Source organism: Heloderma suspectum, chromosome 3 (assembly GCF_057233095.1).
Source record: "Heloderma suspectum isolate Gila_16-S chromosome 3, 16-S_ref, whole genome shotgun sequence".
In the NCBI taxonomy this organism is placed as follows: domain Eukaryota; kingdom Metazoa; phylum Chordata; class Lepidosauria; order Squamata; family Helodermatidae; genus Heloderma; species Heloderma suspectum.
The window spans coordinates 314,600,137-314,888,494 of NC_139460.1; the positions used below are offsets into that span (position 1 = coordinate 314,600,137).

Below are 288,358 nucleotides of genomic sequence, written 5' to 3' on the forward strand. Positions count from 1 at the left end.
CAGGTAAAGACCTTTTTATTCTCTCAGACATTTGGGCATTTTAGCTTCCTAGTCTTTTAACTTTGGTGTTATAAATCTGTATTTTAAATCTCTGCATTGCTGCTAGGTTTTATTCTGGTTGTATTGTTACATTGTGGTTTTCATGCTTTTATATTTGATATTGTTTTATCCTGCACTTTTTGGTTTTAATTTTTGTGAACTACCCAGAGAGCTTCGGCTATTGGGCGGTATAGAAATGAAATAAATACATAAATACATAAATAGTACATGGAAAGAGAATACCAAGCTAAAAGCCCTTCCTCCTAGGCAAGCTTATTGTTCACAGGGCACACATGGAAATCACACATGTGCCCTCTCCCATGTGAAGTGGTACAGCCTAGGAAGGAGTAGTTGGACTAGAGCTGGTCTCAGCATCCAAGTTCATTAAGATTTGTAGGATTTAAAAAATCCAAAATAAAATCCAAATATAAATGACCATAAGGAGAGTTCATTCTTATAGATCTTCCCCTAACATGATCCAATGGATGATAAATCAAAGAAAAGTACAAGGGAAGCACCCAAGATTTTCCTAAAATGGCAAATGTGGTTCAACAGTTCGAAAGCAGTTGTGATTCAGGCCAGGGCAGTGGGCTTCAAGTCTCAGTGTGGCCCATGGGTTCCTTGAATGAAACTTATTCAAAACCAGTTTCTTATCCTCAGTTCCCAACTCTGTAAAATGCAAGGAATGCAACATGGTGAATGCCCAAGATTGTAAATCACTTTGCCCTCTAAAATACCGTGTGCTTCTATTGTTAATGCATAGCCTTCGTGCCACCTTAAGGACTGGACAGATTTATGAAGGCGAAAACTTGGTCTGTCAATGACTAGGGCAGCTAAAAAGGGGGCGTAGGCCTTCAGAGGCAGCACATGCTTCTGATTACCCTGCCCTGATGCTGCGCTCCTTCCCTCTCCATCCTGCATCTGGCTGTTGAAGAAAGATTGCTGGACTAGATAGACCCTTTACCCGATCCAGCTAGGAAATCTATACTCTTACACGCAATACCATATAGCAACCTTCCCTCAACCTGGCGCCCTCAGGACGTGTCGGACTACAACTCCCATCACCCACCTACCGGGCTCCAGGTTGAGGGAAGGCTGCCGTATAAGCACGCAATGCAAATGCACTGCGAGGAAAACAAATCTCTTCTCAAAATTAAGCTGTCCCTCCCCCAGCCCCTCCGCAGAGTTTACAGGGAGGGCACCTTTAGAGGAGAAATGTGCAGCGCGATCCTACGCTCCTACTCGCAAGTAAGCCCCGCTATGCCCAAAGACGCTTCCCCGCCTGCAAGCATGCCCAAGATCGCAGCTTTGTTTTTGCTTCGTTTTTTCCCCTTCGGATGCCGGTGCCGGGGTCTTCCCGTTCTAAGCCTCTAGAGGCGAGGACATCACGGACCTACCGGCTTCCCAAAAAGCTGGCGGCGAGGACGGTTCACGGGAGGCTTCCACAAGGACCACCCTGGAGACGGGGAGCCGCGCGCCACATCCCCAAGCTCGACCCCTTCAGCTCTCTCTCCCCATCTCTCGCTCCAGCTTCCGACCGGCTTGCATCCAGCCCACTTACATCTCGGGGGCCGCAGAGGAGATGCTTTGGGGGCGGCGGGGGGAGGGCGCGGATCGGCACAACCGGACACAGATGGGAACAGCTGCAGGAAGTGACTGCAGAGCAAAGGAGGCAGGGGAGGAGACTTGGGGAAAGTGCCCTGTCACGTCTTTCCCAGGGCGCATGAGTCTTCCCTGCGCGGGAGAGCCGAGTCCCCATCCTGGCGAGCTTGGGGTGGCAGCCGAGGTCGGTCCTACGTAGAGCCGACCCACTGAAATGAATGGGGCGGAAGGGAGTCATGACCAACTGAAGCCTCATGCGTTTCACTGGGTTTCTTCTACATAGGACTAACGTTGGCTACGACACCTGCCTTTGAACGGATGCCCCTGTTACACTTACAACCGGGTCGCAGAGCAAAGCGTTGGACATAGGAACATAAGAAGAGTTGGACACAGGAACATAAGAAGCGTTGGACATAGGAACATAACAGTGCTGGATCCGACCAAGGGGCCATCTAGTCCAGCATTCTGTTCACACAGTGGCCAACCAGCTGTCGACTGGGAACCCACAGGCAGGGCACGAGCGCAACAGCACCCTCCCACCCATGTTCCCCAGCAACTGGTGTACGTAGGCTCGTTGCCTCTGGTAGTGGAGGTAGCACATAGCCATCAGGACTAGTAGCCACTGATAGGCCTTTCCTTTGTCCAACCCCCTTTTAAAGCCATCCAAATTGGTGACCATCATTACACCCTGTGGTAGCAAGTTCCATAGTTTATGCGCTGTGTGAAGAAATACGTCCCTTCATCTGTCCCGAATCTCCCACCAATCCGCTTCATAAGCTGACCCCGGGTTCTAGTATTGTGAGAGCGGGAGAAAAATGTCTCATCCACATTTTCCACACCGTGCATAATTTTGTACACCTCTGTCATGTCTCCCCCTACTCGCCTTTCTCCAAGCTAAACAATCCCAGCTGTTGTAACCTTCAGTGGAGGCTGGTGGATCTGATTTCAGTGGGGTGGGCGGATTCACCGCCCACTGACATAGGGGCCCACAGCCTCCACTGGTAACCTTCCCTCATAGGAGAGTTGTTCCAGCCCCTTGATCATTTTAGTTGCCCTTTTCTGCACTTTTCCAACTCTATAATGCTTTTTTTTTGTGTGTGTGTGGTGTGGTGTGGTAACCAGAACTGTACACAGACACAGCAATCTGGGAGTCCCTTTCCATGGACTGCAATCCTATATCCACTTACCCCCGGGCTAACCCCCACCGCTGAACTCAATGGGACTTACTTCTGAGTAGACACGTGTGAGATCGCACTGTTCTTTAGTGACAAATTCTGAAAGGATAGTTGTGTGGCAGCGCCATCATAGGCATACCTACCCAGAAGGAAGTCCCACTTAATTCAACAGCACTTACTCCCCTAGCAAACGTACCTGTAGGATCACAGTTTTACAACGTAATCCTAGGCATATGATCCCACTGAGCTTAATGGTACTTACTCCTGATGTGATCCTTAAATATGCACAAAGGTGGCAGACGTATGGCCCAACCCTGTACATGTTTTACTTGGGAGTAAGACCCCTCCACATTTAAGGGAATGTACAGTGCAAGTGCCATTGAGTTCAATGGGGCTTACTCCCAAGCAAATGTGTACAGGATTGCAGCCCTCCTCCGAAGTACATTTGCACACAGGACTTGAGCTGTGCTTACTCTGACGTCTTCAGTTCAGTGGGACTTATTCCCATGTAAGAGAGCTTGGATAGCATACTGTAGAGACTAAAGGTGCAATGCTCTGCATGTTTAGAAAAAAAGTCCTACAGCTCCCAGCATTCCACAGCCAGCCATTCTGGTTAGGGAATGCTGGGAGTTGTAGGACCTTTTTCTGTCTAAGCATGTATAGGATTGCGCCCTTGGTCTGTTAACAGCAAACACATACAAACTAGTTTTGTAGCACATTAAAGGCTGAATGAATTGACTGTGACTTCACCTTACCTCACGTACATCTGAGATTTGCACAGAAATGTCACAGGTTAGATCGTGGGCATTCCATAGCCTTTGGCCCCACATGCATATATGTACATATATCCCACTGAGGATAAGACTTGCTGCATCTGATGAAATTAACTCGAATCCACAAAAGCTTGCACCACAATAAATGCTAGTCTTTAAGGTGCAACAAAAGTATTTGTGTGTGTGTGTTCTCTTGTTTAATTCTATCTAGGGCTGACTTCAAGCTATCTTGCTATCCTAAGGACACAATCCTATGCATGTTTAGCTGGCTGGGGAATGCTGGGAGTTGCAAAACTTTTTTCCATCTAAACAGGCATAGAATTGCACCTTAAACCTTTGTTATCCCCTCTGCAGTACTTTTTTTTTCTTTATTTTTATTTATTTATTTCCCCCACCCCCTTACATGTGCTAGTCCAGGCATATCAAAAATTATAACAGGTTAAGGCAGAAAAATATAGAATACATTGTTCACATAAACCAGAGAAGCTGATATGCTACAGGCAGATTATTATGAAGTTGAGTATTGCCAACATGCATAATAAATTGATACCAACCCATAGTAAATATATCTTGTTTCCTACTTCCTTCACCATTCGTAACTTACTTGTTAGCTTTTCTGTTAAGGTGATTTTCCAAACTCGGGCCCACCAAGTGTCCAATTAAACTCCTCTTAAGTCCTTCCAGAACTGAGCAATAACCAGTCTAGCTGCTGCCAACAAAAATCCAGCCAATGGCTTAAAGGAACAATTTCTATTATTTCCCAAAAACACTCCTAAGAGTGTCAACCCCGGTGTTCTCTCCAATTGCTGTCCAAGTATCTTATCAATTTCACCAAAGACTGCAGTCCAAAACTTTGCCACTTTTACAGAGGACCACCACATATGCTGGGCTGATCCTGGTTCCTTGCATCCCCTCCAGCACAATCTTGACAGTTCCTGATGAATATGAGCTAAATGAAATGGAGTCATATACCATTTTTGAAGAACCTTCAAAGCTTGTTCTTTCATACTGATAGATACTGATTTAAATGGGAATTTTTCCAACACTGTATTCCATATATCATTCTCTATTTCTATTTCCCAATCCTGTTCCCACATTTGTTTTAAACTGTTAGTTGAACCCATATCTAAATCAATTAGCACTCTGTAAATAAGTGACACCAGGCCTTTCTCCCCCTTGCCTAGGAGTTTGAGTATAGATTCAAATGGTGTTAAATTTCTTAGGGCCTGTTGTTTGATATCCTGTCTTCCGATGAACATATCTGCTTGATACCATGCTAACCAACTTATTCCAACCTCCTTCAAATGAGTCCTCCAGAACTCTCTGAGGAGGGGCAGGGCATTTAAATAAAATTATTTCAGCCTAAAAAGCCCCTTCCGTTTGAAGGCTAGTATATCCACAGGTTGGTCCTCAGAGCGGAAGGCCGGATGACAATGTAAGGGAGTCATAGGAGATTTCCCTAACTGTAATTTTTCTTTCCTCCCTTTCCATACCTGTGAAATTGCTCTCAGTGTAGAGGTTTCACTCACACATATTCTCTTAAGTTCATTTTTAATATATAAAAATGAATCCACTATCTGTGATGGTAACATCATTCTCTCCACCTGTACCCAATGATAATATCTGTTGATAACCAAGACAGGAGGTGATGTAACTGAATTGATTCATAATATAACATTAGATTAGGGATACCCCATCCTCCTGCTGTATGTTGCCTATATCTAAGAACTTTGGCTGTACATGGTTTCCGACTTTTAAATATAAGTTGCTCTAATCTACTCTGCCAAATTCGTCGTCTTATATTGAAGTTCTAGGGGTAATACATAAAACAAATATGTTAATTTAGGAAGGACCATTACCTTAATAGTCTAAACATGCATAGGATTGTGCCCTTAATTATTCTTCACTTTTAACACACAATGGTGGGAGTTGTAGGGCTTCTTCCTGTCTCAGCAGGCATAGGATTACACTTTAAACCTTTGTTATCCCCTCTGCAGTACTAAAACGATTGGGGGAGGCATCCCGGCCCTTTTATGATGCCCACATAAGGCAACAGGAAGGGCAATGATTTGACTTTAAAAAGGGGCGGAGCTTGTGGATTTCATCCAGGGCCCACTATCTTTCCCACCATAATTAGAGCAAGTGCCCCTCTCCCAGCTCTTGTTCCATGCAAGATCGGGCAACTGTGTTTCCTTCTCCAGGGTTCTGCTAGTTACAGCCTGTCAGGGTGGAAACTGAGCCCATAGAGCCCCAGAGCAGTTCTGATTCTGAGGAAGAACAGCAATCCGTGGGAGAGGAGCTCGCTCATCTCTCACAAGCACAGCAGCTGGCAGAGATTCCTCCTGCCAGCGTTCCTGGGATAGTGACCCTGGCATTGAGATAGCGCTGGAGGGGGGCTTGCTGGACGCTCGGTGCAGACACAGGGAGCGACGACAGATGGAGGGCGCCGAAAGGAGGCGCTCCGCTCGTTTGGTTCTCCTTCAAATGGGGACCTACAGCCTTACCTGGAGCTTAGGCTACTCTGCTATCTGCGCCAGTGCTGTTCCTTGCTTAGTCGCTAGTGATTAGTATCTGAAAGAGTAATAAAGGAATAAAGCCTTGGAAAGAATCCTTGTTGTCTGTGTCCTGAGTTGGCTATTGGAAGGGACTGCAAGAGGCAGCTAGGGCACTCCTAACACAACCCCTCTTTTTCCCCTTGGAACACACAAGTGAATGAAGAGAAGTGTGTAAAAATTGGGGAACTGGGGTGGGGAAGACACAAACAGACCATAAGAGAGGGCGACTGTCCTGCAGAAGACTGTCAAGGCCTAGGCCTCCTTCACATGGAGCTTTTATCCTGCGATTGAGATTGCGCCTTCACAGAAGTTTGCAGGCTCCTTACATGATGCCGTGCCCCTCCAGGGCATCTTCTGCACTAAATGCCCTGTGTTCCATTTTTAAATAGATGGCAGATAATGAGCTATCAAATTACACCCCCACCCCATTGTGTTCCGCTTCAGTTCCCTCCGTCAAAAGAGTTAAAGCGCCAAGAAGAGGAGCGAGATCAATGAAAGATAATGGAAGACTCAGCTACAGGGGAGAAGGAGGGGGGAGGGGGGAAGGGGTGGGGGGGAAGGAAGCACGTGAAAAAGGGGGTCATTGTGATCCTGCATTTAAAACAGAAGCAGAAAGCCCCATTTTAAATGCAGGACTTTAAGCTGGTGTAGAGAAGCCCTAGCCATCTCAGGTGTAAGTAGTTTTGAAGTTTCCCTTGATTTTGTGGATCCTTCTTGCCCCTTTCCCATTGCCTCACTTCTTCCCTCACTGTGTGGGCTATGCAAATGAGTGATACTGTCACAGATAGGTAGAGAATCTTTAATTTGGTGCGCAAATATGCAGGCAGATAAACTGGTATGTTGGCAGGTGGGGGTGGAATCCGAATAAGCATAGTATTGTAATACCTTTATTAGGTCCAACTACAAGTCACAAAGCAACAAGATAGCTTTTGAGTGTCACAGAACTTTTCATCAGGTATGATGTTAAAGGGGGGGGGGGAGTTGCTTGCTTACATACAGAGGACATGACAGAAACAGAATGAGCATCTACCATGCCTGCTTACCAATAAGATTTTTTTTTTTTCCCAGTATCAAGTCTGCAGAAAAGTTCCGTGAGCCTCAAAAGCAAACTTGTGATTTGTATTTGTTCTTAATAATATATTATTCCTGCTTGGATCTAATTTGGTTGCAATATATTGGTGCTTTGCCACCAAGAATGTGGTTCAAATGGCATGCCAGATAGTTCCTACAAATAACAGATCAGAAGAAGCTAAAACACTGTAGCAAATCTTTCTGCAAAGATCTCTGCCTAGCTTTTGAGCAGGAGACCATTGTAAAGTGAAGATGGCAAAATTGTTCCATGTTCTCAGGATTTGTACAAATGCCCATGAACAAAATTTCCTTGGGGACTACAATGCAAAGCAAAAGATCACATACTGCTTATGCTTGCTTTAAAGGACTTTGCAAGTTCACTGCAGATTGATAGTATTTAAATGAAACTATGGCATTTTGTGCTCAATATAGCCATTAATTTAAAACCTAGAGTTCCTTGCAGTAATTATTATTGAGATATATTTATTTTATAAATTTATATAGCACTTAACAAAAGAATTTACCAAAGTGGTATACAATACAAAGGCGTAGGGCTTCTCCACATTAGCAAAACTCCCACAGCATTACCGGGGCTTTGTCTTCCGGAGTCTTCGCAGGTTTAACAGTCGGCACAATACACGTGCTCCCCACACCCCCTGTTTCTGCCAGATTCCTTCCTAGATGATTCATTTATACTGCCAGTAGATGGCGCTGTTTTATTGCATAATTTCAATTTATTACAGCATTTTCAGGGTTTTATACAATGGCAGTTTCCCACTTCAAAATGGCAGGAGAGGCGTCGGAAATTGATGATGTCATGAAAAGGACCTGTAAACCTCTGTGGGTGAACAATCACAAGTGCACAATAAGTGCTGTATGTAGAGACACTCATAATCACAAACACAATACAATATTAAAACGGTAAAATATCCACTTCAACAAATATATATCTAAAAGAGTAACAGCGGCATACTCAATCAACAAAAATTAATCTGGGAAAGCTTGAGTGAAAATAAACATTTTTAACATGCACCTAAAGCTTACAGTCATTGGTGCAAGCCTTAATTCAAAAGGCAGAGTATTCCAGAGGGCAGGGGCAACTACGCAGAAAAAGCAATCCTATGGTCCCTGGGTGAATGTCCCAGAGACCATAGGATGGCTCAGAAAACTCCTTCCAAGGTCAGAGACAGCACTCCAACCTCGGAGGGGGAGTCAGAGATCCCCCAACCCCATCCCTTTGCAGCCAGCATGGAGAGAATCGCACCAGCTGCCTCTCTGAGGTTGGAAACTTGACCTCAGAGAGGGGGAAAAGTGGGTGGGGAGAGGAGAAGACCAGCGAGGCCAAGATATGATTTATCTTGAGCCTCCTCCATCATCCTTCCCTCCTCTTTGCTAGATGGGCTGAAAAGCTTGTCTAGCTAAAATACAGGAGATTGGAGGACAGGGAGGCAAAGATTGCCTCTGCCACTCCTCCTGCCCTGCCAGCTTCAGTTGGAAGGGCATAGGACCCCCGGAAGACTCCACATTGTTCTTTTCTGAGTGGCTGCCAGATGAATCCAGGGAGCATGAAGAACCACCAGAAGGGCCTCCCCTAACAACCGAACAGAGAGCCGGTGTGTAACGAACAATGTCGTCTGTTAAATACCTTGGTCTTAAGTCCTTTGATGCCTTCCACTTGTACTTACACCTTAAACTTGGCCAGGCACCATATAGGTATCCGATTTATTATATATTATTACAATGACAGCAGATGTGGCATCGACGTAGTTAAGACTGTGAGCACATATATTTAAGAGTGAGCTGTGAGCTGAAAGGTCTCCACTTCAAATATCAATATAGCCACAAGACACACATGGCCTTAAGCAAGCCACCATTCTGTGAGCATCCCATTCACTATATACATGGTGAGCATCCCACCTACACACTGGCTCCAATATAGCAGTAATATTGGCCTCCTTTACAGGGCTTTCCAAAGATTACTGAGAAAAAACACATAAGTGTTTCAGGCACTTGAAATGTGCTATCTAAATGCTAAGTATATTTATATAGCCATTATCACTCCTTCTGATATCCTTGCTCTGCAATTCAACAACTTCACATTACTCTGAAAGTACAATCATCATAACAAAAATTATGATGTCCTAGAGTACATCACTAGATGGCAGCAATCAATCAGAACCAGAAAGGCAAAGAGTCTTCCAGGACAGAAGAGACATCTCGCAACATTTATTTCCAGAGGAAGACAAATCCATGCAGTGATAAAAATGTGCTCTTGAGGAGTCACAAGGAGACTGAAGAATTTGTTAATGTTCTCTTTCTAGACAGAGTTTGTAGAGGAAGTGATTGATTTCTGATTTCCTTGTTGTTGTTGTTCAGTCGTTCAGTCGTGTCCGACTCTTCGTGACCCCATGGACCATAGCACGCCAGGCCTTCCTGTCCTGCGCTCTCTCCCGGAGTGTGCTCAAGTTCATATTCATTGCATCGGTGATGCTATCTAGCCATCTCATCCTCTGCCGTCCCCTTCTCCTTTTGCCTTCAGTCTTTCCCAGCATCAGGGTCTTTTCCAGAAAGTTTTCTCTTCGCATTAGGTGGCCAAAATATTTGAGCTTCAGCTTCAGTATCTGTCCTTCCAGTGAGCACTCAGGGTTGATTTCCTTTAGGATGGACTGATTTGACCTCCTTGCAGTCCAGGGGACTTGTAAGAGTCTTCTCCAGCACCACAGTTCGAAAGCATCAATTCTTCGGCGCTCAGCCTTCCTTATAGTCCAGCTCTCACAGCCATACATTACTACTAGGAAAACCATAGCTTTGATTCTGATTTCCTACAAGTATACTATTGAAGTCAAGGCGCACAGTAAATCAAACGTCACACACTAAGGAGATGAACCCAGAAGTAATGTCATCTTCAAAAGTCATATAACAATCAGTTTATAATAATTTTCTGTTAGTAATATTATTCCAGAAAATTACTCAGTAAGGTACTCATGTATGGTGATAACATTATGTTGTGCCTGGAAATAACAGGCCTTTAAAAGCCTGCCTGCAGATAAATATGTTTGATCAACAGCATAAGACAGGGGTGCCCCGACCTTTCTGAGCCATTGGGCACATTTGGAATTTTGAGGGAGTGTCATGGGGATTCTCACAAAATGGCTGCCGGGGATGGGTGGGCTTCCTCATTCATAAAATGACTGCCATCGTGCATATGACTGGTCACAAAACACTAAGGCAACTAAGGCAACTGGTCACAAAATACTATCAGAAGGCAAACTGGTGAGACTAAAAGAAAAGTCACTTGCCCAAGAATCTCAGTAAAAGGCACAGATGGGGGCTGAGCTCCAAAACACCAACCACTTATATGAATCCAAATAAAGATGGCACTGGAGGACAGACTTCACTTTGAACATAAGAACACAAGAAGAGCCGTGCTGGATCAGACTAAGGGTCCATCAAGTCCAGCATTCTGTTCACACAGTGGCCAACCAGCTGTCGACTCGGGTCTCGAACTGCTGCTGACCTTCTAGTCTGCAGTTCAGCGTCTTAACCACTAAGCCACCGCGGCCCCACTATATATATACATATATATATATATATATGTATGTATGTATGTATATACATACATGGGGCCACGGTGGCTTAGTGGTTAAGACGCTGAACTGCGGACCGGAAGGTCGGACAGCAGTTCGAGACCCGAGTGCCGTGTGACCGAGTGAGCTCCCGTCTTCAGTCCCAGCTCCTGCCAACCTAGCAGTTCGGAAGCAAGAAATTGCAAGTAGATAAATAGGTACCGCTTTGGCGGGAAAGGTAACAGCGTTCCATGCACCTCGGTGTTCAGTCACGCCGGCCACATGGCCACGGAAGCGTCTTCGGACAGCGCTGGCTCTTCGGCTTAGAAACGGGGATGAGCACCGCACCCTAGAGTCGGACACGACTGGTTGGGGACACCTTTACCTTTATATATATATATATATGTATATATATATATAGTGGCTATTGTACAAGAACCACTTTCTCCCTATGTGGTGGTGCAGTTGCTGTCATCTGCGGGCAAGGGAATGTGGGGAAAGCACCTTCATCACATCACTCCCCATTCTCAACTCGTTTTGTTGTTGTTCAGTCGTTCAGTCGTGTCCGACTCTTCGTGACCCCATGGACCATAGCACGCCAGGCCTTCCTGTCCTGCGCTCTCTCCCGGAGCGTGCTCAAGTTCATATTCATTGCATCCGTGATGCTATCTAGCCATCTCATCCTCTGCCGTCCCCTTCTCCTTTTGCCTTCAGTCTTTCCCAGCATCAGGGTCTTTTCCAGGGAGTTTTCTCTTCGCATTCGGTGGCCAAAATATTGGAGCTTCAGCTTCATTATCTGTCCTTCCAATGAGCACTCAGGGTTGATTTCCTTTAGGATGGACTGATTTGACCTCCTTGCAGTCCAGGGCACTCGTAAGAGTCTTCTCCAGCACCACAGTTCAAAAGCATCAATTCTTCGGCGCTCAGCCTTCCTTATAGTCCAGCTCTCACAGCCATACATTACTACTGGGAAAACCATAGCTTTGATTAGACGGACCTTTGTCGGCAAGGTGATGTCTCTGCTTCTTACTATGCTGTCTAGGTTGGCCATAGCTTTCCTCCCAAGGAGCAAGCGTCTTTTAATTTCATGGCTACAGTCACCGTCTGCGGTGATCTTGGAGCCCAAGAAAGTAAAATCTGTCACTGCTTCCATTTCTTCCCCTTCTATATGCCAGGAAGTGATGGGGCCAGATGCCATGATCTTCGTTTTTTTAATGTTGAGTTTCAAACCAGCTTCTGCACTCTCCTCTTTCACCCTCAACAAGAGGCTCTTGAGATCCTCTTCGCTTTCTGCCATTAGGGTGGTATCGTCTGCATATCGGAGGTTGTTGATAATTCTCCCAGCAATCTTAATTCCGACCTCTGATTCATCCAACCCGGCATTTCTCATGATGTACTCTGCATATAAGTTAAATAAGCAGGGTGACAATATGCAGCCTTGTCGTACTCCTTTCCCAATTTTGAACCAATCGGTTGTTCCATGTCTGGTTCTTACTGTTGCTTCTTGACCCTCGTACAGGTTTCTCAGGAGACAGGTAAGGTGGTCTGGTACTCCCATCACTTTAAGAATTTGCCACAGTTTGTTGTGATCCACACAATCAAAGGCTTTAGCGTAGTCAATGAAGCAGGAATAGATGTTTTTCTGGAATTCTCTTGCTTTCTCCATGATGCAGCGAATGTCGGCGATTTGATCTCTAGTTCCTCTGCCTCTTCTAAACCCAGCTTGTACTTCCGGTAGTTCTCGGTTCGCATACTGCCGAAGCCTAGCTTGTAGGATTTTGAGCATCACCTTGCTGGCATGTGAAATGAGCGCAATTGTGCGGTAGTTTGAACACTCTTTGGCGTTGCCCTTCTTTGGAATTGGAATGTAAACTGACCTTTTCCAGTCTTGTGGCCACTGTTGAGTGTTCCAGATTTGTTGGCATATTGAATGCAGCACTTTAACAGCATCATCTTTTAGGATTTTAAATAACTCGGCTGGAATACTGTCATCTCCGCTAGCTTTGTTGTTACTAATGCTTCCTAAGGCCCACTTGACTTCACTCTCAAGGATGTCCGGCTCAAGTTCAGTGACCGCACTATCATGGCTATCAGGGACATTCAGATCTTTCCTGTATAGTTCTTCTGTGTATTCTTTCCACCTCTTCTTAATCTCATCTGCTTCTATTAGGTCCCTGCCTTCTTTGTCCTTTATCATGCCCGTCTTTGCACAAAACGTTCCCTTGAGATCTCCAATTTTCTTGAAGAGATCTCTAGTCTTTCCCATTCTGTTGTTTTCCTCGATTTCTTTGCATTGTTCATTTAAGAAGGCCTTCTTGTCTCTCCTTGCTATTCTCTGGAACTCTGCATTCAGTTGGGTATATCTTCCCCTTTCTCCCTTGCTTTTCGCTTCCCTTCTTTCCTCAGCTACTTGTAAAGCCTCATCAGACAGCCACTTGGCTTTCTTGCATTTCTTTTTCTTTGGGATGGATTTCGTTGCTGCCTCCTGAACAGTGTTACGGACCTCCGTCCATAGTTCCTCAGGCACTCTGTCTATCAGGTCTAATCCCTGAAATCTATTCCTCACCTCCACTGTATATTCATCAGGGATATGATTTAGGTTATACCTGAACGGTTTAGTGGTTTTCCCTACGTTCTTCAATTTAAGCCGAAATTTTGCAAGAAGCAGCTCATGATCTGAGCCACAGTCAGCTCCAGGTCTTGTTTTGACTGACTGTATGGAGCTTCTCCATCTTTGGCTGCAAAGGACATAATCAATCTGATTTCGATATTGACCATCTGGTGACGTCCATGTGTAGAGTCGCCTCTTGTGCTGTTGGAAATGAGTGTTTGCTATGATCAGCATGTTCTCTTGACAAAACTCTATTAGCTTTTGTCCTGCTTCATTTTGTATACCTCGTACCATAGGGTTATATCCGCTGTTAGCTGGTCCTCCTTAGAACAGACCCACTGAAATGAATGGGACTTGAGTATGACGGACTTACGGTCCCAGTCATTTCAACGGGTCTACTCCAAAGAGGACCAGCAGCGGACACAACCCAGGGCTAACTCGCACTCAGCGCGCCTGCGTCACAGTAAATCCCGCCCAAGTCCGGCCTGCGGCGGCGCACGCGCATTGGAGGCCCGGTCTTGTTTACCTACTAGTGTGTGTGTGTGTGTTTCCCGTCTTCCCCCGTCTCTTTTTTTCCGTCAGACGTGCCCGTTTACATCCGGGGTCACGCCTCTTTTGCTTCCTGTTTTGGGTGTGTGTGGGGTGGGTTGTTTGTTTGTTTGTTTATCTGTAGGGTGGAGGGAAGACAGAGGGAAGGGAAGCGGTCAGAGCGAGCGCGTGAGAGGGCGGGGGGGGGGTGACCCGAATGGGAGACCCAACCGTCTCTGCGCGCGCCCTCGCGCCCGCCCGCCAACGGACTCCGCGGGGCTCCGTCAGCTGAAGGAGAGCGAGCGGGAGCGCGCGCGCCCGCGCCCCCTTTTCTGTCAAACGCTGAGGGGCGAGGAGCGAGCGGGCGGGCGCCGCTGGAACCTTCGAGGGGCGGCCCAAGGCGCCCGCGGCCGGACAGGGACTCGCGGGCGGCGCGAAGAGGAGGCACTCCGCTCGCCTCCCTCCTCCGGGCTCGGCTGCCTCCGGCTCCGGCCCACACGGGGCAGGCAGAGGTGAGTGCCCCGGAGAAACGAGGGCGGCCGGGCGGGGGGCGTCCTGTGGAGGGGCGAGCCAAGGGGCTTCTCTGGGAGTAGGACGGAGCAGGAAAGCGCCTCTCGGGGAACCCGCTTGCGGAGTCGCTTCCTCGAAAGGCTCCCGGTTCTGCTCACGTTGGGCGTGGAAGTCAACTCCGCGTGGGGGCTTACTCGCGAGTAAAAGGAGGACCGCCAGAGATCGCCGCTTCGGGTTACGGCGCGCAGGCAAGCCCGCGCTTCCCCACCCCCGCGCGAGTTCGGCGGGATTTATTCCTTCGGTAACGTGTTGGTTGAGGTGGTGCCGCCGTCGGCTGCAGTGTACATGTAAGAGGCATGCATATGCTTGCGCTGTGGAGCACTTTTTTTGTGCCCCGTCACCTCTGCTCATGCGACCTGAAGTACACACACGCACCAACAACACACACCTCTTCGTCCATAAAGTGGGCCCTTTAGGCTTTGCCTACCCATTTCCCCTTTCCTTGCTTCAGGCTATTGTGCTCTCTCAGCACACCCCATAAGAGGGATCCTGTTTCACTCCCTCCTCCCCCGCTCTATTGGATTTCCATGCCCTAAAAGATTGCCCGCTCTCTGCATAGGGTTGGCATCCCCCAGTAACGCCTGCCACTAGCCATAGCTCGGTTATTTATTATAGTTTTATCCTGCCCTTTCACTCCCAAGATGCTTAAAGATGCATAAATGGCCCCCTCTCCTTTTGCATTACGACAATCCTGTGAGGTAGGGGGTTCCTTTGCTTTCTAGTCTCTTATGTGGATATTTTAACTCTGCCTCTCTCACACACACAAAAACACACACACGCTCATCATTCTCTCAGGAAATTCCCACTCCCTCTAACTATCATTTTCCTTGCACAATATTCCAGAAGACTTATGTTGTTGGCGGTGGCGGGAGCAGCAGCAGTCTTGTGGCACCTTTAAAGGCCTACACATTTATTGTGGCATGAGCCTACTTGCCTCACAAGATACCTACCAAAGGTCATGCCCCAGTAAATGTGTTGCAGCCAAATCCAAGGTATGTTGACTTGGAAGTAAACCCTACAGTGTTCTACGGGATTATTGGTCTTACACATTAGAGCAGCAGTGGGCAACATGCGGGCTGCTTGCAGCTTCCCATGGCTCTTTTTGTGGCCTCCATTGTGTTCTGCTGCTGCCACTGGGAAAAACGGCTGCGATTTTGCAGGGAAATGAGACATCTGGGGAGTGCATGCATTGTTTACAAACAGAATCATGCTCCTGGAAGCTTTCGGGAAACAAGGCACATGCTCCCCATGTGCCTTATTTCCTTGTGAAATCGCCACAATTTTGGCTGCTGCCACAGCAAATTAAGTTGCAGCAGAGGTGGGTTACGGCCCCTGTGGGTTTCAGGGGGGCAGTGTGGCCCCTTGCCCCCAGAGGTTTCTCACCCCTGCACTATGGACATCAAACTCACCCCCTTTCCCCACCTATTTTTCTCCTATTTCGTTTCCTACTTCTTTTTGACTCACCCATGCCCTCTCATCCAGCTTTCTAACATTCTGTGTAAATAATCTTTTTTCTTCTCTCTAAACACACTGGGATTTGTCCTGTGTTGCTACTCCTTTTCTCTACCCTGTAAGGGCCTCCTTGTTTTCCTGTTTCCTCGATCCTCTCTACCTGTGGACTCTCTCTTTCCCTCTCCCACCATCCTGTTTTTGTGCCTCCTCCCTTTTTCTCTGGACTCTTATGCTTCAGCCCCTTCTGCATTCCCACCCAGTGCCTCCTTTTTGCAAGAGCTGCTTGGGATGAATGAAAGAGATGATGGGCCCCGCCACTTCCTCCATTCCCTTGGTAAAATAGAACGTTTACCTGAACCGTCTGTGCAATGGGGTTTGAAGAAACATTAGACATTGGGAGTTTCAGTGGTTTACAAACAATGCTGGCCACCATCCTTTCCTTTCCTTTCCTTTTAGAGTTTGTGTCTACACAAGCAACCTGAGAGGTTTCGATCACACTAGCAGAGCAAAGTGTAATCGATGACACCTTACTACATTTATTGTTGTAGTAGTCTGGCACTCACTGTTGAGATTAACATAAGATGAGAGTGAAGCTGTTGTCGTAAATGTCTTTACAGTCAGGATGCTGTCTCTTGAATAAATGTTGGAGTGAACTAATGCATTGTAGGCCAGTTCATTGAGCGTTAGGAATGGGACATCATCATGATAGACTTATCACAGTCAGATCTCATCAGTGAATGTATTTGTGCATAGCTCCAAGCCACACAGCTTCCTAGTTTTAAATATCTCTTGAGTATCCATAAGACCTGAAAAACAAATTGCATAATTTCAGTGAAATTATTTGTGGACATGGTTGCAAAGCTCAAAAACCAGTAGCATGGATATTAAAAGGAGGGGGGAAATCCCTTTAGTACTGTTTCATAAGCATATTTTATGTTTTACAAAGCATGCTTTGTAAGCATATTTCCTTGAAACAAACCGATTATACCTCTTAAGTAGAATAGTTGCATCCAAAATCTGACTAGTTAATGCTGCTGCTTTTGTGGAAGGCAGAGGGGGGACTAATAATGTGTAGACTGGCATAGTTTAACTTGCTATCTTTCTTGGTGCTTTAATGCATATTGATTTGTAGCTGATGGAAATACCATTCTTTTAAACTAACAAAGACCATGAACACTGACTTAATAATTATAGTGTACACATGTAAATACTTGAGTTACTGTGGTAATAGTATTGTAGTATCTGATGTAAGAACAATTCCTGTGTGATGAATAATCCAAGGTGAGGAAAACTAGTGTCTTAAAGGGTGCTGATTAGTTTGGTAAACTTCAGTGGCGAACCTTTTAAAAATGTCTGGATAAGTATATGTTTTCACAGTGAAAAATACAGTTTTGTGTGTTTATGTGTAGTGTATTCCTTTTCTTTTGTATCCAAGCAATTGTGCCACATGGACAACTGAGTTGCCCATGTCTACCTGTCCTTGTATGGCTGACTCATATGTACCTTTTTAAGTTAGGGGAGGATCTAGTCCATTTTCTGTACAGAAATGTAAGTACATAATTCTACATGTGCAGGAGGAAGGTCAGCGGGGAAGAATGCAGCAAGAGACTGGATCATCCATATGCAGCACAAGCCTATGTATATTTAGTTGGGAGTAAGTCCCACTATGTTCGATAGCATTTACTCCAATGTAAGTAAGTAAAGTGAAATTGTAGAAGTAGCTCATCATGCTGATCTTTCACTGTATGCATGTTCAGATACAAGGTATGTAGTGCAAGTGACTTTGTTTTGCAGATAAATCTTATGCACACCGAACAAATTCTGTTGAACACAGTTGGCCTTAAACATGCACAGTAAGCAAGTATAGAATGGTGCTACATGGTTGCAATCCTGCAATCCCTCACATAACATCAGTTTCTCTTTGGGTATGGCCTCCTGTTTTAGAAAAAGTTGTGTAGCATTTCTGGGCGGAACTTGTTGTTATATCGGTAAATGTGTGGTATGCTAAGATAATGAATTTGCAGGGATATGGGGCTTTTGTAGATGAGGATCAGGAGATGGAGGGGTGCTTAATCTCTCCAGCTTCTACTGATTCCTCAAATGCTCCCGCAAAACTGTTTTCTGTCCAACTTACTTCTAGTTCTGGCGCCTAACTAGGGGCAAGGTACTGCCAGGCATGGGGGATTTAAAGAGAAGAATCAATGAACAGGGGAAGGGTTAAGTGCCCCCCACTTTAACTTTACAAGGGAAACATGAGATTGGGACCATTTTGTTTCTCTCATAATGTCTAGTTCTGCTATCAAAAAATTTCTAGTATAGATTAACTATTGTAAATTTATTTGCAAGTGAATGTACGAAGCTGATTTATATTGGGTCAGAACACTGGTCCATCCGACCCATTTTTATCTTTTCTGACAGGCAGCAGATCTCCAAGAACTTAGGCAGAGGTCATTCCTAACCCTGCTATTTGGAATCCTTTTAACTGAGGATGCCAGGGATTGAACCTGAGACCTTCTGCTTGCAAAGCATATGCTCCCTCTCTGGGATGTTTCACAAAAAAATTCTTAAGTTAAAGAAAAGTGCTGAATTTGGGAAATATTTTTCATAAGAACATAAGAAGAGCCATGCTGAATCAGACCAAAGGCCTATCTAGCCAGGCATTCTGTTCACATCATGGCCAGCCAGATTCTCTGAGAAGCTCACAAGCAATTGATATACAGGAGTATACTGTCTCTGATACTGGAGGTAATATATAAGGTACATTCACTCAATCATGGGGGGGGGAGGTGGGGAGGGGAACCATGCTGCAGGGAAGGGAAAGGGAGCCATGACACGCATGCCCCACACATGACCATGGAACCGTGCAGGCCAGCATGGTTCCCTGTCCCATTCCCGCTCTGTGGTTCCCTCGTCATCGTCTCACTGCTGCAACAGCTTACCCCAGCAGCCACTGTGGCGGGAATGCTCCTGCCATTGCTATGCGACCATGACCACAGAGTTTGACCATGTGGGCTAGAGCATCACTGGAAGTTCTGGATGTTCTAGGCAGCCATCTCTGTGGTCGCCCAGATTTATCCATGGAGTGGCCAGATTTATCTACAGAACACCCAAGAGATGACACAACAAGCCACCCAGAGGCCCTGTACCCACTCTGCAGAGGGTGGGTAACTTACCAATCATAGTCGGGCAAAACACCCCCCACACAACACACTAACCCACCATGGTTCACTCCCAAACACGACCCACAACTGGTTAGCATGTCATCTGAACCCAGCCGGAGTCTTTATGACTAGTAGCTGTTGACAGCCTTATCCTTCATGAGTTTATCTAATCCCCTTTTAAAGTCTTCCAAGTTGGTGGCCATTGGTACATTTTGCGGTAACAAATTCCATAGGTTAACTGTGCACTATGTGAAGAAGTACTTCCTTTTATTTGTCCTGAATCTCCCACCATTCAGCTTCATTGAATGACTCTGAGTTCTAGTATTATGAGAGGAGAAAAGGTCCCCCAGTGCACTTTCTCTGCACCATGCATAATTTATACACTTCTGTTATGTTTAGCCTCTTCTTACCATTTTTCTAAGCTAAAAATCCCAAATGTTGTAACTTTTCCTCAGAGTAGCAGTAGACTACTGATTAGAATTTGCCACAAGCCGCTGCAGTATAATGTAAGTTTCTGCCTCTCAAGGCAAAAAATACCTTGTAAGCATAGATTTTTATGTATCTCAAAACAGATATTAAGCCAGAGCATTTTCAGCTACTACCTCCAGGTTCAGAGGCAGCATACCTTTGAATACCATTTGCCGAGGACTAACAGCAGATGGCCATTACCCTCATGTACTGCTTATGGGTTTTCCATAGGAATCTGGTTGGTTGCTGTGGGAAATAGGATGCTGGACAAGATAGGCCTTTGGTCTGACTCAGAAGGGCTGCTCTTATGTCTGCTTGCTTATTTTCATCCCTCTGAAAAGTAGCTTCAGATTGAACTCTGTTTACTAGATGGGGGGGGGATGTCTCAGTACATATTTAGATTGGACAGTGAGATTTTTAAAAGGGTATTAGGAGTTTGAGATGTCATACCACATTCCTCAGGGGTGATTCATGTGTTATGATTCAATAGATCCTGGAATAATGTATAAATGTATATGAATTAGTAACATACAAATTTAGCTTGCCAAGAGGCCTATGAAATACAGCAATCCAAAATGGGCTCAGAATTACAGGGGTGTGTTGACAACTCAGACGTATTCATGTAATACCTTTTAACTATGGATATAATTGAATAGACGTATCAGAAGCAGGATGTTAGACTAGAATAGATGCTTAGCCTGATCCAGCTGTATTCTTCAGGTGTTATCAAAACTATTCTCATCTGTAAAAGTGTAGTTTGAGTCAGTCCTTAGAAATAAGACATTCTTCCTGCATATTTGTTTTGTCTAGGAATACTAATAGCAATGACTCTTCCACAGTTATTTTACATAGTTACCAGTAGTTGAGTGACTGCACTGTAGAAGACTCACAGTTGGGGAACAATCTATATTTATATATATCTATAAAACACCTAAACTTTGTGGGCACTGTACAAAGATTAAAAAACAGCATAGTCCCTACCTGCAGTCTTAGTGTATTAGACAAAAGGGAAAGGAATGGGGTGGGAAGAGAACAGGAAAGCAACAAGATCCAGGCACTAATTTTTCACAAAATAAGAGAAACGAGGTATATGCTGGACCATCTTCTCTGTAGTAATCCACCTGTGAAATGACATCGCTAGGGATGCTTGCCTGGAGCCACTTTAGGAGCGAGGTGAAGAACCTGTTATTTTCACAGGCTTATTAACAATGCTAACTTTTAATGTTTGTAATTCTTTTAATATGCAATGAGTTTTAATTGTTCGGCGTTTGTAAGCTGTGCTGTGCTATTACTATTTTTGAACTTCTGCAAAAAAAATTTTTTTTTTTTACTTTTTTGTAAGCCACCCTGGGAATGCCAATTGTCCCATAAACAGCAGGGTATATGTTTCAGAAATAAATAATATTTTTTCTAGCTAGTTTTCACTAGTAACACCAACAGAGTTGCAGCTCAACATTTTATGTAGCACAGACAGAAGTGCAGAAGTGACTCTCAGCAGAAGCATTACAGTCTAAGAAATACATTCAGGATCCAGATAGAGGAACAGGTCTTGCTAAATAAGACTGGAGAGTGCACATTGGTAGTAAAAGATATGGCTAAAACAGTCACAGTGTAAATGTTGAAGCTGAATAAAGGAAGTCTGGAGGTGTCTACAAATACATTGCGGTATTGGGCCAAAATAGGAGATAAATGTTTTTAGTGGGGATTCTTGAAGGATGAGGTATTCACACACTTTCAGTCTTAGGTAATAATTGGCCAATACTCACTTGCTAATTTGTGTAAGGCAGGGGTGGGCAGACTTCAGGCTTGTGGGTTCTACTTTGTTTTTCACTAGAACCCTGCGGTCTTCCAGCTGGAGCCAGGTGCAAAATAGCAGCTCTGGTGTGCAGACATATGCAAAGAATTAAGGCACAGGGTGCCTCTGGGATGTGCTCAGCCCAGGAATTTGTGATTAGTATCAGAACTAAGGTCTCAAGTTCTTTCACATACAAAAAGCCACCCCTGGTTCCCCCACAAGCATTTTCCAGCATTTTATTTTAGAAGAAAAAGGCTTTTTAGTTGCTGCTATTGTTAGACAATTGAAAGTCAGAACCTTTGCTGATCTACCAGAGTTCTAATCCTTGTTAAATCACCCAGAGATATACCAGTAGATCCCTGATCTAAGGGGTTATCTTTCATAATGGAAACACATAAGTGTTGTAGAATTGAGAAGAAGAATACAAGGAAGCTAAAACAGAAGTTAACATTTGGTTTAAAACAACATTTTGGTCATAGCGGTGTTCAAATGTTAAAAGCTGCAGGCCACTGCACAATGAAATTGTTATTCATATTGATCTCTGGATTTGAGTTCCCTAAAAAGACTTATAAACCAATTATAAAGTAAGAATTCAGGCTACCTTATTAACTGTTCTTCTGTGAAGGTGCATGTGGAAACAAAATCTGCAGAGAACCCATCCTAGGGCTTTTTGCTGTAACTTTTTAAAGTGTTTGGCTTATGATAGCATTTCCTGCAATCCTCCTTTTTGGGTCTGGATGTCTTCTAATAATCCCTGGAACTTGATATAAAAAGAGACAACAAATCTGATGAATCCTTGCATCTGCTCTGTAATGTGTGTAGGGTATGGAGGCTACCTATCTCTGTCCCATTTGACTTCAAAAGAGGAAACTTATCTAAAATGAGAGAACTTGTAAAAAGGAAGTTGAAAGGGGAAGTCAAATCTCTCCAGAATGCTTGGTGGTTACTCAAAACCACAATAGAAGCTGAGCTAGAATGTATACTGCAGGTCAGGAAAGGCGGCACAAAATCCAAGAAGTCACCAGCATGGTTAACAAAAGCAGTGTCACGAAGGTACTGGACTCTTATAATGAAAGGAAAAAAGGCTTCCTTGAGATAATGGAAATCTTGCCCAAACTTGGAGAACAAAAAGGAACACAAGCTTTCCCATCTGGCGTCTTCCTCAATCAGAGAAAGTGCAAGGCAGACAAAGCCACCCTGACTGAGTGCTCTTCCACCCAGCACCTTGGTTTGGGGTGACTTCACTGTGTGCAGGCCAGCTGCGTGCAAGCATTTCCCAATCAGGAGCTCCAGCTGGCACTTCAGCCAGGGACCAGATAAATTCAGAAATGTGGCCTAGTATGCCGGGTTGGATGAATCAGAGGTCGGAATTAAGATTGCTGGGAGAATTATCAACAACCTCCGATATGCAGACGATACCACCCTAATGGCAGAAAGCGAAGAGGATCTAAAGAGCCTCTTGTTGAGGGTGAAAGAGGAGAGTGCAAAAGCTGGTTTGAAACTCAACATTAAAAAAACGAAGATCATGGCATCTGGCCCCATCACTTCCTGGCATATAGAAGGGGAAGAAATGGAAGCAGTGACAGATTTTACTTTCTTGGGCTCCAAGATCACCGCAGACGGTGACTGTAGCCATGAAATTAAAAGACGCTTGCTCCTTGGGAGGAAAGCTATGGCAAACCTAGACAGCATAGTCAGAAGCAGAGACATCACTTTGCCGACAAAGGTCCGTCTAATCAAAGCTATGGTTTTCCCAGTAGTAATGTATGGCTGTGAGAGCTGGACTATAAGGAAGGCTGAGCGCCGAAGAATTGATGCTTTCGAACTGTGGTGCTGGAGAAGACTCCTACGAGTCCCCTGGACTGCAAGGAGGTCAAATCAGTCCATCCTAAAGGAAATCAACCCTGAGTGCTCATTGGAAGGACAGATAATGAAGGTGAAGCTCCAATATTTTGGCCACCTAATGCGAAGAGAAAACTCCCTGGAAAAGACCCTGATGCTGGGAAAGACTGAAGGCAAAAGGAGAAGGGGACGGCAGAGGATGAGATGGCTAGATAGCCTCACCGATGCAATGAATATGAACTTGAGCACGCTCCGGGAGAGAACGCAGGACAGGAAGGCCTGGCGTGCTATGGTCCATGGGGTCACGAAGAGTCGGACACGACTGAACGACTGAACAACAACAACAACATGATGTCAGATGGCCTGTGGATGTGTTGATGGGTGGGTCATCCGGATGTTTGACAGTTGTAGCCTGGTTCATGTGTCATAACAAATCATGGTTAACAAACCATGGGTTGTTGAGAAGGTGAGTGGGAATGAGTGTGCATGCTGGTTCCTGCGCACACTGTGATAAAAAATCCAGGGACGCTTCATCCCTGGGTTGTTTATCATGATGTCCAAGCTATAGGCTCAAACTCAGTTGTTTGTCCCCCAGAGTTCCGGGTTTGGATGTCACAATAAACAACCCAGGGCTGAAGCATCCCTGAATTGTTTTTTGGAGCATGCGGGCCAGAAGCAGCATGCCAGCTTGCTACTGTTTGTTTTCTCAACCACCCACAGTTTATTAAACATATTTGTTACGACATGCAAACCAGACCCAAATTATCACACACCGAAGGAATAGTCTCCTGAAAAAGAATCAACATGGCTTTTGTAAAGCTAAGTCCTGTCTCACAGAGTTCTTTGAGAGTGTCAATAAACATCTGGTATAAACATCTGGTAGACTTCGTTTACTTGGAATTCAGAAGGCTTTTGACTCGGTCTCTAACCAAAGACCCCTGAGTGAACGTAGTCATGGAATAAGAGGAGAGGTCCTCTTAACTGACAAAAGAACATAAAGGAGAGAGTAGGAAAAAATGGTCAGTTCTTACAATGGAGGGATTTAAACAGTGGGGTCCCCCAAGGGTCTGTATTAGGACCAGTGCTTTTTAACTTGTTCATAAATGATCTGGAATTAGAGGTGAGCAGTGAGGTGGCCAAGTTTGCTGATGACACCAAATTATTTAGGGTGGTTAAAACAAAAAGGGATTGTGAGGAGCTCCAGAAGGATCTCTCCAAACTGGGAGAATCTGCATCAAATGGCAAATGCATTTCAAAGTAAGCAAGTGTAAAGTGATGCACATTGGGGCAAAAAATCCCAACTTCAAGTATAAGCTGACGGGATCTGAGCGGTGACTGACCAAGAAAGAGATCTTGGGGTTGTGGTGGACAGCTTGATGGAAATGTCAGCCCAATGTGCCACTGCTGTGAAAAAAGACAAATTCCATGTTAGGCATAATTAGGAAAGGAATTGAGAATAAAACTGCCAATATCATACAGCCGTTATACAAATCTATGGTGCGACCACATTTGGACTACTGTGTACAGTTCTGGTCACCACACCTAAAAAAAGAGTTGGAAAATGTGCAGAAAGGGGCAACTGAAATGATCAAGGAGCTGGAGCAACTCCCCTATGAGGGAATGTTGCAACAGCTGGGATTGTTTAGCTTGGAGAAAAGGCGACTAACGGAAGACATCATAGAGGTGTAGAAAATTATGCATGGTACAGAGAAAATGGATAGGGAGACATTTTCTCCCTCTCTCATACTAGAACATAGGGTTATCCCATGAAGCTGATTGGTGGGAGATTCAGGACAGATGAAAGGAAGTACTTCTTCATAGAGCACATAGTTAAACTATGGAATTCGCTACCACAAGATGTAGTGATGGCCACCAATTTGGATGGCGTTTAAAGGGGGTTAGACAAATTCATGGAGGAGAAGGCTATCATTGGCTACTGGTCTTGATGGGTATATGCTATCTCGAGTATCAGAGGCAGTATGCCTATATACACCAGTTGTTGGGGAACATGGGCAGGTGGATGCTTGCACTCATGTCCTGCTTGTGGGTTTCCCGTGGGCAACTGGTTGGCCACTGTGTGAGTAGAATGCTAGACTAGATGAACCCTTGGTCTTACCCACCAAATTATTTAGGGTAGTTAAACAAAAAGGGATTGCGAAGAGTTCCAAAAGGATCTATCCAAACTATGAGAAGGGGCAATAAAACAGCAAATGCAGTTCAGCATGAGCAAGTGAAAAGTGATAAATGTTGGCAAAAAAAATCCCAACTTCACATATATGCCGATGGGCTATAAACTTGCAATGACAGACCAACAAAGGGATCTTGGGATTGTGGTAGGTAGCTTGATGAAACTGTCAACTCAGTGTGCACCTGTGTAAAAGGCAAATTCCATGTTTGGGATCATTAAGAAAGAAATCACAAATAAGACTGTCAGCATCATAATGCTCTTACACAAATCTGTAGTGTGGACCATACTTGGAATAATGTGTACAGTTCTAGTCGCTGCACCTCAAAAGATTTTGTAGAGCTAGAAAAGGTACAGAAAAGGGCAACCAAAATGATCAAGGGACTGGAGCAAGAACTCAGTGAGGAAATGGTACAATGTTTAGGGCTTTTTAGCTTTAAAAAAGGGTGAGTAAGGGGTGGGACATGACAGAGGTGTATAAAATTATGCATGGTGTGGTTAGCGAAAATATGTTCTTCCTCTCTCATAATAGTAGAACCCAGGACAGATATATTCTGAGTTCTTAATTCTTGCCGTTCTGTACTAGTAAGAGCTAGCCCACCTGGGTGCAGGGGAGATATGGCTGGGCAAGTCTGCAAAGGGATGGTTCCTGCTGCCCTTAAAGAGCCAATAGTGCAGCCACTCCTGAAGAAACCCACTCTGGTACCAGTGGTACTTGACAACTTCCACCCAGTTGCAAATACCCCTTTCTTGGAGAAGGTACTTGAGAGGGTCCTGGTAGGGCAACTGCAGGCATTCTTGGAAGATACTGTTTATCTACACCCATTTCAGTCTGGGTTTTGGCCAGGTTACGTGACCAAATCAGCTTTGGTCACCCTGATGGATGACCTTTATTGAGAGAGTGACAGGGGGAGTGCAACCCTGTTAATTATGCTCGATATCTCATTGACTTTTGATACTATGGTATCAACTATGGTATCCTCCTGGGCTGGCTCCAAGGGTTGGGCATTGGAGGCACTGTGTTACAGTGGGTACTGATCTTACCTGTAGGGTTGATTTCAGAGAATAACACTGGATGATTATTCCTCAGCTCCTTGACAATTGAGCTATGGGGTTCTGGGTCAGATGTAAGTTTTTGTTATTGGTGTATAAAGCCCTCTCTACGGAATTCCCTGCCTGTTGAAGTCAGGCAGACATCAGTGTTTTGTTTTTGATGCTTGCTGAAGACATTTTTATGAGTGACCACCTACAGTTTTATTGGCATAATTTGATTTTAAATATTTTAATTCTGTATTTTGGTTCTTCTCTTTTTTATTGTTCACCACTTGGGAAACTTATTAGATATAAAGCAGTATATACATCTTGTAAATAAATAAAACTTTTTAAGAGAAAATGTGAGAGTCTTTTTCCTTAAATACAGTCAGCTCTTTAGAAACAGTTTTGTAATTGCATTGTAATGTTGTCATTGTTTTAAGGTTCTGCCAGTTTCACATTCTGAAAGAGGAGAATAGCATTGCACACAAGCATTAAGATTGCAAGCAGTATCATTGTCACTATACAACAGATTTGCAGAGCCACAAAAGCAAGCTAGCTAGTAACCCTGCCAGCTCTTGTGCTGAATTCTGGAGTGACTGACAGCCTAAGGAGGGAATGAAAACATTTTGTTCTTTTGTCTTTACGGTTTGGGATTTCTAGGCCAAAATTTTGGCCTCCAAATCACATAGGCAAGTATTTTGCCCCTGGGAAAATGTCTCATGTTCTTCCCAGGACTGGCTTTTGGGGAAATGTTCTTGAATCTACTAACCACAAGCCGAAGTTGAAAATACACTGATGGCAAATGAGGAGGAAGAGGGAAGCAAATACATGGGGATCTACTCCTCAGCATGACAAAAGTTTCATTGTTGTATGTTACATGTGGGGAATGGTCATTTTCTGAATGAGTTTCAGGGAGTAATTTCAGTTATGGGATATCTTCGTTTTGCTGCTGCTGTTGAAAAGTTGGTTCTTTTATGTTAGCTGTTGTACGGAATATAAAGTGGCAATTCGCTTGCCCCTGGTTCGCTCTACATTAGAAAAGAGTAGTGTGGGAAGTAGCCAGAGACAGAAGTGGTGTAGAGAGTCCTGTAGTACAAAGGGGCAGATAAAGCATGTCATCTGTTTAAGAAGCAGTTCTGCTGAAGAAGTGGTTTCGAAGATGAGCTTAAAGGATAGGGGAAGTGACATGAAGGATAGAAAAGGTTATTCCAGGGAGAGGGAATAGCATGGCAGTTTTGAAAAAGGGGAAGAATCTGCATATATGGTGAAATGAGATACTTGTAACAGGAAGTTGCTTTGGCACAAGAGTCAAGAATGAAGCAAAGCTTAGAAATAGAAAGCAAACAGAATTTTCTGTTTGGAATTATAGTGGCTTGGATCTAAGATGAGTTAATTTAAGGAAGTTCACGGAAGGAAAATTTCCCATCCTTTCCCCTCTGTCCTTAGAAAAGCCTCTCTGGAGGGTTGGAAGCCCTCCTGAAAAATGTGGGATGGAGCACGGGGGGGGGGGGGGGGGCTGCTGGAAAGGGGAGAATTTCCCAAATCAAGTGGTCCTCCAAAATTTTGGTGATTCTTCCCCTCTATAGAGATGCAAAGGCCTGAAAGAAAAAATGAGGGGGGTTCCCCCCTTTTTTCTGAGGACTGTTTTCACATTTTCTCATCAAGAAAATGGAAATTTAGGAAACACTGGGGGGGGGAACCCTCCTGTAAAATATGTTCTCTTTTCGAATAAGTGAGATTTTATTAAAGACAAGGTTTTAGTCACTCAAAATATGTAATACAACTATTTTTGCATATGACAAAACATTGAAAATGATAGTGTTGCATGATCATTCCTGTGTATACTGTGGACGTATACAGCACTCAAATCCAGAATGCATTTCTGCACCCAGAAGATGCTGCCATTTTCATCAGAGGACTATGACTGTGTGAAACTGTTCTTGTCCCAATAATAATTTTTTTAATTACAAGATTTGTGGTTTCTGTCATCAACTTTTATTTTTTCCTACATTTCAGATGGCAGAAACTAAGATACGTGTGCTGTATGTATAGGATACAGCAGTTTGCCGAGCTCTCTCTGGTGTTGGGTGTATTCACAAATTTGCTTGTACAAAATGAAGGTGTTTATACTTTTGAGGCTGCAACCTGCGAATAAGCTCCACTAAACAGTGTGGGGCCTACTTCTGAGCAAACATGCATAGGATTGCTCTGTAAATTTCATAAATATGTCAAATAATAAAACTGTATGCTAACTGGTATAAATGTTAAAAATGTTATGATGTTAAAGCAGGAAAATAAGTTTAGGCTTGATAAGAAAGTATTGCATATTTCTCCAAAATTTGTTCCTCTCTCTGAAAGTCCCCCTCCCACCATGGTTTCAAAATTTCTTACATCTCTACGCCTACAGACCATCCCACATTGTTCAAGAGGGCTCTCGTGCCCTTAGAAAAGCCTCTTCTATTGGTCAAAGTGGCTACATGGGAGCAAGGAGGGAATAGAAAACTTTCTGAAGTTAAGTGAACTTCGGTAAGTTAACTTTCTTAAACCCTGGGCTGTTGCGAACGCAGCCGCATGATCGTGCATGTTACCTGAATGCTCCTTCTGCAACTAGGTTTGTAGGGGGAGAGACAAGCCAGAGTTGGAAGCCTGGGTTGTTGTGATATGTGAACCAAGCCACTGTGTTTACTCAGTTGATCAATCAATCCAAGTATAGGTTGATGTTAAGTAAATGCATTTGTTCACAGCTTTGATTTGCACAGATAGCACTGCAACTTGATTGTTTTTATTGCTTGTTTCAAGTTCAGCATTCCATTTTAGTGTGTCAGATATTTTTGGAGTTTGTATATACAATAGCATAGCATTTCAAAAGATGAAGGGAAAGCTTAGTTACTGTTTGCTTGGCTTGGTTAACACTAAAAGAAGGATGTTGATTTAACCTTTCTTTTTGTAAATCAACATATGCTAGACTGTGGATAGTTAGGGATTTGTGACTTCATGTGGCAAAGCCTGCCAGATCATTGTAAAGTAGGCAGCACCAAGTTAGAACAATGCATTCCTATATTTTTAAGAGTTCTGAGACAGAAGTTTGTGAGGTGCACCTTCTGTTTTGGTGGTGCACCTATCCAGTTACTTTACCTTCCCCTCTACTGCAGCATTGCCACTGCACGGAATAAAGAGAAACTACATCTGTTGAATACCTCCCTACTCTAGATCTCTTAATTACAATAGCTTCTCAGGGCTCTTCTTCGGTTACACTGATGCCATAGCCAAGCGCCTTCCCTTGCTACTTGGGTAATGCAAGAAGTCTCTGGTTCCATTATTGCCCCGTTTGAGGAGGTGGGATGGTGGCATAGAGGGGACTGTTGGGTGGCGTGCCTCCCATATGACTCAGGTCTTCTCATGTTGGCATGGCAACGCAGGAGGGATCGGCATTCCCTTGCTACCAACAGCCTAACATGGAAAGGGCCTTAGAAGGTGGCAATTTTTGCTCATTGTAGTAATAATTGAGGGCCTATTTGTGAACAAAGGCTGGCCTGATAGACAAATTTGTTTAAATCTTAAATTTAACAGTATGTATGTATTCTCAAACTTCGTATTTTAATTATGTACGTGTTTAATTTGATGGTGTGCTATAACTGAATTCCATGAAAAAAGTAGTAGCGCATCACGTTTTTAGAACTTGGTCAGGTAAAAGAGGTGTGATACAAGGGGTAATGGGAAGGATTTGCAAACTTTGGGGAGAAAAAAAAAGGCGGACAGAAGTCAACTGAGGGAGCAATCCTATGGCCACTAGACACTCTCTAGAGGGCCATAGGATATGCTCTTTTCCGGGAAGCGACCTTGGAGCCCGTGCTCCTGGTTGGTTCCCGGAAAACCAATCTCCCCCCATGTCCACGCTGCCTCAGAGGCAGCATGGGAAGCCCTGTCCTCCGCACTCGGAAGAGGAGCACGGAGCGACTGAAAAGGGGTGGGGCTGGGGGCATTCCGGGGCGGGGAGAGCAGAGCTGCATGTATGACACATCCTATGTGTTGTACACACAGCCTCCTCTCCCAGTCAACCCCTGCGGCTAGACAGCTGTTTTCTGTCTAGTGGAAAATAGCAGGGCAGGAGAGGCGCGGAGGGAACAATCCCCCCCCCCCATGCCTCTCCTGCCTTGCTTTGGATAGGCGGCTGCCTCCAAGTTTGGAGACGGCCACCTATCTTGGTAGGATTGCCCCCTTAATTTCTGGGTTCTTATAGGCTTAGTGATTAGAGATAAGCACAGCACTGGAGAGAGAAGGGGTGGGGCCTGCTGAAGAAGCTCATGGGCTGTATCCCCCCACCCCAGGCCAGAGGTTCCCTATCCCTGTTATAGAATGATGGGGAGCTGGGGAGCCACCTTCCTAAATAATATCTTACAGTTCACCTTAGAGTCAGTATTAAGGCTGTAAGCTTTAATTGGTAGCTTAGCCAATTACAGCTTTAATTGACTAATAGAGTGGAGCACATGATCAGTGAGGCTCTGATTCAGGGGTAAACTGTTTTTTAATCAGCTTTTGTATGTTACTGTAATAAGAAATGGCACGGGGGAAAGTTACTGTGGCTTACTCCCAATGAGTGGTAGCCTTTGTTTATTCAGTAGTAAGTTATATGAGAATTACTTCCACCTCCTCAAAAAGGAATTTTTATTGAGATTTTGATAATATGTAAATTTATGTTAAGTTGAATTGGTCGGTCAACTAATCACTTAAAACAGGTGAGTTAATGAACTAAAATCTTTAGGGTTGCCATCTCATTAATATATATGCCTGTTTTGAAGGTTCTCTTACATTTGTAATGTCCTGTTCTAGCACAGCCAAGAAAAGGAACATGGGGCTGGAGCTGGGGATGTTTGGTTCTCAGTTATTCTCACTGAGTGCTTTTGGCTGGCATCTAAAAATTTCCCTTTCTTTGGATTCAGCCCTTTGGGCGCAGTTGGTGAGACAAAGTAAACAGACTGCAATCCACTCCTATGAGGAATATTAATGCACTACATTCCTCTCCCTCGCTACGGTCCCTGTGATATTCAGATCTTCCTGTCATAGTGTAAGTGTATTTTACCCTGGAAACACCTGTTGAGATAATTCTTCCCTTTTTTTTTCTTCTCCAGGTTGATTAGACATTTGACCTTCAGCCACGTCTACTAGTCTTGGAAATATGTGTAATACTGTTATAGGTTTAGCTCTCTGCAGTAAAGATTCAAACAGCATGGCTTCTCAAAGTTGAAAAACACTTCTTGTAAAGACTGTAGCAATGTTTCTGGGTTATATCAAAGACCTGCACATCTTTGTACTGTACAACATGTGGATAACAGAGAACTTTCAATAATGTAACCATCATGTGAAGTAGGAAACGGTGTGGGATCTGCCTGATCCAAAAGGATAAGGGGTTGCAGGTATGTAGAAGTTGTTTTATCTGCAGTTTCTCATTCATGTCCACAGATTGGCAGAGGGCCCAGCAGAAAATTATTTACTTTGGAGATGAAAGGCTGAATCCAAATACTTCATTTGTGTTTCTCCTAGGTGCAAAGTGAAGGGCATTTCATATACTCTTAAGAACATAAGAAGAGCCCTGCTGGATCAGACCAAGGGCCCCTCTAGTCCAGCATTCTGTTCACGCAGTGGCCAACCAGCGGTCAACCAGGAACCCACAAGCAGGGCATGAGCGCAACAGCACCCTCCCACCCATCTTCCCCAGCAACTGGCGTACATAGGTTCACTGCTGTGGTACTGGAGGTAGCACGTAGCCATCAATACTACTAGCCATTGATAGTCTTTTCCCCCAGGAATTTGTCCAACCCCCTTTTAAAGCCAGCCAAATTGGTTGCCTTCCCTACATCCTGTGGTAGTGAATTCCATAGTTTAACTATGCCCTATACTCTTCATATAAATAAAATATAGTGAGTAGGAAATATTTCTAAAGATTCAAAAAGATACTTCATCCTAATTTAAAGCATTGGGGGGAGGGGAAGTGTCACAATTTTAAGAGCTGTTTCCAAAGCTTGATGCCATGACAACTTACATTAGCCATTAACAAAGACTGACAACAAGAGTAAAGTTGGAGTTTGTGCATGGCTCTATGGGAGCAAAGCCCATTGTCTTAGTTGGGATATAGTAATCTAGATACCATCCTGGAATACATTTGATTTTTGATTTTTCTGTTTAGTTAGAAATGTAGAACTACTTTCAATATTTCTAAATAAAACTCACCTGCAGTCTTCATTGATCCTAAATATTTTTATACAGAATAAACTCAGTTGAGTTTAATGGAACATTTTGTGCTTCAGATAAGGCATACATTAGCTAAAATAGTTGCTTCTGCTTTTCTTGATAAGGAAATTGATATTTTGTGATTGGAGGATTCTCTCTTCTGGATGCTGTAGGAGGAAAACATTATTGTTTGAAGGAAACATTCAGTCTAGTTTTGGATAGCGGTAGTAATATACTTGGTATTATTGTAGTGGTCTATCTGTTGCCTTCACTGTAGGACTTCTTACAAAGCCAGTATGTCTCCTTCTGCTGGTTTAAATTGTCTAGAAAAAGCAGAGGCTCTTGTTATGAATAGTGTACTCTTTTCTGATCACTGAAGTTTCAGATTTGTACCTTCAGTAACCTTTGCTTCAAGGAAAAGAGGAGCAGGCTAGACAAAAGTCAGGAGTTTTAAATGCCCCTAATGAATGTTTGATGCAAGATATATTTATGTCAGTGAATTTTAACATACTGTGAAACAGTTTTATGGTGAGCCATTTATTAGCAAGGCAATTCACAGCAAATAAAAGTTATCACAACTTTGAATTTAATGTTAATACCAAAAGGAGTTGTACAGTCCCTAGAGGTATCCATTACTTACGTACAGTTTTCAATATATTTCCTTCCAAGTCTAAATGATGAAATAGTTCCTCAGGTATGAGAGATATTGAGGTTATAGCCAGACACCTAGTATAGCATTAAAGGGCCTCTAACCATTTGGTATCAAAGCATTCATAGAAGTATTTTTATCTTTTCTGCCACTCACTAAAAACGATATTTATAGTGCACCAATTTGAACAATCATTTAAGCCATGGTGGGTTGCGGTGCATGCCAGCAGCCATTTTGCGTATTCGGCCCCAGTGGGGTTTCCATGGTTTGTTGTGTTGTTCAAGCCTAGATGGCAGGGGTCGCTTGAGGGTTAAACAACCCTCAAATAACCTTGCAACAGACCATGGGTTATCTGAGGGTTGTTTAACCCTCAAGTGACCACTGCTGCCCAGGTATGGACAACATGACAAACTATGGCAACCCTTTGCTGGGGACTGAATATTCAAAATGACCACTGGCATGCACCAGAACCCACTGTGACTTAAATAAGCCATAGTGGGCTGCTGTGATCATGCGAACCTGGTCAGTTTCTCTTCAAGCTGTAATCCCTTCTGTTCAACAGCTCTCTGCAAGCCGTATTTTAAAAGAGCTCTGTTTTATAGTCATTCCTTCCAAAATTCCAACTTCTGGAGGCATGCTTCCATGTGTCAGCAAAATAAATGTTTTCACATTCTAAGTACAGGCAATCTCTTGCCATTTCCTGAAGAAGAAAAGCATAAATGCCAGCTGCTATTTTGATCTAACTGCTCTAAAATGGGATACTTGAATTTGCCTCCTTCCTCAAATAAAGGGAAAATGAGCATGCTTTCTAGATTTAATTATGCAATGGTACTTTAAATTGCTAGTCAAAATTTCTTCCTTTGCAGCTGGGTGTTTAGGTTGTTTTGGGAGGGTAGGGGAGGTTAGGACCAAACGCACGCACGCACACACATACATGCACACACACATGCACACACCATACTCAGAGGCTAGCACCACAATAACAAAAAAAAGGTAGAGATCCCTTGACAGAGATTTTTACTGAAACATGTTGAGCAACTTAACATTTCTTCTTGCACCTATTTGAGGATCATCTCCTTCCTTGTCTTTTGTTTGGTTTTCTAATTTATTATATTTCAACCTTCCTTTAAGGAGCTCAAGATGACATACAAAGTGGCATGTCTCCCTCCACCCTCTGTGAGGTGGCTTCAGCTGAGAGATAGTGACTGGCCCAAGGTCACCCAGTGAACTTCAGAACTGAGTGGGGATTTAAATCTGGGTCTCCACATTCCTAGTCCAATATTAACCACTACAACTCACACTTTTTTAAAGGAAAATGCAATCTTGGAAGGCTGCAAATCTGATTGCAAAAATAGACCCATGGGGAAAGGGTTAAACACTCTCTGTTTCAGTGCCAATGCAAAGGTAAAGTCTTCCTCCTTGCCCCCTCTAATTGCTTCCCTGTCCATGGGAGGGAGGGGAAAAATCTAATACCACAATCCAGTTTGCAGGGTGCCCCCTCTGTATTTTCCTTAAAGAAGGGTGAAAAGCAGTTTTGGAACTGCTGGAAGATATAGCATGGATCTCTGGTGTCTCACATAGTTTGCCATGAAGGCTGCCATTTCCTTTTTCTAAAGAAAGTGTACACACTAGATATTTTAATGAAGGGTAGCATCCTAAGGAATATAAGAGCTGTTCAGAAAGTGCATTTCTTGTATAAGATAGGTATTATTTAAGTTCACGTCTTAATAGATGTTGACTGGCAGTTGTTCTAGAGTTCTGAACATGCAGCAGCACAGTGAGGTATTATAGGCTTCCTTCTACACTGAACTTTGATAGCAGAAAATGAAATATGTTAGCAGAAGGAGACACTTTGAGACATGCTCCCAAAAATCCCTTGCAGTGAGCAAGGTTTTTATGTTGACTTAAGAGGATGAGAGGATTAAAGCAAAGAATCCGTGTGAACAAAGTTCAGAGAGCCTTGTCAGTTCTGCATGTGCTATATTACACATACATGCACACATAGCCAGAGGTCTCCTAGGATAGCAGAAAGCAACAAGGTTTTCATGTCACTTTGTTTATAAGTAATTTGGAGGGACTTCTCCCAAGAAGCACATATGCTGCTACACTCTGAATGGTTTTGTACAGAATTTGTTTTGTTCTGATACGAAGGTTCTTACGGTTGGAGCAAAGCCCTTGCAAAGAATATTAGGCAGCAGTTGGGCAGGGGATACACATTTCTGTAGCAAGGTGGCTTTTTCCCCTTTCGACTGGAGAATTGTCTGGGGAGGGGGGAACGATGACTGCTGCAACCAAGGATATATCATGGCAATCTGCCTGTAGCCTGGCCTTTGTTCCAGGATCTGTTTGTGCCATACCACATCATAGCCAGGGCTATGTTACTTCTGGCCTGTGGCAAGAAGCCTGTGTACCTGGCTGCCCTGCCTTTTTGTTCTGGTAACCCCTTTCTGCGGTACCCAGCCAAAGTTGATGGCTCTCTGTTTCTGTCTCCACTCTTCTCCTTTTTGCTTACCATTGCCTCCAGATGTGTGGTAGGTATGGGGCCAATGGATTTTTTTTAGGCCTATATCAGGCAAACCAAGCACACTTAAGGAGTGTATCACTATAATTGTACTTCTGGTGAAAGCTTGCAATATAGCTGCTCACTTTCTGTTGAGTGTGATAACCTGATCATGGGAGATGATGGAGGAAATATGGTTAAATCTTTCTTTCATTTCATGCAAAGGCAGTGAGTCTATGTGCACCAGTTGCTGGGGAACATGGGTGGGAGGGTGCTGTTGCACTTATGTCCTGCTTGTGGGCTCCTGGTCAACAGCTGGTTGGTCACTGTGTGAACAGAATGCTGGACTAGATGGACCCTTGGTCTGATCCAGCAGGGCCCTTACGTTCTTAAAGTGCTGGAAATGTGACATCACCATAAAGAATATGGAAATTAAAAGTGATCGTGAAAGGTGCTTACATGCTGCTTGCTTTATTTTTGTTTAGGTTTTCCTGCAGGAATCTACAAACATAGTCTTTTGATAACATTAAGAGAAGATAACTAAGAAAATGCCTCCACGACCATCATCCGGTGAACTGTGGGGCATCCACTTGATGCCACCAAGAATCCTAGTAGAGTGTCTTCTACCTAATGGTATGATAGTGACTTTAGAATGCCTCCGTGAGGCCACCCTGTTAAATATCAAACATGAACTCTTTAAAGAAGCTAGAAAATACCCTCTCTATCAGCTCCTTCAAGAGGAGTCATCTTACATTTTCGTAAGTGTTACTCAAGAAGCAGAAAGAGAAGAATTCTTTGATGAAACGCGGCGACTATGTGACTTGCGGCTCTTCCAACCTTTTCTTAAAGTCATAGAACCGGTAGGCAACAGAGACGAGAAAATTCTGAATCGAGAAATTGGTGAGGCTTGCTATATTTATTTTACAAATATTGATAAGCCCCTAGTCGATCTGAAGACATTTAGAGTGGTATACACTTTAAAATATATGTAAAGAAAAGGGTTTACAACTTTCCCCCAAAGTTAAGGGCTATTCATGCCATCATAGTCAACTATCATATGATAAAGGCATCATTTGTGTTCGCATATCATGCTAAACAGTGGTTTAGTACGGTGTGCACTACCTGGAACAAGCTGCAGGGAGGAGGAATTTGGAAGTGTGCTTTCTCTTTTGGTTAACCGCGGTTTGTCATGTGGTCTGGAGTGACAAACTGCAGTTAACATTAGCTGTGGTTAGTTTCAAACAAGCCAGCTTCAAACCATGTTGTCTGAACCTGGCTTGTTGAAAGTAACTTACTTTTACCCTCCCACCCTTCACAGCGCCATGAAACTAACATTAGCAACAGCCAGTGCAGCTCTTTTGCTTGAACTGGTGAAGTGCCTGACTTAAACACCATAACATCTTTAATCTTACCTAACTGGCTCAAGCAGAATGGCTGTAGTGCAGGGGTGTTGAATCTCTTTCAGCCTGAGGACTGAATTCCATTTTGGAGATGTTCTTGGGGGCCACATTCCTGTAGCGGGTGGGGCAAAATGGCAGGGCTAAACATACCAGCATATTTTAGCTTAATGCTCTTACTGAAAGAAATTCAGGGCTCCTTCGCACAGAGCTTTTATCCTGCTATTGAGATTGCTCACTCACGGAAGTTTGCAGGTCCTTTTCATGACGTCGTTAACCTCCAGGGCACATCCAGAGGTATTTCCTGGTTATTCCATCTCAAATAGATCCAGAACTAATGAACCATTTTTTAAACTCAGAATGTAACATGATTAAAACAGCCACTAGATGGCGATGTTTCATTGAGTTATATGGAACCTTGAAAATAAAAAGCTTCCCCTCTCAGCAATCATGTGATTGCTGTCTAGGAGCCCACGATAAACACGGAAAGGTTCCAGAATGGGAGGACTGTGGGGGGTGGTTTCTTTAAGTGTAGGCAGCCTAAGCATTAGGAGAGGTATTTCATCCTTTTAGAATGGAAAAAAACTGCACAAAAACCAGGAAACGATGATTTATGGTTGGAAGGAAGGGGATGGGGCCAGGGGGAGGGGTCATGGTCTTCTGGGGTACCCTGGGCTGGCCAGACCTGACTCCTAGGCCTAAGGTTTTGCACCCCTACTGTAGTGGGTGTCCTCAGGGTCACTTAGGCAGAACAAGCTTCTCTGGTACAGCCCCTCAGAGCTTGACCAATTTTAGAGGGCAGGGGGGTGGGGGCAGGGAGGAAACTGCACACTGAGGGCTCTCTCTTTCCAACAATATATCAAAGAGTACTGCTTTCTTTTTTAGGTTTTGCTATTGGCATGCCTGTCTGTGAATTTGACTTGGTTAAGGATCCAGAAGTTCAGGACTTCAGAAGAAACATCCTTAATGTTTGTAAAGAAGCAGTAGAGCTGCGAGATGTTAATGCACCCCATAGTAGAGCATTGTATGTCTGTCCCCCAAACATAGAATCTTCGTCTGAGTTGCCCAAGCATATATACCATAAACTTGATAAAGGTAAAAGAAAGAAGTGCTGTAGCCATTCAGTGCATTTGTTCAGATGAATGGGAACTTGCCTGAACAGTGAAATTAATCCATTTTCAGCAGACTTTGATGTGTATGTTTCCCTTAAGTCAGGATAATCTGTTCATTACAAACAGATTTTTTTAAAGATATGTCATAGCTAGCTCAGTGTACTCATTCCTTTTTTCTGCTTAAACAACATTACAAGATTTTATTCAGGATTTATGTTAAGGATTGCATAAAGCAGTCTTCATTTAGGTATCCTGAAGGAATAGATAACCTGGACCTTTAGCACTGTGTCACTCCATGACTCTGTTCTCTCCTCATCCCTTTTTCCTACCATTTCAGAATCTAGTTTGGTAGAGAGATTAAATGAGTCTGTAGCTTGTTGTTTCAGTCCTAAATATGCATTGCCTGGTTGGAGTATTGAATTGTGTGCGTGTTTGTTCATTTTCATTTATCCCAGGAGATGCTTGGGTGGTGGTCATGGGGTGAGCCAATGGGCACAGGACTTTCTTTTCTACTTTTGCTATGTAGGTATGATCCCTGATGTAATCTGACCTAGTTTTCTTCTGTTACAGGACAAATAATAGTGGTGATATGGGTTATAGTCTCCCCCAACAATGACAAGCAGAAGTACACCTTAAAAATCAATCATGATTATGTGCCAGAGCAAGTAATTGCTGAAGCTATCAGGAAAAAAACACGAAGTATGTTGCTGTCATCAGAACAGCTAAAACTCTGTGTGTTAGAGTATCAGGGGAAGTATATATTAAAAGTATGTGGTTGTGATGAATATTTGCTAGAAAAACACCCCCTGAGTCAGTATAAGGTGAGTAAAATACCTTGTATATTTTGGTATTTAATGCTGCTTATCAGAGTTAGATGTTGTGGACAGTTCAGGGCTTGGAAGAAAGGCATTTGTATTTAAAAATGAAACTGATAAATCAGAGTGCAAAAGATGAAGTACTGAAGCGGGGGGGGGGAGGGATGAGAAAGAGAAATTTGTCAGGTTTAACTGGGGTATATTAAAGTTTTTTGTAGTTTTCTTTTGCTGTGTTCAGGATGCTATGACCTGGCAAAGTGTATGCTTAAATAAATCACTTTCCATTTTAGACAGATGAATCTTCTGTTAACTTTAGAGGCATAATCAAATTGTAAGCAACAGCTTTTGCAGTGCCTTGTGTGAGGCATGCAAGGTAGAGCTAGACAGAACCACCCCACATGACGTAGGGCTTAGTCTGAGTACTGGAGCAAGGGCTGGGGGAAAGAGAACCACTTGTGCCAGTGCTAAGACTGGAGCGCTGGATTCCTGTGCTCTGCTGGCCCTGCAGCACTGCAAAGACCCAGATTTTAGTGTCATGTTTTAGATGTGGTCTGTATTTGCCTGACGGCCTTCAGGAGTAAGAAGGGTAATCCCTGTTTGTCAAAATCGTACGAGCTTAAGGCTGCAATTCTAAGCACAGTTAGTTGGAAATTGACCCCTATGAACTTATAGCCAAATCCAATGTATGTCTCCGTGGAAAAGGGAAAAGCTCTATTTCTTAGAATGAGCCTTACCTGGGAGAAGGAGAGAGGGACTAAAAGGTGTTCTATTCAAGAAGGATATTTAAACTTATAGAGACTGAGAGTCCTGAAGATACTTTAATGGGATGATCCAAATTATGTGGTGGGACTGTGCCTATATGTGTGTGTGTTCATAGTGTTTTCTAAAATGAACTCATTTTGAGGTGATGCATTTATGCTACTAAATAAAATTATAATGCAGAAATTACTGAATAGCTTTCAGTGCCAAAAGTTCTACATTCTCTTCCCTGTCCCCCAGTTTTTATTTAATTTTTCTTTCTCTTTCTATTCAAAGACAAAGAATGTAAATTGTTATTATTAGTAAGGAAACAATCTATGTGAGGATATATTTTCTCTAAGTACCAGTACAATAAGATAGTTTTGGTCCTTTTTTTGGAATTCTTCATGAATATTGGCTACTAGAATGACCTGCTATATTTGCGAATCTCGCATGCTAGCTTCATTAGAAGCTTATACTGTGGTGCCTGCTTGGCTTTGAGTAGCAAAATGTTAACAATGCTGGCATTGTAATCTTTGCAATTAACCAAAGATGCTACAAAGAGCAACATCCAGTATAATTATTGTGCTTTCCCCACCTATTTCAGTACATCCGGAGCTGTATAATGCTTGGTCGAATGCCCAACTTGATGCTGATGGCTAAGGAAAGTCTTTATGCCCAGCTGCCAGTCGATAACTTTACAATGCCATCTTATTCAAGACGTATCTCTACAGCTACACCATACATGAATGGAGAGGCTTCCACCAAATCGCTCTGGGTTATTAATAGTCATCTCAGAATAAAGATTCTCTGTGCTACCTATGTTAATGTAAATATTCGAGACATTGACAAGGTAAAAGCAAACTCTGTATGTCGATATGACTTGAACACACACCACGTTTCTGAAGAGTGGTTGTTAAAAATACTCAGGTTTCTATATTTCTGCATTACCAACCAGAATCCACTAAACCTTGAACTTTGGCTGAGGTCTCTGTATGGGCAGTCTAGTTGAGCAAGAATCCAAACCAAAAACTGAAATAGGCTATTGAGCTTTTCTGATTCGGGTGATAGGCACATCTATCATTAAAGTTTGTGTACTTGTAATAGTTCAGATTTTACAACTTGGGTTGCCTTGCAGTGATTGTTCCTCAGCTACCCAGTTGTCTTCAGATGACTCTCCAAAGTCTGATCCTATTTCAGATGTTCTTTAAAATGTTTGTCTTTGGCTTAGTTTTAAGTGGGTGGGATTCATCTGATAGTGGATGATTTTGACCAGGAATTTAAGAATAGACGTTCTGTATTTTGCACATTTTATTACTTGGTTTGAGCGCTCAAATGGAGTGGGCTGCAAACACAAATGGAATCTATTTTTGCTTTCCATGTGGGTGTATGCAATATTTTTGCTGTGAACCTGGACACTGCTATTGCCAGTTATATTTCATGTGGTGGATTCCCTTTAATCAGCCAAATGAATAATGTTTTTGATTGAGATATTTACATATTTTGTGCAAAAAAAGTACTGAATTACCTTACAGCAGTCTGTGTTGTACATGAAAATAGATTCCACCCTACTCTTTGCAAAATAGATACTTACCTTGTAACTCCTATTTTTAAGTACTAGAATAGTTACATTTGTAAATGTACTATTTTCAGATCTATGTCCGCACTGGTATCAACCATGGAGGAGAGCCGTTATGTGATAATGTGAATACTCAAAGAGTACCTTGCTCCAATCCCAGGTATAGAATAGCACTAAGATAATTAAACCTGGTATTCAGGATTGCTTCTCTCTCTCACCCCCCCCCCTTTCCTTCGGAGACAAACCTAGAATTAGCTTGACTAACTTCAGCAACAAGAAGCATCAGGATTAGTTCTAGATGAGAACATTCTGCTGGTGATAGATTTAAACTGTGGGCCAGTAGAAAATGTCTTTCTATTCAACATATATAATGCCAGTGGGAAAAGATTAAATACTAGCTGTCACTAATAAACCTGTCAAATACTCAGCACCTATAGAAATTTCTTAGTCTGAGGCAATCTTCATTGATGGAGTGTGGGGAAGCAACTGTGTGTGTTGTATGGAGGTAAACAGGGACAGTTTACAGCTTCAGCCAAGGTCACAGCCTTGGCAGCAGCTCTGCTTATGTATGTAAACATAAAAAACAGCCCTGCAGGATCAGACCAAAGCTCCATCTAGTCTAACATTCTATTTCTTATAGTAGCAAACTGAATGTTTTTGCAAAGTTCAGATGCAGGGTAAGAAAGCAATAGCCCTGTGTTGTGATTGCCTCCAAGAAACTGGTATTCAGTGGCAAACTGCCTCTGAACCTGAAGGTTCCATAGCTGTCATGACAAATAGCCATTGATAGACCTGTCCTCTATTAATTTGTCTAATCCCTTTTAAAGTCATCCAAGGTAGTGGCCATAGTCACATCTTGTGGCAGAGAATTCCATAAGTTAATTACACGTTGTCTGAAGAAGTGCTTTGTTTTGTCTGGCCTGAATCTACCACCAGTCAACTTCCTTGAGTGATCCTGAGTTTTGATATTATGAGAGAGAGGAATTCTCTGTCCACGTAATTTTATAAACCTCTACTGTTTCCCATCCCAACACTACCAGTGGTCTCATTTTCAAATGTAGTACATTTTTGCCATGATATATCTCTGGTAATCAAGCTTGATGCCAAAAGGAGGCAGGGCTAAATTGCCATATAAAACGTACTGTGATACAGCCATTGTAGTTGAGTCTAGCATGCAAGCAAGGTCAGATCTAGGCTGTTATCCCCTTGCATATCCACAATTTTCTTAATTTACCCCAAAGGTTAAATGTTCACCAGTGATGTGTCATTAAGCCTTGATGACAACTGCAGTGAGAGTTAATGTAGCTCACAGGTCTGTGGTGATATATTAAGAATGAACAGACTTCTTTAACAGTGTTGGCTTTGAGAATCTCACCAAAAGCCCTAAAAATACACTTGTGCAACAGCATTAGCAGAAATGGCTGTAAATGGGCTCTCAGTCTATATAATCTATTTTTATATAGTCGTTTTCCTTGGCAATGTTTACACATTAGACTGCCCCGTACTGCAACCATAACTTGCCTCAAGCATCACTCCATTGTTTGTAGAGTAGAGCAGATGCAGTACAGTAAAGTACTTATTCTAAATCCTGAAGTCTGGCAGCGTGCTTTGTGTGATACTTTCTCCCGCTAGGCACAGATAGGAGAAAACTACTCCATGCACCCCCAAACTCAATTTTTATGATAGTATAGAAAATTCTGGCCAGCAGAGGCATGGCTGTTTTCATAATGGAAAGATCCTTGGGAGAGCCAGAGCCCTCTCCTGAGCCCACAGGAAATAACTTTAAGCACAGTCTTGCTAGATCAGACCAAGGATTTGGACAGAATAGCTAGTAAATTGAGGTTCAAGAGGTCTTTACAATGATTGCTTTGCAATGTATTTTTGTCATTCCTTCCCCGGTCTGCTTAAAGGGATGGGAGTTGAGCTGGTCTTTGAACTTGAAATGTAGACTTGCATCTTGAGTTTGCATGCCAAATTTCATTCTGATGTCTTGGTGTTCATGAGATATTATATCACCAAATAACAACAAAACCAGAATGCCAAACAGGCAAATTAAACCAGAGATTTGCTTCCCTTACCCAAAATTGCATTAACTTTTTGATTTGCCATATCATTTTAAAGGCATTTTTACATAACAGTTTTGGATAGATTCTTGGGTAAAGCTACTGTTATATCTCTTACAGATGGAATGAATGGCTGCAGTATGAGATGCATGTTCTTGATCTTCCACGTGCTGCTCGGCTTTGCCTTTCTATTTGCTCTGTTAAAGGCAGAAAAGGTGCAAAGGAGGTAAATTTCTTGACTATCAGAAAATCCTGAACAGTAGGGAGAGCAGATGTTTTTAAATTATTTTTCAGTTTTGTACTATATTGATTTCTAAACTAATCATAACATTTACAACTTACTTTATGATTCCATATGTGACTTTTAGGGCACAATCCTATGCATGTTTAGACAGAAGTCCTACAGCTCCCAGCATTCCCCAGCCAACATGGCTGTTGTACGACATTTTTCTGTCTAAACATGCATAGGATTGCTCCTTTAAAGTGTGTTTCCCCTATGTTAATTCCTTTAAAACTGAGCTTGCAATGTGGTACGAATAGATGAGACTAAATGGTGATTATTTGCTCTTTTTAAGGAGCACTGCCCATTGGCGTGGGGGAATATTAATATGTTTGATTACACAGACACTCTTGTTTCTGGCAAAATGGCTCTGAATCTGTGGCCTGTACCTCATGGGTTGGAAGACCTGTTAAATCCCATTGGAGTCACTGGATCAAATCCAAATAAGGTAAATAATAACATGATATTTCGTATCAATTTCTAGCTTATTTACAAACAGGTTACATCAGGGGTTTTCAAAGGTAATCCTAATGGTCCACTATAGATAAGCAAATATTGTCACAGTTCTAAACTTAACTAAAGCCTAGTTCTCACAAACTGCAGATGAGAGGGTAAACCTGTTTCCATTATAATATTTCATGCTGTAGTTTAGGGTTCACATGATTGCATGCTCCTGCATACAACTCTCCCATTCCTCGCACATAGAAAACTAGCATATTGAGGAGAGCGCTGGCATGATATGCTAGAGCCCTTCTACATGGCACTCCAGTTTTCTACATGCTGGAATATTTTGTTTGTATGGAGAAGCATGTAGTTATCTCAGCCACCAGTTGCAGTCTGAAGTGGTGTTGCCGAGAGCAGATGTTTTAATTTAGGTTGTTATAATAGCCATTTTATGTAAGTTGTAGAGCTGCTGCCTACAGATGTTAGAATTGTTCCATATGTAAAAGTCAGGATGAGACTGTAATCTCTTCACCAAATGGCAAGCATAGAAGGACCAGATGGAATTGACTAAGGATGCAGTTTTGAACTGATGGTTCAAAGGTAATATCAGGGCCTTACAATTTTTCAAGTAGCCAGTTATCTTGATCTTCAGAAGACAGCTGGATTTACTCCTGAGAAATGTGACTAATTTGGCAGGTAATTTGGCAAATTGTCACCTGCTGCTTCCCCCTTCCCCGCCAACACACACACACCCTTTTCAATGGACATAACCCTCTTCCCCAACTGCAAGTCATTCCCTCCTGCCATTCCAGAGGACACTGGTTCTGAAGACCTTTCCACTTCCTAGAGGAAGCTCTAGGAGTAGCACTCAGAGGGAAGGAGTGTCTTTTAGAATAAGGGTGGGCCAGAAGGTAGACCTCAACATTGAATGTGGCCCTCTGAGGCTGAAAAGGTTGTGCACCACTGCCCTATACGAAAAGCTTTTAGGAGCCTGTTCTATCTGATGCCTCTTTGACTGGGTGACCCTCTTGAGAGAGAGAAAAATACAGCTATTTGTGGAAACTGTTAACATGATGTGTTTTAGCTTTGGCCAAGCTGAAACAGAACCTTTCTTGATCTAATAAATGTAAGTTGGAAATCCTTTACACATGTGTTAACTCCATCTCCTGACTTCTGTGATATAACTTCTGAAAGTATTACTTTAATCTTAGAACTGCTAATGCAATCTTTTGACTATTGACTTTCTATTTTAATCTTACAGTAGCTTTCTTTTTATGGATTAATTTAAGATTTACATGTGTAAGCTTTATTTGCCATACTAATTTTCAAGCTGGTAGCCATTCTTTATTCATATTTGATATTATAACTTGCATAATTTAAATACTTGGGAAACTTCGTTAATCTTTTTAGATTGGCCTCTGGTTTTATGACAGGTTATGCACGGAGATATTTGGACACTGGAAAGCAGGGACATCCTTAAAATCTAGAGGCAGGCGCCACTGGTGCCTGCGCAACAGTGGTACAGTCCAGAAACAATTTACCGCTTTATCTGCTGTTGCAAGAACTAGGCCTAAGACAGGTTTAGCTGTGATAGAACTACCTTTTGCTCTAAGCCTGGGGCAAGAAGATAAAAGGAAAAATGTAAGTGAGACCATATGAAACTGCAGTATACTCTTAATATCCCAGGAGCAGGAAGCCCCAGGGAAATCCATGAAAAACTGGTTAGTCAAATAGTCTTGTTGATTACTCATATTAGGATGGGATTCAAAGTGGAGAGAGGCACACTGTACACAGTCTTCTAAGGCTTAGGAAGTAGCTGCCAATATTCCTTAGCAACTGTTTGTGCCTATTAAATATGCCTCCCTTATATTCATTCATTCATTTAATTTCTATAGTGCCCAATAGGCAAAGTTCTCTGGGCAGTTCACAAAAATTTCAAAATTTATTTATTTATTTTATTAAATTTCTTAATTGCCCATCTGGCCAGTCATCCGGCTACTCTGGCCGATGTACAGTAATACAACAGCTTAAACAATAAATTCCACATTAAAACATCATATTTCTAAAAATACCCTAACCCAACCCAAATGCCTGCCTGAACAACCACGTTTTTAATGCATGGCAGAAGGTCATTAAAGAGGGGGCATGGTAGAGTTCCCTAGGGAGGGAGTTCCACAGAGAAGGCCCTCTCACTCGTCCTCACCAGCCTAGCTGTCCTGACTGATGGGACAGAGAGAAGGCCATCCGAGGCTGATCTTGTTGAGCAGCCTGTCTGGTGTTGCTGGAGGCGCTCCTTAAGATAGGCTGGGGCAGAACCATATAGGGTTTTAAAGGTCAAACCCAACACCTTGAATTTGACCCAGAAAACAACTGGTTTTTATAAAAATAGAAACATAATATTAAAAGCTTCAACATACAGAATTTTGAAACAATTTAAAACAGCTAAAAAACCGTTACAATAAGATACCGGGACCTGATAAAACAACTAACATTAAAATCCCATCATATGGCATCTGGGAATAGAGGACAGTCTTAACCTCATGCCGAAAAGATGATAATGTTGGCGCCCAGTGAAGCTTAGTGGGGAGATCATTCCACAATAAGAGGGCTACCACCAAGAAGGCCATCTCCCTTGTTGCCATCCTCCAAGCCTCCCTCAGAGGAGGCACTCAGAGGAGGGCCTCAGATGACTATCATAGTGTACAGGTACATTCATACCAGGAGAGGTGTTGTGGTCCTGAGCTGTGTAAGGTTTTATAGGTCAAAACCAGCACCTTGAATTGGGCTTGGAAATGTATAGGCAGCCAGTGCAAGTGGGCCAGAATCGGTGTTAAATTCTCAGACCTCTTTGTCCCTTCTATCAATCTGGCCACTGCATTTTTCACAAGCTGCAGCTTCTGAACCGTCTGCAAAGGCAGTCCCACATAAAGCACATTATGGTAATCTAACTTGGAGGTTACTAGAGTATAGACTACTGAAGTCAGGTTATACCTGTCCAAATAGGGGTGTCACTAGGCCACCAGCCAAAGCTGGAAGAAGGCACCTCATGCCACTGAGGCCACCTGATCCTCATGATGGTTCCAGGAGAACCCCCAAGCTACAAACCTGCTCTTTCAGGGGGAGTGCAACCCCATCCAGAACAAGTTGAATACCCTCCATCTGATCAGAAGAACTACCCACCAACAGCATCTCAGTCTTGTCTGGACTGTGCTTATTAGCCCTCATCCAGTCCATTGTCACAGCAAGGCACTGGTTTAGCACATCCAGAGCCTCACCTGATGAAGATGAAAAGGAGAAATAGAGCTGCGTGTCATCAGCATACTGTCAGCAATGCACTCCAAAAGTCCTGATTATCTCACTCAATGGTTTCATGTAGACTGTAAATAGTATGGGGGACAAAACCGACCCCTGCAGAACCCCATGCTGCAGAATCCATGGGCGGAGCAATATTCCCCAACCACCACCTTCTGGAGCTGACCATCCAAGCAGGAGCAAAACCACTGTAATACAGTACTCTTGGACAATTGCTTCAGAAGTATACCATGGTCTGAGAGATCAAGGAGAATCAATAGGGTCACCTTCCCCCTGTCTCTCTCCAAATGTAGGCCATCATACAGGGCAACCAAGCTTATTCATACCAAAACCTAGCCCTGAACCGCAACTCAGATGGATCCAGATAATCGGTCTCATCCAAGAGTGTCTAGAGCTGGTCGGCAACCACCTGCTCAAGGGCCTTGCCTAGGAAAGGAACATTTGCCACGGACCTAAAGTTAAGGTCTTCTGGGTCCAGGAAGGATTTCTTCAGGAGTGGTCTCACCACTACCTCTTTCAGGTGGCTTGGGACCACTCCTTGCAAGGAGGCATTAATCACCCTCCTGGCCCAGCCAGCTGTTCTGCCCTTCCCAGTTTTTATAAGCCAAGAGGGGCAAGGATCCAGTATGGAAGTGGTTGCTTGAACTTGTCCAAGCACCATGTCAGTGTCTTTGAGCTGTAGCAACCAAAACTCATTCAACAAAACTGGACAAGACTGTGCTCTGAATACCTCACCTAATTCACCTGCTGTAACACTGGAGTCTTAAGTCCTGGCTGAGGCAAGAGATCTTGTGCCGGAAGTACCTTGCAAACATATCACTGTGATGGATCCACCATGTCCTTAGGTCCAGGATGTAATAAGCCCTGGACAAACCTGAAAAACTCAACTGGATGGCACATAGAGGAAACAGAGGCAGAGAGATAGTGTTCCTTTGCCGTCATCACTGCCCCCGAATATACTTAACCATGGCCACATAACAGTGTTTGACTGCATCCCTCAGAAGTTTTGTTCCATCTGCACTCAAGCTGTCTCATATTTTGTTCCATCGCTCTCAGTCCTGGGGTATACTGTGGAATTGTGCAAGCTCTACTGTGGAGAAGGGAGGTAGTGGGCTCTCCCACACTGGAAGCATTCAAGATGAGGCTAGACCGCCACCTGTCAGGGATGCCTTGACTTGGATACCCGCATTGAGCAGGGGGTTGGACTCAGTGGTCTTATAGGCCCCTTCCAACCCTACTATTCTATGATCCTAGTAGCAATCATGTCAACCGCTTGGGTCATTTTTGCATTCCACAGATCGACCAGATTTTTGGCAGGAGAGCCAACCCTATCAGTCAGAAGAGCCAACCATATCAGTAAGAAAAACCCCTCCAGAGCTGTCTGGAAGCCATCTGAATCCATTAGTCTGTAAGGGTAGTCCATCTTAATACTTCCCCAACCCTTACAGAGGGGAAAAGCTGCTAAACCTCAGCAGGAGGTGATCCAACCATGACAAAGGGACCAATTCAAAGTCCCTTACTTTCAGATCACCACCTCCAGGGCCAGCTGAAAAAAACAGGTCTCGAATGTGCCCTACTACATGTGTTGTGCTGATGACATGTTGGGATAATCTCATGGTTGTCATGGAGGCCATGAAATCCTGAGCCACCCTAGAGAAGGTGCCCTCAGGCATTGTCACCCAAACCATCAGTCTGGGAGACCTCAACAGCACACCCAAGACCACATCCATCAGCTCAGGTAGGAAGACTGTTGAGCAGTGGGGTGGGCGGTACACAATGGGTCACGTCTTAAAAGAGAAGCCAAATCCCCAGATGCTCACACAACACACACGTATATAAAAACCACAAGAGCGAGATAACCTGACGTTAGAGGGTGTCCATTGCATCCCATGCCAAAGTGGCTCCTGGCAAAGGAGCAGCCCCCTTTGGTGCTGCCTCTTTAGTGGTGGGACCAACCCCCAAGCAGCTAACCTTTTTATTCACCAGCCCCAAGAGGCTGATGCAAGCTCTGGCCAGGTGGCAGGAAGTCTCCTGGAGAAAGTGCTGAATCAGGGCTCTGATCCTGCGAAGTGATAGTGTTTTCTGGCCCCAGCAGCCTCTCAGTCGCAGCCATAGTTAGCAGGCAGACAGCAGGATGGTAAAGCTCTTGGTCACAGTTTACCTATGTCTCTAGTCCATATCTGTGGTATGATATCTTAAAAAGAATTAATATTTGTAATCATGCAAGCAAAACCTTCTTTCTCCTTAGGAAACTCCATGTTTGGAGCTGGAATTTGATTGGTTTAGCAATCCTGTAAAGTTTCCTGACAAGTCAGTAATTGAAGAGCATGCCACCCGGACTATATCTCGAGAACTAGGGTTTAACTACAGTCATATAGGACTGGTAAGGAGAATTTTTCTTTTCAGGTTATGTTCTGGCAGATCCAGTTCAAATCTCTTCTCAGTCATGAATGTAACAGGTGGCCTTAGTCAAGCCACTGTTCTGTCATAGCCTCTACCTACAATACAGGGATAATTGACCTACTGTACAGGGTTGTTAGGGCTATTGAGAGAAAATATGTGAAGTTCTTTCAGTCTTTTTAAAGTGCTATAGAAATGCTCAGTAGTAATGGTAATGTGAGTTCAATTCTGTGACTTGATGTGCAGCAGTAACAGATCATAGGATTGTTAAAGGGTGTATTAGTGCTGGAAACAATGCCAGGGACTATTCTTGACCCTTGGGGGGTACTGGGGACTGTGGGAGTGACCCTGCCTACCTAATGGCACTCCAAAGTTGTGCCAGAAAGACAAAAATAGAATATTAGACAGGGAAGAGCTTTTAACTAACAACTAATTATAGATTAATTTTGTGTTGTGTAACCCACAATTAAACCATCGTGTCTGGGTTCGTACATCATGGACCAACTTCTGACCTGGTTGATCAGAGGTTGCATGTTCAGAATGCCAGTGGCACACAACCCTGGCAAATTGCGAGTTAATTAACCCACGGTTTGCTGCCGTCATGTGCAAACTGGGTCTCTATTCCACTATTGAATAGCTCATACCATCAGCAAATTCTTCCCGACATTTCATTGAAATACCCTTTCTTGTAATTTCAATTGGTTCAGGTCCTGATTTGGTTCAGCAGCAGAACACAATTTTGCTTCATCTGCATGACAGCCCTTCAAATCTTTGAAGCTGTCTATTAAATCCCTTCTTATTCATCTCTTCTCCAGACTAAACATACCCAGCTCCCTCAATCTGTCCTTGTAGGATTTGTTTGCAGGCCTCTCACTGTTGTCGTCACCCTCTGAACACTTCCCATACTAAAGTAAATCATTTTGGGTTTGGTTTTTAAGAAAACAGATCAATAAATACTTTTTCAGTATGTGGAAATGATTAATTCTTTAAAAATCCTGCCAGGCAGAATGTAGTTCAGAAACTGGTGGTGCAAGAGGAATAACGCTATAGTGATTCTGAATTAACACTTTAGTTTGAAGCTATGAAGCTTTAGTTTGAAGTGCCTCCTCTGAGATGGGAGTTCTCTTAGAGGCCTTGGAGGGGCTAGCAAAACCTTTTTGAAAATCTCCAGAACTGCATGCACATACTTGGCACGATGACATCTTGTGAGCATGTGGCAGGAGTGTTCCCATGCATAAATTGTCCTTTTAGCTGGATCTGGACATAAAGAAAATGTGTGCCAATAGATTTGGTACCATCCAGTGAAGACCTGAACAAAATACCCATTGTGTGAGTGACATGGTCTACTCCCTTGTTTTACAGAGTAATAGACTAGCTAGAGATAACGAATTAAGAGAGAGTGACAGAGAGCAGCTCCGTGCAATCTGCACTCGAGATCCCCTGTCTGAAATAACTGAACAAGAAAAGGACTTCCTTTGGAGCCACAGGTATGACAACTAGAGCTTCTAGCTGTAGCAGCGTCCATTAGATGACATTAGACCAAAGGTGGGTGTGTGAAAAGTAGGGCAGCTAACCATAGGCACAGATGCAGCCTATGTCCCCCAAACTCTCTGGTCTGCATTTTAGGTAGGAATGGAAAAGGTTGCATGGTGGGTGCAGGGTGGGTGCAGGTGGCTTATACCATCTGTCAGTCTGCTTAACCCACAAAACCATTGGCCTATCTGTGAAGTCTCTTAAAGATACCAATTCATTTCTGGGTGCAATTCAAGGTGTTGGTTATTAGCCCTAAATGGTTTGGGACCAAGCTTCTTGATGAACCGTCTTTTCCCATGTGACATTGCCCATCTTCTAAGTCCATCTGATACTGCCCTTTTACACATACCAAGGCCTTTTGCAATATGATTCTGGAAAACTGTGAGAGGGCCTTTTCTGTGGCAGCGCCCCATATGTAGAACTCCTGCCCCCAAGAACTTAAAGTATCTTCTTTCTTGGTGTTCCACTGTCATTTAAAAATATCTCTTTGATCAAGCTTTTAACTCCATTTATGTTATCTGTTAGCTTCCTTTAGCTAAGCATTGTGTTAACTTATTTCATTATTTTAATTATGTGGTTTTATTATTTTTATCTTAGTTGTTAGGATTTTGTCAGCTTCTTTGAGCACCTTTGCTGGAGAGGAAAAGTGGGGTTGGAATGTTAGAATAAATAAATGTAAATAAATATGTTTTTGTTGGGCAACCAACATGCTAAATAGTCTTGTGTAGTCTGAAAATAATACTTCAGATTCTTTGTGCAAAATGCATTTCTTCTTTGCAGGCACTACTGTGTAAATATGCCAGAAATCCTACCTAAGCTGCTCTTATCTGTTAAATGGAACTCTAGGGATGAAGTTGCCCAGGTAATATCTCCATTACTGAACAAATTTTTACACAATCATGTTTTTTAAATTTCTGCAACAGCCTTCATCGTAATAACTTTCATGAATGGTTGACTTAATATGGGATAATATGACTGGAGTTTAGATTCTGTTATTTTTTCTCTTAATAGATTATAATGGTAACTAGTAAGCTCTCTTTAGAATTCCAGAATAAGATTGTAGCATTGATACATTTTCTGCTTGATGTAATTATGGCCCATAATTAACATTTGAAATAGCCACAGTTTAGATGGCTTTAAAAGGGAGGGTGAACAAATTCATGAAAGGTAGGTTTATTATTAGCCATAATAGTTGGGTGACACCTCGATGTTTAGAGGGAATATGCCTCTGGATACCACCTACTTGAGACAAAAAGGGTGAGACCATCATCTTATGCCCTGCTTTGCATTTCTAGAGTTATCTGCTTACTCACTGTTGGGACTAGAATACTGGATTACGGGGAATTTGGTCTTATTCAGCAAAGCCATTCCCCTGTTCTCATGAGTAAAATAGTGATAAGAATCCATTGTTCTGTACTGCATAGATGTACTGCTTGATAAAAGAATGGCCTCACATCAAGCCTGAACAGGCAATGGAGCTTTTGGACTGCAACTACCCTGATCCAGTGGTGCGAGCATTTGCAATTCGGTGTCTGGAAACAGATTTGGCAGATGACAAACTCTCTCAGTATTTGATTCAACTGGTACAGGTACTTCATTCTGTTTTAATCAACTGTGCCTTTTTTGTATGCATTTGTGTTTGAAAACTATATATTTAAACAAAATATTCTAAGGAAGAAAGGAAGGTTATAGCTTTTCTGGATGATGGTGGCCAGAGTATTCCTGAAAGGTAAAACTGATCAGGCTTGCTTCAATGCTCCTACATGTTAAAGGGTATACCTAGAGATTAAGAGCCATTGTGCTGAGCAGTGCTGATATCTGGATGAGATGTCACTGCAGCACAAGACACTTGACAGGCACCTCGCCTCAAGAGTAATATTACGAGCTTGAAATGAGCAAAGGCTAATGCAGCTTGGCCAATAAGTCCACAAAAATTACTAGTCCAGGAAAAAACTGGAAAAAACTTACAGGAAAAAACTTACGAACCAACCTGCCCACTCATACATGGGTTAAAAAAATAATGTTAAATACTTTTAATCACACATCCTTAAAAGTAGCAGTATAAAAACAGTGGTTCTGAGCCCAGAAAATTAAGAAGGGATGAGAGAATCAAAAGGGAGAAAAATATTTTAGTATTCCTACTTTGTGGGAACTTAAAAGAAGACATTCTTCCTTTCCTCCCCTCCCATTAAAAAGGTCAAACAATTCATCAGACTGATGAATCCTATGCATGTTTACTTGGAAATAAGACTATTTTCAGACTTCCAGTGACCTGGGAGCAAGCATAACTAAAAATGGGAGGGGATGTACCTTTCAAATAAACAGGTTGCAGTCCTTTGTATCTTTACTTGGAAATAACCTCATTTAACTCACAATATTCACTATGAAATCTGCATAGGACCTGGAAATAAACCTTATTCCAACATCATTTTTCTGTCTGTTTTTCCTAGGAGATAAATAGCTGCAAATATGAAGAATAGAATACTAACCTTCCTGATTCCAGATAACATAACTTTAGGGCATGTAGTGGAAAATAAACAGAAGAAAACATTAGCCCACAGTACGAGGCTAGCACAGATGATCAAACTAGTGGGGTAGGGGAAATATGCACAAAACATAATGCAAGGGCCCCTATATTGTTTGTGAAACAAAGCAGGAAGCTTCAGGCGCAAAGTATCAGTTCACATACTGAATCAGTACTCGAAGTTCGCTCAGTGTCATGGCTTGGATTTATTTTCTTTCTAAAGAGCTAGACGTTGCTAAAGGTAAATTGTAAAGGGGAGATCCTAGATCCGCCTGGTAACCTGGGGGCAGTGTATAAGTGCTCCAGTGATCAGGTAAGCGGTAATATTCATGCCTGGGGTATTGATATTGTGAAGAGTGGCAAACTCTTGATATGACATTTGTCACAGAAATATAGCTAAATGCCAATTACAGTTCAATGTTGTTGTTGAATTTAGGTTCTGAAATATGAGCAGTACTTGGATAATCAGTTGGTGAGATTTTTACTCAAGAAGGCACTGACCAATCAGAGAATAGGACATTTCTTCTTTTGGCATCTAAAGTAAGTTTGGATTTCCACTTCAAACTGCATGAAATCGTAGCTTAAATAGCTCTGTAAGTGTTACTTACTGTTGTTGTTTTTTAAAATGTTTTCAGTGGTTGAAAATGTGTGGTCCACACACTAGAATTTTTCCATAACGTTAAGAAAGATAGCTTTTTCACTGTGTCTTGGACTTTCAAACATTCTAGTACCTCAGTAACCAAGAGAAGAGTTTTGGTTCAGAATACCAATTTCCATTTACATTATGGTGCCATAGGCTTTGGGATAATTAAAATAAAGTGCAGTTGCTTAGAGGCTTTAGAAATGCATGTATTGATATGATATATTCATGCTGAGATGAAGAATATACTTTTGAGTAGATGAGTTATATTAAGACCAATTTCCCATCTATCCCAAACAAAATTTATTGACTTCCCTGGTTCTCATGTAGAATTCTTTCTCATTCTGCTAGTGGAAATTCTTTTAACGGGCAGTCAGAGTGAGAGAACCAGGATAGCTGAATTTTTCCTGGCAAATGCTTTATTAGCAATTACCTATAAATTATCTTTTCTTTTAGGTCTGAAATGCACAATAAAAACGTTAGCCAGAGATTTGGTCTGCTTTTGGAGGCCTACTGCCGAGCATGTGGCATGTACCTAAAACATCTGAGCAGGCAAGTGGAAGCTATGGAAAAACTGATTAACCTCACAGACATCCTTAAACAGGAGAAGAAAGATGAAACACAAAAGGTAAATTTAATTCCTGAGTAATCCACAGCAGAAATAAGAAAGCAATATTTTTAGAATTTGCTATGTTCTTCAGCACTTTTAGTTAAAATACTCTGTTTAAAAGCTATTTAGAAAAATACGGCTATTCGTGCTAAAAATTGAAGCTAGTCACTAACACTATTGTCTTTGGCACGTGACTGACTGAATGTATAAATACTTTGATGCTGTTATCTATCAGGTACAGATGAAGTTCCTTGTGGAGCAAATGAGGCGGCCAGACTTCATGGATGCATTGCAGGGCTTTATATCTCCTCTCAATCCTGCTCATCAGCTTGGAACCCTTAGGTATCATCATCTTTCTCAGAATTTCTAACATTAAAAACTGAAAAATGATATGAAGACCCTGAACAGTTCTACCCTTGTTCTAAAGTATGTAAGCCAGTGACTTCAGCTCCAGAGCCCCCAAATAAGCTACTAGTCACCATTGTTGGTTAGTGCTGTTCTAAGAATATGTCTTCTGGCCAAAACTAGGTCACAGTGGTGCTTTTTTTATTCTTTGTCGTTGCATCATATTTGGAGAATGCCCTTCGGAAATAAAAAGTGGTGCCATGATGGTCTATCCAAGGCAGCCTTCCCCAACCTGGTGTCCTCCAGATGTGTTGGACTACAACTTCCGGCATCCCCAACCAGCCATGTATTGGGGAAGGCTGATCTAAGGGGTCTACAGAAATATACAACAGTTAACCATGCTTTGGTTACATCACATTTAGACTATTGCAATGCACCCTACATTGAGCTACCTGAAGAGTGTCCAGAAGCTTCAGTTAGTGCAAACTGCAACAGCTAGGCTGCTAACAAGTGCACAGTATTGGAACCATATTACACCTGTCCCGAAAGACCACTGGTTGCCAATTACTTGTTGTTTATTCGGTCAGTCGCTTCCGACTCTTCGTGACTTCATGGACCAGCCCATGCCAGAGCTTCCTGTCAGCCGTTGCCACCCCCAGCTCCCCAAGGTCGAGTCCGTCACCTCCAGAATATCATCCATCCATCTTGCCCTTGGTCGGCCCCTCTCCCTTTTGCCTTCCACTTTCCCTAGCATCAGCATCTTCTCCGGGGTATCCTGTCTTCTCATTATTTGGCCAAAGTACTTCAATTTTGCCTTTAATATTCCCTCAAGTGAGCAGCCTGGCCTTATCTCCTGGAGTATGGACTGGTTTGATCTTCTTGCAGTCCAAGGCACTCTCAGAATTTTCCTCCAGCACCACAGTTCAAAAGCATCTATCTTCCTTCGCTCAGCCTTCCTTGTGGTCCAGCTCTCGCAGCCATAGGTTACTATGGGGAATACCATTGCTTGAACTATGTGGACCTTTGTTGTCAGTGTGATGTCTCTGCTCTTCACTATTTTATCAAGATTTGTCATTGCTCTCCTCCCAAGAAGTAAACGTCTTCTGATTTCCTGGCTGCAGTCAGCGTCTGCAGTAATCTTTGCACCTAGAAAGACAAAGTCTGTCACTGCCTCCATGTTTTCTCCCTCTATTTGCCAGTTATCAATCAAGCTGGTTGCCATAATCTTGGTTTTTTTTTGAGGTTTAACTGCAACCCAGCTTTTGCACTTTCTTCTTTCACCTTCGTCATGAGGTTCCTCAGCTCCTCCTCGCTTTCAGCCATCAAAGTGGTATCTGCCAATTGCTGTCTGGGCTCAGTTCAAGAGTTTGGTCTTAACCTTTAAAGCCCTAAACAGCTTAGGACCTGGCTATCTAAGGAACTACCTGTCTCGCTATGAACCTGCCCAGCTAGTAAGATCTGTAGGAGAGGGCCTTTTGAGGGCACCATTACCCATAGAGGCTTGTCTGTCTGGCACATGTAGAAGGGCTTTCTCCTGTATTGGCCCCAAACTATGGAACAGGCTCCCTCAAAAACTGTTGCCCCCCCCTCTCTTGACCTTTAGAAAGGGTTTTTAAAGATGCATCTTTTCAACTTAGCCTTTTAAAATGTGTAGTTTTTAATGTTTTTATGTGAAACGTTTTTATAGTTTTAAATTGTTGAACACTGCCTTGATAGCTTTTTAGCAGATAAGGCAGTATATGAATGCTAATAATAAATAATAATAATTCGTGTTAGTATAAAGTTGCACTTGTTCAAGCTGCAATCTTATCCTTTCATAGGCTTGAGGAATGCAGGATTATGTCATCGGCTAAAAGGCCATTATGGCTTAATTGGGAAAACCCAGATATTATGTCTGAGCTGCTGTTTCAGAACAATGAGATCATCTTTAAAAATGGGGATGGTAAGGAAGAATATTTTGTTGTATCTTGTGCAGGTTTTTCCATTGTCCTGACTGTCTTAAACACCTTTGTTCAAATTATACCTGACGGTGTAAAGAGCTATTGAACTAATTTGATGTATGTATGTACTTTACAAATAGCTTTCATTATCTGCAACTTGTTTTTAATTGGAATGTGGGTATTTTGTGGCTCTGATGCAGCACAAGAACATGCACAGGAATTTTAAGGCTGAGTAGCTTCTCCCCACTCCCACCACACAGTTCTAACAGAAACATATTTTCAGCAGGCTTCCCTAGATTACAATCCCTGCCTCTCACTTCAGAAGGCATTTAATAGCCTCCTAAGCCCTAAATTGACTCATGTTTGTCAGGCATAAAAGCTTCAGGCAAAGCATAATTGTTTTCCTTCAGTAGAGGAAGATACCCTCATATGGGTTGCTGCTCCCACTCACTCCCCTAGGCAGAGCAATGTAAAACAGTCTTGTGTATTCCATCCTGTGAGGGGGAGAGCCCTTTCTAGTCCTGATCTTGCATAGTTACAAGGAATAGGGCCTTAGCAGAGCTCTGCTGGTTTTCTATGATACAGCGTCGGCATTTTTTATATTTCTTCCATTTTCAGATTGGTTAGTTAAGTCAGGAAGGTTGCTGGCAGAGAGAAATAACGTGTCCCTGTTTCTTGGTGCCTCAGAACCATATCAGACCCTCATGCTATAAGGACAAGAGCTGAGATGTTCTCTGCTCGGGTGGAGGAAATTAGCCCATTCCAGTTGGGCAATTGGTTTGAGGAGGCATCTGAGAGGGGATAAGGTGGATACAAGCAGGGGCATACCTCCCGTTGTTGCAAGCCCAGGGAGCAAAGTCCATCTGTCACAGTTGGACTTTCTAAGCTGCCAAGGATCCAGCCAAGCCCCAGGTGGCACCCGGGTGACACTGATGTGGTTCGCATGACATGACAGCTCATGGGCTGTTGGGGACAAGCAGGAGAGAGCAGCCACACTGTCTCCAGCATGCCCGCCACTTCTGCTTTTACTCAGCAACCTACGAGCAGCTCCTTCCTAGGTTGATTAGTGTGACATGCAAACACGGACTGCTAAACAATCTACTGGTTAACCCATGGTTTGTTGTTGGGTTAACCGCTGGGTTGTTCACCTCCTAGCCCCAGTTTCACATGTCACGCTAAGTAACTTACAAAGGAGCTATTCATGGGTTGCTGAGTAAACTGGTTGTATTTGCTATCGGGCCAGGTTTAAGGTTCTAGTATAAAGCCCTAAACAACTTGGGATCAGGATACCTGAGAGAGTGCCTTCTCCCTTACAACCTGCCTGGTCACTGAGGTCATCAGAGGGCATGCTCCTTGCGTTTCCACAGGGATCTATGGCCAGATTCAAGTCCACCAGGAGAAGAGCCTTCACTATGGTGGCCCCCTCCCCGTGGAATTCCCTGCCTTTGGAGGTCAGGTAGGCCCCAACATTGTGTTGCTTCCAGCACCTCCTGAAAACATGGTTATTTCAGGAAGCCTTCCTTAAGTGACTGGCCACAGTTTTATCAGAACTCTGTTTCTTTTTTAACATAGTATTTTAACAAGTGCTTTTATTCTTTTATCCTATTTGTATTGTTCACTGCTCTGGAATCTGTCTGGATGTGGAGCGGTATACAAATGTTGTAAATAAATAACAGTGGAAGTGGCAGGCGCACTGCAGGCAGTGCATCCGTTCTCTCCCGCTTGTCCCAGGCTGTTGTGACATCTGAACCAGCCCACTGAGTCCCTGCAGAGCCGCGTAGTCATTGTAGGGCAGTGTTACCTGTTCATTTGGGGAGTGCCTGACATGAAGATAGGGTAAATAAGGAGGACTGGGGAGGTAGCATGTCCCAGGAAGACTCACCACCTGTTATTGATTAGAAGTCCTTGCACCTCAAATTTTGCAGGTGTTAATAAAGGATCTGGGGCCTTGCCTTGCTCTTAACAGTGCCTTGGCACAACCTAACAAAGGCCATGAACTCTCCTCCTCTCCCCCTTCTTCCCCTCAGTCTGATTCATCGGCAATCCCAATCCCCAAAAGGGATGTTTTTCCTTTAATGCTTCCTGTGTTCCTAAACTTCTAATTTTAGTGTATCAGCAGCAGAGGCTTATGAATATAAGTAGCATGGCATTGTAGAACAGTAACATTCTGTTCTTAGTGCAGAAGCATTTTAAACAGTTGAACCTTTAAACAGTTGAACGGATACCCTTCAGAACCAGGCATCTGGCCACTTTTCTGTTCACCTGCAGTAAATAGCAGTTGCCCCAGGTGAATGTCCAGTTGATAAGCTCACCTGCCACCACAACTCTCCAGTAACGGCCTACCTATTCTTGCATCTCTCTTGCCTTGTGGTGTTTATCTAGTAGGGGTGCTGTGGCTATAGCAGATGTACAGTGGCTCTGTTATGGCAGAGGAGAGTGCATAACACAGAGATTAGCAGCATCTTTGCTGTATTTGCCTGTCTAGGAAACATCATGGCTGCTGAATGTGCACTCTGTTCTTGCCAAAGAGCTATGGGTGGTGGTGGTGGAGATGGTGGTGGCAGGGGATGGGGTGGGGGAGAATGGGTAAGGTGACCAGAACATTAGGTCACCTCTTCTTCCACCACCACCCCAATGCCTGTTGAAAGGTTGATACATCTCATCCATAAATTTGAAGTAGCTGAATTAGTAACATGCTCTGAAACTTAAGCATCAGTTTGCTTTAACTTTTTTGTCACAGGTGGTGTTTTGATGTTTAAATGCTAAGAGAAAGTTATGGTTAACAATAAACACCAGTAAAACATCATGCAAAACTTTGATTTAACCTATTAAAACCCAAGTTGCTAAAACTTTATTTGGCCTTCCAGAAGTTTGCAACATCTATATTCACTTGCATGTTTTCAGATCTACGTCAGGATATGCTCACACTTCAAATAATTCGAATTATGGAGAACATCTGGCAAAATCAAGGCCTTGATCTTAGGCAAGTACTCATAAATTGTGCTAATGCTCCAGTCTGTCTTTTTCTTTACCACTTCTCTTTCATAAAGAACATATTTGGATCAAGAGTTTGCAGCAAATTTTAAATGGCTTAATAATAGATGACTGTTCTACAAATATTTTAGATTTTCTTCTGTATTTTTTCAATCAGTCGCATTACAAATTAACTTTTCTATCTGTATGAAGTGAAGATGCAAGTGGCTTCAAAACCAAATATCATTACAATGTAATACTCTTGCAGGTGTCCATCATACTCTTGGGCCGGGATCCAAAGTGCTACTGTAGGCATACCCATTGGGATATTTTACATTGAAGAGCAGACTCCATACCTTACCACAAACCATGTTTGGAACTCATTTCTGTCTCAAAAATGGTTTATGTGACTTGGGAAACTGCTCTTCCAGGAACACACGTCCAGTGTTGCCTTGGGCAGCTAGAACTAGTTGAGTAATTGTGCAATTCTTGGAACTAATTCTTTGTGTACTTCTTGTATAGTCCTGAGCTTGGTGACTGTATATCAAAATGACTTGATTTTTCAACAGTTTTCAGTAGGAAAGCAAAACTATTATGCAGACTGAGATTTCTATGCCTGCTATGCCTGTCTATTTCTTTTCAGTAGCCATAGTGATGTCTTAAAGCATACACACTGTATTTAAAAAAAAAACAACCCTCACATTCCTCTTCTAGGATGCTCCCTTATGGCTGTTTATCTATTGGTGACTGTGTGGGGCTCATTGAGGTAGTGAGAAATTCACACACAATCATGCAGATCCAGTGCAAAGGTGGCCTTAAAGGTGCGCTGCAGTTCAACAGTCATACGTTACATCAGTGGCTCAAAGACAAGAACAGAGGGGAAATGTGAGTTAAATTTTCATTCCCCACTTTTTTATTTTAATTTACCAATTTCTCTCCTTAATGAAAGCTATGATCTTATGTTCTTCCTCTGTTAAACTGCAATATCTTTGTAACTGTTTGCACATTATGGCCACAATCCAGAGATCTATTTCAGGCAAGAACTTTTTTATTCCTAGTAGGGCATTTTAACATTTTTCTTGGAGCAGGAGGCCCCTATACTGTATCACGAATGGCTTTTGAAATCTGTCAAGTTTCTGAAGCAATTTGCCGTGCTGTGTGAGATGACGCTAAGTTTCTTGAATGAATTCAGAGCCCCAATGGGGGAATGGATCTAATCACATGGTTTTCTGGGTTGTGGCTGAGGTGTTTAATTAAGATATTTAGGATGATGCAATCTTGTAACTTATGCTAACCCCTCTTGCAAATATTTTGGAAGCTAGGTTCCATTCTGGTGTGCTCCAGTTGTGTGATGTCAAAATCTGGCCAGTATACGTCCCATGTTTTTCCCACTTCCCCAAACAGTTAGAAGGTCCAAGGGCAGCTGCTGCAGTTTCATTGTGAGAAGCAAGCACTGGAGACCAACAACGATGCCTTATTTTTATAGTTGAGCATCTTTAAGGAGCAGACATAAAATGATAATCTTTAAAGTAGCACCAGTTCCTCAAAAACAAACAGGATGCTGTTGAACCCCTTCTTGCCAGCCAGCTACAAAACTCAAGATTTCTGCCAACTGCCATACAAGACGTAGGTGTCCAGTAGCTGGTATCCACCAGACATTTAGGGCATAGATAAAAGACAGAAATGTTACCTAGCGCAAAATGCAATGGCTCAACTGTTGAGCTCTAACTGATTTCTCATATAACACCTATTTTAAAAGAACTGCATTGTGTGCCTACCAGTCTGTTTCTGGGCCCAATGCAAGGTGCTGGTTTTAACATTTAAAGCCCTAAAGAGCCTGGGTCCTGATTATCTCAGAGAACACCTCCTGCTATATGAATCATTTGACAGTTAAGGTCTATCAAAGGTCTTGCTTAAAGTTCCATCAAGTATGGAGGAGGGTAGGTTAGCCACCATAAGAAGGTAGGGCCTTTTCTGTCAGAGCCCCGGATCTGTGGAATGCCATTCCTTGAGAGATTTATATGGCTCCATTTGCATTTTCCTTTCAAAGGTGGTCAACATTTTTCTCTTTTATTCTGCCATTGATAGTTGATTTGTCGAATCCACTGTTTGTATTTGCTGTATATGTGGTTTTGGACTTAGGTGATATATATTGTTTTAATTTGAAAACCACTTTGGTAATTTTAATTGAAAAGTACTCTTAAAATGTTTTAAAGAAAAATAAATAAATATCTTTCTATCCAGAGGATGCTTACAGGATAAATCAGCCATATTGTGGGTCCAACTCCTTTGTCACAGAAGTCCTAAAAAATGAAGCATGCAATATTAAAACATGCCTTCTCTGTTTCTAACAGGTATGATCCAGCTATTGATTTGTTTACACGCTCTTGTGCTGGCTATTGTGTAGCTACTTTCATATTGGGAATTGGAGATCGTCATAATAGCAATATCATGGTAAAAGATGATGGGCAGGTAAAAATGCATAGAATGTTTTCAATTTCTACATACCTATTTGTGCAGTGGAATGATTTTCAAGCTTCCTACCTTCAGGAAACACTTTCCACACATATTTGTCTGCTGAGGAACCACTAAGCATCTCCCCCAGCACCCCTGTGTATATTCACACTGGGCACCAGCCAGGCCTCTTGGGCCTCATTACACGCCCTCACCCCCTATAAATTGAGAATGTTCCTTAGAACACACCATACCTCTCTACAGCTGCATATTTCAGTGGAAAATTGATACTGGTGGGCAAGCTGCATTTTTGAGAAGTTTGTCCCCTTAATTGATCCATTCATTGAGGAACCGCTAATTAGCCACGGAGACACCCTAGGGTTCCCTAGAACAGTTTGAAAGCCGCTGAATGAATAAATAATAGATTGTATGGCATTTAATCATTTGGATTAAAAAATCACAGCAAATGGGTAGATGGCAATTTTCTCTCCTCTTGGCTTTTTCAAGTTAGTAATAACCTAAAAATGTATTTTCCTTAAAGCTGTTTCACATTGACTTTGGACACTTCTTGGATCACAAAAAGAAGAAGTTTGGCTACAAACGAGAGCGTGTGCCATTTGTCTTAACACAAGATTTCTTGATAGTGATTAGTAAAGGAGCCCAAGAATGTACCAAAACAAGGGAATTTGAAAGGTGAGCCATCTTTTAATTGAAATTGTAATTTTTATAAGCAAATCTTCCTACATTAATCCATGGTAGATGTTTAGTTAGATTTTCTTACGCTGAAATATTGGGAATGGGGGGAGGGAAGAAATGTTCCTTATAGGGGAAAATGATATTTGGCTTATACTACGCTTTCTTGAATAAAATCTTCCTGCATATAAACATCAGGAAGTAATGAAAATGTGGTTCATAGTTTTCAATTGTACTTTATTTTGTAGAAACTATAATTTTAATGTTGATAAGGCACTGCTTCTGATATGATTATAGAGAACTCCTGGAAAACATGGTCAGACTCCAAACAGCCACAAACAGCATGCACACATGGGGGGGCTTTTGAAGCCCCCACACACATGCAAGCTGTTCCCTGAATGTTGGAGAGCAATCCAGAGCAAGCATTTCATAAGTCACAACTAGGTGTTTCCAGAAGGGCAGATTGATGCGTTCACCCTGCCCTTTTTGTGTCACACCTCTTTGTATCCTAACCTGTATGTAAAACACATTATACCTTGGAGTTCAAGTAATCTAAGCCCTGACCTATGAAACTTTGAATCGCACTTTGAAAATTTGAGAAGACTCAGCCTTGTCTTATTATTGGAATATAACAAGGTGCATTTTTAACCTTGCCATCACCCCAAATCACAGATGGATCTGGACAACTAATTCTTTGCACCTCAAAGAGGTGAAGCTGGAAGGCAATTTGCTTTGCTTTGCTTTGCTTTGCTTTGCTTTGCTTTGCTTTGCTTTGCTTTGCTTTGCTTTGCCTTGCCTTGCCTTGCCTTGCCTTGCCTTGCCTTGCCTTGCCTTGCCTTGCCTTGCCTTGCCTTGCCTTGCCTTGCTTTGCTTTGCTTTGCTTTGCTTTGCTTTGCTTTGCTTTGCTTTGCTTTGCTGTAAGTCCTTGATATGATAACATATTTAGTAATGCCTGGCTGAAGCTATTGAAGAACAAGGTATAGCTTGGAATGAGGAGCTTGTACCCTGTAATATGTGGAGGAAAGCTGATGAAGGAAATAGTGGTTAGCTTATTGATTACAGGCATGACCAGTTGTGCACAAATGATTAGATTCAGATTTGGTAGTTTAAAAGGCTTTGTGTGTTGTAGCTCCAGAGTCCCTTACTTTTAAATATCTACATTTCCCACATTTCTTTCTTGAGAGAGATTTATACGACTGACAATATGACTTTACAATGGAAAGAGCTGTACAAAACATTTTTTTCCTCTATATGAAAATTGTTTTCCTTAATGCCACATAACAAAGAAATGTTGGTAGCTTCATGGCCTTTTCAAATGAAAAGGTCAGCTGGTATCTATTTTTAGGTACTATTCCTTTTGTTGCATTGATCCTCAAAAACTTTGTTGTAGTTCTAATAGAACTTGGCTTGAAAAAATATATCTTTTCTTTCAAGGTTCCAAGAAATGTGTTACAAGGCTTACCTCGCAATCCGACAGCATGCCAATCTTTTCATAAACCTTTTCTCCATGATGCTTGGTTCGGGGATGCCAGAACTGCAGTCTTTTGATGACATTGCATATATCCGCAAGACTCTTGCACTGGACAAAACTGAGCAGGAAGCACTTGAGTATTTCATGAAACAGATGAATGATGCTCATCATGGTGGCTGGACAACAAAAATGGACTGGATCTTCCACACAATCAAGCAGCATGCCTTGAACTGAGGCAAAAGTAAATATGATGAAAAACTGATGGCCCATTTTGTGGCTGTTCAACTGCACTGTTGACTGTCGGCAGTAAGAAATTTGTTGCATCATAATTGCACAAACCAAAAAACAGCATTTGAACTTGCAGCAAGATTAAAAACTCAAAACTATTTAAATACTTAAAACATGGTTTTGGAACACTACAAACTGCATTTCAAAATATAATTTTCCTATATGTACAGTCATTTTATGCCTTAAGTCCAGAAAGGTAAACTTTGGAGATTTGTTTATCTTGGTTTGTTTAATTAGGAAATCTGTGCCAGCATTAAAACCAATTTTTCACATGTTCCAATTGGCCTGGTGAAAATTGGACTCATGTGGGTTGCAAAAGACTGAAAAAGAAGGAAAGCTTAGCAATATTGTTAATTGTTCCTGAGAGTTTTCCTCTCCCATGAACTCAACTCAGTAGATTATAGGAGATGGTGCCTTTATAATGTCAGATATAATTGATGGATTTAAGAATAGCAATCTTTCTCAGTTTTTGATTGACCACCTAGTTCAAACAAGTCATTAGGAATATATCTTAAGATTCTGCTGGACAGTATTAGTAGGGTAAAAACATACCTCCCCCAACACCTCAAAGGTCTGGCTAATTGAGAGGATTGGGTTTAGTGCAACACTTCGGATTTTGTTTTTTTCTAACTTAAACCTCAAAACAATTTTTCATGCATGCTTTCCAGAGCCTAAAAAGAGGTGAGTTATTAGCATTAAAGATTATTTTTATAAAGGTTATTTATATAACAGAAACTATTAATATATAATATTTCTTTACATTGATTTGTCCAGTTTTCTGTCATTTTAATTCTGCAGACCACTTATCTGTTTAACAGCCTGATTGTACAAGCCACTAGCCTGATGTAGTGACCTATAGGGTCAGGTTTAAAGGTCCCTGTGCTGGTTTAGGGCATGACTTGTCTGTGTGTGCTGAGACCTGAATCTACAGCCAGTTGCAGATGCAGCTGTCCCAAAGGCCCTGCATGGCACACTTCCCCACATCAAAGGGCTTGCTCAGCTCTAGCCAGGATGGATTTAGGGTCTTTCCAATGGCAAGTTGAACAAGCTGCATAGGTGTGCCCCACTTGCATGTTTAGGACGCTGCTTAGATATAGCAGCACAAACTTCTGCTCCTGCAGTGGCCCTCTAGGACCAGGCTACTGCCTGCAATCCTAATTAATTTGCCCAGAAGGGGGTTGTACTGAAGTCCATGAGATGTGCTTCCAAACAAACATGCTTTATGATTAGAGTATTCAACTCCATTGTCTGTAACAAGGGTTCTCAAACTTAGATAGTGAGTTTAACTGAAGGAACAAACACTTGCTGAACTTCAGATTGTAAAACAAAGCAAAGATGGACTTGCCAGGCAGGTCAATGGATATGCAAATAATTTTGACTTGCTTTATGTTTTTCCAGGGAGGAACACCAAGAAGGTATAGCTCTCTTGCAAAACATAGGGAGCTCTTTGATTGGCTTTCAGTACTCTTGATTAACGCAATCAGAATATAAACTTGCATGGACTGGGAAATCAGAGGAAGAGGAGGAGTCTTTTATTTCCCGACCCAGTGGTGGCACACGCAAGCCACAGCAGGTTATTGGAGGAGCTTGTGCTTCCATTAGTAACTGCTTGTACCTCCATAGGAAGATTTACCTATGGAGATATAAGCAGTAAGTTAAATTGTAACTAATACTTCCAGTTCCAATGTCAGCTCTGGTGTGTTAGGATGGAATGAGGCCCTTCAGGTCTTCCTCCAAATAATCTCAGACAATACTCCTTAAATTATACTCTGGATATCTTGTTAATTCTTTACTGCAGTCCACTTCTGTTTTGACCCTCTTTCTTGGACTGTTAGGAAGCGATCGCTTAATAACAGTAACCAATGAACTAGAAGATATATTTTCCGTCTGATCACTAAATAGTCCTTTGTACTGCAAAATACACAATAATCCCTAGCATGCAGAGCTAACCAATCAATATTTTATAGCCGTTTGTGTGTGTGTGCGTGCGTGTGCATGTGTGTGTACATATATATCTGTATATCTGTCTTTATAACAACATGAAACGGATGAAATTGGCACCCAACTAGCAGAACCGCTGGTAGAATGTATTCCCCCAAAGATGTTTCTATTACACCAGATGTTTTGAGCCCAGGATACATGAGGTGCCATTTCTTCCACATTAATGTTGTCTCACTTGACTCATTGGATTTGAAAATGTTCCAGAAATCTGGATAATTGAGTGCACTTGCCTTTTCTTCTGTCCCTCAAATCCTAGGTATTACTCTGAGTGCAATACCAATTTGAATATAATGTGCTGACGTTAGGTATTAGAGTATAACATTATGAATAAATTTGTATAGACTGTAAATGGGTGAGAGGCTATATTTCTTGAGCAAGAGTGGTGAAAATGGGCCATTTTGGAGCAGTCTGTTGGCATTCAGATCCCTTTCTTGAGGTTTAAACATCCTCACTCCTATATGTGGCCAGAACCCAAAGAACAGTGCCCTGGTTCCATGCCTTGGGTTTGTATTTCCCCCCAAAGCATCCTTCTATGCATCGCAGCAAACCAAATTTGAAACTGAGGGGATTTTCAAAAGCAATTTATAATATGGCATGTCAAAGCTGGGATGGAGAGTCCAGTTCCTCATATGAATGCTTACTGTCAGGTTATCGTTAGCAGACTTTTGCAGCCTTTTGGATTCTCTTCACTGCTAAAATAAGATACTTTGGAAAGATCTTACTGTTATTAATATGGTAAACCTAGCCCAACACGTATTTTTATAGGAACCTTTCTTATACCAAGTCAGACCATTGGCCCATCTAGCTCAGTATTGTCTACATTGACTGGAAGCAGCTCTCCGGGGTTTTTCCCAGTCCTCTTTGGAGACCCCAGGGATTGAATCTAGTACCTTCTACATGCAAAGGATGTGCTCTACCACTGACCTACAGCTTTCCTTCTTATAATCCATCCTGAACTAGTCCTACAATTGTAATCTATTTTACTACAGAAATTACCAGCGGCTTCAGTTATGAAGTAATACTTCAACTGTTCTAGTACTCCAGTGCTTAAGGGTCAATGAAAAATCTTGCATGGTCACAGAACTCTGTGATTTCCTTTCTGACAAGCGTGCGTTGTGTTAGGAAGGTTTGAAGAAGAGGAGATCCTTCCTTTCAAGGCTATGGAAATTTAAATTGAAAAAATATGTAATGTCTGCTGAAGACTCAAAACTATTTCAAGGCTTGTCAGAAAACAACAACCACCCAGTTCTTAGATCTGTGATGCCAGCAAAAACAAGTGCTTAGATGGAGTATATAGTGCTGTACAGCTGTTAAAACTTAACATCCCATTGACATTTCTGTGGTGGTTCTCAGGTACTGCAGACAGATATAACAGTACAAATATTCAAGATCAGTGACTGAGTAAGCACTAAGTCAAATATGTTGTACTCTTTAAACCCGTTGTAAGCAACTAGCATTTCTGGAGGGATACTCTGGAAAGTGAGAGTCCTTGCTAACCTAATAATGGTATTTGCCACTCCTCCACTCCCCCAAACTGGTTTTTCTGGAGTTCCCCGTGCCAGAGCCGCAATCCCCACCTATTAAAGTGGCTTGCCAGCAAGTTCTGCTGCCATGGATATCAGTTTTGACACACCTCTTCTCCGTATTGGCAACTGGACAGACAGTTAGTATATAATGCCTGGATACTTTATGGTAATTAGTGAAAATTAGATGCGCATGCATCACTTGGGATAGGATTGTCCTTTTGGTTTTTAGTCTATTTTTTAATGTAAAATTCAGAGTGGTCAGTATGTTTGCTAACATCCTCTTCCTTTCACCTTACAACATGTTAAGTTTTTGAGCTCTGTATTTTTCTCCTGTTTTAATGTCTGTGCAGGCTGCAGACCAGGGCTGGACCCTCTAAGGAAAAAAACAAAGAAAACACCTGTATTTTGATCAAATCTGTTTAAAAAGCTTTAAAGAACATAATCCTTAGAGGGGATAGTGCAGCTTTTAATGATCAAGCTTTCCAATGTTAGATTTAAATTCAAAAGATAAAGAAGCATGCATTAATTTTTTTATATATTTGCTTGCTTTCTGTATCTCAGTGGTCATGTGCTTTTATGTCTGTTTTTATTTAAGCAAAAACAGCAATTGGTTGTTCACTCTTTTTTGGATAAGTATAGAATGGGAGGGCATCCCATTTTAATATGTGGCAGGTCCAAAACAAGTAAAATACTTCTTCAGATTGCCCCTATATAGATCTATACAATCATTTCTGCTTTGCTTATTTTCATTGATAAATAAGTGGATGGAAACTGGGAGTGAATGTTAGAAAATTAGAGTAGTACGTTAAGAGAGCAATCCTATGGCCACTAGTCAGTGGCTAGATTGCCATAGGATATGTGGTTTTCTGGGAACCGACCTTCCTCCCCTTCTGCGCTGCCTCGCAGGCAGCGTGGAACAGCCCCGTGCTCCACACTCACAAGAGAAGTGCAGAGCAGCCAAAATGGGGCATTCCAGGGCGGGGAAGGCAGAAATGCCAGTACGACACATCCTATGTGTCGTCCAGCAGCCTCCTCCCCCACTCTGTCTAGCCACAAATGCAGGGTAGGAGAAGCACGGAGGGAACAATCCCCTCCGTGCTTCTCCTGCCCTGCATTGGATAGGTGGTCGCCTCCGAGTTCGGAGGTGGCCACCTATCCCCATGGGATTGCGCCCTTAGCTTACTAATATATCTGAATCCTGCCATTGTTTGACCATAGACATTTCTTTGGTCATCAGTCTTGGAAAATTATGGGAGTGTATCCATGGAGCATTGTATCATACAACATACTTGTCCACATGGTCCCTTTAGCTGGAGGAGATCAAGAGGTGGTGGATCAAGAGGCATGGTGGCTGCTCACCTGTGTAAATCAACTCTCAGTTAATCTATATGATTCCTCTGCAAATGTATAGACTGCCTCTTAGCAGAGGTTTCTAAGGCAGATAAAGTTAAATGCAGTATAAAAGCACAATTAAGGATGCAATCCTATGCATGTTTATACAGAAAATAAAGTCCTACAATTCCCAGCATTCCCTAGCCAGCATGACTAGCTGGGGAATGCTGGGAGTTGTGGGACTTTTTTCTGTCTAAATATGCATAGGATTGTGCCCTGAACTGTAAAAAAATATCATAAATACAATCTTAACAGGACCAGGATATTTGAAGGGACCACTGTCTCCAACATGAATCTCCCTGTTGATTGCAGTCATCTTCAGAGACCCTGCTCTGCATTCCCCTGCCAGGAGAGGTATGGTTGACAGGGATGTGGAGCAGAGCCTTTTTGCTGGAGGCACCCCAAATGTGGAACTCCCTCCCAAGAGAGATTTATATAATTAGTCCCTTCTCTGATGTCTTTTAGACAGGCAGTCAAAATATTTCATTCTACCAAGCTTTTAATTTATCTTGATCTTGCCTGTTGTGGATTGTTTTATCTATTTTACCGTGGTTTGTTTTAATGCTCTCAGCTTTTTAAAAATTGTAATGATACTTTTATTGTTGTAAATTGCATATAAATTGCTCTTTTTAGGGCCAAAGGGCAGTACATAAATGTTTTTATAAATAGTAAACAATGGCAAGAATTATCTTGCCTGCCTTTTGAAATCTAAAAGCAACAGTTATTCCAAGATGACATATTACCTCTAGAACAGGACTGTTTTTACCAGTCTTCAAGTATAAGAAATATTGATGAGGCAGGCTTCTCTGGGGAAACAATGTCATAACTAGGTTTGAATTCCACAGCCTAAAAAGCCCTCTAGATCTTGTAACCACCTGACATAGCACTCATGGTAGTGACACTCATAGAAGGGTCTTCCTTGAATACTCCAGTGGATGGGGAGACATACAGGCAAATGCATACCTCAGATAACTAGGTAGCAGGTTTCTACAGCTTTAAAAAGATTTAAAGCCAGCACCTTGAATTGTACCTGGAAACCAACTAGTAACCAATGCAGGTCTTCGAGTGTGCTTCCATAATTGAATTAGGGGTTTTGTGGGGAATTTCCATAATTTGTTGACTCACTTTTTAGGGGTCATCCACATAATGCCATCATCCAATCATTGTTATCCTGGATTTTCCCTGTGGTTCTTTCATCTTTTTTTCTCAGAAACTCTGATCCTTGCACAATCTCCATAGGTGTAGATGTCTTTAGCATTACCCAACTGTCTTTTTAAGGTGGTGGAGTATTGATGTGAGCAATGATGTATCAGTGAATGTAGCACAACTCAATGCACATTCATTATAACCTTTGTGGTGGGTGCCATGTTAAACCCCTTTTTCATGTTTTTAATTGATCTTTTAATTATAACTGAAACGTTTTGGGGCTAGATTTGTTTTCAATGAAAGAGCAGTATAGTGCTAATGCTATACCATTTTTATTACGGTTTTATAAGGCTATAAAGCAATACAGGAATACTAATTTTTAAATGATTTTAAAAACTTTCCAGTCTCTGCCATTTTGGCAGCGACCAGAAAAGGGTCTGGGGGTGGGGGCAATGTTAAACATTAACTTTATAGCATTATGGTGTTATAGTAACATTTCATTTTTTTGAAATGCAGCCCAAAACGTGTTTTAACAATAATTAAAAAATCGATCTAAAAAATCCAGGGTCATAACCTTTGCAGTGGGTACCATTTTATAATCAGTGTGTGCCGAGTTTCAAATAGCTCCACCCAAGGCAGCTATGTCACACCTACCAACATGGTCAGAACATAGCTGGATGTACACATAGATAAAGCGCAATACTCCCAATAGTTTGAAAGTCAACAGCAATGAGTGTATAGTTTACAATGGAAGAGTACTGGTTGGTTAGTGCTGAGAGCCAAGCATCTGGAAGCAGCCTTAGAAACGGTGAATTTAGCATACTAGTTTGAAATGACAAGGTATAATCCAGAATCTCATTGTGTTGCAATAACGATTGTTCAGTTGTAGAACCTATCAGTGCAGTTATCCAGGGTTGCTTTGCTGCTGTTTTGAATAAACTTATAATGAACTGGAGTAGTGTAGTCATGAACAGCTTGAGCCATGGGCTAGAAAACTGCAGTTCCAGATGTTCAGTCCTGAACTCATTGGATAGCCTTTGGCTAGCCACTCTCTTTCAACCTCACCTTTTCCATCTGTGATATGGTAATATAGATATTATATTAACCCTCTCATGCAGGACCTATTTAAGTGTTTTAGGCAATAATGTATAAGTGCTATAGGATGACCTAGTTCTAGAAAGAAATCTCAGCAAATCCCAAAATCAGCAAGCCAGCCATTTTCTTCTAGACATTTGCCTAGATTTCCCATTAACATCCCTATTAGTTTATGCATATCTAAAATTAGAATTTCTGTACAAACTATTATCTGTAATTAGAGATGTCAGAGAAATCTGAAATGAATTCATATGACTTTGGATTTCTATGAATTCAGCCCATGGATCCCACAGCAGACTGACATCTTCCGAGTTGCATGGCGCAGACTTGAGGATCAGTTTTGTTTACTTTCTAGAATTGTATGCAAATTTGGTCATACAAAAGTCAGTGGAAAATATGCATATATATTGCCTTCTCCCCCACTCCCCCCATGTTTTATGTGGCGGACATAATTGAGTACTTGGGGGCACTTCCAGACAAAGGGCTCCTCGTGCTACCAATTAGAAGGTGTTCTGCAGTTGTTCCATCTTTTTCTCCTTAAAGATTTTCTGCTCCAAGAAAAAAGACAGAAAAGGCTGTGGGAAAACATGGGAGTATTATGAATGGAAGACTATCTCATCTGGACAACCCCCCCAAAAAAAAATTAAATGAGGCAGGGCAATGGTATGATAAACGCATAGTTTGGAAGCACCCTAATTCCCAAGTTAAACTGACAATCATGAAATGTGGAACTTGAGATACTGGGAGAAGAAATTAGGAAAACGTTTCCATCCCCATTTTAAAAAGACAAAACAAGGGGAGTGTTACGAGCACAAGCTCATATGCAATAGTTGCACAGTGCCTTTTGATTGGTAGCACTAGGAGCTGTCCATCTTGAAGCACCCTTAGGGCCTGTTCAGATGTCATGCTAGGGAATCTGCAGAAACCACGGTAGCTTAGTGTGTCGTGTGGGGGGATAAAACCACTTTCCTCATGGTTAGTAAGCCACCCCAGCTAACCACCCCTCTGCAGCAGGGTTAAGGGGCCCCAGGGTGGCTTACCATGTCATTTGAAGGGCTCCCCTGTGGTTAAAATGGGCTCCAGAGGACTTCCAGGCCGCAACCACAGAGTCCACCAGCTAGAGCTTCTGCCACTGCCAGCAATGCTCTTAACCACCACAGAGTTTCTCTATGGTCGCACAACCATTTCGGACACCAGAGCGGCCATTGGGTGCCCATTCGTGCCACGGAGGATGGAATGCATGCTAACCACTCCAAGAAGATCACCAGGTAACTACGGAGGGGGTGGTTAACAGAACCATGTAGCGCCACATGGTTCTGCAGTCATCTGGATGGCCCGCACATTGTGGTTTCGCTACCCACCCCACCCCCGTAATTACCCTAACCACCCTCTCCCCCTGTGAGTCTGAACAGTCCCTTAGTCAACTTTGGAGGAATGTTCATTTAGAGGACCCATTTTGATCATCTTGAATTCACATTTATGTCTAACCAATGTCCATTTCAGCAAAAGAGTGTTTTCTCCACACATGGAAGATCCCTACAACTAACACTTCCTTTTTCACTCTCTCATTCTTTCAAATGGCTAGCTTAAATGACAATTACCTTAAATTAGTTACCCTATTCAGTGAATGCCCAGTTTCAAATGGATAGATACACAGTGCAAGAAAGCAGCTTTTCACCAGCTTGATAGCACACTCTGTTGTTTCCTGGGTAGTAACTGCGACCTATCCAAAAGTCTGCAATTAGCACTGGAGACTTTGTGTTGCCTAGTCTTCATAGTTGGGTGTTCCATCAGCAGACACAAGAATTCAGCAATCTTATTTTGAAATTGGACTGCAGTCATACGCACCACGTTTCTCTGAGTGTGTCCATTTTGTTCCTTTCTACTGGAAGCTATGTACCTCTATCCCTTTTTCCTTACTGATTGGAAAAAAATGAAATTATTGACCCTTAGCTACAAAAGATTGTCAAAAAGTGTTTTTCATGTTAACTAGGTAATGATAAAAGTTTCTGTTCTGTTCAAAGATATGTATATATCTTTTTATACATAGGAAAGAGTCTGTGTGGAGATAATAGCAGTCTGAAAATATCTGACAAGGCAAGATAACATGTTAGACCTGAAACTATAATCTGTGATACATTTTAATATGAACATTTTTTCACCCCTTTTGCTATGCTATCAAATGCCAGGCAAAGGTTACCCTCTGCACCAATTTTAGTTTGTTAATCAACCTCTGTAAATAGGCTTTTTATTGAACATTGCCATGCTGTATTACATTATATTGCGGTTTGTTTGTTTTTTAAAAGATACAATTTTCTGTCTTGAACACCTTGGGAATATGAATGTATATAGCTAAAAAGTAAACTTTAATATGGTTGGTACAATTTTTGAGGTTCTGGAGTGTATACCCTCTCTTCGCATGCAAAACATGTGCTCTATTCACAGAGCCACACCACCTCCCCATGTATTTCTTTGGATGTGAGGAGAGCTGTGCCATATGCCCAGGGCCAATCACACGTTGAAGTGGCAAAAAGTGGATAAAGCAAAAGAGCGCAGCCAACTTTTATTAGCTTCATTTTACAGAAAATGAAGTTGTCTTGGGGGACCTGTGAGTCAACTTGGGGACCGTATTTGGGCCGAAAGGCAATTCATAAATTTATAAATAAATAAAATATATGCCTATGAAATTGAATGTACAGCTAAAAAACACACACACAAAACAGAGTTCTTAAAAACTGAAGACTGAAAACCTCACAAAATAGCCTCAGAGCTGGGCCTACCATTAGGCAGAGTGAGGCAGCTGCCTCAGGAGGCAGATAATGGGCAGGGGGGCACAGAGCAGTTGCAAGGTGTTGGAGGGGAGATCTCTGTGTGTCTCGCAGGCTGCCCTGCATCCCCTCAGCTAGCCTGCTGCTCCCATGTGCTGAAGCATGGTCCTGTTACCTGTGTTGAAGTACATTTCAACTGCCAGACCCATTGGCTTCTCTATGTGAAATTGGGGGGGGGGGGGGCAGGGAGGTTGCCATCTTGTTCTTTGCCTCAGACAGCAAGTATCTTGGGCTGGCCCTGAAGAGCCTCCTAGTCCTGCCAGTGGCTTTGTGCCCCGCCACCCAGATTTTGCACTGTGGATCCTTCAGTGGGTTAGTGTAGGAATACTGGTGGTGGACTGTTTGACTGTGGATGTTAGTTTTGACCTAATTTGTATATACCCAGTTTCTAAACTTTCAAATGCCATAGGAATCAAAGTGCGTAAGAGCTTGAGGCATGCCGTAGCATAATATCTGCACAGGATTTGGGGGTGGGGGTGCAGCGGACATAGTAGTATATGGCTCTCCAGTTAGACCAACTTTGGTAAGAGAAGAGTGCCTTACCTACTTGAATCCCATGTTCCATGATGCAGGATGCTTGGTTGATCCATTTGAGATCAATATGCAAGGGATGTTTACCGCTCGACTAGATGTACCCCAAAGTTTTCCCTAATGGGGCAAATAGCAGCTTCAGGAGGGAGCCAATTTTCACCAAGAAACTAGAGCAGGAGGGCCTCCCAATCTTAATTGGGGGGGGAGAGGGGGGGACAGCTGCTTTTTACAAAAAAACAAGAGTCCGAAGCTCTGTTCACAGATCTTGATTGCCTTGTCCAATCTGGCCTAAATCTGGCATCTTGATTTGGAGTCACCAGTAATGTTTTTTCAAAACTTTCTTTGTAAATAAGGAAAATGTTTCTTTTTTTCTCTTTTTGTTTTGTGAGTTTAAAATGTGAGTAACTTATCAAATAGTTCTAGTCGCCCAGCTTCAGCTTTTCCATTGACTGGGCTAACCAAATAACTAATTATTTATGTGCTGGATGTTAAATAATTCCAACATTAAAATACAAGCACAGAAAGTGTGGAGGGAATAATCTGAATTTTAAACAATGTTCCAGTGCTGAGAGATCTTGAATGTTACTGGAGAGCTGTAAAGAAAAGCAGCATATATTAATACTTAAAAGCAGGTGACTGCTGATAAATGTTAAAATAACAAGTTTATGGCAGGAAAACTATTTAATATATAACACAGGGTGCTTCCAGACAAGGCTTTTATCATGCTGTCACTCTTCCCTGAATTTGGGGGGGGGGGGGGCAAAGAGGCGCATCCAGCTGACAACGTCCTCCACTTGTAACCCTCCCATGTTTCTCAACTTCTTCCATCTTTTTTTCATACTGCATGAAATCCATTAAGCAAGAAAAAAAAAGGCAGAATAGCTGCACAATGCCTTCTGACCCTTCGCACCAAGACCCCTCTGTCTGGAAGCACCGTTAGTAATGCAAACTGTGGCTGGATTTTGGCTCAAGACTTCCAATTATGTCAGCGCTAATTGACACTTGATGTCTAGAGATTGCTAAATATTTTAGTGTTTGCTGTTAGGTACTGTACAGAACGTGGCTGAATCAAGATTTTGGGCTTGTGGTTTACAATTGGTGAATGAGACAGGGGTGAAAGAGGGCAGCGCCCGACAACAATTAAACTAGAGAGAAGTAGCCCTGGAAATAGAGATCAAGATGGGCCACAGAGGCTCAACAAAGGCTTTGTTAAAGAAGGGACGTTTTGGGATGGGGCTTAAAGGAGGAGAGCAAGGCAGCCAAGGGAAAAGAGGATATGGAGCAGTCTGACAGAACAACTGGCCATGGGAGTAGAACAAATAGTTAAAGAGGAATTACAGTAAATAAATATGGAGTGAAGAAAAAATGAGTATGAATTTAATGTTCGTTATGCTGAGTTTTGGCCCAGGGTCTCCAAAGCAACATCCAAGGAAGCAAAAATACATACTAAAAACAGCATAATAAAAATTACACATCAAAAGGCAGCGATGATTTTTTTTAAAAAATAGTGGTCAACAGAAAGTAGAAAAGGCAAGGAACAGGAAGAACAGAATTCAATTATAAAAAGCCCAGTAGAAAAGAATGGCCTTCACTATACATGGGAAGCAGGAAAAGGAGAGAGACAGATGTGCCTCCCAGAAGTGCAGGGGAAGAATTTCAGAGCCTAGGCACCACCACTGAAAAGACCTCACTGATTTTCATACCCAAAGACAGTAGTGGAACACAGAGCCCCTTCTACAGAACTCAACAGGCCAGACTGTACAGAAATGGCCTTTCAAATGCCCTGGACACAAGGTGTTTAATAATATGTTCTTTAAAAAAACAGCACTTTGGCCCAGTTAATATTGCAGTTTCTGCTGCAGCATCCTAGGTGTTGAAAAACTGCTTCCAATATGTTTCAGCGGTAAAAAAAAAAAAGAAAAAAAAAAGAGGGGGCATATGCCAGTCATGTGGTACATCCAGATATTGAACGGGTAACTCTCTCATCAGTACCTCTCCTCTTGAGCAGCTATTTAGGAATTTCACTATCTTCTTTAATACCCCTTTGGTAGGTGCATTCAAGATGAGCTATAAATCCATCTTAAATTAACACTTTTAGGTCACAATCCTATGCATGTTTACACAGAAAATGTCTACAACTCCCAGCATGCCCCCGCCAGCATTGCTACTAATGCTGGGAGTTGTAGGCCTTTTCTCTGTCTAAACATGCATAGGATTGCACCTTTAGTCATGCTGCTATACTCTTAATCAAGCAGGTTAATAGATGGGATTTTCCAGCCCTATCAGTCCATGTCTACGCATGGTATGGGGATTCCACTCTAATCCCAATTCTCATGCTCATTTTGGAGTACTTTGCCTCATGACATTGAGAATACTTACATATTTCTCACATAGAGACAGCTGGTATTTACCAGGCCAAGTTTTGGCTGTGTTCAGCCAAAATGTAATAGTGTGCAGTTTTATGTATTCCTGCTGCTTGACCATAAGCATACATGTATGTGCTTCCATTAATTTCCTGTGTGCCCTTTTTGATAAAATACTATCGATGGAAGAGCTGCTATTTAATTAAAAAAAAAAAAAGTTGAGCCTGGTGTGTTGTCAAAAATCTTGTATTAGTCATCACTGACTCTCCAAATCTGCATTGCAGCTGTAGGTAGGGTCCAAAGTAAGATATGTACACAAGCCCATAGCTTCCAGGGTGTTAAACGCATGTGCAAAACCGCTATTAACATGCTGCCTCATCTGGCCTACACCTGTTGTAACTTAAAAGGGGAAAGCTATTAAGATAAATTCACTGCATTACACTTTAGAAATAAAATAATCATGCAGTTTATTTACTATGTTAACATGGAAAGTAGGCTCTAAATACACGGATAAACCAAAGTGGTGGCAGTTACTCTGGATTAATTTCACAGTGAGCACAACTGTAAAAAGATAAGTGCTCTGCTGTATCAGACTGAAGATCCATCACCTATTGCCACAGTAGCAGCCAACTTCACTGCTTCCAGGAAGCCTGTAAATGGGTTAAAGGCAAAAAAACCTCTCTGTGGTTTCCCAAGCAGCTAGTATCCAGTGGTATACGATACTGCATCTGAAGATGAAAGTTCCAAATAGCCATCATGACTACTAGCCCTTGATAGTTGTATGGTGTCATCACATGATGCAGAAATCCCATGACTGTACCAGGACTTTCTGCCTCTGTTTCCTTCACAGGATCAGGGTGCCCTCCATTTTCTCCACCACCTCCCTCCCTTTTCTCCCTTTATCCAGGAATTCTTTATGTTTCTAGGTGTTTAATTTGTGCAGCTACAAGATGGCGATGTGGACTAGCTCTTACCACTATTTTTTTCAAGGAAAAATCTGATGTGTTTATTACTAGTTTATTTCCGTTTCAAATTAACCCGCAAAATTGCGTGGAAAGGATGAGAGAGGTGCTGGAGGTTGATGACGTCATGTACAGGACCTGCAAACCTCCGTGAGTGACCAATCTCAGTCACAGGATAAAAGCCCTGTGTAATGACACCTGTTTTCTCCATTAATTTGTACAGTTCCCTTTCCATCTTGTGGTAATGAATTCCACAAATTAATCATTCATCGTCCAAAGAAGTACTTTCTTTTGCCTGGCCTGAATCTGCTGCCAATCTATATAAACACACAAAACAGTGCACATAAGAAGTGTATATGCAATCAGGATTGGCCTTAGCAGTTGTAATCCTATGGCCCCTAGACAGAGTCTGGGGGCCATAGGATAGTTCGGATTCCTGGATCCGTGGTTGAAGACACCACTCAGACCTTGGAGGCAGGAATTCGAGCTCTCCTCCCCCTCCCCCTCACAGCCAGCACAGAGAGGACCATGCCAGCTGCCCCTTCGAGGTCACAAAGGTGACCTCAGAGAGGAGGGGAAGGGGGGGTGTCAGTGGGCAGGGAGGGGACGACTTACATCATATCCCAAGGCCTCCCCAGCCTCCATCCCTCCCACTCCACCGAGCCCCAGCTAGATGGGTGAAAAAACCCATCTAGCCAAAATGCAGAGCAGGAGGAGCATGGAGGTGAAGATTGCTTCCGCCGCTCCTCCAGCCCTGCACTGGACGGTCATATGCCTCTGAGTTTTGAGGCTTATGGCCATCCCCATAGATGGCGCCCTTCATTGCCCAAGGTGGACACCCACCTGGCTGCCTTGGCCCCACTCAACTGACACACCGTTCCTATGTGTCGACTAATTTTCAGGAATGGAAGTACATGATAGTACTCAGACAACAGTCTAATTCCTTTGGGTTGGTTGGTTAACTAATTAATTAAATCCAACATGCTCTGCCACTGTTCGCCTAATTGCTTCCTCTCCTAAGCCTGGGACCATTAAGGGATAATATCACACAGGCAACCCCCAGTCGTTGCCTTAGAAAAGACGGCCTAGTGAAGGTCTTTGCCAGGACACTGGGAAAATGGGAGTCAGGCCTTGTATTCTTGAGCTGTGAAGTGAGGAGGACTGGACAGATTTTCCTAAGTCCTCTTGTGCCTCTTGTCTTTTGCCTTGTAGCTTTATTAACACACTAAGCTGTTGTGTGTTGGAGGTTTGTTCCATTTCTCCTGCTGCATAGAATCTGTTTCCACCATCCCCTCGTAGCTAGGCTCCCACTCATTCTGGTAGTGCAGAAAAGAGCAACTAAAATGATCAAGGGGACTGAGCAACTTCTCTATGAGGAAACATTACAACATCTGGGATTGTTTAGCTTAGAGAAAAGGTGAGTGAGGGCAGACTTGATAGAGGTGTACAAAATTATGAATGATGCGGACAAAGTGGATAGGGAGACATTTTTCTCCTTCTCATAATACCAGAACCCAATAGGGTCATCCCATGAAGCTGGTTGGTGGGAGATTCAGGACAGATAAAAGGAAGTACTTCTTCACACAGCACATAGTTAACTATGGAATTCACTTCCACAAGATGTAGTGATGGTTAAGGGTGTACAGAACTCACCTCCGAGTCTGCTGGGGGGTCCACGGGGGGGGGGAGGCGATCCGTTCCTCCCCCCGGAATCCTCCCCGGCCGCTGCCGCCCTGCCTGTCTTTGGACGCAAATGGCGTCCGGCGTAGCGGACACTATTTGCATCCCTGCTCTTTGCCGTGATAGGCTACATAAAGATTTATGTAGCCTATCACAGCAAACCGCAGGAACGCAAATGGCGTCCGCTCCACCGGATGCCATTTGCATCCGAAGACAAGCAGGAGCAGACGGGACAGATGGCAGCGGACGGACGGCAGCAGGTAGGATCTGGCCCCACGCGGATTTCCCCGGGTGGCAGAGGTGAGTCTTTCATTCCACTGCAGACTCCGGGGGGGGGGGGGGTGGATTCTTAGAATCCAGCCTCGATGGAGTCCATGGCGGAATTCCCTGCCATCCCTAGCAATGGTCACCAATTTGGATGGCTTTACAAGGGGATTGGACAAATTAATGGAGGATAAAGCTATCAATAGCTACTACTCTTGATGGCTCTGTGCTACCTCCATTATCAGATGCAGTATGCCTATGTACACCAGTTGCTGGGGAACATGGGCAGGAGGGTGCTGTTTCACTTATGTCCTGGTTGTGGGTTTCCCATGGGCAGCTGGCTGGCCAGTGTGTGAGCAGAATGCTGGACTAGATGGACCCTTGGTCTGATCCAGCAGGGCACTCCTTATGTTCTTATTAGGATGCAATCCTATGCATGTTTAGACAGAAAAAAGTCCTGCAATTCCCAGTATCCCCCGGCCTACCATGCTGTCTGCAGAATGCTGGAAGTTGTGGGGCTTTTTTCTGTCTAAACATGCATAGGATTGCGTCTGAAGGCAGTGTTGTTCTTCCATGCCCTTAAGCTTACCTGATGTCATGAGCGTTGTCAGCAGTGGTGACCCTTCAGAACTTTAGGGCTGCTCGAATTGCCTGGCATGCTGCCCTCTTGACCTCTAAAGCCCGCTCGGGCTGGCCTGACTGATAGACAGCTACCTGAACTTGAACTTCTGGCTCTGTCCCATCATGGTCTAGCAATAAATCACAGCAGAAGAACCCATCGAGCAAGCACCTCAGCCAGCGCCGGGCCCGGGCCTCCTGTTCTGCATCCAAACCCGGGTCTGGGTCCACCTGCACAATGACCCCGACCAGGGCCACTGGATTATAGTAGATGCAATTCTTCAGCTTGTGCAGCATTTCGGCCAGTCGATCCAGTTGTTCCCAGGACTTTAAGAAAGGGGCTCTGCACAGGAAGAAGATAAGCTGGGAATAGATTCTTTCTTGCTGCCTAGAGCAGCCGTTTTCATTCAGGAGCTGGGGCTTCTCAGGCCTTTGGCTGGCTGCTTGATCACAGCAGATCACTGAGCTTGTCACATGGAAAGCTGGTATAGGGAATTTGGCAAACACTTCCTGGCGGAAGTCCTCCACCACCGCCTGGCTTTGCAACTCCCCAAGCAAGTGTACATTGCCTCCCATCATAAACTGAAGGGTCACAAATTCCAGCTCTAGTTTTTCCTCATGGGGAAGGTCAGATCTGGTGACAACTGCCAACAGGTCCTTAACTAGCTTTAGGCCTGCTTCTTGGCCTTGGCTGTCCTGTTCTGCCACCCTCCCCTGGCCTCTTCCCATTTTCTCTGTGGCCTCTTCCCAGGATCTCCCAGCCTGCCTCAGGATCTTCTTGTGGGTTCCCATCGTCCACCCTCTGAATGCATCTTGGCCCGCTCCACCTTGCTCTATATTTCTTATCAGGGCTTCTGCAGACTGCTCCATAAAATCTTCTTGGCCTCCTTGAACCTGCTCCTTGATCTTTGGCCTGGCTCCCCCAGCTACATCCATGACAAATTCATGATCCATTCCCGTCTCCTCTGGGATTTCCAGCCGAACAGCTCCATCCAGCTCTGTGATCTCTTCCTGTGGTCTTCTGGCCTGCTGTGGAATATTCTCTTGGTCACTTTCCTCTAGCTCTGTGACCTGCTCCTGAAGTGTTCCATTCATCTCCCCAAAGTTCTCCTCAGCATCCATCTCTTGCTGTGTTGCCTCCTCTTGGAATCCTCCCTCCTGCTCCATTCCCTTTAGGCTTCTTCCTCCTCCTGTTCATTTCCCCAGATCCTCCCAACTCTGACTGCCTTCTTGTTGCCTAGATCTGTAGGTTCCCTTGTGTCACAATACACATTGACCTGACTCATTCAACACACATTGACTGAGGTTAACCTTGTGAAACCCACAGTACTATCCCCTTTAAGACAGATGGCTGCTAGGTGTTTTGTTTTTGTTTTTTAAATAATAAAAAGTGGGGGTGGATTGGAGCTTTGAGGAATGATTCAGTCAGGCTCTTCACAAAGTAGGAGGTGATGGAGCATATATTATTTATTCAATTTCTTTGACACCTTTCTCAAAGACTCAAGACTTACAGCAAAATTAAAACATACAAAATTTAAAACAGCTAAAAACGTTTATCCTCTAAAATACTACCACCCTATAAAACAGTTAAAATATCAGTGATAACCATAATCAATTCAACTGATGCATTAAGAGAGCAATCCTATAGCCGCTAGTCAGCAGCTAGACGGCCATAGGATATCTGGTTTTCCGGGAACTGACCTTCCCCCACTTCTGTGCTGCCTCACAGGCAGCATGGAAAAGCCCCGTGCTCCTCGCTCTGGAAAGGAGTGCGGAGCGGCCAAAATGGGGCGGTCCCAGTGGGCGTTCCAGGGCAGGGAGGGCAGAAATGCCTGTACAACACATCCAATGTGTTATACGGCAGCCTCCCCCGCCCCCCAGACCTCCTGCGGCTAGACAGCCGCAATCGGCTGTATAGCCGAAATGCAGGGCAGGAGAAGCACGGAAGGAACGATCCCCTCCGTGCTTCTCCTGCCCTGCATTGGATAGGTGGTCACCTCTGAGTTCGGAGGCAGCTGCCTATCTGCATAGGATTGCGCCCTAAAAAACCCACCAAATGCCTGGGAATAGAGGAAAGTCATCACCTGGCACCAAAAAGATGACAATGTTGGCACCAGGCTCGCCTCACTGGGGAGAGCATTCTACAGTTGGAGCGCCACCAGTGAAAAGGCCCTCACTGCATAAAACGTTTCTCATATTATCAACTATGAAGGGACGACAAGCTATTGAATCCATGACCAGCCAACAGCAAAAGGGAGAACAGAAGGTCTGCTGCAGTCTAGAGAGAGCTAGCTAGATAAAGATAGATATATAGATACACACACCAACTTTAATTTTCAAAGCAGCTTCTAAAGAAAACCATAAAATACAATCACAGGGCTAATTACAAATTCAAATAACTAAAACAATAGAATACAGAAATAAACAATGAAACATCATAGCACAATGGGAGGAAGGAGAGAGAAAATGCTGGCATGATGGAAAAGGCCCCAAGTCTACAGTTTGGTAATAGCAGAGCGCAGACTTAATTAAATTAAGGGCGCGATCTTATGCATGTTTAGACAGAAAAAAAACTCCTACAATTCCCAGCTTGCTGGCTGGGTCGTGCTGGGAGCTGTAGGACTTTTTTTCTGTCTAAACATGCATAGGATTGCACCTTTAGCCTTCCCCAACCTGGTGGCCTGCAGAAGTTTTGGACTACAATTCCCAGCATTCCTGACCATTGGCCATGTTGGCTGGAACTGATGGGAGGTGAAGTCACAAACATCTGGAGGGGAGTAAGTTTGTTGTTGTTGTTCAGTCATTTAGTCGTGTCTGACTCTTCGTGACCCTATGGACCATAGCACGCCAGGCCTTCCTGTCCTGCGCTCTCTCCCGGAGTGTGCTCAAGTCCATATTTATTGCATCAGTGATGCTATCTAGCCATCTCATCCTCTGCCGTCCCCTTCTCCTTTTGCCTTCAGTCTTTCCCAGCATCAGGGTCTTTTCCAGACAGTTTCTCTTCTCATTAGGTGGCCAAAATATTTGAGCTTCAGCTTCAGGATCTGTCCTTCCAATGAGCAGTCAGGGTTGATTTCCTTTAGGATGGACTGATTTGACCTCCTTGCAGTCCAGGGGACTCGTAAGAGTCTTCTCCAGCACCACAGTTCGAAAGCATCCATTCTTCAGCGCTCAGCCTTCCTTATAGTCCAGCTCTCACAGCCATACGTTACTACTGGGAAAACCATAGCTTTGATTAGACGGACCTTTGTGGGCAAGGTGATGTCTCTGCTTCTTACTATGCTGTCTAGGTTTGCCATAGCTTTCCTCCCAAGGAGCAAGCGTCTTTTAATTTCATGGCTACAGTCACCGTCTGGGGTGATCTTGGAGCCCAAGAAAATAAAATCTGTCACTGCTTCCATTTCTTCCCCTTCTATATGCCAGGAAGTGATGGGGCCAGATGCCATGATCTTTGTTTTTTTAATGTTGAGTTTCAAACCAGCTTTTGCACTCTCCTCTTTCACCCTCAACAAGAGGCTCTTTAGATCCTCTTCGCTTTCTGCCATTAGGGTGGTATCATCTGCGTATCTGAGGCTGTTGATAATTCTCCCAGCAATCTTAATTCCGACCTGTGATTCATCCAACCCGGCGTTTCTCATGATGTACTCTGCATATTAGTTAAATAAGCAGGGCGACAATATGCAGCCTTGTCATACTCCTTTCCCAATTTGGAACCAATCGGTTGTTCCATGTCTGGTCCTTACTGTTGCTTCTTGACCCTCGTACAGGTTTCTCAGGAGACAGGTAAGGTGGTCTGGTACTCCCATCACTTTAAGAATTTGCCACAGTTTGTTGTGATCCACACAATCAAAGGCTTTAGTGTAATCAATGAAGCAGAAATAGACGTTTTTCTGGAATTCCCTTTTCCAGTCTTGTGGCCACTGCTGAGTGTTCCAAATTTGTTGGCATATTGACTGCAGCACTTTAACAGCATCATCTTTTAGGATCTTAAATAGCTCAGCTGGAATACTGTCATCTCCGCTAGCTTTATTGTTAGTAATACTTCCTAAGGCCCACTTGACTTCACTCTCGAGGATGTCCGGCTCAAGTTCAGTGACCGCACTGTCCTGGCTATCAGGGACATTAAGATCTTTCCTGTATAGTTCTTCTGTGTATTCTTTCCACCTCTTCTTAATCTCATCTGCTTCTGTTAGGTCCCTGCCTTCTTTGTCCTTTATCATGCCTGTCTTTGCACAAAACGTTCCCTTGAGATCTCCGATTTTCTTGAAGAGATCTCTAGTCTTTCCCATTCTGTTGTTTTCCTCGATTTCTTTGCATTGTTCATTTAAGAAGGCCTTCTTGTCTCTCCTTGCTATTCTCTGGAACTCTGCATTCAGTTGGGTATATCTTCCCTTTCTCCCTTGCTTTTCGCTTCCCTTCTTTCCTCAGCTACTTGTAAAGCCTCATCAGACAGCCACTTGGCTTTCTTGCATTTCTTTTTCTTTGGGATGGATTGAGTTGCTGCCTCCTGAACAATGTTACGGACCTCCGTCCATAGTTCCTCAGGCACTCTGTCTATCAGGTCTAGTCCCTTAAATCTATTCCTCACCTTCACTGTATATTCATAAGGGATATGATTTAGGTCATACCTGGATTAGCCATTAGCCCAGTTGGGGCATTCCCCCTCAGGGCCGCATCTGCCGACTCTGCTCCACTATCCTCATTAAAACTGCCCCATTGGCATCCACACAGTGGCTGGGATGTCTGTATGGGTGAGCCTGATCTATGCCCATAGGCTCCCCTTCCCCACTACCGAAGTGCCCCCACCCACCCCCCGCTGGGTGGATGACAGTGGGTGGGGCTGCTGGACCTCTGAGTGCAGCCACACTAAGGGGGGATACCCAAAAGGGGCCTGTGCTAGGTGCACGCCCAATTTCAGATTGCACCAAGGGCTGCTGGAGAAAGAAACAAAAGCGGTTGTGGTTTTGCTTAACATCCAGCCTTGAAGAGGAGTTCTGGGAGAGCCCATAACCTGGCTCACTACTTTGTGACATTTTCAATGGTCCTAACAGATGTACAGACAAGGCCTTCTTAACAGGTTGACTTCCTTAACAGGTTGGTTTACATATGCAGCAGGGTCAGGTGCTAAACTCCTGAAGTGGTTACTGTACCACTTCAGACTGCAGGAAGTGGGGATCAAATTTCTGAATGAAAAAAAAGAAAATCAGGAAAGCAGAACAGGGAACATAAGCACATAAGAAGAACTATGCTGGATCAGACAAAGGGTTCATCTAGGCCAGGACACAGTGACCAACCAGCTGTCAACTGGGAACCTACTACAAGCAGGGCATGAGCACAACAGCACCCTCCCACCCATGTTCCCCAGCAACCGGTGCTGGACTGGAATCCACACTCCCCCTGATGTGTGTTTGTCTTCTGTTCAGCTTTATACTTATTGATGTATGTATTATTACATTTTATGTATTAATTACACTTTTTATACCGCCCAATAACCAAACCTCTCTGGGTGGCTCGCAACAATTCAAACCAATTTATGATGTTGTAATAGTTGTGTTCTTTGCGGCTGGCCCTTTCTTGGTTTCATTCCGCATTGTTTTAACGTTCGTACTGTATGCGTTTAACGTGCACCACCCAGAGAACTTGGGTGAATGGGCGGTTTAGGCTGCAATCCTATGCGTGCTGAGACTGAAAAAAGAAAAAGAAAAAAAGTCCTACAACTCCCAGCGTTCCCCAGCCAGCATGACTAGCTGGGGAATGCTGGGAGTCGTAGGACTTCTTTTCTTTTCTTCCTGTCTCAACGCGCATAGGATTGCGCACTGCATTAGCAACTTCAAAAAAAAAAACCCACCTACAGTCTGAAATGGTACAATCCTATCTAGCTACCACCTCAGGATTTTTAGACCCTAAAACTGCTACGCGGGTAGGCCAGGCCCACGTTATTAGCCGCCCCGATCGCCATTTTTATGGGTTGAAAGGCGGGATGCAAATCTAAATAAATAAATAATTGGTCGGGGACGGGGCGACGCGCGTGCGCGCGCCGGCTCCGCGACCCCTCCCCGCCCCTCCTCTTTCCCCTCAGCGGCGCCGGGGCGCGGTGCTGCGGCGTTCGCGCCCGCTTCTCCCGCCCTCCGCGCGCGGCTCCTCTGTTCCGGCGGCGTGTGAGGCGCCGCTTGCGGCCTGCTACTCGAGGTGAGGCCTGCGGACGGTCGGGCGCGGGGAGAGAGAAAGGCGTCCGTCGCTGGCCTCCTGCTTCCCGCGCGGGGTGGGGGGATCCCGCTCCGGGGACTCGCGTCTCTGTAGATGTGTTTCCCCCCCGCAAGCTCAGCGGCGACGCGGGCTCGGTATTCTCCAGCCTCTTTCCCCGCAGTGGCTGGGGGGCGCTTTGGATTTTGTTCCCCCCGCTGTTCATGGAGTTGGGATGGGGAATGGGAATGGCAAGAAAGTCGCTCGCTCGGCCTCCGTCTATGAATAGTGATGATAGAAAGCTTTAGTGGAGAAAGGAGATATTATTGTGGTGTTGTTGTTGTTGTTGTTATTATTATTAACAACAATCTTTCTCCACTAAGGCTCCAGCGTGGATAACCATTTATTATTATTATTATTATTAATGCCGTTTGGTTTTAATTTTTGTGAACCGGCCAGAGAGCTTCGGCTATTGGGCGGTGTAGAAATGAAATGAATAAAAAATAAATACATATTTTAATGGTTATCGGCGGTGTAGAAATGAGATGAATAAAAAATAAATACATATTTTAATGGTTATCCACGCTTCAGCCTTCGTGGAGAAAGGACAATCATCATCATCGTCATCTCCTTTCTCCACTAAGGCTCCAGCGTGGATAACCATTTATTATTATTATTATTATTATTAATGCCGTTTGGTTTTAATTTTTGTGAACCGCCCAGAGAGTTTCAGCTATTCGGCGGTGTAGAAATGAAATGAATAAAAAATAAATACATATTTTAATGGTTATCGGCGGTGTAGAAATGAAATGAATAAAAAATAAATACACATTTTAATGGTTATCCACACTGGAGCCTTCGTGGAGAAAGGACAATCTTCATCATCGTCATCTCCTTTCTCCACTAAGGCTCCAGCGTGGATAACCAGTAATAATAAAATAAATTTCTCCTGTTTCCACTAAGGCTCCAAGGTGGATAAGCCTTTTTAAAAAAGCAACACGTACAAGCCGTTTAAAGCCGCAATACAATCTGTTCCGTTATAGGTCCCGTTGAACGCAATGGGACTCCAGCACTGGAGTAACCATGCAGCAGATTGGGTTGTAAGAAACCACTTTGAAACGAGAGCAGAGCAGTCATATGCATGGTTGGTTACTCAGAAATGAGCCCTATTGTGGCCAATGGAGTTTCCTTCCGCATAAGCATGCATAGGATTGCAGTCTTCAGAGGTAATATCATCTGAAAGCAGGGGGGTTGGAATCAGGGGTGGGGATGGGGGTGACAGACGAAGCCACATTTTCATGGAATTCAAGTGGGCGCTTTCAAAAGGTTATGGGGGAGAGAAATGAGTGTTAATCCTGCCCATGATTAAGGATAAGGAAAGAGGCACATAGGGTGATTTGCTTATCTTTTCCAACAGTCTCTTGTAATCTCCCCTCCCTTTTTGGACCTTTTTAAGGCATGGGCATCCTAACTCCCTTTTCTACCATTTTTTTTTTTTTTAGAGGAGACTTCAGCATGCCTGAGTGCTTTCCTTTCTCATACCCTTCCTCAAGAGAACTGCCCCTTGTAGGAAGATCTGTTGATCTGAAGGGGAAAGTATCAGCCAGATTTCTCTGTCTTTAAAGTAGGTCTGTTAAGGTGGGTGCTCCTTCTGCTATCTATTTTTTTCCTTCCCCCTCCCCTCCCCCATTTTACATTTCCAAAATAAGGTCTGTGGTACATATCTCATCAGAACATGAGATGAGACAGTCCTGAGATGGTTGAATGAACGGTACCACTTCAGACTGCCAGCGAGGGATAACATTTTGTCTCCTGCATAAAAATATATATCCCCGCATGTGGGGAAGCATTCAAAAATGTACCTAGTACTTGATGTGGAATACCCCATACGACATCTCAGGATTCTACTGAATGTGTAGACCAGATCTGAGTGTACTGATAGGGAGGGTGATTTGTTCCTCCAGTCTAAAATAGTCCCATCTCCCTCTTCTCCCTTGGGGTTTTTTATAGACAGGACTTTCTGCAAAGGAAAAGAAGAGATTCCATCCAAATCTCCACATTCTATTTGTGTACAGTGTGTGAGAATTTTTATGTCTTAGGGCGCAATCCTATATATGTTTAGACAGGAGAAAGTCCTACAACGCCCAGCATGGCTGGGGCATGCTGGGAGTTGTAGGACTGCTTTCTGCCTAAACATGCATAGGATTGCACCCTTAGGATGTTGTTTTAAGACAGGCAATGCATCTCTACACACCCCTTCATGAATTCCCTTTTAAAGACTGAGTTTGTGTAATTCGCTTCCTGTATCTGCTTGTTTCCTTTATCTGTGTATATATTATTGCAGGAAAACACTTTTAAGTATTATCGATATGTTTTATTCATTGGTGTCAATTTATGTGTTTCCTGTGTATTGAATGGTAGCATAGCTGGAAGCAGCTGAATCTTTTTAAAAACACATAATTGGAAACACGTACGACTGAAAACACATAACGAAATTGCAAACATGGGGCTATACCCTACACTGCCATTGCACCTCCAGTAGTTCGGTAGTGCCAGTAGGATCTGCCACTAGCATAACAGGAGAGCTTCGCCTATTGGGCAGTATAGAAATTAAATAAATAAATAAACAGGAACTAGCGTTTCTTGAAACAACCCTGGAAATGAGTAGAAACACTCATGGATGAAAAACAGAATTTATTTCACATGTCTGGTACTTGCTTTCTCATTTGTGTGTTTCCTCCTTATTAGGATTAAGCACTATGGGAGCATGAGGGCAGACATGGGCTCAGGGGAGTAGGTAACCATGCAGAGTGCAAAGAGTTACCCACTTTCAGATACATAGGTTCAGACTTGTTTGGTGGGGGTTTTAATGAAAAAGAGCTGAATTTTCAGGATTTCAGATTCTATGGCAAATCTTTTATGTGTGAAGGATCTCAAAGGACAAGGGAATTTTGACCTAACTCTGGTGGCAAGCCCTGTTGTCTGAACTAGGTAACCTAGTGTGCTTTGAAGAACACCCTCACTGCAGGAGACAGCATAGTGAGCGCTTTTGCAAGGAGGGGTGCATAGTAACGCTCCACTTGAGTGTGCATCATCTGCTTCCAGGTAAATGACTTTCAGTTGACTCTGGTTGTTTGTGGGTGTGCCAGAGGCAACACTCTCACAACTGTATTGTCTGATGGAAACAACTCCAGCCAGCCAAAGGTCATTCACTTGCACAGGAATAGTGCACAAGTCTGTATGGGTCAGCTAGAACTTGGTGAGGAAGCCTGTGTCTGAAAGCAGCCTAAGGGCATGCTGGAAGCAGCCTGAGAAAGATCTCAGGAACATAATGGGGGTGTTCAGATGATCACAGGGGGGAAAGAAGCCATTGTGGCTTCTTCCCCTGCACGTGCTGCATGTGCACCCATTGTTTACGTAATCACCTGTGCTGCAACGTGGGTTGGTGTGTCATGTGAACGTGGCACAGCAGGGGTGGCTTCATACCCACCCTACAACCCCTACTGCACATCGTGGGTTTTAGGGTGGGTACAAAGCCAGCTCCGCTGGAGTGCAGGTAATTATGTAAACAACAGGGGTGGGGAGAAGCCATGATGGCGACTTTTCCCCTCGTGATTGTCCAAACCTGGACATAGGCTTCTGTTCTCCTGGTGAAGCACCTAGGGAACATGGGAAGCCAGATGTGCAGGCTGCACCCCAGCTTGCTGGTTGAGTACTTACCTGTGTCAGCAATATGGATTTGTGACAAACCAACACAGGCTCAAAGACCCTGCACATCTGGAACTGTGGGCATGTGAGTTCTAGACTTTGTTCCCAAAATTACAACTGTCTGGGCTTGTCCTTATTCCCCTTTTGGATAATGGACTTCTGTTGAGTGCTGTCTAAAGTGAACATGATTATAGCCCAGTTCAAAAGTTCATCCTTCACATGATTTAGAATTGCATTGAGGGCAGCGAGGAGACAAGCCCATTTGCCTGCCCTCTCCATGTCCCATCGGCCCTCCAACCATTGGAGGGGTAACTTCTGCACCAGGCAGCCTTCTCTACTGTTGCAGGCTTTTGTTGTTGTTCAGTCGTTAAGTCGTGTCCGACTCTTTGTGACCCCATGGACCATAGCACGCCAGGCCTTCCTGTGCTCTGCTGCCTCCCGGAGTGTGCTCGAGTTCATATTCATTGCATCGGTGATGCTATCTAGGCATCTCATCCTCTGCTGTCCCCTTCTCCTTTTGCCTTCAATCTTTCCCAGCATCAGGGTCTTTTCCAGTGAGTGTTGCAGGCTTACCATATGATTTAAAACCCTGATTTTCCAAGATTTTAAATTGCATGCAGAGCCTACGCAAGTGGAGACCACTCCCCACTGCAGATGTTCCGCCCCCAACACATGGAGGGCTGCAGGGATGGGCACCAATGCAGGATTCTAATCACTTGGGGGTTAAACTTCCAAATAGTGCATCACTCTTAAGCTTGGGGAACAGCAGTTGGGTAGCAGTGCAGAGATTTCAAAAGCAGTATCTTTTAAAACAGACAGTCTTGGCTTAAGAGTTGTTACAGTTAGATCGGGATTTCTGCTTTCAGTAAAAAAAACAAATGGAACGATCCACACCAGTGTGAAAAATCAGGTTATTTAGGACTTGAGAATGGTGCAGACAAGAGCAAGATTAATGATTTGAAAATCTGACTACTTGTTTTCACTTCCAGAAAATGGGGATTCAGTGACCCAGTTCTCACTTAATGGTGGCAGATCATAGAATAGTAGGGTTGGAAGGGGCCTATAAGACCATCGAGTCTAATCCCCTATTCAATGCAGGAATCCAAGTCTGAGCATCCCTGACAGATGGCTGTCCAGCTTACTTAACCCAAGATTTGCTGCTGCCGCTTTTTATAATGAAGCTCTTATTGGCTTGATCAGATGTTGTTTTGTGACCTACGAAACCAAACTGTATGGGTTATTAGTGGGTAAACAACCCACAGTTAACCTACAATTATATATGTGGCTTGCCTAAGGCTACCTAGTGAGTTCATGGCAGAGGTGAAATTCATACACTAGACTTAGGGCTTTGTGATTTTAGTTCAGTCTCATTGCCACTATGCTACATCAGCTCATGGGTCACATAAGATAACCCTACTACTACCATGCCTCTCTAATTGGACAGAATTCCCTTGCTGAAATACTTCTACTTATGAGAACACATTGACTCTCTTTACCCTTTTTGCAGCCTGTTGTGCTCTGTCATCGTTCAGGTGGTTGTTCAGTGAACTACCCGTTTTCTCAATTCTCTGGCAACACTTCTGATTTCTGAAACAAGATTTGAAACCCTTTCCTACCCGCTGGCTCGTAGAAGAATTCCACTTCAAGGAAGCTTAGTTTCTCAGGAACTGATTTAAAAACAAATGTGTATGTCTATATACAAGGCAGTGCTTGCTCTGTAAATCTGTGCCTGTGGGACACGGCAGAGAATCTGGTAACCAATGACTGACTATCACTAGTGACGTGGGGCAGAAAATTTTCCACTGCTTTGTTTTTCTGTGGAACATTTTCCATTTAGTAAGTTCATTAGTAACAATGAATGGATGCCAATTACAGCTACAATATTAGCCAAATTTAGCCATTTCAAAGTTGTAATTCATGTTTTTCAGGTGATTATCCCTAGCAATTTTCCAATTTAAAATTTTCCAGAAAACCCACATCGCTGCCTCTTATGCTCAGTTTTTATTTCAGAGCTAGCAGATCTTAGTTATTGTAGTTACTGAGTAAGGTATGGACAATGTACATGCAGTTGTCTGCTTAAACCAGACAGAGGTGTGAAGCATATTCGGGTGTCAGGAGATGGAACTTTCGGGGCCTTGACCTTTCCTGGGTCCTCCTCATGGTTACTATTCAGTATACTGTATGTCATCTACTCCTCCAGATCTCTGTATCTGCTGAAATGTTCAAGATTTACAAAGATGGCAAGGTTAACAAAGATAATCTGTGCACGTTTATACTCCTGAGCTGCATAATGTATTCTAATCTGAATTAAACACTTGGGTTTCTTCTGGTTGTTTATTTTTCCCTCTTGTAGATGCTTCCTCTGTTGTCAGAAAGTATGTAGTTGGCAGTTCTTCAACTGTTTATTTTTATTGATTGACTGATTGCATTTATACCCCGCCTTTTTTCCTCTTGCAAGGAACCCAAGGTGGCTTACATTATCCTCCTCCTCTCCATTTTATCCTCACAACAACAACCCTGTGAGGTGGGTTGGGCTGAGTCTGTGGCTGGCCCAAAGTCACCCAGTGAGCTTCCATGGCTGAGTGGGGACTAGAACCCGGATCTCCCAGCTCCTAGTCCAACACTCTTGCCACTACACCACACTGGCTCTCTGGTAATGAAGAGTCAGTCTGTTAAGTTGGAGGACCTGGGTCTTTTCTTCATATTCTCATTATGTAAATAAAGGGAGGAATGTATTACTACCTAATGTCCAATCTGAAAATAACATGAGAATTGGACCTTGGCATAGTAATTCAGCAATCTATTGGAGGGGGAAATGGCCAGATACAATTTTCCTTATTTATTTCTGGTCACATCACTCTTGATTCCAAAGTTACGTTGCTGCACATCCTCATTCACGCAGACATGCAACTGGAGTGTGTACACGTGTAACAAACAATGTGAGTCTAAGGGGAGCTTTAACCTCAGTTGTGCGCTGCGCATGTACGCTGGGTTTATACACGATGTTGTTACTAAATGGGGAATATCTACTATTTAAATGGAGAAATTAGCACAAACACTGAAAGTCCAAAAACATGTACTTTATTTTTACATCTTTTTGTTCTCAAAAACACACAGGCATATTTGTCACAGAAGAGAAAAATGTCTTGATTAGTCTACCTACCCCCTAGCACATGGGTCAGTTACCAGTTCTGATAAGCCTAGCTTGGGGGCAGGGGAGACCACGATCAGGGAAATTAGTTTTGGACATTATATCACAAGCTGTTTAGGGTACAGGGAATCACTTGTGAGTTATGCATTGAAACTGACAAATAAGAATAAACCAAAAGCAAAAGTTGTGGATCGTTTTTGAACACAACTGGAGAACCCAGCTTGCCATTATTGCCACAGTCACAAAGAGTGAAGAGCTTTTTTATTATTGTTATTTTAAGTGACAGCAGAGATTCTGGGGAAACTTTAACTGTTTGAATTCACTAGAAAAATATCTGCCTCCTGGGGCAACCATGTATTGTTGGAAATGTTAAATTTAAACACGTTTGTGGACTTCATTTTTGTTGTTCAGATACTTTCTTTGCATTGCTGAACTAAATTGTACAGGTGCTGAAGGCCTTTGGGTGTGCACATTTAACAAAGACATACAATAATTAACAGACCACAAGATAAAGAAATGAAATTTAAATTTTTTTTAATTGCAACAGCCTAACTCCTACATTTGAACTGTGGTGCTGGAGGAAAATTCCGAGAGTGCCTTGGACTGCAAGAAGATCAAACCAGTCCATACTCCAGGAAATAAAGCCAGACTGCTCACTTGAGGGAAGGATATTAAAGGCAAAACTGAATTACTTTGGCCACATAATGAGAAGACAGGATAACCTGGAGAAGATGCTGATGCTAGGGAAAGTGGAAGGCAAAAGGAAGAGGGGCCGACCAAGGGCAAGGTGGATGGCTGATATTCTGGAGGTGACAGACTCGACCTTGGGGGAGCTGGGGGTGGCGACGGCCGACAGGAAGCTCTGGCGTGGGCTGGTCCATGAAGTCACGAAGAGTCAGAAGCGACTGACCGAATAAACAACAAACAACTCCCACATATCAGCATAAGCCAATTTAAATAGATAGATCTTCCAACTTCTGAAATTATTATATTGACCAGGTTTGCGCGATCACCAGGGAAAAGAAGCCACCGTGGCTTCTTTTCTCCACCACCATTTGCCTAATTACCTGCGATGCAGCACAAGTTATTGTGTTGTCCGAACCTGGAGAGGTACATGACAGGGGTGGCCTCTACATTGTCCACCAACCCCTACAACAACCCACGGGTCGTGGAGTGATTTAGAAGCTACCCTTGCTGTGCACCTCGCCAGGTTCAGACAACACGATAAGCTGCACCGCATTGCCGGTAATTAGGCAAATCACGGGCACATGGGGGTGGGGAAAAGAAGCTACAGTGGCTTCTTTTCCCAGGTGATCATGCTAACCCGGTCATCGTGACTGACAAACCAGGGCCAGACATTTTCCAAAGATACAAGACCTCCCTGCATTTAGAATGATTTGCCACTAGTGTCTTGGCTTAAGATACAGTGCAAAGATCTTGCTGGCAGTCAGGCTGATTCTGCTGATGCATGGTAGGAGGTACGTAAATAGCTGATTTACATTGTTGGGGGAGCCATGTATGCATATCTCTGTCTAACTGCAAATTAGTGGGAAGGGACATTAACAGCTAAACCTGTCTTCGGATTCTTTTAGACTGAAACAAGATGAATGAGCATCCGAAGAAGAGGAAAAGGAAGACTTTACATCCCTCACGTTATTCAGGTAGGTCAGAAACAGATATGTTTACCTAGTTCGGTGACATTCTGAATAGTTAAAAATTTCACAAGCTAGATTTTGAGAGAGAGAGATTAAAGGAGAGTTGACTTTTTAAAATAAACACCATCTAAGACATATATAATTGGACTACGTGACTCAAAAATAGAAACCTGTGCAGGAACTATGTATATGTGCGCAAAGCATGCAGCAGTTCTGTGCGCAAAGCACATGGCTTTGTCTTTCTCTAGGCACCACCATTGTATAAAATGAGCAAGGGGGCAAAAAGATTAATCCAAATAGCAGTAGTACAATTGCTTCTAAGAGAAACACACTAAGCTATCATTTTTTGAGGCTGTTCACATGACATGAGAGCCCAGCATGGGTTATTAATTAAATCCATGGTGAGGCTGCAGCTTGTGTGGCAGCCGTTTTGAATATGCAACTCCCACTTGGGGGTTCTGTCATGTTAACCTATGAGTGTGATGAGGGTCACGTTAAACAACCTATGAGGGTCATTTTAAACAACCCTCGCATAACCCATGGTTTGTTTTATGTTGTTTAACCCTCATAATACACACTTGCTGGGTTCACGCGACACAACAACCCCCAAGTGACACAGCAGTCCGGTGCCTGCGGGTGCCGCAGCTTGTCATGGGTTAAACAATCACAATGAACCACGGCCTGACTGGGTTCACACAACACAACAACCCACACTCAAGGACCAGTATAAGTTGAGTGTGGGTTGTCACTGAACCATGGGTTGCTGTGTTGTGTGAACCCAGCTGCACTAACAAACCATGGTTTGTTAACCATGAACAACCCACAAAGAGAACCCATAGTTTGTTGTTGGGTTGTGAACCAAGGGGTTGTTTGTAGTTTGTCTAGTCTACTCCTTCTAAAAATGCAAGGTGATAGGATTGGAGGAGGAGTTAAAGCCCACCTCCCCCTAAATCTTCAATGTATGCACACATTTTTAGTTTACAATATTTGTGAATTCCTTTCTTACCCTTAACTTTCTTACCCTTGACTCTTCTTAATCCATTGACTTCAGGGATTTCAACATAAGAAAACAATGAATAGCCTTGATGCTTTGGAATGCACATTGCTGTATAATTTCTAAATATTGTTTTAGTATTAATAACCAGTTCAGAGTGAATCAATTGTGGCACCTATACATTACTTCAGAAGACAGCAAAAGTTTTTATGTGCTTCAGTCAGACATGTAAGTTGATTCTTGCCTTTCTGTCTAGATTCTACGGGTGTCCCGAAATACATAGAGAATAGTGGCATATTTTCTGACCATTGTTACAGTGTGTGTTCTATGAAACAGCTAGACTTGAAAGTGTCTGATAATCGAGGTAAGGTTAAGCACCGCATTACTTCACCCACAGATGTGCGGGGGAGCGGGGGGCTGTTCACATGTCCCGAAAATCATACAGTATCTGTCCACAGCTTACATTGATCTTTCCTGTCTTTACAGCAGATAACGGTATATTGTGGACTGTGCATAGATGTTGCCAGTACACCGGAAAAGGAATAATGTTAGAGCGTATACATTCTTGCCATTTCATGCTTACTCTCCTATCGTTCAGTTTTTGCACTAAAGCCGCTTGTGCAGCCATGGTTGTGCAAAGGGAGAGTAGGCAGATAATTCACTGTAGGCGACCCTGCTCTAAAAACAATCACTTTCTGTTGTTGATGTGGATGAGTTCAGAAAGAAATGACATGGCCACAAATGTTGTTGAAATACTTTTTGCATACTTAATCCCTAGTATGTCCCACTGAAGTTAGTGAGTCTTACTTCTGATTACACACGCAAAGAATTGCACTGTTAGATGATCAGTTAGCTCAGTTTGATATCTTAAAACACAAATTGGGAGGACTTTAAAAAAAGATTTAAAGCAAGTGAACCCTTCTGAAAAATCTGTCAGTCAGCTTATAAGTTGTATATGTGACTATATATATATATATATATGGAATTTAGGTATTTTCATGAAGCTCCTGCAGGACTATTTTCCCTTAAGTAGAAGAGATCAATAATGCAAACCTAGTTGACTTTCTCAGCACCACCTCCAACCCCAGGGTCATTCCACATAGCTATGGATATGAATCCAAAATTGTATAAGTTGTTTGTTTTTTATTTTTTTCTCTTTCTGAGTGAAACAAAAGTACTGAAAGCTGCAATTCTGTGCACACTTCCCTGACAGTAAGCCTACATGAACACAGCGATACTTCCTTTTGAAGAAACATCCAGGTGTATGGACGGGATTGCTTAAGTAGATCTATGTTGCAATCCTATGCATGTTTACTCAGAAATAAGTCTCACTGTGTTCAATGAAACTCATTCCCTAGAAAGCGTGTTTGAGTATTGTCTTGAACAGTTTAGAATGTAAACTGTTTAATTACAACTTTAAGGTGAATTACCATAAACTAGGAGTTGGTGGGCAGTACTGTTGAGCCTCGGTTTAATACTGGTTGTTCTTGAATTGAGCAGCAGAATCTGAAACTCATATCATTACTTTTTTTTTTAATTTGGCAGGGAGGGTAATATTGTGTTGTCTTTATTTTGAGGCAGGACAGTTATGTGTAAAACTTCTCTTAAAAAATCTGCTATAGATGTGCTTTGCACATAACATGCCATGGGTAGTTGAATCGTGGGTTGTCATTACATACGAACCTGAAACCATGGATTAATTATGACTTGTTAACCATAAACCACTCATGAAGAGAACCCATTATTTGTTGTTGGGTTGAGAACTCTGGGTTGTTTAAACCATGGGTTGTCATTAGGTGTGAACCCAGATCTGTGGGCTGTTCATGGGTTGTTTCGCTAAGCTATAGAGGTGGCAGGCAAGAGCAGTCAAAAACCCAGCCTCTCTACATTCCGGTACTACAGTGCACAAAGGCATTTGTGATACAGAGAGGGAGTGGGTGAAGGGGACAGGAACCAAACATTGCAGGAATTGACCAAACAACCAGCAGTTTGCTCAATCGTGTGGCAGCCAAATTATGGGTTAACTTTGGCTAAGGCAACAACCCATAGTTTAATTGTTGTTACATGTGAACTGGTCACACTGACCATGTGCAAATATGTACCGAGAAAATGTTTTAGACTTTTAATCTCCTCCACTTGTTACTTATGTGGGGGGTAAAACAAGGTATTGTTTTTTAATACGATACTACCAGCCCTGAGCCTGGAGGATAGGGTGTGAAATAAGCTCCAAAATATACATTATATAGTACAAGGTTACTGAAAATGTATGAATTGAATCAGGACAAGAACACCAAAACGTCCCTTCTCTCAACAGGTAGATTTCATAATGCAGTACACACCACAGATACTGATGAGGATGGCAGCCCAGTATATGCTGGGACATCTCAGTGGAGTGGAACCCAGTCTAATGTCATAGGGTCACACTTCATGGACCCTAAAAAGAAAGGTAAATGCGAGATGGTGCCAGAGTTGCACATTTTTGAACTCTACTTATGTTTACTTTCCCTCTTCTCAATAAAGAATGTTGAATGTGTAAGAAAATCAGTTGCTAGAAATGTCGCTAATAAGGTCCCTTACTGAGAGTTAAAACTCTTGCAGCCTGCAATCCAGTGTGGTATAGGGGTTAGAATGGTGCGGACCCAGGTTCAAATCCTTAGGTGAGGAAGACCCAGGTTCAAATCCCTGCTCAGCTGTGAAGTTCATTGGGTGACCCTTGGCTAGTCTCTCTCAGCCTAACCTACCTAACAGGATTGTTGTCAGAATAAACTAGGATGGGGGTGGGTGGGGGATGGTCATGTACGTTGCCCTGGGTTCCGTAGTGGACGTTTGGGATAAAAATGTAAGTATCTGCCGATGAATTCAGAAGCATGTATTCAGAGAGCTTCAGCTATGGGGCAGTATGGAAATATAATAAAAAATGAATGAATGAAGCAAGTCCCATTGATGTCAATGAGACTTACACTCAATTTAAGTATGCATAGAATTGCAACCTTAGCAATCCAAAGAAAAAATTTGTCTTGGAAAGTAGCTGCTCTCATTTTGCATTATGATGTACAACGTTTACTATGCAGATAGCTTCAGAATTCCTGTTTATCCTCAAATCATGCCTGTGAGTTAGGCTATTCTTTCCCTCTATTCAGATGAGGAGGCTGAGTTGCTCTTGTACACAATTCAGTAGATTTGAACTAAGGTCTTTCTAGTACAAAGCTAATATGTCTGCCTACTGGAATAATGGCAAAAGTGTGTGGGGGGGAACTCTTGCATCTGCGATTCTTTATCATTTTCATTTTGCATATCTTCCATGTCCTTTTTGTAGATAAACCTGCCAATAATGGGATTTTTAAAGACACATGTGAGTCGCCTATCTTCAGTGACAGCTTAACTGAAGAGGAGAAACCTCTGGACATTCAAACTGTAGAAATTTCCACGACCGAAGTCCAGGCCGTGGAAGTTCATGACATAGAAACTCAGACCATTTCCCCAGAGAAGCTTGAAGCAGAGGATGCAGAGGAAATCGCAACTGAAAGCTGCAAGGTGCTTGAGAAAAACTCTCCTTTGAATGTCACCATTCAGCCAAAATGGCCTCTGCTGCGGGCCAACAGCAGCGGTTTGTACAAATGTGAACGATGCACATTTAACAGTAAGTACTTCTCAGATTTAAAGCAGCACATTGTTCTGAAACATAAGACGTGTCCTGAGGGCAACATCTGCCAGGTATGTAAGGAGAACTTCTCCTCCAAAAAAGTGCTTATTGAACACTTAAAAATCCATGAGGAAGATCCCTACATTTGCAAATACTGTGACTACAAAACTGTGATGTTCGAGAACCTGAGCCAGCACATAGCAGACACACACTTCAGCGATCACCTTTACTGGTGTGAGCAATGCGACGTTCAGTTCTCCTCCAGCAGTGAGCTGTACCTCCATTTCCAGGAGCACAGCTGTGACGAGCAGTACCTGTGTCAGTTTTGTGAGCATGAAACCAGTGACCCAGAGGACTTACACAGCCACGTGGTGAACGAACATGCAGGCCGGCTGATAGAGCTGAGCGACAGCCACAACAACAGGCAGCAGCAAGGACAGTACAGCCTGGTCAACAAAATCAGCTTTGATAAGTGCAAGAACTTCTTCGTGTGCCAAGTGTGTGGCTTCCGCAGCAGGCTTCATACCAATGTCAACCGGCATGTGGCAATTGAACACACCAAAATATTCCCCCATGTTTGTGATGACTGTGGGAAGGGCTTTTCAGGCATGCTGGAATACTGTAAGCATTTGAACACTCACATGTCTGAAGGGATTTATTTGTGTCAATATTGTGAATATTCAACAGGGCAGATTGGAGACCTCAAAATTCACTTGGACTTCAGGCATTCAGCTGAGTTGCCTCACAAGTGCACTGATTGCTTGATGAGGTTTGGCAATGAAAAAGACCTTTTAAGTCATCTTCAGATGCATGAAACTGCTTGATCGTTGTTGTGTGCGTGTGTGGGTTTTCCATCTAGCCCAGAATATTAGAATTTAAGACATAATTTCCACATATGCTATCCTAATGTCAAGCTACAAATGAATTTACTTTATGCCACTGGCCACAGCCACACTCTTAATGGAGCCCTAATTAAGTAATAAACTGTTACTGTTAATAAACAGTAATAAACTTCAGTAATAAACCCTGGCAGCGGTGGTACCCAGTGCATTGCACTGATGGCACACTAGTATCATGGAGTAGTATGAGCTGGCTACAGACCTGAAACTCATCTGCTTTTTTGTGTGCACACCCACACTCATAGTCCCTGACTCCTTCAACTCGTTGTGCAGATTGTTCAAATAATGTTTGGTGCATTTATAAGAACTTAAGTACAATAGATTGTTTCATCTCTGTGTTTTTGGATTTGCTGACTTCAGGGTCTCTGCTGTAACGAGATAAGTGCATCAACATAGCATGTACAATTGATGTCTGAAAATGACATAGCACAAAGCCCTTTTGTACCCAAGGATGGAAATAAACATAAATATTCAGATAAACTTGTACATCATTTGTGTTTGTATTATGATTATTAAGTAAACTTGAGTGGGTATATGAGGTCTTTTTTTTCTGACTTTTAAGTCAAAGATTTGTTGTGCCACTCTATTGGAATGAGGTATATACATTTTGAAATAAATTCGAGATTTGCCACTTAAACCTGGGGGTATATTTGAAGAGGTAGAGAGAATTTTTAGATTTTGGTAGAGGGGAATCTGCACATAGCAGCATTCATTGGCAACGCACCTGAATTTCAGCCAGAAAGGGCCCAAGAATTCACATTTCAGAATGGAAGGAAAAGTTCGTAGAACTTCATGTATTGCAGTTTGAGGGCTGGCATGAAAGTGTACTCTCATTATCACCGTGTAAATGTCAGTAAGCTTGAAAAATAGCTTATGTGTAAGGCTTGCCTTTGCAACTTTTCTGTTCTGTCTTCTTCCACTAATGTTATCCCTCCCTTCCAGAGTCATACTTGCATGGTTAAGCCTACCTGAGGCACATTTTTAGCTTCTTCCCAGATGTGAAGTACCTGCTTAACTTTTAGTTACAGAGCTTAGAACTCTTACCTTCCCCTTTCTGTTGTTTGAATTGCCTCCATATGCCAAAGGTCTACTATGTATATTTTCTATCTTTCTTCCATTAATAGGGAATTCCTAAGAACAGAAGAGCCATGCTGGATCAGACCAAGGATCCATCTAGTCCATCATAATGTTCACACAGTGGCCAGTCAGCTGCCCACAGGAAACCCACCAGCAGGACACATGTGCAACAGCACCCTCCCGCCCATGTTCCCCAGCAACTGGTGTACATAAGCTCACTGCCTTTGATACTGGAGGTAGCATATAGTCATCATGATTAGTGGCCACTGATAGCCTTATCCTTCATGAATTTTGCTAATATCCTTTTAAAGCCATCCAAATTGTTCCTCCACGTTGACTTTGTACATGTTCCCTAACATTTTTGCCAGTGCTGTTTTGAGGTTCAGACATCATCCCTGAGAATGTCCATCCCTCTCTTTGGGTGGAATGGCTTTCTACAGCACCAGGCAATCTACCCATTCAAGATGTGCCCAGGTTCCTTCCATCCATCCCCATGTTAGTTCTGTTCCCATCCATATGAGTTTAGTTAGGTTCTCACCCCTCCTGTCCTGCCTCCAAGAGCAGGAGTCCCAGTTCGTGGAATATTACCACATTTAGCTGAGAATTGGCTAAATGAAGCATGTTGTTTCATGTTGGCCTAAGTTAAGCACTTCTAAAGTTCCATCAATTTTTACAACAAAGAGTCACTGAATAAAAAAAATTAAAATCTGGGGAAAAAATCGAAAATTCACAGGCAATACCATTATCGGGACCAACCAAAATACCACAACAAATTATGCAAGTTTTTTTGCTCTCCAGAACTCTTGCCTGCCTCTTACACCACTAAGCCTCATGAAGAGTTCTGGGGAAATTGAAAGCTTACACAATCTTCTCTGGCATTTTGGTTGGTCCTGGGGATATAGTCTAACTGGATTTAGGATTATTTCCTGGATTTGGGATTAATTTTTAAATGCATGCTGAATAAACAGGATTTAGCCTTGCTTAATCTGGGCAGGAAAATGCCCAATGTGTTTACATTAAAGGAACATAGGGATTAGGTTAAATACAATAAATTCTGCCCAATTTTAAGAGTAGTTCACTGGAATAGGCTGTGGCATCTCCTGTAGAGGTTATCAAGAAAAGTTTGGAGAGGGCATGTTTTGATGTTGCTTTAGGTATAAGGACCATTTTACACATTACACACTGGAACCTGAATTTGCAAATGGGTATGTATTCACTTAAAAGGGAATTGCAGCCAAATCCTACCTTTATGAGTGTACCAGTAGGATGCCTGTGTTTACAAACATTTGTCACATTCACATTTTATATTTTAAAAATAGTTATTTAGAGATACACCTAAAAATAGTTCCCTGGAAATGCAGAGCTGAAGGGAAGCACACTGGCCTCTGCAATTGACCAAGGGCCGCTGGGAGATGGCACCCCCTGCCTCCCAAGAAGAACATCTTGGCATGAGGGACACCAACCTGCGTGTATATTATTACGATTTATCCCCCGCTCCCCCGATCATTTGATTGAAAGCTGGGATTTAAATCTAAGCACAAAGTAATGTGTGAAGCGGTCTTAAGGTTCTTCCTTTAGACAAGTGATGGGATGGGGAGGAGCGACAAGATTTATTAGGTCCTTCCAAGTTCATGATTCTGTTGTAGCCATTTAGGCTTACTGGCTGTTTCAATATAATGGTTCGTTATTGTACTTCAGGGACTTTATTCCACTAGAAATTCCAGCTCCTCTTTCTACCGCATAATACATTCTAAAAGCTTTTCCAAAACTTCCTAACAATGTTGGCATCTCTGCCCTGTCTTCTAAGGGGAGTAGTATTTCTGAATCCTCATTCAGAAAACAGTTGCTTCATTGTTGTTACTAGGGGGTCTGAGAAGGGAAAGGGGTTAAGCAAGGACCTGTAGTTTTCCTGCAGTGGAGGATGGTATCCTTATGTGGGTTGCTCCCCCACTTGCTCCGATAGGCAGGAATATGCGAATTGACTGAATTGCCCTCTCACATGGGAGAGCAACCTGCTTCCGGGTTCGCTTCCTGCCTCAGCTCCGAGCAGGTTGCTGGAGTAGCTGCACTAGCGCTCCAGCCCTTTCTAGCTACAGTTTGCCTCACTTTTGTCTTATTTCTTCCTCTCTGTATTTGCTTTTCTTCAACTTCCTCCCAACTTCTCATCTCCTTCCCAAGGTCCAGGAAACTGGAGAAGAAACACAGCAGGCCATATCTCACCTCATTGCAGGCCATATCTCACCTCATTGATGTGGGAGGGATCAAGCCAGTGCCATCATTGGAAAGATTGAAAGGCTGCTACTCAGTATTTTTCATTGTCCCCCGAAAAGAGCAGGGACTGGAGGATAATATTGTGCCTGAAATGGGTGGATTTTAAAAAATCCAGAAAGTTTTTGATGAAGACACTTGTACCATTCTTGAATCTCTCCAGACAGGAGATTTTTCTGGCATCTCTGGATCTCACAGATGTATACTTGCATGTCCTGATTCACCTGGCTCACAGACAATATTATGGTTTACCTATCAGGGAAATATTATCAATGCAGAGCCCTCCCATGCAGTCTCTCCTCTGCCCCCAAGATAGTATTGGTATTACCCCTGAGAAGGCAGCAGATTCACTCCTCACCTCAACAGCATTCTAATCAAGTCTCCCTCACTTCATCAGGAAATTCTGGCTGTCCACAGGATGTTAGCATGCCTTCAGTCAAATGTTTTCCTGGTGAATGTCAGAAAAAGTCAGTTTTGCCCTTCTAGGGAACTGTACCACCTTGAGATGGTACTGAATAGTCAATCCGGTATAGTTCTGCCTTCTGCTGGAGAGATCAGAAAAGTTCCAGGCTATGGTAAGACTGATCCTTCAGAATCCCATCCCAGACCTGACGGCCCTAGCACAATTGCAGGGGGTGTGATCGCTACCATAGATATGTCCCATGTGCCAGAAAATACTCCAGGCCCCCTCAGTGGCTTATCCTGCTTTTTTCCCAGAAGGATATAGCTGTCAGAGACAAAAACCAAGCCAATTATCTCTGGAAGTCCTTGAGTTGGTTGTTCTCCACCTCAATCCTTAGGGGGCAGTCCCTTAGAGAGAGCCCCTCAGTCGAAATTACAACAGATGCCAGCCTTCAGGGTTGGAGGTCCCGCTGCAGATCCACCGTGGCCTAGTGCAGGTGGAGCCCAGAGGAAGCATTGCACAGGATCAACATTCATTCATTCATTCATTCATTCATTTCATTTCTATACCGCCCAATAGCCGAAGCTCTCTGGGCAGTTCACAAAAATTAAAACCAAAGAGCACACAATAAAACAATACAAAATATATAAAACATTAAAACCACAGTAAACAATACAACCAGAATAAAACCAGAATAAAACCTTAGCAGCAGTGCAGGGATTTAATACAGATTTAAAACAGCAAAGCTAAAAGCCTAAAGAGCTAAAATGCTAAAATGCTTGGGAAAATAAAAAGGTCTTCACCTGGCGCCACAAAGAATACAATGTAGGTGCCAGGCGAACCTCACTAGGGAGCTCATTCCACAGCCGGAGTACCACAGCAGAAAAAGCCCTCCTCCTGGTAGTCACCCGCCTCACTTCCTTTGGCAGGGGCTCATGGAGAAGGGCCGCTGAGGATGATCTTAGGGTCCGGGCAGGCACATATGGGAGGAGGCGATCCTTCAGATAATCTGGCCCCAAGCCGTTAAGGGCTTTGAATGTTAATACCAGCACTTTGAATCGGGCCGGGAAATGGACTGGCAGCCAGTGCAGCTGGAAAAGTACTGGCGTAATATGAGCTCACTGGCCAGTCCCTGTTAACAGTCTTGCTGCCCTATTTTGGGCCAGCTGAAGTTTCTGGACCGTTTTCAAAGGCAGCCCCACAGATAACGCACTGCAGTAATCCAGATGTGAAGTCATCAGAGCATGGATAACTGCAGCTAGGCTATCTCTGTCCAGATAAGGGCATAGTTGGTATACCAGCCTAAGTTGATAAAAAGTGCTCCGTGCCACTGAGTTCACCTGTGCCTCAAGTGACAGTTCTGGATCCAAGAGCACCCCCAAACTACGAACCTGATCCTTTAGGGGGAGTGCAACCCCCTCCAGAACAAGTTGAACATCACCTAGCCGGGCAGATGAACCACCCACTATCAGTACCTCCGTCTTGTCTGGATTGAGTTTCAATTTATTAGCCCTCATCCAGTCCATTACCGTGCCCAGGCACTGATTCAGGACAGCCACTGCCTCACCTGGTTTTGATGAGAAAGAGAGGTAGAGCTGGGTGTCATCCGTATATTGATGGCACCTCAGCCCACACCTCCGGATAACTTCCCCCAGTGGTTTCATGTAGCTGTTAAACAGCATGGAGGATAAAATAGAGCCCTGTGGAACCCCATGGCACAATTTCCATGGCACAGAGCAATAATCCCCCAGCACCACCTTCTGGAATCGGCCATCCAAGTAGGAGCGGAACCACTGTAGTGCAGTGCCTCCAGCTCCCAGCCCAGACAACCTATCCAGAAGGATACCGTGGTCGATGATATCGAAAGCTGCTGAGAGGTCCAGGAGAATCAACAGGGTCTCACTCCCCCTGTCCATCTCCCAGCAAAGGTCATCCCACAGGGTGGCCAAGGCAGTTTCCTTCCTCAGTATCAATCCATCTGGCTCTCTTCACCTTCAGCCACCTGATACAGCCCAAGGTGGTGCTTGTATGAACGGACAACATGATGGTCAGGCACATGTGAAGCGCCAGGGAGGGACCAGGTTTCATGTCTCTGACTCTCTGTTCGTTTCATTTCACCCTTCCACCATGGGCAGGAAGGTCTCCAAGTCGGTGCTGGCACGGTGCATTAAGGCCTGCATTTTCCTCTGGTTCTGCTTGGCCTGGGGGGATCTCCGCTTACTTTGTACGGAGTGCAGCCACCTCTACTGCCCTCAGGACCAATGCCTCTCTTGTTGACATTGCAACGTGGGCTTCGTTGTCTTCCTTTGTGAGACATTACAAGTCAAACATCCTCGCTTTGGCCAAGGCATCTTTCGGCCGGAGCATGCTTCAGCAGTTGGTTAGTTTAATTAACAGGGTTAGCAGCAACTTACCTAACCAGTTTGGGGCACTGCTGTTAGACATCTCATATAAGTATCAGTATTAGTATTACTATTATTTATTACATTTCTATACCACCCCATAGCTGAAGCTCTCTGGGCGGTTTACAGAAGTTAAAGCATTAAACATTAAAGCTCATTCTTTGATGAGCTTCTGCCGGGCTTTAAAAACCTGGCTGTTCAGGCGGGCATTTGAGGTGGGTTAGGATTTTTTAGAGCTGTGTTGTTGTGTTTTTGGTTTTTTTGTTCAGTTGATTATGTAAATTTGTTATTAGTATTGTTTGCCGCCTAGAGTGGCCAGGTAGCCGGCCAGATGGGCAGCTAATAAATCAAATCAAATAATAATAATAAATACAATATAAAAAGTGTAAAAGCCATTTACGTAAAAGCACACAGACAATGTACACAAACAACATACAACTAAAAACAACTTTGACCTGCCAGTCATAACTAAAGATACCCACGTCCACTGCAGGAAAAATGAACGTTGGTACTTACCATGATACTTACCATAAACTCCGTGATACTTACTGTTAGTACTTACCAACAGCCAGTGTGGTGTAATGGTGAGAGTGTCAGACTGGGAGCTGGGAGATCCGGGTTCTAGTCCCCGCTCAGCCATGGAAGCTCACTGGGTGACTTTGGGCCAGTCATAGACTCTCAGCCCAACCTACCTCACAGATTGTTGTTGTGAGGATAAAAAATGGAGAGGAGGAGGAGGATAATGTAAGCCGCCTTAGGTTCCTTGCAAGAGGAAAAAAGGCAGGATATACATGCAATAAAATAATACTTTTCTGCAGTGGACGGAGGATATCCTGCCCACCCAGCAGTAATCTGTCACTGCTGGGGGGATTTCCTCAATTAGTTCTTCTTCTGAAGGCAATGTTCAATGTTTTTACTAATAAAGTTACTGGAAATTTGAGGCTGAGACATCTTCCGAACTGGAAATAAGTTGCTCTCCCATGTGAGAGGGCAATTTGGTTAATTTGCCTATTCCTGCCTAACGGAGCAAGTGGGAGGAGTATGATACCCTCCATCCACTGCAGAAAATGAACATATCATGGTAAGTACCAATGTTCCTTTCTCACTTCCTATCTGTACCCATTGTAACTGTATTGTTTTAAAAAAATGATTTAGTGTAAGTATTGGATAAGCAATCCTCATGTAATATTTTTCTGGAGGTCTCAGAATGAAGCCCTTGTTAATAGTTTCCCATTAGGATGTGCATAGTTAGAATGGACTGGCTTGTACATCAGAAAGGAAAAAAATCAGAGTGTACAACTGTATGAATCTCAGTTCTGTTTTAAGCCTTAAATATAGTATAGGAAGATGCAAGAAATATTACTGGTGTGCAGTACAATCCTATGCACATTTCCCGCAGTTTTTAATGAGGCTTATTTCCAGGGACGTGTGCACAGAGTTGCTGCCTTAAATAAAAATAATAACTTATTTGGGTCATAAAAATAAACTGTCTATAAATACAAATTGCATACAAATTGTTTAAACGTGTGTACAGGTGGCAAGTTTGATTGCTAAGCCCAATATAAGTTATGTCTAGTAACGTCAGGCAAGATGAAACACGAGAAAGGAGGAAACAGCTCCCACTAGCTTATAATGGAAACTAAGCATGGAAATGTATCTTTCTATTCATTACATTTTTGATCTGTGATTCAAAATACTTTGTTTTTGTCTTACTAAAATTGTGCCCCATATTCAATCTAAATCAGTGTTGAGAAAATTGGACAAAGCAGCCTAAAATGTTATTTAGCCAACTTTTTAATTTGCAAGTGTCTGCACTACACAGAATTGTTCTGTAGAATGGAAAGCTGGCTAGAGAACAAGGTTACTAATGCTAATAGTTGAGTGAACAATTTCAAGCAAATGGTGCCTATTCATAAAACATTCTAGCATTTCAGCCATCAAATGTAATGGCCCATGTAACAAAGGTTTCCAGGCTCTATTTCAACAGCAAGACTCAAACTTGGAACATGTGAAATAATGGGTGCTTAAAGTAGATGCAGTGCATCAGAGGAGTAGACAAGTTTGTGTGGGTTAGGATATCTTTTTTGTTAAAACTCTCAATATAATAAGAATTGCATTCTGAAGGCAGGGAAACTTTCCTGCTCTTTGAGGGAATGCTTTGGGACCCTTGGCCATTAAAATGCAGTCTGTAAATATAGGAATTCTGGACCGATTGTGATGACTTATGAAAACATCCCGGGAGCGAATGTGAATTTTCTGTCATATTAAATTATTCAGATTAAATACATGACCTATACATAACTTATAGACCTGAACTTTAATATATAAAATTATACCCATTATGCTTTCATTGTCTCAAGAGAGTTGAGGGAGCAGTAAGCTTCTAAGTGGCACAGTTTGCCATAGGGCAAGACAGATGAATTCTGTTCCACTCAACAGCTTGCTGGCCTAGCAGCAAAATCATATTGATGTCTTCTTTTAATTTTATTGCTGTGTGTAGGCAGGATTGTTTTTACTGGATTATATTTATAGCATTGTATCCTGCCCTAGAATCTGCTAAGATGAAGGGCAGGTTAGATGCTTGAAAAATAAAAATTAAATTAAGGATGCAATCCTATGCATGTTTAGACAGAAAAAAGTCCTACAACTCCCAGTATTCCCTAGCCAGCCATAGGACTGTGCCCTGAGGCTCATTAAATGTGTATGAGATTGTAGCCACAGAGATTGAGCTATGAATCAGAAAGTCCACTGTTCAACTCACATCTCTGCCATGGATGCGCTAGGTGGCCTTAAGCCTCAGCTTTCTCCAACTGCAATATGGCGGTCAGGACTGGTGTCAAGGGTGGGCATGATGGGGCACCTACTGAGGACCCAGACCTCAGCAGGGGCCCACTGACACGAGCTCACTGGAGTTGTTCCTCCTCTTCACCATTGCAACCTGCTTGTTCAACTGCCTCTTGCTTTGGACCAGATGATGGTGGAGGTGAGAAGGAGGAACTGTAGATGCCGCTGCCTCCTGGCTTCGTTCCTCTCAAGGAAGCAAATGGTAGCAGTGATGGGAAAGAGGATTAGGAGCCAGAGCAGCTGGTGACCATGGCGTTGAGACAGAAGATACACTGAGGGAGCGGGCCCACTGAAGGTGTCTTGCCCAAGTGCCTTCAAAAACCTGGAGCTGTTACTGATGGAGATCATACTGGCCTACTTTATAGGGATGGTGTTCGGGATTACAATTAGATAATTCGAGTGAAGCAGTTTGAACACTTGAAAGTGCTAAGCAAATGTTATGTATTGTATGCATGTTTTTTCCCCCTATTGCTAGTTCTGATACATGTATATATATGGACTGAAGCAGGCTAGGATTCAGATTCTCTTAGCTGCTGCAGCATAGTGCAATCTTCTACATGTCTACTCAGAAGTAGGCCCCACTGACTTTAATGGGACTTACTCCCAGGTAAGTGAGTATATGATCACAGCCATATTGACTTTCATTAGTAATGGATCACAGACTGCTTTGCGTGCAGAAGGGCCAGGCTTAATCTGCCATTAGCAAAAGGCCTTCTTTCCGTAAGGCCTTGGAAAATAGCAGCCAATTGGAGCACACTGGGTTTTATCCTTGTTCTGCCCTCTAGAATGATGGTGCCAAAGACCCTTTTCTTGTAGCTGTTGCCCTCAAGGAGCCAATAGAAAGAAATTCCAAAATCCACGATCTGGGAATATCTTTCTTCGGATCAACCAAGCAGGCCCAAAATTGTGGGCAAGTTTTTGAGATCTCCAGATCTCTTTATCAGGCAAGATGTTACAAAAAGCACATTGGGGCGGGGGTGGTGGAGAGACAGGGTCTGAAAGGCTGGCTACAAACCTGTACCTATTTACCAGGGAGTAAGCCCCACTCAGTGGGATTTACTTCTGAGTAGACACACATGCATAGGATTGCACCACAGCATACAGAAAACAAAACAAAGGTAGCTGTGTTGACGGTAAGAAAAAGTCCAAAATCCATCCTAGTGTAATGCCTTTATTAGGCCAACTAAAATATCACCAAAACTGTGCAAGCTTTCAGGATCTCCAGAACTCTTCATCAGGCAAGATGTTACAAAAAGCAGGTTTGGGAGGGGAGAAAAAAAACCTGACTTGATGGTGAAGTCACAGTGCTTGCATATTCAAAGTGCCAAGATGAAGTGGAGGAAGACAGTTCTGTAGACATTTAAATTAGGCTCTGCAGGTCATGTGATGGTTACAGCTTGGACCTGCAGTGCAAGATAGGATTGCTGGGAGCCAGAAAAGGAAAAACGTTAGATCCCTCATTTTAGAGGTATAACATCCAGCTAGCATTTAGCTTTATTATCTTGTTTTTACTGCCTTGTTTTTATTGTATTGTGTTATATATATTTTTGTTATAGTACGCTGCCCTAGAATCCACAAGGATGAAAGGCCAGTTAGACCTTTTAAATATCCCATCCTATGCATGTTTAGACAGGAAAAAAGGACTACAGGTCCCAGCATCCCCTGCTAGCATAGCTGGCTGGGGGATGCTGGGAGTTGTAGGATTTTTTTCTGTCTAAACATGCATAGGATTGCACCCTAAGTGTATGAATTGGTGTAGCTCATCAGCTCTGCAGGACGCGCCCGACTTGCATCTCTCTACCAGTGCAGTCCCACATATAAGACTGTCATCGTTTTCAATACAACTTGCTCCCTGGGAATAAGCCCCATTGAAAACAATAGGGCTTACTTCTGCATAGACATGTGTAGTGTTGCTCTGTAAAGAGACATGCAGCCGCGCAATGCTGTGCAGTTATTCAAAATCCTTACAGATTTCAATGGTACTTACTCCCAAGTAAGCTTATTTAGGCTTCAGCCAACCTGAAGCAACTATCCTATGCATACTTAGTTTTGTTGTTCAGTCGTTAAGTCGTGTCCGACTCTTCGTGACCCCATGGACCATAGCACGCCAGGCCTTCCTGTCCTGCGCTGTCTCCCGGAGCGTGCTCAAGTCCATATTCATTGCATCAGTGATGCTATCTAGCCATCTCATCCTCTCCCGTCCCCTTCTCCTTTTGCCTTCAATCTTCCCCAACATCAGGGTCTTTTCCAGGGAGTTTTCTCTTTGCATTAGGTGGCCAAAATATTTGAGCTTCAGCTTCAGGATCTGTCCTTCCAAGGAGCACTCAGGGTTGATTTCCTTTAGGATGGACTGATGGGACCTCCTTGCAGTCCAGGAGACTCATAAGAGTCTTCTCCAGCACCACAGTTCGAAAGCATCAATTCTTCGGCGCTCAGCCTTCCTTATAGTCCAGGTCTCACAGCCATACGTTGCTACTGGGAAAACCATAGCTTTGATTAGATGGACCTTTGTCAGCAAGGTGATGTCTCTGCTTCTGACTATGCTGTCTAGGTTTGCCATCGCTTTCCTCCCAAGGAGCAAGCGTCTTTTAATTTCATGGCTACAGTCACGGTCTGCGGTGATCTTGGAGCCCAAGAAAGTAAAATCTGTCACTGCTTCCATTTCTTCCCCTTCTATATGCCAGGAAGTGATGGGGCCAGATGCCATGATCTTCGTTTTCTTAATGTTGAGTTTCAAACCAGCTTTTGCACTCTCCACTTTCACCCTCAACAAGGGGCTCTTGAGATCCTCTTCGCTCGCCATTTCCTTCTCCAGTGGAGCACGATGCTGCGCAGTTATTCAAAATCATTACAGATTTCAATGGTACTTACTCCCAAGTAAGCTTATTTAGGCTTCAGCCAGCCTGAAGCAACTATCCTATGCATACTTAGTTAGAACTGAGCAAAAATGCATACAGTACTGGATTGCGTGGAGGCTGAAATAGTTTGTGTGTTTTGTTTTTTTTCTATTTCTATACTTTATTATCCCTAACCCTTACCCCGCATATGGCGGAGAGCAGTCAAAGGGCAACCCGAAGTGAAGGGAAATGCAACCAGAAGTATGGTGTATCCCTCCTTCCTTCCCCCCCCCTATCTCTATGCAAGGAGCGAGACAGAACCGAAGGACTTTCCTACGTCTATACCAGCAGCCGCCTGCGGAGAAGAGGCAGCGGTCGCCTTGGCGCACGCGCATAAGGAGAAACTGAGGTCCGGAGGCGTGCCCTGAGTAAAGGTGGCGAGACGCATGGAGGGTGGGAGGAAAATGGTAAAAGGAGGCGGAAGTGAGATCTGCGCTCTCTTGGTTAGGAAGGAGTAAAAGGTGGAGGGTACCACTGAGGCTCAGAGCCGGAGAGGAGGCGTGGTGGGGGGACACGAGCCCCACAAGTACCTCCAGGTAAGGGAGGCGGAGGGCTTGACCCTTTCAGCTCAGCTAGCGCTTGTTTACCTCGGTTAGCCCTTATTTAGCTCTCAGTTGGGGGGGGGGCTTATTTACATGGGAGCAGAATGAGGGGGGGCGTATTTGTGCTCTCCTCAGATCTGAGGGGTCTTTGGGGTGGGTTATATAATGCCAAACTGTATAGTTCAGGGCAGGGGCTGCGTTGTTGCTCTTTCTGTGCAGCACTTGCCATATTATTTGCACTCAGTTCATTTCTGTTTTTAGGGAGGCATTTTGTTTTACTTCATTAAAGTAGTAGCCCTAATGATCTAGTTAACAGAACAAGCTGTGCGTACTGGGTGGCTGCGGGCACCACAGCCCCATCAGCCCTCCAGGGATAACCTCAAAAAGAATGGGTGGAACTGGTGATTCCCAGGAAGGTAATCTTGGCCTTTGTAGGAAGGTGTGTTTTTCTATGTCAGCTAGAAATTTCTTTAATGTGGGCGATTCATAAATATAATTAAATACATTAAATAAACAAATAAAGGGCTATGCAAGAGTCAGCTCAGGTCACTTTTGTTGGCGGAGCAGGTTAGACAAGTTGCCAAAACACTTTCTTTGTTCTTTCTTTTTTAATCTCTCCTTGGGAGTCAGCTTTAGAAAGGCCAGTGCTTTAGAAATTAACAAAGTGAAACTTCTGTGTTGAATTCAACAAAGAGCCTTATGTGAAGCTGCTAAATTGGGATTCATAGGTAGACTGGACATTACTACCAGACTGTGGCAGAGTAGAAAGAAACTGGGTCTGGTGAACTCCTTAATTCTGAGTTTACACCAGCCTTCCCAAATCAGGGGCACTGCAGATATGTTGGACTACAAATCCCATCACCCCCAGCCAGAACAGAGGGCACCCGGTTGGGGAAGGCTGGTGTACACTATTCTTTTTTTGCTAGTTCATTTCCATTTGGGAGTGGCTCACGTTTCCTCCGATTGGATCTCCCTCACTTTCATTTTTATTTGTGAAATAGTAGTGTGATACATTACGCATTGCTGGGGATTCTGGCTTCCCTTTGGACACATGCACGTCTGCCAACTGAGAGTAGTAATTAATGCATCTGAGGAAGTGGCTTTGGCCTATAAAATCGTATGCCCAGTACATGCGGTATTCTTTAAGATGCAACAGAGCCCTCTGATATATGACTTTTGCCCATGATGCAAAATAGAGAGTTTGGTCTAGTTAAATGATGCAGCTTAATAAGTGTATGGACTAGGTTTAAAAGGCAGTACTATAATTGCTGAGCAGCACATGGCAAATATTGTTTCAGCACAATCCATGCTTGGCAAAATGCGGATTCCATATATGGCATAGAAATGACTGTGACCACAGCCAAGAGATACATGCCCAGTGTTTTTCTAGGGCAGTATGGTAGTTCAAGCCTGGGACTATTATTATTGGATGCTGTGTGCTTCTGCTTGTTTGCTGTTGTTTTCTTTCCCACCTGGAGAGGCTATTCACAAGCTAGTCAGTTTCAATCTGCATTTGACACCCATAGTTTAGAACTTGCGTTTCCTGAAGAAAAATGTAAGTCCTTATAACAAAGCAATTCAAGGATACTGCAACAAAGCCACCACCCTCTTCTCTAAATGTCTAAACCAAGAGTATTCCCAGGTTGCTGTAGACCCCAAAATGTACATTTGTATACCCAGGTTGAGTCAGCCTCTTGATAAGTAAGTACTACAGAAATCAGCTGCAGGATGCATGATCAGGTCTTCCCAGGCTATTGATTAGTCATTTTGAATTTCCCTCTCAGAGCTGCCCAGCCCCCACAGAAATCCCTGTGACTGTGAAATCTTTTCTTTGTCTCTGCCTGGCCAGCAAAGAGTGAAGACAAAACCAAGCCAGGCTCAGAGCCCAGGTGGGCCTCCTCCTCCCCACCGTCCCCCGAAGGTTGCTTGGTTAAGTTACTCTTAAGATCCTGATAAATGAGTTTAGTTAGCTAATGTGATGTTTCATTTTATTTTTAAAAAGCAATTGAATATTTCTGCACAAAAATCATTAGTATAATACCTTTATTTCTGAACTTCTAACTGATTATTTCATAAATATATCAAATTGGAAACTGAAGTTGATTTAGTTCTTTGCCTAGTCTGAATGGTGGTTTCACCCATGTGCTGGACTGTCTGGCAAAACACACTGATCTACTTTTAAGAAGGATGGAGCCCATCTTTCTCCATACATAAAAGCCATAAGCCTGGATTCCCATGTGTCCAGGTTATGAGTTATTAAATATTAAATGAGAGTTATTCACAGGTATTGGAGAAGGAAGTTAGACAAAAGGTGTCTTGCAGCTTATCCTACCTTGCAGGGTTGGAGGTACAGACACACTGGATTGTCACGGCTACTGACACTTTATGCAAAACCTTTCAAGAGATCTTGCATAAACAAAGTATTGTTTGAGAATCTACACTGGAGAAAAATGGTACTGCTAATGTGAAGGAATTAGTGTTTTCACTGGGAAATACACAAGAGAAGTGTGGTTAAGACTGGCATGCAGTCTTTTCAAACATCTTTTGATTTAAGGACCAATGGCCCTGTTCAGACATCACGCTAAGCCATGATGGTTAGGAATTTTGAGCTCACCACATTGGCTTAGCGTGATGTCTGAACAGGTGTCTGTCCCAACCATAGTGGTTTATTAACCACAATCTAACCATGTTCACTAGTCACTTGCTGCAAGATGGTAAGTGGGCTCCGCCATGGCATAGCATGATGTCTGAACAGCCGCCAAATTTGCATTGGAAAATATTGCTTACTTCGTAAAATTTTTCTTATTTGATGGATAAATACTAAGATACTTTGCTGTTTTGACTATTTGATTTTATTAAATTTAATGGAACAGTTTAACACACTAGTTATGTGTTTATTGTGACTTATTCCTTGATCTACAATGGTGAACAGTTCTTGAAATAGCCACTGGTGTGCATGCGTTTCAGGATTGTAACAGCTAGCCACAAAAATCACTTTACTCTGTAGTAGTCTTATTGAAACACTGCATGGCAGGATTGAGTCACACTGTACTTTTTGAACACTTTAAAAAAAGATACCCAAGATCAAAATGCTTAAATTTAGGCATGCCACTCCCATTGTGAATGACACATGCGTGTTTCAACATATGGGCTTCCCCACAAATAATAGGAAGGTGTTACTGGAAATGTGCTTTGGTGTTTTCTGTATGGAAACACAACCTTCTGTAAAGGTACATTTCCAGATAACCTGCAGTAAAGGTCTCCCTGTGGCATTTTAAGCTAATATGGGAACTATGCTCAGTAGTTTAACAGTCTTGAAATAATTTTGTACGAGTGTATGTGAATACATTTCCCATCATAAATTCCACTGAGAAAGGCAGCAGTGGGCTATCTGTCTCAACTGTCCTATCCCTTGCTGTCACTGGCTGCTGGAAAAAGGCAACTTGGATACTCCTGTGCGGAGTGGAAAGCATTGTGGGAGCATGTGCAATCCCTTCTCTTTGTGAAGGGGCATCTGTCCAGTCATGCTTCTTCCTATGGTTGGGAGGGATGGCTAAAATTCATATTGCAGGCTACACAATTAATGCATTGCCTTTGTTACCAAACATGTTTTGACTTGCTTAGACTGGGAATTAAATTTCAGTTATTGTTAAGTCCTGTTTACAATTGACTTTTTCAGGTGCATAATGGCAGACATTAATCCCTCCCCACTGAAACACTTCGTGTTGGCTAAGAAGAAGATTACGGCTATTTTTGAAGAGCTACTGGGTTATGTTACTGAAGGAGCAAATTTTGTTGAAGGTTGGTTTTAATCCAAGGGGGGGCTGGGAAAATGTAGTTTTGGAGCAGTAATAAAATGGTGAGAGTCATACCTTCTCTTTCATAGCAGTGATTAGATATTGTCTAAGGATGTTTCACCATAATGTGATGATAGTAGGTTTGGTTAGGTATTGGGCAATCCATAGTCTGATTTTGATTCTGTCTTGGTTGAGTATGACAGGGTTAGTGTTAGCGTGGTTAATTTGGGAAAGAGGAGGTTGACAAAGTTTTTTATTGGGAGTTCATCATACATTCTAAAACTAGAAAATAGCCCATCAATATACTGGGTGTTTATCCTTCCATAATATCTGCTGCTAGACCTCCTGACTTCTCGAACTGCCATTCCTTCCTTGATTCCATTAGCTGAACTGCTCTGATGGATGTGGGCAGGCAGTAGTGTTGCAGCCCCCTGGGGTTGGACTCAGTGGTCTTATAGGCCCCTTCCAACCCTACCATTCTATGACTGCCATTGGTTAGCTGCTGTGATATCACAGGGGCCGGGCAGACTTGAGCTATGAAACTGAGTGCCAAGGAGGACTTTGATGACAAAATCAAACAGTGTTTGATAAATTAAGGGTGCTATCTTTAATTTTGCCATTAATTTTTGCACTGAATTGAGTGCCATTTTTGGCAGAAAGGCTGGGTACAAATCAAATAAATTAAATATGCATGTTTAAGATAGAAAAGAGTCTTACAACTCCCAGCATGCCCCAGTTAGCCATGCTGGCTGGGAAATGCTGGGAGTTGTACGATGTTTTCTGTCTAAACATGCATACGATCGTACCCTAAACTGCCTGTGCTCAAATGTTAGCCCAAACTGCTTAAGCATTTGAAGCCTTTCAGAGGAAGCAAGCAGATGACATCTGCTGATTATCAGATAAACAGGGAATAACATTGTTGATATAACTGTTTTAAAGATAGAAAATTAGAATCAAAATCTTTAAATGTTTCACCACTAGGGGAAGAGATCTAGAACCAAGTTGAGCCTTCCAAAAGGAGCTTCTTGACGTGTTTCAGTTTTTCACAGAACTATATAGAAATGGTTAGGAGAAAGTAAATGCCTTTTTCCATGCACAGATTAAGGAGAATGGTTTCTTTTTCACCCTGGGCATACAAGTACGGGTAGAGTAAAGAGGAGCATTCTTGTGTGGCACTATCACTTGGGATATCTTGCTGGGAAGTGGGGATAAGGAGGAAGGGCAGGTGTTATGGGTGGGAGTTAGCACCTTTTATGGTGGCTGCTTGATTTTAGTAGGGATGCCTTTGTTTAGGTGTTACCGGTGTCAATGGCAGGCCTAGTTACATTGAGAATAATGGGAGTGGTGGTAAGAGCAGGTCCGAAACTAAGGATGAGGTCATCGACCTCATGGGGCTTATAAAAGACCAGGGTTTGATTTGTTTGGGGAGAGATCCTGGGAGAACGGGAAACCCGCCATACGTGCTTAGGTTGGCTTCATCCACCATGCCTTCCATTTGGTAAATATGAAACTTTGATATTGACTGTTAGTTTGAGAGGAACCTAGGTTTTACCATGTTAACAATATGCTTGCTATTATTTTCATTATACTCTTAGTGATCATAATTTGTGTGTATTTATGGATGATTGTAATCTGCGTCATTTTAGCTAAAGCTTGTTATTCCCTTAGGGAGCAATGTGGATAGGCGGCTGACTCCGAACTCAGGGGCAACCGCCTATCCAATGCAGGGCAGGCGGAGCATGGACGGGATCTTCTCCTCCATGCTCCAGCCACCCCGCATTACTGGCTAGATGGCTGATTTTGGCTGTCTAGTCAGAGCTGTTCAGGTCGGGGGCAGGGGGGAGGCCTGAAGGCGCATAGGAAGCCTTGTAAAGAGGCTTCCGCCATCCCCACCCCTCCCTGCCTCTGGGAATGTCCCCTTTTACCCCTCTCTGTCCTGCCTACAGGGGAGGGGGGGCTGTTTTCCGGGAACTGACCAATCCTACGGCCATCTAGCCACGGTCTGGCAGCCATAAGATTGCGCCCTTAGACTGTTTGAGCAATAAATATATATTCCTTAATACCATATTTGTGTTTCCTGACTTGAGAGCAGTTTCAGGGACCACTTCCCATACATACATTAATTCTTGAAGGCCTAAACACTTGGTAGAGGTTTACAGATCTATCACTGAATGGGGTCTGTCCTTAAGGCCGTTTCAGATACACCTGTTCAGTTTTGGGAAACCAGCTAGTCTGATGAAGCAAGAAGGAGTTACTCGTCGCAACAGAACCGGTGAAATTAGTTTTCCAGAAAATTTTGAACTGGAAAATTTTCCTATGCAAATTAGAGTCATTTGCATCAGAAAATGTTCAGGTTGCATCAGAAAATCACTAGAGAGCGATCTAATTTAGCATGTTTTCTAAATACAAGTAAAATAAACAACAAAGCTAAAAATATACCCCATGTTAATTTTTTGTCCCATTACACCACAAGTATTCGACCTGAAATATTTGAGAAAAAATATTAAAGCATACTTAACGTGATTTAAATGTTATGTTATGTAGACTCATAAAAATGTAAAGACAATAGCATGTACTTCCCTTACATTGCTTATGAAAGAAAGAAACAAAGGTACTGAATGTTTTTGACACATTAATTCAGCCTTCCCCAACCTGGTGCCCTCCAGGTATGCTGGACTACATCTCCCAGCATCCTTCAGTTGGCATGACTGGCTGGGGATGCTGGGAATCCAACACTGGTAGTCCAACACATCTGGAGGGTGCCAGGTTGGTGATGCATTAATCATCCCTGATTCTACACTAATTAGTTTTTGCAACCCGAAGAATTTTCTTTAAAAATAATTTTAATGTGGTGTTTTATCCTTTCCATCCTTGTACTATTTTATTTCTTATTGTTCACCACTCTGAATCTGCTTAGAAATGGAGCGGTATATAAATGTTGTAAATAAATAATAAAGAACTGCACATGATACGCTGGTAAGCACTCATCTGTTTCAACAGAGTTCCACTCTCTTCTACTGAGATTGATGGGGCAGCTTCAGTTTTGCTGTCACGGCTTATTTGCTTCATTTCACACTGAGACATATATATATGTATTTCAGTGTGATATATGTATTCTCTCACATACATGTTAGGAATGTACACTTCAAAAACATTAAGTACAACTTTGAAACTGCCAAACGTGTCCAGTTTGCAGTTGGCATCCATTCACTGACTTGGTGTGCGCATCACGCTGCAGTTCCTGAGTTGTTTAGCCCAGGGATGAGTGAAGTGATGATTAACAACCCATTCAATTAACAGTGCAAGAGCTCCCCATTCCTGCGTTGTTTCATGATGTGCAAAATGAGTTAAACAACCCAGAGTTAACTCAGCAATTGCCCATGGTTTGTAGTTGGGTTAACTCTGTGTTGCTTAACCCCTAAAGAACCCAGAGTTTCTAGCTTCACACGTCCTGAAATAACCCAGGAATGTGGCGTTCCTGGGTTGTTAATCAAACATGGAAACAATGAGCATGCAGAGGCAGATAGCTTGTCACTTCACTCATCCCTGGGAATTCCTGGGTTAACCAACCCATGAATTGTAGCATGATGTGCGAACTGGGTCATTGTTACTAATGAACATATGAAACAGAAAATTTTCACAGAAAAATTAATCAGTGGAAGAATTTTCCACCCCACATCATTGAACAGAACCGTAATAGGCTGAACTTGTAACTTCTGCTAATGTTTTTAATAGGTGTGTAGATAGATGTGATCCTATGTTGTATTTGTACATGTGGGTCTGTGATTTAGTGTGTCAAGATCTGTGGAGTACTAGGTCACCGGGTTGCTAGCAATGAGTCTTGGAGACCATGTGGCACAAAAGTCTAGGCACAAGTGGACTTCCTGGGGTGAATCCCTGGGTTCTAAGAACTCCCCAGCGTTGCACTGCCTTGTCCCATTAAATTGGGAAAGCACTGCTATAGGTAGTAATCTTTTGTTATGTCACTCTGTAATTGTCACTTCTGATCACAGAAACGTACAAAAATCCAGAACTTGAACATATAGCCACCGAGGATGAACTGGTAGAAATACAGGCATATAAAAACAAGTTGGCGATCATTGGTGAGGTACTAGCACGACGACACATGAAAGTAGCTTTTTTTGGCAGGTAAGAGATTATATTTCTTTGTAATGAACAACCCATTCACATGATCACGGTGGCTGAAACAAGCCACCATGGCTTGTTGCAGATGCCGCACATGCTGGGTGTGTGCTGGCCAGATTTTCCTAATTACCCACACCAGTGCGGTTTGCCGTGTCATCCAAACCTGGGCAGCATGGCTTGTTTGGGGTGGGCAGCAGCCCTAAATAACCCAACAATGGCCCAGCATGCGCAGTAGCTGCAACAAGCCATGGTGGCTTGTTTCAGCCGACATGGCCATGTGGACCAGGCCAATGTGTAACATTTGGGTACAATCCACCAGGAACCTTTTCCTGACCAAGTCTCTTGAAATGAATGGTACCTCCCAAACCCCCTGCTGTTGATGATACTTAGCATTTGTATAGCCCATTTCAGTTATTCAAAGGACTTTGCGTTATCTCAGCAACCCTGTGAGCTAAGTCAGTATCATTGTCCCCATCTTGCACTTGGGGAGGCCGAGATATATTGGGTTGCCCAAAGCAAGTGGATCAAGATGAGATTCTTGGTGGATTTTGTCTTTTGTGTCTCTCCTTCTTTCCCCCTCCCCACCCCACTGCCTGTCTGTGGAGGGTGGGGATGGGGTAAGGTTGAGTCTCCTGACTAATAGACAGACTGATTGACCCCTTTCCCTAAGAAGGGTTGTAGTGGTGGAGGGAGATGTAGCATCTTGGCGTGAGCCTTGCTGTTGCACTAGTTCAGAACCAGGGATCCATAATGTCTCCTCCCATGCCTGGCTCTAGAAATGGTAACACATCTTGAACAACTGGGGGGAACAAAAACAAATTGAACAGCCTTGGGAATTACCCTGAAGTTGGAGGATGAGGCTGTTTGAGGAAAGCCCAAGAACCAAGGCCACATGTGTGTAATTTCATTTCATTTATTATATGATATTTCTATACCGCCTCATAGCCAAAGCTGTCTAGGCGGTTCACAAAAATTAAACCAGCCACCAGAGTGTGGAAGAAAAGGACAGCATTTGCTATGGAGTGCATAATTCAGCTTCCAGAGAGACTGCTTTCATTTAAAAATAAAAGCAGCTTTCTAGCTCTTAGATTTGTGAAACTGTGCTTGAAATGTGCTATGCAGGCATTTCCCTGCCTGTGTGCAGAGCTAAAGCATGTAGGGGGATGTCCCCCAGCATCCCCTGAAGGTCTGTATAGGGCTTTGTAATCGCATTCAGCTGGACGCAGTTACAGAGTTCCCGGGATCGGAAGCCCTGATAAGGCAGGGTTGGTGATCACAGGAACTCTATAATCATGTTCAGCTGAACATGTTTACAGAGCCCTCTTCAGAAGCCAGGCATGCGGGGATGCTGGGGACAGAGCGTATGTATGTGCAAACATCCATGTACCCACTTTAGCCCTACACGCAAGTAGGTGAACACCTGCATAGGGCTAAAGTGTATGGACGATGCCCGGTGAAATCTCAGAAGACTCTTCCCTTGCATGATTAGCAAAACCACAATAAATGTTGCCAAATAGTAGAAATTGTGGAATAACATAAAATAAGAGAAATCACGCAAATGTATGGTTTCAATTTGCCTTGAAATCTACAGGTCACATAATGTAGCTGTTCTTTGTTGGTTTGGAATTTGGATTTCCCAGGCTTGTGGGGGTTGGGAGGGGCTGTTAGTGCAGGGTGCTCTCATCCTTGCCTAAAATAGCAAGGTATACATGTGTGTGTTAATCCTGTCCTCCCTTCCCCTCTCTAGAACCAGCAGTGGAAAGAGTTCGGTTATCAATGCAATGTTATGGGACAAAGTGCTTCCCAGTGGCATTGGGCACACAACCAACTGTTTCCTCAGTGTGGAAGGGACAGATGGTGATAAGGCCTACCTCATGACTGAAGGCTCTGAAGAAAAGAAGAGCGTCAAGGTATGGAGTTCTTGTGGCTCATAAGCTCGAGTCTGGAAACCTTATTAAATGGGTCACATATAGTATACAACTCACAGATTCCTTAACATGTATTAGCTTCCCCCAGCCACCCACAAGAACTTTCTCTAGGTTTTAAAAAGTCATTGTCAAAGGCTGGTATGCACAGCCCCTGAAGATTATATTCTATGCAGAAAAGAATGATGAGGCTGGGAACAGACTTTTAATCTAAAAGGTGCTAGAATGCAGACATCCAGTAGGGCAGGATTTATGCTTGCTTAGAAAGCACAAATTCTATTACAGAAGAACTATGCAAATATTTATAAAACTTGGTTAATTTAGGTGAATTCTCCCCCCCCCCCCCAATGTGTGTTTCTGGAACTGGGAAAGGGGCCATAGAAGGAAGGTCAGAACATACCGAACAATTGTGGACAATATCTAGATTGCAGAAGTAAGGGAATCAGGATCAGTGGGAGTGGGTTGATGAGGAGCAAAGTACTCCTAATTTTCAGACTTTTTTATGAAAGCTGAGGAGAAGCCATTAGATTCTTTATTATAGGCTAGAATTCCACACTTCAAATATGCATTAAAGCAGGGGTGGGCAGAAGGTAAATTGTGATCTACTGGGGGATCTTTGCATAATTAACAGTAGACTGACAAGTACTTTTGATTCCTAATTGTTTAACAATAGCTGCAATAAAATGACCTCTGACCTGCCCTAAGTTATACTCCTGAAATGAAGGAAGTTTGGGGCAACCAGGAGTGATTTTTTGTGTTTTTAGAAGGACTGTGAGCTCTGTTCAGTTCTGGTACTCAAAACATATTCCTCGCTGAGAATTGTATGTTTTTTATTCCAGGCTATGGGTGATGGATACTGGCTTTCTGTTAAAAAGAAGTAGATCACACAGGCCTAAAGTCTGCACACCCCTGCCCTAAAGGCGTTCTTTTGTTGTTGTTCAGTCGTTACGTCGTGTCCGACGCTTCGTGACCCCATGAACCATAGCATGCCAGGCCTTCCTGTCCTCCGCTCTCTCCCGGAGTGTGCTCAAGTTCATATTCATTGCATCGGTGATGCTATCTAGCCATCTCATCCGCTGCCGTCCCCTTCTCCTTTTGCCTTCAGTCTTTCCCAGCATCAGGGTCTTTTCCAGTGACTTTTCTCTTCTCATTAGGTGGCCAAAATATTTGAGCTTCAGTATCTGTCCTTCCAATGAGCAGTCAGGGTTGATTTCCTTTAGGATGGACTGATTTGACCTCCTTGCAGTCCAGGGGACTCGTAAGACTCTTCTCCAGCACCGCAGTTCGAAAGCATCAGTTCTTCGGCCCTCAGCCTTCCTTATAGTCCAGCTCTCACAGCCATACGTTGCTACTGGGAAAACCATAGCTTTGATTATACGGACCTTTGTCGGCAAGGTGATGTCTCTGCTTCTTACTATGCTGTCTAGGTTTGCCATAGCTTTCCTCCCAAGGAGCAAGCGTCTTTTAATTTCATGGCTACAGTCACGGTCTGCAGTGATCTTGGAGCCCAAGAAAATAAAATCTGTCACTGCCTCCATTTCTTCCCCTCCTATATGCCAGGAAGTGATGGGGCCAGATGCCATGATCTTAGTTTTTTTAATGTTGAGTTTCAAACCAGCTTTTGCACTCCACTTTCACCCTCAACAAGTGGCTGTTTAGATCTTCTTCGCTTTCTGCCATTAGGGTGTTATCGTCCTTGTATCTGAGGTTGTTGATAATTCTCCCGGCAATCTGAATTCCGACCTGTGATTCATCCAACCCAGTGTTTCTCATGATGTACTCTGCATATAAATTAAATAAGCAGGGCAACAATATGCAGCCTTGTCGTACTCCTTTCCCAATTTGGAACCAATTGGTTGTTCCGTGTCTGGTTCTTACTGTTTCTTCTTGACCCTTGTACAGGTTTCTCAGGAGACAGGTAAGGTGGTCTGGTACTCCCATCTCTTTAAGAATTTGCCACAGTTTGTTGTGATCCGCACAATCAAAGGCTTTAGTGTAGTCACTGAAGCAGAAATAGACGTTTTTCTGGAATTTTCTTGCTTTCTCCATGATCCAGTGAATGTTGGCGATTTGATCTCTAGTTCCTCTGCCTCTTCGAAACCCAGCTTGTAGTTCCAGTAGTTCTCGGTTCACATACTGCTGAAGCCTAGCTTGTAGGATTTTGAGCATCACCTTGCTGGCATGTGAAATGAGCGCAATTGTTCGGTAGTTTGAACACTCTTTGGCATTGCCCTTCTTTGGAACTGGAATGTAAACTGACCTTTTCCAGTCTTGTGGCCACTGTTGAGTGTTCCAAAGTTGTTGGCATATTGAGTGCAGCACTTTAACAGCATCATCTTTTAGGATCTTAAATAGCTCAGCTGGAATACTGTCATTTCTGCTACCTTTGTTGTTAGTAATGCTTCCTAAGGCCCACTTGACTTCACTCTCTAGGATGTCCGGCTCAAGTTCAGTGACCACACTATCATGGCTATCGGGGACATTAAGATCTTTCCTGTATAGTTCTTCTGTGTATTCTTTCCACCTCTTCTTAATCTCATCTGCTTCTGTTAGGTCCCTGCCTTCTTTGTCCTTTATCATGCCCGTCTTTGCACAAAACGTTCCCTTGATATCTCCGATTTTCTTGAAGAGATCTGTAGTCTTTCCATTCTGTTGTTTTCCTCGATTTCTTTGCATTGTTTATTTAAGAAGGCCTTCTTGTCTCTCCTTGCTATTCTCTGGAACTCTGCATCCAGCTGGATATATCTTCCCCTTTCTCCCTTGCTTTTCACTCCCCTTCCTTCCTCAGCTATTTGTAAAGCCTCATCAGACAGCCACTTTCCTTTCTTGCATTTCTTTTTGTTTGGGATGGATTGAGTTGCTGCCTCCTGAACAATGTTACGGACCTCTGTCCATAGTTCCTCAAGCACTCTGTCTATCAGGTCTAATCCCTTAAATCTATTCCTCACCTCCACTGTATATTCATAAGGCATATGATTTAGGTCATACCTCAATGGTTTAGTGGTTTTCCCTACGTTCTTCAATTTAAGCTGAAATTTTGCAAGAAGAAGCTCATGATCTGAACCACAGTCAGCTCCAGGTCTTGTTTTGACTGACTGTATAGAGCTTCTCCATCTTTGGCTGCAAAGGACATAATCAATCTGATTTCGATATTGACCATCTGGTGATGTCCATGTGTAGAGTCGCCTCTTGTGCTGTTGGAAAAGAGTGTTTGCTATGATCAGCGTGTTCTCTTGGCAAAACTCTATTAGCTTTTGTCCTGCTTCATTTTATACACCGAGGCCATGCTTGCCTGTTATCCCGGTGATTTCTTGATTTTCTACTTTAGCATTCCAGTCCCCTATGATGAAGAGGACATCTTTTTTTGGTGTTAGTTCTAGAAGGTGGTGTAGGTCTTCATAGAACCGATCAACCTCAGCTTCTTCGGCCTCAGTGGTTGGGGCATAGACTTGAATTACTGTGATGTTGAATGGTTTGCCTTGATTTCGCACTGAGATCATTCTATCGTTTTTGAGATTGTACCCCAGTACTGCTTTTCCCACCCTTTTGTTGACTATGAGTGCTACTCCATTTCTTCTAAGGGATTCTTGCCCACAGTAGTAGATATGGTGGTCACCTGAATTAAATTCGCCCATGCTTGTCCATTTTAGTTGGCTGATTCCCAAGATGTCGATGTTCAATCTTGCCATCTCATGTTTGACCACCTCCAGCTTACCTTGATTCATTGATCTTACATTCCGGATTCCTAAACAATATTGTTCTTTACAGCTTCGGACTTTCTTTTTACCACCAGACACATCCACAGCTGAGTGTCCTTTTGGCTTTGGCCCAGCCGCTTCACTCTTTCTGGCGCTACTTGGACATTCCCTCTGCTCTTCCCCAGTAGTATATTGGACACCTTCCGACCTGAGGGGCTCATCTTCCGGCATCATATCTTTTAGCCTTGTGATACGTTCCATGGGGTTTTCTTGGCAAGAATCCTGGAGTGGGTTGCCATTTCCTTCTCCAGTGGACCACATTTTGTCAGAACTCTCCACCATGACCTGTCCGTCTTGGGTGGCCTTTCACGGCATAGCTTATGGCTTCACTGAGTTACGCAAGTCTCTTCACCACAACAAGGCAGTGATCCATGGAAAGGCGTTCTAGGAACAGCTTAATAAGGAATGAGCATCTTTAAGTTGTCATACCACTTTAGCAGGTATTGACCTTTTTCTAACATGTTAACTTCTTTACAGACGGTTAATCAGCTTGCCCATGCCCTCCATATGGATAAAGACCTGGAGGCCGGCTGTCTGGTGCACGTGTTTTGGCCCAAGGCCAGGTGTGCCCTCCTGAGAGATGACTTGGTGTTAGTGGACAGGTATGGCTATTTAATTTTTTTTGTGTAAAGGCACCATAAGGCAGTGGATCTTACTTTTAAATACAGTTTCTCTCTTGGCAGTGCTTTCCTCTCTAAATGCTAAGCCACTGCACACAGGTTGGCTTGGTTACAGCTGGAAGAAGAGGGAGTCCCATGATCGAGCTTAAAAAGGGAATCTAGAATTTGTCTGAATTTTAAATCTGTGCTTCCTCAACAAAAGCAAGCACAATGCAACAATAGTCCCTGCTGTCACTTTCAGGTTATCAGTGCTTGAGTTTTAAAATGCAGAGGCCCTGCCAGATGGGTTGCAAAAAGGACTTCCTGAGAGAAGCTCAGGAGAAAAATGTTTTGAAAAGGGGCAAATTCCAGAATGTTGTCATTGGCCCAGAGCCTACCTGGCGACAGTTGTTTAATCTTAACTGAGGCTGGTGTATTACATTTTCATTTTAATTATGCATTTGTCACGTACAAAGGGTGATTTGGGGAGATGGTAGGCATGTATACGGGGATAGATTCAGAAAAGAGAAATTTTAATTTTATTTATCTATTTACAATATTTATATACCGCTCTTCATCAGAAGATTTCGGAGCGGTGAACAACATGATAAAGAATAAAACAGTGGTTAAAGGGCAGCCCTACATAGAGTGCATTGCAGTAATCCAGTCTTGAGGTTACTAATGCCTGTACCACCGTGGTCAAGCTATCCCTGTTCAGGAGAGGCCGTAGCTAGCGAACCAGCTGAAGCTGGTAAAAGGCACTCTGAGCCGCCACAACCACTTGGGCCTCCAGCGACAATGATGGATCTAGGAGTAACCCCAGACTACGGACCTGATCTTTCAGAGGGAGTGCAACCCCATCCAGAACAGGCAGTGAGCCTATCTCCCGGACCCGGGAACCACTCACCCACAGGGCTTCCATCTTGCCAGGATTCAGCTTCAGTTTATTGGCCCTCATCCAGCCCATTACTGAGTCTAGGCACCGATTCAGGACTTTCACAGCCTCTCCTGATTCAGATGTCACAGGGAGATACTGCTGTGTGTCATCAGCATACTGATGGCATTTAGCTCCAAATCCCCTAATGACCGCTCCCAGCGGCTTCATATAGATGTTAAACAACACTGGGGACAGGATGGTACCCTGCGGTACCCCATAGCTCAGTTGCCAAGGGGCAGAGGAATAGTCACCCAACGTTACTGTCTGAAATCGGCCCCGTAGGTAGGACCGGAACCACTGTAGCACAGTGCCTCCAATACCCATCCCACGGAGTCGATCCAGGCAGGTACCATGGTCAATGGTATCAAAAGCAGATGAGAGATCGAGCAGAATTAACAGGGTTGCACTCTCCCTGTCCCTCTCTCGATGAAGGTCATCCATCAGGGCGACCAAGGCTGATTCAGTCCTGTAACCAGAAGAAAACCCAAACTGAAATGGGTCTAGATAATCAGTATCCTCCAGGAGTGCCTGCAATTGGTTCGCCACAACCCTCTCAAGTACCTTCCCTAGAAAAGGGGTATTTGCGACTGGGCGGTAGTTATCTAATACCATTGGGTCCAGGGTGGGCTTCTTCAGGAGTGGCTGCACTACTGCCTCCTTAAGGGCAGCAGGGACCACCCCTTCCCGTAGGGAAGCATTTATCACTCCCTGGACCCACCCAGTCATACCCCTTCGGGTAGCTTTTATTAGCCAGGAGGGACACAAAAGGGCCAAATACCTAGGTCAGGGTTGGGCGACTTGTGGCCTTCCAAATGTTTTGGCCTACAAGTCCCATAATCCCTCATCATTGACTATGCTGGCTATGGCTGATGGGAGTTGTAGGCCAAAACATCTGGGGGGCCACAAGTTGCCCACCCCAGCTAAGGCATGGTGACTAACAGGAAGTGTGTCACAAGTCTATGCACAGTGCAGACAAGTTCAAGATCCAGTCAGAACAGGGACACACTTCTTGCATGGGGGGACAGCTGCTCTGACTGGACCTTGACCCATGTTACATTTTTCACAATGCAATGGAATCTGCAGCCAGTTTTTATCACCAGATTTCTAAAGCCAGGGTGTGGGCTTTGCAGGAGGGAAAGTATCTTGCTTGTTGCATACATCTTATAACAAGTGAAAGGGGTTTTGGGGTTCTACTTCAGAGATTCATCTACATCACTGGAGCAATAAATAAGCTAACATGGCTGAGGGCAATGACTGGGTTGTCAACCAGGAAATTCACGGTCAGATCTCCTCTCTGCAATTTACTCTCTAGTTTGTTGTAAACAAACAAACCAGCAAATCCACAGCTGTGTAGAAAAGGGTCGTATTTATGTTCTTGATGTGTCTGAGAACCCTTTCATTGAAGCATCCTTTACAATTAAATAAGGCAATGTGATCTCCTAATCTGGATGGTCAGAAAACATCATGCAGTTTCAATTAACATCTGTAGTTCTTAAATTTTAAATAGCAATTTTAAGAGGGTTAGATCAAGACCCCAGGGTAGGTTGTGTGTGTGTTAAACCTCTGCCTCCAATGGTGCAGTCCCAGTGAAAATCCCCGCCCACCCACCCACCCCCATTAGCTCTGAGTGGCAAGTTTCCATTGGTAATAATGGAAATTTCCATCCCAGGGCTAAGAGCAGCTTGCAGGAGGGAAAATTTTATGAGGATCATGGCATGGGTGGGGAAAGGGTTAAATCCACCTTCTATATGTGCTATGCTCCTGAACCTGATCACCCTTCTCTCACTACCCCCCAACACACAATTGGTATTTAAACTTTAAAAAGTAGACAGATTAATTGCAATTATGGAACTTAATGAAGAGCATATTGCTATCAACATCAAGGCCAACAATAAAGAATTCTTTAAATATATCAGAAGCAGAAAACCAGCTAGGGAGGCAGTTGGACTGTTGGATAACAATGGAGTTAAAGGAGTACTGAAGGAGGACAAGGAGATTGCAGAGAAGCTGAATGAATACTTTTCATCCATCCTCACTGCAGAAGATATAGGACAGATACCTGTGCCTGAACTGATGTTTTCAGGAAGGGAGTCTGAGGAACTGAGGCAAATAGTGGTGACAAAAGATGAAGTTCTTAACCTTACTGATAAATTGAAAGCAAATAAATCACCGGTCCCAGATGGTATCCATCCTAGAGTTCTCAAAGAACTCAAATATGAAATTGCTGATCTTCTAACCAAAACATGCAACATGTCCCTAAGATCAGTCTCTATACCAGATGACTGGAAGATGGCCAGTGTAACACCAATATTCAAAAAGGGATACAGGGGGGATCTGGGAAATTACAGGCCCGTTAGAGTAACATCTGTTCCAGGTAAATTGGTTGAAGGCATTCTTAAAGGTAAAATTAGTAAGCATATAGAAGGACAAGCCCTGCTGAAAAAGGATCAACATGGCTTCTGCAAAGGTAAGTCCTGTCTCACAAACTTTTTAGAGTTCCTTGAGAGTGTCAATAAACATGTAGACAGCGGTGATCTGGTAGACATTGTTTACTTGGACTTCCAACAGGCTTTAGACAAAGTCCCTCATCAAAGACTCCTGAGCAAACTTAGAAGTCATGGAATAAGAGGACAGATCCTCTTACAGCTCAGTAACTGGTTAAAGAGCAGGAAGCAGAGAGTAAGAATAAATGGTAAATTCTTCCAATGGAGGGAAGTAAATAGAGGGGCCCACAGGGATCCGTATTAGGAACAATGCTTTTCAACCTGTTCATAAATGATTTGGAATTAGGAGTGAGCAGTGACGTGGCCAAGTTTACAGATGACACCAGATTAATTAGGGTGGTCAAAGCAAACAAACCATACAGGTATGATCTAAATCATATCCCTTATGAATACACAGTGGAGGTGATGAATAGATTTAAGGGATTAGACCTGATAGACAGAGCGCCTGAGGAACTATAGATGGAGGTCCATAACATTGTTCAGGAGGCAGCAACAAAATCATCCCAAACAAAAAGAAATGCAAGAAAGCGAAGTGGCTGTCTGATGAGGCTTTACAAGTAGCTGAGGAAAGAAGGGAAGTGAAAAGCAAGGGAGAAAGGGGAAGATATATCCAACTGAATGCAGAGTTCCAGAGAATAGCAAGGAGAGACAAGAAGGCCTTCTTAAATAAACAATGCAAAGAAATCGAGGCAAACAACAGAATGGAAAGACTAGAGATCTTTTCAAGAAAATTGGAGGTATCAAGGTAACGTTTTGTGCAAAGACGGGCATGATAAAGGACAAAGAAGGCAGGGACCTAACAGAAGCAGATGAGATTAAGAAGAGGTGGAAAGAATACACAGAAGAACTATACAGGAAAGATCTTAATGTCCCCGATAGCCAGGATAGTATGGTCACTGAACTTGAGCCGGACATCCTAGAGAGTGAAGTCAAGTGGGCCTTAGGAAGCATTACTAACAACAAAGCTAGCGGAGATGACAGTCTTCCAGCTGAGCTGTTTAAAATCCTAAAAGATGATGCTGTTAAAGTGCTGCACTCAATATGCCAACAACTTTGGAACACTCAACAGTGGCCACAAGATTGGAAAAGGTCAGTTTACATTCCAGTTCCAAAGAAGGGCAGTGCCAAAGAGTGTTCAAACTACCGTACAATTGCGCTCATTTCACATGCCAGCAAGGTGATGCTCAAAATCCTACAAGCTAGGCTTCAGCAGTATGTGAACCGAGAACTACCGGAAGTACAAGCTGGGTTTCGAAGAGGCAGAGGAACTAGAGATCAAATCACCTACATTCACTGGATCATGGAGAAAGCAAGAGAATTCCAGAAAAACGTCTATTTCTGCTTCATTGGCTATGCTAAAGCCTTTGATTGTGTGGATCACAACAAACTGTGGCAAATTCTTGAAGAGATGGGAGTACCAGGCCACCTTACCTGTCTCCTGAGAAACCTGTACAAGGGTCAAGAAGAAACAGTAAGAACCAGACATGGAACAACCGATTGGTTCCAAATTGGGAAAGGAGTACGACAAGGCTGCATATTGTCACCCTGCTTATTTAACTTATATGCAGAGTACATCATGAGAAACGCTGGGTTGGATGAATCACAGGTCGGAATTCTGATTGCTGGGAGAATTATCAACAACCTCAGATACGCAGACGATAACACCCTAATGGCAGAAAGCGAAGAGGATCTAAAGAGCCCCTTGTTGAGGATGAAAGTGGAGAGTGCAAAAGCTGGTTTGAAACTCAACATTAAAAAAACTAAGATCATGGCATCTGGCCCCATCACTTCCTGGCATATAGGAGGGGAAGAAATGGAGGCAGTGACAGATTTTATTTTCTTGGGCTCCAAGATCACTGCAGACGGTGACTGTAGACTGTAGGTGAGACATCACCTTGCCAACAAAGGTCCGTATAATCAAAGCTATGGTTTTCCCAGTGGTAATGTATGGCTGTGAGAGCTGGACTATAAGGAAGGCTGAGCGCCGAAGAATGGATGCTTTCGAATTGTGGTGCTGGAGAAGAGTCTTACGAGTCCCCTGGACTGCAAGGAGGTCAAATCAGTCAATCCTAAAGGAAATCAACCCTGACTGCTCATTGGAAGGACAGATACTGAAACTGAAGCTCAGATATTTTGGCCGAAGAGAAAAGTCACTGGAAAAGACCCTGATGCTGGGAAAGACTGAAGGCAAAAGGAGAAGGGGACGGCAGAGGATGAGATGGCTAGATAGCATCACCGATGCAATGAATATGAACTTGAGCACACTCTGGGAGAGAGCAGAGGACAGGAAGGCCTGGCGTGCTATGGTCCATGGGGTCACAAAGAGTCGGACACGACTTAACAACTGAACAACAATTACTTATACAATATTATCACTATACTAGGCACTAAATCCAAGATACATGGCCCCACTTACAACCTTACAACCTAATAAAACATAGGGAAATAGAATTGGGAGGGAAAATGAACAGACCACTTCCCTCAAAATGCATGGCGAATAAAGGACGCTGCCTTTCTACACAGCTGTCAGTTTTTTTCTGCACAAGTCTTTTCTGCAAGACATGCCCATGGAAACTGACTTTATAGCACCTTTTGATGAAACAGAATTGTATTTGGACTCTTTGGGAGTCTCTTTGTCCCTAGGGTCTGAACTGGATTCATGCGGCAAAGGTGAAGGGCTACGAAGGGCCCGTCCCCCCCACCGCCATGCACAAATGCTGAGCGCATTTGTATAGGAACAGGTCTTTTGGCCACGCATGCAGCCACTTTGCTCCTCCATTCGTGTGAGCTGGCAAACAAGAAGGAAGTCTTAACTTTCATCCAAACCAGGAAATTATGGGAAAATGCCAGGATATTAAGCCAGCTTTAAACCATGGTTTAATATCCTAGCTTGTTTCAAAGCTGTTAACCATTGTTTCCCAGTTCAGATGAAATGGGGAAACTGTAGCTAATGGAAGACTGCCTGGTTTGTTTGCCACCTTGCAGGAACCAGGGAGCAAAGGGGCTGTATGCACTGCCAAAACCTTATTAAGCCAAAATACGATTGTCTAAACACCCTATTGTGTGTGTCCATCTTTCTAAATTGGAAGAACTTTGTCATAATGCTGAGTAACTCTCTGACATCATTCCACAGCCCTGGCACTGATGTCACCACAGAGCTAGACAGCTGGATCGACAAATTTTGTCTGGATGCTGATGTCTTTGTTTTAGTTGCTAATTCAGAGTCAACTCTCATGAATACGGTAAGACTTGTTGTATTAAATGGCCTTGTTGCTCAAGCCCTCAAGGATCCTGAAAAGGCTAGCTTAGGATCGGCGAAATCTAATTGGGACAGTGCTGAGCCCCAAAGTTCCGGTGCTTAAGATTGGGAAATTCCGTGTTCACTGATTATGTCAACCCTGGAGGGAAATTACTCTGTCCCCGGGCAGTACTTGCATATCTCCTTCCCTGCTTGTTTTGTCCGATCAAATTAAGGAGCACTCAATCTAAGTGCTGCTTGATTGAGTGGTCTTGCTAAATCTCTGAGTACATAACTTACTGTTGCTGGTGTCATGGCAAGATTGCTTGCTCAGTTGTCCTGCAATGACTTGCTCCGTTCTAGACTTGAGATTCTTAAAGGGAGGGCACCACATTCTGCCAAATACTGAGGGGGCTGTCTGTGCATGCTCTGTGCCGAACAGCTTGCCAACAGTAGGTAAAAATGCTTACTCATGAAAATGAAGCATCATTATCATCACTTTTAATCTGTATGTCGCTTTTCCACACAGTGTGCCGAAAGTAATTCACAACACAAGAACATCAATACAAAAACAAGAATGCATATCAATACATCAGTTGCAATAATACATCGTTACTGTAACATCTCAAACTTTTCATTTCACTAATACAAACATAACATTTTAAATTAATTACAAAATAGGCATATCAACCATTAAGACAAAATATCAATTTATATTAATCTGTAATGCATAAGCAACTTCCCAATAGCTGAATTATTCTACTTGAAGCAGCCTTAAACGTTGTGAAAGGCAGGGCATAAATGCAGAAAGATGGTAATCTCATGTTAAAAGCTGGTGCATTGTAACAGCTGAGTGCAATAGCCTGTAGGGCTCTGGTTCAAATTTCATGCTACCAAGGAACTCATTAGTTGGCTTTAGACAAGCCACTCTCATATATTGGCAGTATGGCGATAATACTGTCCAACATTACAGGAAGGTTGTACGTAATAATGCATTAGTATTTGTACAGCGCTTTCAAGAGTTCAAAGAGCTTCAAGTGCATTATCTTGTTGTAATCCTTATAAAAACCCTTTAAGGCAGAGGTGGACAACTTATGGTTCCCCAGATGTTTTGGCCTACAACTCCCATAATCCCTCCCCGTTGGCTATACTGGCTAGGTCTGAAGGGAATTGTAGGCCAAAACATCTGGAGGGCCACAAGTTGCTAACCCCTGTCTTTAAGGCAAGTAAATATCATCACCCCCATATTGCAGTCCTAGGGCTGAGGCTGGGATGGGGCAGCTTGCCCAAGGCGACTTTGTGGCAGAGGTGAGAATGGAACCTGAGGTTTCCTTGTTTGTAGGTTAGTTGCTTAGCTATTACACTAAACCACCTTTCATTAGTGTGACAGTGTGTCTGAAGTACTTCCATCAGTTGGCATTCACTATATAAATAAATGCTAATGTATTATTATTATTTCATGAAAATATAATCTGGGCCAAAGCCTGGGTTTCAGTTTAGAATCCTCATTTCCAATTTCAGGTTTGTCGCAGGGCTATTTCCATTATCATCCATCTTTGTAAATGAGCTGCTGTATCTGTCAGGGTTCCCTTGGCCCCCTCCTTCCTCAAGCACTCACAAACACACAGAAAAAGAGGCTTCAGTCTTTAATTCATTAGTCACAGGTTCATTAGAGATGCAAATCCTCAAAGACTCTGGCTACAAAGGAACACCTCCAGGGGATTCAAATGGAATGAACAAAACTTGCCTGGGGCGGCTGTCTGACTAGGCTAACTTAGGGAAGGGGGTCTCGCCCCTCGCCTGCTGCTCCCCAGCATAGGCACGCATCGCTAAACGGTTTGAACGTCTGAGCTCCGCCCCTGACGTTTCCCTCTTAGCTCTGTGGCTCCGCCTGGCGTCTCTTAGGTCACAGACCTCAAGCCCCGCCTCCTCCTCCCCTCTGCTTCTCACAGAGGGGGGTAGGGATGAAGGTTCATGCCCGACCATCTGGGAGTTGGTAACCTGAGAAGCACGCCTATCCATAACTGAACTGGCCTGTGAAAAAACCTCCCCCAGTTCTGGCTTGCTCCTCTTCTGAATTTGAGCTGCTAACTATCTCCCTGCCTTCAGAATCAATCCTGACAGTATCCAATGTCAGGCTAGAGGAAAAAGTACAAGAGATGGCATTGTTCCACTCACAAGCGCTAGTGCAAGTACAACTAGCTCAAGCAACACCTAACTTAATGAAGTCATAATGAATTGCTTGTGCAAGCATAATCAAAGCACTACATTCAACCCTTGCATAAGGATGAAAATGATGTCTCGGCAAGGTAGAAGCTTATGCTGGTGGAAGGATATTGTTAGGTACAACCTGTGATTCCCAGGCACGCCCGAGTGCCTGGGAATCACAGGTTGTACCTAAGAGTATCATTCCACCAGCACAAGCTTCTACCACTTGCTGAGACACCATTTTCATCCTTATGGAATAGTTAGGTACAACCTGTGATTCCCAGGCACTCTCCCATCTAGGTACTGACCAGACTCACACCCACAGCTTCAGGAAGGTTATAGCATCATGTGCTTTCAGAACATGCCCTGGGATGATGTCCACACAGTGGGCTGCATGGGAAATGGCACTTAAAATCCCAATCTGAGCTTTAAGTCACTATCTCAGGAGGTATTTTGTTTAAGAGTAACTTAGGGTGCAATCCTATACATGTTTAGACAGAAAAATTCCTACAGTTCCCAGCATGCCCCAACCAGCAACTGATTTTCTTTTCTGTCTAAACATGCATAGGATTGCACTTTTAAACATCAGTTACTGAGCTGTTAAAGAACGAGACCTAGTGCATGCATCACCCTCACGACAGGGATGCTATCAGAAATTTGAGGGTGAGGGGAGTTCACCTTCCTGGTATAATGCTTAATATAGCATGATTAAGCATTGTAATCTTCCCTACTACAATTGGCCTCATTGTGCTCTGAGTGAGACCATTGGGAGGGGTGTTACTACGGGAACATGGAATAGAGGAATGACTATCTGCAATGTAGTGAGGCACCTGCTTAACAAGAGTTTCAGAATTAAAACAGAGATGGAACAATCCTGTGTGGGGATGGTGGTTTTGGCAGTCCTCCCCCCCTCCCCCGCCACTTCTCCAGTGAGAGTGATGAATGCACCAGCTTGAAATCTGTATAGCCATAAAATGTCAGCCACCCTATATAAGATATCAAAGAATCAAACTGACTGCCCATGGATGTACAACTCCTTCATTGTTCCTCTACATTCACTATTTAAGTCATTCAATAATTCATTTCCTGGAATTAACAAGAACACCAAGTCAACTTTGGCCTCTAGTTTGTAACTTCACTTCAAAAACAAAGACGGATGAATTTTTAACTGACACACAGAGCCTCTTTTTTCTTTACAGATATCCAAGCAGTCAGAGATTTTTGGCTAAGACCCAAATGCAGAAAAGAGGCTAACAAGCAGCCTGTCATTTCACTAATTATTTCTGACTTTGCAGCATTGTTAAGCTAAGCAGGCCCTTGAATGAAGAGGTAGCCAGCCTCAACTCCCCATCTTCCTTGAAATACAAATTCTATGGTTTATTTTTGTACATAAAGCTCTTTACAACAGAGCTTTGGAGTATCCATATGTTGCTTTTCCACTAAAAGTCTCCAAAGAAGCTTTCAATTAAAAATAAAAATTACACTACCAAAGCAGAAATTTAAATGTAAAATTTTAATACAACTCACAGATAAAATAGACACAAGCAGCAAACAATAGTAAATGAAGCAGTTGGGTCTATAGTCTGCACAAATGAATTTTGCTCATCAAAATTTCAAAGTGAAGTTCTTTCAGAAAACTGGAGATGCATTTCCAATCAGTTGTGGTGTGAATGGATGAGTGTGTGAAGCCAGCTTTGCAGGCATGCTCTCAGTGTCTCCTTTTGCAATGGATTTTTTATTATTACATGCAAACAGGTGGATTTTGAATGCTCTCAGAACTTTTTGCTGCCCATATTTATTCCTGAGTAATCCATTCCTTCAGAATTGATATGCATAAGCTGGATTCTTGTACAGCGTTTCTGTTACTTCTGAGAAGAAATGCATTATCATAGAATACTAGGGTTGGAAGGGGCCTACAAGGCCATCGAGTCCAACCCCCTGCTCAGTGATATCGTCATCTATCATCACCACCATCATTTTGGTGCTGTTTTGCACTCATGATCTTAAAGTCATGTGATTCTCTGTGCAATGGGTGGTGTTGCTGCAACAGGAGCATGTGCGTCCAAAGGAGTGCTTTTGCGTGGCTGTGAGGATCCCTTCCCCCTGCTTTGCACTCATGATCTTAAAGTTCATGTGCCTCAGTTTCCCCTTTCTGTAGTCAGGGCTGCTGGCTGGTGAGGATTCAAAAGAATGCCCTGCCTATGGTGACCCCTTGGTTTCACCCCACCAGTTTCAGCTGGCAGTGGCTGGTTTTTATCCCACTTTTCAGCCAAAAAGACTCCCAGATCAGCCTACTATCAACGAAAACAAGCCTGCCCCTGCTTACAAGCTTCCATCTAAAAGGCCTGGCACTAAAGGAAAAAGGGATGGGGGGAGAAGAGATGGGGGAAAGCAAACTCAGCCGTAATTCTTAACGTTACGTGGTAGTTCTAATAATGACCAACTGGAAACTGTTCAGGGAGAGGAGGAACTTCATGGATCTGGTCTTTCAGCAGAGATGATGGAATGATCCTGCTTCTAATCACATCTCCGTCTGCTATATGAAGACTTTCCAGCTAATGGGTCTTAATGTTTTACATATTTCAGAGCTGTCTGGTTTTACCTTTGCACCATTACCTTTGTAATGTTTCCTCCATTTTTTTTAAATAGGAAAAACAGTTTTTTCACAAAGTAAATGAAAAACTTTCTAAACCAAATATCTTCATCCTGAATAATCGTTGGGACGCTTCTGCATCGGAGCCTGAATACATGGAGGATGTGAGTTACAGTTTTTGTATTGTTTTGATTGGGGGGGGGGGCGCAGGGAGTGCAGGTGTGTTAGATCAATATTTTAGAAAAAGAAGTTATTTAAGGTATCATTTGAGAGACTGAAGTGAGTTCAGGGATTGTCATCCCAGGATAAGCCATCTGTAGCATGGAGCAGAGAATGGTGAGGTTGTAGATCGCCTTCATGTATTTTTGTCCCACCTGTCCAACAACTGGCATGTGGTTCAGAGTGTCTAACTAAAAAGAGTAGCTGGGACCCACAAAAGGTTGCAAGAGATTTTATTTCCTTCAACGAGAAGTGGTCTTCGACGCGCTTCAAGTAAAAGTGCATTATATTTTGATTCTCACAACATATTGGGGCAATTCAGTGACGTCGTATCTCCCTCCCTGATGGTGAAGAGCAACCACCATACCAAGGACCATGCACACTGCAACTTTGGGACCTAGAACAATGGAACAAAAGCTCTTCTCCCTTTTGTGGATTTTCACTATGTTTTTTTTTTTAGTTCATGTACTGGTGTAGCTGTTTCCCTGATTACCCAAATATTTGTGGATACCATTGTCAGGTTCTGTGTTGGTCTAATGAGAGCCAAATGAATGGATTTGAGGAATGCTTTCTACGGAGTTGCACTTTATGAGAAGCATGGGGCTGTCAAAAATTGCAGCCCTAAGTCAAATTCTCACCCTCCATAATGTGTAGTAAAAGGTGTCCTGATGACATCATACGGTATGTTTCCCCAGTTCCACATCATAAGCTGCCACTGGCAGGGATGGGGCAATGCATAATGTGAGGACATCGGGGACAAAGAGTACGTTCTATTACGTATTACAAAGGAGGAGGACATGCCATTGGGTGTTTCTCGTAACTTGTGGTTCTGCACAGAGTGGCTGTGTCTGTATAGCTCTAAATTTATCATTCCCTTTCTATATATTGATGGAAGACTGATGTTGGCTTGATCTACTGTCTTTTTGCAGGTGCGCAAGCAGCACATGGAACGCTGCCTGAAGTTTTTGGTCGATGAGCTCAAAGTTGTGGATCCTTCTGAAGCCCGGAACCGAATCTTCTTTGTTTCAGCCAAGGAAGTCCTCAGTGCTAGGAAACACAAAGCCCAGGGCATGCCTGAGGGAGGTGTGTATTAGATGTGGGATCCCCTTCCTACAGTGTGCAGTTTCTGGATGGCCTTTTTTAGAAGCCTTAAACTTACAAAAAAAGTATAGCCATTTGCTGTGTGGCTTCAGATAACTTATGTTTAACAATTCTGTTTTGTGCTCCGTAGGTGGAGCGCTTGCTGAAGGATTTCAGATGCGGTTCCAAGAATTTCAGCATTTTGAGAAAATATTTGAGGTAAACTTCCTGAGCATCTAAACCAATTGTGCTTGTTGTTGCTGTTTTTTTTTAAAAAAAGAATTCCCATCAGAACCCAGTCTCCATATGCAGCCAGCCTTAATAAATACTTGCCTGTGTCAGTGTTACTCACACCACATTCAGCATCTCGACAGGTAAGCGCTTCTTGGTGACGTCCGTGTTGAGGCTGTAAGGTTTCAGTTGGTTTTTAAGCACAACATTATGCGTTGATCATCATTTGCATGTAAATTGAGTTGCAAGGTATTTTTGAACTGCCTCTTCATCTGATGGGCCTATTCAGATATTATTATGCACACACACATTCCAGGACTGTCCCCAAGGAGATGGATAGCTGGAGTGAGCTTCGGGTGTCCTTTTGACCCCGAGAGTTTAAACCCAGAGGGGAGAAGGTTCTTCATTCAAAAAATCGCAAGATCTCACATTCAGTCATTCTCACTGAAGCAGTGGGAGCAGAGGGGGATCGCGCTAACCCAAAGCACACTCCTGAGCTCTTCTTGGGGACGGTCTGATGAAGCAGGACATGACATCTACTCAGGCCAATGGAACCAAATATTCTTTCCATCATGAAAAGAGTAGGTGGGGAGTTGAATTGGAGGGATGCTTCCCTGATGCCAGTGTTCATAGGGCAGAGCTGTTAGTGCTCTGTGCTACACAGTGCTAACTCTCTCCTGGTGGAACTCAAATTCCTTTTCCAAATTCTATTATGTAAGTAAATAAGTCATGCCCCTCCTCCTCTTTTTGTATAAATGCATTGATCTGTTTTTCTTGTTCTGAAGAGACATCCAGAATATGAATTTTTGGCAAGAAGTGGGTGTGGTTGCTATATAAGAGTTGCTGCAACCAAGAGTGATTTGATAGTTAAGCACCTCATTGCCTAGGAACATTTGATTGCTGTAATTGTGATATGGAGACTGCCTCTCTTGGAAGGCAACACAGGTTGATGGGACAAGTCAGTAGGCATACAAGAAACTTTTCAGTTGTCACAAAATGGGATGAGTGGGGGGGAAAGCGACACAGTAGAATTGCATTCTCCCGAGTATGATGGTGGACATCACATGTAAAGTTTTGATGATTATGCAATGAACATTTGTTGAACTTAACAAGTTTCCTGAATTCTGGATGATAAAAAATTATTTCTGACAAGAAATTTCGCTTGAAACTGTTATGCTATTCTATAACGCCTTGCCGATGAGCCTACTATTTCTGCCTGAGCTACAACGTAACTGTTTAAAATTGAACGTGGCCTCTTCCCAAAATGCTTTGTGTGCAGGAAGTCCTAGGATTAATGTTTGGCATCTCCATTTAAAAGGATCTTGGATAGCCGAAAAATTGAGAAGGAAAATAAACAAACCCTGTGTGAGGTCATGGAGAGAAGCCACCAGTCAGTGACTGGGTTTGCACTAGACACTAACCCAAACTCGGTGGGTTGTTGTTGAACCTTGGGCTGTTTGTTGAACTGTAGATTAGCGTGTTGTCTGAACCCAGGACATTTTCCGCAGGGTGGCTTGTTAACCATGCAGTGTGGCTTATTTTTCTCAATCAAGGTACCCTAAGAACCCATGGTTTGTTGCTGGGATAACAAGCCACACTGCGTGGTTAACAAGCCACACTCCATGGTTGCCACCCTGCAGAAAATGTCCTGGGACACTAATCCATGGTTTAACAAAAAACCCATAGTTCAACAACAACTCACACTCAACCACTGATGGTGGGTTATTGTGTTGTGTGAACAGCCACAGTGTAGACCAGCCTTCCCCAACCTGGTGCCCTCCAGATGTGCTGAACTACAACTCCCAGCATTCCCCAATTAGCATGGTTGGCTGGGGGATGCTGGGAGTTGTAGTTCAGCACATTTGGAGGGCACCAGGTTGGGAAAAGCTGGGGTTGAAGATACTGTACCAGACAGGCCAATGATCTGACTTGCCATCCATGGTTTCAGGCATGGTTTCTGCAGCCCTGCTGCCCGAGATCCTTTTAACTCAAGATGTCAGCTATGAACTCATGGCCTGCATACAAAGCCATGTGCTCTGCCGTTGAGCTGTTAATTGGGGGGCAGCCATGGTTCAGTACATTCACTCTTATTTCTGATAATGTTGATGAGTGAACTTGCTTGAATCACGTACTTACTCCTTGAACATTTCTCTCTTTTTCCTGAGACGTTACTAACTTTTCTACCTCTTATAGTTTCCTACCACAGATTTTCTGGTTGTGTAGTGTGTGGGGATGAGAACATAACCCCTTTGCCTTCTGCTTATTTGCCTGTCTGGAATATGACTCTTCTACACATCTTGTCTAGCTCTAACAATGTGCTGTTTATATGTGAACCTCTTGCATTTTCATTGCTGATTTCTAGATCTGCTTCATCGAGGATCAAGGAGTTCCTTTTATCTATTGTTTCTCTTTTCTTTTTCCTTTTTTTATTATTTTGCTATCAGTGTTGGTTAAGGTAGAGTGGACCGTGTCCTAAAATCCCAAGTGCAGTAAAGCAAATCAAAATGTTCGTTTCGTCATTGTCAAATGTGGGAGTAATAATACAACTAGGCATCAGCAACTGGTCAAATGTCCTCCTGGATGGTCTTCTTTCAGGGGAACCACTTGGTGAACTGTGCCCTAATCCTTCAGCAGAAACTTTCAACATATCTAGATATATTAGTTTCTTTTCACAATCATCATGACCAGCAACTTGCTTTAGGTGGAAGGTGAGATTTTACAGGAGTTAACCAGGTACTGGGTTAGAGGAAAGCCCTCTGGTTTGCCACACAGTTGCAGCTACACAGATTCTTCAGCCATCTGCTTTACAGGGACGACTTGAGCATCTTCCCTGTCCCAATACAATTTTGTTCATTGGTAATATTTATATGGAACTCAAGGCCGCATACAGGGGCCTTTCCAGGTGACCTTTATCCAGGCACTGACCAGACTCAGATCTGCTTGGCTTCAGCACAGTCCTTCCGCCCATGATATGGGAGATGCACGTATTCCCAATGTGGGTGTAGCAGACATGTACATGCAGAGGCTCTGCTTCTGCATTAACTGATGTACATGAATACATGAACATTTACACTTTCTATATTCATGCATATTTTGGGAGCAACCATAGCTCAGTGGTAGAACAAGTGTCTTGCATGCAGAAGGTTCAGGTTAAATCGCTGGCATCTTCGGTTTAAAAGGATCCCAGGGAGATCCTTCCAAAACTCTGGAGAGCTGCTGCCAGTCAGGCAGAGTAGACAGTTCTGGACTAGATAGACAAATAGTCTGAGCTGGTCTAAGGCAGCTTCATATGTTCCGTAGGAGTTAACCTTCAATGCTACCAGAATCTTGCAGCATCCTCACTTGAAGAACACCAGGGCTGTTTTACCTGCTAGCCAGAGGCAAACCTGGATTTGCCACAGCACGTACATGCAGAAGGGAGCTACAGTCAATCACAGCTCTGTATCCTGTATATTATGTGTGTTCACCACATTTGCCCTTTACAATTTTAGGGATGAGATGGCTAGATAGCATCACCGATGCAATGAATATGAACTTGAGCACACTCCGGGAGAGAGTGGAGGACAGGAAGGCCAGGCCTGCTCTGGTCCATGGGGTCACGAAGAGTCGGACACGACTTATCGACTGAACAACAATAAACGTAAAGCTGTCATGTGTCAAGTGAGAGTTTCTCTTAGTGAGGCTCTTAGTGAGAGATAGTCACAGCAGCCTATTCTGTGAAATTCAGAGGGAATGTTTAATGCCAGCTGGATTTACATTAATCATTACTCCTTGCTTTTGTAACTCTTTATTTTGTCCTTCACACATTACTGTAACTGGACCATAATGGAGAGCACTTATTTACTGGTATAGAGTTGTGATTTTGTTTTCAGTCTGTCTTTGTCCCTTATGCTTTCTGCGTATTTTACTTTAATTTTTTCAAAATTTCTTTAGAATCTATGTTTTAATAAATAGCAGCAAACTGCTTTCTGACCTAGAAATTCCAGAGTGTGTTGGTGATGGAATTGCAGTAATGTGTTGTGGCTTGGGCCCCTCGCAGGAGTGTATCTCGCAGTCAGCTGTGAAAACCAAGTTTGAGCAGCACACTATCAGAGCTAAACAGATCCTAGATACCGTGAAAAACATTATGGACAGCATAAACGTGGCAGCAGCCAACCACAGGTAGGCCTCCCATGTTGTGTTCGCCTTGTTTAGCTAACCCGGGAAGAGCCGTGGGGTGGCACTGACCATTCTTCCCTTTATCAGGAGGTATACTATGCAGTCCTTAGCCCAGTGCTGGCAAGAGGTGAGTGCAGCATTTCTCTGGTTGTCTGTCCCCTCACTTGCAGAAAAGGAGATTTTAGGCCTTCCTCAGTGACACTGGTTTTTCCCCTTGCTGGGTGTCCACAATCCCAGGGAAATGCGAAAAATGTCCACATTGCCTCTAAAGGAGGTTGGGGAATGTTGACCTGGTGTTGAATGGGGTACGGCTACCCTTGAAAGACCAGGTCCGCAGCCTGGGGGTCATTTTGGACTCCCAGCTGTCCATGGAGGCTCAGGTGTCAGCTGTGAGCTGGACAGCGCTGTATCAACTCCATCTGATACGGCGGCTGCGCCCCTTCCTTCCCAACCATCTGCTCCCATCGGTAGTACATGCCCTGGTCTCCTTTTGTTTAGACTACTGTAATACGCTCTACGTGGGGTTACCCTTGAAGACGGTTCGGAAACTGCAGCTGGTACAGAACGCAGCGGCTCGCCTGATTAAAGGCAGCCGCCGGCGAGATCACATCACTCCAGTGCTGAAGGAGTTGCACTGGTTACCAGTTGTTTTCCGGGCCAAATTCAAGGTGTTGGTTTTGACCTTTAAAACCCTATATGTTTCCGGCCCAGCCTATCTTAAGGAGCGCCTCGAGCAGCACCAGACAAGCCGCTTAACAAGATCAGCCTCGGATGGCCTTCTCTCTGTCCCATCAGCCAGGACAGCTAGACTGGTGGGGACGAGGGAGAGGGCCTTTTCTGTGGTGGCCCCCACTCTGTGGAACTCCCTCCCTAGGGAACTCCGTCATGCCCCCTCTTTAATGAGCTTCCGTCGTGCATTAAAAATGTGGTTGTTCAGGCGGGCATTTGGGGTGGGTTAGGGTATTTTAGAAAATGTTTTTATTGTAGAATTTTATTGTTTTAAACTGTTTTATTATATGTTGTACATCGCCCAGAGTGGCTGGGTGACCAGCCAGATGGGCGATTAATAAATTTAATAATAATAATAATAATAATAATAATAATAATAATAAAGAAGGTGTGGTTTGGCCTACACCTCCCATCAGCCCTAGCTAGCATAGCCAATGGTGATGGATGATGGGAGTTGTAGGTCAAAACATTTGGGGGGCCACTAGTTACCTGCCCCTGCTCTAAAACAATGTCTGCCAAAAACATGGCCACCAGCATCTGCAGTACCAGATGGAGATCTGTGTTGGTGCTATATTGAGTTGAAGAGGGGTGTATTTCTCTAGCTTGAGAGCTAGTGTAGTGGTGAAGAGACTGAGCTGTGAGCCAGGAAGTATCTGATTCAAATCTCACCTCTGCCATGAGTTTGTTAGGTGGCCATAGGCAAGCCCCTCTCCCTTTCTCTCTCTGTTCCTCAGTTCCATCCACAATATAGCGTTAATACATTACGGGGTTATTCCGAACATGGGAGGATATTTATTCATAAGATATTTTATCCCTGCCTTTTGCAAACTAGTCCTAACACAGCTTGCAGTCACAGCACAAACATATAAAATATGACAAATTATATAAAAAAGCAAGTGCAAAGCAGCAGATCAAACACTAGACATAAGCCAATAAAGCCAGCAGTTGGGACCAAACTTAAAAATGACAGATAAAAGACAAATAGCCAAGACTCCAATACTGTTAAAAGGTCATGATGTCATATGAAAAACAAGAGGAATTTGTGGTGCCTGGGCTTTTTGGCAAAGGTGCCACAGATCAAGGACAGAATATTTCATACATAATACCACTCTAGCATGAACTATAAGTACGCTGATCTTTCATTGGAGGGTCCAGATCCACATGTAGGCTATGCAGTAATTTACGGTGGGCAGTGCTAATGGCTCTGCCACCATTTTCTCATTCTTTGCATGGGATTTCGTGTGTGATGCAGGTTGTTTTTTTAGAGGAGAAAGAGTTGCAGAGGAGGACAAGGCTCTCAGTAACTTTAAATGTTGTGTAGAAGATGGAATGTTGGTGGTTCAGCTTTGCCTGGCAAGGGGGAGAAAATTCAGACCTACTGAAATCCCCTCTTCTACTTGACTGCCAAAAGTTCAGGAGTCATCCCCACCCCACCCCTTCCGTCTCCCACCTGTCCAGATCAAACACTAGACATAAGCCAATAAAGCCAGCAGTTGAGACCAAAATTCAGGACAGGAGAGGGTCATATATGGTAAAAAATTAAAAGTTGGTCTTCCTGTTGGAGTAAGGTAGGTTTAGGCTTAAGGACTGCTGCTCCAGTTTATGTCCTAGTCTGTAGTTTTGCTTCAAGCCTACGGTATTTTTGCTTCAAGCCTACAGAGCCAGGGATGGCACCAGTATGGTGCTCAGTTTGTCTCTACCACTGTATTTCTGGGGAAACTGGTATATGGAGGCTGATGGCTGCTTTTCCACTACTTTAGAGTCCATTCAATGGAGGAACGAGAGGAACAGAAGGACAGGCTGGAATTTGTTCGAAACCAGCTCAACCTTTTAACAGAGGACATTAAGAAGAAAATCAAGGAAGTTACAGAGGAGGTTGCGAACAAGGTAAATGGTGGGCAGCTCAGGTAAATGTCCTGGAATGTTCAGTGTATGGCTCCCATCTCAATTTACAAGTCACTGCTTTACAAACACTATGCCTGTTGCACCCCTCCAAAAGAACAGACCTTGATGTTGTGAATGCTTAAAGAATGAAATCGTTGATATTAGTGACCTTTTGGGGACTTTAAAGATTTCTGATGCTGGAATCAGTGTCAGTTCTCGTGAAGTCAGTAACTGCTCAACAACTTCAAAGGTATAGAGCAGAGTTGTCTCCCAGTCTGAGCCCCTCCTCCCTTCTGTAATGTTGGAGCTATTACTGGCCTGTCTTCCAGGCTTCTAAGGATGGTGGCAGGCTGCAGCTCTCAGGATATGTGTACTGGATGCTTGAAAGCAATGAAAGCATCATTTTGCAAAGAGTTTTGAATAACCCTCGCGTCTGTTTTCCTCCAAGACCCTTCATGCTGTTCTTCTCATCTGTTATATTTCTAGGTATCTTCTGCCATGACTGATGAAATCTGTCGACTTTCTCTTTTGGTAGATGAGTTTAGCTCTGATTTTCACCCATCCCCACAAGTTCTGAAAATATATAAAAGTGTAAGTTTTGCCATAACTGGAAATCTGTTTTTGTTCCTTAATATTCCTAGTTTTACTTTTTCTGCGGTCTACTTTTGTATTACCTGAGTACCAGTTAAACCCACCTCATCTACATTAATTTCTGTGGTTTTAATATGCGGAGTCCAGATCTGGTCACAATTTACTAGAGTGTGTGTATACTACCCCCATGATCAGAGAGATTGCACACTTCAGCTGCTCATATAGAGCCCGTGCAGACTGTTAGAGAGCAACAGTATTAATGATTAGAGAAGTAGCTCTAAGAATTGAGTCTCTGTGTACTGCAACCAGCCTTAAGATTCTTACAACATAGGGATGGAACTCATTACATCAGGACTGTACGTGTCAAATAGTACTGTCATTGTATTTAATTGTTTGGTTTGTGTTAAGATCAATACGTGGGCAAGTTTAAATAGTTTAATATGTTACTATGAAGTTGCCCACTAACTGGTGAGGATGTTTGAAATCCAAACTGCAACTGGGGTGTGCCACTTAGAGGTGGGATGTTTCAAGTATGCAAATAGGGGAGAGGACAGAGAGAGATGATTGTTTGGCTGCATGCTCTTAATTCTGCACCAGGAGAGCCTTTTTCTTCCTATGGTTCTGAAGGGGAGGGGGATTTGGGAAGCTCTCCCCCAGGAGAAAGCCCCCCCCCCACCTTTGCTGTCCCTCTCCTGCGCATACAAGTGAAGAGGTTCAGGAGGCAAGCAGTTTTGTGCCCTTGCAGGCAATTAGGACACTAAAGATGTACAGTGTGCACAGCTGTTCGTGGCTGAGGGAAGTTGCAAAGAGAGCCCTGCTGGTGGTTTAGAGAGGGCGACAACAGCACTCATGTCCCCAAACCCTGCTGTCGCCTGCACTTGCTATGTCCGCTTGGCTTGACAGAACCTAAGCTGGGGCAGGCAGTCTGCTTACTGTTTGCTTTCCCTGTAAAATGCTAGGAACTCAACAAGCACCTAGAAGAGGGCTTGGGAAGGAACCTGGCTGACCGTTGCTCCAACGAAGTCAACGGCGCTATGCATCAGTCGCAACAGGAAATGATCGGTAATGTTTATGCTGAGGAATGCCTAGAAATGCTGCTCTATCTCCCCTCCCCCCTTGCATACTTGTTTGAATGGCAATGTGTGTGTTTTGTTTTGTTTCCCCCCACTCCTCAACCAAAAAAAGGCTCCCAGAGCAGCTTACAATTGATCACTTATACGGTCATGTGAAAAAGAAAGTACACCCTCTTTGAGTTCTATGGTTTTACGTCTCAGGACACAATAAAAATCATCTGGTCCTTAGCAGGTCTTAAAATTCGGTAAATACAACCTCAGATGAACAACAACATATGACATATTACACCGTGTCATTATTTATTTTACAGAAATAAAGCCAAAATGGAGAAGCCATGTGTGAAAAACTAAGTACACCCTTACTGCTTCCATGGGTATGAAGAGGCTAAGTAGCAGCTAGGTGCTGCTAATCAAATGCCCTTGATTAATTGATCATCAGCAAGCGTGGCCGCCTCTATAAAGCCAAAGTCTCAGGAGTTTGCTGGTCTTGAGCATTCAGGTGTGTGTTAACACAATGCCAAAGAGTAAAGACATCAGCAAGGATCTTAGAGATCAGCAATTGTTGCTGCCCATCAATCTGGGAAGGGTTGTAAGGCCATTTCCAAACAATTTAAAGTCCATCATTCTGCAGTGAGAAAGATTATTCACAAGTGGAAAATTTTCAAGACAGTTGCCAATCTTCCCAGGAGTGGACGTCCCAGCAAATTCACCCCAAGGGCAGACCATGCAATGCTCAGAGAAATTGCAAAACATCCAAGAGTTACATCTCAGACTCTACAGGCCTCAGTTAGCATGTTAAATGTTAAAGTTCATGACAGTACAATTAGAAAAAGACTGAACAAGTATCGTTTGTTTGGAAGGGTTGCCACGAGAAAGCCTCTTCTCTCTAAAAAAAACATGGCAGCATGGCTTAGGTTTGCAAAGTTGCATCTGAACAAATCACAAGACTTCTGGAACAATGTCCTTTGGACGGACGAGACCAAAGTGGAGATGTTTGGCCATAATGCACAGCGCCACGTTTGGCGAAAACCAAACACAGCATATCAGCACAAACATCTCATACCAACTGTCAAGCACGGTGGTGGAGGGGTGATGATTTGGGCTTGTTTTGCAGCCACAAGACCTGGGCACCTTGTAGCCATTGAGTCGACCATGACCTCCTCTGTATACCAAAGTATTCTAGAGTCAGATGTGAAGCCATCTGTCCGACAGCCAAAGCTTGGCCGAAATTGGGTCATGCAACAGGACAATGATCCCAAGCACACCAGCAAATCTACAACAGAATGGTTGAAAAAGAAAAGAATCAAGGTGTTGCAATGGCCCAGTCAAAGTCCAGACCTCAACCCGATTGAAATGGTGTGGCGGGACCTTAAGAGAGCTGTGCATAAACAAATGCCCGCAAACCTCAGTGAACTGAAGCAGTGTTGTAAAGAAGAGTGGACCAAAATTCCTCCACAATGATGTGAGAGGCTGATAAAGTCATACGGAAAACGATTACTTCAAGTTATTGCTGCTAAAGGTGGTTCTACAAGCTATTGAATCATAAGGTGTACTTAGTTTTTCACACATGGCTTCTCCATTTTGGCTTTATTTCTGTAAAATAAATAATGACACAGTGTAATATGTCATGTGTTGTTGTTCATCTGAGGTTGTATTTACTGAATTTGAAGACCTGCTAAGGACCAGATGATTTTTATTATGTCCTGATACGTAAAACCATAGAACTCAAAGAGGGTGTACTTTCTTTTTCACATGACTGTATATATAAAAAAAGCACAACACTCAAGGAAAAGAGGATGGGGAGGGAAGAAGAAAAAATTAAGTAGATTTTCAGTAGGGCTGGTGGAATGGCCATGCTTCACCTCTCATCTCCTGGTCATGGCGGGGCAGGCCCTGATGTTCCTTCTGTCCAGTTCGACCAGGCCCTGATGATGCCCTGGGCCTGCCCCTATTTCCCGTGCTCCCTCTTCCCCACAGGGCAGTTGATGTCAGTTAGGCCTATGGTGGTGGGTAGTCCAAATGGAGCAGGCCCTGATGTTCCTTCCGCCTGCTCCTGTTGGCTACAATCCTACAGATCCGAACTTCAAGAAACAGCAGGGCTATCCCATTGCTGTCCCCTTGGGTGTAGTTTTGGGCCCATGCTTGTGTTAACCAGTCATATGTCTTTGGCACAGAGATGTCCTCGGTTCTCTCGGCCTGGGCTTTTTCAGGGCCACCAGCTTCCCATTGCCTCAGCCTTGCAAGGCTGCTGTCTTTGGTCAGGCTGGGCTAAGGCCTGGTTCATGCAGCACACCAGCCACACACAGTGGCCTCTCAGGCTGTGGGGGGCCATGGCTGGAATCGTGTGGAGGTAGGCCTGATTTCTGTTATCACAATGGCCCTTTTCTTGCTGCTGCTGCTGTACAAATTGAGGCTGGGGTGTATCCACCCGCAAATAATTGGTGCCTCTACATAAGCCTGGGTGGGTTTGCAAGCCTGCAAATAGCTCTGCACACGTGTGGGGGTGCTTCACATGGGCTGCCGGCTGGGTAAGCCAATCTTTCGTTTTCCTCTGCTGTTTTGAAATCTTACTTGAAATCTAAGTTGCTTAATTAAGGCCTGGTCTCTACCCAGCAGAATGAAGTGGATTGAGTGAACTGGACCAGTTCAGGTTGCATGTGTGTGGCTACCATTTTTTGAATGCCCCCCTGCATTTTTTTTAAAAGATGCTTCTCTTCAAGTAGAAATCTAGCACAACAGGTGAGAGGTTCTAGCCCTGCCTTCAACTTCCTGTGCTAGCTTTCTACTTGCAGGTAGATAGAAAAAGGAAGCATTCAAAATTGCAATTTTACCTCGCCTGTAGTTTGAGGTAGTCCAGTCCAGTTATACCACCTCAGAACTTGACCACCTCATTCTGTTTCATGTATAGACCAGACTAGAGATAAATTGAATTCATCATAAGATTCAATTCCTGGCTTAATTTTTTTATAATCTCTATACTGCAAATCCTGTTTACCTGGGTCTTTGGATTTCTCTGTGTGTGTGTGTGTGCGCGCGCGGGGGGGAATCATCTTGGACTTTATCCTGTATATATAGTCCTCCTGCCATGCTTACATACAGCAGTTCAAGATGGCAACACCTATGCCAAGTGTCTTAATGAGGTAATCAAAAATCATCTTCAAGGTAAATTGGGGATTTGGGGCAGTGACCGCTATTTTATCTTGGTTTATCTTAGTTCAATTCTGACCAATTATTCCATGAACAAGTCAGTATGTACTTTTGTGGTCTGCGTTGCTATTTGGGGAGGGGTGGGGATGCATTGTTTTAAACTAAAATGCTTTTCTCTTGTCACTCAGACAGATCTGGTTTGTAATCTTACATTATGATTGATTGATTGATTGATTGCATTTATATCCTGCCTTTTTTTCCTCTTGCAAGGAACCCAAGGCAGCGTACATAATCCTCCTTCTCTCCATTTTATCCTCACAACAACAACCCTGTGAGGTAGGTTGAGCTGAGAGTCTGTGACTGGCCCAAGGCCACCCAGTGAGTTTCTATGGCTGAGTGGGGACTAGAACCCGGATTTCCTGACTCCCAGTCCAACACTCTAGCCACTACACCACACTGGCTTAATCTTATGCCAATTAAAATGCACACATGGAATAAGCATTCATTGAGTACCACAAGCAGCCACAACAAGATGGAGCAGAGTTTGGAAATCAGTTTAATATTGCCTTTAAGCCACTTTTTGTCTTTTTTTTTAAATAGAAAACCTTCAACCCCTGCTGCCTTCAGATGTCCAGAATAAGATCCACTTGCTCATTCCCTGCAGGAAGTTTGACCTCAGCTACGATTTGAACTGCCATAGTCTGTGCTCAGATTTCCAAGAGGATATCACGTTCCGCTTCTCCCTGGGCTGGACTGCCCTCATCAGCCGGTTCTTGAGCCCTAAAACCACTCAGAGGATGCTCCTGGGCATGGCGGAACCAACGTTTGCAGTGAGTGCTTCAAAGGTTTCTCTAGATCAAGGGTGTGCAACTTCTGTGAGTTTGGGGGCCAATTTTGCCTTCCCCCCACCAAACACACTGGGGGCAGGGCCACTGCTGTCCCGGCTCCACGTGCAATGCTGAAATGTGATGGTGCACAGTAGGGGCATATTCCAAATGGACTCCTACCGCCCCCTATATATAGGCCACCATAGGCAAATACAGCAGGGTGCAGGGGGGGTCACATAGAAGGGCAGGGGGGGATGTTGCTTACTCCTGCTCCAGATAATTCAGCTTGTTCTGCCGCTTGTACAGACTGATTGTGATCCGCCACATGCAAATAGCATCACCAGTGTAAATATGGGCATCTTGCATACATGAGGGCTTCTTCCCCCACTCACTTCAGTGGTGGAGCGCTTGCATGACTGATTGCACGTACCTGTGTGTTCGTGTTCAAAGCTGCCACAAACAAGAATGACAGGGAATCTGGTGCACTTAAGTGCCAGTTCACATGCATAAAGCTCTCTTGACCTTAGACTGGGGCCATAGTGTTTTTCAGGTAATTCCAGACAGATTTGGGTCTCCTCCCGTAGCCCAAAGCTGTCTTTGAGTTGTGCCAAATAAGCTTTCATGTGATTGGGGCTTTGGTGGCCTGCAGAGCTCCAGTGACAAGATTAATAAAAATTGCAGAATTGTTAAGGTGTGTAAGTTTAATATTGTTCAGGGTGGAATAATTAGCACATAGGTACTTCTCCTGGGATGTTGGGCTCGGCTATGTACAATAGAGCAAAGATTGCAAAACTTGCATAATGCTGCAGAATTTGGACTGCCTGGGTGCAGGAAATTATTTTACTCTAGTGCAGCCCTCCCCAGATTTCAAAGCCCTTTAAGGTCGACGCACTGTGTGTTTTCAGACCACAGCCCTGCCCTTAAATGGTTTCATCCCCCTAGATTCCTGTTTTGGATCACGAACACACTAAGATGAAATCTTGCTGCTGTGCTCCCCGCCCTCTCACTCCCTGGTTCTCCTGGGCTGGCTGATCTCAGAGTCTGCGTCCTTCTCTCCTAGATCCCCAGGTCTCTCGCCTCCACCCCTTGTGCCCCCAGTGCTCCGGCTCTGGCGCCAGAGAATGCCTCACAGGAGGAGCTCATGGTCTCTTTGGTCACCAGTCTGGCATCCCTGACATCCCGGACCTCCATGACAGTCGTCATTGTTGGAGGACTGGTGAGTATCCTGGGCGACTCTGCCTTCACGAGAAATCTCGGGAAAATAAAACCTAGGGATGGACAGCATGTCCTCATGCAGGGCTGGGCAACTTTTGGTGTTCCAGATGTTCTGGCCTCCAACTCCTAGCAACCCTAGCTTGCATAACCAGTGGTGAAGGGTGATGGGAGTTGTAGGCCAAAACACCTGCAGGGCCACAAGTTGCCCACTCCTTACTAGTGGGTGCTGTTCTGCCTCACACCTGCCCCCCACCCCACCACCTTTGAGAGTTTTCCCCAACCCAGGTCTACATGGCCCCAACTTCCCTCCCAGCCCTGTGCATGCAGCATCTCTTCCAGGACACCATTCTGTTATATATGACAGTTATCAGGGTAGCAGAACCAACTTGCCCAGTTGTTAGTGGCACAAAGTCCTGCGATGTGACATGACACTGATGTGGCAGTCCTTGCACCCCATCCTAAAGGTTAACTTTCCATGGCCACAAACAACCCCTGGGAACAGGGCCACTTGCTTTTAATAATTGAGGCTTCAGTTTGGAAATCCATCTTCCTATATAATGATTTATCACATTTGTTTTGTTTAGGAAAAGGAAGAAGCAGTCGGCCTAAATATAAGCAGATTAGATGAGGGTAGCCTATTAAAAAGAAAAAAGTTGCCTGTTAACGGTCAGCCACTGCAACAAATTGGCACGGGAGGCTGTAGAAATTCTTTTCCTGGCAATTTTTCAAGAAGGCATAGAAGAACATCTGTCCCAAGTTTGTTCAGGAACTCCTGCTATTGCAGGGAGGGGCAGCTATGCTGGAAGACACCCCAAAATCCTCTTCCAGCTTTGCGATCATTTCACTGATATGCAAAGACCTGTTCCTTATGAAGATGTAATGGCTTGCAGCCTTTCTTTATAAACTTAAAACTGTCTTGAATCCCATTGCTTAAGGCAACTTACAAAAATTAAGAGTAAATAGAGCATAATCCTAAAAGTAACAAACAAACCTTAAGAAAGCAGCAAACCTGGCACAAAAAATAACACCAAAAGAAACAGTAAATTAAGGGTGCAATTCTATGCATACAGAAATAAGTCCTACAACTCCCCATGCTGGCTGGCGGATGCTGGGAATTGCACTGTAAAAATAGCAAGTAAAAAGCCAAGAGCTTCTGCCGTTCTATCGAAAGCTTGTGAGAAACAGTTGGCTTTGCATTTTTTTTAAAAAACAAAAAGCCCATGCAGAGGGTCACTGATGAATCTCGTTAGGAAATCATTCTGTAGCCTTGGAGCTATTACAGAAAAGCTTTGGCTCCTTCCAGCCACCGATCTAACCCCCTTGAGGATGGTGGAGTTTTGAACAGGGCCCTCTCTAAAGATCTTAATAGGCTGGGGTGGCTCATTCAAGGAGAGGTAATTGTAAGTTTTCTTCCTCAAACAAATGTTTTCTAGCAAATGTTCACTCTTTTGTCTGATCCATATATCTCTGGGTTCGCCACCATGATGCCAACGGTGCTTCCAGCGCTATCTTTATTTGGGTTCAGAAGAGTGGCTTTGTGTTTTGGAGCTCAGACCCCCACCCTCTGCCTTTGTACTTAGTGTCTTGGACAAGTTACTTTTAGCCTCAGCACTTTCCTTTCTGGGAAATGAGTGTTTTGTGAGTGGCCATGCCCACCATGGCAGCCATTTTATGAATGGGCAAGCACCCTATGGCAACCATTTTGTGAGAGCACCCACAAACACTCTCAAAATTCCAAATGTGTCCACCAACCCAAAAATGTTGGGGAGCCCTGATGTAGCTGATAGATCCTACACAAGTTCTGAGCTAGTGCTTCTCTTCCAGGTTTGGAGAACTGTCGGCTGGAAGGTCATCTCGCTTTCCTTGAGTATGTATGGGCTGTTGTATCTCTACGAGAGGCTCACCTGGACAACCAAAGCCAAAGAGCGAGCCTTCAAGCAGCAGTTTGTGAACTACGCCATGGAAAAACTGCAGTTGATCGTCAACTTTACCAGTGCAAATTGCAGCCACCAGGTGCAACAGTACGTCTCCTCTGTTTAGTAACTTGAGCTTCTGTCCCAAAGGAAAAAGTTTCTTTTGTGCATATTCCTCAGCACTGGTCCTCAAAGGAAACCCATGCAGGCCCACCGAAAGATGTGCCTGGGTATTGGCATGTGTTTCCATTACTGAATGTGACACAATAGATTGAATAGAGAAGTTGTTCTTAGGTCTTTTCAAGGATCTGTGACCTGCTGTACAGCAACTTAATTAATTTCCCCTGCCCTGAAAGTTTCAGGACACTTCTTCTTCCTTCGCTTATTGCACCCCCCTTTTTACACTCCCTACAGTTATCCTTTTTCAGTCTCTTGATGATTAAAAAAAATCAAATCATGTCACATGTTCTACCTGACCCTTTTGTGCCACAAAACTGCAGCTTAACAGTGTTCTTTAGCTTCAGGCACAATGGTTGGATGCCTAGCTGTAGTCTTCCTCCCCCTGATGTCCTCTGTTTCGGTTAGTATCGTACACATCTGTGTACAAGTACTTTATATGCATGTACAATATACAAATATATTTGTATATTTCTTCAGTTAAGATTGAAAACAAGTCACTGCCTAGTTGAAATAGTGGAAGGGAAAAAAAGTTTATTTTTGCTCAACCTTGCTGACAATTACTTGTCACATCAGGATTTAGAGTTCAGTGTAACTCAAAAGTCTTCATCAGGTGTAGTCCAGCTGTTAATTCTGACAGTTTTATAGAAGCCTTTAATGAGGGAACTCTGTTATGGTATAAACCTGCAAGACTCTGAGATTAGAAGAAATTATGGAAAAGATACTCAATTGTGCTATTCATAACTGCTTTGTGTCTTTAGTTCTGTTCCTACGACTGGGCATTTTTTTTTAATAAGACACTCCAGAGAATGAAAAGATCAGGATTTGCTTTTACTGGTAGCTAATTCTTCAATGCTATTACAATAGGCCATTTCTGTTTCATCGAGCATAATGGCAAAAGAGATTGGGCTGAGGCAGCTGTATTCACATGCCACAGAACTTCCTCAGACTGAGTGTTGACTGTACTTAAAATATGTGAAACCTTTTCTTCCCTTTAGAGCAGGGGTGGGCAACTTGTGGCCCTCCAAATGTTTTGACCTACAACTCCCATGATACCTCGACCCTGGCTCTGCTGGTTAGGGCTGATGGGAGTTGTAGGCCAAACAATCTGGAGGGCTGCAAGTTGCCCACCCCTGCTTTAGAAGTAAGGAAAGACTTTGAATTGAGTGCTTGGTCATACATGCATATAGGTTTGTGGTAGGAAGTCAGAGGGGGTTTCATCTTGTTGCCAGTTTTCCATTTGGAGCTTCCAGCATGAAACCAATGACACGATTAAGTAATTTTAGACTCTGGACTTGATGGTCTTATGGCTGGGGGTAGGGGGGCTCTTTAGGTGGTAACAGGTATTACTTCACTTCCTTCAAAATGTGTTCGTAGAGTAGAGTAGAGTAGAGTAGAGTAGAGTAGAGTAGAGTAGAGTAGAGTAGAGTAGAGTAGAGTAGAGTAGAATAGAATAGAATAGAATAGAATAGAATAGAATAGAATAGAATAGAATAGAATAGAATAGAATAGAATAGAATAGAATAGAATAGAATAGAATAGAATAGAATAGAATAGAATAGAAGGGTTGGTAGGGGCCTACAAGGCCATCGAGTCCAACCCCCAACTCGATGTGTTAAGCTAGCCCTGCTGCATTTGGGAGCAATCCTGCCCATCCTGCTGAGTGGGGCCCTGGACTTCTGCCCCAAAGTCTGCCCTGATGGCACCACTCGGTGAAACAAGGTGGTGGACTGGGCTTTATGGCTCTCACTTTCTCTCTGTCCTAGGGAAATGGCCACAACATTTGCTCGTCTGTGCCAGCAAGTTGACATCAAAGAGAGAAACCTGGAAGAAGAGATTGCAAGGTTATCCAAAGGAATTACGCAGCTAGAAAAAATCCAGAAGAACTCAAAGCATCTACGGTAAATAGCTCTGAGGGAGGCTGCTGTTGCAGCGACTGGGGCCAGCTCTCAAAATGCGCTGCCAAGGAGCAGGCAGATCAAAGAGATTTTCCATGTTTGTTCAAAGTGCTTTTGGACATGCCTGTGTGTTGAGCTGGGCAGGAGGGAGGGTGTTTAACTTGATCAGGAGGACCCCTTTTCTATTTTATTTTTAAAATTTATTTCAAACTTTTAGATACCACCTTAATCATACCAGAGTTCAGGCTTGTGTAGAAAGCATACAAGTAAGCAATTTAATTAAATTATACACCAAAGAGAAAAGCAACCGATAAAATCTCAAAAGAGGCTAAAGACACTTAAGTGCCTTGGTAAATAAAAATGAGTTTGCCTGATACTGAAACGGTAATAGTGCGGGTGCTAGGTGAACCTCTCTGGGGATGCCGCTGCTGAGAAAGCCCTTGTAGATGACCTTGATACCTCTGAAGGAAGAATTATGTGGAGGGGCTTCGGCGAGTGATCTTAAACTATGGGCAGGTGCACCTTCAGTTACTTGGGTCCCAAGCCGTTTAGGGCTTTAAAGTACCCAGCACCTTGAATTTGGGCTCAGAAATGAACAAGTAACCAGTGGAGCTCTTTTAGCATAAAGTGAGCAAGATGAGACATGCCAGTCAGAATTCTGGCTGCCATATTCTGCACCGTTTGGAGCTTCTGAACCATCTTCAAAGGGAGCCCTGCATATAACTTGCAAAATGTGTTTCACCCCGTCTGTTTGCATGCGGGGAGCTGTGTCGGCCTTGGCGTCTGTACCTGTGTGATGCATGTGTAAGCAAAAGCACGTTTCGGTGAGTGCATGCATCACACACATGGACATTGTTTTAATTTAACCCTCCCTTCCCCTCTTTTACCTTTCCACTACTGAAGCGTAGGTTTTAAGCTTCTTGGAGCGTAGATTACTCTAGATAGCACCTTGTGCGCTGATGGCTCCAAAGTAGTAGTAGTAGTTACTTAAGTGACAGGTAAATAGAGCCTTGAAGCTCTCTTAAATCGGAGGGGACCCATGAGGGCTTGTAAGCATAAGCATATAGGAAATTCCATTTCACGTTAGGACTGTCGGCCCTGGCTACCGTTGTGAATGGCCGAGATCGCTAAAGGGCTTCTTGTGATGTGGCCCTTCCTTCCTCTTGAGAACAAGCAAAGGCCTTTGTGTGGGTGCTTTGGCCTTTCCTTATTGTCCTCTGGCCCTTCTCCTTGTCTTCCCGAAATGGGATTGGGGAATCCATAAACTTGGAATGCAGCGGGTAAACAGGTTCTGCCCCTCTCTGCCTCCTATGAGTTCATCCCAGTGTCATAAGAGTGCAGCCCAAGCATAATGGCTTCCATGTAGCAAGAGCACCTCACAGCATCCCTGACATTGACCCTATGGACCAGCTCCCTTGCATGACAGGCTTCCACATCTGTACTGCACATTTCTGGCTGCACCTGAAGCAGATTCTCTGGGCCAATCCACATGTTGAAGCTCCTTTTACAGAAATCAAAATCACAGTATTTTGTTCTGCTGCACTCTTCTTATGTGGTGTTGCATTGTGTGTGTGAAATTTTGTAAGCCACTCCTACATGCTGTTTTTTGAAGAAGGGCAAAATACTTAGAAATCAATGCATTGCAGGTGCTGCCGTGCACAGCTATTTTTTGACGGTGTTCATGTGAAGGGCATAACATTTCCATCAGCCTTCTGTCTCTTAATATCCTGTTTACTCTGTATCAGAGTGATTTTGTACAGGTATAAATCACACTGGGTTGTAGCCAATTGTGGAAAATTTTCATCAAAATCTGTCTCCCTCCTGTTCCACTGGCAGACTCCTGTCAACAGTGACTATCCTTAGGTACAACCAGTGGAAGCTGGTGGCTCTGATGTCAGTGGGGTGGTGAATCTGCTCCAGGTTTCAGTCAGATCTCTAAAGGAGCCAACCAAGCTGTGATAGCTCCTTAGAGTTCTGATTGAAACCTGGAAAGGATTCAATACCCCACTGACAGTGGAGCCACCAGCCTCCACTGGATACAAGCAATTGATTTCCTTTTGCTAAAAATTCTATGTGGGTTTGGGAGGAGAAGAGACCACATATCCATCTAGGGCCAGCCATTTTTTCCTCTTTGTCTTGTAGGAGAAATGCTATTCGCCTAGAAAATGAATTTGACTGTTTTACAAAGGATTTTCTTCAGAAGAAGAAATGAAGAGCCGGCCTCGTGGTTTTCTGATGCTCCAGGTCCAATTTAGAAGATAACACTATTTCCCCCACACACACCCCTCCAGTCACATGAATTTTGAAGCCCCTGTTCTACTTGTCCAGTGCTGCCTGGCTCTTCTGACGCTTAGGTTATGAACTGCGCTGGAGAGCTAGGGCAGCTAAGCAGTATTTCCCATTGATTGAATCATTTTGCAAGTTTTCGTAAGAGAAATAATTTATATTTACTGGTGCATATAAAATTTATTTGGAGATGTAAAATAATAAACTAGCAAACACATAGTATTTTTTATTAGTTTTTGCCCTAAGGGGCAACCCCTCTTTCTGGTATCCAGGAAGAGAATAGAAGAGTCCATGCTCAGTCCTTTGTCAAAGTCTTGTGTTAGCTGGAATTCCCTATGGCAATGGGTGCTGCTGGCCGTTTCCAAGGCTCTGTTACAGACCTGAAGTATAAAGTGATGACAAATTTTAGATGGGCTTTATGGAGTTTGAATGCAGAGACCATCAGTCTGTCTGGGCATAAGGTGCAACTTTGGATTTCTCATTTGGTTGAAAGGCTGAGACTTTCAGATTTCACACTGCTTATTTAAAGCTTTAATACCCTCACAAACAAGAGATCCTCAGTTAAGATTAGCTAGCGCCCTCTTTTAGCAGATACTTGAGTGATGGCATAATATACATATGCATCCTTTTCCCAAATGGCAGTTCTTGAAAGCCAATGGAATGTTGTAATGTGTGGTAAACTGGAATAAGGGTGGGAGGTGTAACATCTGCCATGAAATTCTGTACAGTAGTGTGTCTAGGTACACACCCATCCCCAACCACCAACCTTCTAACTTAGCTGTGATATAATTTAGTTTTGAGATGTCTGGGTGTCCACAATTCATGTGTATCATTCAGCCCCAAGTACTTAATTTTAGGCCACATGCCTAAAATTAACGATCCTGGAGTAAATGAAAAGATCACAGGCTATTGCATGTGACAAAGCGGCAGGGGGGCAGGGGGCTGAGATGCCAAACTGGCTTGTCCCCCTCCTCCCCTCTCCTATCACATCTCAAGCATCCTAAAAGTTAGGTGTCTGACTAAAACAGCTCTGCATTTTAAGGGCTAGCACGTCATAGGGAGCAAGCTATCAATTATTGGGCTAATGCATAACCATAGCAGTGTTTATGGCCCATTGACCCTCCCGGTGGTGGTGGTGGTCCATCTGTGTCCTCTGCATAATCAAGGGATCCTCTGGTTTTGAGTCATGTTTTTTCTTTGGCATCTTCCCATCACAAACTGGCCACCTGTAGATGCTTCAGTCGCTCATGCCCTTACTATGAAAGTGCAATAATGTGTTAATTTATGAATTGCTTTTCACGACGTATTTGGCACAGAAATGGTTTTTAATAGGGAAAATATGAATATGCATGTTTTAAAAACCAATGAGAATTAGCTTTAGTTGTGAAAGAGCCCCTGTTCTTGGAGTGGTGCTTGATAATGAGAGGTCACTGCTCACAAAGGGCTAATAAAAGAATTGCTGGACTCCTAAAAGAATTGCTGGACTCCTAGACTTATTTCTTCAGCAACAAATGAAATTTGTTCTTTTATTTTTACTCTGGTGCACTTGAAATGTTTCATGTGGCTCTTCTGTTCCCATGCTGGAAGGGGTGGTGGTGGAATTAATTATAAATACAGCCAGAAAAGGTTCTAAAATTCGATGAAATGTGCAGCTAAGTGACAACTTGAACAATACAGAAGTTACGTAAACTGGTAGAAGTTGCAAGTATTTAAGCTCCATGTTTCCCTAAGAGCATTTTGTACTTATGTGAATCTCTCTAGCTTTGACATGCATGTTTTTGTAGTTATTTAAAACTGGCCAAAGAACACTAAATACTGACCCTTATCTTTGATGAAAGCTATTCCGATAGCCTCACCACAAAATAATTAATTAGCTGCTTTCTTGATCTGCTACTGTCATACACATGGTTCCATTTTTTTTTTGTTTCTTTGGCTGTTACGTATGAAGATTCTTTAGCATAAATCACAATCTATTCTCTCAACTGCAAAGGCTCACTGCCAGATGTCTGGTCAAGTGGGAGTTTTAAACCTCATTATTCCATGACAATCAGTATTTTCCTTCAAGATTCTAAGTTCATTGTTAGAAGTTTTAACTAAATAAAACTTAAGAGATTTGGCAGTGAAGTGTCTTATGTTAATAGCCCATCACACACAACCTCATAAGCTTACAGCTTATTTGTACTTCAGCAAACCTCAGGGCTCCCCTGAACCTTCCAATATGTCTGCTTTTGCACATAGGTGGTGCCATTTTGGCTATATAAGGAACAAACAGTGATTGCTATTCATATATACAAGTGGGACCTGTAACAATGTTGGAGTGTTCCTATTCAGACAGCGCTATGAGCCTGAAGAAGATTTGACTATGAATCTTCCCTCCCTGTCACTGCTGAAAGGTTCTCTTACAAGGCTGCAACTGCAACCTCGTAAGAGAAGTCGGACAGGGAAAGAACAGGGCATATGGGTGGGAGGGGTCAGGCTAGGCCAACAAGCAATATGCATGGGCTCTCCAGTCTCTGCCCCACCCAACAAAAGCTAAGTTAGCTAGATGGGCTCAGAGACCCATCTACCTGCTTTCTGCATTTTAAACAAAGCAACAGAGGGATGATTGCCTCCGTCCTCTTGCCCTGCCTGGCTCTTGACCTCAAGCACAGGATGGGCAGATGGTATTGAACTCTGAGCCCTCTGTCTATTGGGAGCGCAACCCATAGAATTCTGCCCTAATAGGTGTTTGCACTGTGTATCTCCCAAAGCAAATGATCTTCATATGCAGTAGGCTTGCGAGGAACTTCAGGAGCTTATCAGAAGGATTTCTTCTCTTACATTAACTGTAGCTCCAATAAGATTTTTGGGATATCAATGATGCAGTTCTAAACCAGACAAAGAACTGATGAATAATCTGACAGCCCAGATTGGGGTTGCAAACGAATAGGAAAAAATGTCATTTATAGAATATAGCCCAGAACATACTTCATTTAAAATTGTTATACCACCCTAAACATTCTCAGTGTTCCGTCCAGGTAGTTTCATGAAACAATTAACTGGTTACATTTAGGAAAGGTAGGGGGCAAGCCATTCCTAGAACGTAAGTTTTAAGCAGGATTTTGTCCATTTCTGGAATGCTCATTTTAATCTAATTATAGCTAATGGACATACTCTGGTTATCAATTTGGATGCAAGCGTGAACATTCAAGTGTTTAATTTTTCTTCTATTTTGAGGAATACCAATATTTTAATCTCCCCTTTTTGTTCATAGCATTTTATCAATGGTAGTGTAATTATGGAACGTACCTGCTTCTTAGGAATTTTGGGTTGAATCCAGATAGTCATACTTTAAGCCCCATTAATTCCAATTGGTCTAGGTGCTAAACAGTTAAGTCCCATATTAAGTCACCTTTCTGAAGAAGCAGGAGAGAGGGAAGGAAGATGAATCACCACAAGCAGGGAATTCCTAGTTAAAAGCAGTTGTTTATTGGTTACAATGTCAAGTCAGGGCAACATCTTTCACTGAGCCACTGTACAAATACAAAGGAAAGATTCATTATGGGGAAAAACTATAAACAATTCATAGCAAGTGATTTTTTTTCCACAGGGAAGTTTTTATACAACAGCACTGTTAAAGAACAAAATGGCACAAGTCCCTGGGTTCTTTGTTTTTAATAAGGTTAAATAAATTGATTTAAGACTTTCTGAATACACAATCCAAAAGGCAGTGCAGAATCACTTGGTACCTGGAAATGTTTTGGAAGGTTTTCCTCAAAAGAAGCTGGAAACAAGTGAAGGTCAAAACAAAAAACAAAAACACAACCTACCATGCACACACACACATCCTGGATGTGAAAAGTTGGAATAAGTCATTAGTAAGAGCAAAGGTAAAAAGACCACCCATTTCTGAAAACAATTAGACGCAGTTCCATTGAATGAAGATGCAAGTATACACATGTGGCAATGCGTCGCAGCAAGGAGGAAACAAAGAGAGCACCATTGTGTTGTAAAAACGAAGGTTTGAAATATCTCTTAAGATGCCCATATTAGTTAAAAACCAAACGTTGTGTGGCACAAGGAAGGTCAGGCACATTTTAAAAAAATCTTATCATTTATAAGTCATTAGTAACACTGTTCACAGACTCACCATAACATCACGGAGCATTTAACAGTCTTGCGTGTATTTTATACAATAATTGACTTAAAAGAAAAGAGAGAGACTTGCAGTGCCTCAAATGTGGAAGAAGTTACTTGGGCAGCAGGAGTGCCAGCTTAAGATGGGGAAGGCTAACAGAGACCCCCATTTCCAAGGTAAGAAACTGTAACCTGACATTTCTAAGCAATGGCCAGGATCCAAAAGTGTCCTGCACATGGGCCTAAGATGATTCCATGCATACATGGAGGAGCTGATTTTCCCTTCCAACTGCAGCCCCTCATGCTGCCGCAATGCTACTCAAGAGACCCTCCCCCTGGGAAGGGGTAACTTTTCTAGGACTCAACAGGGGCTGCAGTGAGGGCTGGGGGGCGGGGAGAACACTGAAAAGACCAAGTACACATGCAGGGCTTTGGATTCCACCAACAGCGGGAATTTGTTATTTGTAGGCTGGTCACATAGAGAGCCCTATTGCAGCCACAGAGAAGTAGAGGCATTGTGTGGCTTGGCTTGACTTTCCCTGTGACTGAAGCCTACAGATGAGGAACTTTCCATGCCATTTGAGCCACCATATGGAATGTTTTTAAACCCCACTTATTAAATAGTTGCCCATTTTCATTTTTTGGCACCGTCAATCCCAGCTTTGTTACATCTACTGGAAATGGTATTGCCACTCCAATACACAAGCTACTTGAAGCTAACAACTGTTTACCTATCTAGTCACACTCACATCTGCATAACACACAAAATCTGGTGGGGAAATGGTACGGGAATAAAAAATAACTCTGTCTCTGAATGTTCTGCCTATATTCTAAACCAATATGGATTTTTGCTGCGGGACAGTTTCAGAAATAGCAAATGTTATTCTCTCCAAATTGCAGCTCACCCCAATTCTTGTTAAATCACATTTTTCAAACATGTAAGAGAAATGGCTAAATTGCAGTTTGGAGATAAAGATGCCATACTGTTTCTTATTTGGTATCAAACCTTTTAACTTCAGTGTACAAAAAAAAAGAATCACGGGCATCAACCCTGAAAAATTCAAGGTATTTTAGATGGAGAGCACCTGGCTTGGAGCTAACAAAGCAGACACACATAATCCAGAAAGCTGTGATTTATCTTAACATGATGTGGTCTATATACATTAAACTCTTCACAGCTATTGGCATCCACATGGCAAATCTTCCCTCCCCCACCCACATATTGTACAATGTACGTCAGTTGGGGACATCCTACAGCGAGTTTCCTCGCCTCCAACAGAGATTGCCAATGACCAGCTTTTCCACTCTGGCTACACATCATTGACAGGCGCTGGTTAGGTAAATATATTTGGTAAACTTGTACTAAATAATATGGCCACACAGATAACGATCCCCATATTGAGTCACAGAGAGCAGCCAAGAACACAGAGGGAAGAATTAGTATTCTCTTGGGAGAGGCCTGTATTTCCAATGCACAGACTTCAGGTTCAGCTGGTGCTTCTCAAATAACAAACTTGGCAAACTTAACTACTTGAACCCAAATAGGGAGGTGAATTTTCAAGTAACATACGTTCCTTGTGTTCTTGGAAGCAAGAGTAATCCTACATTACTGCAGCAATAACCTTTTGATGGTTTTACATAAATAGCCTACAGCTCAAACTCCACTGTAATACTGTATCACCCTGAACAAGGTCCATTAAACCAAATGGAAGGTACACAAGATGACAGCTATGCGCTCACATATATCCCATTTTTTTCAGAGAAAATTATGCTGAATAGGTTGTGTCCAACATGAATGGTGCTAAACCTACAAGGTCCAGTACATCAGGATTAGTATGTGGCTAAATAAAAAGGGGTGGTCTGTCATTTTAAGGGATGCCACATTCCCTGTAAAGGAAGCAAGAGGTATTTGCCAATGTGCATTTTGTACAATGGAGCCAAAACATCTACATACATGCAAATTTACTATCAAATCTCAACAGGTGTGCAGTTGCTCTCAGCCATGTACACGCATGCTAATCAACTGCCCTTGGGATTGACAACACTGAAGAACAGCAGTAAAGCGTGCATGTGAAAGTAAAGGGCAAAGAATGTAGCTGGGTTTCATTTCAGATGCAACTGCTTATATCTATGGGGTTGCTCTAGAGTAACTCTCAAGTGCATGCATACGCACATGAACACTTATCAGTGGATCAGTTAATTCTCACAATTGGCACTTAGGGTCCTAGGAGACAGGACAAGCCAGAAATCCAGCCATTGCTTACAGCTTCATTGACAAGTAAGCTGTATGAATGACCTATTGTGCTAAATGTATCCACCACGTGAGAGTCGTTCCATGGATCAAACTGTTATCTTTGAACTAGGACAAAGCATAACGGGCATATTTTTCAAATTCCATAAGGCTGTATAACATCTGCCAGCTTGTTTGCCGTACTGAACATCCAATCCTAATTTCAGAGTTTTCTGCTGCTACTGTACTGCATTTTCTGTTCAAGAATCACATTCTTCTTATTGGCCTAAGGCAATCGTAAAGTCATTCCAAAAGGTGGTTGTGTCGGTTATAAAGGAGACTAACAGCTGCAGAGTTGTTTTTGTTGGAAGTACTTCCTACAAAATTCGGAATGACTGCCTGATCATAGATCTGGATTATAACAGTCAAGATCATCAATAAGTGCTAAAACACTGTGTGACCACTATTCTGACTCAGGTAGCATCGATACTGGATCTGAACAGAGTGATCCATATAAAAAGGAGAAAATACTGCTAGGTGCTTGTGAATTTGGTTCTACACATGTAATCACTATTTGTTTTTGGCAGAAACATGCATCTTCACACATTAAGGAAGTATTAGTATCCTTTTTTACAGCTCCTAAATCTCCTGTGCTTGGCACATGGATTGGCACTTTTACCACTGTAGACAGGGCAAACTGAAAAAGGCTGAAATTAGGGCTAAAAAATTGGTTAAAATGTGAGAAAACAGATGGTTCAGCAACAAATCTGTTTTAACAGCTACTGATGTTTGCTAGAGGAACTGGGGTTATTTTAAGAGCTCCTCTTTCTCTTTAGACACTTTGAGAAGGGGGCATATAACAACATGAAAAAATTCATCGTCTGTGCACATCTAAGGGCTGGATCCATCTCCCATGCCCACCCCCAAATACTTCCATAAGGGCCAGATTCACTTAATATCTGCTACAAGCACACATACGTTTTTACCAGCAGCAAATAATAGATTTCAGTGATTTCCAAAAAAAAATCTATTTCTAGCCAACCCTTACCATACTTCTGTGAACAGGGGAGTTCTTATGAACTGTTGTGGGATAAACTTCATTTCATACAAAAATTTAAGGGACTAGGAATTCGAGTTGCAGTGCTTTGTTCATTGCAATGCCCTTCCACAACTGGCTCTAAATAAAAGGCCGAGGCTACAGTAATTAATGGATCAGGATCTTAAAACTGGGATACAACATTCTAAAGAGAGGTGAAGATAGGGGAAGGCAATTCCCTAGTTAATGCTGTCATGTGATTCTCTCTCTCTCTCTCTCTTTCTCTCTCTCACACACACACACACACACCCCGCAACTCTGTTCTACTTAGGAATGTCTGGGTAACCCACTGTGTAACTGGGCAGTATCAGAATGAACTTTCAGTGTTCCCTGTAGCGGCTGCTAGGTGCAACTGCATCAACAACTTCAAGAGCCAATTCAAATAATGACAGGGCATCTGCTACAGACTTCGCAAGGCTGTACACAAGTTACAGTTCATCTGACTATACTCCTACTTCTCTGCATGTGGGGAACTAGTATACCAGGGAGATGTTTTCCACCTGAACCATATTCACCTCTGTATATACGGGAGAATTTTAATGCAGGACAGGGGAGATGCATTCAAAACAGACTATGGCCAACCTGCATTAGGGGTGGAACAGTCCAATAAGAAACATATCAAGCATCTTTACTAGAAGTGGCTCTAAATTCAACGTCACGCCAGACAGAACAGGCCAGTTATAGTAGGTTAAAAACATCCTGTCCACAACTCTCTCTATATAGCCATCATTAATTGGCTCAGCCGTTTAGCAAGAGGAATGCCTGTCCCCTCAACATACATGCTGAGCCAAGTCACATTAGAGGCTGCTGGAAGCTCAAAATCTGGACACCCCAAAATTTCAGTTCTTATTTTTGAAGGGCGCATCTGATGACCTATTCAGCTCCATGGTGCTTGAAGTCCCCAGCTGCCAACAGCCTGACCAGGATCTGATGGCACTGGGGGGAACAAACCTCATATTTAAATAAATAGGTCAACGAGCAAGTAAGGCGCTAGGTGTCGCAAAAAGTCATTGGGGTTTGTTTCTTTTAAACAGACACAAAATCAAAAACAGATCAAGCAATAATTCAAACACCTTCTGTTATAAAATCCACAAACAGCTCATCAACTTCACACTTTATCTACAGTAAAGTCACCAAAAATTTAGACACATTTAAAACGGCAATCTAGTTGATCCAATGTGGAACTCAGGAGGAGACATCTCAGGTTAAATGTAGAGCTATATAAATGCAGTTTCTTAAAAAAATGCAAACATTATTTCTTTACTTACAGACAAAATGTTACATGATTGGCTGCTATGTGTATATTCAGTTATGTACAAAAAGGTACAGAATTAGCAGGACTGGGGCACAAGCAGAGATCCCTCCAGGACAATGCAGCCAAACCAAACATAAGACGGCCTGGCTCTTTTAGCTTCTGTCACCATGAATACATGTGCTACTCTCCACTTTTTTCCTTTGAAGAAATAAAAGTCACCAATTTCTCCCACCCATCACTTCTTCACTTGATTTTTTTAAACTTCATTTACAGAAAGCCTATTTATGCAATAATCAGCGAGTAGAAAAACTTCACCTGTAAATACAAGGTAGAAATGTTATTTCACAGCAATAGGCTGCAGCATTGATCTCTCCAGATCTCAGTGGAGAAGGTGTGCGTGTCTGATCTGTGTGTGTGTTTCAGCTGCCAGATTAATTCCAGATTCTGAGGAAACTGTCCCAAGATCCTGTAGCTACTGCCATGCCATCATCAGTAACACCTAAGCAGCTGACTCGGTTGTCATGGCCAGCAAGAACACCTAGAGGGATGGACAAAAGAGGATAATGTTAAAAGAGACGGCCATGAGATGAGGCATTTTAAAAAAATAAAGATACGAGCCCCATTTATTCAATATATTTATATCCTGCTTTTCAGACATATGTATAGGACAGGTTTGCACGTCACGTTAAGCCACCCTGAGAATAAACCACAGTGGGTGGCTGGCTTGCCCGTTATGCCCGACAGATGATTGCCTGCTCTGCAGCTTGCCATGGCCTGTTTGCCCCTCAGTCCCTCTCAGCCATTGCCAGCACATATTGTAGGGGCCTTCGTGGCAGAATTCTGCATTTCCTCATTCCCTGCGTCAGCACCCTTACTGCAATTGGTTCATTGGGTTGCTAGGTAATGAGGGAAACCCCGCATCAAATCACCAAGGGGATTTAAGTTTCTGAGGCCTTACAAGCACAGGAACGCATTTGCAAACTTTAAAAAAATATATTTTAGGGGTCTTGCGCAACTGTGCAGGACTGCAAGAACACCTGTTCGCTATTGAGCCCAGCATAGCCATCTGCCCCCTTGTCAATTTCACCCTCCACTTTTGCACTTCCCATTCGGAACTCCGCCCCCTCCCCACATCAGATAACAAAAAAGAAATAATTTTCTGAGCCTTTAAGAATGCAAGAACGCTGTCACAATTTCTTTTCAAGGTCTTGCACAAGTGCACCAGACCACCTGTCCACTATTTAGCCAAGCACACTGATATCCCCCTCATGTCAATGTCCCTGTTAATTTCAACCTTGTTAGAAGGGAACACCTTTTTTAAAAAAGGCTGCTTCATGTTCTACTGAAGTAATAACACCAACTTCTAAAGTTCCTTCTCTCCTGCAGCCACCAGCCACTTTCAGCTCCCCGCCCCCCTTCGTGCTTGTCACTTCCCTCTATTAGTCTCCACTACTAGCTGTCAGATGTACATGAGATTACAAAGCAGTGGACAGGATTGCTAAACATATGCAAATTTCAAGGCAGACCAGGGACTGAGTGGGTAAAGATATGCAAATTTCAAGGCAGATGAGTCAGATAGCTAGAAATATACAGATTTCATGGCAGAGCAGTGATATGGAGATGAAAACTGCACAAATTGCAGAACAGTAAAACTGAAGGGAAAATAACACAAAATTCATAGCAGCAGATATTCAAAATGGACCTTAAAAAAAAAAAATTGTGAAAACGCTCACGACACTCTCCAGTGTCCTTTCTTCAAGATTCCTATGAATTTTTTTGCAAAATTCATCCTGAAGGGCGCTGAGAAGGGATGACGGAGAATATCAGCGGTACTAATGAGGTTGTGAGGAGCAGCACGGTTTTCATTACTCTTGCGAGGCAGCTCTCTAGCAGTTCCTGACAACCCAACCCATGATAAAATCACCCTGCCACATTCGGACGTCACAACAAGCCACCCTGAGATCAAGCCACCCTAAACAACCCTACTACAAGCCATGGGTTCTCAGGGTGGCTTGTTTGCAAAAAACAACCCACAACAAAAAAAACACTCCGGGTTCAGATGTTACACTAAGCCACCCTGCAACCACCCACGATAATAATCCATTGTGACTTAGTGTAACATGCAAACCAGGTCACACCCTCACAAAGCACCTTACAAACAATACAAGGGTTGTGGGGTGGGGGAGAAGCCAACCCGGCCGTGCTGGATTCAGACAACACAGCAACCTGTGCTGCATCATGGGTAATCATGCAAATCATGGGGGCAGGGGGGAAAACCCACGATGCGTTCTTTCGCCCCAGCAATCACAGCCCCAGAACACAGCCATTAACTACCTACCCAGGAAAAGCCAGTCTGAAGAAATGAGCTTTTAAAAATTTATTAAAGCCTTGCACCAAAGGTGTAAGTCACAAAACAAGAGCAAGGAAGTTCCATAATTGAGGGGCCACCACCATGAAAGCCCTTCTCCTTGCATTTGGCAATCTAGCTGTTCTAACTGGCATGCACATGAGGAGAGCATCTGATGATAATGTAAGTGTACAGGCAGGATCACGTGGGTAAAGGCCATTCTTTACGTCAGGGGTTGGCAGAAGGTCAACCTGGATCTACTGGTAGACCTCTGAGGGATTTGCAGTGAATCACCAAGGATTTCTGATCCCAACTGTTTAACAATGGCAGGAAAATGGCTGTCCCCCCACCCCACTCCTCAATATATTATACGGCTGAAATTAAGAAAGTTTGGAGTAACAAGGAGTGAATTTTTATGTGGAAAGACAGTGAGGTCTGTTCAATTCTGGTATTCAAAACAAGTTCTGGGGCTCAGAATTCTATGTCCTTTGCACCAATCTCTGGTTAGTGGATCTTGGAGTTCTAGTTACAAATGAAACAGACCCGGCAAGCCTGAAGTCTGTCCACCTATGCTTTAGGTAACCTAGTCCTAGACCATTTAGGCTTTAAAGATAATTACCTGCACTTTGAAATCAGCCTGAAAATGAATTGGTAACCAATGTAACTGGTGCAAAAGAGGTGTCACAAGCTCTGGCTTCCATCAGGATTCTGGTGGCCACCGTTTTCACCAGTTGAAGTTTCAGAGCTAGGCTCAAAGGCAGCCCAAGGTAAAGCACATTAAAGTAATCCAGTGCAGAGATAGCTAAAGCGTGGTTACTGTGACTACGTCAGACAGTTCTAAATAGGATCACAGATGGCATATCTTCATTAGATGAGAAAAGGCATCCCTTGTCACCCATCCCAAATCCAGAATGGCAATTTAATTCAGAAGGATGTATAACTAACCAGCATCCCCAGCTACAATATTGGCTTTTGGGAGCTGCAGAGTCTTACACAGAGTTGACACTGGAATGACTGCTCCCTTTTGTATGACATCAACTAACCTGCACGTTCTCCCTTCAGGGTGTCCCAAACGTTGCAGTTGAAATCATCATAACCTGCCAACAAGAGGCGGCCACTCTTTGAGAAGGCTACTGACGTGATCCCACAGATGATGTTGTCATGAGAATACATCATGAGTTCCTGGTCTGCTCGCAGATCAAAAAGTCGACAGGTGGCATCGTCAGAGCCAGTGGCAAACGCATGGCCATTGGGGAAAAACTGGGAATTGAAACCAGAAACAAAAGTTACAAAGAAAACAAAATCGGGTGAAGGGAAAAGGAACAAGAAAGCAAGAAGAGGGGCAGGCTCAGGAATTATTTTCCAAAATGGAAGTCTCCTTTACTGAACAATACCCAAGTTTGGAGTAGATAAGAATATTCTACAAGATTTTTTTTTAAAAAATTGGGGTTTCAAATTACAATAGCATCTTATACAGTATATCTGTTTGAAACCTTAAGCTTGCATGAAACCTTAAACCCACACATTAAAAACATGCCAGGTCTTTTAATCTGTTTTTATTTTTAAGAGATATAAACCCTTCTATTCAAAGTGTTTTCTTCCACAAGCTAATTCTTGATGTTTCACAGAAGTATAAAATGTTTAGTTTGATCACATGAGAAAATCAAGGACTGAGCTACTGGATCAAAGACTGGCATAATAGGAACTTTGTGTTCTCTTGCTTCACTGGCACCTCTTTCCAACTAAATAAAAGCACCTGATAGATCAACAGCCAATAAGAGGCTTCCCTCCCCTTAGTCAAACTGATGGGGGGGGGGTGCTTCACTCACAGTAGCCAACCTGCCAATATTTTATGACCCACTCTCCTAAGGGTTGGAACGTATGAGAACATTTCTCACACAGCAGCTCCGTGAACATCTAGCACTGCGCACATGCGAGTGATCTCCTACTCCCTATATTTATGAGCGTAGTGCTTCACTTACACACACTGCATTGATGTCTGACACATGACCTGTGAAAGACTGCCTGCACATCCCATCTCGAATATCCCAGAGTTTGGATGATGCATCACAGGCACCTGAAACGAAAGTGCTCATATCTGGGCTTAGAGAGAGACTCATTACATCTCCAGTATGGCCAGTAAAAGCAGTCGTCTGTTGGCCAGTCTCAATATCCCACAAAGCACTGCAAGTGAAAAAAGAATATTCAAGCACAGAAGTTTAAATGGCTAGCCCACACAGCTTTGGCACCATCATGAAAGAAAATCCAAGAAACTTACCAGGTGGTATCTCCTGAGCTTGTGACTATTTGGTTGTCATCTAGAAAGCGACAACAGGACAAATACCCTAAAAATGCAGAACAGAGAATGTCTTAAATACAAAACTTAGCAATTAGGATGAGCGTTCCAAAACATTCCCATTTCAAACCAAATATAAGCACATTATGTGACTGAAATTAGGTGCAGAATCCAGCACTCTGACAATTCTAGCTTTCATTAATTAAAAATATTAAACAGCCCTTAAAGTTGTATAGGCTTGTATGGGGGGGGGGGGGATTTCAGGAGCTGCGGAAGGCTGAACAGGCAGCTGGAATATTATGGCACAGCAGCATTTATACCAGCTGAGCCATATGCTTGGATACCTTTCAAGCAGCCAACCCCAAGTGTCCATTCAAGTTCATGCAGAAACCTTTCTTCTGTTAGCAACCAGGTCTCATTCCTTCTCAAGGGCTTAAAAAGATTATAGACCACCATTTAAAAAACAAAACATGAAGCACGCAGATTAAGGTCTTCACCAGGGAACAAAGCTAGGCCTACACATACAAGATCGGATGGCTGGTTTTGCAGAAACATTTGGCAAGTAAGCAAACACTCTAGCAACCCATGTCAAGCAGTGAGGGGAGCCCTAAAAGACACAAGGCCTTCCCCCTTCAACAAGTACTGCCACTCTCAGCTGAGCAGGATTCCAAGTGGCCAGAGCTCACAGAGCTCTGCAACCTTCCCAGGTCTAGGAAAAGCAGAATTGTATCAAAAATATGTTCACATTTCTACTAATTTGTTTAATTTATTCTGGGTGCAGAATTCTACATTTCTTGGTGCAAACACTGGGATACCTTAAACAGAGAATTTGTACTGAGAATAATGGCTTCTGCTTTTTAATCCCTTAGCGAAAATTGCTCAAACTTTTAATTTCACCACCACCACCTTTACAGCCAGTGTACTATATAGAACAGAGCAGGGGTGGGCGGATCTCACGCTTGCAAGATCTACTTTGTTTTCCTTAGAACTCCCAGATCCAACAAACAGAGCCAGGGAGGACATATGCTTAGGTTTAAGAAACAGGATGCTGCTGAACAGATACTCAGCCAAGGAATTTGTTTTCAGTAACAGAACTGAGCACACAGTCCTTTCACACAAAAATCCACTCCTGGTTCCCCCAAACTTTCTTTTTAGCAGCCTAATTTCGGGTGGGAGTGGGGAGAGAATCTTTGCATTGCTGCTATGGTTACACAACTAGAAGTCTGAAAACCTTGCTAATTTAAAGCAAATTACCCAGAAAAATATTAGTTGCTCAATATCTACCGTCTGCCCATCCCTAGAACAGAGCACTGGATTTGGACCTAACAGAGTGAGAACCAAATGGCTGCTTGGCCATGAAGCTCACTGGGTGGTGTTTGACCAGTCACATCTCAGCTCTTGAAAAAAGATTGAAGGGTGGGGGAATTAAATAGAGATGAAAGGGTCTAGAAACCTGTCTGTTTAAGACAGAACCTTAAGAGGATCATTGGAACAGTTTCTATGTTACACAAAATATTTCGTTCTTTGCTGCACCTTGATGCCTCTGCTTTTAGGGAATTAGAGACATCACTATTTCATTAAAACAAAAGTAACAAGAAAATTCAGAAGGCAGCTGACCAGTATGGCCGGGTAGCTCTCTGCTCACTCGTACGTTGCCCTCTCTTGTTTTCAGGTTGTATATAGAGCAAATGTTGTCCAATCCACCACATGCGACATAATTGCCAGACGGTGCATATGCACAGGTCATTACCCAGGAAGATCTCAAAGGAATGGCATGCATCTTCAGAAGGGGAAAAAAAACACCATAAGAGAGAGTCACTGCCCCCTGTATGAGGTTAAACACATCCAAACCACTGTGGATGCTTAGCCTGGATTGTCTGAGCTACCACAGATGCTTAGCTGCTATACTGGGCTGGTTCACATGATCAAGCAGCCCACCATGGCTTATTTAAGCTATGGTGAGCTGCAGTGAGTGTGGTGGCCATTTTGAATATTCAAGCCTGGACCACAGTTTATGTTGTCTGAACCCAGCAAGGGTGGGTTGTTGGTGTGGTTAACAAAATCACCCACAAGCCTTAAAAAGCCCATGGGTTCTGGTTAGTTTAACCATGGCAAAAACCCATCCTCACCAGGTTTGGATGACACGACAAGCCACAGTCATGGCTTGAATGCTCAATTGCACAGGACACACCAGCACATGCCACAACCCACCCTGGCTTAAATAAGACAAAGTGGGCTGCAGGTTACAGGGGAGCCGCAGTGATTGTGCGAACCCAGTCATCAAGATGCAGTTAGTCTACAAAGCCTGTTTTCTTAATAGAATTTATAAATTCCATGCCATGCTCAATAATATGAAGAACACAACATTATGAAATGAAGAAGTATATTGAGTTTTCCCTTAAGTTGCAATTTCTTTGTTTCTACTTGGGTTCTTACCCTGTTCTCATAAGGTCAAGAAGCCATTGGCAGGACACTGCTATTTTTACCAGGCACTTAGACATTCTCCAGACTAAGCAAGCAAGCATCTTTTACAGCAGATTGCTCAACCACTGCTTTAGATATTTTTTGGTAATTTAGTACTATTTTATTTATTATCTGGATTTATGTATTTCTGTGACAGACCAGTGGAGCACAGAATTGCAATAAGCCACATGACACAGAAGAGCTTAAATGACAAAAGCAACAATTCCACACACTGCCGCTTGTTTAAAAAGCTGAAATATCACATGTTGTTCAAACAGCAGAATTATCATTGCTGCTTTATACTATGTGACAAAATCTCCTACATTTCCTTCAGCTTCCCAATAACATCCAGTGGCCTGCGGCATAAGATATTATTTAAATAATCTCACATTTTCACCAGTCTGCCAAAAGAGCCTGGAAAAGTTGGACAGATGTGTCAAATTGTGGCCATTTCTAGTTTCATATTTACAGGTGTCAGCAAATTTTGCCTGGCCTTCCTGTTGTCACCAGGATCCCACAAGGGGCAGGGGATTGTCCCTGACTCATGCTGCTCTTTCCAGCTCTAAGCTTGGGAGCAGGTGGGAGAAGGAAGAAAACAAGCCTGTACCCCCAACAACAGCTTAGAACTGGCATTGGGGGGAGGGGGGAGAGAAGAAGACGCTTGCTCTGGCTAAGTGTCCATCGTGCTTCTAACTCAGAGGCAAGTCAATATGCCAGGAGTGGGGAACTACTTTACGGTGTGGGGGTGAATTGCCCTCCATGGGCTGGATGAAGTCAGTGACAACTGGTATTGCCCACTATTAAAAGAACACCAGAATAGCTACCCTGAACTGATAGCTTCTTCTCTATCAGCACAGAAAGTACTTCAACACACACCATTCCTCAAAAATCTCCATTGTATCAGATTACAACACAACTGCTTTTACTATTCAAGACAATCTACAATTCCAACACGACTTCTGTAACCCACAACATCAGAGGAATCCCCCCACTCAAAAAAGTGTTGAGACTCAACTGTCCGCTTTCCCCAAGCAAGTGAGCCACAGTTATTAAGAGCAGTGAGATGGAAAAGTCAATGAGATGCTCAAGTAAATAGACTAGTTTTCAAAAAGAAGAAAAGGAAATAAAAAACAGAATTAAGAATTATACTGGACTTCGAAAAGAAAAAGAAAAAAACTCAGGAAGTAAAAGAGCCAATAAAGAAGAAAAAATAGAAAAAGTAGCACTTCAGGTAGAGAACAAAAAACAAAATTAAAAGTAGCAGTGGAAACAAAGCAAAACCCACCAGCAAGAGGCACATAAAAATGCCAAAATTTATTATTTAAAAAACCTCTACCTTGTTTGTTGTATAACTATCCCAAATAATTAATTTTCCATCTTGGGAAGCGCTCACTAGTAGCCTAAAGATAACCACAAAAAAGAAAAACAGACATACACAAATCATATGTTAAGAAGTTAACTTTGTGTCTCCCCCTCTGCTTTGTTTCAAAGTTGAAAAGCATCACATACAAGTGTCTGTTTTTTTTTACGAAGACCCTAATGTTCTCTCTTCCTCTTGCAAGCTGTATGGCTTTGGGCATATGCAGAAGATATGCAGGCTTTTATTAAATCCTAGCTAAATGCCTGAAAATCTGACACAAATGGGGGATAGAGAAAAGTCGCACGTAATGACTGAACTCACACAACATGATAACCCACACTCAAGGTTGGGTATGGGTTGAGTGTGGATTATGACCGAAACATGGGTTATTGTGTTGTTTGAACCCAGCCGTGATAACAAGCCATGGTTTGTTAACCACAAACAACCCACAGTTCACAACCCAACAACAAACCATGGGTTCTCTTCATGGGTTGTTTGTGGTTAACAAACCATGGTTTGTTAGCATGGCTGGGTTCAGACAACATGGTAAGCGATGTTTCAACAACCTACAGTACAAGGACAACCGACACTCTACCCTTGAATGTGGGTTATTGTGTTGTCTGAACCCAATCAATGTATCTGCTTTCAGCGGAGGGCTGACTACCCAGCGTCAGGGGTGGCAGGAAAGCTTTTGTCACTACAGTGGTGCCCTATGTGCAATGCTTTCTTTTCCCTTCATATGTACGTGTGGCAGCTGTTCAATTTATGTGGGACAAAGAGAAGATGTCTTCTCAGAGACAACTTCCAAGTGGGGCAAACTTCTCCTCCCTGTAATGATGACAGTTTCTTGGGCAGAGGGAAAGGAACAGGTTTTGCAAACCCGAACAGTCTTGTTGACTGCAGTCTGTTTACTTTGATCCATAGAATTATATGGAAGTCACTGTCCCATCTGTAGAATGCTTCCATTCCATTTCTTGATGTGATGCTAGAGGCAAAAGGGAACTCTGGAACCTGAGGCTTCTAAATATGCATTATTTTAACTCCTAGAAACAGGATGGAACACTTCATTTATGTCAACCTGAAAGATTCAATCATTACTATTGGAAAAATAAACCATTACTACATTACCAAAAATCCACTTAAATACCAAATCTTTAATACTTAAGCATTAGGAGAGGTCAAATACTTTCATTTTTTAAAGCAAAAAAGTAATGGAAGTGTACAAACCTTGAATCAGATCCCCAATGCATGGCATAAATTTTAGCTAAATGTCCTCTCAGGGTACGTCTTGTGCGCATCTGGATTCGGCCCACCGAGTCAAGACTTGCAGTGATCTAGGCAGGAGAGGGGAAAAGATACTGTTCAAAGCCCTCTCCTGGGCAGAATAAGGGTACAAAACACTTGCATACTAAGGACATTTTGACAAGTTACACTTATAGTAGCATTTCCTTTTTTTGGAAAGGAGCTGGACTGACCTAGAACTGACACTAACATTATCAAGCCTGAGCCAGTGGTCACAACCGGTGGTCACAGGGGCAAGGCAATGAATTGAAGCAGCAGCTCTGACAAGATTACTGATAGCTTCTCCAAGTTGTTAGAAACCCCATGCGAACTCTGTTAGCAGATCTTCAGGCTACAGAACCACTGTCCTTGCAAAAAAGGTGAACACCATGAATGCTGTCTTGATGAACAGCACTAAAAAAAATCCATCTCTTTTCTTGGCCCTGGAATTGGGGTTACTAGGGGTCCCCTACCAAGGAGCCTGCTAATCAGCTGTTTTCTGCCTAATAGTTGAGGTATACACTAAACCTTCGCTTTGACTCAGGCCCTGATACATTTACATTGCTTCAGAAAACAGCCCACTTCTGCTCGGACTGATTCAGAGTTGGTCTGCTTTGACTTGGTACCAAACCTGAACTGAGGTTTGGAAAGCTGGTACTTCATGTTTCGTATTGACTATCATGGGAAATTAAAAAACAACTACAACTTATTTTCTCTTGGCCAGAACTGGATGATACTTGCAGGCATAGAGGCCCCTTAGGAGGGGATTACACCTACCCAATATCATCCAAATAGGTGCAGAGAGTTTTGTGGCACATGTCTTAGAGGTATCCCCAGATGAGAAACCTGCCAAATTTCAGAAGAATAAGTGTAGGGGATAGGGAATTATGATGCCTGTAAACCAGTTTAAGGCTTTTTTCATAGTGAAGTGTGGTGGCATTGGAAGAATGGCCATTTCAGGTCCCACCCTTGCCTTCCCCCAAAGCCCAGTGATTGAAAAATATAGTAAAATGTGCCCTAGGATTAGAAGGTGGACCTGTCAGTCACTCAACTGCACTCCCTCCCCCTGCAGCATTTAGAGAAACGAAAGCAATAGACAGTATTTGGAGACAAAGTATGTGGTTATTTGGAGACAAAGTATCATACCCAAAGCATGAGTTGGTAACAAAGCCTTGTCCTGGAGCAGCTTCAATTCTTTTGGTTTCAGAGGGAAGCCCACTTCATTTCTGGATGCAACAGAACGGGACCGAAGTGACCTGGTTCTGCTTGGGCTTTGGACTTTGTCTAAATCCAATGCATATTCCTAACAGAGTTCACCCTCCAAATAACTAGAAGCCCCCCTCCCCTGATGGCCTAATTCATTGATTTTCAACTTTTCTACTCTTGAAAAAAACATACCAGTTAAACCCCTGCACATGGAATCCCAGGCAGTTGTAGAACATTTCTGATGCATATTTTAGGATGTATACTGTAGAAATCACCTGTAATACTTTTGTGACATGTGAAGGAGCCCGTCTACAAACATGTTAGAATACCTATCTTAACACCCCTGCAGGAATGGTAACAGTAACTCTGATAATTTAATAATGCTAATTAAATGAACACTTAATAATGCTAATAAAGTGATTACTTTATTAAACAACGGGCACACTCACAGAACTTTCATCACAAAAGCCCTGTTGAAATTAGTAAATGGGTTTTACACAGACATTCCTCATGGATTGCATCCAATATCTTTGAGGCATCTTAGGAATCGTTTAATTTCAATAAAAACTAATTCATATGGCATTTTTGTTACAAACATGTAAGTAACTACTGTACTTTTCCTTGCCAAGAAATGAAATCTACTGCCCACAGAGATTCCCCATTCCCAAGAATGAACATCTTTGTCTTCATTTTTTATCTATGCATTGTATATGTTTTTAATACCGTTGTTTTTATATCGTATTTTATTGTATTATAATTGTATATTTTATTTCTGTTAGATGCTTTGGGGGCCTAGTACAGGAAGGCCCCCAAATTTAAAATACATGTAAGTAACTTTAAAAAAAACATACCTGAGCAAGAGTTGTGTCACTACATGCTTTTCTTGCATCCTTTAAAATAAAAAAATAAAATTAATGTATATAAGAGTAACTGAAATTAATATTTCATGCCAGCTTGAACCTATGCCCTCTTGAACGCTATAAATCTATGAGATAGGACATTAATGCCTGCTTTTCTAGAGGGAGACATTCTATCTTGGCTAGCCAGCTCTGGAAGCTTGCCCAGTCTTAGCTCTTATCCCCTACACAGGAGCAAGGTGGTAGACAAAACATTTAACCCAAAGCAATTCTCATTAACCCTTGCCATCCATCTCACCGAACTCATAAAAATCTACAGGCCACTTCCAGCTCTCCTCTAACACAGGAGCTATAGAGGGGCTCTAACGCAGCTATAGAGGAGCTGTATTTTTTCCTGTTGCAGTTCTCTGTGAGAAAACAGAATGCACTAAAGAATGCCAAGTGAGAGCTAGTCTACAAACAAACTCCAGTTTTGTGTGAACAAACTTATCAAAGAGGTATCAAGCTTAAGGAAGGTACAGTTTGGGGATTCTGTGATCTGGTGCTGCTTAGAGCAATCACAGCATTAAGTGGTTCCACCCATAGACAGAAAGGTCAGTTTTCATCATCAGTAGTAAAACTGCTGTGCCACTCTAGGTTGCAATGGACAATTCGTTAATTGAATGCTCCCTCAATGGCGAAAAAACATAAAAACTCCTCCCTGCCATTTAAAAATATTATCAGAGAGATTGGTTCAAGCTATCCTCCTTTTGGGCATATTATTTTTCGACACACGGGGAGTTTTATCCTTGAAAGAAGTAAGACTATGCCAATACTATGAGGTGACCTTAGGACAACAAGTACAATCACAATAGGTTTGTCTCCTGAATTAATTCAGGAGTTTTGTCTACTCTACAGCTCTCACATGGATGGCAATGGCAAGGAATTGTGAGAAGCAGCTTCCTTTCTCAGTCAAGTACTAAGGAGGTCATATTACGACATATTAGCTTGCTCGCCCCCCAGTTCCACAAGCCCACCCTTCAGCATTCTTTGAAAAGGAAAGAGGCAAGGAACCTAGAGGCTGGTGCTCTATCCTGCATGCCCAACCAGCCAACTAAAACTGTTATTTAAAGAAAAGGGCTCCAGCAGCTGCCTGGTTAACTTAGGGGGCAGGAGGAGAGCTGGGAGCAGCCTGGGGGAAGAGTGACGGAGGGCTGCTGGGGGAAGGAGGGCAGTTTAGCCCATGCATAGACGGTTGGATACAATTTGGCCTATATGTGTGTGTGTTTGGGAAATGGGGTTCTCTGAGCATCAGCAGTTTTCCTGCTGTGACATGAGGTATTTTACTGCACTTTGTGGGGTCAAATATGTGGTAGTTGCGGCTCAATCAAACCCAACCTCTGCCTTGTACTCAGTTTGAGGAAGTTATTTTTCCCATGAAATCAGAAGACTCCCACGGCAGTTATTTTATGGTCGTGGCCATGACAGTTTTTCAGATTTCCAAAGATGTCCAGAGGAGATCTCTGGCCTAGAGTGTCTTGGACTTGGGAGGATCAACACAGTTTGCCATGTTGATTCTAAGCCCAAGATGTCACTAGGGTTACAGGGAAGCAAGCTCACACATGCACCCATAGGTTCTGAACCTATCAAGGGGGCTGAACAAGGGGATTCTGAAGACCTCTCAGGACACAATGCTGACCTCATTGACCACCCCAGTGAGGGGACTCCAGGGAGGTTCAGCACTGTGCCCTGAGAGTTCTTCAAATGCAGCGCCAGCCTCCTAAGGATGCCTTACCCACCAGGTGATAAACTCACAGGTGGGGAAGGTGCTGGAGAAAAAAGGAAAGGAGAAAGAACTCCCTCTTTCTTTCCCCCAGCCCCTACCCCACAACAAGAACTTCATGCACCCCCACTTATTATTTAGGGTCAGAAACAAAAGTGTATTGAGAAGACGCTTTACTCTGATTTGATTCCGGAGTTGCTCTGCCTCCTGCCGTAACTGCTCCAGTTCACTCATCCTCTTGATTGAGTCTCTTTCTCACTCTTATCGTACTAGTGAAGAGAAGTCTGTTAAAGAAAAAAAATTACAGATAACAAATTTCAGTTGTAAGGATACAGATTCCTACAACTTCAACATCACAGAAGCCAAAGCAGGAGCAGATGGCAGGAGGAGCCAAGCAAAAGCAATCAAGTCGCCTGCACTAGTACCCTGGCTCAGTCATAGTAACCCAAGGTTTAAAAAAAACTTGCATTGTCATTCCATGCAAGCCAGGCCATTGAATGAACTATATTTTTTATAAGTAGAATTCATAACTATGTACTGTTCATCACTTCCGCCCTCCACAACTAGTAGTTAGGATAGTTTACATTACTTCATTAATTTATTTAAAACATGTATATCCTGCCCTATATCATTAGGATCTCAGGGCGGCGTACAAATATAATCAATTTAAACAGTGTAAAACAATAAATAATTTGATAGCTAAAAACATATTAAATCATTAAGCTAGCTAAGACCAATTTAAACTCTAAAACAATAAACAGTTAAAAAAGTGTACAAACTCACGGAATCCAATTAGCTCTCAAAGGCTTTGGTAAAAAGCCATGTCTTTACTTGGCACTGAAATGAAGCCAGTGCCTGCACCAATCAGGCCTCCAAGGGGAGGACATTCTATAACCGGGATGCCACAGCAGAAAAAGCTCTCCAACGCCCCACCATAGTGTATGTCTCACACTGGTGGGACTCAAGAGGAGGGCTCTTTCAACAGATCTCAATCCTCAGGCAGGCATACATAGGGGGAGGTACTCCCTCAAATATCGAGGTCCCAAGCCACTTAGGGCTTCAAATGGCATCATTAGCACCTTGAATTTGGACTGGAAACGTATTGGCAGCTACTGCAATTCCTTTAAGACCGATGTTATGTGATTTTTACATGACGTTCCAGTCAACAGTCTAGCTGCTACAGTTTGCACTAGCTGCAACTTCCGAGCCGTCTTCGAGGGCAGCCCTTATTCAAGGGAAACAATAAAGTACATTGCAGTAGTCTAATCAGGAAGTTACCAGCGCATGTACTACTGTGGCAAGGTTATCCCTACCCAGGAAAGGCCGTAGCTGGTGAATCAGCTGAAGCTGGCCCCAAGTACTCCAGGCCACGGAGTCCACCTGGGGCTCCAGTGACAGGGATGGATCTAGTACTCCCAAGCTACACACCTGCTCCTTCAGGGGGAGTGCAACCCCATCCAGGACAGGTGGCTTACCCAATTCCTGGACTCGGGAACCACCAATCCACAGAGCTTCCATCTTGTCAGGCTTCAGCTTCAGTTTACTGGCCCTCATCCAGCCCACTATAGCCTCCAGGCACTGGTCCAGCACCTTCACCGCCCCAGCTGACTCCAACAACAAGGAGAAATAGAGCTGAGCATCATCAGTGTACTGGTGACACCCCACCCCAGAACTCCTAATGACCTCACCCAACAGCTTCATATAGATGTTGAACAGCATGGGGGGTTGAACAGAACCCTGTGGCACCCCACAGCTTAATAGCCATGGGGTAGAACAGGAATCCCCCAATACCACTCTCTGGAATCGACCCAAGTAGGAGTGGAACCACTGAAGCACAATGCCCCAACTCCCATCCCGCAGAGCCAATCCAATAAAACACTGTGCTCAACGCTATTAAAAGCCGCTGAGAGATCCAGGAAGATCAACAGGGTAGCACTCCCCATCTTTCACCCACAGTAGGGTGTCAGCCAGAGCAACTAAGTCCATTTCAGTGCCGTACCCTGGCCTGAAACCAGACTGAAATGGGTCCAAATAATCAGTTTCCTCCAAGAACGTCTGAAGCTGCCCAGCCACACACTCAAGCACCTTGCCCCAAAAGGGGATATTAGCGATAGGGAGATAGTTCTCACACACTTCTGGGTCCACGGAGGACCTCTTCAGGAGAGGGCACACTACAGCCTCTTTCAAGGGTGCAGGAACCACCCCCTGACAGAATTAAGTATTTACCATTCCCTGGACCCACCCAGCCAATTCACCCCTGCTAGATTGTGTTAGCCAAGACAGGCAAGGGTCAAGCTTATGGTGGGACGGACTGATTCAAGCGCCTTGTCCACATCAGGCTGCAACAACTGAAACTGATCCCAGGAAACACAACCAGACAGAGCCCTAGACACCTCCCCAGACTCTGCGATAACTGTGGTGTCAAGTTCTGAGCGAATACGAGCGACTTTCTCCTCGAAGCGCGTAGCAAATTTATTACTGCAAATGACCAAGGGTTCCAATCCTAATTTCTCTGAGCCCGAGCCAGATCCCAACAGGATCTTTACCACCTGGAACAATTCTGCTGGGCGACGTTTCAGGGATGAAATAATAGAGGTGTAATAAGATTTTTTTGCCATCCTCACTGCACTCTAGCCATTGTCTGGCCTGTTTCATTGCCCGTAGATCTTCTATAAACCAAGGTGAATTACCGCCTCCACAGCACCACACGGGGAGCTTGGGAGCGACTTGATCGATGGCCTTTCCCATTTCACCATCCCATAGTGAGACCAAGGCCTCGACCAAATCACCAGCCCTATCAGCCAGAAAATCCCCCAAAGCATTCAGGAATCCATCGGATTCCATAAGTCACTGGGACAGAACATCTTAATCGGTCCCCCACCCCCGCAGGGAGGATTCTGCTACTGCCAAACCAAATTTCACAAGGAAATGATCTGACCATGACAACGGGATTGTTGAAACCCCCCCCCCCCACACACACACACCCCAACCACCCAACAGCAAAAGCCAGGTCCAGGGTATGTCCCTCCACATGTGTCGGGCCAGTGAAGTACTGAGACAGCCCCATGGTTGTCATGGTTGCCATGAAGTCCCGAGCAGGCCCTGTCAGGATAACCTCAGCATGGATGTTGACGTGCCCGAGAACCACAGTCCTAGGGTTCTCCAACACCACCTCCAAGACCACCTCAGCCAGCTCAGGCAGGGAGACTGCTGGGCAGCAAGGTGGGCGGTACACCAGCAGCATACCTGTCCTTTCTCTTTGTCCCAATATACTGTCAAGTTACTACAGCCCTCTTCAGTTGTTCAAAATCTGTAACCATAAAGGGCGGATATGCACCCCACCTCCATCCACCCCTCTGACTACCGTATGTTGACAAGAAAGTTCTGAAGAGGAATCATGACCATGTTCAACTGAATGTGTTTACAATCCTCCATTGGATCAGGAACTCTGCCCCATCAGCATTCCCAATCCCACAGAGGACTGAAACCACACTCAGCTGAACACGGCCACAATTCCTCTTCAAACCCCGCCAATCTACAGGGAGATTAATATGCGCAATGGGTTTTAATTTTTTTAAAAAGCCCGGAATATCTTGGAGTAATCATACAGAGATTGTCTTATTGTCCCAAAGTGGAGTTTCATTTTAACTGAAACGCATTTGGCATTTCACATTTTGTGTTCTTAAATGGCACACTGGGAACTTATTGTGAAGTTTCATTCTGGTATGGTATGACGGAGGCATCCAAAAGACTGGGCTGTTTCCTTGGCACCACACAGCAAGGCAAGGATCACAGGATTGTGATCTTTCGAGTGCTGCTTCCTCCAGCTCCACCCCCAGTTCCTTCCCTGGATGAACAAGGAGAAACAGGGGTTTAGAAGCAAAACAGCAAGTATGGAGAGAGTACCTGGAGAGGCAAAGGAGGATAGACACTTCCTTCGAGGAACCATCACATAGTAAGGGCATGCCATCCTGAGTTGTATGTCAGTTGGTATCCCGTTAGCCACCCATGGAAGGTGGGGTTGGATGCCTCCATCACACAATAGCAGAATGGACCTTTACGGTAAGTTCCCAATGTCCCATCCTCTGTATAGTGTGACAAGGTGTCCAAAAGACTGGGATATGTCAAAGCTTAATTTGATCAGGGATGGGGATATGAAAGGCCACTTTGGCCAAGGCAAATGAATCCAATTTGTAATGTCTTCTGAAAGTGTTAGGTGTTGACCAGAGAGCCGCTCTACAGATCTCCAATAGTCAATTATTTGTAGAAAAAGCAGTGGAGGCTGCTGCTGCCCTGGTGGAGTGTGCTGTGAGATGTAGAGGCCTAGGAATGTGTTGTGCATCATATGCCGATGTGATGCAGGCCTTAATCCAGTGTGCTATGGCGGCCTTGAAGGCCTTTTGGTATAGTGATGTTGGGTGGAAAGACATGAATAGTGAGTCTGTAAGGCATAGATCCTTGGTTCTACATATGTAAATTTTTAGAGCCCTGCAGACAAGGGATGAGAAGGATTTGGATAGAAAAATGGAAGGACCAGTTCCTGGGACTGGTGAAACACAGAATTTAATTTTGGTATGAAAGAAGGGTCAAGTCAGAGTAGTACTGTGACATTGGTGAAGATCCATATATGATTTCGGACAGAGAGAGCCCCCAACTTAGAAAACCTTCTGGCTGAAGCAATGGCTGTAAGAGAAGCCACCTTAAAAGACAAGGAGTCTGATCAAGACAGTTCGCAGGGGTTCAAACATGAGCTTTGGTGAGTGCCTTAGGACTGTATGTAGGCTGGAGGATGGGCATTTGTGCCCTACTGAAGGACTGAGAAGAATGGATCTTAAGAAGCGCTTTAGATGGGGTGGGGGGGAGGTGCTATTGGTGTGTGTCCTGGTCTCGAAAGAACTGAAGAGAGATATGATTCTGTCTCTTTAATGTGTTGGGTTTAAGGCCCATGTACATACATGCTTGGAGGAAGGAAAGATGGATGAGGCCTGCTTTAGAAGAGTCCACTGTTTTGCATTTGCACCATCTGGAAAAAGCCCACCAGGCTGCTTCATAGATATGCTCTGTCAGTCTTTTGCGAGAAGAATGGAGAGTATTAATGACCGGTTCCTGGTAGCCCAGGCTCAAGAATGTTTCCTGCTTAGTTTCCATTCTGCTAGATGTAGCCAGGCTGGATCTGGGTGAGATATGGGTCCCTGAGAGAGGAGATCTGGTTGCTATGGAAGGAAGCTGGGATTTGTTTGAGCCTATTGCAATATTTCCAAAAAGCATCTCACCCAGTGTGAGGCCACAAGGACTGTGGCTTGCTCCGCTCATATCTTGTAAAGAACCCTCAAGATTAGAAGTGTTGGTGGAAAGGCAAACAGAAGACCTGGGGGTCAGGGTGATATGAAAGCATCCTGTGCTTCCGCCTTGCTGTACTAGAAGCAGGAGAAGAACTGAGGCAGCTTGTGATTTCTGTGGAATGAGAAAAGGTCATGCGGCCAAAGTGGTGTTGAATTTGATGAAAGACCTTGAGGCTGAGGGCTCACTTGCCTGGATCAATGTGTTGCCAACGAGATAGTCTGCTGTCACAGTCTGCTGTCATGTTCAGTGTCCACTTGTTGTGTTCAGCAGAGATTGATAAAATGGATCACTCCACCCAGGCAAAGAGGTTTGCTTCCTTTTGAAGAGACCTGGTGCAAGAGCCCCCATGATGGTTTATCTGGGCCATCATGGACACCATGATGCCCCCATAGGACATGATGAAAATGGGCTAGTGCTAGATGGACTACTCGTAGTTCCAGCCAGTTGACGCTGTGGCTGGCTTCTACAGGAGACCAGTAGTCTTGGGTTACCAGATTGTGGGCCCCCCACCCTGTGAGACTGGCATCTGTTGTTGTTGTTATTCTCAGGGGATTCCTGAAGGGGATTCCTTTGTAGAGGTTGGAATAATTACCTCACCAAATGAGTGATGTTTTGACTATGTGGGGGAAGCTGGATTAATCTGTGGCAATGGGAGTGTTTTGCCCCTTTTTGGGGACAAAGGCATTGCCTCCTTCTTGTCCTTAGTTTCCACAAGGATGTCTTTGAATGCCTCTTCGCCAAACAGGCAAGCTCCTGTGAAGGGAACAGTAGCCACATTAGCCTTGGAGTAGGTATCCGCATTCCAGTGTTTCAGCCCCATGGAACTCCTGGTTACAGTGGCCACAGCTATGGTTCTGGCTGAGTAGACTAGAGCATCCCAGATGGTATCCGCCATGAAGATGCATGTCTTATATAATTTAAGGAGCTCTCTATGCAGGGTCTGGCTACCCAAATCAGGGTTACTAAGCAAATCCTCGGCCCAGAACATGGATGCATAGATGAAAAGTGAGGAGATAGTGGATGCTCTGATGGTTAGCAAAGCTGCTTTGTGAACCCTTTTAAGGGTGAAATCAGATCACGTCTCATTAGGATCCTTGAGTGGGGCGTTACTTTCTTTGGGAGCAATGGCTACTGAACGAAGAGCCATCACTGGGACATCTACAAGTGATCCCTTAAATTTTTCCACTGCTTGCTTTAGAAGGGAGCAGAATTTTTGCACGTTAATATCCTTTCTGCCTCAGAGCGGAGTGGCCCATTCAGAGTCCACTAGCTTTGCGAAAAGCAAAGGAAAAAGGACCTTCCTGTTGGTTGTCTTGGATTCCAGAAAGACTGACACACGTCTGGACGTGACTACTGGAGAGAAAGCTCAAGAGAGTATTGCCATGGGTAAGGCAGGGAAGGAACTGGGGGTGGAACCAGAGGAAGCAGCACTCAAAAGATCACAATCATGTGATCCCTGTCTTCCTGGGCTGTGCCAAGGAAACAACCCAGTCTCTTCACACCATACAGTGAAAAGCAGAACAAAGTAACTTTTTATTTTATCTCTTTATACTGTTTGATGTGTATCATGGATATGCTTGGAAACAGGAAATAGATGCTGTTCAAATCTTTCACAAGATGCTTCAACCTCAGTTTTGGACACAGATGCAAATGAAATTATTTTAATCCACTGAAAGCAGATGTTTATTCTCCTAATAGCTTCAAACTTATTGTGAAGATTTATACCCTGCCTTTCAATCAAATGATTCTCAAGGCAACTTACAAGCAACAAAAAAACCCAAACCCTACATACACAACTCAGCAGCCCTCAATATGGCTGATGAATGGAGACAGAGCATGCTTTCCTTTACTTCCACAGTCCCAGGGCAACTGGCCACTGAAACCAAGTGTTCCTTCCAGCAGAGGGAGGGCAAGCAAAGTCCCTGCAGCTGCTCCATAGAATCACAGAATAGTAGGGTTGGAAGGGGCCTTTAAGTCCATCAAGTCCAACCCCCTGCTCAATGGAGGAATTCAAGTCAAAGCATCCCTGACAGATGGCTGTCCAGCCTCGTCTTCAATGCCTCTAGTGTGGGAGAGCCCACCACCTCCTTAGGTAAGCCCACCACTTCCCTAGGTAGAGAAGCCCACCACCTCCTTCTCTGGCTGATGGATGGGCCCAGGTTGGTAGCACAGAACGCAGTAGCTCCTTGAACCTGGGGTGACATCCCCAAAATGGGAGGTAGTGAAGCACAAATGGGTTGAATTCAGGTTTACAAATATATCCGTATGACACACATTGAATAATATAAAAGATGACGATAGTTTCCACATCAACCCTACTTCCTCCCTGCATCCCACCCTGATAATTGCTTAAGGCCATACCCTGTAGCATAACAGAAGTTTCCCATTCAGATGTCTGAAAAGAATTGATGCTGATCAAAGTTTTCATGAAGTTCATCATCCTCAGTGCAGACCAGTCATGTAGAATTGAATTAATGCTAGTAACAAAGCTATTGAAAGGAGCTGTTTGGTCTTCTAAATATTTCCAGGAGCAGTGAATGTGTTTGCTCCTTGAACCTTTTATGTCGCCCCACGAACAAAAGGTAAGAAAACGTTTCAACACACATACGACAATAATGAAACAAACCAAGGTCCATTCAACATTTTCCGCATTCCTGTGGAGTTACAGAATATGCAGTTTTGGACTACAGCTCCAGTAAGACCCAGCCAACATTGCTAAAACATCTGGAGGGCACCAAACTGCCTGCCCCTTGGGGTAGCATGAGGTCACTGAATGCAGCAGTGGGAAGGGCTTTGTATTCACTCCTGAAAGACCTATCCAAACACACAACACACGGCAAAAAAAAACCCAGCTAGCTCAGTGGCATGTAGCAGAACTGGAAGAAGCTCAACAGATATTTCATCTTAATCAAGTCAACAGAAACCCATAGATTTAATCCTTGCTTTTAAAAGAGCCTCCACATTGTAAACAAGAGTACAGCACCTCTCATTCTTTGCTGGAGCCATTAAAAAGTTGTTGTTTTTAATGAGAAACAGTAAGACGTTATAGTGTTAAGCAATGACGTATTTTCAGATTGTTTGTAGCTCTACTTAAAAACTGGATTATAATTCAGTAATTTTATCAGGGCCTGTTCTTGCATATACTTGAGGTCAATGAACCGCACCCCTTACTTTAGTGGCTTAGTACCTAACTTCATTTCATTCACACTTACACCAAAACCTGTTGTATGTGTTACATACAAACCCCATCCTTGATGAATTCAAGGCATTGAAGTTAAACATAAGGCAACCATGCTTGATCAGAACAAGGATTTCTCTAATTCAGTATCATGTTACAACTGTAGCCAGTCAGATGTTTCTGAAAAGACCACAAGTAGCACATGAAGGCAACAGTACTTTCCATCTGCTGCAATATGCTTCTGAGTAGTACCAGACCACCTTACCTGTCTCCTGAGAAAGCTGTACGAGGGTCAAGAAGCAACAGTAAGAACCGGACATGGAACAACCGATTGGTTCCAAATTGGGAAAGGAGTACAACAAGGCTGTATATTGTTGCCCTGCCTATTTAATTTATATGCAGAGTACATCATGAGAAATGCCGGGTTGGATGAATCACAGGTCGGAATTAAGATTGCCGGGAGAATTATCAACAACCTCAGATATGCAGACGATACCACCCTAAGGGCAGAAAGCGAAGAAGATCTAAAGAGCCTGTTGTTGAGGGTGAAAGTGGAGAGTGCAAAAGCTGGTTTGAAACTCAACATTAAAAAAACTAAAATCATGGCATCTGCCCCATCACTTCCTGGCATATAGAAGGGGAAGAAATGGAAGCAGTGACAGATTTTACTTTCTTGGGCTCCAAGATCACCCCAGACGGTGACTGTAGCCATGAAATTAAAAGACGCTTGCTCCTTGGGAGGACAGCTATGGCAAACCTAGACAGCATAGTCAAAAGCAGAGACATCACCTTGCCGACAAAGGTTCGTATAATCAAAGCTATGGTTTTCCCAGTTAACGTATGGCTGTGAGAGCTGGACTATAAGGAAGGCTGAGCGCCGAAGAATTGATGCTTTCGAACTGTGGTGCTGGAGAAGACTCTTACGAGTCCCCTGGACTGCAAGGAGGTCAAATCAGTCCATCCTACAGGAAATCAACCCTGAGTGCTCATTGGAAGGACAGATACTGAAGCTGAAGCTCAAATAGTTTGGCCACCTAATGCAAAGAGAAAAGTCACTGGAAAAGATCCTGATGCTGGGAAAGATTGAAGGCAAAAGGAGAAGGGGACGGCAGCGGATGAGATGGCTAAATAGCATCACCGATGCAATGAATATGGACTTGAGCACACTCCGGGAGAGAGCGCAGGACAGGAAGGCCTGGCGTGCTCTGGTCCATGGGGTCACGAAGAGTCGGACATGACTGAACGACTGAACAACAATCAGTTGCTAGGGGGCATATGAACATGAATGAATGTTCCATTTAGCTATCATAGCTAATAGTCAATGATAGACTCATCTTCCAATAATTTGTCCAATCCCTTTTAAAAAGGCAAGTCAGTGGCCATCACATCTTCTGGCAGCAAAGTATTTTTTGTCAGTTCTTAATCTATTGCCCATCTGTTTCACTTGGTAATCCTGTCCAAGTGTTATGAGACATGGGAAAAATGTTTGTCTCTATCACACTCTCTCCATGTCATACGTATTTTTATGAACTCTACGATATCCTCCTTTTGCTATCATCGTAACTTTGGACTTAAACCCTTCGTATTATTTAAGTATTTCTATTATTACTCTAATTTGTAAATAAAATGGAAAAAGGCAGTTTAAAATATACATTCGTTTTCTCTCTTCCTGTCGTTGCTGTTGCTGTTTTAGATGCATTTTCATCTTCCTCCTCTCACATAAACTCTTAGGGAAGTGGCTAGAAGTTTCACCCTAAGACAACTTGTGGGCAAATTATCTATATATAAACAACAAAATGGCACTCCATAGCAGCTACGGAACACTAAAACGGAAAAATTATTTTGTCTGAAAGCTACATTTGTCAGTTACAGCGCTTTGTAGCCAGTATGGAGTGCCAAAATGGACACATTTAGCTTGCAAACAAACTAAATTTCTCCGGTTTAGTGCTACTGAGCTTTATTTTGGCAGCAAACCGGATAGAGAGAGAGATTCTTCCCAGTGTGGCCTATGGGGGAGGGGACTTAGGGGGCAAAAATGGCCCCCAGACAGACAAGTTGCTTATCCTGTAACTATAGTTCCTCGAGTGGCCATCTGTGATATGGGCTCTGCACCTGCGCAGAGCCCCATTCAAGCAAATTCCATAGCTGAGGAATTTTGGCAGGAAGCCTTACCCACCATCCAAGCGCGCTTGTCATTAACTGGTTCACACTTATCCCCTCAGTTCCTTGAGACCGTCCATTGTAACCTCGGTATGGAGAGAAGGCCTTGACATCAACTTCGAAATCAATATTGACAGTGAAGCAGAGATGGTGGGTCGATTCTGTGAATGCACAGATGACCACTCAAAGAACTACAGTTACAGGTAAGCAGCCTGTCTTTCTTCTCCGTGGTCTGTGTGCATCACACATTTGGGCAAGTAGCAAGCTAACTTACCAGAGGAAGGTTAATGTTCTACTACACAACAGAGGAGAGGACTGCACACCCAAAAGAGCAGTCAGTTCTGGCCCACACATCCAACCGATAGTGTTGGATAAACATCAACAGCCTTGACCAGGTTGCAGCCCTACAGAATTCAGGAATGGCAACTCACCTAAGATGCTACTGATGTACCCATCACACAAACTGAGTGAACTCCAACTGGAGCAGGCAGTTCAAGAAGGAAAGACTATCAGAAAGACTTAGTTTAGGACTGACAGAAAGACAATGCCTGATGAATATCAAGGGTGTAAAGCTTTGACTCAAGCGGAGTAGCAGGAGAAGAAGGCAGGAAGCACTGCATCCTGATTTGAGTCAAAATTCTGACACAACCTTAGGCAAGAAGCCACTGTCTGGACGAAGAACCACCTTGTCTTGATGAAAGGTAAGATAAGGTGGCTCCACAAGGAGAGTGCACAGTTCACTAGATCGCTGGGCTGATCTAATGGCCACCAAGAATGCCATTTTCTATGATAACAGGTGGAGCTCCACAGTTCCAAATGGTTCAAAAGGTTTAGCCAACAGAGCTTACAGAACAATAGATAGACTCCACATCAGTATCGTGCGTCAGACTGGAGGTGCAAGGTTCCATATCCCACAGAGAAATTGTTTTTCCATGGGATGCAAGAAGACAGAGAAACCCCCAATCAGGAGATGGGGGGCCATTGTCGCTGCAAGGTACATGTGAAAAGAAGATAGCTTCAGACCTGTCAAGGAGTAAAAGCAGAAACAGAAGAACCTGGTGCAAGGGGCACCAAACCAGGTCAAAACTAGGTCAACAGCAGCAAAAAAACAGAACGCAGCCCACTTATGGGCAAACGGTAGTCTCATGGTTGGCTCATGAGCAGCGTCGAGGATGCACTGTACCGAGTCTGGCGCGCGGATAGGAGCACGATTCATTGTCGTGCAGAGGGTTTGAAGGTCTGGGTGCCATACCCTGCCTCACTCCCAAGTGAGGAGATGTGGGATCATCTGTAGTCAAATATATTCACCCTGTGCCTGGTGGAGGAGGGGGGTGAAGCAGGGTTGCCTCGGCCACCACAGCGTGACTGGGATGTCCATCCACTCTGAACTTCGCCAGAACCCTGGTTATTAGCGGAAAAGATAGAATGGAGCTCCAGTCCAGATGAAGATAAAAGCATCTCCATCAGCTCTGAATCCCAACCTGCTCTGCTGCAGAACATTGAGCAGGCAGCATTCTCCCTCCAGGAAAAGTGATCAACTTCTGGCATGCCTCATCAACAAAAAAATCCGCTAGCACCCTCTGGTCTAGCATTCATTCATGGGAGATGAGAAACATTTGACTGAGCCAATCAGCTAGCACATCATCCACACCAGCCAAACGGATTGCTACCAGTCTGATCTAATGAGAGACACACCAAATGAAGATATGGATCATAAGGTCAACAGGGGAGGGGATTGAGCTCCTCCCTGTTTGTTCAGGTAAGCAACAACAATAGCATTGTCCAAGACTGCCTGAGCAAGCCTGTCCCTTAAATCCATCTCAAAAGCTCTGAGAGCCCTGTCAACAGCCATCAGCTCCAGCAGACTGATGTGTCTAGTGGTCTCCTTGGACAACCATCAGCCTTGCACCGTCAACCTCCCGCACTGGGCACTCCAACCTGAGACGGAAGTGTCCGTGGTGATCACATCAGATGGAAAAGGTTGCAGAAACGGCATGCCTTGTAACAGGTTGACAGTATCAGTCCACCAAGTCGACGTCACTGTCATCCCATGGGGAATGTGAAGGGAAGTACATCAGGCATCTCGTTGGGGATGGAAGGCCCAGATAAACCAATTTTGCAGTATGCTCATATAAAGATGGGCATATTGCATGATCAATGTTGTTGCAGCCATCAATCCCTGGAGGTGCTGGACGTTCACCGCCATAGCAATGTCACAGGTACCGAAAGTTATTAATTTGTTGACAGGAGAGATGCACTGCCTTGCTGGCAGCCCTTCCACTACAACCATCAACAAATGCTGTTCACCAGCAACCAAACCTTGCTGCTGCTGCTCCACAGTCCAGTTTGGACAACTATCAATCGGATTTGACATCACCCTCTTTGTTGTCTGCGGTGATTCAGCTGACCCGACTGACTCCTCCAGCTTCAGACATGCTACTGCTGCCCTGGAGCGCTGCAACGGAGGGTGGCTGGGACAAGGTACCTGGCAGCGGTAGCATGGCTGAGACTGGAGGAGTCAACTGGGTCAGCTGAATCCCTGCAGACAACTACCATGCCAGGGGCGCAAGAGGTTGTGCTAAAAACAGATAGCTTTGACTGGATTGGTGTTCTTAATTTTAGCCTTACATGCATGACCCTTTAGAAATGCTGAACTGGAACAAGATCGCTTGTGCTGTTAGTTTCCCCACCATTGCCTTGCTTTGCTCAGGCAGGGTTTTTTAAAGTGACCATACTAATGGTTGCTACGTATTATAGAAGTCTGAGGTGCCTGCCCTATCACAGAGCAGCTTGCTAACAAAACATTTACCCTGACTAATTATTCTATGTTTTCATCCAAAGGTACACAGGTTGAAAACAATTAACTAAGAACCAGGCACAGCTGCTAAACTTTGAGATTGTTTACCACAGAAATTGGTTGCTGAATAGATTAGAAATGCCGTGGTTTCTTATCAATATTCCTTTACAGTTGGGAAGTGTCAGAGAAACCTTTTACCATTTGACAAAGCCTTTTGTTTCAAAAAATAAATAAATACAAGAAACAGGTCTAGGTGTGTCCTTTACTGAAGTGTAGGTTGAAGATACTGGCTCATTTTCAAAAGGTTCTATAGCAATGTGCCTCCACTGCAGACCTACTACAGAAGACAAGAAATTGTCACAAAGGGTATGCATCAACAGCAAGATTTGGTTTGGATCCTGCTTTCTAAAAGATCCTGCTTTGGCTCAGACATGGTAACTTCTTCAAAGTGGATGATGCATACCAAATTTCAGACAAGTAGGTGCAGGGGAGTTTGTGCAAGTAGCTTTTAAATTACTAAGAGAGGTTGACTTGGTGGGACTCCACATACCTGCTTGAAGAATTGGTGTCAGCAGCCACCCAATAAAGAGGCAGCAGTGAGTAAAAGCATATCCCCACTAATGCTAGCTCTCAAACCACTCTTGGAAGCCTGGAGGTACTGCTGCTATCACAGACACTGGGTTCACCCAACATGAAAACCCAAATTCAAGGGCTGAGCATGGGCTGTTGTTGAACCATGGGGTTATTGTTGAACTGCGAGTTATTGTGTTCTCTGAACAACCCACAGTTCACAATCCAACAACAAACCATGGGTTCTCTTCATGGGTTGTTCATCTCTTCATGGGTTGTTCATGGTTAACAAACCATGGTTTGTTAGTGTGGCTGGGTTCAGACAACACAATAACCCACATTTCAACAACACGCCATGGTTTGACAACAACCCATACTCAACCCATGAGAGTGGATTATTGTGTTGTCTGAAAGTATCCAGTGACCATGTTTGGACAACCTGCTGAGGCTCATCGTGGGTTATTTAATCTACAATGAGCTGTGGTGCCTGTAGGAATCATATTGCATATCCAACCCTCACTCTGGGGTTGGCATGTCTTGCAAGGGTGGGTTATGCAAGAGTTAAACAGCCCTTGCATAACCCTGAAACAGATCACGGGTTCTGCGAGGGTTAACAATGGTGGGCTTCCATGTCATGAAAACATCCCCAGTGTCAAAAAATACAGTGAAAACACAACCGCAGCTGCTAATAAGTTGCGTCTACATCCTTCCCAAAAGCACCGAGAGTGGAAGTAAAATGGAGAGCCCAGGTAAAGTTATTCAGAACCTAATGCTGTCAGTCAAAAAAATATATCCCTATCCCAGTGTTTTTCTTATAGAGACAGCTTGGGGAAAATGTATCCAATTTTACTGTCACACTGTCTATATTCGTGTCCCTCCAAATCACTCCCCAAGCTTCAGAAGGAATCAGATTCAGTTCAGAGATTCGGAGGACACCTGCTTCACTTTAGTTAAATCCTGGATCTCTCTGAAGTAGGGAAGGACGGACTCACCCATGCCCGCTAAACGCAGGTGTTTGCTGAGTTGCTGCTGCAAGCGGCAGCAGAGCACTCCCAGACCATGCAGCACTCAATAAGCATGCACACGAGTGTCCTGCAGTTCAGCGAGGAAGGTCTGGGCTCAGGGGAGTCCGCTGGACTCCCAGATCCAGTCAGGCATTCACCATATCCCCACTCTGAAGTGGCCTGATTTGATTCAGGATTCATCCAAAGTGAATGCACCCCACTAGCAGTCACTCATCACAGTGCAACCAAGAGTGCAACCCCAAGGCAGGGCTTTGCAGATAGGGCCAACTAACTTCTCAATAACTGCCACTTAATTTTAGGGAGAGAATGAGTTCCACTTGGCAAGACTATTAGGAAGGGAAGGTCATGGTCTTGAGGTACGGGATGAAATCACCTTGCTGAAGCTAAATACCGAAGTCCGGTCAGTGCCTGGATGGGAGACCGCCTCATAACCATATGTATACAGCCATGGGTTTCGAAGGAAGGCTAAAATAAAGTTCAATAGGGAAAGGTTTAGGGCCCATTCAAAGTGCACTCCTTTACTACTTTTTTATTATTTAATACATTTCTACACTGCCTTTCTACTAAGGCATCCAAGACGGTTTACAATGTTTAAATGCTGAAACAAATGTTATTTTTTTAAAAGTTACCCTCGGGGCACACCTTATAAAAATGAATGGCAGCCATTCACATCATGGCAGAAAGTAAAAAGACTACACTTGAAGATACTGTTGTTATGGAGGTAAAATCTGCACTACTGATCCCAGTACCCAGGACAACCCAGCTGCTACTGGGAGCCCACAAGATGTGTGCACATACATGTTTTGTCCACAGAATGCAAACCGCCACAATGCAGCTCCCTCCGCATTTCACCAGTTTTAAATAAACTTCAGGATCCTGCTCTTATTTTGGCTTAATAAAGGGGAACAGGAGTGCCCCTTTAGTTAAGGCAAGTTGCAAAAAAATGTTCTATTATTATAAGCCTTAACATTTTACTCCTTATAAAAATGACACCTGTTTAGCTAATAACATGAAACTTGGCGCCCACAATCTACCCAGTGAATTCTACAGTTGTGTAAAATTTCAAAGTAACCTGGAAAAAAATACAGTAACAGATACAGCAAGTTAAAATATGCTGAAAATTGTCACATTTGTACTTTTTACTCCAAGTTCTGTCTTGGCATATATTTCTTTCAGATTCTGGTGAAAACTACTGAAGGACTTTATTCAGGTTTGTTGAAGAGATTTATTTATTTATTTATTTATTAAATTTATTAATCGCCCATCTGGCTGGTCACCCAGCCACTCTGGGCGATGTACAACCCACCATAAAACAATTTAAAACAATAAAACTTACCATAATTTTTTTTTTTTAAATACCCTAACCCACCCCAAATGCCTGCCTGAACAACCACGTTTTTAATGCACGACGGAAGCTCATTAAAGAGGGAGCATGACGGAGCTCCCTAGGGAGGGAGTTCCACAGAGTGGGGGCCACCACAGAGAAGGCCCTCTCCCTCGTCCCCACCAGTCTAGCTGTCCTGGCTGATGGGACAGAGAGAAGGCCATCTGAGGCTGATCTTGTTAAGATGTGCCTTTCATTGGTTTGGTGAAGTTCTAAGCAGTGGTTCAAAAGCTATTACGATTTTTCTGCTTCATGGCAGCCTATGGCAGCAACTGCTGGCAAAATTATGTCAGACATGCTCAGTTTCACTCTGACGCTAGAATGTTGCCAGTATACTCCAGTGTTTTGAATTCCACTGTTCCTGTCAGCATTCTGAGAGTGAGGAATGGGTAGCAGGAAACAGTCAACTGAGGTAAGAGTGATGTAATTTTGAAGGCTGAGGGAATAACTCTCACTGATGAAGAGAGAGAGGAAAAAGAAAAAAAGCTATGCGGGAACCCTGAGTAGATTTACTCAGAAGTAAGCTATTCTGAACATACAGTGGCATATCTATTCATTTGTACACATCTACTCAGTTAATTGCTTGTTAGTGTGTGTGTTTTTATAGTTTTTTTCAGAACACTGTAATCATAAATGTCCTTTCTAAAAACCAGGGAAATTCAGTAATAACACACACACCCTGCCCATTTAAGACTATCTCATGTTGGCTTAAGCTCCACAGACCAGGAAATTGGAAGTTAAGGCTGATGCTTTAACAGTCATGCCCTGTGCTAAATAACGATGGTATGCAATGTCACAAATTGTGCTTGCTTACAAGCAACAAATAGGTGAGCGTCAACTCACAGGAGGATTCCGCTAGCGAAATTGTAAGGCTCAGATACTTCAGATTTCAATACAGGACCAGAACAACATGGCACATCTTTGCTGGTCCCAAGCATTCTATCCCTCCATTTGGATTTGGGCCTGAAAGATCTAGGAAAAGTGTAGGTACACGGAAGGTAAGTTGTAAGCAAGCATGATTTGTAACATTTCACATCATTACTGATCATGGGGCACATCCGTTAAAGCATCTTCTGGCTTTGTGGTGCTTGAGTCAATTGGACAGGAAAGCCAATACCTTGGAAGACAGAAACAGAATTCAAAGTGATCTTGATAGACTGGAGTGCTGGGCAGAAAACAACAGAATGAAATTTAATAGGGATAAATGCCAAGTTCTGCACCGAGGAAAAAGAACCCAAATGCACAGTTACAAGATGGGGGATACGTGGCTCAACAACACTACAAGTGAGAAGGATCTTGGAACTGTTGTAGATCACAAGCTGAATATGAGCCAACAATGTGATGTGGCTGCAAAAAAGGCACATGCTCTTTTTGGCTGCATTAATAGAAGCATAGCTTCCAAATCCCGGGAAGTACTAGTTCCCCTCTACTCAGCACTGGTTAGGCCTCATAGGGAGTACTGTGTCCAGTTTTGGGCACCACACTTTAAGAAGAATGCAGACAAACTGGAGAGGGTTCAGAGGACGGCAACAAAGATGATCAGAGGACTGGAAACAAAGCCCTATGAAGAGAGATTGAAAGAAGAGGGCATGTTTAGCTTTGAGAAGAGAAGACTGAGGGGAGATATGATAGCACTCTTCAAGTACTTGAAAGGTTGTCAAAGAGAGGAAGGCCAAGATCTCGTCTTGATCATCCCAGAATGCAGGACACGGAATAATGGGCTCAAGTTACAGGAAGCCAGATTCCGGCTGAACATCAGGAAAAACCTCCTAACTGTTAGAGCAATACGACAATGGAACCAATTACCTAGGCAGGTGGTGGGCTATCCCACACTGGAGGCATTCAAGATGAGGCTGGACAGCCATCTGTCAGGGATGCTCTGACCTGGATTCCTGCATTGAGCAGGGGGTTGGACTTGATGGTCTTGTAGGCCCCGCCAACGTTCGCTGGATCATGGAGAAAGCAAGAGAATTCCAGAAAAATGTCTATTTCTGCTTCATTGACTACGCTAAAGCCTTTGATTGTGTGGATCACAACAAAATGTGGCAAATTCTTAAAGTGATGGGAGTACCAGACCACCTCACCTGTCTCCTGAGAAACCTGTATGAGGGTCAAGAAGCAACAGTAAGGACCAGACATGGAACAACCGATCGGTTCAAAATTGGGAAAGGAGTACGACAAGGCTGCATATTGTCGCCCTGCTTATTTAACTTATATGCAGAGTACATCATGAGAAACGCCGGGTTGGATGAATCACAGGTCGGAATTAAGATTGCCGGGAGAATTATCAACAACCTCAGATATGCAGACGATACCACCCTAATGGCAGAAAGCGAAGAGGATCTCAAGAGCCTCTTGTTGAGGGTGAAAGTGGAGAGTGCAAAAGCTGGTTTGAAACTCAACATTAAAAAAACAAAGATCATGGCATCTGGCCCCATCACTTCCTGGCGTATAGAAGGGGAAGAAATGGAAGCTGTGACAGATTTTATTTTCTTGGGCTCCAAGAACACCGCAGACGGTGACTGTAGCCATGAAATTAAAAGATGCTTGCTCCTTGGGAGGAAAGCTATGGCAAACCTAGACAGCATAGTCAGAAGCAGAGACATCACCTTGCCGACAAAGGTTCGTATAATCAAAGCTATGGTTTTCCCAGTAGTAATGTATGGCTGTGAGAGCTGGACTATGAGGAAGGCTGAGCGCCGAAGAATTGATGCTTTCGAACTGTGGTGCTGGAGAAGACTCTTACGAGTCCCCTGGACTGCAAGGAGGTCAAATCAGTCCATCCTAAAGGAAATCAACCCTGACTGCTCATTGGAAGGACAGATCCTGAAGCTGAAACTGAAATATTCTGGCCACCCAATGCGAAGAGAAAACTGTTTGGAAAAGACCCTGATGCTGGGAAAGACTGAAGGCAAAAGGAGAAGGGGACGGCAGAGGATGAGATGGCTAGACAGCATCACCGATGCAATAAATATGAACTTGAGCATACTCCGGGAGAGAGCGCAGGACAGGAAGGCCTGGCGTGCTATGGTCCATGGGGTCACGAAGAGTCGGACACGACTGAACAAAGGCCCCTTCCAACCCTACTATTCTATGATTCTATTACCATAAGATAGCCTTAGCTCTAGTCTTAAACTGGCAGGGTTGTTTTTTATCATTGAATCCTATTGCAAGTGTCCAAGATGTCTTGGGCAGATAGGATATTTCTATAATAATAGAAATATCCTATCTGCCCAAGGCCATTTCTATAATAATGTGTTTTGATTTTTTTTTTTTTTTTGTGGGCTATGGGGCAGTACAGAAATATAATAAATGATAAACGAAATGAAATCATGGCTCACAACAAGTCATCATTTTGAAACTTATTTCTGGAGCCAAGAGGGCTAGAAACTCACCCCTAAAATTAAAGATGTACCCTAAAGATGTATAGAGTGCCCCGTGGCATGTACAAAAGCACCAGCAGGATTGTCAGCTGCTGATTCCTGCTCTGTGGTGCATACAAACACATACTCTGCCATTCTAACTTCAAATTTAGATGCTATGTTTCCCCGCCAACACACTGTCTGACAAGAAAGGTCTATCATACTTATAGAACACTTGCATATTTGCCTTCCATGTAACAATGACAACATCATTAACATTTAGGCACTTTAGAATTCAATTGGCAGAAACTTATTCAGCAATACCAGTCTCATAGCTGAAAGGGAGCAATGAGCTACTGGTTTATATCCAGTTCCACAAAATTATAAAATGCATTTCTAAAGCCCCCAAAGCTTTCTTCAACCTGCATGCCTCTGGTGTTTATATGAAAAGCAACATTAAGATAGCTTGCATCATCACACAGCTGTGATAAGTAGTACACAGCTGTAACATCTCAGAGAGCACAAAGGGAGGTATAGAATTCTTGTACTTTTTTATGCCATTGATTATCCAAAAATAATTAACAGTAATTGCTCTCAGTGCTAACACTGAATTTCCTATACCTTACCAACACACAGGATTTTGCTGGCTTTAAATTAGACTGCTTATTAAACAAATAAATAAATCTTTCCAAAAACTATATTAGACAGCAAGATTTCTCTTATGCAGCCTCAGAAATCTATCCTTTGATTCCACTATGTAGCCAGCACCTAAAAAAACCCAAAAACCCTTTGTCTCAGCATTAAATACTTGCAACTAGGAGTGAGCCTGGTCACTTATGGGAAGTCATGATTGCCTCCAATCATCCATGCATGACCTACTGCTACTCTGCATGCCAATGCTTTTCCGCCTTATCAAAGGACCTCCAGCACATGCAAAGACCTGGTTCGCATGTAATGACAACTCAGAGTACCGGTTAAGTATGGGTTATCTTTGAATTGTGGGTTGTTGTTACATACAAACCCTGCACTATGGTTTAACTATGGATAGTTAACCATGAATTACTTGGAGATCCCAAGCCAAAAACAAACCATGGGTCCTCTTTCTGGGTTGTTTGTGGTTAACAACCCATAGTTCAACCATAGTGCAGTTTGCACATTATGACAACCCATGATTCAACTACAACAGACACGCAACCTGCATGCTAGGTTGTTGTTAAAGCGAACCAGACTTCACCCGTTCACTTCAACAAGGCACATTTCAATGAGCAAGAAGCATTCACTGGGCACTGAAGTGAATGGAGAAGTCTGCTGGAACAAATTCCAGATTGGGAGGCACCAACTTGCTTTCAGTGCAAGTTACTTCTAAGCAAATGTGCTTAAGATTTATTATTTATTTATTTATTTATTATTACATTTATATCTCACCTTTCCCCCCTCTTGCTAGGAACTCAAGGTAGCTCACATCATCCTCTTCTCCATTTTCTCCTCATATCAACCCTGGGAGGTAGGTTAGGCTGAGAGTCACTGACTGGCCCAGTCACACAGTGAGCTTTATGGCCGAGTGGGGACTACAAGCCAGATCTTCTGAGTCCCAATTCAGCACTCTAGCCACTACGCCACATTGGCTGGTTTCAGACAACACAATAACCCACACCCAAGGGTTGAGTATAGGTTGAATGTGGATTGTCATTGACACGGTGGTTATCATGTTGCCTGAACCCAGCCACAATAACAGTGGTTAGTTAACCACAAACAACCCACAGTTCACAACCCAACAACAAACCATGGGTTCTCTTCATGGGTTGCTCGTGGTTAACAAATGATGGTTTGTTAGTGCAGCTGGGTTCAGGCAATGCAATAGCCCAAGTTTCAACAACAACCCACGGTTCACAACAACAACCACCCACACTCAACGCATACTCAACCCTTGAGTGTGGGTTATAGTGTTGTCTGAACCCAGTCACTGACTCTCATGGCAGCTTTTGGTTGCTTTCATCCTAAACTCACTTATAAAGCAAACCATTAATAGCCATGGGATATATTTTACAGCTATTCAGCTACAGAGCCACAGGTTTCTGCACAGGAATAAACTGCTGTGGGATGCAAAAGGCTGAACTCAAGACACACAGCTGCTTGTTCTGGAAATGTTGTGGAAGTGCCTGCATCACCCCATTCAGTTTCCTGTGGAGTGGCCAGCTGGGAGGAGCCATGAATGCAAAAGCAGGTGCACAGCCTTCTGCAGCAACTGTATTCCCATGGATTAGGCAAATAGGGTTGAGGATTAGGCTACAAGAAACTAAAGTTTAATAAATATATATTTAACTACAAATGTTCATTAAACTAAAGTTGAATAAATATTAACAGCACAGATCTGTGAAATATTTTTAAACTTTAAGGAATGTTATATCCCTGTTAGCAATTACAAATATTAAAACATTTCAGATAACTATTTCATAAAATGTCAATGGGATAATTTTATTTAATGTTGACTTAAATCACAATCTAAAACACTCCTGGGTTGTCGTTGTTTTCAATCAAGTCTACTACCTTTTGTGATGTAAAAAGTCAGAAAAGAAAAAACATTTCATCACTCTAACAACTAAAACAAAGTAATTTAAAGTGAGTTATTACATCATGTCCTAGAACTAGCATGGCACGGCCAGTAAATTCTGGAAAAAAAGTTGAGTTTATGTATAAAAAAATATGTACAATGCTTTTAACTTGTTAGCCTGAAGGACAGACAGCATTCTTGATTTGGGGGAGAGGGAGGAGAAGAATCAAGAAGAGCTTGTTTTGCAATACAAACAAAACCTAGATTAGGCAGGAATTACCTTAAGGGGCAAACCAGATGCTCGTCTGTTTATCAGAGATGCACTCGCCAATTTGGCTATAACGCAGGGGTGATGGGTTAACTTTTAACACTAACAGAGGTGTACAGGAGATAGGAGCAAAACCTATACCCTCACCCATCTCACCTCCCTTAAATTCACTGTTTTAAAATATTTTTCCCCAGCTCTACTCTGTTAATGGAAGTGAGACAGTAGGGAGAAAACATTTTAAATAGGGGCTATTTTACACCAGAGCTTTAATAAATGCCTGAGAAATTCATTGGATAAGCAGGGGGGGGGGGGGCTATTAGAATAGTCACAGGTAGGAGAATGTATGGTGTTAGCGGGTTATCAGGCCAGGTGAGGAGAAGAGCAATCAGAAGAGGTAGCAAGCATAAGATGTCTGTTTCTTCCCACAACTAGATGTTTCCTGGCTACCTTACCAGGTTGCCCTTGGGTCTTATGGTGCTGTTGTTGAATGCCAGGCTAGTTCAATCTACTTCATCCACAATTTAATGAGGGCTGAGAGGGCTGATCTAGTATGTACAACCAAGAACTGGGTGGATGAACTGGGAGGGCTTAAGTCTCTCCCAGCTGTGTCCCCCCTGGATACTTGGTGCAGTACCAACACAGTTGGGGGGGGGTTGCTGTCATCTACAGGAATGCTATCTCCCTCTCTAGGCTTCCTGCATCTCTGAATGTTAATTGTAAGTGTTTGTATATTGTGTTGGGTGCCCAGGACAAATAAGAGACTCTGCTGATGAGCAGCAGGATGGATGGCACATCAGTCTCCCTGTTGGAGCTGACAAAGGTGGTCTCAAATTTAGTGTTGAGAACCCCTAGGATATTGGTTCTGGGGAATCTCAACTTCCATGCTACGGTTGCCAGACCTGGGGCAGTTGGGGACTTCGTGGCTACAATGAGGCTGTCTTAACATGTCATCACCCCAACACATACAGCAGGAACCCACTTGATTTGGTTTTCACCGCTGGGCAGGAAGATGGAGATCTGAAAGTGGGGGAATTAACATCTATCCCAGCGGGAGGAACTCAGGCTCACAGGCCAAAGCTGGCCCTCTTGGGGTCCCAACCTGGCTCTTCAGCATTCCCCAGATGGCCACATACTCCCTTGCCCAGGCCTCACCCCCTTCCCCCCAACCACCAATAATTTGGTGGTTTCCCAGATTTTGCAGTTCGGAAGAGATTGAAATGCTTCTCCTAACACTTAGTAACTGGCAGTAACAGACTTAACCTAAAATAGACTAGTATTATTTGTATTTTAGCCCCACCCTTTTTGCCTTTGGCCCCATCCATCACTGGAATGAGACCCCCACGAGCGTCTCCAAAACTGAATTTAGCCCTTGGGCTTAAAGTAATTCCCCACCCCTGGTCTATCCCCTTTGTCATAGTGGGATCACTTCCTATCAAGGTTAAGACTCTCAGCAGCCTTTCCCCTTTGCAAGGGTGGGGGACCTATTAAAATGGTCCACTCTCAGAGGTTGATGGATTCTGATGGAGAGGGGGGAGCTCTGAGGGATTTTCTTGCTGGTATGGCAGGTGCTCCTGCTGAAAACCCAGTCACTCAGTGGAATGCAGAAATGACTAGGGCAGTGGACATGAACATGCCCAAGCATATTCTCCCTCTAAGAGGAACCCAGGAAGCTCCTTGGTACACACCTGAGCTGAGGGCAAAGTAGCAAGAAGGGGTCTGCTAGAACACAGGTGCAGAAGATTCATGCCAAGTCCATCCATATATAGGTTAGCGTTAATTATTGAGCCTGTTCTGTGATAGTGGTAGTAGCAAAGAGAAGAGCTCTTTTCCGCTACCATTACATCTTCTCATTATTGGGGGTTGGACTCGGTGGCCTTGTAGGCCCCTTCCAACCCTACTATTCTATTATTCTATTTGGGGTGGGTTAGGGTATTTTTAGAAATATGATGTTTTAATGTGGAATTTTATTGTTTTAAGCTGTTGTATTATTGTACATCACCCAGACTGGCTGGGTGACTGGCCAGATGAGTGATTAAGAAATTTAATAAATAAATAAATAAATAAAAATTATCACCCAGCGGAGCTTTTCTTAGTAGTTTGTGGCCTGCTGCAATGTGGGTCAAGGACAGAGATGCTAGAATCCCCAATAGCATGCTGTGACAAGTTTGTGATACACTTTGAAGATACAGTCACTTGCATCTGTCAGTTAATCTTGCACTGTTGCTGGTTTTTACTTTGGTTTTAAACGTTTAGGTTTTTACAGTATGTTTTATTATGTTTGTATACTGTATAATTTTAAAGTTTTTCTGTAAATCACCCAGGGAGCTTCAGGTATTGGGCAGTACAGAAATGTAATTAAATGAATGAATGAGCCATCTAGTTTGGCCCTAAGTTGGCATGGAAGCTTCCTTAAGTGGTCACTTTACCAAGTACAGATGTTATGTAGGCAATGTTTTAATCATGGCTAAAAGACAGGGACTCCATGAGTCTGCCACTCACTCCTTTGCTCTTCAGTAGGTCCCCACTCTTCCCTTGTCAATTTTAGTGTTCTGCCTACACAGGTGCCAATGACAGTCAATATTAATCAGGTTTCTCTTAATCAAGATTTGCAAGCCAGCTTCCTTGTTATAATGGAAACTATGCATAATGCTGGAGCAGATGTTATGCTAAATGAAGGGGAAAGAGGAAATTGTGCAGTAGTGGAAAAGAATAAAGGTCTGCAGTAAAATCCCTTAACTAAGGGAAAAGGCACATGAAGGGTTGGATCCAGATTTAGGTGCTTGCAACCAGGCTGGCAGAAGTGGATTTTCCCACCCTTTTCTCCCCACAGCAGCCTCTCCAACCCTGTAGAAATGCTACATAGAGGGTCAGGGGAGCCTGCTGAATAGGGTTAGCTCTGGTGTGTGTGTGGGGGGGGTACCCCAAAATCAAGAAGATGCACTTTTCATGAGTAGAGCCCTTCCGTCAATGTAAGGCAGATCCTGGATCCAACCCACTATCTACACTGGGCCAGCGAGTTCATCTACATAAAAACCAAAATGCAGTCTATTTGGCCAAAGTAAACCTATGGTTTTGCAGATTTAAGTTTTAGCAAACATAAGCAGGAGATTAACATTTAAAAGTGTAATGGATACAATTACCCATTTAGAAAGTCAAATAAAGAGACACGGGGATGCTATTTATCTTTCTATTTCCAAGTTGGTAAATTATATCCAAATGAATCATAGTTAAAATATGACAAGAAGAAATTCTATTGGTATAAACAGCAACATGACTCAGAAGTTCTCACAGGCTAGCAGAAGATAACAAGCAATCTAGCCATGAGTTTGAACCCAACAGATTATGCCATAGTCACATATTCTATCTATGGGTGGATGACAGACACCAAGTGCTGTATCCTTCACAGTGCTGACTCATAACCACATTACTGGATGGGGAAGGAGCAAGAGATTGAATGGTAGCACATCTGGGTTTCTTCTCCTCAGTCAAGCAACTGAGTTAAGTCAGTATAACATAGAAAATTACTTGTATTGGGCCAGAACAAAGAGTCATTCACGCATGAATAAGGAGCATATTTGAAATTTTGAAATGCTCTGCTAAATTTCTCACTCCCAAAGAGGCAAAGAATATATTTAACTTTGTAGAAGCTTCAGGGTTTTTTGGATTTGCTGCAAACTCAGAGTTTCTACAGTATTTTACAGTGACCTGGTTCACACATAATGACAACCCATGGTATAATTAACACATGGGTTGTTGCCTTACTCAGAGTTAACCCATGATTTGGCTGCCAGACAATCAAGCAAACCGCTAGTTGTTCGTCAATTCCTAAATTGTTTGGTTCCCGCCCCCTTCACCCACTCCCTCTCTGTATGCCAAATGCCTTTGTGGCACTGTAGTACTGGCATGCAGAGCAGCTGTTTTTGACTACTCTTGCCTGTCTGGCAAAACAATCCATGAACAACCCACGGTTCCGGGTTCACACATAACCACCCACGGTAAAAACAACCAAAAGTTTACAGCCCAACAATAAACCATAGGTTCCTTTCATGGCTTGTTTGTGGTTAACAACTCATAGTTAACCCATAGTTCCAGGTTTGCACATAATAACCCATGATTCAACAACCCATAGTATGGGTCTGTTCGCATAATCAAGCAGCCCACCATGGCTTATTTAAGACATGTTGGTCTGCAGCATGTGCAGTCCACTATTTTGAATATTCAAACCGCAACTATGACTTGGCGTGTCATCCAAACCCAGCAAGGGTGGGTTGTTGGCATGGTTAAGAAACGATCCACAACCCTAAAACAGCCTATGGGTTCTAGGTGATTTGTTAACGTCAACAACACACCCTCGCCAGGTTCAGACAACACAACAAGCTGTAGTTGTGGCTTGAATACTCAAAAGCCGCCCAGCTCGTTCCACAACCCACCATAGCTTAAATAAACCACAGTGCTCGTCCAAACCCAGTCTATGGGTTGTCATTACGTGCAGACAGAGTCAGAATCGTTTGCCTTAGGCCAATGTACAAACAAAGCACTTTGCATTCAGTGCCCACAGGAGCCCTGGAAATGTGTGTCTTTAACAGAAGTCCCCCATTTCATTCAGCAAGACTGTTTGGAAACAGAGGAATTTCAAAACCTGTTTGCAGTATGGCATGGGGTATACTATTCAAAGGAACAAAGTAAAAAACACACACACCACTGCATGTGTTGGAGGCTTTAGACATGCCTTAAGAACTACTTCAATCTGATGCTTTACCTAAACAAACCCTAAAACAGCTTTATTAGCGCCATACTGTGGTTGGTGGCTGAGTTAGCAGTTTGCCTAAGACCACATTGCTCTAAATAGAAGTAATGTTTGAACCAGCAACTTCCTGGTTCACAATTTCATATTTTGGCTACTACACCAGCTCTTATATTCTTTGAATCTTGACTTTGGATGGCATGCCCAGAAGATGTACGCTATAGCTTATGGTTACAACTCCTAGACATGACTCCCAGAAAAAATAGTAATCTCCACATTATAAAACCAGTGGAGTTTTCATTACGTCTCATCGCCTTTACCCATATGAAATCTTAGGTAGTTGGTTTTAAGTAATATCCGTTAACAGAACTACAAGACCACCAAGTAGTGGTCTTGTACCTTATCATACCTCAGATAAACAAAACAAAAGAATGCAGGCAAGACACTTACTACTGAAATCAAATAGTAAAACTCCCATTCCTTTAAATGGAACATAACTGCGTCAGAAGTTAGCTACTTACTTCAGAAGTTTCATTCTTTATGTGAGAAAAAGCAAACTGTGTCCCTACAATGACATTCTGCAGGTTATTTGAGTATTTTAGATCTGGTTTTACAGCATCACCTCTAAGAGATACTACAGGAAAGTTCCACAGATTCCCATACTGATTCTCCCATAGATACTCAAGCATTTAGCTGAACATCTTGTAGATGCTGCAGGTGATATATGCGATACGTGCAAATGTTGATTTGCAATAAGGGACCAGGTACAGATACGCAGTATATTTTGACTAATGCTATCACTTCCTTTCTCTACTGCTTCTTCAAATAGCAACGCTCACTCCTCATGCACTTTAAAACTACGTTGAGCCTTTAAGTCCAAACAACTGAAAAAAGGAAAAGCCTTGATGAAACAAAACCGTATTACTGTCCTAGACTTAGAACCAAACAAAAGGTGCTTTCCCTGGAAGAACATGGAAGATCAACAGGCATCACAACTGTAAAACCTTCTTTCAGTTCAGTTGATGCAATTCCTACTGAAATTAATCAAAGTAGACCAGCAATGGTAGTATGAGAATTATAATTAATATGCACAATTATGTTAGCTATATTTGGATGACTGAATTCTCTCAAGAAACTACCAAAAATTATTAAGAACAGAAAGCCTGCTAATTATATTAGCTAGATATTATTATTATTAACAACAACAACAAGTAGCTATTTATATATGGAACAATCCAGCTGATTTTAACCACTTTTCCATCCCACTGAATTTGGTGGAAATTATTTAAGCGCATGCTCAACTCTCTGATTAAAATCAAAGGGAAATAAATGCTTCTGTTTTGGCCAGCCTATGCCCATGCTATTTTAATAGCATGGGCAAATCAGTTCACATACATTATCTCAGTAAACCTTACAACAGCCCTGTAAGTAGACCATTAATACTTATCCCCAAATGGCAGGTGAAGATGACAGAGGAGCAGCTTGCCTAGGACTATGACCCAGTTCACATGACACAGCTGGGTCACTGCAGATTATTTAACCCGTGATGAGCTGTTGTGCATGCTGGGTGTATGAGGCTGCCATTTTGAATACACAACCAATGATCAGGGGTGATGGTATGTTGTGCGAACCTGGCCATTGTGGGTTATTTGAGGATTAAATAACCCTCGCAGAACCCTCGATTCAAGTAGGGTTGTGTGAGGATTGTTTAACTCCCGAATAACCCACAACGGCCAGGTTCACACAACACACAGCAACCCCTGATCGCCCTGATTAGGGGTTGCATATTCAACATGGGAGCCACATGCACCATGGCTCATTGTGGGTTAAATAACCCTCAATGAGCCAGCCATGTCATGCGAACCGGCCCTATGTTACTGTGTTCGGCTTGCCTAAGTCTACATTACTGAGTTCCTAACAAAGGTAATGTATGAACCAGGCATTTTCTAATTCACGGCTCAGTCTCTTGGCCACAATCCTATTCTGATAATCCTAGTCCTATTATGACAAATTTTGCATTTTCACAAGCATACCTCTCAGTGAATATTTTGGCACCCTTATAAAAATATGAAGATGTAATAATTTAACTGTTTTAGAAGCCAAAGACCATTTCAGCTGTATTACAATAAACTGGCATCACCTAAGCTTTTCCCCAGCTTTGCAATTAGGCTATACTAATTCAAGTAACCAACACATTGTTTCATAACATCTCATACTGGAGACCTCTTCCAATATTTGAATATTCATTTTTCTTTTCTTCTCTCACTTCCATTCCATTTCCACTGATAAATGGAACCCTACTGCACCATAAACTGATTGGCATATAGCCATGGCAGAGCTGCTGAACATAAATCTTCCAAATGAACCATGATTGCAACAGATACTAAAGCCTTCTGCATTGCTCCATAACATCCAATGAAGCAGTGTTATGAACAGATGTTCCTTTTGTAATGCCTTTCTTGAAACTAGAGGGACGCTGCAGGCGCTTGCCTGGACACAGCAGGCCTGGCAAGATGTTTTGTGTGGTAGCACCATGCTGCAAAGGACTCAAATATGCTGAAGCCAAATATGTAACATGGACTTATGAAGTGCGAGACACATCTGAAAAGAGATGGAAAGTCACCAGAGAGAAGAAGGTATAATCATATTTAATAACAAAATAATTACAAAACTGAGAAAAGGAAGTATGAACCTATGTAACAGAAAAGTTTTACCAACTCAAATCAATTTAAACTGAATCAGTTTAAAGTAGAGTTCATATGAACTTCCACAATTAGGCTATTACTGATTGAGCCTTCATTCATTCAATTCCGTTTAAAAGCAACCATATGAAGGCAGCTCTAAATGGTGAGCCACTTCTGTACAGCTGTTCAGAATGTGGCTCCTGCAATGTTCTAATGCAAGTCACCAAAACAAGGGATTCCTTGTAGCATTTTTTAAAGTGGATTCTCATGGCAAGCAACAGCACAAGAAAAGCCTACGAAGAGGAAACTTGGAGCTAAACTGACTGTTCAAGGCGAAGTGCAGAGAAGCATCTTGTTGGTTTCAGCAGCAAGTCCTGCTAAAAGAAGTCTCAAGGAGAAGTCTGAAAAAACAGCAACAGGATCCTCCAGACTTTGCTTTGAGATTAGTCTTCTTCTGTGATTGCCCTCTTTGTAAGCTGAACGCTAAATCAGAAAGTGGTCTAGGCACTGGGGGAGGGGGAGGGAGAAAAAAAGAGCTGTGTTGCTTATTGCAGGCATTATCCATTCAATGAATAGTCTAGAAAAGTTAAGAAAAGTCTGCAAAAGGAAAAATGCTACTAAATAAACCTACTATTCAAAAATGAAGTAAAAATATATTAAGCCAACCAACAAACATTAGAAATTTTTAAAAGCATACACACATCAGAGGAAAAGAAGGAAATCCTATCCTTTCCATAAGCAATGCAAGACAGCTACATCCCATAATAGTTTTACGGACTACTTACCTCCATAGTGACATAACCACAGAACAAGCAAATCACACCACCTTGTATCTAGGAGATCATTACATTTAGATAGTTATGCCTTTCTCTTTCATAATCTGAGAGGGAAAAAGTGTCCTTAATCTACACACAGCATACTTTCTTAAATCTTTAGACAATGTGGAATCATGCACATGTCTCAACTCCTTGAACTCAGGATTAGGCAGTAAGTGACATAATACACCAACATCATCCCACTTGCATGTGTAAGTAACTACAACAAACCCTCTCTGTAAGACAAGGCCCATCCCACCTGTTCTCGCTGACAGCTTGCAGTTAAGGAATCACATTCACCACTCTCCTTACAAAATGGATCCTATTTTGACTGGTTCTCTGGCTCCAGATCATTCCTCACTTCCCAGCTCCCATTCCTGTATCCCTTGCATAGACAGTTATGACTGCAGCTCCACACAACCCTATATTTGGATCTCCTAGGAGTGGTCAGTCAACCTGATTGGTCTGCATTACTGTTTCCTGCTCCTGCTTTTCTATGACTGTGGTCTTATTTGTTTCTGCTGGCTCTCTTCCTAGGACTCATCAAATGGTTGTAAAGCAAGTTTTCCACAGGGGCCCTGGTCTTGCCAAAATGGATCATACCTAAGCAGGGGAATCCCCATTACATGGAAAATTAGTCACACACTTCAAAAACTTTTCCTAAGTACTCAAATATGCTATCTTCTTGGAGGAAGAACATGGACACTTAACATAGTCAGATGGGCATAGGAACTGGACCTACGAGACTCTTCCCTCAAATCCCTGTTCAGGCATCTCTGGCACATCTTGCTATGCCATTAGCTTCAGGTTTCAATTATCCACCTCTAAAACAGGGATAATGACCCACATCACAGGACTGTTAAGATGTCTAAGGTAAAGAGCATAAGGATGCTATATATTCCAGGGAGTGATCTTGGAATACCTTATGCTGTACCAATAAGGACCTCCTCTCTCCCACATGAATCTATCTCTATTTTCAGTTCGTCTTCTAAGGCCCTGTTCTGGGTTCCCCCACCATTCATGATTACCTGGGATAGGGCCTATCCATTGGTAGTACTGAAGTTATGGAACATTCATCCTGCTCTTTTTCTACCAGCCATTAAGCATCAGATGAAGGTCATTCTTTTTAAAAGGACTATTGGGGAGCCCTGAATATCTGTAACGTTGAGGGATCTGCATTTGTTGTGTCTGTGGAATTTCCTGCTTCTTATTTACTATGTTGCTGTTTCTGCTACTCAACCGTTTTGTGTTTGGTTACTGCTTTAGTTTATATTACAGATTTTAAATGTTTTGTTAGCCACCTTTTAAGACATATTATATCTGAAGGTGGGATACACAGTTTAATAAATAAAATTAAGTGTTGAAGCCAAGCAGGCATGGTCCTATTCAGTGCTTAGATGGGAAACTCCCAGGAGCAAGTAAGCTGATTTGAGCTTTCTTTAAAAAAATGCAATATTTGTAAATATTTGTATCAATATACAAAAAAACTTTTTATATTGATTATATTTTTTTATTTTTTTATATTGATACAAATATTTACAAATATTGCGGGTTTTTTTTAAGAAAGCTCAGATCAGCTTACTTGCTCCTGGGAGTTACCCATCTAAGCACTGAATAGGACCATGCCTGCTTGGCTTCAACACTTAATTTTATTTATTAAAATGTGTATTCCACCTTCGGATATAATATGTCTAAAAAGGTGGCTAACAAAACATTAAAAAAAAAAAAATTTAAAGCCTCATGTGGTGCAGAGTGGTAGGCAGCAGTATCGCAACCAAAACTCTTCCCATGACCTGAGTTCAATCCCAGCAGAAGCTGGGTCTCAGGTAGCCGGCTCAGGTAGACTCAGCACTCCATCCTTCCGAGGTCGGTAAAATGAATACCCAACTTGCTGGGGGAAAGGTAATCACGACTGGGGAAGGCAATGGCAAACCACCCCGCTATAGTCTGCCATGAAAATGCCAGTGCAAGCGGCGTCCCTCTAGGGGTCAGTAATGACCCGGTGCTTGCACAGGAGGAACATTTCCTTTTTATGGATGATATTCTGGAGGTGACGGACTCGACTTTGGGTGAGCTGGGGGTGGCGACAGGAAGCTATGGCATGGGCTGGTCCATGAAGTCATGAAGAGTCGGAAGCGACTGACCGAATAAACAACAAAATCAATATATCAGGGTAAACAACAATCTGTCTAACTTCAGAAAACCTTTATGTGCACAGTGGCCTGCTCTGATTCACCATGGATGTAATACATGCAATAGACAGGGATGTAATTCTTTGCATGTACTATCAGTGCAACATTCCAAGCATACATTCAGTCCAAAGATCCAAGATGCAAATGTGCATTTGCACATTTAGCCACATTCTCCATTTCTAGCCCCAAAACAAACATTTGTAAGGCATAACACTAGCTACTGAACTTAAAGGATGCTAAAACCATGAGTAAATGGTAACATCACTGACAATTCATGAGATGGTTTGCCCTCGTCTTGCCACAAATAAATGTGATGCCTTAAAAACAACACTTGTGGCACAAATCCCACAAAGAAAAGGAAAAATATGGGCAAATCAGCATCTTTAAAGATATTAAAATGTTAGCTCAGAAAAAGGCTAAGTGAATAAGGCAACATTTGGGCTCCAAATCAATATACCACTTCATCAAGACTGAAAAGGTTTGGGACAGGTTTCCATAACTACTTCAAAGGCCCTATCCATATGATCAATCATCAGCCTAAATACTTTCCAATTAAGAAGGAAAATCTGTTTTGAATGATTCAACAGGTAAAGCTGTTAACATAATTTTATGAAATGGCATATTTATGCCAAAACCAATACCCATAAAGCAAACCCTCACCAAATCTCATGTCTTAAAGATTGCATTTATTCCAGAAGTCACCTAAGACTATTTTACAGGTGGCATTGTTGCTGCACTGAGTCAGTTTCCATGAATGGGGGAAAACGTATACATATCATAGAATCATAGAATAGTAGGGTTGGAAGGGGCCTATAAGACCATCGAGTCCAACCCCTTGCTCAATGCAGGAATCCAAGTCAGAGCATCCCTGACAGATGGCTGTCCAGCCTCAGGCCTCCAGCGTGGGAGAGCCCACCACCTCCCCAGGAAATTGGTTCCATTGTCGTATTGCTCTAACAGTCAGGAAGTTTTTCCTGATGTTCAGCTGGAATCTGGCTTCCTGTAACTTGAGCCCATTATTCCATGTCCTGCAGTCTGGGATGATCAAGAAGAGATCCTGGCCTTCCTCTCTGTGACAACCTTTCAAATACTTGAAGAGCGCTATCATATCTCCCCTCAGTCTTCTCTTCTCAAGGCTAAACATGCCCAGTTCTTTCAGTCTCTCCTCGCAGGGCTTTGTTTCCAGTCCCCTGATCATCTTTGTTGCCTTCCTTTGAACTCTCTCCAACTCATCTGCATCCTTCTTAAAGTGCAGTGCCCAGAACTCGACACAGTACTCAATATGAAGCCTAACCAGTGCTGAGTAGAGGGGAACTAGTACTTCCCGGGATTTGGAAGCGACGCTTCTATTAATGCAGCCCAAAATAGCATTTGCTTTTTTTGCAGCCATATCACATGGCTGGCTCATATTCAGCTTGTGATCTACAACAATTCCAAGATCCGTCTCACTTGTAGTGTTGTTGAGCCACATATCCCTCATCTTGTTACTGTGCATTTGGGTTCTTTTTCCTAGGTGCAGAACTTGGCATTTATCCCTATTAAATTTCATTCAGTTGTTTTCTGCCCAGTGCTCTAGTCTATCAAGATCACTTTGAATTTTGTTTCTGTCTTCCAAGATATTAGCTATCCCGCCCAATTTTGTGTCATCTGCAAATCTGATCAGCATTCCATGCACCTCCTCCTCCAAGTTATTAATAAAAATGTTGAAGAGCACTGGGCCCAGAACTGAGCCCTACAGTACCCCACTCATTACTTCTCCCCCGTTTGAGAAGATCTCATTGATAAGCACTCTTTGAGTTCGATTCTGTATATATTCTGTCCAATATATATTGTGTGTAAAGTCTTTTTATTGTGAGTGTTTGGGAGCAGTCTGAAAGTTTGCTGCTAAGTGTGAAACTCACAAAGAGCTACTCTGCAATTTTCTTTTGAGAAAAGTCAACTTCTGCTCTCATGTGAATAAAACATACATACCCCTGCAAGCTAAGCACTCTACCAGGGTTCCAAAATGTTATAGGGGATCGTATTGCTCATTATCAGTGATGTCGGAGGTTACTGATGTCGGAGGTTTCAACACTCATTCAGTTATCCAGACAGCACTCTGAATCTCAAACACACATCCCCCACCCACCCCCAGTCGGTCAGACACACACACACACACACACAATACACTAGACACAGAACAATCATATCTTACTGGAAAGAGGAATTAACAGTGCTTTACGTACAAAGTAGGAAAGAGAGCTAAATCTCTACCAACACCCAATAGGTCTAGCACCAGATTTATTCTAGTGCTGCTTCACTTGGCAATGTCAATGTTTAAGAGCAGCATGCTTAAAGCCAATGTGAATTTTACACTAAATGCACAGCTTTGCAGAAATACAAGCAGGCTTCAGTTTCTTATTTCTTACTTGCAATGAAATGTGTGAAGTAATTCACAGATCTTATCTATGGCCATCCATGCAGGGCCAAAACCTTCAAGGGCTGCCCATCCTAGCTTAGGATTTAGCACTGAACAACTACCTCTCTTGAATGGTTGAGAAGTCATCATTGTAGCCTACTCTCCTTGCATTCAGCCATGTTGAAATTCTAAGGGCCTAATCCTATGGTCACCAGACAGTGCCTAGATGGCCATAGGATTGGTCAGTTCCTGGAGAACCGACCTAAACCCCCTCCTGTGCTGCCTCATAGGCAGCATGGATCAGCTCCATGCTCAGAAGAGCAGCTCCATGCTCAGAAGAGCAGCTCAGAGCAGGGAAAACAGGGTGTTCCTGGGGGCGGGGCAGTCGGAAGTGCTGGTACGACACTTCCTATGTGTTGTCTGGCCACCCCTCCCCGCGCTTTGAGGTCCCACAGCTAGACAGCCAATTTCAGCTGTCTAACCGTGAAAGCAGGGCAGCAGAAGCTCAGAGGAGATGCACTTCTCACCACTCCTCCAGCACTACAGTGGATAGGTGGTCACCCCCGGGGTTGGAGGCGAACGTCGACCTGCATAGCATTGCTCTCTTTGTCTCTTCAGCTTGAATGGCTACCTTCTGCATTCTCTGGGCTGCTCTTGCTCCTGACAGTGATGTTAGGGCTGGAACAATGGATCTATAATAAAGTGGACCTCCCAAATTTGGAGGCACATATGCTCAAATATGGTCATTGATGAGGGAGATGCTGAGGAACAAATGTACTTCCCCAAACATGCCCTCAAACATTGTCCCTCTGGAGGCAGACTAACAAGGGTCCTTTACCTTTAGAATGTGCCTTTTCTTAGAGGTGAAACTGAACAGGTTTTTACAACTTCTTGATTAAAATGCATTACTCAACAAGGTTTGATTATACTAGTTTTGGGGAGGGGAAGGGGGTCAAAGATGCTATTTTGCCTTCTCTGCTTCACAGTATGCTCTGAACTAGGAGTAAGATGGTTCTGCACCCAAAGTTTTTCCCTATATTTTTCACAAGCAATTTACACAAGAATCACAAAGCATAGGCAAAATTGCTCCTTTGTTTTCTGCTAAGCTTATTAAAGGAGAGATCAGTGGAGTGTATACATTGTTCAAAGCAAGTAGAATTTTCAAGGGTTATCAGGACATAAGTTGCAAGGGGTGGAATTCATTAATTATTATGGCCAAGTTCACATACTTGAATGACAAGAACTCTCTCAAGGATAGGAATGGTTAGTCCCTGCCAAATAGCGTCTTCCCAAAAAAGTGTGATGTTTAAATTGTAGCATCAGTGGCCAACCTGCAGCATGGGTGTCAAAAGTGGTCTAGGCAATAGGGTTTTGTGGCACTCCAGGAAAGGAGCAGGAGAACCTGTGGACCTGGCTATGGCAGAGCATCATTTGTGAATTCTTGCTGCTTGCTCCCCAGCACAGTAGATGAGAGGGAAAACAAACAAACCAAGGTTCAGAGAAAAACCACACATCAAGCACCAGTGGAGAAGTAAGAGAATCATATATAACTCACTTGTGTACACATTAATAGTTTGAACTGGACTTGTAGCCCACTTACAAAAAAGACTGGCCTCCCAAAGAAGTTAGCTACTATGATGCTGAAATTTCAAAACCAAAAGTGAACACTGAGGATTTGTACATTTTGGTCGTGAGAACAAATTGCCTCAAATGGAGGCTTAACACGCCACATGCTGGTGGCAGCTCATCATTTGCTCTACATGACAGTATCTACCTACTGATAAATTAAGTGTAATTCAAAGCACCAAAATCATCATCAATTTTTATAGCAAGCTCTTCCCCTATCCCTTCAGAGGTCACAGGATTTTGTAAGCTTCCACATCTAGGACATGTTATGTCAACCCCACACACCTGACCATTCCTCAAGCTGAGTAACAGCCTTTTTCCCATCAGTTTTACAGCAAGCCAAAAGCAGCTTGCAATTGCCAGCAATCTGACGTTACCTCACTTTCAGCATCTCCCTTGCCTAAATGTCAGGTACCTGTTTTGTGAAACCTTTGCACAGCAACCAACATATAAACAAGTCTTGTGCAGGATGCATGTTGTGCCTCCCTGCTTTGTCTAAAACTACTTTTACTCTGCCCCCAAAAAAGAGAAAGAAATCAGAGGTGGGGATTGCTTTTCTGCTTCCCACTCATGTACATCTGACAAACACATATATTTTCATAGCGCGTGCGCACACAGCCATCCCCTTTCATGGATCACTGCCTTGTTGTGGCGAAGGGGCTTGCATAACTCAGTAAAGCCATAAGCTATGCCATGCAGGGCCACCCACGACGGACAGGTCATGGCAGAGAGTTCTGACAAAATGTGGTCCACTGGAGAAGGAAATGGCAACCCACTCCAGTATTCTTGCCAAGAAAACCCCATGGAACGTATCACAAGGCTAAAAGAGATGACACCGGAAGATGAGCCCCTCAGGTCGGAAGGTGTCCAATATACTACTGGGGAAGAGCAGAGGGAATTTCCAAGTAGCGCCAGAAAGAGTGAAGCGGCTGGGCCAAAGCCGAAAGGACACTCAGCTGTGGATGTGTCTGGTGGTGAAAAGAAAATCCGATGCTGTAAAGAACAATATTGTTTAGGAACCTGGAATGTCAGATCAATAAATCAAGGTAAGCTGGAGGTGGTCAAACACGAGATGGCAAGATTGAACATCGACATCTTGGGAATCAGTGAACTAAAATGGACAGGCATGGGCAAATTTAATTCAGGTGACCATCATATCTACTATTGTGGGCAAGAATCCCTTAGAAGAAATGGAGTAGCACTCATAGTCAACAAAAGGGTGGGAAAAGCAGTACTGGGGTACAATCTTAAAAATGATAGAATGATCTCAGTACGAATCCAAGGCAAACCATTCAACATCACAGTAATTCAAGTCTATGCCCCAATCACTGAGGCCGAAGAAGCTGAGGTTGATCGGTTCTATGAAGACCTACAACACCTTCTAGAACTAACACCAAAAAAAGACGTCCTCTTCATCATAGGGGATTGGAATGCTAAAGTAGGAAGTCAAGAAATCACCGGGATAACAGGCAGGCATGGCCTTGGTGTACAAAATGAAGCAGGACAAAAGCTAATAGAGTTTTGCCAAGAGAACACGCTGATCATAGCAAACACTCTTTTCCAACAGCACAAAAGATGACTCTACACATGGACATCACCAGATGGTCAGTATCGAAATCAGATTGATTATGTCCTTTGCAGCCAAAGATGGAGAAGCTCTATACAGTCAGTCAAAACAAGACCTGGAGCTGACTATGGCTCAGATCATGAGCTTCTTGTTGCAAAATTTCGGCTTAAATTGAAGAACATAGGGAAAACCACTAAACCATTCAGGTATAACCTAAATCATATCCCTGATGAATATACAGTGGAGGTGAGGAATAGATTTCAGGGATTAGACCTGATAGACAGAGTGCCTGAGGAACTATGGACGGAGGTCCGTAACACTGTTCAGGAGGCAGCAACTCAATCCATCCCAAAGAAAAAGAAATGCAAGAAAGCAAAGTGGCTGCTTTACAAGTAGCTGAGGAAAGAAGGGAAGCAAAAAGCAAGGGAGAAAAGGAAGATATATCCAACTGAATGCAGAGTTCCAGAGAATAGCAAGGAGAGACAAGAAGGCCTTCTTAAATGAACAATGCAAAGAAATCGAGGAAAGCAATAGAATGGGAAAGACTAGAAATCTCTTCAAGAAAATCGGAGATCTCAAGGGAACGTTTTGTGTAAAGACGGGCATGATAAAGGACAAAGAAGGCAGGGACCTAAGAGATGCAGATGAGATTAAGAAGAGGTGGAAAGAATACACTGAAGAACTATACAGGAAAGATCTGAATGTCCCTGATAGCCATGATAGTGCGGTCACTGAACTTGAGCCGGACATCCTCGAGAGTGAAGTCAAGTGGGCCTTAGGAAGCATTAGTAACAACAAAGCTAGCGGAGATGACAGTATTCCAGCTGAGCTATTTAAAATCCTAAAAGATGATGCTTTTAAAGTGCTGCATTCAATATGCCAACAAATTTGGAACACTCAACAGTGGCCGCAAGACTGGAAAAGGTCAGTTTACATTCCAATTCCAAAGAAGGGCAACGCCAAAGAGTGTTCAAACTACCGCACAATTGCGCTCATTTCACATGCCAGCAAGGTGATGCTCAAAATCCTACAAGCTAGGCTTCAGCAGTATGCGAACCGAGAACTACCGGAAGTACAAGCTGGGTTTCGAAGAGGCAGAGGAACTAGAGATCAAATCGCCAACATTCGCTGCATCATGGAGAAAGCAAGAGAATTCCAGAAAAACGTCTATTTCTGCTTCATTGACTACGCTAAAGCCTTTGATTGTGTGGATCACAACAAATTCTGGCAAATTCTTAAAGTGATGGGAGTACCAGACCACCTTACCTGTCTCCTGAGAAACCTGTACGAGGGTCAAGAAGCAACAGTAAGAACCAGACATGGAACAACCGAGTGGTTCAAAATTGGGAAAGGAGTACGACAAGGCTGCATATTGTCGCCCTGCTTATTTAACTTATATGCAGAGTACATCATGAGAAACGCCGGGTTGGATGAATCACAGGTCGGAATTAAGATTGCCGGGAGAATTATCAACAACCTCCGATATGCAGACGATACCACCCTAATGGCAGAAAGTGAAGAGGATCTCAAGAGCCTCTTGTTGAGGGTGAAAGAGGAGAGTGCAAAAGCTGGTTTGAAACTCAACATTAAAAAAACTAAGATCATGGCATCTAGCCCTATCACTTCCTGGCATATAGAAGGGGAAGAAATGGAAGAAGTGACAGATTTTACTTTCGTGGGCTCCAAGATCACTGCAGACGGTGACTGTAGCCATGAAATTAAAAGACGCTTGCTCCTTGGGAGGAAAGCTATGGCAAACCTAGACAGCATAGTCAGAAGCAGAGACATCACTTTGCCGACAAAGGTCCGTCTAATCAAAGCTATGGTTTTCCCAGTAGTAATGTATGGCTGTGAGAGCTGGACTATAAGGAAGGCTGAGCGCCGAAGAATTGATTCTTTTGAACTGTGGTGCTGGAGAAGACTCTTACGAGTCCCCTGCACTGCAAGGAGGTCAAATCAGTCAATCCTAAAGGAAATCAACCCTGAGAGCTCATTGGAAGGACAGATCCTGAAGCTGAAGCTCAAATATTTTGGCCACCTAATGAGAAGAGAAAACTCTCTGGAAAAGACCCTGATGCTGGAAAAGACTGAAGGCAAAAGGAGAAGGGGATGGCAGAGGATGAGATGGCTAGATAGCATCACCGATGCAATGAATATGAACTTGAGCACGCTCCGGGACAGAGCGCAGGACAGGAAGGCCTGGCATGCTATGGTCCATGGGGTCACGAAGAGTCGGAAACGACTGAACGACTGAACAACAACACAGCCATCCAACAGGCTTCCCTGCTTCTGGCTATGGTATGAGAGAAGCAAGGGTTTTGACGAAGAAAATAACTTAGCCATTTATTTATTGTGCTTTTAATTGGCCCAATAACAAATGTTCTCTTGGTGGATTACAATAGTTAATTTAAAAAAAAAAAAAACAGACGTGTATTTGTATACTTTTGTTGGCATTGTAAAAAAATAAAAATTAATGAAATTTAAGAAAAATAATCAAATACAAATGGTTACAACAATAAAATAAAATACAAGTGGTTAAAAGAATAAAATAAAATACAAAATAACAAAACAGCACAGGATACGTAAGAACTAGGGATGGATGAAGCCACTCCCATCCAGTTTTGGCAGGCACCCGCTAAAGCGCTGCCCCTGCTCGAGTCCCCCCTGGCTTGAGCCCCCACAAGCTTGCCGAGCCTCCCACACTCACCCTGGATCCTGTCCACGAGCACCCACTATTTTCCCAAGCTTGTTTTTACAAAAAAAAAGGGAGGTCTTTTAAAATGCACATATGTAAATATGTGCAAATTTGGGTTGGGAAAGGTTGATGTACACAATATTAAAGGTGTAAATGGACAATGTATGCCTCTAATATTGTGTAGATCAGCCTTTCTCAGCTCAAATTTGCGCATATTTAAATATGCACACGTTTAAAGACCTCCTTTTTTCATAAAAACAAGCTTGGGAAAATGGTGGGCACTCGTGGACAGATTCGGCTGAGTGCTGGGAACATCTGGGAGGGCATGAGTGGGGAGAAGTGAGGCCAGAGGCTCTGCGAGCATGGTCAATGGGTGTGGGTAGAGGGAAGCCCAACGGACTCCCAGGCCCAGTCGGGCACCTGCACCATCCCTAATAAGGTCAGCCATAAAATCTAAAACCCAAGTCTCTGGGAGAAAAATACTTCTAAGCACTGGGACACCTTTCTTCACCGTCCTCTTCTTTCTCTGCCAATCACCCAAGCGTGCATACTCAATATTCTTTAATTATCCTTTGAAACCTACTTCCATTAAAAAAAAACATTTATAGAAAGCATGGAACCAAAATGTATCGGTTACCCAGACAGTTCTAGAACATAGCCCTATGGATATGGCATGAAGATGATTGAAGAATAGTACAGAGTGGGTGAGCTTCTTCTCTTTCAACCCATCCTTTCCATATACACCCACACACAGTTATGAATAAAATGGGGATTCTAACCAGTTTGATGTTAATTATTCACCCTACTCAAGAAGGCTTAAAGCATCCAACAAACGAATAAAATCAAAATGCCCTCATGTGTCGCAACATCTTGATATGTGGGTGGGTGGGGCAACCGAAGTATAATTATCCTGTATCAGTGACATAATGCTTTGTAAAAGCTGCCTTATACAACGACAGAACATAAGGTCCACCCAGCCCAGTATCAACTACTGGCAGCAGCTTTTCCAAGATGGCAGGGTGGAGGGTCAATCCCCTAGCTAGCCACTGCACATGAAGATGCCAGGAACTGAAGCTAGACCCCTCTTAAGACAATGTGCAGGTTTGGCTAATCACTGGGGAAAAGAAGGCATCGTGGCTTCTCCCACTGCACGCGCCAGTTGTTTACATAATTACTCGTGCTACAGCGCTGGTTGGCATGTCGTGCAAACCCGGAGTGCAGCAGCTTTGTACACATCCTACAACTCATGACATGCAGTAGGTGTTGTAGGGTGGGTACGAAGCCACCCATGTCATACTGGGTTTGCACAACCTGTGCTGCAGTGCAGGTAATTATGTAAACAGGCATGCACAGAGGCAGGAGAAGTCACGATGGCTTCTTTTCTCCCTGTGATTGTCTAAATATCCCCAGTAAGTGTGAGCTCTCCCTGCAGGCTACCCTAAAAGTCTTTTATGAAGCCTCATGCCATAACCCTTTCTTGGGACCGAGGGAGAAATTCTATGTGCTTTTACTCAGAAGTCAGTCCCATTGTATTAAATGGGGCTTGTTCACCATGTATTTAAAACCCACCCTCCTCGCCTAAACCGATCAGGGTGGCACACACCATTCTTACCCCTTCCCCAATTTATCCTCAGAACAACTCCTTGAGGAAGGTGGAGCTGAATGACAGCAGCTGGCCCAAGGTGACCCAGTACGCTTCAAGACTGAGTGCACATTTGAACCTGGATCTCCCCCATCCTAATCCAAACACTCCAACCACTACATCACACTATGATTTAGGACTGCAGCCTACGCCCCACTGTACTTAGGGGCAGTATGCCTCTCCGCGCCAGCTGCTGAGAAACATGAGCAGGAGGGTGCTGTTGCCCTCGTATCCTGCTTGTGAACTTCCCATTGGGACAGCTGGTTTTCCACTGTGGAAACCGAATGCTGGACTAGAGAGGCCTTTGGCCCTCTCCAGCAGGGCTCGTCTTATGCTCTTAAGTCGAAAGGACTTACTTCTGAGAAAGCCTACAGAGAGCTGAGCCAGTATCTCTCTCTCTCTCTCATATACACACACACACTCGCACACCCCTTTCCTCTCCTTCCCCTCCCGATGTCTCTTAACGCAGCCTTCCCGCACCTCGCACCCTTCAGATGTGTGGTGGACTCCAGCTCCCATCATCCCCAGGCAGAATGGCTATGGGTGGCTGGTTGGGGATGATGGGAGCTGTAGTCCAACACACCTGGAGGGCGCCAGATTGGGCGAGGCTGCTCTAAAGGGTTGGGCGAGGCTGCCGCACCCCGAGAAACCTAGACGGCCTCACGGACACCCCGAGAACCCAGGCGGTTCCCTCTCTTCTCCTCCCCTCTTCGCCTTTTTCTTCTTCTCCCCCCCGCCCCAGCCCCTTTACAGCCAGGCACTCTTCCCCCTACACACCTCCGCCCCCCTTAACGACGAAAAGGGCGGGAAAGGGGGCCCTTGCCCCGAAGAACGCCGACCGCTGAGGGGACACGTCTGCACCCACCTTCTTCCCTCAGCGACGAGAACGCGGAGGGCGAGGAAAGCCAGTGCGGGCCTCACGCTCCTAACGCCAGAGCCGAGGGAAGCGGAGGAAGGGGCGGGGCGGGGCGGGGCGACGCGCCTGTCACTCACCCGCTCTACTCCAGCCCTCGGACGGCGCGGCAGCCAATGAAAACACCGCCCGCGGCTACAAGTTTTAAGGTTCGCCGGGCTTCCTCCCTCCCCCCCTCCCCGCCATCGTCTCTCGTCGCTACTACGCCGTGCGGTACCGCCCAAGCTCCCTCGTTTGTTATCTTGCGTGTTTCCCCCCCTCTTCCGCAATTCTAATGGAACAGTCCACAAGCTGACTGAGCGGGTCAAGGAAGGGAAAGGAGCGGGCTACTTAGGGCGTGCGGGGGGGGGCGTTTTCCTGCCCCTGCTTCACCGCCACCCACCCGCTCCCGCTCTGTCCCTTCCGGCGCCTGGGAGAACGTGGCTCGCGGGCGGCGGGGTGCCGTGAATGCGGCGCCGGCCTTGAGCGGCGCTGGATTCCGCGGGGCGCGCTGAGCTGACAGCCCCGGCCTGTGCGCGTTAATTTGAGAGGGTCCCACCCGCAGAGGCGTTCAAAATAAGATTTAAATATAATTTTAAATAAAGTACACATGTAATTTTAAAGTACACATGTAATTTTAAAGTACACATGTAATTTTAAATTATACATGTAATTTTAAATAAAGTACACATGTAATTTTAAAGTACACATGTAATTTTAAATAAAGTACACATGTAATTTTAAAGTACACATGTAATTTTAAAGTACACATGTAATTTTAAATAAAGTACACATGTAATTTTAAAGTACACATGTAATTTTAAAGTACACATGTAATTTTAAATAAAGTACACATGTAATTTTAAATAAAGTACACATGTAATTTTAAATAAAGTACACATGTAATTTTAAATAAAGTACACATGTAATTTTAAATAAAGTACACATGTAATTTTAAATAAAGTACATAAAGCGTGTCTCACTGGTGCCAATCGACTTGCTTCTGAATAAAGCTGCATCAGCTCGGGCTGTGGCTGCTATTACTGGTAACCATCACAATAATCTGTACACGCCTTTTCCACACAGAGCAGTGGAGCAGAACCCCGAGCCCTGGGGTCAAATCCGCCCCCGCCCTCAAAGGCATTCAAAGTTAGATTTAGGGTGCAATCCTATGCATGTTTAGACAGAGAAAAGGCCTACAGCTCCTGTAGGCCTTCTCTCTTGTCAAAAATGCATAGGATTGCGACCTTAAACACTGTTAAAATAAAGTCAGCCTCATTGATCTCAATGGACTTGCTTCTGAATAAACCTGCATCCGGTCTGCTCATCGTCACCACAATAATGCGCATGCCACTTTTCCATGTACAGCAGTGTTGTAGAACCCTGGACCGAAATCCAGCCTCTGGGGTTCCCCAAAAGGCACCGCCCCCTTTCCCCCAACACCCAATCATCTGGTAGTTTTGTGACGTTTCTTCCCCATCTAAAAGGTTGAAATGCCTCTCTGAAAGCGTAGTTACCGGCAGTACAAGCTTTAAGCTAAATTAGGGTGCAATCCTATGCAAGTTTAGACCAAAAAAAAGCCCTACAATTCCCAGCATTCCCCAGCCAGCCATGCTGGCTGGGGAATGCTGGGAGTTGTAGGGCTTTTTTTTGGTCTAAACTTGCATAGGATTGCACCCTAATGCTGGCTGGGGAATGCTGGGAGTTGTAGGACTTTTTTCTGTCTAAACTTGCATAGGATTGCACCCTAATGCTGGCTGGGGAATGCTGGCTGGGGAATGCTGGGAGTTGTAGGACTTTTTTCTGTCTAAACTTGCATAGGATTGCACCCTAATGCTGGCTGGGGAATGCTGGCTGGGGAATGCTGGGAGTTGTAGGACTTTTTTCTGTCTAAACTTGCATAGGATTGCACCCTTAGGTTGATATTTTTGGTGTTCCTGGCCCCACCCCTTTTGCTTTCAGCCCTGCCCACTCCTGGAAGGTGGCCCTCTAGGGCTTCTCTGAAACAGAATTCGGCTGAAAGACGAGCAACACCCTTGATATAGAGGTGCCCAAACTAGCTCACAACACAAGAACAGCAATACAGGACCAGGAATACATTTTACGCTGCAAGAAGAAAGGATACAAGAAGAGCCGCGCTGGATCAGACCAAAAGTTCATTTAATCCACTATTCCAAAGGGGCCAGGCAGATGCCAATGAGAAACCCACAAGCAGGACATGAGGGCACTAGCCCTTTCCTGTTGTTGATCCCCTGCAACTGGTCCTCATTGGTAGAAGGCCTCTGAAGATGGAGATTACATACCTATTGCATGCCTCCCCATGCCCTCTTACTTGCATGTAAGTCTCACTGAAATCATTGAGACTTCTTTCGGTGGCTTCAACATTTGCAGCACAATCCTATGTATTCAATGGGGCTTTCCATCAGTGCACAGGATTGTGGCCTCAGTCGGTTAATCAGCCAGAAGAACCAATTAAGACATTTCAACTGATTAAAAAGGTGCTCCTTCCAATTCACCAGTCAACAAATTTATATACATATAATTTTAAGTTCAAGTCCTTATAGAAATTGCCATTCCCTCCTCTATGGGAAAGAAAGAGGAGTACATGCTTGGATATCTGTGTGCATAATCTAAAAACAAAGAATTCTTTAATTGGGTCAGATGCCTACTTCTGAGTAAACATGCAATTTGGGCTGCTTGTTTCCTATGTCTCCCCCTTACTCAGGAGTGAGGTTGTAGTCCTATGAACTCTTACTTGGGAACAATCACCATTGAATGTAAAGGCTTTTAGTTCAGAGTAAATATGCATAGGTTTGGGCTGCATGGTTGCACTCTTGTGTACACTTACTTTGGAGTAAGTCTTGTTGAAATGAAGTGAGATCAAGTTGTATATAGTACTTCCTTGCATAACACGCTGCTTATATTCTCCAGTGGTATTCGCATTGGAGATCATTGGGTAGTATCCAATGTTAGTCGTACGTGGAGCAGACCTATTGAAATGAGTGAGACACATTCTTTCAATGGGTCTTCTCTAACATTGGACTAACATTGGATACTACCTGTTGAGCCCAGATCACTGCAAAGGAGAAGCCTATATAGGCGCATAGGTTCCACATACAATTAGTAACCCTGCACAATTGGGATTTCTGATCATGAAGAAGCCTACATGCGTAGAGCTGAATGTGCATAGGGTTCCCCTTGCAGACAGCCATGTTCAATGTGTGAAAATGGGGGCTAAGGCCGGCACAGTGCCGAACATCAAGAATGGAGCCAGGAAGTGCAGCTGTGTTTTACCTTGCATTTATAGGGAGTAAAAGTCTGCAAATTTGGGGTTACACAGAGCCCCTTGCCCCATTGGTCAGGCAGAATGGAAAGGAAACTATCAACTACAGAGAGAACAAATATTTGTAATCTTTTGCAGTGCAGTCTTATTCATGTGTACTTGGAAGTAAGTTCCGCTCTGTATTTCAGTGGTACACAGTCCCAGGTAAATGTGCACAGGATTGCAACCTTAGGCTAGTATTTTAATATATAAACTAATCTGTTAGAAAAGACCCAGGTTCAAATCACCAGCCAACCATAAAGATTACTGGGTGACCCTGGTCCAGTCACGCTTTTTCAGTTTAACCTACATGCGAGGGTTGTTGCAGTGATGTGGGTTTTCCAGAAAAAAAAACCCTACTGGAAAACTGGGGTAATTTGCATTGGAAAAATTTCAGTTTTCATCAGAATATTTTCTCATGCCCAAGAGAGTGGTCTAATTTAGCATGTTTATTTTACTCGTGTTTAATAAACAAAGCTAAGTACTCCGTGTTAATTTTTTTGACCCAACACACCATCAGTATTAGACCTGAAATATTAAGGCAGGGAGAGTAAAGGACACTGAATTAGATTTAAATATTGCATTATGTAGAAAATGTTATTGGAAAACTTGTAGGCATTTAAAGACAATAGCATGTACTTCCCTTACATTGTTTAAATTTAAGGAAAAAAAACAAAGGTAACATTAAGAACCATGCTGGATCAGACCAGGGGTCCATCTAGTCCAGCATTCTGTTCACACAATGGCCAACCAGGTGCTGACTGGGAACCCACAAGCAGGGCTTGAGCGCAACTGGTATACATAGGCTCCCTGCCTCTGGTACTGGAGGTAGCGCATAGCCATCAGGACTAGTAGCCATTGATAACCTTCTCCTCTATGAATTTGTCCAACCCCCTTTGAAAGCCATCCAAATTGGTGGCCATCACAATATCCTGTGGTAGCAAGTTCCATAGTTCAACTATGCGCTGTGTGAAAAAGTACTTCCTTTTATCTGTCCTGAATCTCCCACCAATCAGCTTCATAGGATGACCCCAGGTTCTAGTATTGTGAGAGAGGGAGAAATGTCTCCCTATCCACATTCTCCACACCATGCATAATTTTGTAGACCTCTATCATGTCTCCACTGACCCTCCTTTTTTCCAAGCTAAACAATCCCAGCTGTTGTAACCTTCTCTCACATGGGAGATGCTCCAGCCCCTTGATCAATTTAGTTGCCCTTTTCTACCCTTTTTCCAGCTCTACAATATCTTTTTTTAGGAGTGGTGGCCAGAACTGGACACAGTATTCCAAGTGTGGATGCACCATAGATTTGTATAGGGGTGGTATATTGGCAGTTTTATTCTCAATTCCTTTTCTAATTATGCCTAACATGGAGTTTGCCTTTTTTACAGTGGCCGCACACTGGGTCGACATCTTAATTGAGCTGTCCACCACAACCCCAAGATCTCTTTCCTGGTCAGTCACTGCTAGCTCAGATCCCAGGTACTAAAAACTGTGGACACACTTAATAAATTTTAGCAAACCAAAGAACTGTGCATGATACATTGACAACCAGTCACCTACAACTTTGAAACTGCCATGTATTTGCAATTGGCATCCATTCATTGTTACTATGAACTTATGAAACAGATTTTTTTCCATGGAAAAATTAAGCGCTAGAAAATGTTCTGTCCCATGTCACTGGATTGTTGCAAGGAAAAAAACGGAACAGTGCCCTGAGCAACTTAAAGTGGGATAAAATTTAATAAGAATAGTAATAATGTGAAATAAAAATAGTAGATTGACCAGAAGAGGGTTAAATCTTCAGAGTTTTCAAAATAACATTAAAAAACCATGTTGCCACTGCAAGCTCCCCCCACCCCCAGACTAATGATAGCTGGGGTGAGGGTCATCAGGACCACAGTTTGGGAGTAACGGATTTAAAAACCCACTCCGCGCACACTGCAGTCCCACTGCGTTTAATGTTCAATTTGGTCCTGATGCATGCAAAATTGGTTGCATCATTATCCACATCAGAAAGATGGAGAAGGCTCATCCAAAGCACACCATTGCCTTTTCTTTGGGTGCTTTGTAAAGGAAGGAAAAAAGAAAGAGGAAAAAATGTTTACAAAATGGGGGTTGCCTCACTAGTAGGATGCGGGTTGCCTCACTAGTGTTCAGCACTTTTTTGGTGATTTTTAAAGGGTTTCACGAGTCCTCTCACCCTTCAGATTTACAGTAGGGGAGTGCTCAGTTTCTAATTAAACAATAGGAAAAATACAGATTACTTTTTTTTCAGCGGTAAAATGTTACGATCTCCTGCAACAGGCGAGCTAAATATGTGAAATATGCTTTGATGCTCCACTAGAACTGCCTAACAACTGTGCACTTATTGCGCAACACAAAAATTACCTGGTAAGGCCTTGACCCCTTGTAATTTGTATACAGCACAGTAAGAAATCCAACAGAAGATTTCTCCTCTTCTTTCTTCCATGCACACAGTGCGGAAAACCATGTAACATGTTTTGCAGAAGAAGGTTCAGTGAAGACCTTTAACAATCTCACCTAGTTTGCATTCTATAGTCTCTCGGAACCAACATGGTGGAAATTCCTTGTATCATGCTAAGGAGCGACATGATGTGCCCACACAGCGGGGTAACTTTGCTGCATCGTACCTGCCAGGAGAGGTTGTAGTTTGGAGAATGGCACCATATTGTCTACGCACCTCTCTACATTTTGAAAAGCAATTTTGGTCTCTCCCCACTACATCTACAGGCAACAAGTAAAGTCTGCTTTCTAGACGCAATCTGTAAACTTCACTGCCTTTCTTCAAAGCCTCTATATGCATTTAATGAAAATACAAAGAGAACACTTTCATACCCAAGCTAAGATCTAGAAACTGCGGGAGAAGCAGTGGGAAAACCTCCATTAAAAGAGGGTTTTAGGTATAACATCCATTGGAAACTATAAGAGGATTATAATATTCTCACTAGTGCCAGAACAGCAGCTGTACTAGTACCAAAAAAACAAGTAGTAATGCAGCACCTTAAAGACTAATATTCCAAACCTAAAAGCTTTGATTGGAAATAAGTCTCTTTTCATGCCATACAATGGCCACAATCCACAGACTCACTCTGCACATAAGCCACTGCGTTCTAGGATCTCCACGTTTGCACCTACCAAACAGATGATCAGAAGTGTTGGCTCTGGTGGTGTCTATCACCTGTACTGAGACAGGAGGCGGAGGAGGGAAGAGGGTTTCTGATCCAGATGAATGATGCAGCCAGTGGTGAACCCGCTACCGATGTGATCCAGCTAAGACCACCATTTGCATAGCCTTATGGAGGCGGGATTCCCCCCCCCCAACTCTGTGCAGCACCCTTTTGCGCATGAAGACCACGTCCTGCAAGGTAATCACCTTGCAGAAACTTGCTCCCATACAAAGATCGCCTTTGCTGGGTTTGGGCTCTTATTCTAAGAGACCAATGGAAACCAGGTTTATTTGATGTCTGGGCATTACTAGACAATCACCTAATTCATCGGATGCATAAAATGGACCAAGAGAAGTAATATGTATCTCTCGAGTACTGTCAAGCCACATTGGACAAAATGAACAAGGTGAACACTGAAGGATTTTAATTAAAACAAACCAAAACAAATGCATTGTGCTAGCTGAAGAGTTAAGCCTAACCATTTTCTGGAGTAGGTGAGCATAGATACAAATCACTTGTTGCAGCACTCCCCCAGAACACACCCCAAAACCAAGCCAGGGGCAATGTAACTTGTATGAGCCAGCCAACTACATTTTTTTTAAATTCAAAGCCTGAGGAACGCAAACATCTCTCTAAGTAAATTTAAACCACTCATTTTTAAGCAGAAAGTACGACCCAGAAGATGGGGTGGGGTGGTCATCAAAGAAAATACAGCCTGGCTACAGCCATCCATTGCGGCAGTGTGCCACTGTCACGCCCCCATCTGTCCTCTGATCCGCCCCTGGGATTTCCGCGAAACGCGGAGAGGCTGCAGAGAAAGTCCGGGGTGGTGGGTGGGAAGAAAACGGTTTTCTAGGTGTGTCTTAAAGAAGCCGTCGTCGAAAGCTGCTTCGGTAGCGCGCTCCGGATGCGTTGGCCATCAAAGCCACCGCGCGTGCATGCATGCAAAAAAAAAAAAGCAAGCGGGCTGCATCAATATTCGCATTATTAGTGATGGCGGGGAGAGGTCCCATCAGAAAAACGGGATGACGATGAATTATTGTTTTTTAATGGGCGTCGCCGGACTTTTTCAGCAGCCCGGGCAACGCCGGTCCCTTTTGTTAGGGAGTGGGGGCGGGCGATGCATCTTATCTGGGTTGAGAACCGCGGTTTGTCCCCGAAATCCAGCATGCCCCCCTTCGAATTCGACCCGAATTTCCTGCCCGGTCCCTGCGTTCTGATGCAACCTGCCATTATTCCGCTCGAGCACCAACGCAGACCCCGAGCAGCGGCTCTTTCGGCAGGAAGCGCCGACGCCGGGCTGCTCGACCGCGCTTCTTGCAACATTTGCATCAATCACTCGAGACACAAAGAAAGGAAAGACAACTGCCGCGCATCTGTGATCGGAATGGGCAAAGAGGATCTACGCACAATACTTGCGATTTTATTCTTCCCCCGGGGTCGCCGTCCCTTGCCTGTGCTGCGCGTTTTCTCGTCCTTCTTTCTCTTAATCTCTCTCTCTCGCTCTTTTTTGTTGTTGTTGTTAAGGCTCCGCTCTGAATGTCACAAAATAAATGCGTCCATTGTGCATTTCCACCACTCCGAAGCCTCGATTGAACTGGAGCAGTTCCTTCTCCCACTTCCCTCGTGTGCTCATCCAACGTGATGGACAGTTGCTATGGTTTCGCGTCTCTGACGTCAACGCCATGAAAGAGAAAGAGCTTTCCTCGCTGCTGCCCTCCAAGGAGCAGAAGGAAGGCCAGGCAGAAAAGAGCGAGCGAGGATTTCGCTCTCGCGCTGCAAGCGGGCAGGGCGTAGTCCAAAGCCTCCATCCTGCCTCCCAGGAGCGGCAGTTATCGTGGGGCAATGACTCCAGAGAGCTTGACTGAGCACTGTCCACCCACGAAAAAAGAGGGAAAGACAGAAAGAACTAGCCACTCTTTTTGTAGGGATAAGAAGGAAACTGTGCCCTCTACAGACACCCCAAAACGTGAGGGTGTGAATTATTATGCAGGGCATATTTCCTGCCTTTCTTCCATCATTAAACTAGTGATGGGGGGGGGGGCAGAAAAATAGGGGGTAGCATGTGTGTGTGTATATATATATATATATAATCTCCCCCCTCCAGGAATTTTTTGAAAATGTGGAGGGGAACATGCCCCCCCCCCATATTTTACTGTTTTTATTCCCAAGGCTTCACATCTTCCATGAAACACAAGGGGTTATTTATTGATGTATTTTTTATTCATACTATTTAGACACTTCCTTTCCAGAAATGTTTCCAAGGTGTTTGCAAGCATTCTTCCATCAAGGCACTGATGAGCTACACTTGCTCTAGCTTTGGCAAGGCAGCTTCGGCTTGCAGAGGTCCAACTAGGTCGTTTTAGACTCTTCATTTGTAAAGTGCTCTTAAAGCAGGGGTGGGGAGCCTAAGGCCCAGGGGCCAATTCTGGCCATCTAGAGATTCCAAGCCATCCCTACAGGGTTTCCCAGATGGCCACACCCTCTTCTACTTTCCCCCCAACCACTAATTGTTGGGGGGGTTGCTGGCTTTCATGCAGTTTTTTCCCATTCTAAAAGGTAGAAATGCCTCTCCTACAGCTTCGTTACTGCAGTAAGAGGTTTAAGATACAATTTGGCCCTGTTCCATTTGCCTTCAGCCCTGTCCCCCACTAGAATGTAGCCCTGAGAGCTTCTCCAAAATTGAATTTGACTCTCTGGCCAAAAGAGGTTCCCCGCCCGTATCTTCAACAGTTTACAGTCCCCCTTTAGATGGCAATACCATATTCTTCTGTTGTAAAGCTCACCACATTTCTCTGTTCCCCCTCCCTCACCAATGCTTTACAGTTACATTCCTAATAAATTTCAACAAGAAACAACCACTGTTTGCCAACCCTGTTTTTTAAAAAAATGAAATACTCTTTCACATTTTAAGAGAGCAATCCTACAGCCCCTAGATTCTTGGATCCAAGGTCAGGGACAGCGGAGACATTCTTGGATCTGAGATCAGAGACCAAGGAATCCAAGCTCCCCTCCCCCTTGCAGCCAGCGCAGAGAGAACCGCACCAGCTATCTCCCCGATGTCGCAGATGTCGCAAAAGTGACCTCGGAGAGGAGGTAAAGGCAGCATTCCCATAGGTAGGGGGAGGGGAAAGGAAAGGTTCTTCCTGTGCAAGCACCGGGTCATTACTGACCCCTAGAGGGACGCCGCTTGCGCTGGCATTTTCATGGCAGACTATAGCGGGGTGGTTTGCCATTGCCTTCCCCAGTCGTAACTACCTTTCCCCCAGCAAGCTGGGTACTCATTTTACCAACCTCGGAAGGATGGAAGGCTGAGTTGACCTGAGCCGGCTACCTGGGACCCAGCTTCCGCTGGGATCGAACTCAGGCCGTGGGGAGAGTTTCGGTTGCAATACTGCCACCTACCACTCTGCGCCACACGAAACTCCAGGGGAAGGGGACTGGATACTTAAGCTGTATCCTGAGGCCTCTCCTGCCTCCTTCCCTCCCCTGCCGCAGCGCCTCAGCTATATGGGAAAAATCCCGTCTAGCTGAAATGCAGAGCCTCCCACTCTGTACTGGATATTCTTAAGCCTCCAAGTTCAGAGGTTTACGGGTATCAAGGGCAGATCCCATAGGATTTGCACCTTAAACTGACTTAAATCAGCACCGCCATGATTACAAGAATGAAATGGAGGTTGTTTCTGCTGCCCTGAAGCTAAACACATTGACTTGGGAATAAGCACCATTTTGTTGTAAAAAAGGATGACTCTTAAAAAGTAAAAATAGTAACAGCTACTGCAGAATGTTTTTTAAAATAAGAAAAATGAATGCGGTAGTAAGCAGCATCAGCCCCAGTACTGGTGCAGGGTCTGTTTGCTGCTGGCCCCATCACCTACCGCTCCAGCAGCTGCAGGGGCCCTGACCTTGGACACAAGCAGTGCTAGCTGCATCACTGGCCTCATGAGCTCTCAGACCTCATCCTGGGGATAATTGACAGGACCACCAACCTTCACTTCATGCAGATCAATTGCTGGGCGGGGGGGGGGGTAATCATGAAGTTTTATTTCGAAATGAAGTTTAAAAATAAAGGCAACAAAAAGAAGAAAAAGAACATACATAATAATAAATCATGATCACTGAAGAAATGAAGGAATTCACTAATTATAATTCTTTGTCTATAACCCATTTGCTGATGAAACATCTACAGTAAAACAGCCTAAGTAGGAGCTCAATACCTAATGAAAGAATAAAAATACAATTTATGTAGCATATAAAAGGAGCACTTGCAAATGTGTTTCATTTTGTGTGTATTATTCAGAAAAAATATAGGCAACTGTACTTGGTTGGAATTTGACCAAAAGTTTGAAGAGCTTCAACACAGGAAATAAATGGAAACCATGGTGCCATAATATCTTTCTTAAAGTTAGGATTCCTTGCTTGCTGCACTTGCTGAGTAAGTTTATACATAGTCATGGTCTCCCAAATTTTATCAGCCCACTGTTCTTTAGTCAGTTGCTTTAGGGCTCCTTCACACTGAGCTTTTATCATGTGATTGAGATTGCTCCTTCATGGAAGTTTGCGGGCTGTTTACATGACGCCGTGACCCTGCAGGGCATCTCCTGCACTAAATGCCCTTTGTTCCATTTTTAAATAGATCTCAGATAATGAGCTATCAAATTACCCCGTTGTGTTCTGCTTCAGTTTCCTCCATGAAAAGCGTAAAAGCAGCAAGAAGAGAAGCGAGATCAATGATACATAATGGAAGACTCAGATATGGGGAGAAGGAGGGGGAAGGGGGTGGGGGAGAAGGAAGCACGTGAAAAGGGGAGTCATTGTGATCCTGCATTTAAAACGGAAGCAGAAAGCCCTGTTTTAAACGCAGGATTTTAGGCTGGTGTAGAGATGCCCTAAGGGCGCAATCCTATGCATGTTTAGACAGAAAAAAAGTCTTACGACTCCCAGCATTCCCCAGCCAGCTATGGTGGCTGGGGAATGCTGGGAGTTGTAGGACTTTTTTCTGTCTAAACATGTATAGGATTGCACTCTAACTTGTTTTATGACCCCACCAGTAGCCAGGGAGGGAGTCAAGGGACATTGAGCTGATGGGGCCTGCCATGGTGACACTGGCAAGGCCATGGTGACACTGCAGACTCTCAGGCTTGCCTGGTTGGGTACTGCGGTGGCGAATGCACTGGTCCTTCCCATTGTGTGTCTGTTCATGAGCAAGCAGCTGGAGCAACAGCTTTAAGGCAAGGATGGGGGAACCTGTGGCCCTCTGGATGTTTGTTTATTTATTTGATTATTACATTTATATCCCACCTTTTTTTCCTCCTGCAAGGATTCCAAGGCAGCTTACATGGTCCTCCTTCTCTCCATCTTATCCTCACAAAAACCCTGTGAGGTCGTTGTCGTGTCGTGTCCAGACCAAACTCCACTCTGCCAAAATGTAGCCACCGCCACACCGCCGAGCTGCGGTTCAATCAGGTGGTAGAAGGATTAGCCGGCGCAATGCACCATTACCAGGGTACGCCCGATTGTACAACAATCTTCGAGGAGGCTCCTTCCGTGTACCCCACCCTGTGAGGTAGGCTAGGCTGAGAGACAGTGACTGGCCCAAGGTGACCGAGTGAGTGTCATGGCCAAGTGGGGACTAGAACCCGGATCTCCCAAGTCCCAGTCCAACACTCTAACCACTACACCACACTGGCTCTCAATGTTGTTGGACTGCAATTCCCATCATCCTTCACCCTTGGCTACACTGGGTAGGGCTGATGGGAGCTTCAGTCCCTGCCCTGAGAGGATAACACAGTCTAGAAATTAGACATGAGAGAGACCGGGGGGGGGGGGCAGGAAGAGAGGGCAGGGCGAAGACTGAGGTAAACAGGAAGAATATGCCGTTATTTCAGTTACACTTACTTAGACTCAATTACAGTGGGGTAGGAGGGTCAGGGGTTTACGACAAAGGCTTCACAGAGCATTTATGTTCTTATCAGCAGACATCTATTCCAGTCCCGTTACTCCTCTCATACCCGCCTAACCCTGTTGCTTCTCCAGGCTCTGACACCAACACAAGAAGCATAATTGTTACTAGGACTTCTCTGATTCAAAGAGCCCATTTGTTATTCATTGCAGCTGCTATTTATTCGATTTCATCTGCTATTTGGCCCATTTAGCAATTAATACCTGTTTTAGAGAATAACGAATAACATATACCAGAAAAGCAGAGTTTTATTTACATCACTTTATGACAAGGACAGATATGTTAAGCACATGACGCTACATTTATTTCCCCTAATTACAATATTTTTTCCAAAGCAGAACTTGACAGACTCTGGATATTATTAGAACTGAAAAAGAAAATAAATAAGCAGTCTGACACCAGCTTGGAGGGGAATGGAGTTGCAATCAAGTCCCCTTATGTGGGTAGACTACGTTACACCAGTGTAGTTGTGAATCCATACTGGTACTGAAATGCCATTGTGCTGGAACAACTCCAGAATATTGTACTGGAACAACTCCAGGAAGCGCTATGCCTGTAGAACCACACTGGTGCTAGGAAGAAAATGTCCACCTAAAACATGTTTCCATACCTGGGCAGGATTGGGTGGGAGGCAGTCTGGTACTATTTGAATGTATTTGTTGGTTACATTTATATCCCACCTTTTTCCCCAAGGAGCCCAAGCTGGTGTTCATAATACTCCTCCCCCTCTCTATTTTATCCTCACAACAGCCCTGTGAGGTAAGTTAGATTAAGAGACAGTCCGAAGTCACCCAATGAGCTTCATGGCCAAGTGGGGACTTGAACCCAGGCCCTCCCCAGGCCCAGTCCAACACTCCACTACACCACGCTGGCTCCCATGTATTATGGGGGATGGGAAGGTTAGGGGGGAGGCTTAATAAAATCCATAAGACCCAACACCTGACTCCCGACAGTCAAATCCTCCCCCCGCCGAATCCCATTGTACTTTGGGTGTTGATCTGATAGAGGATGATCAGAAGAGTGGCCAATTCTATTCTCTCAAACATGCAGTTCCCTACATACAGTCTGAAATGGGGAAGGACGACACTATGTACTGTTGCTAGATATTTTAAACAGCTCCAAGCTACTGACTGAGTTCAGACCACATGCTGTGGACGCCAGGTTGCATATCTAACCTCTGCTTGCGGGTTGTTGTGTTGTGCGAGCCCAATGAACATGGGTTACGTGAAGGTTAAACAACCCTCACATAACCTTAAAACAGGTCATGTCTAGACACCCCCACACACACACACTAAAATTCCATGAATGAAGCAGGGCAATTGCACAATAAAAGCCTCGTCTGGAAGCATCCTCAATTGGTGGCTGTCATCACACCTTAAGTGAAGCAAATTCCATCATTTAACTATGTGAGCATATTGTTGGAGTGGGCAACCCAGATTCTAATTCATACTTAGCCATACAAGGCTTTTATGGTACCATCAGCCTGCATAATTCATGTCATTTAATGGGATGTCATCTTCTACTTATGGCTCTCCTATGTTTGCTTACTTCTTCCATGTTTTTCCTTACACAGGGAATCCATCAAGGAGAAAAAGATGGAACAGCTGCACAATGTATTTTAATTGGTAGCCCGAGGAGCCCTCTGTTCACTCAGTGACTTTGGGCCAGTTACACACTGGCTGGGTTCAGGTGACACGCTAACCCATCGTGGGTCACGTTCGGGAGCAATCCATGATGAGTCAGTGTGTCATGGGGGGCGGTGTTTTGCCCACCCATGATTGGTAAACTACCCACCCTCATGACCCACCCTCTGTAGAGTGGGTACAGGGCCCTGGGTGGCTTACCGTGTTGTGTGTTGGGCTCCCTGTTGATAAATCCGGGCAACCATAGAGTTGGCCACCTAGAGCAGCCAGAAGTGCAGGAGATGCTCTAGCTTGCGCAGCCAAACTCTATGCCACGTTCACCTAGCAACGCAGGCATGGCCAGTGTGTACCCGTTCCAGCTGGTGGGATGCACAGCTGCCACGGTGGGAGAACAGCAGAAGGACCATGGATAGTGGAGTAGTAAGGGAACCATGCTGCCTGGCATGATTCAGCAATCGTGTGGTGGGAGGGCTTATCATGCTTTCCCTCCCCCTCCCCACAGTGTGGTTCTGCTACCCACCCTCCCGTCGTGATTGTGTAAACAGGCCTACGGTCTGGGTTCACACAACGCACTAACCCACACTCAGTGGTTGAACGTGGGTTGTTGCTGAACCCTGGGTTATTGTGTTGTCTGAATGCAGCATGTTTTTCTCAGGGTGGCTTGTTAACCATGTACTGTGGCCTATTTTTCTCAAACAAGCCATCTTGAGAACCCACGCTTTTTGTTAGGCTTTTCAGGGTGGTTAACAAGGCATACTGCTTGGTTAACAAGCCACCCGGTGGAAAACGCACTGTATGCAGACAACATAATAACCCACCCTGTGGAAAACGCGCTGCGTTCAGACAACACGATAACCCACGGTTCAACAACAACCCACATTCAACCACTGACTGTGAGTTAGCATGTTGTGGGAGCAGCCCCTCTCTCTCTCTCAGCCTAAGCTAGCTCAAAGGGTTGTTGTGAAGATAAAAGGGATGAGCAGAACCATGTCTGCTGGTCTGAGCTCTTTGGGGATAGGGCCAGATAAAAATGCCATGACTAACTTCTCAGTAACATATGCATCAGATCTGTGAAGAGTGTGACCGAATAGGAATAAGCCTCCTTTACGCTACAGACCCTTGCCAGCAATGGAATCCACTCTCCCTGAAGGGTTGTTGTTGTTGTTGTTCAGTCGTTAAGTCGTGTCCGACTCTTCGTGACCCCATGGACCATAGCATGCCAGGCCTTCCTGTCCTCTGCTATCTCCCGGAGTGTGCTCAAGTTCATATTCATTGCATCGGTGATGCTATCCAGCCGTCTCATCCTCTGCCGTCCCCTTCTCCTTTTGCCTTCAATCTTTCCCAGTATCAGGGTCTTTTCCAGTGACTTCTCTCTTCGCATTAGGTGGCCAAAATATTTCAGCTTCCGCTTCAGTATCTGCCCTTCCAATGAGCACTCAGGGTTGATTTCCTTTAGGATTGACTGATTTGACCTCCTTGCAGTCCAGGGGAATCGTAAGAATCTTCTCCAGCACCACAGTTCGAAAGCATCAATTCTTCAGCGCTCAGCCTTCCTTATAGTCCAGCTCTCACAGCCATACGTTGGTACTGGGGAAAACCATAGCTTTGATTATACGGACCTTTGTCGGCAAGGTGATGTCTCTGCTTCTGACTGTGCTGTCTAGGTTTGCCATAGCTTTCCTCCCAAGGAGCAAGCGTCTTTTAATTTCATGGCTACAGTCACCGTCTGCAATGATCTTGGAGCCCAAGAAAAACAAATCTGTCACTGCTTCCATTTCTTCCCCTTCTATATGCCAGGAAGTGATGGGGCCAGATGCCATGATCTTGTTGTTGTTCAGTCGTTCAGTCACGTCCGACTCTTCGTCACCCCATGTACCATAGCATGCCAAGCCTTCCTGTCCTGCGTTCTCTCCCGGAGCATGCTCAAGTCCATATTCATTGCATCAGTGATGCTATCTAGCCATCTCATCCTCTGCCGTTGTCAGGGTGGACACTGAGCCCATAGAATCCCAGAGGAGTTCTGATTCTGAGGCAGAGCAGTCGCTCCTGGGAGAGGAGCGCGCTCCTCTTTCCCAGGGCCCACAGCTGACGGAGATTCCTCCCACCAGCATTCCTAGATTAGAAAGCAGTCCAGGGAGTGACCAAGCACAGATAGCAGACTTGGTGGATGCGCGACGCAGACGCAGAGAGCGGCGCCAGATGGAAGGCGCGGAAAGGAGGCGTAGTGCCCGGTTGGTGCGCAAACAAAGGCTGTGCCCAGAGGATCCAAGGGAAAAGGGGAGGGACTCTCCCTAGTCCTTAAGTTCAGGGGTCTGCCAGTAATTCCCTTTCAAACTTGGGGACCAACTGTTTCAACTTAGGGCATAGGTACTCTGCTGCTCAGATCTAGTTGCTACCTGTAGAGTTGTTAAGTTGTAAAAGAAGAATAAAGCTTTGAAAGGAATCCCTTTGTCTGTGTCTGGACTTGGCTACTGGATTAGACTGAGAGAGGCCTCCAAGGAGCCCTTGACAGCTGTCCCCTTCTCCTTTTGCCTTCAGTCTTTCCCAGCATCAGGGTCTTTTCCAGAGAGTTTTCTCTTCGCATTAAGTGGCCAAAATATTTGAGCTTCAGCTTCAGTATCTGTCCTTCCAATGAGCACTCAGGGTTGATTTCCTTTAGGATGGACTGGTTTGACCTCCTTGCAGTCCAGGGGACTCGTAAGAGTCTTCTCCAGCACCACAGTTCGAGCCATGATCTTAGTTTTTTTTAATGTTGAGTTTCAAACCAGCTTTTGCACTCTCCACTTTCACCCTCAACAAGAGGCTCTTTAGATCCTCTTCGCATTCTGCCATTAGGGTGGTATCATCTGCATATCTGAGGTTGTTGATAATTCTCCCAGCAATCTTAATTCCGGCCTGTGATTCATCCAACCCGGCGTTTCTCATGATGTACTCTGCGTATAAATGAAATAAGCAGGGCGACAATATGCAGCCTTGTCGTACTCCTTTCCCAATTTTGAACCAATCGGTTGTTCCATGTCTGGTTCTTACTGTTGCTTCTTGACCCTCGTACAGGTTTCTCAGCAGACAGGTAAGGTGTTCTGGTACCCCCATCTCTTTAAGAATTTGCCACAGTTTCTTGTGATCCACACAATCAAAGGCTTTAGTGTAGTCAATGAAGCAGAAATAGACGTTTTTCTGGAATTCTCTTGCTTTCTCCGTGATCCAGCAAATGTTGGCGATTTGATCTCTAGTTCCTCTGCCTCTTCGAAACCCAGCTTGTAGTTCCAGTAGTTCTCGGTTCACATACTGCTGAAGCCTAGCTTGTAGGATTTTGAGCATCACCTTGCTGGCATGTGAAATGAGCGCAATTGTACGGTAGTTTGAACACTCTTTGGCGTTGCCCTTCTTTGGAATTGGAATGTAAACTGACCTTTTCCAGTCTTGTGGCCGCTGTTGAGTGTTCCAAATCTGTTGGCATATTGAGTGCAGCACTTTAACAGCATCATCTTTTAGGATTTTAATTAGCTCAGCTGGAATACTGTCATCTCCGCTAGCTTTGTTGTTAATAATGCTTCCTACCCCTTCATGGATCACTGCCTTGTTGTGGCGAAGGGGCTTGCGTAACTCAGTGAAGCCATAAGCTATGCCGTGCAGGGCCACCCAAGACGGACAGGTCATGGCAGAGAGTTCTGACAAAATGTGGTCCACTGGAGAAGGAAATGGCAACCCACTCCAGGATTCTTGCCAAGAAAACCCCATGGAACGTATCACAAGGCTAAAAGATATGACGCCGGAAGATGAGCCCCTCAGGTCGGAAGGTATCCAATATGCTACTGGGGAAGAGCAGAGGGTATTTCCAAGTAGCGCCAGAAAGAGTGAAGCGGCTGGGCCAAAGCCGAAAGGACACTCAGCTGTGGATGTGTCCGGTGGTGAAAAGAAAATCCGATGCTGTAAAGAACAATATTGTTTAGGAACCTGGAATGTCAGATCAATGAATCAAGGTAAGCTGGAGGTGGTCAAACATGAGATGGCAAGATTGAACATCGACATCTTGGGAATCAGCGAACTAAAATGGACAGGCATGGGCGAATTTAATTCAGGTGACCATCATATCTACTATTGTGGGCAAGAATCCCTTAGAAGAAATGGAGTAGCACTCATAGTCAACAAAAGGGTGGGAAAAGCAGTACTGGGGTACAATCTTAAAAATGATAGAATGATCTCAGTATGAATCCAAGGCAAACCATTCAACATCACAGTAATTCAAGTCTATGCCCCAACCACTGAGGCCGAAGAAGTTGAGGTTGATCAGTTCTATGAAGACCTACAACACCTTCTAGAACTAACACCAAAAAAAGACGTCCTCTTCATCATAGGGGATTGGAATGCTAAAGTAGGAAGTCAAGAAATCACCGGGATAACAGGCAGGCATGGCCTTGGTGTACAAAATGAAGCAGGACAAAAGCTAATAGAGTTTTGCCAAGAGAACATGCTGATCATAGCAAACACTCTTTTCCAACAGCACAAGAGGCGACTCTACACATGGACATCACCAGATGGTCAATATCGAAATCAGATTGATTATGTCCTTTGCAGCCAAAGATGGAGAAGCTCTATACAGTCAGTAAAAACAAGACCTGGAGCTGACTGTGGCTCAGATCATGAGCTGCTTCTTGCAAAATTTCGGCTTAAATTGAAGAACGTCGGGAAAACCAGTAAACCATTCAGGTATGACCTAAATGATATCCCTGATGAATATACAGTGGAGGTGAGGAATAGATTTCAGGGATTAGACCTGATAGACAGAGTGCCTGAGGAACTATGGACGGAGGTCCGTAACATTGTTCAGGAGACAGCAACTCCATCCATCCCAAAGAAAAAGAAATGCAAGAAAGCAAAGTGGCTGTCTGATGAGGCTTTACAAGTAGCTCACGAAAGAAGGGAAGCGAAAAGCAAGGGAGAAAGGGGAAGATATACCCAACTGAATGCAGAGTTCCAGAGAATAGCAAGGAGAGACAAGAAGGCCTTCTTAATGAACAATGCAAAGAAATCGAGGAAAACAACAGAATGGGAAAGACTAGAGATCTCTTCAAGAAAATTGGAGATCTCAAGGGACCGTTTTGTGCAAAGACGGGCATGATAAAGGACAAAGAAGGCAGGGACCTAACAGAAGCAGATGAGATTAAGAAGAGGTGGCAAGAATACACAGAAGAACTATACAGGAAAGATCTGAATGTCCCTGATAGCCATGATAGTGCGGTCACTGAACTTGAGCCGGACATCCTCGAGAGTGAAGTCAAGTGGGCCTTAGGAAGCATTAGTAACAACAAAGCTAGCGGAGATGACAGTATTCCAGCCGAGCTATTTAAAATCCTAAAAGATGATGCTGTTAAAGTGCTGCATTCAATATGCCAACAAATCTGGAACACCCAACAGTGGCCACAAGACTGGAAAAGGTCAGTTTACATTCCAATTCCAAAGAAGGGCAACGCCAAAGAGTGTTCAAACTACCGCACCATTGCGCTCATTTCACATGCCAGCAAGGTGATGCTCAAAATCCTACAAGCTAGGCTTCAGCAGTATGCGAACCGAGAACTACCGGAAGTACAAGCTGGGTTTCGAAGAGGCAGAGGAACTAGAGATCAAATCGCCAACATTCGCTGCATCATGGAGAAAGCAAGAGAATTCCAGAAAAACGTCTATTTCTGCTTCATTGACTACGCTAAAGCCTTTGATTGTGTGGATCACAACAAACTGTGGCAAATTCTTAAAGTGATGGGAGTACCAGACCACCTTACCTGTCTCCTGAGAAACCTGTACGAGGGTCAAGAAGCAACAGTAAGAACCAGACATGGAACAACCGATTGGTTCAAAATTGGGAAAGGAGTACGACAAGGCTGCATATTGTCACCCTGCTTATTTAACTTATATGCAGAGTACATCATGAGAAATGCCGGGTTGGATGAATCAGAGGTCGGAATTAAGATTGCTGGGAGAATTATCAACAACCTCCGATATGCAGACGATACCACCCTAATGGCAGAAAGCGAAGAGGATCTAAAGAGCCTCTTGTTGAGGGTGAAAGAGGAGAGTGCAAAAGCTGGTTTGAAACTCAACATTAAAAAAACTAAGATCATGGCATCTGGCCCCATCACTTCCTGGCATATAGAAGGGGAAGAAATGGAAGCTTTGACAGATTTTATTTTCTTGGGCTCCAAGATCACCGCAGACGGTGACTGTAGCCATGAAATTAAAAGACGCTTGCTCCTGGGGAGGAAAGCTATGGCCAACCTAGACAGCATAGTAAGAAGCAGAGACATCACCTTGCCAACAAAGGTCCGTCTAATCAAAGCTATGGTTTTCCCAGTAGTAATGTATGGATGTGAGAGCTGGACTATAAGGTAGGCTGAGCGCCGAAGAATTGATGCTTTCGAACTGTGGTGCTGGAGAAGACTCCTACGAGTCCCCTGGACTGCAAGGAGGTCAAATCAGTCCATCCTAAAGGAAATCAACCCTGAGTGCTCATTGGAAGGACAGATAATGAAGGTGAAGCTCCAATATTTTGGCCACCTAATGCGAAGAGAAAACTCCCTGGAAAAGACCCTGATGCTGGGAAAGACTGAAGGCAAAAGGAGAAGGGGACGGCAGAGGATGAGATGGCTAGATAGCATCACCGATGCAATGAATATGAACTTGAGCACGCTCCGGGAGAGAGCGCAGGACAGGAAGGCCTGGCGTGCTATGGTCCATGGGGTCACGAAGAGTCGGACACGACTGAACGACTGAACAACAACAATGCTTCCTAAGGCCCACTTGACTTCACTCTCTAGGATGTCTGGCTCAGGTTCAGTGACAGCACTATCATGGCTATCAGGGACATTAAGATCTTTCCTATATAGTTCTTCTGTGTATTCTTTCTACCTCTTCTTAATCTCATCTGCTTGTTAGGTCCCTGCCTTCTTTGTCCTTTATCATGCCCAACTTTGCACAAACGTTCTCTTGAGATCTCCGATTTTCTTGAAGAGATCTCTAGTCTTTCCCATTCTATTGCTTTCCTCAATTTCTTTGCATTGTTCATTTAAGAAGGCCTTCTTGTCTCTCCTTGCTATTCTCTGGAACTCTGCATTCAGTTGGATATATCTTCCTCTTTCTCCCTTGCTTTTCGCTTCCCTTCTTTCCTCAGCTACTTGTAAAGCCTCATCAGACAGCCACTTGGCTTTCTTGCATTTCTTTTTCTTTGGGATGGATTTCATTGCTGCCTCCTGAACAATGTTATGGACCTCCGTCCATAGTTCCTCAGGCACTCTGTCTATCAGGTCTAATCCCTTAAATCTATTCCTCACCTCCACTGTATATTCATAAGGGATATGATTTAGGTCATACCTGAATGGTTTAGTGGTTTTCCCGACGTTCTTCAATTTAAGCTGAAATTTTGCAACAAGAAGTTCATGATCTGAGCCACAGTCAGCTCCAGGTCTTGTTTTGACTGACTGTATAGAGCTTCTCCATCTTTGGCTGCAAAGGACATAATCAATCTGATTTCGATATTGACCATCTGGTGGTGTCCATGTGTAGAGTCGCCTCTGGTGCTGTTGGAAAAGAGTGTTTGCTATGATCAGCGTGGTCTCTTGGCAAAAGTCTATTAGCCTTTGTCCTGCTTCATTTTGTACTCCAAGGCCATGCTTGCCTGTTATCCCGGTGATTTCTTGACTTCCTACTTTAGCATTCCAATCCCCTATGATGAAGAGGACATCTTTTTTGGTGTTAGTTCTAGAAGGTGTTGTAGGTCTTCATAGAACCGATCAACCTCAGCTTCTTCAGCCTCAGTGGATGGGGCATAGACTTGAATTACTGTGATGTTGAATGGTTTGCCTTGGATTCATACTGAGATCATTCTATCATTTTTAAGATTGTACCCCAGTACTGCTTTTCCCACCCTTTTGTTGACTATGAGTGCTACTCCATTTCTTCTAAGGGATTCTTGCCCACAGTAGTAGATATGATGGTCACCTGAATTAAATTTGCCCATGCTTGTCCATTTTAGTTCGCTGATTCCCAAGATGTCGATGTTCAATCTTGCCATCTCATGTTTGACCACCTCCAGCTTACCTTGATTCATTGATCTGACATTCCAGGTTCCTCAACAATATTGTTCTTTACAGCATCGGACTTTCTTTTCACCACCAGACACATCCACAGCTGAGTGTCCTGGCGGCTTTGGCCCAGCCGCTTCACTCTTTCTGGTGCTACTTGGAAATTTCCTCAGCTCTTCCCCAGTAGTATATTGGACACCTTCCAACCTGAGGGGCTCATCTTCCGGCGTCATATCTTTCAGCCAGCAATGGAATCCACTCTCTCTAAAGGGATCTTCTTATTAATAGCACTTTCTGTAGCAAATCAGCCCCCTGCCCGCCTGCCTGCGATATAGGATCACTAAGAAGATAGCTGTAATTTATTTAGTGTGAGAGACACATCATGTTTACTAGGCGAAACTGAACTGAGGCCATAAAGTACATCTCACACACAAACCGCCAAACAGCCTTACATATGGTAAAGGTTTTCAGTCTGTCATTAGGTCGATTGGCTTTTAATGGGCAACATGCCATGGAGGAGAAAGCCTCTGTTAAACCATTATCAGTTCCCAGAATGTCTTAGTTTCCGATAATGTTGTCACAGGAAAAGTATTCTCATTTCCTACTCACAGCTGCCTTTGGAATATCCCTCAAACCATTTTCAAATAAACCCTGCATCTTTCCTTCCCTGCTCAGAGCTCTCAGCAGAAGGCCATGTAAAGTCATGATTCACTGGTACCAAAAAGAGAATATTATGTACTAATCTTATTTTATTGCTGAATTCTGAAGTTAATTTTCAGGAGAGCCTTCTCACCATTGTGGCACCCACCATGTGAAATCAGGTGGGCTCGTGGTATAGAGTGCTTCCATCCACAACTGAAGACACACTTGTTTGCCCCAGCATTTCCCTGACCTCTAGCATTGTTGGCTACACCTGCTTATTTTAATTAGTTGTTACTGTTTTTATCATTACTTTAATTTTAGTTATTGGTTTTAATTGTATTTTATCACAATTTTATCTTGTAAACCACTTTGGGATTTATTTATTTTTTAAAGATAAAAGTGGTATAGAAATTATCTGAAACTGAATCCTATGGGGAAGGGAGATGTAAAGTTGGAGTAACAATGGACAAAGGCTCATGCACCGCAATGGAAAGAACAGCTCTAACAGTGCCCAATAATAGTCTTCAGACACATGGAGGAAGAAAGCCAGACCATGAAGCACATAGTCTTCGATGTCTATATACTAATGCCCAGAGTATGGGAAACAAACAGAACGAACTTGAACTCTTAATACTGGAGGGAAATTATGACTTGACAGGTATAACTGAGACTTGGTGGGATGACTCTCATGACTGGAATATAGCAACTGAAGGATATAGCTTGTTCAAAGAGAACAGGAGGCACAGAAAGGGAGGTGGGATTGCACTGTATGTGAAAAATACATATCTCTGCACAGAAATACAGGAGGATGAGCTTAGTAGCCCCATCAAGAGCATCTGGATCAAAATAAATGGAGCAAAGAATAAAAGGAACCTGGTGGTCGGAGTCTACTACCAGCCACCCAATCAAGGAGAAGACGAGGATGAAACTTTTGAAAAGCAATAGCCAATGGTTCAAGGAAGCATGATGTCTTAGTAATGGGGAACTTCAATTTCCCCGATATTTGTTGGGAGACGCATTCTGCAAAACATGGCCCCTCCAGGAAATTCCTGACTTGTGTGGCGGATAACTTCCTCCTACAGAAAGTAGAGGAAGGAACTAGAGGATTGGCTATCCTTGACTTAATCCTAACCAACAGAGATTACTTAGTGGGTAATCTCTAAGTGGGTAATCTCTGGAAGTAGCAGTTCCAGGAACTCTGGGGGAAAGCGACCATGTTATACTTGAGTTCATGGTTCTAAAGGAAGCAAAAGCCGAGTGTAGCCAAACCCATACCCTGGATTTTAGGAAAGCTGATTTTAATAAACTCAGAACAATGATAAGTAAGGTCCCATGGCAAGCGACTCTAACGAGAAAAGGAGTCCACGATGGGTGGGAGCTTTTAAAAAAGGAAATTCTCAAGGCACAATTACAAACAATTCCAACAAGAAGAAAAGGTGGAAGACAACAGAAGCAGCCAATGTGGCTTCACAAAAAGCTTAGAGATGACCTGAAAACAAAAAAGGACACATACAGGAAGTGGAATGAAGGCCAAGTAACAAAGGAAGAGTACAGGCAGGTAGCACAGAATTGCAGGCATGGAGCTGAGGTTAGCAAGGGATGCTAAAAGCAACAAAAAAGCTTTCTTCAGCTATGTGCATAGTAAAAGGCAGAGGAAAGAAATGGTGGTTCAGCAATTAAATAAGGATGGCAAAATGATAACAGATGACAAAGAAAAGGCAGAAGTGCTCAATTCCTACTTTGGCTCAGTCTTCCCCCAAAAGAGGGTCTATGACCCCCTGGCAAAGGCGAAGTACGGGCTGAAGGGGCAGGATTGTAGCTTGAGATCGATAGGCATATGGTCAAGGAACACCTAATTACTTTGAATGAGATCAGATCTCCAGAGCCAGATGAACTGCACCCTAGAGTAATAAAGGAACTGGCAGAAGAACTCTCAGAGCCACTGTCTATTCTCTTTGAGAAATCATGGAAGGCGGGTGAAGTGCCAGATGACTGGAGGAAGGCTAATGTTGTCCCTATCTTCAAAAAAAGGTGAAAAGGAGGAACCTGGGAACTACAGACCAATCAGTCTGACATCAATCCCTGGGAAAATTCTGGAGCAGATTATAAAGCAATCCATCTGTAAGCACCGCGAAGACAATGCAGTGATTACTCGAAGCCAACATGGATTTGTCAAGAACAAATCCTGCCAGAGAAATCTGATCTCATTTTTTGATCAAGTAACCTCCCTTGTGGACTGTGGGAATGCTGTGGACATAATATACCTCGACTTCAGCAAAGCTTTTGACAAAGTGCCCCATGATATCCTGATGAGCAAACTAGCTCAGTGGGCTAGATGAAACAACAATCAGGTGGATCCACGGTTGGCTACAGAATTGGACTCAAAGAGTGCTTATCAATGGGATCTTCTCAAACTGGGGAGAGGTAACAAGTGGGGTACCGCAGGGCTCAGTCCTGGGCCCAGTGCTCTTCAACATTTTTATTAATGACTTGGAGGAGGAGGTGCAGGGAATGCTGATCAAATTTGCAGATGACACAAAATTGGGCATGATAACTAATACCTTGGAAGACAGAAACAAAATTCAAAGTAATCTGGATAGACTGGAGAGCTGGGCAGAAAACAACAGAATGAAATTTAATAGGGATAAATGCCAAGTTCTGCACCAAGGAAAAAGAAACCAAATGCACAGTTACAAGATGGGGGATATGTGGCTCAACAACACTACAAGTGAGAAGGATCTTGGAACTGTTGTAGATCACAAGCTGAATATGAGCCAACCATGTGATGTGGCTGCAAAAAAGGCAAATGCTCTTTTGGGCTGCATTAATAGAAGCATAGCTTCCAAATCCCAAGAAATACTAGTTCCCCTCTACTCAGCACTGGTTAGGTCTCATCTGGAGTACTGTGTTGAGTTCTGGGCACCGCACATTAAGAAGGATGCAGACAAACTGGAGAGGGTTCAGAGGAGGGCAACAAAGATGATCAGGGGACTGGAAACAAAGCCCTTTGAGGAGAGGCTGAAAGGACTGGGCATGTTTAGCCTTGAGAAGAGAAGACTGAGGGGAGATATGATAGCGCTCTTCAAGTACTTGAAAGGTTGTCACAGAGAGGAAGGCCAGGATCTCTTCTTGATCATCCCAGACTGCAGGACATGGAATAATGGGCTCAAGTTACAGGAAGCCAGATTCCGGCTGAACATCAGGAAAAACATCTTGACTGTTACAGCAATATGACAATGGAACCAATTTCCTGGGGAGGTGGTGGGCTCTCCCACACTGGAGGCATTCAAGACAAGGCTGGACAGCCATCTGTCGGGGATGCTCTGACTTGGATTCCTGCATTGAGCAAGGGGTTGGACTCGATGGTCTTGTAGGCCCCTTCCAACCCTACCATTCTATGATTCTATGAAATAAAACATAAATTTTAAAAAGCTTGTTTGATTTGGATTCATACATTATCTTCTTTCTTAGCCTCACAATAGATACATATATACATGAGATAAACCGTAGATAGATAGATAGATAGATAGATCCCTGTAAGAGTGAACTGCGGCACTGAGTGCTGATGGTTATTATGTAGCCAAAACAGGCCACTGAGAAACATGAGGTAGATGTCAGCATGCTCCAGGAAACGGGAGGACCTTGTTAGGAGGGAGAATATACACTGCAACATTACTGAGCCAGCCATTGTGTCAGACTAGAACTGGCAAGACCTGGATTCAAAACTCCAGTCCATAATAAAGGGTGACCTTGGGCCAGTCATTCTCTCTCGGCCTAATCTACCCCATCCCCCTATGCAGTTTTAGCCCTCACACATTCAAGTAAACGCCTGAACAGGGCCAAAATCTACTGGATCACTCCTATCCACATGCTTATTGCCACTGACAAAGAACTCTGAAAGGTTAGTGAGACAGGACTTACCTTTACAGAAGCCATGTTGATTCTTCATCAACAAGACTTGTCCTTCTATATGCTTGATAATATGCTAAGGGATAACACTTTCCACCAATACCCGAAACAAAAGTTAAGGGATCCCCCCTGGCTCGCTCTCTCTCTCTCTCTCTCTCTTTCTCTCTCTCTCTCTGTGAGTTACATTGGTCACTTTCCATTCCTCTGGTACAGAGGCTGGTCCTAAGGGCAACTGGCTGGATTGAAATTTAGGAATTTGCAACTAAGCTGGACGAGGTGGATTTCCCTTCTCCTCCCCATGGCAACCCCTTCAGCTCCCTGAAAATGCTGCACAGAGGTTTGGAGGACCATGCTAAATGGGGTGAGCTGTGACTAAATGATGACCTTTAATTTCAGTTAGACTTAAGCATGACGGGGATTGCAATCCTTAACAAATTTACAAGGGAGTAAGTCCCATTGAACTCAGTGGGACTTACTTCTGACTGAGTAAATACACCGTGTAAGAGAGCCAGTGTAGTGTAGCAGTTTGGATGTTGGACTGGGACTCGGGAGATCCACATTCTAGTCCCCACTCGGCCATGAAGCTCACTGGGTGACGTTGGGCCATTCACCGACTTTCAGTCTTTCCTACCTCTCAGTGTTGTTGTGAGGGTAAAATGGAGAGGAGGGGATCATGTAAACCACATTGGGTTCCTTGGGAGAAAAATGGCAAGATATAAATGTAATAATAAATAAAAAAGAAAGGAAGGAAGGAAGGAAGGAAGGAAGAAAGAAAGAAAGAAAGAAAGAAAGAAAGAAAGAAAGAAAGAAAGACTGACTGAAATTCTGTGTACACCAGCCTGGGAGTATGCCCTGTTGAACACTGTGGGGCTGCCTTACCTGAGTTTGCACTGCAAACATCTTCAGATTAGGGCCAATGTGTGAAAACTTCCTGAGACAATTGGTTAATTAATTCATTAATCAATTTCTATCCTGCCTTTCCACTAAAAATAGTGCTAATCGCAAGGAATGGCTTCAGTTTAAGTGAGAGGCCGCATGAGGATAGATGATAGCCAACACGTTTCAGCCTGGATGCCATAGTTGGATTAGTGCTTGACATCGTGAAAGGCAACAGTTTGATGATGTAATTACCTATGACGGCAGTTTCGCACATTAACATCATCAAGTGAAAACTGCAGTTAAATGTACATAATGTTATACATAAGCTGACCAAAAATGGGAGTGAGTGACAGACAAGCAGGTCAAAAGAATAATGGGGATCGGTCTAACCAAAGGCATGACTGATGGTGATGGATCCCGTTAGTTCAATCACAGCTATATACAGACAGTAGGTGAAATCTATAAAGGAAGAAATGGTTTGATGTGAGGGAATATTTTTTGCTGCTAAAACTAACGTTTTAATCTATTGAAAAACTCGGTAACTCTTCCGTAACCCCCCACCCCCCAATCCTGTCAGCTTGACAGTTACATGAACAAAACCCTGCTCCCTGACAACTTGATTACCATATGAAACAGCCAAGGATATAACTGCTAATCTTTCAAGTTGAGATGTAGAAGCTAAAGCTGAATATTAAGTTTTAGCCACATTTAATGATATTCTCAAAGCTGGCACATATATTCATTCCTCAAAAATCTACAGAAAATGTCAACTTGAATTGAACTTCTCCACCATAAATATATATGGTGGAGAAGTTCAGTTCAAGTTGACATTTCCTGAGCGGATCAGCCATAAATATGATGTTGACAAGCACCCTGGTGGTTATTTCAGATGTGATGGCAACTGCCAGGTACCATTACGCAGAGTTTGGTGACCACCTGAGGCAGCAGGCTTCAGGCAGTGTCCCTCCTGAGGCCCCTGGCTGTTGTCTTCTGTTAGAGGATAGAGCTGTGTTTGCCACACAGTGGGCCTGTTCAGACATCACACTAAGCCACTGTGGTTCACATTTTTGAGTGAACCATGCTGGCTTAGCATGTCGTGTGTGGGGTAAAAATCCCAACTGTGATGGTTAGGAAACCACCCCAGCTAACCACCCCTCTGCAGTGGGGTTAAGGGCCCCCAGAATGGCTTACTGTGTTATGTGGTGGGATCTCTGTTGTTAAGAATGGCCGCTCCGTGCAAAAACAAAGTGACTATAGAGTCGGCAGCCTAGAGCATCCGCCACTTCCATCAATGCTCTAGGCTGGACTCTATGTTCACCATCGCATAGCAATGACTGGAGTGGCCACCGTACACCATTTCCCAGTGTGATGGCCACAGTGGCGGCAGGAGGATGGTGCGGTAACGACGGAGCAGAGATGGGTAAGTAAACCACGGCATGATGCACAGTTGCCAGTTGTGTGATGGGCACGTGTGTAATCGTTAGCCTGAACCTCCCCACTCCATAGTTACCCTAACCTCTCTTCCCCCTTTCACATGTGCATAGGGCCAGTGACTGGGTTTGTACAACATGCTAACCCACACTCAGAGGTTGAATGTGGGTTGTTGTTGAACCATGGGTTGTTTGTTCAACCATGGGTTAGCGTGTAGTCTGAACCCAGGACATTTTCTGCAGGGTGGCTTGTTAACCATGCAGTGCGGCTTATTTTTCTCAAACTATCCACCTTGAGAACCTATGGTTTGTTGTCAGGTTGTTCAGGGTGGTTAATAAAGCCACACTGCATGGTTATCAAGCCACCCTGCGGAAAATGTCCTGGGTTTAGATAACACACTAACCCACAGTTCAACAAACAACCCACAGTTCAACAACTACCTGCACTCAACCACTGAGTGTGGGTTAACATGTTGTATGAACAGCCCCAGCCTGTCCAGGGCACCCTAAACTATCCACCTGCCTCAGGTGTGGTAGAGGATGCTATCCCATTGCCAGCACTGAAGTAAGACTTAAGTCCCAGCTCAATCAGCTTGTGTACATGCAATGAGTAGGGAAGATGTTTTGGGCCAGTCCTGACAATATCCTCAGGAATGTTAAGGATTCATGCTTCTGTGAAAAAGCATGGGTTGGTGTCTATTTTTTTAATCACTCTTTAGCTACCTTGACTGTGAGTATGGCAGCTGGGTTTATTTTGTTTTGAAGCCACCATTTACTTCTTCTAATCAGGCTCTCAACAGTAGCTTGGTAAAATATATATTTTAAAGATTAAAACAAAACAATAAAAAGGCAGCAATAATTTGTTCAGTCGTTCAGTCGTGTCCGACTCTTCGTGACCCCATGGACCCCATGGAGGCCTTCGTGTCCTGCGCTCTCTCCCGGAGTTTGCTCAAGTCCATATTCATTGCGTCGGTGATGCTATCTAGCCATCTCATCCTCTGCCGTCCCCTTCTCCTTTTGCCTTCAATCTTTCCCAGCATCAGGGTTTTTTCCAGTGACTTTTCTCTTCGCATTAGGTGGCCAAAATATTTCAGCTTCAGCTTCAGTATCTGTCCTTCCAATGAGCAGTCAGGGTTGATTTCCTTTAGGATGGACTGATTTGACCTCCTTGCAATCCAGGAGACTCGTAAGGGTCTTCTCCAGCACCACAGTTTGAAAGCATTGGTTCTTCGGCACTCAGCCTTCCTTATAGTCCAGCTCTCACAGCCATACGTTGCTACTGGGAAAACCATAGCTTTGATTATACGAACCTTTGTCAGCAAGGTGATGTCTCTGCTTCTCACTATGCTGTCTAGGTGTGCCATAGCTGTCCTCCCAAGGAGCAAGTGTCTTTTAATTTCATGGCTACAGTCACTGTCTGCAGTGATCTTGGAGCCCAAGAAAGTAAAATCTGTCACTGCTTCCATTTCTTCCCCTTCTATATGCCAGGAAGTGATGGGGCCAGATACCATGATGTTAGTTTTTTTTAATGTTGAGTTTCAAACCAGCTTTTGCACTCTCCACTTTCACCCTCAACAAGAGGCTCTTTAGATCCTCTTCACATTCTGCCATCAGGGTGGTATGCGTATCTGAGGTTGTTGATAATTCTCCCAGCAATCTTAATTCTGACCTGTGATTCATCCAACCTGGCGTTTCTCATGATGTACTCTGCGTATAAATTAAATAAGCAAGGCAACAATATACAGCCTTGTCGTACTCCTTTCCCAATTTTGAACCAATCGGTTGTTCCATGTCCGGTTCTTACTGTTGCTTCTTGACCCTCGTACAGGTTTCTCAGGAGACAGGTAAGGTGGCCTGGTACTCCCATCTCTTTAAGAATTTGCCACAGTTTCTTGTGATCCACACAATCAAAGGCTTTAGCATAGTCAATGAAGCAGAAATAGACGTTTTTCTGGAATTCTCTTGCTTTCTCCATGATGCAGCGAATGTTGGCGATTTGATCTCTAGTTCCTCTGCCTCTTCGAAACCCAGCTTGTACTTCTGGTAGTTCTCGGTTTGCATACTGCTGAAGCCTAGCTTGTAGGATTTTGAGCATAGCCTTGCTGCCATGTGAAATGAGCGCAACTGTACGGTAGTTTGAACACTCTTTGGCATTGCCCTTCTTTGGAATTGGAATGTAAACTGACCTTTTCCAGTCTTGTGGCCACCGCTGAGTGTTCCAAATTTGTTGGCATATTGAGTGCAGCACTTTAACAGCATCATCTTTTAGGATCTTAAATAGCTCAGCTGGAATACTGTCATCTCCGCTAGCTTTGTTGTTACTAATGCTTCCTAAGGCCCACTTAACTTTACTCTCGAGGATGTCCGGCTCAAGTTCAGTGACCGCACTATCATGGCTATCAGGGACATTCAGATCTTTCCTGTATAGTTCTTCAGTGTATTCTTTCCACCTCTTCTTAATCTCATCTGCTTCTGTTAGGTCCCTGCCTTCTTTGTCCTTTATCATGCCCGTCTTTGCACAAAACGTTCCCTTGATATAATAATACATTAATGTAAATGTGGGTGTGATCCGCTTGCAGCTCGGGCATGGAAGTTTCCCACTGAGCTCAGTAGAGCTTTTTTCCCCTTCTTTCCTTCCTGCCAATGCTGGGGGAACATAAGTAACTTGCATCACCTTCGGGCAAAGGAGGAAAGCTGGATGGAGATATATGAAGTGTGTGCACATCTCCTCTCACTCCTTCTGGTAGTAAACTCAGGTGGTTGAGTGCTGAGAGGGTTGGAGCCAAAACAGGGCCACTGAGAAATAAGAAGAAAATGTCAGCATGTGTGCTTGGTTTATGGAGGAACATATTCTTGCTTTATCAGGTTACTGTCACCTTTGAAGAGAAACCAGAGGTCTCCTTGCACACACACACACCCTTACCTATTTGGTGGGGTTTTAGTTGCTTGTTTGATTTTTAACCTGTGCATTGTTCTTTTCTTTTAAAATGGGTATATACTATATCTGAAGGATGGTCAAATGGTAGCCTAGGAAGAAGGTATTTTCTTTTGCCCCCCTACCCAGGGACCCAACCAAATTTGAATAAAGAGGTGGTGACAAACATGTATTTTATTTGTCAGTTTCACTTCTAAGGATAATCAGATTGTTCCCCAAAGTTTTGAAATATAATGTTATCTCTTTGAGAGGCTTTTGTATTTAAAAATGCCCTGGCCAGGAGCTACCCAGAGAAGCAATGAGGCATCACATGTATTTTGTATAAACTGTACTCTGTTGCTAACGTGCCCTGCCCCACCAGTGACTCAATAGCACCCCACTTAGCAGGCACCCTCACTTTGTCAGAGACTCCAGATATGGGAAGAGGGCACCATGAGAGCTCTTGTGGAAGATGATGAAAGGCTGAATGAGATGGGAACCAAATATGAAGTAGCATGCCATGCTGCCCCACCCACAGTGGAAGCATCCAATGACCTGGTTCGCATGTAATGACAACCCAAGTACAAGCTGAGTATGGCTTGTCGTTGAATTATGGTTTGTTGTTGAGATGTGGGTTGTCGTTACATGTGAACCCTGCACTATGGTTTAATTGTTAACCATGAAAAACTGCTGCTGCAACAGGAAAATCTATCACAAACCAAGTTTACAATAACGCAGTTTTATAAACTTAAAAAAGCATGCCTGCTACTGAGAGGGCTATACGTCATCTGACACGATCATCTAAAGGGTGCAGTAGAACTGGAGTAAAAGCCCCACATAGATTGGCCCCTAGAGTTCACAACCCAACAACAAAGCATGGGTTCTCTTTCTGGGTTATTTGTTTTTAACAACCCATAGTTAAACCATAGTGCAGGCTTTGCATGTAACCCACAGTTCAATGACAAGCCATACTCAACCTGTACTCTGAGTTGTTATGTGCGAACCAGGCCAATATCTTTAAACCAAAGGGAGGCCTGCTCTTGAGCAATAGCCTACTCATCATAAGTAATGTTCTGCTCTTGAGCAAGGCAAGGGAGGGAGGCAATCATCATAGTGAGAAATCTGGATATAAAGGGAACAAGGAGTTTTATGGCTTTCTCTGCTCAGAGAGAGCACTAGGGGCTAAAGAGGAGAAGGAAAAGGGTACAAGTAACCCAGTACTCCACCTGGCTGAAGCCAACTGTGTGTGGTTCTCCCCAATAATTATGAAGGCCTAACTGGTAGTCACGAACAACTATATTAGGCCTCCCTCAAGCTGGTACGCTGCAGGTGTCTTGGACTTCAATTCCCATCAATCCCAGTCAGCATAGCCAATAGTCAGGAATGCGGGGAGTTGTAGTCCGAAACATCTGGCGAGCACAGGGTTGGGGAAGGCTGAATATATACTGAATATATAGTTCAGTATATAGAACCTGAACTATGAGTAGAAGATTGAATTGTGGGGCAAAATACATTTCTGGCCCCCAAGACCAGTGTTTAGAAAACAGAACAGCCACCAGTGTAGAGGAGAAGTTGGGAATCCCTGGTATATCTAACAGCACATCTGATGTAGGAGGAAAACAAAATATAAAGTCAATCTTGAAGTGATATGAACAGCAGGCTTTGGCCTTGTGGTCTGAGGACTCATACACCCCAGTGCATGTCGTCAGGGGTGGAAGGAACCTGCATCAAAAAATAACCGCTCTTAATTAAGTTTGTTGTGTAGAGACAATGTTTTGTAACACTAACTCAATTCCAAATGCCTCCTAAACAATTTAGCAATGCTGCATTAATTACTCACAGCTCTCTATGGCTCCATCTGAGCTGATTTGTGTTTGCTTGTGTATGTCCCAGGCAGGATACAATGTGTGTGTTTGTTCATCTTCTTTCATGGTCAAATACTCTAAATCAATAGGAGGATGTTTCTTTGTGACATGTGACTAGCAAGCGAGGACAAATAATTGCCTTCGTAAAATACTTCCCAAGGGGGGAATCCTACCCATAATCTCATCATAGTTTATGACATTTTTTATTAGAAACACACACACACACACACACACACACCCTTTGGCTCTGTATTTGCATTAGCTTGAACTCAGTGGCAGAAGTACAGTAGACCTCTCCCATTCCACAGATGGGGAGGGTAGTCTTCCTGGATCAAATAAAATAGATTTGCTGCATTCATGTTCCCTATGCTTAATGACGGTGGTTATGCGCTCCAGCAGTGAAGAGGAGGAGAGCACCTGTTTCCTGGAAGTTAACACATGGTCAGCACAAATAGATTCTTGGTGCCCTTTTGTCAGCTAAAAGACTGATATTACACCACAGGAAGGATAAATGCTCACCTCCTATAATGAAATGGATTGTGGTCCTACCAAGGCTTTCAACGCTTGACTGAGTGGTGTATAGATGCCACTTGCGAATGGATACTTATATGGATATTTGGTTTGCTTTTGTTGAAGTTCACTACCGCAATACATGGAATTTGCTACCACAAGACATAGTGATGGCCACCAATTTGGATAACTTTAAAAGGGGGTTAGAGAAATTCCTGGAGGAGAAGGCTATAAATGGCTACTAGTCTTGATGGCTATGTATCCAGTATCAGAGGCAGTATGCTTATGTACACCAGTTGCTGGGGAACATGGGCGGGAGGGTGCTGTTGCACTCATGTCTTGCTTGTGGGTTTCCTGTGGGCAGCTGGTTGGCCACTGTGTGAACAGAACACTAGACTAGATGGGTCCTGGGTCTGATCTAGCACAACTCTTCTTATGTTCTTAAGTTTACGTATAATTCTTAGAAAGTGGTTAAGACGCTGAACTGCAGACCGGAAGGTCGGCGGGGCAGCAGTTCGAGACCCGAGTGCCGCGTGATGGAGTGAGCTCCCGTCTTCAGTCCCAGCTCCTGCCAACCTAGCAGTTCAAAAGCAAGAAATTGCAAGTAGATAAATAGGTATCGCCTCGGCGGGAAAGGTAACAGCGTTCCGTGCACCTTGGTGTTCAGTCGTGCCGGCCACATGACCACGGAAGCGACTTCGGACAGCACTGGCTCTTCGGCTTAGAAACGGGGATGAGCACCGCACCCTAGAGTCGGACACGACTGGCTGGGGACACTTTTACCTTTTATATATATATATATATATATGAAATTGATATATTCAAACTTATATAGCTACATTTTTTCCTTTTCCTCTGTTTTGTTTTGTTGAAATTCTACAATTAAAAATTTAATACAAAATAAAGAAGAGAAGAGCACAGCCTTCAAATAACTTTTTTAAAACCTTGCAGTTTATTTATAAACACATGTACAAGCTCTTGCTTTTGAGCACAGGCACACACATGCCTGGGGATTCTCTTGTAAGCACCATGGTGGTAGATGGGGGGGTGTTTGTTGGGCATGCAGTCCGGGCCCTGCATTTTTTGCACCCCTGGCTGATTGAGCTAAATTATATTTTGAAATGAAACCATGGGGCATTGCTGTTTGCGGATGGAGCAGTCTTGCTAATGTTTGCCACCTCCCCCCACTTTTTTTTAAGGGATGAGTGTTCCTGAGTATGACTGGTGCTATTTCTAAATTTAAGGGGAAGGGGTTCAAACTTTTTAAAATACATTTCAAACATCTCCTGAAATCCACAAAGCAGCAAAATCAGCTTTAGGATTTCTTTTGTAATTGAGCTGTGTGGACTTCTACAGGAGGAAGGGGGAGAGAGAAAATATCCCATTGCCAATTTCCATCTTTACAAAAAGGAAGGCCAAAGAGGAAGGAAGGCAAGACTGCAAAGTTAACAATAGAAATCCTTTTTCCTGACATGGCCAATGATGGTTGTGATGAGGCTTTGTTTTAATGGAATAAATTAAAAATGCATTTTCGAAGTATCTCAGAGAGAGCAAAAAACATTCATTGTGTTTTTAGATCAGAAGCATTTTAGCGGGAGGTGGGGGAGTTGCTAAAATGACTGTGACCAGAAAGGCAGTGGTATATTTTCTTTTTAAATCATTTAGGGAGCAATTCTATGTCCCCCAGGCAGTGTGTGGGGGACATAGGATTTTTTGATTTCTGGACTCCGAGGGTGGAACCAAGTCTCCAACCTTGGAGCCCAGAAACCATGCTCCCCTCCCCCTCCCCCTCGTAGTCCGTGCCATTCTCTCCGCACCAGCTATGTCTCTGCACTTGGAAATGGAGCATGGAGACAGGGAAATGGGGGCGGCCCAGGGGGCAGGAAGGGGAGGAGACCGTGGAAGCCGCGTAACACAGCTTCCTATGCGAAGTGCAGCGGCCCTGCTCCCGCTCCAAAGCTCCCTAGTTAGACAGGTGAAATTGCCTGTCTAGCCAAAAATGCAGGGTGGCTGGAGCACGGAGGTGAGGATTGCCTCCATGCTCCAGCTGCCCTGCTTTGGATAGTTGGCAGCCTCCGAGTTTGGAGGCTGACAACTACCTCCATAGGATTGCGCCCTTAAGCTATGTATGTTTAGACAGAAAAAAGTCCTACTTCTCCTAGCATTCCTCATCCGCCATGTTGTATGGCATTTTCTGTCTAAACGTGCACACCTCATTTAATTAGTGCTGCAATGCTCTTACATTTGAGTGTCACTGCATTGTTATTATAATTTTTATATATAGGTTGGTGGTTCTTCTGACTGGACGCAGGGTGTTCAGCCTACTCTGGATGGGATTGCCCTCCCCCTGAAGAAGCAGGTTCATACCTTGGGGGTTCTCATTGCCACTTGAGGCTCAGGGGGCCTCAGTGGTGGAGTGCCTTCTACCAGCTTTGGCTGGTGGCCCAGCTACATCCCTATCTGGACAGCTTCAGTAGTCTATGCTCCGGTAACCTCCAAGTTAGATTACTGCAAGGGGCTGCCTTCGAAGATGGTTTGGAAGCTTCACCTTGTGCAAAATGCGGCAGCCAGATTGACAGTGGGAACCAGAAGTTCTGAATAGATAATGCCAGTTCTGGCCCACCTGCGCTAGCTGCCTGTATATTCCCCAGCCCAATTCAGAGTGCTGGTTTTGACCTATAAAGCCTTACATGGCTCAGAACCACACTACCTGACGGAGTGCCTCTCCCGGTATGAACCTACCCACACCCTACGATTATCATCTGAGGCCCTCATCTGAGGGAGATTTGGAAGACTGAAACAAGGGAGGGGTGCTTCTCAGTGGTAGAACTCTAGAATCCCTGGTTTGTGGCTCTCCTAACAAGCCAGAATAATAAGCCAAGAACATACCCTGGCTTATGATTGTGGCTTGTTAGGAGAGCAACAAGACAGAGATACCAGTCCGGATGTAATGCTAAACAAACCACAGACAGAGTTGCTTGACTGGTTTAGCTCAGGAGTGGGGAATCTCTTTCAGCCTGAGGGCCAAATTCAATTTCAGAGGAGCTCAAGCAGCAGCGGGGGGGGGGGATTCCAGTGGAGGGCAAGGCCGAAGGCAAAGGGGTAAGTCCAAAGGGAAAAGGGGTAGGTCCAAAACTACCAGCATATTCTAGCTTATGGCTCTTACTGCCAGTAAATAAGCCTTAGGAGAGGCATATCTACCTTTTCAAATGGGGAAAAACTGCATGAAAGCTGGGAAACCACCAAATGATCGGTGGTTGGGGGAAAAGGCATGACCTGGGGAACCCCAAAGAGCTGGATTTGGGCAATGGCCTGGAGGTTCCCCACCGATTGTTTAGCCACTTCCAGTGGTGGGAGGAACCAAGCAGGAGTGATTGAACAGTGTGCACTAGCATGCTCTCTCATTCACAATAAGCTAGAATTCTCAGCCATGTTGCCTTACCGTGAGCATCTCTATACCAGTCTAAAATCCCGCATTTAAAGGGGGCTTTCTGCTTCCATTTTAAATGCAGGATCACAACGGACTCCCTTTACACGTGCTTCCTCCCCCCCTCCCCTTTCCCCCTTTTTCTCCCCCTTATCTGAGCCTTCCATATGTTTCATTGATCTTGCTCCTCTTCTTGTGGCTTTTCCATTTTTGCGGAGGGAACTCAAGCGGAACTCAACCAGGGTAATTTGATACCTCATTACTTCCGATCTATTTAAAAATGGAATAAAGGTTATTTAGTGCAGGAGACACCCTGGAGGTTCATGACGTCATCTAAAGGGCCCTCAAACTTCCATGAGTGAGCAATCTCAATAGCAGGATAAAAGCTCCGTATGAAGAAGCCCCATGACTTGCAAACCAGCCCATAAATTAATCTTTGTAAACTGCCCAGAGAGCTTTGGCTGTTGGGTGGTATCGAAATGCGATAAACAAAATGAACATGAAAGCAAGGGGTGTCACTGCTATGACCTAGTGAATTCTGATTAATGTTTTGCCTGATCAACCCCCTAGAGAGGCCTATTTCACCCTTCCCTAACCCCTTGCCCACCGACACAGTCTCCTGAGCCCACCAACACAATGCCCTAATTCTTCTCAACTTTGGAAGCCAACATTTTTGCAATGCAGCCCTTTTCCTGCAAGAGGAAAGTGCATGTGGGTGGGTGTGTATGCGTGGGTGCGTGGGTGGGTATGCAGGCAGACTCCGACGGTTGCCATAGTGAATGGTTGGCTTAACGACATAAATATAGGATGGTACGTGAAATATCTGTGCGGTTTAATTGAGGATGGTGTTGTGTGTTTCCCGGCAGGGATGTCGTTGATGAACAGATTTGCCTTCCCTTCCCTATGGACTTACACTTGTTCTTTATCCATCTGTTTATTCCAAAATGTATATCTCACCAGATGGCCCAACAGTGCCCTTGGGGCGGTTAGCCGAATCACCTCAGGGGCCCTAGAATCAATCATAGTATTTGGGTAAAGAAATAAAAAAGAACATCTGGGGCACAGCAGGGGCAGATTGCAAGGCCCTTCACCACAATCCATCCCAATGTACCTTTTCCTCTCCTGGGATGAACTGTAAAAAAAAACAGCACTGGTTCCAGAACATCAGAAGAGCCATGCTGGACCAGAACCAAGGGTTCCTTGTAGTCCAGCTTTCTGTTCACACAGTGGCCAACCAGCTGCCCCCAGGAAACCCACAAGCAGGACATGAGTGCAACAGCACCTCCCACCCATGTTCTCCAGCAACTGGTGTACATAGGCATACTGCATCTGATACTGGAGGTAGTATATAGCCATCAGGGCTGGTAGCCATTGATACCCTTCTCCTCCAGGAATTTGTCCAATCCCCTTTTAAAACCATCCAAATTGGCAGCCATCACTACGTCTTGTGGTAGTGAATTCCATAGTTTGACTATAAACTGTGTGAAGTACTTCCTTTTGTCTGTCCTGAATCTCCCACCAATCACCTTCATGGAATGACCCCATTGGGGTCTAGTATTATGAGAGCGGGAGAAAAATGTCTCCCTATCCATTTCCTCCATAACATGCATAATTTTGTACACCCTTACTCAACTTTTTTCTAAGCTAAACAATCCCAGCTTCTAGGTGGCCTTTGGGCATGGATGCTTTCTCCAGGCGCCCTCCCTGAGTGTGTCCCCCTCCTCTTCAGCACTCCTCCCACTGCCCATTCTCTTCCCTACCCCCCTGAGCTAAGTTGGCACATACACATCACCAAAAAAGAGTAAATGCATCCACACGAAAGAGAACACAGATTTGCATAACATTTCCATACATTAACTTGTATGTATAGATGCACATTTAGAAAGAATTACTATATTTCAAATAGAAATACTATAAATTTCAGCATAGTGGGGAAGAATGTGAGCAGGTGAGCTCTGTGCTTGCTCAGTCTGCTGTCCAGATGCTTGTGTTGATGAGCAAATTCAAGGCCTCTCGGCTCTCCCTTCTTTTGGTTTTTTTTCCTCTCTAACCAAGACTTGGACAGGACAGTGCTTCAAATAGAGGATGCCTACAAATAGAGGACTGTCCTCTGTAAAGTAGGACACATGGTCACCCTAGTTGGCACCACCTCCTAGAGAGAGAGGAGGATGCAGAGGTTCCTGCTCTTTCTCCTCTCTCTGCTCAGAGAGAGCAGGTGACATAGTAACAGAGAGGTAGGGGTGGGGGAGAGGAAGAGGAAGAGGAACAGAGCCAGGAGGCTCCAGGGATTAGAAGTGGACCCCTAGTGAAGTGTTGGCCTCAACATGTGTCTGACAGTGCCAACCCTTGACACTGGCCCTGAAAGGAACACCATTCTGCCCTTTTTAGAATGGTTCAATTTGAATGGGGAAAAGAAGGCTGCAGTGAGGGAGGGCACCAATTGGTCAGTGTCTGTCACGTCACCAACACTGCTTCCACCCAACCCAAAAAAGCCCAATCCAGGAGCAGTTTTGCAGATTAAAAAAAAGAATACCTTTTTATTTTAAACTAAAGGTGAAAGATAAATATATAGATGAATATTTATATGCACTGCTTTTATGTTGTAAAGACACAACAGACCACCTGCCTTTTGCAAAGGAGAAAAGGTCAGGTTGCCCCTTAACTGGGAATAAGCTTGTTGCTGTGCACATGGGCAAGGCAAGTTATGAGGCCAGGATGATACCACAGATGATGACGATACTGCTATGATCACGTATTAAATGTCACATTCCCCTTAACCCATAAATGCTGTTCGCATATAATGGTGGCAAATCCTGTGTTAATCAAAGAACAAATTGTAGGTTAACGTTGGGTTGTTTAACCTCCGAACAACACAAAGTGTCCAGGTTCGCACATCATGCAACAACTTACAATTGGGCCAATCGGAGGTTGATTATGCAAAGTGGAAGCACCTTGAGTGCAATGTGCAACCTGGCAAATTGTAGGTTAATTAACCCACAATTTGCTGCCATTAAGGGCTCCTTCACACTGGGCTTTTATCCTGCGATTGAGATTGCTCCTTCATGGACGTTTGTGGGCTGTTTACAGGATGCAGTGACCCTACCGTGACCCTCCTGCACTAAATGCCCTTTGTTCCATTTTTAAATAGATTCCAGATAATGAGCTATCAAATTACCCCGTTGTGTTCTGCTTCAGTTTCCTCCATGAAAAGAGTAAAAGCGGCAAGAAGAGGAGCGAGATCAATGAAAGATAATGGAAGATGCAGATATGGGGAGAAGGGGGGAGAAGGTGGTGATCCTGCATTTAAAACAGAAGCAGAAAGTCCCGTTTTAAATGCAGGATTTTAGGCTGGTGTAGAGATGCCCTAGAGCCTCGTGTGGCGCAGAGTGGTAGGTGGCAGTATTGCAACCGAAACTCTCCCCACGACCTGAGTTCGATCTCAGCGGAAGCCGGGTCTCGGATAGCCGTCTCAGGTCGACTCAGCCTTCCATCCTTCCGAGGTCGGTAAAATGAGTACCCAGCTTGCTGGGGGAAAGGTAGTCACGACTGGGGAAGGCAATGGCAAACCACCCTGCTACAGTCTGCCATGAAAATGCCAGCACAAGCGGCGTCCCTCTAGGGGTCAGTAATGACCCGGTGCTTGCACAGGAGGAACCTTAACAAGAGATGCCCTAAGTGTGAACCTGGTCATACAGTGCAAATTGTTCCACTCTAAACTTTAGAGGACAGTCTTTAATGTCAAAGAACCATAAGAATGGAAGAACAGGGCCTTGAAGTTGCTCATCCACAGTTCACACCTGAGTTCACTACCCGGTGGTATCCAAGTCAGAGAGCCCTTGCTTTCGTCCCGCATTCCACTGTGCCCCAGTTGTGCCCCTGTTTTCGCATCTCAGGAGATCTGCTCATAGGAATCAATGTTTCTGTGGCTGGACCAAAGTTTCTGTGGCTGCACCTTCTCTTCCCCCCATATGTCTAGCAGGTCGACTATCTCGTTGTGTTTCCACGAAACACCCCTACCCTTGGCTACTGACTCGGAAGCAGCCATTACGAACAAACAAAGCTGCGAAGCTTTGTTCGTAACATGTGCGTGCTCTTTGTGCCTTGGTAACTGCGCAGCTGCGAGGAAATAGAAAGGAGCGGGGAGCAGTGAGGAGGCGTTACACAGTGACACCAGTAATACTGCCCACCTCAAGCCCACGGAAAACTGCAGTGTCAATCCGAGGGAGGGATAGACAGCGCCCCCCACCCTGAACCCGCAGCAGCAGAAAACATCGGAGCAAAACGCCTCCTCAGAAATCTGCATCTTCCGGGAGAAAACTACGATGGGCTGCAAAGTGGTGACTGCATCATCTAATCAAAAGGACTTCTACTCGCACCGGCCCCAGAGTAAAAGGCTTGTCTAGATGTACCCCTGCATAGCAGGCTGAGCAGACACAAAGGTCACCTGGTCACAGTCTTCCCCACTAGGGCAAGATGTATATCGAATTTCTGTTTAAAGTATAGTTATTTCTAAATGTGCAGCTATGCACATGAATCACCATGCAAACATTATCCAAACTGGTCTGCTTTTGTCCTCATTTTGGTGATGTGTAAATGGCCATTCTGTCTAAGGCCCAAAAACCATGTAAACACAGTCGTCAGTATCTCCTCTTCATCTATTAACATGTGGATGAAAAGGTTCCTTTCAACCATCAAAAACAGCATCCCCGTGAGGAGCCCACTGTATTGTTTCTGCCCTTGTCCTTTGATAAGCTATATCAGGAAGCCTTGCCTTTATCTGTCACATGAAAAATAACAAATGCTCCCCCCAGCACACACACACAAAGCTGCGTTGACTTCAAATGGTCAGTTGGAAAGGGGTGGTCTGGGACGGTCGACAGGCTAGGAACAACCCCGGATGGAGGACACATCAGAAGAAGAGAGGGTAGCAAGCATAAATGGCAGTGCAAAATCATCCAGGCCCCAGGGGCAAGGAAGCATGCTGCTCACTCACCAAGGGGGATTACTTAAAAGAAGAACATATTTTGAAATTGGCATGGTGTTGCATCCCCATCAAAGACAAGAACATAAAAACAACAAGGAAAGGGCACAACCAAAGCATGCCTTGAACACTTGAGGATGGTGCAACATTTATTAGAACTGACCTGGCCTGTGAGTGTTCCAGCTTCGAGGCCATCAAGTGCATGGTGGTCAGGGACAATATTTAGGAACATAGGAACATAGCATACTGTGGATAAGACTTGTCTCATCTGTGTGCAGGCCTGCATTGCCATATTCATCCTGTACCAGCTGGTGGCCAACCATGTGCTCACCATCTGGACCACTGACCGGTACTGCATCTGTCAGGAGGTGCTGGAATCAGGGCCTGCCCAAGATGTTTTGCTGCCTGAGTCCAAGTCAAGGTGCATAGCAGGTCTGGTGTCAAAGGTAGGCATGGTTGGGCTTCTGTTGAGGGCCCACACCCCAGCAGGGGCCCACTGACAATAGCCCCCTACAATTGCCCCTCCTCTTCACCATTGCAACCCGCTTGTTCACCTGCCTCTTGGCCTGGCCCAGACAATGGTGGTGGTGAGAAGGAAGAGCAGTAGATGTCGCTGCCTGCTTGCTCACTAGCTCCCTGCCTGACATAGAATCACAGAATGATAGAATAGTAGGGTTGGAAAGGGCCTATAAGACCGTCGAGTCCAACCTCCTGCTCAGTGCAGGAATCCAAGTCAGAGCATCCCTGACAGATGGCTGTCCAGCTTCATCTTGAATGCCTCCAGTTTGGGAGAGCCCACTACCTCCCTAGGGAATTGGTTCCATTGTTGTATTGGTCTGACAGTCAGGAAGTTTTTCCTGAAGTTCAGCCGGAATCTGGCTTCCTGTAACTTGAGCCCATTATTCCATGTCCTGCACTCTGGGATAATCGAGAAGAGATCCGTGACAGCCTTTCAAGAACTATCAAACAAAATGAGGCTTAATAATTATGAGAAAGAGGATGAGGGGCAATATCAGCTGGTGACAAGGGTGGTGAGAAGGTAGCCTCACTGAGGGAGGAGTCCCATTGAGGGTGTCTTGCCCAAGGACTCTCAAAAATCTGGAGCAGGCCCTGGTGCATAATACCCAAAGCCAGGCAAGTACTTTTGGTACATGAGGCAGAAAATCCCACAAGTGCCTCTCCTCATCCTTGGCAGTAAAAATACAATAACAACAAATTAAATCACTAACTCTGCTGCCTGGGGTGGTTGCCTCACTCTGCCTCATGGTAGAGCTGGCCCATGCTGAAGAGCTCACAGGAGGTGGTGAGCAAAGTCAGCATCTCTCTGCTGCTCTGGGACTCCTGTGGAGATCACTACAAGGACCAGTGCTTCGCCTATGGCGGGTCAGATGTGGTGGCACTCTGCTTCTCCTTGGTCAACCCCAACTCACTTCAGCGCATAAAGGCCAGGTAGTCAGAGATCTCGCACTTCTGTCCACTGTTCTCCTCTGCAGTATTTCTATACTGCCTTTCTGAAGCCAACCAAGGTGGTTGACAAAAAAGGAAAATAAGATTATCAAACAAAAACACCATAAAGGTGCAATTCTATGCATATTTAGACAGAAAAAAAAGCCTTCAACTCCCAGCATGCCCCAGCCAGCATGGCTGAGGCATGCTGGGAGTTGTAGGCATTTTTCTGTCTAAATATGCATAAGATTGAGCCCTAAAGCAACATTCCTCAACCTGGTGCCCTCCAGATGTGCTGGGCTGCATCTCCCATAATTCCCAGCTAACATGGCCAATGGAATTATGAGAGATGCAGTCCAACCCATCTGGAGGGCTCCAGATTGGGGAAGGCACCTTTAATGGATCCAGAAGGACTCAGGAATGCTCTGAGGCAGGCGTAGGCGACATGGTGCCCTCTCTCATAGTACTAGAACCCAATGGGGTGATCCGATGAAGCTGATTGGTGGGTGATTCAGGACAGATAAATAGAAGGACTTCTTCACCCAGCACATAGTTAAAGTATGGAATTTGCTACCACAAGACGTAGTGATGGCCACCAATTTGGGTGGCTTTAAAGACAGACTGGACAAATTAATGGAGGAGAAGGCTACTAGTCCTGATGGCTATGTGCTACCTCCAGTACCAGAGGCAGTGGGCCTATGTACACCAGTTGCTGGGGAACATGGGTGGGAGGGTGCTGTTCCACTCATGTCCTGCTTGTGGCTTTCCCATGGGCAGCTGGTTGGCCACTGTGTGAACAGAATGCTGGACTAGATGGGCCCTTGTTCTGATCTAGCAGGGCTCTTCTGATATTCTTTGTGTGCCCCCAGACTCTATTCTTGGCACCTGCCAAACTGCCCTACCACTCCCACTTTTGTTTGTAATTAACTGATTTTCTTCCCAGCAGCTAGGGCTGCTGTGAAATCGGTTTCTGTTGGTGCAGAAAACTGTGGGTTCAAAGTTCAGGTCGCCCCTCTGCCTTGTACTTCGTCTTTAGGGCAGGTGACTGGTCCTTTGCCATGCTTTCCATGGCAGCCATTTTGTGTCAGTGCCCAAGAGTTTCTCAAATTGCCAAATGTGCCCACGTCCCAAAAGGGGGTGCCTACTCTGCTTTGGGGATCTTTCAGCCGCTAGATCTGGGGATCTTGTAGAAGCCCTGGTTGATTTGTGGAGTGGGGAGATGACCTGGGCAGTAGTGGAGGCTGGTGCCTCCAATGTCTGTGGGACGGTATGTCCGCTCCAGATTTCAGTCAGAACCAGTCAAAACTCTAAAGGAGCTAATCTTGGATAGCTCCTTTAGAGTTCTGACTGAAACCTGGAGTGGGTTCACCGCTCCGCTGACATCAGGGCCACCAGCCTCCACTGCTGAGCAGTAAACACAATCACTCGTAACACCCTTAGCTTGGCCACAGAGTCACTGCCATGTTGGCACCGTCATTAATGGTGGTAACTGGAAAGGCATTTTAAATGATTTTTGAATTAGCATTATAGGAGTTTAGCACTATAATGCTAGTTTAAAAATCATTTTAAAAACACACATCCTTTCTGGTCACCTCCTCCATCAACCATCTTGCTAAGTGATGGTGACTGGAAAGGAAGTTAATTCCTCCCCATCTTCATGTGCTGAGTTGGGGGGCGGGGCTGTGCGTGTGCGTGTACATGCACAAAAGAGAGGCAGGGTTTTCATGGAGACTGGTGGCATGGGTGGAAACAGTTAACACCCACGCCCCCGGTGAACTGCAGTCCTCATAGCTGCTCTTTAAGGTTTTATTACACACACACACCACCAAACTATGCATAGTTTGGCCCCTTGGTATGGCTGCTTTATGTTTACAAGAATAGATTGATCACGTCTCTGAGTCAGGCTAGCATGAAGGGCAGGCCTGGCTGGGCACCTGCCAAAGGCCCACACCCCAGCAGGGGCCCACTGACAAGATCCCATTGGAGTTGCTGCTCCTTTTCACCCTTGCAAGCTGCTTCTTCACCGGCCTCAGACAATGGTGGTGAAGGAGGAACAGGAGACGCTGCTGCCTGCTTGCTCCCTGCCAGTCAAGCAAGCGATAGCAATGGTGAGAGAGAGAGATTGAGAGAGAGAAGGATGCAGACAAACTGGAGAGGGTTCAGAGGAGGGCAACGAAGATGATCAGGGGACTGGAAACAAAGCCCTATGAAGAGAGACTGAAAGAACTGGGCATGTTTAGCCTTGAGAAGAGAAGACTGAGCGGAGAGATATGATAGCACTCTTCAAGTACTTGAAAGGTTGTCGCAGAGAGGAAGGCCAGCATCTCTTCTCGATCATCCCAGAGTGCAGGACACGGAATAATGGCCTCAAGTTACAGGAAGCCAGATTCTGGCCGAACATCAGGAAAAACTTCCTGACTGTTAGAGCAATACGACAATGGAACCAATTCCCTAGGGAGGTGGTGGGCTCTCCCACTCTGGAGGCATTCAAGACAAGAATGGACAGCCATCTGTCAGGGATGTTTTGACCTGAATTCCTGCACTGAGCAGGGGGTTGGACTCAGTGGTCTTATAGGCCCCTTCCAGCCCTACTATTCTATGATTCTATGAGAGAGAGAGAGAGAGAGAGAGAGAGAGAGGAGGAGCAATAGCAGCTGGTGACAATGGCACTGAGAACTGAGAAGGTAGACTCATTGAGGGAGGGCCCCATTGAGGGTGTTTTGCCTCAAAAACCCGCAGCCAGCACGGTCTCCAACTCATGTGCTTTTTCCCAGTGTAACAAATATTTAACCATCAGCATTCAGAAACATTACATTTCTACTCCTATGAAGAAAATGTACTCATACACTTCCCTTCCCCCCATGCACGCACGCACACACACAAACACACACACACACACACACACACACGGAATCAAATCACATGATTTCAAGCAAATAGCATTTCACACTGTGTAGTCATGACCTTTATCCAGTTTTATCCTTCTTTCGGGCACCATCTGCGATCATTACAGTGTGGCGTTTTTTGTTTAACTGTAGGCTTTAGGGGGTGTGATGGGAAAGGGACTGAGCAGCTCTGTTGCTATATTAAGCTACATCTGAGGCTAAAAATAGCTTGTCAGCTCGGGGAGATGCAATGCTCTTTGCATATCAATGGCCCATTTCTATTCCTACAGTCTGGCTGTGCACTCTTTTGCTGCAGCTGATGCATTATATACAGGCTTGGTGAAAGCAAGGTGCGTTTATCTGCAAGTTTTAGCCAGAGCAAATATTGGTAGCTACATAGTGGGTAAAATCCATCATAAGTCCTACTTAGAGGAGACCCATTGAAAGGAATGCAACTGAAATTGAAATGAATGTTTAACTTAAATCCCATTCATTTCAATAGGTCTACTCTAAATAGGACTTACGTTGGATTTTACCCACTATGTAGCTATCCATCCATCCAATTTGTGAAGTGGGTCTAGAGACCTTCCACCCTTGCAGGAAAATATTCTGAGCGGGACTTCAAAACAACCCTTTCCCACCCAACTCAACTATGTGTATGTGCACTTCCTTCTATTGGTTGGGTATATCCCTAGCAGCCAAGTAGCCACAAATCCTTCATAGTTGCTTCTAGGGTGAAGGGTGGTTGGTCATAGCTTACAGGATATCCATAGCTCAGTAGACAAACAGATGCTTTCATGCAGAAGTCCCAGTTCAATCCTTGGCATGCACCTTTAGTTAAAAGGACCAAGTACCAGCCCCTTCTCTGCCTGAGACCCTAGAGAATTGCTACCAGTCACAGAAGACAATATGGAGCTAGATAGATCAACCATCCGACCTGATAAGAAGGCAGCTTCCTAATGTTCCTGACTCGCCCCCTTTCTGCTTGTAGCAAACCCAGGGTGGGTGGTAGGGGAAAATTGGTTGCAACATTAGGGTGCCCTTCAGTGCACTGTCTGACCCCGTTCAGACAATACAAGAACCCAGGGTTTCAACATGGGTTCCAAGTCTGGGTTGTTCCACCAGGAACAATTCTGGGTTCACACATCACCCTAAACAACTCGGGGATGAAGCACCCCTGGATTGTTTAGTGCAGTGGGGGTGAGTGAGTGCTCAGGAGCCAGCATGCTGTCGCCTGAACAAGCCACAGACTGGGTTCACACAACATATTAACCCACACTCAGCTGGGTTGTTTGTTGAACCATGGGTTAGCATGTTGTCTGAACCCAGGACATTTTCTACAGGGTGGCTTATTTCTCTCAAACAAGCCATCTTGAGAACCCATGGTTTGTTGTTGGGTTGTTCAGGGCAGTTCAGGGAGGTTCACAAGCCACACTGCATGGTTAACAATCCACCCTGTGGAAAATGCCCTGGGACAACACACTAATCCCCAGTTCAACAAACAACCCACAGTTCAACAACAACCCACACTCATCCACTGAGTATGGATTAGAGCGTTGTGTGAACAGCCCCGTAGTTTGTTTAACTGTGGATTGTTGCATCATCTGAACTGGGCCCATCTCTGAGCTCACATCCTTCCCCCAACAATTGCCTCAGAGTTAAGAAAGGATGATCAGCTGGCAGTCCTAACTGTGGTATTATAGCACATGCACATTTCTCTGGGAGCAACTTAACTGTAATCTCCAGAGTCGTCCCTGATGCAGAACTGTAGCAAAAACAGATGGCAGCACAGAAACAGGAACTAGCCTGGATTGCTAAGTGCTTTACCACCACTTCTGCTTCTGGGAAAGAGAGAATGATGGCTGCTGGGAATCACTCAGACCCCATTACAACACCAAACTGACGTGGCTTCTGCATGATCAAATTCGATTCCACTAAAGATGCAGCAATTTCATCTCAGGAAAGCTTAAGAATATTTTGGATAACAGCTACAATTGCCAGTCGGCCAAGAGATAAGCAACAAGCCATACATAAATCCTGCCAACCTGCTCTTCTCCTTTGAACAGAGGTTTGATATGCAGGACTCCGTGGGGAAGACATTTTATGGCATGGTGCTAAACATAATCACCTGATAACTCCTGTAGATCAAACTGCTGTTAAAAGAGGGGAGGGGAACATGTGGCCCTCCAGATGTTGTAGGATTGCAGCTCCCATTAGGCCTAGCCTTCATAGCCAATGGTGAGGGATGATGGGAGTTGTAGTTAAAAACATAAGAACATAGGAAGAGCCATGCTGGATCAGACCGAGGGTCCATCTAGTCCAGCATTCTGTTCACACAGTGGTCAACCAGCTGTCAACTGGGAACCCACAAGCAGGACATGAGCGCAACAGCACCCTCCCACCCATGTTCCCCAGCAACTGGTGTACATAGGCTCACTGCCTCTGGTACTGGAGGTAGCCCATAGTGATCAAGACTAGTAACCATTGATAGTAACCATTTTCCTCCAGGAATTTGTCCAACCCCCTTTTAAAGCCATCCAAATTGGTGGCCATCACTACGTCTTGTGGTAGTGAATTCCATAGTTTGACTATGCGCTGTGTGAAGAAGTACTTCTTTTATCTGTCCTGACTCTCCCACCAATCAGCTTCATGGGATAACCCCGGGTTCTAATATTGTGAGTGAGGGAGAAAAATGTCTCCCTATCCACATTCTCTGCACCATGCATAATTTTGTAGACCTCTGTCATGTCTCTCCTTACCCTCCTTTTTTCCAAGCTAAACAATCCCAGCTCCACAGTGGCCAACATCTGGAGCATCATACATTCCCCATCCCTGGGTGAAATGGACAAGTCTAGGGTCACTTGAAAAGTTGCCTACCCTGATCACTGCTATCAAACAGAGGTTACATCAGCCTCCCCATGAGCTGGTGCTTTCCAGGTGTTGCTGGACTGTAAATCCCATCAGCCCCAGCCAGCATAACCAATGGTCCGGAATCCTGGGAGTTGTAGTCCCAAATGTCTGGAGGATACCAGGTTGGAGAAAGCTGTGTTATATGGCCCAGGAAAAGTCTTACAACTCAGACCTAAGTGTGCTTACTCAGAAGTAAGTTCTCCCTAGACAGCAGTTATGTAGCAGACAGGAAGCACATTTCCAGGACATCTTTTAGAGAAGGAGCAATGATGGCATCTGCCAGAGCCACCAGGGTAATTAATGGCTCCTCCTTAATTTTCTTTAATTAATTAAAGAAAAGTGCAGGGGCAAGATTGAAGGGCCAGTGTAATTGGTAGGCATGGACAGGCACCTGCCAAGGGCTCACACCCCAGCAGGGGCCCACTGACAATAGATCCCTGGACATGCTCCTCCTCTTCACTATTGCACCCTGCTTGTTCACCTGCTTCTCACTCTGGCTCAGGCAACAGTGGCTGGTTGCTTATGTAACCCACTGGTATATTTTTCTTTAAGAATTCTGAGTGGGAATATTCCTGCACATGCTCAGTAAAGGAGTGAGATAGAGAGTGGCCACCATTTTAGGCAGTTACCGAAATTGCACTGTGGAAGAAGCTTGGTTTCTCCTCTCTGTAAGATCTTGAACCCTTGAGAGAAGGCTGTTGACAAAGTTGTTCCTGTGTTGCTGGATCCTGGTCCATTTTGAGAAGATTGCTGTGGAGCTGGAGTGAACTGAGTAGAGACTATTTTCTTTCTTCAGCCAGCAGAAAAATCAAGCTTCAGAGAGAAGTTTTAGTTATATTTTTGTTGTGGACTCAAGCTGAAATAAAGACAGAACTTTGGGAGGGCTGTGCTCTGCTTTATTGTTTTGGTGATAAGTGAATTGCTATGCATGTAAAATTATTACATGTGCATTGTCATTGCTTTTTATTAAGAAATTAAATTGATATATGTTAATTGTCCCTGTACAAGGCCTTTGCTGTGAGTCCCTTTAGAGACACTGAAGAAAAGTGTTACGCTTGCTTGCTTGCTGAGCAGAGAGCCAGTGGGCAAGTTGCCAGTTGCTCCTCCTTCTCACTACCACTGTTGACTGGGTCAGAGTGAGAGGCAGGTGATCAAGCAGGTTGCCATGGTGAAGAAGAGCAAGTCCAGGGAGCTCTTGTCAGTGGCCCCCTTCTTGGTTGTGGGCCCTTAGGAAGTGCCCAACCATGCCTACTCTTGATGCTGGCCCTGATTCCAACAGTTGTCCGAGTTCTGTTTCCTGCACAATGAGGTTACCAGCATCTCGTAATATTTGCATTTATAGAAGGGGAAGAAATGGAAGCAGTGACAGATTTTATTTTCTTGGGCTCCAAGATCACCGCAGACGGTGACTGTAGCCATGAAATTAAAAGACGCTTGCTCCTTGGGAGGAAAGCTATGGCAAACCTAGACAGCATAGTAAGAAGCAGAGACATCACCTTGCCGACAAAGGTCCGTCTAATCAAAGCTATGTTTTTCCCAGTAGTAATGTATGGCTGTGAGAGCTGGACTATAAGGAAGGCTGAGCGCCAAAGAAATGATGCTTTCGAACTGTGGTGCTGGAGAAGTCCAGGGGACTTGTACCTCCCTTACAAGTCCCCTGGACTGCAAGGAGGTAAAATCAGTCCAACCTAAAGGAAATCAACCCTGACTGCTCATTGGAAGGACAGATACTGAAGCTGAAGCTCAAATATTTTGGCCACCTAATGTGAAGAGAAAAGTCACTGGAAAAGACCCTGATGCTGGGAAAGACTGAAGGCAAAAGGAGAAGGGGACGACAGAGGATGAGATGGCTGGATAGCATCACCAATGCAATGAATATGAACTTGAGCACACTCCGGGAGAGAGCGGAGGACAGGAAGGCCTGGCGTGCTCTGGTCCATGGGGTCACGAAGAGTCGGACACGACTTAATGACTGAACAACAACAACAATACAGGTTGAGCATAGGTGGAGGTTTACAGCTTAAAGCACTCCAACAAATATCGCAATGTTTACTGCTTCCGCCTTCCCAAGATTCCCAGCTCTGACTCTTCCTCAGGCTGACCTGGTCTCACCGCTCCACAGCTAAAGGCTGCTCGCTGTTACACAGTTCTCTGCCTACCAGCACTTTCCTTAGGGGAGCGTGGAGGAGGTGTTGGAAGAAAGACACGCCCTGTTTTGGTCTCTGGCCATTTCCTTGAGCATGTGGCGGCCAGCCATTCTGAGCCATCCTTGCTGTTCTCCGTAACACACCGGTGCGTTGAACCTTTTTCAGCCCAAGGGCTGAATTCCATTTCCAAGAAGTTCGCAAGAGCTGTATTCCAGCGGCGAGCAGATCCACATGCAAAATGTGGCGGGCAAAAGGGGCAGGGCAAAAACACCCTCCCCCCAACCTGCATATTTTAGTTTACAGACTGTACCGCTAGGAACCAAGCCACAGGCGAGGCGTTTCAGTCTTTTAGAATGGGGGAAAAACCTGCACCAAAGCCACAAGCCCAAATGATTGGTGGTCAGAGGAAAGGGCATGTGGCCATTGAGGGAACTCTGAGAGTGCTGGATTGGGACCCCAGGTGAGCTCAATTTGGCACCCAGGCCTAAGCTTCTGCTCTCCTCCCCTAACAAAAGGGGATTTGCCAGGCTAAAACGTGTCCAACCAGTTTGGCCCATTTCAGCAGTTGTCCTTCTTACAATCGCAGAGTTGGGAGGGATCCTGAGAGGTCATTTAGACCAAACTCCAGTCCCATAACAACACTAAGAGCGCAATCCTATGCTTGTTTAGGCAGAAAAATGTCATTCAACTCCCACCATTCCCCAGCCAGCTATGCTAGCTGGGTAATACCGGGAACTGTAGGACATCTTTCCGTCTAAACATGCAAAGGATTGTGTCCTAAGTCTATATTCATCCTAACTCTAGTAGGCCCCAATTGCAAGGTGAATATAAGAACATAAGAAAAGCCATGCTGGATAATACTAAAGGTCTACCTAGTCCAGCTTTCTGTTCATGCAGCAGCCAACCGTCGACTAGGAACCCACAAGGAGGGCATGAGCGCAACAGCACCCTCCTACCCATGTTCCCCAGCAACTGGTGTACACAGGCTCACTGCCTCTGGTACTGGAGGGAGCACATAGCCAGTCATCAAGAGTAGTAGCCAAAGAATATAATAGTCTTTACATTTTCAGTGGTACAAGGTCTCCTTAAACAGCCATTTAATCATAAGGACTAGATACTTTTTCCCTTAAATTTTGAAACTCTCAGGGTCCTAAGAGCCCAGAACAATGGCTGGCTGCCTCTCCGCTGAATGTTGCCCATCCCTGTCCTGCATGCTGCAGGACAAGAAAATGTCTGCCGTTTCATGCAATATGGCTGCTCGTTAGAGATGATTGGCGATTTCCTCAGCAACAGCCACGATGGCAATTGACGTCAAGAAAGCAGGAAAAAGCACTATGAATTATAGATAATCCTAAGAACCTGAGCATCTATGCGCACTATATGGCTTCAAATGAGTCTGAGGGACTTTCCATTTCTGCAAATATGCAGAGGCAAATAATACTTTCCTAATAAAATCTAACAGTTTTTGTTATTGTACAAAAGCAAGGTGGGAAAAGATCATCAAGCATTTAATGTCAGCAAAATGGATCTCCTGTTAATAATGTAGGCATCGTGTCTTAATGCTTAACTCTTCTTGCAAAACCGTTACCTGAACAGCCCTGAGCTAATGTGATAGAGTTGGCTGGTTTTCGCATTTCTTAAAAATCCCCTCTGCCCCTGCTGTGGTATTCTCTCTGTTTCTCTCTCACACACACTCACCCTCTCTCTCTCTCTCACACACACACACACAGTGACTTTACTCCAAAGCTGATCTATCTGGGGCAAAGGGGGTAGGAGGAAAAGAAATTAAAGCATACAGTCACCACTCAGGACCAGCTAAGTAGAACAGAGCCCATCAGTCCTGTACTGTAGCCTGCTGGATGCTGAGTTCTCTCCTCCCTCCCCATTTTTGCAGTTCTAGGCAGGTGGCAAAAACAGAAGGTTTATCGTGCCTCCTCCTGTGGGCTGCATGTGGTGACCGTGTCTCCTATTTTTCAGAGGACAGTTCTCTATTTGAAAGGGTCCTCTATTTGAACACCTGCCCAGTCTAAGTCCAGCTTAAAGAACCATCGGAAGGGAGAGCAAGGGCCTTGAAGGTGCTCTGCTTGAGCAGGTACACAGCTCATCTGGTGACAGCCTTTCCCACTAGGGTGAGATGCATTGTATTTCTGTTTAAATGTTAGCAATCATTTCTAAATTTGCATGTATACATATAAGCCAGCACATGCAAATGTTATGCAAATCTGTGCCCTCTTTTCCCTGTTTCGGGGTGTGTGTGGGGCATTTTCTCTTTTTCCAAACGATGTTGCATTTACCTTGGGGGCTCACAAAGTGTGCAGGCTCAGTGACATTCTGATGCAGGCACTGTAGTCATGGGAAGGTACTTAACAGCCTGACTAAACCATCACCTCCCAAGGCTGCTGATACTGTTCTGCCAGATGTTCCGTAGCTGGACCCCAACTTGGAAGGGCCGAAAACATTTCATTCCTTTTCGCTATGTTGAAAGGCCGTCGTCATCGCCGTGAGACAAGTGGCAGCAACTGCGGAGAATAACAGACCAAATGTGCCACTTGGCTTGCAGGAGGCAAATTGGCCTGAACAGCTTCCGGCCCAACCATGTCAAACGCAGCCTGGACCATGAAGGGTGGCCCACCCGATAGTCTGTAAATCAGGGCTGCAGAACCAGATTCAGGTGGGGACCCAAACTGTCCCCCACCCGACCCTCTGCGGGCTGGATGACATCAGTGGATGTGTCTACTGGCACTGATGTCATCACCCTGTCCACGTTACCTTTCTAAGGTGTGCAGCTTAGGGCCTCTCTCAGCACAGAGAAGAAGACTTGGAGCATCTCTACACCAGCCTAAAACCCTGCATTTAAAAGGGGGCTTTCTGCTTCCGTTTTAAATGCAGGATCACAACGGACTCCCTTTGCATGTGCTTTACACTCATTATCTCTGGTCTATTTAAAAGTGGAATAAAGGTCATTTAGCGCAGGAGATGCCCTGGAGGTTCACAACATCATCTAAAGGGCCTGTAAAGTTCCATGGGTGAGAAATCTCAACAGCAGGCTAAAAGCTTCATGTGAAGGAGCCCTTGGTCAGCATCGGCAGAGTCGGTTGCCTCCTTTGCACACCTCTTGCTGTCTCCATTGGTTGGTGAGAGGTGCACAAAGGAAGACTCGGCCACTGGTGAGGAGAGCGGCCCCTTAGCACCAGCTGAGCCCCCTGCCACATGCAGGGGACTTCCCTTAGAAAAGGAATTGAGAATAAAATTGCCAGTATCATACTGCCCCTATACAAATCTATGGTACGGCCACACTTGGAAAACTGTGTCCAGTTCTGGTCACCACACTTAAAAAAAGATTTTGTAGGGCCGGACAAAGTGCAGAAAAGGGCAACTAAAATGATCAAGAGGCTGACACATCTCTCCTATGAGAGCAGGTTACAACAGCTGGGATTGTTCCGCCTGGAAAAAAGGAGGGTGAGGGGAGACATGACAGAAGTGTACAGAATTATGCATGGTGTGGGAAATGTGGATAGGGAGATATTTTTCTCCCTCTCTCACAATACTAGAAGTCAGGGTCATCCCGTGAAGCTGACTGGTGGGAGATACAGGACAGATAAAAGGAAGGTCTTCTTCACAAAGCGCACAGTTAACTATGAAGTTTGCTGCCACAAGATGTAGTGATGGCCACCAATTTGGGTGGCTTTAAACGGGGGTTAGACAAATTCCTGAAGGAGGCAGCTATCAATGGCTATGTTCTACCTCCTGTAGCAGAGGCAGTATGCTTATGTACACCAGTTGCTGGGAAACATGGGTGGGAGGGCGCTGTTGCATTTGTATGTAACCATATCTCACACCTTCACCTCTCTGATGATGTGTATAAAAGCATCAGTAAAGTAAGTTGATTTGAACTTCTTTTAAACTGGCTGTAGCCAGTGTTTATTGTCTCCAGTCCTAAATGCCATGTTGCCATGTTTTCTCTACATAAGGCAACTCTGCTGTAAGTCACACCAGACTTTCCAACAGCCATCAGGGGTATGCCATGTCCCATCATTGCAGGCTTTTAAGAAGGACTTGAAGATGTAGTGTGTTTCAAAATGATGGACCCAATTTCAAAGGAGTATATTTCACGATGGCAACATGTTACAATTACACCAAAAGTTACAAATGGTTTAATGAGTTATCAAGCTTTACCAACCATTTTATAAATGCTCTATGTGCCCTCCACCTGCTGTACGGACAATATCAAGACGATAGTTGAATTCGTCCCAAATGCCACTCAAAGTGTCAGACCCTCTGAAGTGCGTGGTCGCCCTGTGCTCTTCCCCTTACATAAACAGCCTGTTTCCTCAAATTGTCAGTACCAACGAGGAATGCTCTTTGGCATTGGCGGATCAATGCCAAAACGCCATTGAAACGCATGCTACACCGCAATTACGGATTCAGTCTTGCTGAACTGCAGAACGCAAAATGCCTAGTGTTGAGGGTCGCCATCTTGCGAATGACTGAGAGGCTAGGGGCTGTTTGTGTGCCGAGAGAGGCATCTAGAGGTAATCATTTGAAACTCCATGCCCAACTTTTCAAGTGCGAAGAGTTTCATTCATGGGCGGTTTGTGGTTGCAGAGATATAGCGATTTCAAATCTGGTCCATCTTTTTGAAACACCCAGTATTTATGTACTCTGTCCTTCCCCTGATTATGTTTGATCAGATTGGGGTAAAGCTATAATTGTTTGTCAGTTCTGTCTTATACTGGTGTTTGTTGTTTTTTGGAACATTTGTTTTTATCACAGCAGCATTTTTTAAAATTAGATGAATTTTATTGTTGTATGATGCCTTGGGAGGGCTCCTGCCCTGAAAGGCAGCTATTAATATTGTTAATAAATGAATGAATGAATGAATGAATGAATGAACCTAGTTTTGGTATCTGCCTGTGACTACAAAAACAAGGGAGTTGTGAAGTACTACAATATCCCAAAAAGTCACAATATGGAGCTAGTGCACTGTGTTTGGCTTGGTGGGCCACAAAGTAAACCTACAAGGAACAAGAACGCACATAAATTAGGACATGAAAAGAAGAGTTCCACTCCCGTCTCTCAGCAGTTTACATCTAACCCATGGGATGAATTTCTGTCCTTTCCACTGCCTAAATTAACTTTTATTTAATTGCCTGCCTTTGAGCAGGCTAATTATTATATTTAAATATAGTTGCATATCATTATATTTAAATGAAGTTGCTGCCTTGAGTGCCATTTTTGGGTAGAAAGGCGGGGTACAAATAAAATAAATATCAACAAAAACATCATATAGGAGCCTTTAAAGAGGGTACTGAAGGAAGGGTGAAATATCTTACAAAATGTTTGAAGGAAAGTCCATCCTTAACACTTTGCTTGTTCATTCCCTATCATACTATTTTGTTGTTGTTGTTCAGTCGTTAAGTCGTGTCCGACTCTTCGGGACCCCATGGACCAGAGCATGCCAGGCCTTCCTGTCCTCTGCTCTCTCCCGGAGTGTGCTCAAGTCCATATTCATTGCATCGGTGATGCTATCTAGCCATCTCATCCTCTGCCGTCCCCATCTCCATTTGCCTCCAGTCTTTCCCAGCATCAGGGTCTTTTCCAGAGAGTTTTCTCTTTGCATTAGGTGGCCAAAATATTTGAGCTTCAGCTTCAGTATCCGTCCTTCCAATGAGCACTCAGGGTTGATTTTCTTTAGGATGGACTGATTTGACCTCCTTGCAGTCCAGGGGACTCGTAAGAGTCTTCTCCAGCACCACAGTTCGAAAGCATCAGTTCTTCGGCGCTCAGCCTTCCTTATAGTAGAATCCAAATAGCTTTCCTCACTTTCACTGCCCCCACCCCAAACGACGGCTTTAAAGTTACTTGAGCGCATTCATTTTCATGATTCTTAATATAGAGGTGTCTGCAAATCTCTCTTATTGCCCAAAATAACAAGGGAAGAATTCTTTAATGGGGGGCAATGCACTGCCACTTCCGCATATAGGCACAGCACATGCAACATACAGCCGCTGACTACGCTAATGTGCTGATAAAAATAAATGGGGGAAAAAGCCATTGTCTTGGTTTTGGCAATTTAGCAAATCCACAAAACAAAATGCAAGCAGGGATGATGTAGCATTTAATTGTATTTGAGTCAGATGTGCTATTCGGGAAGCGTTGTGCTGCTTTAATTACTGATAATCACACTATTGAACAAAGCACTCTAGTATATTTTTTAGCTATAAATCAAGTCTTTGATGAAATGAGGGCTCATGACGTCACTTCTTCTGCTATTTAATCTTTCCTGAGAAATGAAATGGAGGCCCTTGTGTTAGCTGTGCACATCAGCGCTGAACATTAATTCCTGCACTAAAAGCCTGTGAGCCACTTCAGCAGCAGCCCTTAGCTATGCAAGCCAAAGTCATCTCAACTAGATCAGTGAGTTCCCTCCATTGTAAATGACTGTAGCCTTAATCCTAGAGGAGGCGAAATTTTAAAGGTGGGGTGGGCAATACAGCCAGCCTGTCCTGGCCTCTGGTGTGGTCCCTGACTCAAAGCCACTGAAATCTGATGGTGCGGCAGCACAGAAAAAGAAAAAAAGGTGGTTTGCCACCAAATTTCAGCAGCAAACAACTATGAAGGTGCCTCTGTAGCAGTTTGCCACTGAAACCCTGTGGGGGAGGTTGCCCATGGACTCCCCCCCCCCAAGTTGCCCACCTCTGTTTTAAAGAAACTTAAGGGCGCAATCCTATGGGGATAGGTGACCGCCTATCCAATGCAGGGCAGGAGAAGCACGGAGGGGATTGTTCCCTCCGTGCTTCTCCTGCCCCGCATTTGCGGTTAGACAGCCAATTTTGGCTGTCTAGCTGAGGGAAGACGGAGCGGGGGAGGAGGCTGCTGGACGACACACAGGATGTGTTGTACCGGCATTTCCTCCTTCCCTACCCTGGAACGCCCCCCAGAATGCCCTGTTTTGGCCACTCCACACTCCTCTTTGGAGCGCGGGGCTATTCCGCGTTGCCTACAAGGCAGCGCGGAAAGTGGGGAAGGTCAGTTCTGCAGGAACTGACCTCGGAGTGTGGGCTCCAAGGTTGGTTCCTGGAAAACCACATATCCTATGGCCGTCTAGCCTCTGACTAGAGGCCATAGGATTGCTCCCTCCATGTGGGGGACAAGAAGATGTTGTGATTGTTTTATGGAACTAAAGATCATTTCCAGACCGAGCCATTCTAGCAGCCCTGATCTATCAAACAAATTAGACTATTCCACCCTTCCCCAACTAGCACCCCCAGATGCGTTGGACTGGAACTCCCATAATTCCCAGCCAGTATAGCCATGCAAGCTGGGAATTATGGGAGTTGCAGTCCAACACATCTGTGGGGTGCTGTCAGGGCCCATCTCCAGCACTGCAGTGGGCCTTGTAGGTTATAGCTAGTCGTCTGGAAGGGTTTGGGGCTATTCAGCCTCTGGAATGCCAGAATGTGCGTGAGCTTAGCCCTGTCAGTGTTCGCAGAGCAGCGCCAGGGGAGGGGCTAGTCAAAAGTGGGCTAAAAGCGGGAGGGGGAGAGAAATGGTGACAGTGGCTGGGAGGGAGGGGGAAATAGCAAGGCAAAGGGGTACAGGGGTAAGAAAGAGCAAGGTGAGAGGCTAGAAAAGGAGAGAAAAAGACTGCCCTAACGTTTTCCAAGGTTTTTCTTAAAACTATTTTTTGAAGGGGACAGGGAGGGGACAACATTGAGGGCCCTGCACTTAACCACCATGGTTTCCCTCCATGAAGTTATAGGTTCAAAGGTTTCTGCACCTTCAAAAAACAAACAAACTAGGAGCCTTGGGGGAATTCAAGTCAGTGAAATCAATTCAGAAGCAACCTGCCTTTGTCAGGCTTTCACAGTAAAATCAATTTAAGGCTACAGATATAAACATGTTAATACTACCAAAAAAGCAATATGTTGGTCCCAATGCTGCAGATCTCATGATTCCATGCTTAGGACTGCAACCTAAGCAATGTTCTTTTGCCATCAGGAATGATTTTAATTTTTTCTTAATTTCTCTCTCACCCAGAAACCTTTGCTTCTTTCAGTTTCTTCTCATGAATCTGTCACTGCTTAAACCTCCCTGAGCACAACAGCAGAAGCTCCATTCATGAATGCAGGGGGAAAATTCTTGTTTCCTGAGAAATCCTGCCCCCTAGTGTCAAACATCTTCCATCTAAACATCAAAGCCATTCCTGATTTATGTGGCCAGTTTTTGCAGAAGAAAGAAAAATTCAATGTCTCTATCTTATTGTGAAAAATGTATGTATTGCATGTTACCTTCATTTCAAAATGCTGTTATGTCATGATTAAACCAAAAGTGTTTTAGAAAAGCAACTTTAAAAAATGTACTAATTAATAAAATTATTATATAGCACATACTGATGTGTGGGAAGTGGGGAAAAGATATAGCCCCATGCATTAGG

General features: G+C 43.9%; 5 protein-coding genes across 20 annotated transcripts; 3 read left to right on the top strand and 2 right to left on the bottom strand.

Moving 5' to 3' along the window:
* The first annotated feature begins 13,916 nt into the window (after positions 1–13,916).
* Positions 13,917–67,766, top strand: PIK3CA (phosphatidylinositol-4,5-bisphosphate 3-kinase catalytic subunit alpha). 4 transcript variants are annotated; one of them, XM_084847525.1, is made up of 23 exons: positions 14,064–14,432; positions 28,836–28,954; positions 31,558–31,842; positions 36,291–36,705; positions 38,088–38,297; positions 38,885–39,135; positions 40,475–40,720; positions 41,521–41,606; positions 43,630–43,735; positions 44,085–44,237; positions 49,794–49,928; positions 51,308–51,432; positions 52,259–52,340; positions 52,903–53,067; positions 54,439–54,542; positions 55,099–55,270; positions 55,488–55,594; positions 57,418–57,539; positions 60,442–60,520; positions 61,225–61,395; positions 62,865–62,982; positions 63,506–63,657; positions 65,092–67,766. In XM_084847525.1, the coding sequence occupies exons 4-23, from the start codon at positions 36,354–36,356 to the stop codon at positions 65,360–65,362; spliced, it is 3,207 nt and encodes a 1,068-aa protein (XP_084703651.1). In that variant the 5' UTR covers positions 14,064–14,432; positions 28,836–28,954; positions 31,558–31,842; positions 36,291–36,353; the 3' UTR covers positions 65,363–67,766. The 4 variants fall into 4 exon arrangements, with proteins under 4 accessions (XP_084703650.1, XP_084703652.1, XP_084703653.1 ...); XM_084847524.1 differs by lacking the exon at positions 28,836–28,954 and having other exon boundaries at positions 13,917–14,432; XM_084847526.1 differs by lacking the exons at positions 28,836–28,954; positions 61,225–61,395 and having other exon boundaries at positions 13,917–14,432.
* An 8,553-nt stretch (positions 67,767–76,319) lies between these two features.
* Positions 76,320–83,031, bottom strand: LOC146351568 (uncharacterized). Its single transcript, XM_084847528.1, has 2 exons — positions 81,794–83,031; positions 76,320–76,528 (listed from the first exon to the last, which is right to left on the bottom strand). Exon 1 carries the CDS (start codon positions 82,987–82,989, stop codon positions 81,829–81,831), a length of 1,161 nt encoding a protein of 386 aa, XP_084703654.1. The 5' UTR covers positions 82,990–83,031; the 3' UTR covers positions 76,320–76,528; positions 81,794–81,828.
* A 4,862-nt stretch (positions 83,032–87,893) lies between these two features.
* On the top strand, positions 87,894–102,689 carry ZNF639 (zinc finger protein 639). Of its 9 annotated transcripts, none has more exons than XM_084847534.1 (7): positions 87,894–88,011; positions 89,508–89,643; positions 95,412–96,342; positions 96,457–96,525; positions 97,770–97,877; positions 99,828–99,959; positions 100,830–102,689. In XM_084847534.1, exons 4-7 carry the CDS (start codon positions 96,468–96,470, stop codon positions 101,978–101,980), a joined length of 1,449 nt encoding a protein of 482 aa, XP_084703660.1. In that variant the 5' UTR covers positions 87,894–88,011; positions 89,508–89,643; positions 95,412–96,342; positions 96,457–96,467; the 3' UTR covers positions 101,981–102,689. The 9 variants fall into 9 exon arrangements, with proteins under 9 accessions (XP_084703660.1, XP_084703659.1, XP_084703655.1 ...); XM_084847533.1 differs by having other exon boundaries at positions 95,412–95,673; XM_084847536.1 differs by having other exon boundaries at positions 87,968–88,163; positions 95,412–95,673.
* Positions 102,690–114,292: 11,603 nt separating this feature from the next.
* Positions 114,293–163,740, top strand: MFN1 (mitofusin 1). 2 transcript variants are annotated; one of them, XM_084847539.1, is made up of 18 exons: positions 114,293–114,482; positions 118,168–118,289; positions 122,299–122,434; positions 124,179–124,341; positions 128,592–128,716; positions 135,288–135,396; positions 140,250–140,357; positions 141,342–141,495; positions 141,644–141,711; positions 145,763–145,884; positions 148,371–148,497; positions 148,981–149,085; positions 150,045–150,147; positions 153,906–154,135; positions 155,193–155,348; positions 157,172–157,368; positions 159,204–159,338; positions 161,478–163,740. In XM_084847539.1, the coding sequence occupies exons 2-18, from the start codon at positions 118,175–118,177 to the stop codon at positions 161,545–161,547; spliced, it is 2,223 nt and encodes a 740-aa protein (XP_084703665.1). In that variant the 5' UTR covers positions 114,293–114,482; positions 118,168–118,174; the 3' UTR covers positions 161,548–163,740. The 2 variants fall into 2 exon arrangements, with proteins under 2 accessions (XP_084703665.1, XP_084703667.1); XM_084847541.1 differs by having other exon boundaries at positions 114,293–114,353.
* Positions 163,741–166,597: 2,857 nt separating this feature from the next.
* Positions 166,598–235,934, bottom strand: GNB4 (G protein subunit beta 4). 4 transcript variants are annotated; one of them, XM_084847543.1, is made up of 10 exons: positions 235,707–235,934; positions 184,068–184,174; positions 182,123–182,161; positions 180,012–180,118; positions 178,761–178,824; positions 176,579–176,741; positions 174,944–175,010; positions 174,648–174,849; positions 173,709–173,925; positions 166,598–170,856 (listed from the first exon to the last, which is right to left on the bottom strand). In XM_084847543.1, the coding sequence occupies exons 2-10, from the start codon at positions 184,122–184,124 to the stop codon at positions 170,750–170,752; spliced, it is 1,023 nt and encodes a 340-aa protein (XP_084703669.1). In that variant the 5' UTR covers positions 184,125–184,174; positions 235,707–235,934; the 3' UTR covers positions 166,598–170,749. The 4 variants fall into 4 exon arrangements, with proteins under 4 accessions (XP_084703669.1, XP_084703668.1, XP_084703670.1 ...); XM_084847542.1 differs by lacking the exon at positions 235,707–235,934 and adding an exon at positions 227,757–227,849; XM_084847544.1 differs by lacking the exon at positions 235,707–235,934 and adding an exon at positions 227,669–227,775.
* Positions 235,935–288,358: the final 52,424 nt, after the last annotated feature.

Bases quoted from the DNA above. Each gene is read 5' to 3' on its own strand.
- PIK3CA (XM_084847524.1), top strand. From the start codon at position 36,354: ATGCCTCCACGACCATCATCCGGTGAACTGTGGGGCATCCACTTGATG. The intron at 43,736-44,084 runs GTAAATTTCTTG...GCTCTTTTTAAG, and splicing joins GCAGAAAAGGTGCAAAGGAG to GAGCACTGCCCATTGGCGTG. The intron at 57,540-60,441 runs GTAAGGAAGAAT...GCATGTTTTCAG, and splicing joins CATCTTTAAAAATGGGGATG to ATCTACGTCAGGATATGCTC.
- LOC146351568 (XM_084847528.1), bottom strand. From the start codon at position 82,989: ATGGAGCAGGAGGGAGGATTCCAAGAGGAGGCAACACAGCAAGAGATG.
- MFN1 (XM_084847539.1), top strand. From the start codon at position 118,175: ATGGCAGACATTAATCCCTCCCCACTGAAACACTTCGTGTTGGCTAAG. The intron at 148,498-148,980 runs GTAAATGGTGGG...TTATATTTCTAG, and splicing joins CAGAGGAGGTTGCGAACAAG to GTATCTTCTGCCATGACTGA. The intron at 149,086-150,044 runs GTAAGTTTTGCC...GTAAAATGCTAG, and splicing joins TTCTGAAAATATATAAAAGT to GAACTCAACAAGCACCTAGA.
- ZNF639 (XM_084847534.1), top strand. From the start codon at position 96,468: ATGAATGAGCATCCGAAGAAGAGGAAAAGGAAGACTTTACATCCCTCA. The intron at 97,878-99,827 runs GTAAGGTTAAGC...TTCTCTCAACAG, and splicing joins GAAAGTGTCTGATAATCGAG to GTAGATTTCATAATGCAGTA. The intron at 99,960-100,829 runs GTAAATGCGAGA...TCCTTTTTGTAG, and splicing joins CATGGACCCTAAAAAGAAAG to ATAAACCTGCCAATAATGGG.
- GNB4 (XM_084847543.1), bottom strand. From the start codon at position 184,124: ATGAGTGAACTGGAGCAGTTACGGCAGGAGGCAGAGCAACTCCGGAAT. The intron at 180,119-182,122 runs GTATGTTTTTTT...TCTCCTGCCTAG, and splicing joins GTGACACAACTCTTGCTCAG to ATCACTGCAAGTCTTGACTC. The intron at 175,011-176,578 runs GTCAGCTGCCTT...CTGCATTTTTAG, and splicing joins AGAGCTACCCGGCCATACTG to GGTATTTGTCCTGTTGTCGC.